The sequence below is a fragment of the Talpa occidentalis genome, unplaced genomic scaffold (assembly GCF_014898055.3).
Source record: "Talpa occidentalis isolate TD23 unplaced genomic scaffold, MPIMG_talOcc4v2.1 talOcc4.8, whole genome shotgun sequence".
Taxonomy (NCBI): Eukaryota; Metazoa; Chordata; class Mammalia; order Eulipotyphla; family Talpidae; genus Talpa; species Talpa occidentalis.
This window is the reverse complement of record NW_023605194.1, coordinates 22833054-23099527: the sequence shown is the minus strand read 5'-3', so window position 1 is coordinate 23099527 and position 266474 is coordinate 22833054. Positions and strand designations below refer to the sequence as shown.

At 48.0% G+C, this 266474-nt stretch overlaps 12 protein-coding genes across 21 annotated transcripts; 7 read left to right on the top strand and 5 right to left on the bottom strand.

Moving 5' to 3' along the window:
• Positions 1-23048: 23048 nt before the first annotated feature.
• RRP12 (ribosomal RNA processing 12 homolog) lies at positions 23049-50789 on the bottom strand. The gene is made up of 34 exons (XM_037495896.2): positions 50560-50789; positions 49547-49776; positions 47767-47850; positions 45837-45913; positions 45294-45399; positions 44911-45027; positions 43789-43927; positions 43556-43683; positions 42681-42779; positions 41920-42011; positions 41523-41634; positions 41200-41297; positions 39867-39981; positions 38810-38952; positions 38473-38594; positions 37627-37691; positions 37378-37540; positions 36805-36959; positions 36499-36566; positions 35625-35718; positions 34480-34638; positions 34269-34349; positions 33966-34071; positions 33373-33480; positions 32725-32882; positions 31312-31403; positions 30951-31118; positions 30671-30843; positions 30394-30528; positions 28354-28403; positions 27272-27344; positions 25932-25999; positions 25553-25635; positions 23049-25201 (listed from the first exon to the last, which is right to left on the bottom strand). The coding sequence occupies exons 1-34, from the start codon at positions 50696-50698 to the stop codon at positions 25099-25101; spliced, it is 3903 nt and encodes a 1300-aa protein (XP_037351793.1). The 5' UTR covers positions 50699-50789; the 3' UTR covers positions 23049-25098.
• Positions 50790-65399: 14610 nt separating this feature from the next.
• Positions 65400-71929, top strand: PGAM1 (phosphoglycerate mutase 1). The gene is made up of 4 exons (XM_037496549.2): positions 65400-65619; positions 69094-69368; positions 69917-70097; positions 70853-71929. Exons 1-4 carry the CDS (start codon positions 65481-65483, stop codon positions 71020-71022), a joined length of 765 nt encoding a protein of 254 aa, XP_037352446.1. The 5' UTR covers positions 65400-65480; the 3' UTR covers positions 71023-71929.
• Positions 71930-72905: 976 nt separating this feature from the next.
• On the bottom strand, positions 72906-82124 carry EXOSC1 (exosome component 1). Of its 2 annotated transcripts, XM_037496745.2 has the most exons (9): positions 82056-82124; positions 81835-81950; positions 80515-80589; positions 79572-79660; positions 78160-78193; positions 77352-77402; positions 77142-77226; positions 76690-76824; positions 72906-75064 (listed from the first exon to the last, which is right to left on the bottom strand). In XM_037496745.2, exons 1-8 carry the CDS (start codon positions 82084-82086, stop codon positions 76718-76720), a joined length of 588 nt encoding a protein of 195 aa, XP_037352642.1. In that variant the 5' UTR covers positions 82087-82124; the 3' UTR covers positions 72906-75064; positions 76690-76717. The 2 variants fall into 2 exon arrangements, with proteins under 2 accessions (XP_037352642.1, XP_037352641.1); XM_037496744.2 differs by lacking the exon at positions 72906-75064 and having other exon boundaries at positions 75071-76824; positions 82056-82123.
• Positions 82125-82296: 172 nt separating this feature from the next.
• ZDHHC16 (zinc finger DHHC-type palmitoyltransferase 16) lies at positions 82297-91701 on the top strand. 5 transcript variants are annotated; one of them, XM_037497637.2, is made up of 12 exons: positions 82297-82469; positions 85894-85936; positions 86171-86418; positions 86590-86784; positions 86931-87019; positions 87413-87441; positions 88059-88192; positions 88317-88364; positions 89172-89257; positions 90012-90135; positions 90319-90389; positions 91121-91701. In XM_037497637.2, the coding sequence occupies exons 3-12, from the start codon at positions 86176-86178 to the stop codon at positions 91233-91235; spliced, it is 1134 nt and encodes a 377-aa protein (XP_037353534.1). In that variant the 5' UTR covers positions 82297-82469; positions 85894-85936; positions 86171-86175; the 3' UTR covers positions 91236-91701. The 5 variants fall into 5 exon arrangements, with proteins under 5 accessions (XP_037353534.1, XP_037353535.1, XP_054546749.1 ...); XM_037497638.2 differs by lacking the exon at positions 82297-82469 and adding an exon at positions 82488-82740; XM_054690774.1 differs by lacking the exon at positions 82297-82469 and adding an exon at positions 82488-84872.
• A 242-nt stretch (positions 91702-91943) lies between these two features.
• Positions 91944-124963, bottom strand: MMS19 (MMS19 homolog, cytosolic iron-sulfur assembly component). 2 transcript variants are annotated; one of them, XM_037497633.2, is made up of 31 exons: positions 124798-124963; positions 113994-114042; positions 111938-112038; positions 111147-111232; positions 110686-110760; positions 110219-110288; positions 109763-109891; positions 109608-109669; positions 102665-102751; positions 102173-102247; positions 101719-101796; positions 101031-101169; positions 100641-100795; positions 100330-100408; positions 99952-100077; positions 99709-99790; positions 98935-99035; positions 98686-98835; positions 97685-97840; positions 96172-96271; positions 95607-95709; positions 95394-95462; positions 95066-95192; positions 94485-94585; positions 94278-94334; positions 93943-94129; positions 93220-93302; positions 92935-93099; positions 92798-92857; positions 92414-92514; positions 91944-92334 (listed from the first exon to the last, which is right to left on the bottom strand). In XM_037497633.2, exons 1-31 carry the CDS (start codon positions 124907-124909, stop codon positions 92307-92309), a joined length of 3093 nt encoding a protein of 1030 aa, XP_037353530.1. In that variant the 5' UTR covers positions 124910-124963; the 3' UTR covers positions 91944-92306. The 2 variants fall into 2 exon arrangements, with proteins under 2 accessions (XP_037353530.1, XP_037353532.1); XM_037497635.2 differs by having other exon boundaries at positions 98935-99032; positions 124798-124915.
• A 730-nt stretch (positions 124964-125693) lies between these two features.
• UBTD1 (ubiquitin domain containing 1) lies at positions 125694-174760 on the top strand. The gene is made up of 3 exons (XM_037495613.2): positions 125694-125822; positions 172192-172419; positions 173660-174760. Exons 1-3 carry the CDS (start codon positions 125753-125755, stop codon positions 174043-174045), a joined length of 684 nt encoding a protein of 227 aa, XP_037351510.1. The 5' UTR covers positions 125694-125752; the 3' UTR covers positions 174046-174760.
• A 913-nt stretch (positions 174761-175673) lies between these two features.
• ANKRD2 (ankyrin repeat domain 2) lies at positions 175674-183351 on the top strand. The gene is given in 11 exon segments (XM_037495979.2): positions 175674-175685; positions 176181-176318; positions 176320-176409; positions 178734-178835; positions 179589-179747; positions 179833-179940; positions 180942-181040; positions 181488-181586; positions 182230-182328; positions 182453-182551; positions 183087-183351. Coding segments are annotated over 11 exon segments (1155 nt in total). The 3' UTR covers positions 183237-183351.
• Positions 183352-183793: 442 nt separating this feature from the next.
• HOGA1 (4-hydroxy-2-oxoglutarate aldolase 1) lies at positions 183794-203300 on the top strand. 2 transcript variants are annotated; one of them, XM_037496429.2, is made up of 7 exons: positions 183794-184349; positions 196169-196297; positions 196503-196630; positions 197111-197245; positions 197490-197586; positions 199207-199340; positions 203080-203300. In XM_037496429.2, the coding sequence occupies exons 1-7, from the start codon at positions 184139-184141 to the stop codon at positions 203227-203229; spliced, it is 984 nt and encodes a 327-aa protein (XP_037352326.1). In that variant the 5' UTR covers positions 183794-184138; the 3' UTR covers positions 203230-203300. The 2 variants fall into 2 exon arrangements, with proteins under 2 accessions (XP_037352326.1, XP_054546066.1); XM_054690091.1 differs by having other exon boundaries at positions 197490-197582; positions 203080-203118.
• CUNH10orf62 (chromosome unknown C10orf62 homolog) lies at positions 188104-189396 on the top strand. The gene has a single exon (XM_037496430.2). The coding sequence runs from the start codon at positions 188324-188326 to the stop codon at positions 189035-189037; it is 714 nt and encodes a 237-aa protein (XP_037352327.1). The 5' UTR covers positions 188104-188323; the 3' UTR covers positions 189038-189396.
• Positions 203301-204486: 1186 nt separating the features above from the next.
• Positions 204487-218580, bottom strand: MORN4 (MORN repeat containing 4). Its single transcript, XM_037496852.2, has 5 exons — positions 218445-218580; positions 209803-209900; positions 208182-208296; positions 207111-207220; positions 204487-206899 (listed from the first exon to the last, which is right to left on the bottom strand). Exons 2-5 carry the CDS (start codon positions 209867-209869, stop codon positions 206751-206753), a joined length of 441 nt encoding a protein of 146 aa, XP_037352749.1. The 5' UTR covers positions 209870-209900; positions 218445-218580; the 3' UTR covers positions 204487-206750.
• A 1959-nt stretch (positions 218581-220539) lies between these two features.
• PI4K2A (phosphatidylinositol 4-kinase type 2 alpha) lies at positions 220540-245861 on the top strand. The gene is made up of 9 exons (XM_037495621.2): positions 220540-221046; positions 228759-228959; positions 233494-233625; positions 234018-234171; positions 237676-237737; positions 239496-239595; positions 240299-240432; positions 241245-241304; positions 245349-245861. Exons 1-9 carry the CDS (start codon positions 220612-220614, stop codon positions 245508-245510), a joined length of 1440 nt encoding a protein of 479 aa, XP_037351518.1. The 5' UTR covers positions 220540-220611; the 3' UTR covers positions 245511-245861.
• An 840-nt stretch (positions 245862-246701) lies between these two features.
• On the bottom strand, positions 246702-255966 carry AVPI1 (arginine vasopressin induced 1). Of its 3 annotated transcripts, XM_054689981.1 has the most exons (4): positions 255811-255966; positions 250266-250561; positions 249129-249293; positions 246702-247128 (listed from the first exon to the last, which is right to left on the bottom strand). In XM_054689981.1, exons 2-3 carry the CDS (start codon positions 250550-250552, stop codon positions 249134-249136), a joined length of 447 nt encoding a protein of 148 aa, XP_054545956.1. In that variant the 5' UTR covers positions 250553-250561; positions 255811-255966; the 3' UTR covers positions 246702-247128; positions 249129-249133. The 3 variants fall into 3 exon arrangements, with proteins under 3 accessions (XP_054545956.1, XP_037351519.1, XP_037351520.1); XM_037495622.2 differs by lacking the exon at positions 246702-247128 and having other exon boundaries at positions 248691-249293; positions 255811-255962; XM_037495623.2 differs by lacking the exons at positions 246702-247128; positions 255811-255966 and adding an exon at positions 255448-255614 and having other exon boundaries at positions 248691-249293.
• Positions 255967-266474: the final 10508 nt, after the last annotated feature.

Sequence of the window (266474 nt, the reverse complement as noted above, 5' to 3'; positions counted from 1 at the left end):
TTGACTTTGTTCCTTTATTTATTATCTCTTTTTTTTTTTAATTGAGGTAAGGTTGGTTTATAACATTGTATGATTTAGGGGTGCGGGTTCAAGCCTCTTTACATCTATGTTACACCACCACCACACCGAAGCACCAGTAACCCTCCACTGTAGTACTTTGTTCATTTAAAAATAAAAGATTCGAATAGAAACAGAGCTGTGGCAAAGATCGTTCATATAAATGGTCTCAACCAACCCAAGAGTAATAAATTTTTCTGCTTGTTTCAAGTTTCAAAGTAAAAAAAAAAAAAAAATCGTTCATATAATGCTCAGTACCTGGTTCACGTTTAAAACATTTTTCCTTTCCAGACTTCTAGTATGTCATACGAACAACCACACTTACAAGGAGACAGTCGTGCTGCGTGCACTTGGGAAACTTGTAATGATTACGTAAGTTTCCATCAAGTGAGTGTGGCATAAATTATTAAACAATTCTTTTGAGATTTGCTGTTTACCTCATTTTGCCTGTGTAAATGAGTGTATAAACTTACTCCATAGTGATGATTCTTTCCTAAGAACTAGTCCCACGAGTGGCTATTTTAAGCTTTCTGATAAATGTACCACCTTACTTTCTAAGAGTTGGGTAAATTTATTTTCTCATCATTAATGTGCAAACATACATTATTCATTACACCTTCACTAGTATCCCAGCAGCACAATTAAGATTTTTTCTTCCAGGTTTCATAGGTGAAATTGGCATCTCTGTTCAGTTTTCATCTCTGATTTGAATTAGGGCAATTTTCTAAATGTTTGTTAACCACTGTACTTCCTTTTCTGTGAATTGTCTGTTTCCTAATATGTTTTCCCTTGTGAGTGTTTTCTTATGTATTTGCATGATTCTCTACATACCAGAAGTTAACCCTTTTCTTTCATATTGTGCAAATATTTCTTCAGGTTTTTCATTGGACGAGAACAGTCTTTTTTCTCTTTCACTAAAACGTAACAAATTTTAATCTTCCTTTGAGACTTCTAACACAATGCTAAATTTAATCTTCTTACCTCCAGAAAGTTATTAAATAATCAATTTTATTTTTCTTAGATTTTTCTAGCGTCTTGATTTTTTTCACCTCCATCTGGGATTAATTTTGGTCTTTGGTGCAGAGAGCCTATAAGGGATAATTTTTTTTTTCCCTCCAGAGATCAGCTTGCAGGCCAGAACTGTATTGCTTTATTAGGACAGAGGTGTGTGGGCAGTGTAAACATAACTCTGTCCCGGTGAATTCAGGTTGCTGGTTAAACTGATGGTTGTAAGATCTGGGTGGGGCTGGGAATCTTTTGATCATCTTGTTGTGTAGAGTAAAAGAACCCTGAACAGGTTGTACAAAGACCAAGCCAGCTTCCTGCCATCCTGGGTGTATGGCTCCTGGCAAATCAGTTTACAAGTGTTTTCACTTGTAAAATGGAAAAAATAATCCCTGCTTCTGCCTCCCTCTGAGGATTGTTTTGGGGATCAAATGAGATAATGGGAACAGGCTTTGTCAGGCATTACACAAATGTAATGTGGGATTAGGTCCAATGGTTTACTAGCAGAGGCCTGGCTCCATGCCAGCGATTCCCCCAGGGTAACAGCTAATATATTAAAGATAAAGTTTCCCCCTTGTAGTCCCTTCACTAAAACGTACCCTGAAGGCATTACTTCCTTGAACTTGTCTGGTCCCTAGACTTCTGTCGGCTGTCTACCCTGACCTGGGATTGTTTAAGGCCTTGCTGAAGTCAGCCAGAGGCCTGAGCCCCATGGTGTGTCAACACAACCAGTTCTGCTGGTTTTGGTGACTGGTCCTTTCCATAGCAGCCTTCCTTCTCCATCTCCGTGGAGGGCTCTTCACACACTTTACTGATGAGATTGGAAGCCATTCCCTCCAGAGAGAGCGATTCTCATTTTCATTCTGATGATGCTTACTGGAGAATTTCAAGGGGAATGAAAATTAGGGGAGGGCTTATGGATTTCTGTAGAGTTAAATGGTAATTGCCACCCCCCACCCCAAGATGCTGCCTGCCTGTTAGTAGAGAAAAGCAGTTTTATGCTCCATTGACTTTAAACATTGATGGGGCTGGTGTAGCTATTGTCTCTAACCCAGCATCCTTGGAAGTCTTTTTTTTTTTTTTTTTGTCTTCTTGTCAGGGTAATTCCCATAGTATTCCTAGTACTACAGGAAATAGAGCTTTGAGGTTGGTACTCTTGAAAAAAAAAAAAATCACTCCTTTGTAATGTTGCTTTTGTATGGAGATTGCTATGTAAATATGCCGGGACTCAGATATTACACTGTTCATTATAGAAATGAATTCATTATAGGAGACCAACTCCATTTTCTGGGGGCACTTCTCTGGAGAGCTCTGAGAGAAGGAAGTGCTGTGCTGGACCAGTGGGAGGCAGATAAATGTCCTGGATTAGGAATCAAAATACAAGATGCTAGAGAGACTCAGATGCAATTAAAAGTAATGAGAGGGTATCAAAAAGGGAAGCAATGAGAGCTGTGTGCCTGGCAAGCTGGCCGCCTGCCTGGAAAGAGACACTCTCAGGGGGTACTCACATCACTTGTGGAAGGAAACAGAATTCAAGGTTTACTGCATTCCCTTAGATTGCTTTGAAATGCTCTCCAAGGAGTTTGCTTTTGTGTGGGGGGGGGCACTTCCTTTTCAGTTACATACACCCAGAGACTTCAGCTGGGGTAAAGTGGGATGGAAAGCCAATTTGGAAAGCCAATTTGGAATCGCGCTTGGATCTGGTCACTTCATCCTTCTGTGCCTCGGATTCCAAATATGTAAAATGGAGCTAAATCTCTTTTTTACAAAATTGTTATATTTTTGAGCACATGTATGGGGAGGTCTATCACACCACTGGGGGTGATATTGGAATTAAACCCCGGGGACTAGAAATCGTAATGTTCAAGCTCAAAAAAAGGGCAAATTCTATGCTGTGATCAGTCAACGGGTGAATGTATAAACAAATTGTGGTGTACACATACAATGGAATATTACTCAGCCATAAACAGGAATTATATGCTGATCTATGCTACAATGTTATATTCAAAAACATTATGTTAAGTGAAAGAAGCCAGACAAGAAAGACCAAGTATGCTTCTATGTACATGAAATGTCCAGAAGTGGTAAATCCATAGAGACAGAGAGCAGATTGGTGGTTGCTTAGCCTGGGGACAAGGATGGGGCTTGGGGATAACTTAATAGGTACTAGGTTTTCTTTGGGGTATTGAAATGTCTTGGAACTTGATAGAGGTGGTGGTTGCATACCATTGTGGGTGTACTAAGCGTCGCTGATTAGTACACTTTAAAATGGTTAATTGCATGTTATGTGAATTTCATCTCAAGAAAATTCTACTGTGTCTGGTATTTGATCTAGTTCTTTCTTTGTAATTATAACTGCAATTAATTTGCTGATGTGAAGTGTTTATCAGATCTTCACCATACTTCCAATGCAGGTTGCTGATCTTTTTCAGCTTTGAGGTCATATTGAAAATGTCAGATCAGGGCCTCCCCGGTGGCGCAGTGGTTGAGCGCTGGGTTGCGAAGCTGCCCGCAGCCTCTGCGGCCGGCGCCGGTTCGATCCCCGGCTGCTCCCCGGCCACCAGAGGAGGGTCCCACATGGCGCGCAGACCTCTCCTGCTGCCAGCTGCTCCCCTCAGCAGTGTACTTCGGTCCTTCTGCCTGCTCTGCTCCCCGCTCTGGCTCTGGTGAATTTTCTCACCCTCCTGCGCTTCTGGCTGTACCCAGTGCTTGTATAAATAAATAAATAAATAAACAAACAAATAAATAAATCTATCTTTAAAAAAAAAAGTAAAAAAAAGAATTTAAAAAAAAAAAAAGAAAAGAAAATGTCAGATCAGGGGCCTCCCTAGTGGCACAGAGGTTAAAGTGAGCAGTATCAGGCTATCAGCAGCCACTGCAGTATGAGTTCAATCCCTGCCCAAGGAGCTGACCCACATGGTGCAGCAGTCCTCTCCTGTCTCTTGCCCGCTGCTCTTCTCACCAGTGCACTTCAGTATATCTGCCTGTTTTGCTCACCACTCTGTCTCATCCGGGGATGAGTGGATCCACCAGATCCCACCAGATCCCCAGATGCTGCAGAGGCTGTGGATTGCTTCACAGTGCAGTGCTTAACCCCTTGCGCCGCCAGGGAGGCCCCTGATGAAGATCTTTAGTAATCCTTCCCACCCCAAAGTTTTTCTCTGGCCACCTGCCTGTCTCCTGTGTGCTAAGTATATGGGTTGGGGAAGTGGACTTCAATGCATAAAGAAGTAATAAAATTACTCTCTAGGCAATCATGATTAAAATTTGCCTTGGACAAAACTATAGGTTCAGATAACAGACCAGTGATGGCCGATAGTTAATGGTTGGGGGGGGAACTGTGACTACAAAGGGGAAGTTCAAGGGGCCTCATCTGGTGGCGCAGTGGTTGAGCGCTGGGCTGCGAAGCTGCCCACCTCTGCAGTGCCAGTTCGATCCCCGGCTGCCGGAGAGGGTCCCACATGGCCCGCAGACCTCTCCTGTCTCGCCCACCGCTCTCCTCAGCAGTGCTTTTCGTCAGTCTGCCTGTTCTGTTCCCCACTCTGTCTCTGGTGAATTCTCTCACCCTCCCACACTTCTGACTGTACCCAGTGCTTGTATAAATAAATAAATAAATAAATCTTAAAAAAAAAAAAAGCAAAAAAATCAAAGGGGAGTTCAAGGGAATTTGCATGGAGTGGGGGATGATGGACTATTCAATAACCTGATCGTGGATATGGTTACACACACCCATACAGAATTTAACACATAACTATACTAAAATAGCAACACAAACTACAAAACACACTCAATATTCCTTGTGGTGGTGGTTGCATGGTTGCATACATTTGTCAAAAGTGAGTGACTATTTAAAAGCGGGTGAATTGGTTATATGTAAATTACATCTCAACAAAAGTTTATTTTAAAAAATTTGCCTTGGAACATGGAGGACAGATACCTTGCAAATTCTCCATAAGTCACATCATATGGGAAATAGGAGAGATGACAAATGGACCGCTGGATGCTTGCCAGGCCAGGCCTCCTGGGGAGAGGGAAGTCTTGGCAGGGTCATCACATCCTGGGGCTTAGCTTGGGAGGCTGTAACCTCACGTATTTTATTACCCAACACCCAGAAGAGACTGTGCCCGCCTGTAAGGTCACAACAACAAACGGCTGAGGCGGGCGGCACAAAGCCCACAATGGTGATGGGCAAAACAATGGCAGAAATCTCTGGTCTGCTCCCCAGAGCCTGTGAATATGTTCCCTTAGATGGCTAAAAGGGCTTCGCAGATGGGCTTAAGTGGAAGATCTTGAGATGGGAACTTTGTCTTGCATTATCCAGAAAGGCCCGGTGTCCTCACAGGGGTTGTTGTAAGAGGGGTGCAGGCGGCATAGAGAAGGGAATAAGATGGTGGAAAGAGAGGTTGATGATGTGATTGCTGGCTTGGAAGATGAAGGGACTAGGAGCCAAGAAATAAGGCTGCCTCTAGAAGCAGGAAAAGGCAAGGAAACACTTTCTCCTCAAGCCTCCAGAAAGGAATCAGGCTCTTCTGATACTTGATGTCAGCCGGTGAGACCACACTTCAAGCTTCCCAACTCCAGACTGTCAGATAATAAAATTGTGTTGTTTTAAGCCACTAAGTTTGCGGCAATTTGTTGAAGCAGCAGTAGGAGACGAATCATTGGCTAGCACAGAATGAACAATTATTGTACCCACCTGTAAACATGGTCATGAAGGAAAACGGGCTACCAAGTGTGCTTCATCCAGGAAGGGGCAACTCAACCCAGTCATACTAAGTTAGGAAATAGGTTCTGTAAAGTGGCCCATGTCCTCCAGGATGGTTTGACCGAGTGTTCACAAAAGTCTATGCCCTTTACACTAGCAACAGAATGAGTTTCTCAGACTCCCTTGCTGTTTAACAATTCCAAGTAACTGAGTTGTCGTCAAGGAAATGTAAGCAGAAATGAGCATACTTGACCCTAGAAATATCTCATAATCATAATCACCCAGGGCTTTTTCTACTGTGCCTGGAGGCGGGGGGGAGGGAGTTGGGGGCCATGTCTAGGGAAATCTTGGAAACCATGTTTGCAAGATGCCAACCTCCACTGCCATCTAGAACACGAAACATCTAGAAACACCAGTATAAATGGCTATGAGAATTCGAAAACAATTTATTGTGTTAAGAGCTGAAAATCTGTGATGACAGCAGCTATGCATGACGCTAACCGTGCAGATGAGGGAAGGTGGCAGGGAAAAGTGGGGAGAACCGTTTATGAGAGAACTTGAAAAAATTGGATATGGCTGGAATAGAGGGTCTGGGGTATAAGAACAAGGGTATAAGAACACTTGACCAATCCTCCCCATTTGCCTGGATTTTTGGGGTGCTGAGAAACTCCCCAAACCCAGATAAGATAAATCAGGACAACTGGTAACCCTAACTCGGTGGTTCTCACTGGGGAGCACTATTGCTCCTCAGGAGACATTCTGCAACGATACTATTTGCATTACTGTAACCACTACACAGTGTTTTTAACCTCTACACACCCCCTCCTTACCAGCACAGTGTCCCTAAGTATTATTAGCTCTGCCAAATCATTTCCCATGCTCTCAGGAGGAAGTCAGTTGATTTGGGAGCACCCAGGGTGAAGGGCACCTGTTTTTACTATTTTTTTTTTTAAGATTTATTTATTTATTTATTTATACAAGCACTGGGTACAGTCAGAAGCACGGGAGGGTGAGAGAATTCACCAGAGCCAGAGCGGGGAGCAGAGCAGGCAGAAGGACCGAAGTACACTGCTGAGGGGAGCAGCGGGCGGCGTGAGAGGTCTGCGCGCCATGTGGGACCCTCCTGCGGTGGCCGGGGAGCAGCCGGGGATCGAACCGGCGCTGCAGAGGCTGCAGGCAGCTTCACAACCCAGCGCTCAACCGCCGCGCCCCCGGGGAGGCCCTGTTTTTACTATTTTTAACTTTTAACCAGAACCCACTTTTCTGGCCAGTGCTTGAATGAGAGCCCCCAGCTCCATTGCAGCCGTAAGCCAGAAAGAAGGCAGAGAGCAAAAACGGGAATCTATCGAGTAACTCCCTGAGTTGAGTTGCTATGGCAGAGGGTGTGACCCTTTCCTCTAAATCTTTCTCTTTCTCTTTTCTGGCCTGAAGGGGCTGGGGGGAACACAATAGACTCTGGGGGAGGACTGTGGGCGCTCTGGTGGTGGGAGTGCTACAGTGACTATACCTGAGCGGGGAAATCCTGTATTGTCAAAACACTACCAAGGATATAAAACAATGGTGCTTCAATAATAAATATATCTGTACTCTTATTTTTAAGTCCTCTTTTCTGAGCAATGAAAGTACGTTGCAAATAAAACTACAAGCATGATAAGTAGTGGTTTCCACACAAAGAGAAAATTCTCTAAGAGGTAAACAGCCCAACACAAATGTGTTTTGTTAGCAACACCACTGTGATAGAGAAACTGGAGTCAAGGAGCAGGCTGTAGGATCCTTGCCTTTTTATTACCAGAGAAGCCTGGATTTTAGGCTCTAGGGAGGGTGAGTATACACCTGACTCCCACCCATGGCTCCAGTCTTATTAACAAGGTGTTCCACTGATCAGTCCTTGGGGTGCAAAGCACATCAGTATTGCCCCAGGGCCATCAGTGTCCTGCTGTTGTCTAACTTGAAAGGAGCCTTGTATGCTACACCCACACAAATGGTCTTAGGACCAAGTGTTCTTATGTGGTGGCCTCTGCCCTGTAGAAGTGAATCCACGCCTCCAACATGTTATTTGTCAAATGATCCTCTATTGAGACATTTTCCTTTGTAGCTCTGAGCGAGTTGGGCATTCACCCACGCTACTGTTGATGTGATCTGGGAAGACACAAGGGTGGCAGCCGTCAGCACGGCAGCCCACAGACGGTGCAGTGCCCAGATCCCTTCAATGGTTCCAGAGAGTTCTCTAGCTGCATGAAGATGAGTGCCACATCTATTAGGCAATGCTGACAATCTCATCAAAAGTGGTATTTACACTGTACTCAGTGTTCTTCTGCTTCTTTTTGTTTCTTATAGGCCTCAAAAAATTAAACAGAACTGTCATATAATCCCTTGCAGTTCCAGTTCTCCAATTGAAAAAAAAACTGAAAGCAGAACCCTGAATAGATATTTGCACACGCTTGTTTATAGCAGCGTTATTCTCAATTGCCAAAAGGTGGAAGCAGCCCAAACATCTACCAACAGGTGAATAGTAAATAACTGTGGTATATACGTATAGTGGAATATTGCTCAGCTTTTTAAAAGAAAGAAATTCTGGGCCTCCTCTGGTGGTGCAGCGGTTGAGTGCTGGGCTGCAGAGGCTCTGCAGCCCCGGTTCATTCCCTGGCCACCGGCGAGGGTCCCACAAAAAAAAAAAAAAAAAAAATAATAAAAGAAAAAATAAAAATAAATAAAAGAAAGAAATTCTGATGAATAAACCTTGGGGGCATGACGGCTATGGTCACAAACGGGTAAATATTGCACGAAGCCATGTATAGGACACTCAGAGTAGGCACATTCATAGATACCGAGGTGGAAGGATGGTTGCCAGGGATTGGAGGGCTGGGGTGGGCCTGGAATTTCATTTTGGGAAGATGGGAAAGTTCTGAAGATGGAGGGTGCTGGTGGCTGCACAACAGTGTGAAAGTGCTTGGTGCTGCGACTGCACATGTAAAGCGGTTAAAATGAGAACTTTATGTTATGTGTATTTTACCACAATAAAAGAGAAAAGGAGGGCCTCCCCGGTGGCGCAGCGGTTGAGCGCTGGGTTGCAAAGCTGCCCGCAGCCTCTGCAGCGCCGGTTCGATCCCCGGCTGCTCCCCGGCCACCAGAGGAGGGTCCCACATGGCGCGCAGACCTCTCCTGCCGCCCGCTGCTCCCCTCAGCAGTGTACTTCGGTCCCTCTGCCTGCTCTGCTCCCCGCTCTGGCTCTGGTGAATTCTCTCACCCTCCCGCACTTCTGACTATACCCAGTGCTTGTATAAATAAATAAATAAATCTAAAAAAAAATTACATAAAATATAAAAGAGAAAAGGAGTGCCAATTGCTGGGAAAAAGAGAAAAAAACTGACAATAGCAAGTGTTGGCAAGAATATAGAGAAACTGGAGCTCTCATACATTGCTGGTGGGAATGTGAAACAGCACAGCTGTTTTGGGAACCAGAAAGTTAAAAAAAAAAGTAAGTTAGACCATGACCCAGAAACTCCTTTCCTGGGTATGTGTCCAAGGAGACTGAAAACACACATCCACACAAAAGCCCATGCAGAAATGTTCAAAGCAGCATGTTTATAATTGTCATATAGTTCTGTAGTTTTTATTGAATTTATAGATTGTGCAAATGTAATCCATTCCTACTTTTTTTTAAAGATTTATTTATTTATTCATAGAAGAACTGGGGTACAAGCTAGGGGTGTGGGGTTGAGAGGATTCACCAGAGACACAGTGGGGAGCAGAACAGGCAGACTGAGTGAAATACATTGTTGAGGGGAGCAGTGGGCAAGCCAGGAGAGGTCTGCTGCACCATGTGGGTTACTCCCTGGCCGGGGATCGAACACATGCTGCAGTGGCTGCGGATAGCTTCATAGGTTGTGTCTTAACCCTTTGCGCCACCAGGAAGGCCCCATTCCTACTTTTATCACATTTCCATCACCCCAAAAAGTTCCCACATGTCCCTTTGGTGTTCTTCTATGTTCTCATCTACATTCCCTGGTAATCACTGCTCTCCCTGTCTGTGAATTGTGTCTTTGGGATGTTTCATACAAGTGGAATCATATAGTCTTTTGCATCTGACTTACTTCACATTGCATGCTTTGTTTTTTTTTTTAAGATTTTTATTTATTTCATTTATTTTGTGTAGAAGAGCTGGGGGGTAGGCCAGAGGTGAGAGGATTCACCAGAGACAGAGTGAGGAGCAGAACAGGCAGATCTACTGAAATACCCTGCCAAGGGGAGCATCAGGCAAAACAGGAGAGGTCTGCTGTGCCATGTGGATTAGCTTCCTGGCCAAAGATCAAACTCAGGCCATTGTGATGGGCCATCATTATGATAGCGCTGAGATTTACCTCTAGGCCACCAGGGAGGCCCTGTGGTTTTTTTTTAAGGTTTGTTTTATTTATGCATGTAAGAGTTGGGGTGTAGGCCAGAGGTGTGTGTGTGGAGGATGAGAGGATTCACTAGAGACAGAGTGGGGAGCAGGGAGCAGATAAGGCAGATCCACTGAAATACACTGCTCAGGGGAGCAGTGGTCAAGGCAGGAGAGGTCTGCTGCACCTTGTGATCAGCTCCCTGGCCAGGGATTGAACTTGTTCTGCAGTGGCTGCCGATAGCTTCATAGTGCTGAGACCTAACCCCTTGTGCCACCAGGGAGGCCTACCTGTTTTTAAAATTTATCCATGATGTGGCATATATCAGTAGTTCATTTCTTTTGATTCCTGAATGAACAGTTCAATGTAGATATTGAATGTAGAATAAACATTTTGTTTATTCATTTGTCAGTTGATAAACATTTGGATTGCTTCCAATTTTGGGTTATGACTGATGATGCTATGAACATTCATATTCAAGTCTGTGTGGACATTCCTCTTCTCTCGAGTAGTATTAAGAGTGTAACTCTTAGGTCATATGCTAAGTTAATGTTTAGCCTTTTAAAAACTGCCAAACTTTCCCAGAGTAGCTAACTATTTTACATTTCTACCAGCAATGTGTGAGAGTTCCTATTTCTACACATCCTTGCCAACAGTTAGTATTGTCTGTCTTTTCTAACAACCTTCTAGTCTGTGTATATTGGAATTTCATTATGATTTTAAGTGGCATTTCCTTTATGACTAATAATATTAAGCATCTTTATGTGAACTTATTAGCCATTTATGTATATTCTTTTGTGAAATGTCTACTCAAATCTTTAGCCCAATTTTTAATTAATTAGTTAATTTTATGGTACTTTATCTTCTCTTTGATAACTTTTTTTTTTAAGATTTATTTATTAATTTATACAAGCACTGGGTACAGTCAGAAGTGCGGGAGGGTGAGAGAATTCACCAGAGCCAGAGCGGGGAGCAGAGCAGGCAGAGGGACCGAAGCACACTGCTGAGGGGAGCAGCGGGCGGCAGGAGAGGTCTGCGCGCCATGCGGGACCCTCCTCTGGTGGCCGGGGAGCAGCCGGGGATCGAACTGGCGCAGCAGAGGCTGCGGGCAGCTTCGCAACCCAGCGCTCAACCGCTGCGCCACCGGGGAGGCCCTCTTTGATAACTTTTTAAAAATAGTTTTATTTATTTTTTATTGATAAAATGTTTTTATTTTCTGACATTGTTGTTCATTTTTGTACAATATTTTATTTCTCTCTTCAAGTGTGGTCCCCCTTTTTGTCCTACCTCTGTGAACTGCCCCTTGTGTTCTTCCCTGCCTTGTTTTGCCCCCCTTCCCTGCTTTAAAAACAGGTTTATTGGGATGTAATTCACATACGATAAAGCTCACCCTTTCAAAGCACACAATTCAGTGTTTTTGGTCTATTCACAGCCTTGTACAACCATCACCACCACCTAATTCCAGAACACTTCCATCACCCCGAAAAGAAAACCCATACTCATTAAGCATTAAGTCCATACTCATTAAGTCCTTTCTTCCCTATGCCCTGCTCCCTATCACCCTGGTTTTCTGGCAACCTACTTTCTGTCTCTATGGATTTGCCTATTCTGGATGTCTCACATAATTGGAATCACGTGGTGTATGACCTTGTGTGACTGACTTCTTTTACTTAGCATAATATTTTCAAGTTTCATTCAAGTTGTACCATGTATCAACACCTCATTCCTTTTTATTACCAAATAACTGTCCATGTATGAATATGCCACATTTTTAAAAGATTTATTTATTATGCAGAAAAGAGTTGGGGTGTAGGCCAGAGGTGCAGGGGATGAGAGGATTCACCAGAGACAGAGTGGAGAGCAGAGTTGAGAACAGGCGGATCTACTGAAATGCACTGCTAAGGAGAGCAGCAGGTAAGACAGGAAAGGTCTGCTGTGCCCTGTGGGTATGTGGCTGGGGATCGAACTCATGCTGCAGTGGCTGCAGATAGCTTCATAGTGCTGAGGCTTAACCCCTTGCACCACCAGGGAGGCCTGAATATATCACATTTTGTTTATATATTCATTAGTTGATGGACATTTGGGTTTTCCCAAATGGGAAATTCTCAATGGGTAAATTTTACATATATAAATTGTATATCAATAAAACTGTGCAGATTGTTTTAAGGGAAGTTATTGGCTTAATAAAGGAAAACTTTACTACTATGTTGTCAATTTTTGTTGGTTCTTGGCCACATGGGCTATTCAGGCTTGAAAAGTATGAAGCCTGAATCCAGATAGGCTGTTAAGTATAAACACGCACTGGATTTCATAGACTTAGGATGAATAACAGAATATAAAACTTTTTATTAATAATATTTTACAAAATTATATGTTGAGATACTGTTTTGAATATATTAACTTAACTAAAATATTGTTCATTTCACTTTGTTTCTTGCTTTTTAATGTGGTGACTAGAAAGTTTAAATTTGCACAGATGGGCCTCCCCGGTGGCTCAGCGGTTGAGTACTGGGTTGCGAAGCTGCCCGCGGCCTCTGTGGCACCAGTTCGATCCCTGGCTGCTCCCCGGCCACCGGAGGAGGGTCCCACATGGCGCGCAGACCTCTCCTGCCGCCCGCTGCTCCCCTCAGCAGTGTACTTCGGTCCTTCTGCCTGTTCTGCTCCCTGCTCTGGCTCTGGTGAATTCTCTCACCCTCCTGCACTTCTGACTGTACCCAGTGCTTGTATAAATAAATAAATAAATAAATAAATAAATAAATAAATAAATAAATAAATAAAAAAAAATAAATTTTCACAGATGACTTGCGTTCTAGTTCTATTAAACAGCTTGGCTTTGCATGAAGCTTGATCTTGTTACTTACTACTGTCACCAAAGACTTGGTTTTATTCCATTTCTCCATTTGGTCTTCCCATGGTGTTGGTTTCAACCTGTAGCAGAGGGACATGCTTCCTTACCCAAGAGCAGAGAGTCCGCATATTGACAGCTTTTTCAAAAGGGCTGAGATGCCCATGTTGGGCTGGCTTAGTTCACAGGCTCATTGTTGAGCCAATCCTGCAGCCCAGAAGTTCACCTCCACTGGCAGCTCAGTGTCCTATTCATGAGCTGGTGCTAGGGCAGCCTTTCTAGTACCTTATTACCAGAACTGAAATCAAGAGTGTTAAGAAGAGGGCCTCCCTGGTGGCGCAAGAGGTTAAGCACCCACTATGAAGCAATCCGCAACCTCTGCAGCAAGAGGTCTATCCCCGGCCGGCCAGGGAGCAACTCACATGGCAAAGCAGACCTCTCCTGTCTCTCCCGCTGCTCCCCTCAGCAGTGTACTTCGGTCAGTCTGCCTGTTCTGTTCCCCAGTCTGTCTCTGCTGGATCCTCTCACCCCCCACATCTCTGGCCTGTACCCCAGCTCTTGTATGCATAAATAAATAAATCTTAAAAAAAAAAAGAATGTTGGGAAGGAAAAAGAAGGAAATGAATGCTGGGGAAGTAACTAAGGAGTGTTCCGTTGAGAAAGAGACATAGCACAGCGAGATGAGTGAAGTCAGGTATGAACAGATTGTGGAATGTTCATGTTGTTCATGGCTTCGGCTCTTTCTTATTTCCTATTTGTAAACTAAAAAGAATATTTCCCAGGGTAGAGCGAGGATGCAGTCCTGCAAACTGTAAACTGTGTGGCGTAGAGTACTAGAAAACAAAAACATGGATACTAGCCCTCAACACCTTGTGTCTCTAGTTTGGACACGCTTCGTGTAAGTGGAGTCGGCCACCACTGCAGGTGTTGGCAGCACCTGGGCAAATAGCCTGAGGCGCTAACCAACCAATGTGCTAACCAACCAATGTGCCAGCAGGTTAGCTGCAGAAGCACCGGGAGGATAAATTGGAAAGGATGGGCAGGAGTAGAAAGGGCACAGGAGGCAGGAAATAATGTAATACTAAGCTTGAACCAGCACAAAGGGAACCAAGAGCCATTTCTAACAGGGTAAGATAGTGTCCTGTTCTTTCCTTCTGTTCCCCCACCACACACATCCACACCCACACACCCACACACCCACGCCCTTCACAAGCAGCAGGAGGGATGGAGCATTAAGGCACAAGGAGCAAAATCTTTCTCCTGCTTTACTGTCTCCTGGTATACATGGTGATCTTTGATTGAATACTGGATATTGTGTTTGAAAATTATTTGTAGAAATAATTGGGGGACCTAGGATAATGTTGTCATCCTCCATAGAGGATTTTTGTTTGTTTTTGTCCAATTCCCGGGGACACTAGGGGTCCAGAAGCACTCTCACCCACATTGAAGCTTTGAGAGTCCCTGGGTCACCCAAAGGACTTGACCTTAACTTGCGAGTATATAAATGCACGTTAGACTTATTCTTGCTCCTAAATTATTATTTTTTAAATATTTATTTATATATGCATACATGAACTGGGGTGTAGGCCAGAGGTGTAGGGGGGTGAGAGGATTCACCAGAGACAGAGTGGGGAGCAGAACAGGCAGACTGAAATACACTGCTGAGGGGAGCAGTGGGGGAGACAGGAGAGGTCTGCTGTGCCATGTGGGTAGCTCCCTGGCTAGTCAGGAATTGAATTTGTGCTGCAGAGGCTGGGGATAGAGTCACAGTGCTGTGCTTAACTCCTTACACCACCAGGGAGGCCCTTACTTCAAATTAGAGTCCATGAAGGCCCCAGCCTAAGGTGCACACGTGTGATTTATTCAATCCTTCACTCCTGGTGACTCCTAAACTCCAGCTTTTGTTCCCACTTCCCATGAAGCCGCCAAAAGTGCATTTCAGCCTCCCAATGGATTCTTCCTAATTTGCACCACCACCACCCAAGCAATAGTTCCCTTTTTGCTGGGCTCTACTCTCATTCCTATTTAGTCCTGAGGTTTATTCAGGTAATTCCCCACTATCCTGCTCCTTCTTTGTGGCTTTTAAGACTTTTTTTAAAATAAGTATTTCAGGGCCTCCCTGGTGGCGCAAGGGTTTAAGCACCGCGCTATGAAGCAATCCACAGTCTCTGTAGCACGAGTTTGATTCCTGGCCAGCCAGGGAGAAACCCACATGGCGCGGCAGACCTCTCCTGTCTCTTCCACTGCTCCTTTCAGTCAGTCTGCCTGTTCTGTTCCCCACTCTGTCTCTTGTGGATACTCTCATCCCCCGCATCTCTGGCCTGTACCCCAGCTCTTGTATGCATAAATAAATAAATCTTTAAAAAAATAATAAAACAAATATTTCAACTGACTTTTAAAATTTGAATTTCAGAGAGGAGTATGGGTTGAATAGACTATTTCTCAGACCTCCTCACCAGTGACCTCCATGTTACAACAATCCTATTTATTTGACCTCTCAACAGATTTGACACAGTCAATAACCTTTTTTTTTTTTTTATAGAGGCATGTTTTTATTTTTATTTATTTGTTTGTTTGTTTTGTTTATACATGCACTGGGTACAGTCAGAAGCGCGGGAGGGTGAGAGAATTCACCAGAGCCAGAGCAGGGAGCAGAGCAGGCAGAGGGACCGAAGTACACTGCTGAGGGGAGCAGCGGGCGGCAGGAGAGGTCTGGATGCCATGTGGGACCCTCCTCCGGTGGCCGGGGAGCAGCCGGGGATTGAACTGGCACCGCAGAGGCCGCGGGCAGCTTCGCAACCCAGCGCTCAACTGCTGCGCCACCGGGGAGGCCCAGTCAATAACCTTTTCCTTAAAATGTTATCTTAGCTTAGCTTATGGGATGCCGTGTACTGTTTATGTGTTGCTATGTTTTCTCTAGCTCACTGGCTGTTCCTCATCTGTTCTGAATGTTGGAGTGTCCCAAGCTTAGCGAGTTCTCTTCTTTATTTACACTTGTTGATATAAATCTGTTTGCTTGAAATGCACACACACACACACACACACACGCCTCTCTACACCCAGCCCAGAGATCCCCCGAATTCCAGATTCATATATCTAGCTGCTGAAGCTGTTCCAGCGTCATCTGGATGTCTAATATCCACCTCAAACTCAGTATATCAAAAACAGACTTACCTGTTCCCAAAGGCTCCATACGCAGTCTTCCCCATCTCAGTCAGTCTATGGCTACTCGAGACCCTATGACCTCTGTGTTCACAACTTTCCAATGACTCCACTGGGAGGAAAAGTCAAAGTCTTTGCCTATAACACCCTATGCCATCTGACACCTGTTCACATCTGATCTCATCTCCCTCTCTCTCCACTCCAGCTGTTTATCGTCAAATACCGCAAGCACATGCCTCCTCCGGGCCTTTACACTTGCCGCTTCTCCCATCTGGAGGAGTTAGCTGAAGACTCAATTCCTCAAGCCTTTAGCCACCTTCTCTGCTGCCCAGCTTTAAAGTTGAAACCACCCTGCCCTCTCCATCCTCTTTTCTGCTGTATATTTCTCTGTAACACTTATCATTATCTAACCATCTGAAATTTATGTTTATTTTTGTTTGATCCTCCATGAAGACTGAGAGTTCTGTTTGTTTTGTTCTCTGAAGTAGCCCCTGTACCTAGGACAGTGCCTAATTATAGGGGGAGCAACAAAAAAGGGTTGAATGATTAAGTGAATGAACTTTGTCCAGCCTTTGTGGTCCAATAAGCAAGGGACTGGTTTTCTTTCAGTGGAAGCTCAAGATGTCACCTATTCGTCAGGTTATAGTTTTTATATTATTATAGCCACTTGCCATCTCTACCACTGGCACAACCCACTCCCCCCACCCCAACCTGATGCACCCCTCCCCCCACTTTTGTTTGGATTGTAAGTACAGCTTCCTAGCAGGTCTCATTTCCTCTCACTCTTCTCCAATTTTTGAGCCACACAACAGCAGTTATCTTTTTTCTTTTAAAAAAGCAAGTCAGGGGGCCTCCCCGGTGGCTCAGCGGTTGAGCGCTGTGTTGTGAAGCTGCCCGCGGCCTCTACGGTGCCGGTTCGATCCCCGGCTGCTCCCCGGCCATCCGAGGAGTGTCCCACATGGCGCGCAGACCTCTCCTGCCGCCCGCTGCTCCCCTCAGCAGTGTACTTCGGTCCTTCTGCCTGCTCTGCTCCCCGCTCTGGCTCTGCTGCTCCCCACTCTGGCTCTGGTGAATTCTCTCACCCTCCCGCGCTTCTGACTGTACTCAGTGCATGTATAAACAAACAAACAAACAAATAAATAAATAAATAAAAACATGCCTCCATAAAAAAAATTTTTAAAAAAGAGTGATAATTATAAATAAATAAATAAATAAATAAATAAATAATGAAAAAGCAAGTCAGGGCCTCCCCAGTGGCGCAGTGGTTGAGCGCTGGGTTGCGAAGCTGCCCGCAGCCTCTGTGGTGCCGGTTCGATCCCCGGCTGCTCCCCAGCCACTGGAGGAGGGTCCCACATGGTGCGCAGACCTCTCCTGCCGCCCGCTGCTCCCCTCAGCAGTGTACTTGGGTCCTTCTGCCTGCTCTGCTCCCCGCTCTGGCTCTGGTGAATTCTCTCACCCTCCCGCGCTTCTGACTGTACCCAGTGCTTGTATAAATAAATAAATATATAAATCTTTTTAAAAATAATAATAAAATAAAAAAGCAAGTCAGGGGCGCCCCCAGTGAGGCAGTGGGTTGAGAGCAGCGCTGTGTAGCTGTCCGCAGTCTCTGCAACATGGTTTGATTCCCAGCCAGCCAGGGAGATACCCAGATGGTGCAGTAGACCTCTCCTGTCTCGCCCGCTGCTCCCCTCAGCAGTGTTTTCGGTCCTTCTGCCTGTTCTGCTCCCTGCTCTGTCTCTGGTGAATTTTCTCACCCTCCCACGCCTCTGGCCTGTACCCCAGTTCTTATATAAATAAATAAATCTTTAAAAAATAAATAAATAAATAAGCAAGTCAGGGCCTCCCTGGTGGCACAGGGGTTAAAGTCTCAGCACTATGAAGCTATTGTCAGCCACTGTGGCATGAGTTCCTCCTGACCATGGAGCTACCCACATGGCACAGCAGACCACTCCTGTCTTGCCTGCTGCTCCCCTCAGCAGTGTATTTCAGTCTGTCAGCCTGTTCTGTTCCCCACGCTGTCTCTGGTGAATCCTCTCACCCCCTCCCCCCGCACCTCTGGCCTACACCCCAGTTCTTGTATGCATAAATAAAGTCAGATGAGGTCAGTCCTCTGTGTCCCATCTCTACCCCCACCCCTGAGACCCCAGTAGAGGCTAATTCAAGGTCCTGTAAAACCATTACCAGCAGCAGCCTCTCCAGCCTTTGGTTACCCCACTGTCCTCGTTCCCTAGGCCAGCAACTCTGGCCAAATTCTTTCAACTCTGGGACCTCCGCATTTGCTATTGCTCAGTCTGGAGCATGGCCCAAAAGTGGATTAGAGGAGCTTGAAAAGTACCACCCCCATCTTCAACCACACAGACATACATAAACATGCAATCTCAGTGAGAACAGTGAGCCTGCTATGCAACAGACCTTCAACACAGGTCCAGCCTGAACCCACCTTCCAGCCAGACCATTGCCCTAAGGCCTGAGGATCTGGAAATTTTGGAGCGTTGGTTGTTTAGACAAACCACTAAACCTAAAGCCTGCTCACCTTCAGGTCTTAGACAAACATCATTCACTCCAAGAAGCCCTGCCTTCTATGCCCCCTCGTTCAAATCAGGTCCCTTCATAGTATCCCTGCTTAGAACTACAGAGTATTATTTCAATCCATCATGTGTTTTATTTTTATTTTTTTTAAAGGTTTATTTATTTTTATACAAGAACCGGGGTACAGGCCAGATGCGTGGGAGAGTGAGGATTCACAGGAGACAGAGTGGGGAACAGAACAGGCAGTATGACGAAATACACTGCAGAGGGGAGCAGCGGGCGGCAGGAGAGGTCTGCGCGCCATGTGGGACCCTCGCCAGCCAGCCGGGGTCGAACCCGCACTGCAGAGGCTGCGGACAGCTTTACAGTGCAGCGCTCAACTGCCTGTACCACCAGAGAGGCCATGTGTTTTATTTTTTAATTCATTTTTCATTTACTGTTCCTTTCCATAAACTTCCTGAAGGCAAGGATTCTGTCTGTTTTTCTCCCGGTGTACCTCTCATGCTTCACGAAAAAATTTCTTTGAAGGTCTTGACTCACAATAAATACACAATGAAAGTGGGGCCGCTGGTAGATGAGTGGCAGGACAGGGAGAGGAGTGGAGGGGAGGGTAAAGAGAATAAGGGCCTCCCTAGTGGCCTAGGGGTTCAGTCTCAGTGCTATCACCTCTATGGTGGTACAGTAGAGGTGATAGAGGTAGAGGGATCTATGGGTGAGTTTGATCCCCGGCCTGGGAACTAACCCACATGGCACAGCAGACGCCTCCTGTCTTGCCCGCTGCTCCCCTCAGCAGTGTATTTCAGTATATCCACCTGTTCTGCTTCCCGCTCTGTCTCTGGTGAATCCTCTCACCCCCCATACCTGTGGCCTACACCCCAGTTGCTCTACACAATAAATAAATCTTTTAAAAAGTTTTGAGAAAAGAATAAGGAATGTGGGAGAAGAAAATGATGGAAAGGTAGGAAAGACTTGATTGCTAACTCCATGCTCCCATCCCCCTCCTTGAAAGGGGAAAAGGAAGAAAGAAGGAATATCCAGTAAGCAGCCCTGCCCTGCCCTGCCCTGCCCTGCCCTGGCCCTCAGTCATCAAGAAAGTCAGTCCTGGTGTAACTCCACCCTCCTCGCACCAAGTACAAAGAAACCTGTTCTGTAATTGATTTTAGTCCCAGAATCTCAGCTTTGGGAGCAAAGCGCCTGCCCAATGACAAATGGCAAGAACAGAGTCTGGTGTCCCAACATCCTGCAGTATTTAGACATCCACAATTAAGCCTCTTGCAACACCGTTTTCTCCCCTGGGTTAAGTCCCATAGGCTGCTTTTGAATTTGAGGCCTGGATGTTACCTTATGCCACCTGTTTAACTTTACATTTGGGTTCGCTGTAAATTGAGAATCAACGATAACTATGATCATAATATACCCAGGCCACTGTGGGGCTCAAAAGAGGTGTGTGCGAATGTGTTTGGTAACATGCAGGGCTCTGCAATTCGAGTGGGAACTGCCTCTGCACCTGCACAAGAGATTCACATCTGACGTGTGTGGCTGATCAGGTGTGACTGTTTGGTTATGTGAAGTCCCGAGGGAGGGACCCACGTGCCCAGGGTGATAGTCCTCCTGTGGGTTAGATGTCAACTCTGCTAGTACATTAGTCTGAGTATTTGTTTTGGAGGTGTACCCCACCTACTAGCAGGGAGTTGAATTGGCTGTTGGAATGACTGAGGAGGGTATTTTCAGATAAGCATTATCACACAGCGCTCCAATCAATATACCCGCTGTGTAAAATCTGATTGGCTAATTCTATGCCGCGTCATTTTTATGAGTGTATTTACAACTGGGGGATTGGTCCCAGGTTATCAGCTGTGTATGTTGTTCAGGCTCAGTGGCCTCAAGTCCAAGATCTACTGTGTAGCAACCGTTCTGTATCAAAGTGAGACTTTTCAAGAGCTGGCAAAACTGACAGAGGAGACATTAGGCTTGTGCAGGAGCCATCTGCCTGTCACTGGTGCCTCAGATCCTTCTTGAAAGTGTGGCCTAGGGCCTCCCAGGTGGTGCAACAGGTTGAGTGCAGTGCTATGAAGCTGTCCGCAGTCTCTGCAGCATGGGCTCAATTCCCGGCTGGCCAGGGAGATACCCACATTGCGCGGCAGACCTCTCCTGTCTTGCCTGCTGCTCCCCTCAGCAGTGTTTTCAGTCCATCTGCCTGTTCTGCTCCCCACTCTGTCTCTGGTGAATCCTTTCACCCTTCCACGCCTCTGACCTGTACCCCAGCTCTTGTATAAATAAATAAATCTTTTTTTTTTTTAAAGATTTATTTATTTATTTTTACAAGCACTGGGTACAGTCAGAAGCGCGGGAGGGTGAGAGAATTCACCAGAGCCAGAGCGGGGAGCAGAGCAGGCAGAAGGACCCAAGTACACTGCTGAGGGGAGCAGCGGGCGGCAGGAGAGGTCTGCGCGCCATGTGGGACCCTCCTCCGGTGACCGGGGAGCAGCCGGGGATCGAACCGGCACTGCAGAGGCTGCGGGCAGCTTCGCAACCCAGCGCTCAACCGCTGCGCCACGGGGAGGCCCCTAAATAAATAAATCTTTTTTTTTTTTTAAATAGAGGCATGCTTTTATTTATTTGTTTGTTTGTTTGTTTTGTTTATACAAGCACTGGGTACAGTCAGAAGCGCGGGAGGGTGAGAGAATCCACCAGAGCCAGAGCGGGGAGCAGAGCAGGCAGAAGGACCGAAGTACACTGCTGAGGGGAGCAGCGGGCGGCAGGAGAGGTCTGCGCGCCATGTGGGATCCTCCTCCGGTGGCCGGGGAGCAGCCGGGGATCGAACAGGCGCCGCAGAGGCCGTGGGCAGCTTCGCAACCCAGCGCTCAACCGCTGCGCCACCGGGGAGGCCCTAAATAAATAAATCTTAAAAAAAAAAAAGTGTAGCCTAAAATCCTCTCAGTTCTGTAGCTGGTGTCATGGGTATAAGGGTGACATCCCTGGAAACTGGAAGTCACGCTGCCCTCTGGAAGTTAAACCCTTCAAGTCCACACAAGATGGACAGCACTAGTTATCTGCACAAGGGCCCAGAGGAGACAGGATGTGTCCCTTGTAAAAGCCGGAAGACCTAGGCTTAGGAATTCAATCCAGGCGTGACTGCAAGTGAAGGAAGCAGCAAGGGAATTAATTTCAGAAAAGCTTCAGAACAGCAGGTAAGTGGCTCCAGGGCCTGGAAGACAGAGGGAAGACCTGGCCAGCTCTGCAGCCCTAACCAGTGGAGAGCGGAATCCAAGGACAGGTCAACCCACGTGCTACCACCGCACCTTGCTCATTTTCACACGATTCCTTGGCCCGTTTCATGCTCACCAGCCTCCTGTTTGACTTCCCACTTGGGCTGAGCGGTCAGCATGACGCCTACTGTCCGGCCTCTTGTGGGTATCATTTCCATTACAAATTGATAAATTATAATTCTGACTAGACCTCTTGTGAGGGAGTCTGTTTTTTTCCTCTCTGAACCTGATCAGCTCTGACTTTAGACTTGCAAAGCCGATATTCAGACCTGGACCTGGGAATGAGAATGTGACCGCTACGCCTCCACCCACATTCTTAATATTTACTATTGACCACAGCCTCAGAATCCCGTTCTAGGCACACCCATGACCACGCCATGGGGCTTGGGCTGGCAGAAAACTTTCTGCCACCGCAGCCCTAGCCCTGGATGACTCGGCCAGCCTAACAGCTTGCTCAGTTTTCCTAGTGGCAGGACGTACTTGACGCATGATTTCAGGAAATAGTGAGCCAGCTCACACTGCTCCAGATCAGGTTGATTTTCTGGAGCACAGTCATCTACCTCTTCATAATAATGTGCATCAAAAATAGAAGAGCCGTGGCCATGTCATTTTCTAATTATTGCTTTGTCCATGATCCAGCATCTAGTGATGGCCTTCAACTCCTATGGACCAGGAGCAGCAGACTTGAGAAGGGGGAAAAGACCCCTTGTACATAAACTGAGCTGTGTCCGCTGGGCTGATGTTTAAGCCTGGCCATGGAAAACAGTATTTATGAAGAGTTTATGTCCACCAGGTAAAAATTTTGATTGTTTAGTGCAAATTTAAAACATAAATTTGTATTTTAAAACTATATATATTTTTTCCTTGGTATAAAAAGAGCCTCGTTTAAAGGAAAACAGAGATGAAGATATACAGGGGTTAACTGAGAATCGGGACAGCGTTAACTCCTGCTTTTACTTTTCTGCTTGCTCTAAATGTTCTGTGAAGGTCTATTACTTTTAGAATGAAATGCAGTACACATTCTACTTTTCTAAGTTACCCTTTGAAGAAACACAAGCAATCAAGAACAAAAACAGAGACAAGTTGATGTCATAAGTAATTTTCTCATGTGTTGCAAACAATACCGAGAAAACATGAGTGAGCATGTGCAACTGAGGCAGGCTTGCAAATAAGACAGTCACTGCCTGGAATGACCTGTGAGGCCAGTCACCACCAGGCCTGCTGCCAAAATCATGAGAAGCTACATTTCCTGAGAAGGCACAGGGTTGGTTTAACCCAAATGTCACAATGGAGGATCAGAGCTGACGGCTTGTGTAAACCCCCGACGTGCCCATGTCCCTGGCCAACACAATGGTGTTAGTTCTGGTGCAGTCAGGAGGGTACATTGTCTTCTGTTCCTGTGAATGAGTAGAGAATGGACTGCAGGAAAAAAAAAAAAAAAAAAAAAAGCCCAAAGACTCAGGTTCTGACATTGCCAAAAGCAACATGAAGTTAAAGGAGTGAACCTGGACCTTAGTGGCGATCCTCAACCTTGCTAGTTGCTCTGAAATGGAATGAGCCTTGAAATAAAACAGTGCTGACTTTCAGAACATGTTTCAAGCACCTGAAGTTTCTAGGGCAGATTAATTCTTGCCTCTGCATCAGATCATGTACATTTTACGTCTATTTCCAAAAGAATATGGAGTTCAGCAGCTCACCAACATCCACTTTTCAAGATAACCTGCCAACTCCCACCTTTGAAAAGAAATGAAGCTCCGTAGAAAACACTGTAATAAACAAGTTGGCTTCAAACTTTTCAAAAAGACATCAATACTGGGCAATTGGCTCATACCTGTAGCTACTTTACATGAGGCTTCCTTCATGTAATGTAATGGGGTTACATTTCAGAGGATGGATTTAGGATTAAGCTGATCCACCTTGTGTCCATCAACGTACTGACAGGGGTCACAGACCACCTTTGCAAATCTCTAATAGCTGCCTCTTCTGCAAACATGACAAGTAAACAGCGCCACCTCTGGGTGAAGTGTGTGCTTCTCAGGGTCCTAGAGCAACAACATAGGGAGGAAATGTCCTAATTTGGGGGGGCAATGGATCAAATCAAAGGATGAGTGGGAAGATTCACAGGCCTCCTGAGAGCATTATCAGAGCCAAGAGCACTAAAATAAAATGGAACGATGAAGGCATGCATGCGCACGTGTTTTTATCTCAGATGGGGATAACCCTACCGTTCTCTGCTTCTGGACCCTTCGGGGAAAGCACACCCAAGGGGTATCCTAAGCCAATGGGACAAGTGGCCTTAGAAGGAACGGGAGGTCCATAGGCACCACTCCCTTCTCTGCTCCAGACCTACAAAGCTGGACAGCGGGCAGTTCTTTGCACCACAAATTGATTGGGAAAAGGAGAATAGGAAGCAGGAAGGGAGTAACCAGGGTGATACTTGAATGAATGCACAAAGCTTCAGGGGAGGATGTTGTGTTGAGGGGCAGCCCAGGCTGCAGCTCTCAGCATCTCTTCTTTCTACTCAGTTCCTGAGGCTCTCTGCCCCACTTCACCTCCCAAACACCATCCTTTGACTGGGACTGTAAAATGAAGCTGGGGATCCCTCCTGGCAGAGGTGGGTTCTGTAGGCAAGTTCCAAGGCCTGCCTTAGGGCTACCATGCTAGGTTCCAGACTGGGTGCAAGGACTGGACAGGAAGGGGTCAATGGTGTCAATGACCGGACACTATTCTCGTCCCTGGAGGGGGTGGGTGATAAAACAGTGTTTCTTGGGCCACTGTATGCTAGCGCATGTTTATTCTAGTCTGCTCACGGCAAATCTCACACACCCAGGTCACAGGCAGGCTGAGTGCCATGGGGCCCCAGCAGCTGGAGGCCATGGAAGACTGTCCACCCTGGAGCCAGAAGACCACTGCGCACAGTCCCCCGGGTGGAGCGCACAGCCGCCTTGCTGGCCTTCCCAGAGACGCAGAGGCTGCATTCACATTCCCAGGACCTGAAGATGTCTCTAAAGGGCAGTTCCCATTTGAAGCTTCTGGAATCCTGGGAGCCAAGCCCTGGTACCAACAAGTCATTCCAAGTTCAGGTTCTGATGGAGCCTTGAGTATCAAACTGGTGTCAAGGCAGCTGGGAGCTGAAAAGGGGCCTCAGGGCCGACGATCCTTTCTGCGGAGTTTGTGTCCCACCTGGGAACCCCGCTGGGCGGCTTTCACCAGGCCTTTGAACTGTCCCTGCATCTTGACCTTCTTCCTGCAGGGAAAAGGAACAGAAGGATCACATCTTTTGGAAACAGGCAGCCTACCCTTCTCATAATATCAAAAGAGAGCTCTTCCAACACCAGCTGGCAGTGGAGGAAGGGACCTGCCAGGCGGTGGGCAGCAGGTCAACTGGGCGGACCGAGCACCAGCATGCTTAAAAAGGTGGCTCAAGTTAACATTGTAGGTAGCAACTATGTGCAGGCGTGCATTAAGAAGCGAAACTAAAAACCTGAAAAAGACTTCAGCGACCAAGTTGAGCATTTACTAAGAACAAGTCCCCTCCGTTTAGGGCAGAGCACCCACCCCACACCCGCCCTCACCCCTGACCCAAACAACATCACACCTGCGGTTCAGCTTGGTCCTATTGAGCGGGATGTAGGCGTAGGGGTCAAGCCGACCTTTCTTCTTCATGTCCCCTCTTGCTTTCTATTCATCAAGAGAAAAACGGTCGGTTAGGTTTGTGGGGTTCCCTTCCATCCCGACAGCTGACTTGACAGACCCCACATTCTCTCCCCTCATTCTCCACCTCAGGTGACACCAAAGAGCTCTTGCAGTCCTGAAAGGCCACCCAACAAAGGCCCTGACTTTGGATGTTAGCAAGGCCTCGGCCTCCTTCCTGGCCTCAGTCTGGCTCTACAAAGGTGCTTCTCCAGCACGATGAAGGGCACAGCTGCCTTCCTGCCAGCTCTGCCAGGAGACCCCTGTTCCACCCCAGCTCTTACCTTGGCCTTGTATTCAGCTCCAGGAGTAACCTTCTTGGCCACAGGGCGGTGGATGCCAGAGCCTCCAGCTAAGGGAACACAGAGGCCATGGGTCAGCAATGCCAGGGCAGCCTCCTCTAAGGAGGCCATTGGCACCTTTTCTTTGGAGAACTGCCAGCGAACAGATGAGTCAAATCCAGGAACATCGCTCTGTCCCTTATAGCCAAGAACAAAGACCTTCCTAGAGAGGGCTTGTCTAGTGACTTGCGAGACCACTGGGCCCCTCAGACCGACCTGATTCCAGAGATCTACCAGTGATCTCCAGGAACTAATGCAAAACACTCCTTACTTTCCAGAGCCAAATTTGCTCCCTTTATTCTAGAAGAAAACATGGGATTCAACTTTGATGGATTCAACTTTCAGTTCTGCCGCTACCTGTAAATTTTAGCTCTAATCTCTGGAGCCTCCTAACCTTCTTGGTGCCATGAACACTTTAGGCTTTTTCTCCTTTGGGCCTCATACCAACACAGGGAAACAGCAAGGCAGCTCTTATTCCACGTAACAGACGTGAAAGCCTGCAGCTCAGATCGGATACCTCTGCGGCTGGAATCCTATAATGCTGACTCAGATGAACGCCTGCCTTTACAGACGAGAAACCAAAAACTCAGAGGACGCATGCCTGGGCCAAGGTCACATAGCTAAGAGCAGCTCAGCAAGCAGTGCTGACCCAGGCCTCCTGCCACACTGTCTGGAATCACTGCTTCTGCACCAGCCACCTCAGAGTGAGGGGGTAAGCCAAGCTCTGGTCTGTGGAGGAGGCCGCATGAGAGGGGGCCAGGGACTTCCCACAGGGGCCCCTGGAAGCCTGAAGCAGAGCAAGGACTCTGCTGGAGGGCCTGAGGGCAGGAGCTGCCTTGGGGGAAGGAGACAGAGGTGAGGTCACAAGCTCCCCTTATGTTGGGCAGCTATCTTGGTACTCCAGCATCTGCACTGGGGGACAGGAGCAGCCTGGGGCTCACGGACCAATGTGCAGAACCTTCTGGGCAGGACCAACATTAAGCCTCCCGATCGCCACCCAGGGCAGGCCAAGGTGGCTTCCTCAAACTCAGTCTGATAAGAGACAGACAACTCTTGGAAGGGGTCACTGCCAACCTCACAGCTGGCCCAGGTGGCTGGAGTAGAGATGAGGCACAGGTCTCCTAACCCGCCCCTCACCCCCAGATCATCAACCCAACCCTGTCCTAGGTGACTCATCAGTCAGTCTTTGTTATGTGTATATATGAGTGTATGCGACCTTGTGGTTCTGCCTGCTGCAAGCGACAGGGAAGAGTGTGTCCCAAGAAAGGAGAGAGAAGCCTCACCTTGGTACTGGGGGGGCATCTCCAGTTCTTCATCGTCGGCTACTTTGTGATGCTTAAGTTTCTGGTGCTTTTTCTACGAGAAGGTAAGCAGAGGTGTGAAAAGGGACATGGCGCTCCTCACCGATGGTAATAGGGAAAGCAATGGGAACTTGCATGAGCACAAAGAGCATCAACATTGATATCCCACTTATGGGTGAGAACACTGAGGCTCAGAGAGAACAAGTAACGTCCGAGATCACACAGCCTGGCAGCGCAGAAGCGGGTTCCAGCCCAGGTCCAGGCTTGAGCTGTCTTGGCAGCTGCATCGCTCTGCCTCTCCACTCTGAACCCCCACCCCAGGGCTACTCTGCCGCTGAGCACATCTTTCTAATAGGGAAATGAGGCCCCCCCTATTCCTTTGGAGAGAAGAGCTCTACCAATTCTTCACCTCGCACAAACTCCACTCTCCCTTCCCCATCAAAGATCATGGATTCCTACTAAGCACCAGGCCTGGGACAGGACCTACTTCCTGTGCTCCAGGGGCTTTCAGGCAGGTGGGGGAGATCCCTGCTCTCGCAACAATGCTACTAACCCAGGATTTGTGAGCATGGGGCATGGGGACGGGCCAACAAGCCCAATTACATTCAGCAGTGAAGAGCACCTACTACACGCCACAAACAGCATCAGGTGCTCCAAGGAGAGGGGGTCCTGACAGCAGCCCTGTCTGCCAGGAGGCTTTGATCTAGAAACTACTACTACCCGCAGGGAGACAGCAGCTCACAGTGCAAGCTGCTATGCCAGGGACAGTACCCAGGATGCCTCTTCAAACTACTGATTCCTGGGCCCAAGTAACCCAGGAGATCCTGAGGCAGGACTCTGGAGTTCATGGCTTAGAGGTCAGGCTGAGGGGAAGGTGTGCCAGGTAAGGGAACAAGCTGAAACACACACAGGGGTGTGTGTGGGAACTGCCGGCTGCAGAGTCCTCCACGATACTGAACATTCAGGAAGCAGGGCAGCTGAGCGTGGAGGGGTGAGGGGGTGAGAATTTGTCAGCCCACAGCTCAATCTGAAGATGCCGGCCCTCCATCAGCAGAACTACTCACACTCTTGACGCCCATGTCTTCCATCAGCTCAGCCATCTCGTCATCCTCCCCTAGAGCCAAAAAGAAGAGAGGCTGATGAGCACTGAGGGGGCCCCATTTTCCTAAAGCCTGTACAGATGTCACCATGCCTCCTCCTGGCTCATTAGGCTGAGGGAGGTGCCAACTCCAGCTCCAGAAAACTGCCTTCACCAGAACCCACATCTTTTTGCAGAAGATAAGACCATGAACGATGTCCCTTTCTCCCACTAATTCTAGACTCCAGAAAGACCAGCCCCTCAAGGAAGTGGTGATTTCTCTTCTAAGATAAATGCAGCTTTTTTTTGAGACTCCAGGAGAGCTCCAGGTTTCCAGGAGGTCAGGCACCCCCCCGCCAGACACGCACTGTTTTGTCAGGACTGCTTCACTCTCCTAATTGCAAACCCCCTCCCTCCTACCCCACCCCCCATGTCCTGGGCCCTGTGTGGGGATATAGACGTATGAGCTACCAAAAAGCATAGGCAACCAGAGTGCAGACAGAGAAATTTGACCACATCAAAATTAACAGATTTCTGTGCATCAAAGGACACATTCACAGGTTGATGTCACAAGACAGAACGTGACCAACGGCAGGAGCCTGGAAAGACCGTGGGCCTGTGGGGGTACCTGAGGATCAAGGCCTGAAGGCTGAGGGGCTATGGAAAGGCCAGAAAGGGGCCTCCCTGGTGGCGCAGCGGTTGAGCGCTGGGTTGCGAAGCTGCCCGCGGCTGCAGCGCCGGTTCGATCCCCGGCTGCTCCCCGGCCACCAGAGGAGGGTCCCGCATGGTGCACAGACCTCTCCTGCCGCCCGCTGCTCCCCTCAGCAGTGTACTTCGGTCCTTCTGCCTGCTCTGCTCCCCGCTCTGGCTCTGGTGAATTCTCTCACCCTCCTGTGCTTCTGACTGTACCCAGTGCTTGTATAAATAAATAAATAAATCTTTAAAAAAAAAAAAAAAGAAAGGCCAGAAAGGACTTGAACTGCATCTTAAAGAGCGGGGAGGGGGCACCTTTAGCATCAGGAATATGTGGGCAGAAAGGGGTGAGCAGTGATGAGCCCAGCTCAGGACTGACACCAAGCACTGTGGGTGGTTCTGGCTACCAGCAACCCCCTGAAGGTATAGGTATCATTCCTATTTTGGAGTGAGGGGACTGGGGCAGAGAGGGGTTAAATAACTGTCTGCAGTCACACAGCTGGTCATGGACGTGCAGGGGGAGTAGGGAGCCCCGGTTAGGAGGCTGCGGTGAGTCAAGGGCCCAGGGTTGCAGCAGTGGGGACAAAAAAATTGTACATAGGACCTGGGCTTTTGTGAGGCAACGAATGATACATGCAGAGGGCACAGGGAGGATGAACGGGACTCAGAGAAGGTTGGCCCCTGGACAACAGGAGACAATAGAATCAATCGGGAGGATCTGCGTCTGGCTCTTCCTCCTCTAAATGAGCTACCAGCCTCAGCCCAGTTTATAAAGAGCAAGAGAAGACACAGAATCGAGTGGAGATCACCAAAGTGCATCTCACTCCAGAGAGAAGTAGTGGGGTCCCGAAGTTCTGCTTGAATTGTATACACATTGACAACGGCCGGGTTGCACCACAACATTTCCTAATGTGGTCCAGTAAGTTTGAGAAACTAGAAAAGTTTGAGAGAGTTGGCTTAGACACCATGCTTCCCCAGTAAATGGTCACTTTAAGAACGAGCGAATTAAGGGCCTCCCTGGTGGCGCAGGGGTTAAAGATAGCGCTGGGGGGCTCTCACCAGCCACTGCAGCTTGAGGTCGATCCCCGCCCGCCAGGGAGCTACCCACATGGCACAGCAAACCTCTCCTGTCTCCCGCTGCCCCCTCAGCAGTGTTCCAGTGGCTCGGCCTGTTCTGCTCCCTGCTCTGACTCTGGCAACTCCTCTCACTCCCCACACCTCTGCACCCCAGTTCTTGTATGCATAAATAAATAAATCTTAAAAGACAAAAAAGAAGGAGCAAATGAACAAACGGGCTCCGCCCAGGCCAGCAGCCGCCCGAGAAGGCACCCACCTTTACTGCCGTCGTCGTCCTCCATCCCGGCGGCCTCGTCCTGGTCTTCCTCCTCCCGGATAATCAGCCGGCCGTCAGTGCTCACCTTGAAGCCGTGGTCCCTCTTTTTGCCGCGGCCCGGCCCCGGCTGTGTGGCTGGCGTGCAGTCGGCAGTGAGGGGTAGGGGGTCAGTCCCAACCCGCTCACACCCTCGTCATAAACCACAAAAGGCGTTCGCACCAACCCCCAACCCAAGAAGCCTATTTTACACCCTCAGGGCCGGTCACTCCCTGCTCACCCAGGACTCGCTGGGCCACCTTGGGGTCCAGGAAGTTGAGCGGCTCGTCCCCACCGCCCTCCTTCAGCCACGCCCGGCTCCTCTGCCGGTCCAGCTTCCGCTGCTCCCGGCCCCGGCTCCTTTCCGACTCCTCCTCGTCCTCGTCTTCAGAGTCGGCCAGAATCTCCTCGATGCTGAGGACGGAGAAGCCGCAGGTCAGGAGGCTCCCAGGAGAGGCAGGGACAGCTGGACACTGCTGGGCAGGCTCCAGCGTGGGGGAGGCCAGGTCCCCAGGGGTCACCTGTCGCCTCTGCCCCCCTGGGCGGGCTCCTCCTCTTCCTCTTCGTCCTCCTCCTCCATGGCAGCCTGGTTCAGGGCGCGGTGCCGCTTGGCCCGGGCCTCGGCCTTCCGGATGTTCACCAGCACCTTGTGGTACTCCTCGGGCAGCAGCCCCTTCACCAGCTCGAACCTGAGGGGTGGAGGGCTGGTGAGGCACCCTGGCCAGGGTGCTGCTCAGAGGGCGGAGGTGTTCAGTGGGGGCCCTTCCAGGCCGCAGGGTGGCTTGGTCCCCAGGTCAGGCCCCTTCTCTGCAGGGTCCTTGGTGGGACTGAATGTCCCTCAGTTCCGTCCCCGCACCCTCCCAACCCCTTTCGTGTACTGACCCAAACTTGCGGATGAACTTGGTGAACAGGTTCCGGAGCTTCATGCGGAAGTGCCGACGCATGTCGTCAGAAAGCTTCCCAATGGCCTCCATCTGCCCGCAGGGGACCAGGCTTCAGGGGGCCTGCCTCTACCCAGCCTCCCCTTCACCGCTGTCTCGACCAGGGCCACAGGACTACCAGGCCCAGCTAGGTAAGGGCCAGAGTGGCCCTGTTCCTGGCCTGCCTCTGGTGGTCTGAGCAGCCCCCACATATTTCCCCTAGTCCCTCCCTCGTGACCCAATCCCTGACCACCCTAGCCACCCTCCCAAGATGACAGCTTTACAGAACTTTGGCACTTTACTTGCATTATCTCATTGATCCCTTAGAACAACCCAGGGAGGCAGACACCATCCCCAACATACAGACAAGGAAACTGAGGCACAGAGTTAAATGGCTGCTAAGAGGCCGCAAGGGCAAGAGTTTACCCAGGTTTATTTCATGTGCTACACTTTGTCCCCCAAATGACCAGGTCTCTCTTAGTTCTGTGTCTCTTTTGATGGCCTGCATTGATCTCTGGCTGGGGTGCTCTCTGGGGTGCTCTCTGGGGTGCCTTCATCTGGCCCAGCTGGGGCAGTGTGGGGTGAGCTCATTATCTGCAGTGTCTCTCAGAGGGGTGGGGAGAGAGGGGCCCATGGATCCTCTGATGGGCTTTTACAAACCTTAGGACCCCTATAGTGAATCACTGCTTTAATCCTCCTCCGCATCTTTGGGCCCCACTTAAGCTGGCAGGATTTTGATTTCTTTTCTTCGTAGATACTGTGTTATTTTCCTACCTTTCTGCATGCCATACTTTCTAAAAACAGGAATTTTGAAAGTCTTAGTGTGGCAACTAAGTAAATCAGATTCTCTCCTCATGCCAGGGATTGCTGCTGCTACTTATTGCTGATGCTTCTTTAATGATATTTCTGAGTTGATTCTGGAAAGTCTTTATTCTCTGTGTACTGGGGTATGCCTTCAATACTCAGCCTAAAAATTTACAATTCTGCTTTACTATTGATGTACAGGACAGCAGATGGACCGCACGGGCAGGCTACCTTGACCTAACTGTGCCCAGAGCTGCTGCTCACTAGCACCGTGACCTTGGGACATCTCTAGCCTCATTTCCCCAACTGTAAAACAAGCGGTCACCCTGCCACCTGGCCTTAGCCACGCAGGGCCTTGTCATGGGGATCAGGAGGGCTGAGAAGAGGCAGCCAAGGCACCATGCTCCTTCCTCGCCACATGGGGCTGGCATTCCCTTTTTGGTCCTTCCAGGCACCTACATGACCCCCTGACGCACAAGATAGTTGGTGGTTCAAGAAATGTTTAAAACTTTATGCTCGAGGCTCACCGGCTCCATGCTGCCATGCCAAGGGGATGGCAGGGGACACTCACCACCAGTTGCACGTGCTTGGCCAGGTGTGTCACATCCATGATGACCACCGCCACCTTGATGAAGCCCAGAGCTGATTTGACCACGTCACGGGTGCGGGAGGCCAGGAGCAGGCACACGTTCTGCAGCAGCTGCTCCACTGTGCTGGTGCCCATCAGACCTGTTGGGGCCACGGGCCACTGTCAGACACCCAGGATCCCACCCCGAGGTGCGGCCCCACCAGGCCACCAGAGTGTTATCATTTAGGAGATATCCGTGTTCCCAGCTCAGTCCCAGTCACTTTCCATGGAGCGTCTCCTCTAGTCCTTTAGGTACACCAGGAGGCGGCGCCGCCTTTCTGCCCCATTTTAGAGGAGAGTGAGGCCCTTGAGGTTAATAACTTGCTCAGTGCTCTCATGTTACTGGAAAGAGGCAGACCCAGGAATACAATCTGGGCACGGGACCAGCTTATTCACACTGACAGTGGGATGTGGGGCAGCTGTGTTGAGGGAGGGTGGCCGAGGAAATGAGGCGGCGGCTGGTTTGGTCTGCATATTCTTCCTCCCTCCCTCCCTCCGGGGACCTTTCCCCTTCCAGTGACCATCTTGGCCTGACTTTCTGGGTAATATCCTCCCGAGAGCTTCCCCGGTCTATGAGAAAGTAGCATTTACCTTTAAACTCGAAAAGGAGGTGGGTCAGAGCCAGGATGCTACAGCTGACCATGGTCACAGCACCCACAAGGCCAGGGTAGATCAGGACGAGGTAGCGCTCCAGAGCCTCTGGGAGGGTGAACACTGACGTCACAGCAAGGCAGAACCCACCCACATGTTGCACCTCAGATCCACCAGGGAGAGGGACTCTAGGCCACAGAGGAGCAGCCTGCCTCGGTTCAGAGCTGCTCTCCCCATCTTTTCTCTTTGGTCAGGGGTTTGGGGGCATGGAAGGCCTCCCTGGGGGCACAGGGGTTAAAGTCTCAGCACTATGAGGCTGTCGCCAGCCACTGTGGTGCGAATTCGATCCCCAGCCAGGCAGCTGACCCACACAGTGCAGCAGACCTCTCCTGTCTCACTCGCTGCTCCCCTCAGCAGTGTGTTTCAGTAGCTCCGCCTGTTCTGCTCCCCACTGTCTCTGGTGAATCCTTGACCTCCCCCCCTTTTTGCCTACACCCCAGTTCTTGTATGCATAAATAAAAATAAATCTTAAAAAAAAAAAAAAAGCCCATGAGTGGAGAATCTATCCCAGCCCTGAGTCACCTCAGCCTTACCTTCCTGGTTCGGACCAAACCGAAGGAAAGCATGGCCCATCTCCACGAGGAGGCTGAAGGCATTCTTCCGCGCACCCACTGATACCTCCTTGGTGCACAGGATCACCTGCCCAAACACACCTGTGAGCACATGCTCCCTGGGTTGGCAGCTTGAGGCAGAAGGGGGCAGGTAAGGACACCCACGCTCCCAGGTAGGGAAACAAGCCCAACCCACACCAAACACTGCCCTCCCTGGCCCCTGCAGGCCCTCGGGAGCCACGCTCCAACAGACTCCCCGAACCCCTCACTTCCCACATGCCTCACCTCTGGGACAAGGGCTGCGATGAAGTCCTCGTGCTCAGCTGAGAGCTTCTTCACAATATGTACGAGGCACTTCAAACGGGGCTGCATGGGGGTGGGGAAGCAATGGTCAGGATCCCCCAAATGCCACCCTGGCCCTTGAAGCCCCCTAAGGGTCTCCACAGTGGTTCCCTTCTTTCCCTCGGGCAGAACAAGCTGTTCACGGAGGCCTCACCCTCTTGGCAGGCGAGGAAGTGCTCCGTAGCGAGTCCAGCAGGGTCTTCTTCAAGTCATCCAGGTTGTTCTGTACGAAGCGGGCCCCAGGGCCCTGAGGGCTGGCACACACCTCCTCAAGCACACGGTAGGCCTTCTTTTGTACCCCATGAGCCTTGCTCTGGGAGGGTACATGGTAGACAAGGATAGATAAGGAATTGGGGCTGGGGGTCCATCACCTGTCCATCCATCCACCCCCATCTGTTAACATTCACAGAGCAGCCTCCAGTGTGGCCGGCGCCCAAGAGGATACAGAGAAGCTAGCTCCCATGGGAACTCATGAGGTGCGGTGAGAGGGCAGGCAGGGTATAGACAGCAAGCGGCTAACAATATGCCAGGCAGGGGATGCTGAGGAGAGTGAAGCTAACCCATCCCCCCATCAGTCCAGCCACCCGCCCTGAAGCAGTGCCTACTGAGCTGTGTGAACTTGCAGTATCTGGAATGCGCCAGGGCCCATGTACCTGCCTGTCTTTCTGACTGGAGCACTCGTCTCTCTCCTGTGCCTGACTAACTCCTTGCTGTTCCACAAGAGCTCTCTGTGGCACTGACCCCAACCTGGACACCTTTCCTTCTGGGTCCCAGAGCACCTTAGACACTACTAAGTAAGTGCTCGCTCAACTGTGGCAGCAGTAACAGCTTTCAGTCACTGCTGTCACTGCCTGGTGGCTAGCCATAGCAGGAGGACGATAAGCATGGCAAGCAGAGGACCTAGTACGGGCAGTGGTACGGAGGAGCTCTTATAGTCTCAGGGACTCTTAGACGTCATCAGTGAGGCTGGAGTGTTGGCGGGAGGGTGAGGGAAAAGGTGGACTGGTGGGGATGAAGATCAGGCTGGGTGGGAGTGAGCAGCAAGTGAGCAGGAGGTGTATGGGGTTCAGTTCTGCAAGTGGGTCTTAGCAGGTGAGGCCTGAGCACAGCTGTGCAATTGCAGTCACTCTGGCACCTACAGGGCAGATGGGCGAGGCAGGGCATGGCAGGCAGCCACGCCATGAGAAAGCAGATGACGACCTGGTCTTGGGAGCAACAGGGATGACACCTGTTCCCACAGGGATGATCCCGTCTTCCCCCAAGTGTGGTGGTGTGGGGGTCCCGGCCTCCGTGGCTCACCTCTAGGTAAGGGCGGATGGTGGAGTACAGCTTGCTGATGGCGGCCTCGTCAGCATGAGGAGCCAAAGCCACAACCAGGTCCAGGACAGACAGTCTGCTCAGGGGAGGAGACCAAGGAGAGATTTGTGGGAGACACTGATTATCAGTGTTCTTATGTCTACTGGGTGTAGGGAAGGTGGGAGCAGTCAGGGTGAGTAGGACAAGGGCCTCAAAGGAGTCTGAAGAACAGCTATTGCCAGCTCCGGGCTGGGCACTACACTCCAGGCCCTGTCTGAGGGGCTTTCCATGTGTTGGCCCTTCAGTCTTCACAGCAACCTGCTGCAGGGAGTGCTATCATGCCTACTTTACAGGACAAAGAGGTACAGCGTGGGTATGTCACTTGTCCAGGACCACACTGCTGTAAGTGGTAGAGCTAGGATTTGAACCTAGGCAGTGTCTTCAGGATCCCCACTCTTATTTTTCTTTTAAGATGTATTTATTTATGCATACAAGAACTGGGGTGTAGGCCAGAGGTGCAGGGGGTGAGAGGATTCACCAGAGAGAGTGGGGAGCAGTAGGTGAGACAGGAGAGGTCTGCTGCACTAATTGGGTAGCTCCCTGACTGGGGATCAAACTCACGCCACAGTGGCTGGTGATAACTTGATAGTGCTGAGACTTTAATCCCTGAGCCACCAGGGAGGCCCTCCAGAATCCCCATTCTTTCCTAGCAGGCTAGAGTGCCTCTTCGGGAAGGAGGCAGTCAGGACGCCCAAGAGAGAGGGGACATTCAGTGTCTTAAGCCTTTCCTGAATAATTCCAGAGAGAACCCATAAGCCTTCTGCTAAACACACCCTCTCGCTCCCTGGGCTTCCCAGCTCAGGATGGGACATTTTACCTGGTGGAGTCTGAGCCAGTCGGGTCCAGCACCTTCTCACTGGCCTTCTCCAGGAAACCATTCACCAGCTGGAGCCCAGGAAGATGAGGAGAAGGGAATTGTTGAAGAGAGAAACACAGAGCACCGTCTTCTCTGCAACCTTTCTTCCCCCATTTAGAAACCTCGGGTCCAGTCTAGCCACCACGACTACTCTCTGGTCCCCTGATCTCTGGGTGGCAGAGGCCCAGTGAACTGCAGTGGGGAGGATCTCAGCCTTTCCAATAAATACCCCCAAGAGGGTTCCTGTCCCTTTTCCCGCCTGATTACCTGGGTGTCAGTAATGGTGAGGTAAGTTTTGATGGTCTCCAGCACGGCCCGGCAAGGGGCTGGGGTGTCCCCGGCTGCCACAGGCTGCCCATACAGGTTGAAGAGGATGGGCAGAAAGTTCTTGGCAAAGCGGCTCACTTCAGCACGGTCAGCCTCTGACAGCAGAATCAAAGTTTGCATAAAAAGGACAAGAAGTGAACCCACCTCAAAGACCGCTAGGGCTGCAGCCTAGAGATATCCTTTCTGGAGGCTGTGACAAGATCTGGAACCATGGGTTTGGGGTTTCTCTGGGACAGGAGAGGCTGAGGTCAGAGCACAGAAAATGAGGTGCCACCAGCTCCTGTCCCGGGGCCAGTCAAGTGCCAGCCACTTGGACCTTCCACACTGAAGGAACAATTGCCAGCAGCTGTCAGCATCCCACTAACTCCCCAGGTACCCTGCAGAAACCTGAAGTCCTCGCAAGGAGGAGTTACGGCTCCAGCAGAGTCCTGGCAGTCCAGGAGATGGGAGCCAGGGGACCCAGCCCCTCAGAGCCATCATCCCACCCACCGGAAGCCAAGAGCACACACATACCTGCCTCACAGCCCTTGACGATGAGAGTGCGCAGGGCCTGGCACACAGTGACCCTCAGGTCTGGGCGCTCGCTGATGGCTGTGCCCAGTGTTCGAGCCAGCCCTTTGAAGGAGGCGGCCACATCCGTGGGCCTCGTGCAGAACCCAGGCAGGAGGGTCCAGATCTGGGGAGGAAGGGGGTGGTGGAGGAAGGTGACACCTAGTAACCTGTGCCTAGCTAGTCCCACCCACAGCCCCCATGACCCCTTACCTGCCACTGGAGCGTGTCGTAGATCTTGGACTCTACCGTGCTGCCCGCCTGGGCCAGGCTCATTGCTGGAGTATGACACATGGACACAGAGTGACCCTTGGCACCCTCCCAGTCCACAGATCTCATTTTCACCAAAACCAAAAGCCCAGCGATGAGGACAGCTATATGGGTGACCCCACTCCCCACACACTGAAACAGCACTGCTCATTCTGAGAAATTAAAAAGGCCTATGAAAAACAGGAAGTGAGTGGCCCCCATCATTACTCCACTGTCTTTTCTCTTACAATTCTTTGGTCACATGCACACTTTAGAAGACATAAGACTGGACTCTTCCTCCCCTGCCCCCAACACACTGTTCTGGAGCTTTGTTTTACTTGATAATAAAGTGGGCAACTTATATGGAGCAATTTCCACACGGCAGGCATGTAATGGGCACTTTCATGATGATTTCACTTGATGTTGCAACTCTGTCCCCAGTTACAGATAAGCAGCAGACCCAGGCGGAGCTGAGTTCTGCAGCGCATTTGTTCAACTCCCGTGTGCACTCCCAGCCACGGTCTCTCTCTTCATATGAACCCACTGGGGGGCTTTACCATGTCGAGTGGAACCCCACGAAGGGACATGTAGGGTGTGCCAGATTTTTTGCTATGACCATCATTATAGGTGTAAATTGGTGTGTACTAGTCTGTTGATTTCTGTGTTGGGAGAGGAGGAAGCGGTCTTCCTCCCCTGGGGCAGATGCCTGACCACACACCTCCGAGCAGAGGGCAGGGCAGGCACTGGCTGGTCACTTGCTTGGCAGAGGAAGGCCACCGAATGGCCTTAGACTGGGGGTGCGCCCTGTACCTTTGTTCTTCAGGGTGGTAGCCAGGGGTAAGAAGTAGGTGGTGAAGAAACCAAGTCGAGTTTCCTGGACGTGGTCCCGGATGACGGGCAACAGCCAGCTCCGTGGGAAATCCAGGGTCTCTCTGTGGGGAGGCAGGCCAGTGAGGAAGCGGTGACAGCACAGCGGGCAGGACCTCCCGCCCCGCACCAAGCAGCAGCACCAGCTATGTCAGCCTCTCCTGCTAGCCCTGCACAGCTTAGAGGCTCCATCCGCTGAGCGGACACCTTGAGGGGAGGCAGGGAACAGGCCTCCTACTCTCTTGGGGCCTGTACAGAAGTCAACAAGAGTCCCACTTACTCAGAGCCATCGATCTCCAAAGGCACAGCCTGTAAAACCACCTCAGGTCCCATGCTAGCCACAGCAGCCCCCACCGCCTGGTCCAGAGCTGCTGTGTGGGGGAAGTGGGGGGAGAGGCGCAGGTCACAGAGGGACTGGAGACACTAGAACAAAGAAATGACAGATCAGACACTAAGTTGTGCTCACGGAGCAGCAACTCATGGCTGGTCCAGGCCAGTCTCTTAAGAGACGAGGTCAGGAGTGCGAGCCCAGGTTAAGCCTTGGGTCAGAGGTCATAAACCAATAATCAAATTTAACCCCCTGATGTGTTGTACCCCTCCCCAGAGCCCCAGGGTTTAAAAACAAAGTCTGTATTTGTTAGTAACAAGTAGAATTCAGGTTTTACAGACAAATATAGATTTCTAGTCCACCTTGAAAAATGGGAATGCCTGGCAAAGGCAGACCCACATGTAAGAGTGAGCTAGGTGTCAGGTACTGAGGAGCCCCGAGAGGGCTCCTGGAGACACTCTTCATGGCCTGTCTGGCTTCCTGTAGGAAGCATGTTTGCCAACCTAATCTATTCGGGTTCACACCTAATCTATTAGGGTTCAGGTCTCCTGGGGAAGCCTGTCCTTCTAGGGAGGCACTTTTCTTCCAACCTAGAAGGGAGAGTGATGTTCCACCTGCTGCTGATGGGCTGGGGCCTGAGAACAGGAGCTGGGGCAGGTCCCTGGCTAAGCCCTGATCTGTAAATGGTTTACTCCGGGCTGTAGTAATTAAGGCTTAAAACACTACACTCCCCCATCATAGAAGTTTTAGAAAACTAGAAGATAACAGGTAGAATGAGGGAGAATCACACTGGTTCCCTAGGAACTTCAAAACCAAGCTCTAGCCAAGACTAGTGAGCAGGTGAGTGGGACCGGGGCTCCTAGGCCTCTTCGCACTCCTTCCACCTGGCCCAGTCACCTTCCAAGGGACACAGAACAGGACACCTGCTACGGGCACTGAAGGAGGGGACCGAGGACAGATATCACAGGGTTCCCTCCAGGAGATCACAGTCCAGCAGACCCCACCTTACCTTTTTCATCACAGGATGAGCCTGCCTCCCACACGCCTCGAAGAAGACATATAGCAGCTGTAGCACGGAGCTCCACGCTGCATGGAATTTGTAGGTCAGGCCCTCCTCCACGGCCCTGCCAAGGAAGGGGCAGTAAGGGTCAAGGTTAGGCCCCAGGGCCCCAACCAAGAAATCAATGGCTGGCACTAGGAGTTATAGACCACCAACTAGCTGGCCAATAAGGGTGGGGCCTCAGCACAGGCCTAGAGAGAGAACTAACAAGCATCCACACCACTCCCTGTGCTAGGACTTAATTCAGGTAATTCTAGTGCTTAAGGGAAAACTTACAGAGGGGGAAACTGACACTCAGCAAATAACCTGGCCGTGGCCACTTTGCTCGTAATCAGACAAAGCCATGCTTTGTCTCTGTCTCCTGCTCTCCCAGTCCAACCCAAGGCAGGGTGGATGGGGTAGGGACAGTGGTCAGCGCAGAGAGGAAAGCTACAGCAGCAGGGCAGAGTGAGGGAGAGCCGGCTCAGCCTAGCCCCTTCCAGCCTGTGCACACCTTGGTCAGCTCCATCTCCCAGAGTTAGCCCCCTGAGATTTTAGGCAAGAATGGCCAATAGGTTTCAGTGTGAGAACAGGAGCTGAGAACAGGAGCTGGTCCCCTCCTTCAGGGGAAAAGTATGAATTAGGGAGGCAGGCAGCTGTTTCTCAGTTTTCCTGAAACTTCATCCCAGTTGTATAAACAGGAACAGGCCCATGTCCCATAAGGGACAGTATCTACAACATCACACCTTTGAGCTGAACATAGACACACAGAGGTGACACCAAGAATCCCAGCCCCTTCCTGAGACCATCCCGTGTGCTTGGTGCTGAGGCTCCTCACTGCCTGCTGGGGACAAGGGTGGTCAGGGTGCAGTCTGGGAATGGCCCCCGTGTAGGAGTGGAGGGCAGCCCAGCACATGAAAAAGCGTGGACTCTGCGGTCATGCCGCTACTTACTAGGTAGGTGAGTTTTCCCATCTGTCAAATGAGGGTCAGTCCTTATCTTCTAGAACCGTAAGGACTATTGAGACCTTAACTACACACCAGCTACTATTCTGCAAACTTTACAGCTACTACTTCATCTAACCTCGGAGTGACGAGGACTGTGAGGGTACAGGAGCCTGCACTGGCCCCAGGGTCCACACACACGAGCCTCACATCACGGCACCAGGAATATGGTTGGCGCACAAATGACAGCAGCCACTGTGGCCCGTACAGCCCTCAGTGACAGGTGGAGCACTGTCACTATGAAGAACTTTCTACGAGGTACACCTTACTTCCTCTTAATACGGATGCTATGCTCTCACCTGAACATCTTGGCGACATACTGGGCAGGGCCTGAGGTTGAGGAGGTCACAGAGCCGATGTCGGTCATGTGGGGAGCCACACTTTCTTTCAGAATCTCCTGCAAAGAGAGGCTGCAGGCTGTCGGGGCCCCCCAGTGCCACTCAACCCTCCTAGGTGACTGCTTCCTGAAGCTTCTTGGAAGCCTATCCCCGTCCGTAGACCCTCCTCCCAAGGATGCTGCTGGAGGCCGGGGTGAGCTCTGGGAGAGACGGCAGCAGGCAGAATAGAGCACCCTCTCTGCTTTCCCACTAAAGCAGGCTCTGGGGGACAGGGGGAACAGTACCTGGAGGCTTTGGGTGGCAGCTGTAACCACCTGCGAATGGGGGGAGAGTAGGCAGGTTGTCGCAGTTCCAAAAAAGCGTGGGAGGTGACCCAGTCCCAGGTCCCGCTGCAGCCTGTCAAGACAAAAGGCTTCCTTGGTGTCCTGGTACTGGACCTGAGGGCACAGAATGGCCCAGGGCCAATGACAGTCGCTTATCTGCAGGGCTCTGTGGCCCTGGCTGACAGGCTGGGCTAACCTTCCCCGAGCCTCATCACCACAGAAGCCTGTGGGCAGCACGTCTGACATGGAAACACTGCTGTCCCCAGGAACATGAGCCCTCTCCAGCTTCCACACATGTCCCTCCCGCTGGTACTGCAGAGCAAGGAGCCCCTGGGATGTCCCTTTACCACGTCCCTACCTGACCAGGTTGATGTGGGCTTTCTCCATGACTTTAAGCCAGGCCAGCAGGGGTTGTAAGTCATTCTCGCTGGGCACGTAGTCATACAAGGCCTAGAGGTGGGGCAGGGAACAAGTAGGGACTGAGCAAGTGTGTTCAGCAGCAGCACAGGACAGTGGCCCCAAGCGTCACAGGCGGCAGCATGACCCAGTGCTGGGCCTATGGGAATGACCCTGGAACTCGCAGCCTCCGTGGCCTCCCCAGCTTCTGCCTCTCCCTTCTCTATGAATCCCTTCTGGTACTGATTCCATGGGAGAAGGGTCTAGGAGGGGTAAAGTATAACCTGACTCACAAAGCCCTTTGTGAATCTAACAAAAGCCAGAGCCCTTCTGTGGAAATCACACATTTGCAAATAATTTTGGGGAGATTGATGTGCCTCTCCCCAAATCCATCCACAGATTCCTAAGGCTGAGCACCCCTACTCAAAGTATCTGTTAGCAGCATGAGACCATGCTGAAGTAGTTTATTAACTACCACTTGGGCAAGAAAGAAGAAGCTCTTGTGTACACTGACACTGGCTTGGTGCCGGGCTCCTGCCAGCTGTCCGTGTCCTGGGGACCTGAACTGGTGCAGCCCAGCCCACTCAACCTCTCTGCAGACAAGTAAGGACTGACCCCCTAATACACACACACACACACACACACACACACACACACACACACACATGCTGCCTCTAAAGGGGCCCAGCCCAGTAATGCCCCTCCCTCACCATTGGGCCTCACCGTGATGATCTGGGCATTGAGCTCTGCTGACAGGGTGTCCTGGCCAGGCTTGGCATGGAAGAGGCTGTGAAAGGCCTGCATGGCACAGGCGGTCACCAGCTAGAGAAGACATTTAGGCTTAGTGGGGAATCACACAACTCATGGCTGCCCTGAACCCTCTGAACCTCAAACATTTCCTCCCACACCTGGACTGTCATTAGTCATTCCTGGAAGAAAACTTTTAAGTGATCTGAACAAAGGCAATGGCAAAACATGAACAGAATGTTCTTAACACAATGGGCTAAGAAAAACAGCTCCTCATGGCTTGCAGACTGTGGCTACAGCTGCATCACCACATTTGTATGTGTGTTTGTTGACCCAAAGAGAAAATACCTGGAAGGACACACAATCAGTTGTTTGCAATGTTTATCTTGGGAAATAAGATTTGGAGGGGGAAAGGTATCTTTAGCTTTTATTTTATATACTTCTGAGTATTTTTTCTTTTTAAACAATGACCATGTTATTTACATAGTAAATACTTAAGAATACTTGAAAAAAATATTGAGAAGTGTGGCAGGAAGGCAGGGGATCGTTTTTAATATATCTTTATGGTTTACATATCTTTAAAGTTTCTGTACAAAAAAAGAGCTGCCTGCCACCGGTCCATTCCCACTCTGACGTGGTGTCTGAGGCCAGTTCCCAACCAGGCCAGCACCCAAAGATGGCCTGTTCCCTCTGGCCCCAGGGATGAGATTGTGTCCCCAGGAGTAGTGTTGGGTAGGGAGACCCCAGGACTGCTCTGGGCCTGACCAGAGAGTTCTCTAAGTGACAGTACCATGGGCAGGGGGTCCAGAGCCTGGCACAGCCCTACCCATAGCTCTGGAGCCTGAGCATACCACATGGCTCAAGGTCATGACCCTGAGCAGGGTCTCACTGCAGCTCTTCACCAGGCCTTCGGGGAAGCAGGGCAGCAGGTCCTTCAGCAGAGTCAGCATGTGCAGCATGGTTGTGGCCTCCTTGGAGCCTGGCAGACAAAGGGGAGCTGAGGCTCCTGCCTCTCTCTGCAGTAGGCCCTAATCTTCCCTGCTGGCCTGGCCCCACCCACCCTGCCCCAAAGCTGGCTTCCCACCTCCAGACTTCTCCATCTCCTGGATGCAGAACTTAGCAGTGGAAACAGCCGCAGGATGGTGGGCAGGGGCCTTTTCACTGAACATGAACTCACTGCCCTTCAGAACCGAGCACACGCCATGCTGGGCAGCCTTCCGGACCTGAGGGGCAAAGAAAGGGGGGACAGGGCTGGATCAGCTGGGTGGAGGTCACAAGCACTGATCGCAGGCCTCCAATGTGGTGATGGTCCCCCTAGGGCTTCGCACTTAGACTTCTCAGAAGTGGAGTAAGATAAGTCTCAGTTCCAACCCCACTCTCCTACATTCTCGAGTGAGCCAAATTTCCCAGTCTCTGAGCCTGTGTCCTCATCTTTACAACTAGGATTTCATTCATCCATCCAATCATCCAGCCAGCAATTTGGCAGTGAACAGAGTAAACAACTCACGTTCTCTTTGGGAGGAAGAAAATGAGCAAATAGACACCAGAAGGTAAAAAGTACTTTTCAGACAATAAAGCAGGGCTGTTACTTTTTACACAGTGGTAAGGAGAGTGTCACTCCAAGGAAGCAACACTTTAGCACAGAGCCAGAGAAGGGAGGGAGGGAGCACACAGAGCTACAGGGCGAGGCCATCAGCCCACCTGGAATGAGGGCCCAGCGAGTGAGACTATTACTACTGTCCCATGGCCTTGCCCTAAATTTCAGGAGGAAACAGTGGCCAACCACCATTTGCTGAGCTGTACCAGCCTGTGGGGAAGACAGGAGTCTCCCCACAATTCTGCATCACAGTTGCTATTATTACCCCTATTTCATAGGTAAGAAATCGAGACTTAGGAAGATAAAGTGACATATCCAAGGTCACAGCACTAGCAGTGACCCCAGTATACAATTCAGGTTATTGACACCAAAGCCCCTACCCCCCGTAAATAACACATTACTGACCAATGAAGCAGTGGAGACTCAGAGGGCCCAATGCTGAACATTCCTGCTGCACGACTGTTGCTCGCCCCAGCGCTGGGCAGACAGGGCAGTGGGGCAGGACGCAGACTCAGGGCACCTTCTCTGATTCCACTCAGACAGGCCGGCTCCAGGCTTCCACTTTAGTGGCTGGCCCTCTCCCATATTCTGGGGGTGCAGCACTCTTACCTTAGGCTTGGCATGCACCGTGAAGCTCAGTAGCCCATGATACACCTGTAGGGTCACAGGGTAGCTCCAGGCCTCTAGGTCCTGCTTCCTCAGAAGGGTGGCCAAGCAGGAGAGGACCTAAAAAGGGAGAGTCAGTCTTTCAGCTTCACCCGCCTCAGCCAGGTGGAAAAGAAGCACGGGTTCCCACTGAATCCAGAAAACCTCAAACAGATCCATCTGAGGGTCCACAGAGGGTCTACACACCTGCCCACTCCATCCCAGCCCCCAGGAAGCATCCAAGTTCTAGTCACTTTAGACTAGCTCTAGAAGAAGCAGGAGGGGGCATGCCTGGTGGGCTAGGAGAAGGCACTGGAAGAGAGCAGAAGGAAAACCCAGAGACTAACCCATCGGACAGCAGAGGTGGAGCCGCTGCTGGCCTGGGCTAACAGGATATCCATGAAGGTTTTGGAAGTATCAGAGAACTTCTTAATGAGGACGGGGCTGGGCACGCTGCAAGTAAAGAACAAAGAAGGTCAGAGCCCCAAAGCAGTCTCCAACAGTTGCAGTACCGCCCTAGCCCCCTCATTCGGCCAATGAGCAACAACCAAGTTCGGCACCTTCTACCACGGCACCTGAGCTCTCTGCCTCTCTCATCTTCCCCACTACCCATTCTCTGCATGTCCACATGTCAGGCCCCTATAATCTTCTCCCTAGTGACCCCTGGTATCCCAACGCCAACATCCCCCACCCCACCCTCACCTAATGCCCCCTTCCAAGGCCCACACTCACTCTGAGCTATAACATCCCAGGCCACGGGCAGCCTGAGGCTGCAGAATGCCACTTGCGGCAGGTACATTTTTGTTCTTTGTAGCAATGCCAGCCCGATTCCTCCCACCCGCACTCCCTCTACAAAGAGACGGGGGATTCCGACAGGAGCCAGGACTCACCGCTTCAGGACAAGGTTGAGCAGGTAAGCGACAGCAGCAAGGGACTCTGGGGACTCCACGGCTTCCATTGTTGTCATCTGAGGACCAGATCACAGATGTGAAAGGGAAATGTGTCAGGCTGGGCAAATGGGGGTATATTTGTCCACTAGAATGGTTATGACCAAGAGCCCTGATATCAGAGGTTCATATCTCAGCTGGCATTGGGTAACAGAGTAACTTATTAACCTCTCTGTGACTCAGTTTATTCACGTGTAAAAATGAGTTAAGTTGGGCCTCCCCGGTGGCGCAGTGGTTGAGCGCTGGGTTGCGAAGCTGCCCGCGGCCTCTGCGGCGCTGGTTCGAGCCCTGGCTGCTCCCCGGCCACCGGAGGAGGGTCCCACATGGCGCGCAGACCTCTCCTGCCGCCCGCTGCTCCCCTCAGCAGTGTACTTGGGTCCTTCTGCCTGCTCTGCTCCCCGCTCTGGCTCTGGTGAATTCTCTCACCCTCCCGCGCTTCTGACTGTACCCAGTGCTTGTATAAACAAAACAAACAAACAAACAAACAAAAAAAAACTTTAAAAAATGAGTTAAGTTTTTGTGAGGTTTAATTAATATATATGAAAAACCTAGAATACTGCCTGCACATGGGCCTCCCTGTTGATGCAGGGGTTAAAGACAGCACTATGACGCTATTGGCAGCCACTGCAACTTGAGTTCGATCCCCGGCCAGGGAGCTACCCATATGGCACAGCAGACCTCTCCTGTCTCATCTGCTGCTCAGCAGTGTATTTCAGCAGATCTGCCTGTACTGCTCCCCACTCTGTCTCTTGTGAATGGTCTTACCTCTTGCACCTCTGGCCTACACCCCAGTTCTTGTATGCATAAATAAAAATAAATCTTAAAAAAAAATACTGCCTGCACATGATAGAAACCATATATTGCTGTTTATTTCATTATTTAAGAGTATAACAAACAATTTTTGACTCGAAAGGGTCAGATAATAAATATCTTAGGCTTCACAGCCACATAGGGTCTCCCCCCCCTTTTTTTTTTTAAAGATTTATTTATTTATTTATAGAAGCACTGGGTACAGTCAGAAGCGTGGGAGGGTGAGAGAATTCACCAGAGCCAAAGCGAGGAGCAGAACAGGAAGAAGGACAGAAGTATACTGCTGAGGGGAGCAGCGGGCGGCAGGAGAGGTCTGCACGCTATGTGGGACCCTCACCAGGGGCCGGGGATCAAACTGGCGCTGCAGAGACTGCGGGCAGCTTTGCAGCCCAGCGCTCAACTGCTGTGCCACCAGGGAGGCCCCTAGGGTCTCCTTTAAAAGAGTTTAAAGCCACTTTTAGTTCTCAGCATGTTCCAAAAATAGGCCAGGGGTCATATTTGGTGGATGGGCCATAGTTTGCCAACTTTTGTTCTAGAGCAGTGGTTCTGAAATTTTGCACCCTTAAAAACTAGTGAAGATTCCCTAGAGGTTTTGTGTATATGTATCTATTGATGTTGACAATAGTAAAATTTAAAACATAAGAATATGCAAACACAATCCCATCAGCTACGCAAATAATGTCCTTAAACATCATGTAACAAACCCTATGGTAAGGTCACAAGAGTGAGAGTAAAAAAGGTCAATGACGTTCTATTATTATGACAGAAATAATTTTGACCTCAAAAGATCTTAGGGACCCCAAACCACACTTTGAAAACCATTTTTCTAGAGGATCCCTGGAGCCTAAACCAGCTTCATTGATCAAGGGAAAAAAACTAACAAGATAATGGCTTTTTGTTTACAAGAGTGCAGCAAATAGCAGCAGCCTTGCCAAGCACCTGAGAGCAACCGGAGCACTGTCCCGTTCAAGGCTGCCCTTCTCTGGCCCACACATCAGGGACACCCGGCTTCTCTCTGCAGCCCAACTGTCCTTCTGCTCTGAACAGCCCCAAACCCACTCACCAGGGCAGCGAAATACTCAGTCTCTGTCTCCTTCCCGCCCTGGGAACGAATCACCTCAGTGACGGCAGCCAGAACAGCACAGATCTGCACAGGAGGGAGAGGAACCCATGACATCTGTTTTAGATCGAACCCCACCTCGGGGTAGCTTCTTTGCCTTGCGCCTTCAGAAAATCCAGAGATAGATAAGCTGAGCAGCACCCAGAGCCAGGGGTGTACAGCTTAGGCCCAGCAAAGAGGAAGAGTCAATGCTTGCCAAACACGTTTCCCACCATGAGGACTCTCTCTTACAGAAATACCTGCATAAACATGCAAACATTTATGTACCAGTGTGCTCACTGAAGCAATAAACTGAACAACTAAGTATCTGTTAATAGGGATTAACAATTCACTATTACTGTATAATAAGCAATGATTGACTCAAATGCTATACAACTATTGAAAAGAATGAGGAACAATCATATATGGTAACTAAGAAATTCTGTTCAGTGGGGAAAATTGTGTTTAAGTGTGTTTAAGTTCATCTAAACAAAATGTGGCTTAAAAAATAAACAAAAAGTCTAGAACAGTAATGTTGACAAGAGGCCACTGAGCACCTGAAATGTAGCTAGTGTGACTGAGGGACTGACATTTCGAATTTTAAAATTGTATTAATTGAACTGAAAATAAATACTTGCTTCTGTTACCAGAAAGCAGAGATTTAGAACTTGAGTATATGAAGTTCTTTGCAAATATAAGTTTTGTGAACTCTACATATGAATCAAGTGCATCCAAATGGAGATATAAGGATAAAATACACACTACATTTTAAAAACAATATAATAAAAACCACACAAAACATCTCATTTTAATACTGATTATATTATATGGAAATGACAATATTTCAAACACAGTACATTAGATAAAATGTAGTATTAAGATTAATTTCACCATCTATTTACTTTTCTATCTTGTGACTAGTAGGTAACTGAAAATCACTTATGCAGCTTGTGAGTTACCTCTGTTGGACAGCATGGGCTAGGAAAATAAACAATGAACCATTAATATGGGAACCAGGAGGGAGCTAAGTTAGGAGGACAACTTTCACATTTTATTCTACTCATGTCGCTTTGGTACCATTTTGACATTTTTCATTTAAAGAATGAAAAATATGTACATGTAAGCATTTTATGATATGGACTCAAAAAATGGAAATAACATTTCTGTTAGATATTTTCCAACCAACATTATTTAGCATTAATTTAATCAACAATTTCTTTTTAACATTTTAAAAGGACAGGTTTATTAGGAAAAAGAAAGGAGAAGACATTTGAACAGAAAGAGGGCCACTGCTGCTTTGCAAAGGGAAAAGGTATGTCAAAAGAAGCCGCTGCATAGTCACAAGTGGCAGGAGAGCTGCCAACAAATGTTTCTTCAAAGTATGCTATGTGAAAAGTCGGGTATAAAGCATAGCTAAAAAGATAAATATTTGGAAAACATTTCTATCCTAAAGACATTACACTTTTCATTAGAAAAAACAAAAAGTGGAACCTGCCCCAGGAGGGGTAAGAAACAGGGGGTGGGAAGGGTAGCAGAGATGACACATCACCCAAAAATACCAGCTGCTGTCACTGGCAGGAGTCAGCCAGTGGAAGAAAAGAAAAAACTGCAAAAAGAAAGAAAAGATGCAAATGGGTAGCAAATAATTAAAGTTCGAGAGAAAATAAATAGATCAATAAAACAGAAACAACTGTCAAAGAAAAGGCACGAGCCTGGCCCTCCCCTCCCAGGTCTCCGGCCCTACCTCCTTATGGGCAGCAGAGTTGGACTCCCAGAAGCGCTGCACTTTGCTGAAAGTGACGTTTGTGCAGTCGGAGAGGCCGCTCAGGAAGGTGCCCGAGGACTGCTCGGTGAGCGCCGGTGCCACCTCTTCATCCATGGCCATCTCAGGCCCCTCGCTTTTGCCCAGTCGCAAGGACCCTGATTGCAGCTCATTATGCAACTTCACAGCATCGACGGTCAGGTCGCTCTTTCCTGAGAACCCGAGACACAAAGTAAGGCCCCTACTTCTACCCGTACAAGAACAAGAAGCACCCCTAAGAAACAAACCAGCAGAGGACAGAGTGCCAACCAGAGAGGCTGAATCCTGAACGTGCGGCCAGGATCACCCGCCCGCCGCCCGCCCAGAAAGTAAAGTCAGAGGGGCCTCCCTGGTGGCGCAAGGGGTTAAGCACAGCACTATGAAGCAATCCACAGCAAGAGTTCGATCCCCGGCAGGCCAGGGAGCAACCCACATGGTGCAGCAGACCTCTCCTGTCTCTCCCGCTGCTCCCCTCAGCAGTGTATTTCAGTAGATCTGTCTGTTCTGTTCCCCGCTCTGTCTCTGGTGAGTCCTCTCACCTCCCGCATCTCTGGCCTGTACCCCAGTTCTTGTATGTATAAATAAATAAATAAATCTTAAAAAAGAAATGTAAAGTCAGAAAGGGGATCCTCCAGGTAAGTTTCCTGTCCCATGCCTTAAGCACCGCGGGATCGGCGTGGGAGCTGCACTCTGGGGGCTTGGGGAATAAATGAAGGTGCAAGCGCTTTGGGAAGAGCCACCCAAGGTTTACTGCAACAGGAGTTCTAACTCCGATACCGGTGTTACTCTAGATCAGCCATCCCCACCCGACTGTTTGCGCGTCTGCTAAGTGGGGAGGGTGAGTCTTGGCAGCAGGCTCCAGGCCAAAGGCCCCCATGCCCGGGCCTCGGGGCCTGCAGAGAGGCCCAGACCCGTCAGAACCAGCCACGGCCCGCCCCGGACCTCGCGTCCACTACCTGCGGGCCGGCTGAAGAAGCGGCTGCGGGCGGCCTGGCGGTGGCGGCAGGTGGCGGGGTTGCTGTCGCTGCTGTGTCCTTTCTTCCAGCGTTTCAGCTTGGCCGAGGCACCGGAGGGCAACTTGCCGGAGCGACCCATGCCGCCAAGCCCTCGGCCGGGAGTGAGATTCCAGGGCCGGCTTCCAGGCCCGGAGACGCTCCGCAGAACACACGTGGGTTCCCAGCTCGCCTCACTTCCTTTTCCCTCGCGTAACTTCCGGATTCGCGTCGGTAACCATGGCGACACAGGCAACATCCGGTTGGTACCCTGCAGCCTCAGAATCTCGAGCGGTTGCGAGGAGATCGTTGCTGGGGAGGAAGTTCTGTTACTAGGGAGTCCCTGGGGCTCCTGTTCCAGGTTTTTGGGTCAACGATGTGAGCTTTATAAAACTGGCCTTCTTTGGGCCTCCCGGTGGCGCAGCGGTTGAGCGCTGGGTTGCGAAGCTGCCCGCGGCCTCTGCAGCGCCGGTTCGATCCCCGGCTGCTCCCCGGCCACCGGAGGAGGGTCCCGCATGGCGCGCAGACCTCTCCTGCCGCCCGCTGCTCCCCTCAGCAGTGTACTTCGGTCCTTCTGCCTGCTCTGCTCCCCGCTCTGGCTCTGGTGAATTCTCTCACCCTCCCGCGCTGCTGACTGTACCCAGTGCTTGTATAAATAAATAAAAATAAATCTTAAAAAAAAAAAAAGACTTGACTCTAAAAAAAAAAAAAAAAAGCCTGTCTTTAAAAAAAAAAAAAACTGGCCTTCTTTTCCCTTTAGAAGTAGACAGACGTATATTTATTAATTTTGGAAATCTAATTTCAAAAGTTAAGCGTAGAAACAAATTTATATTCAAGAGTAATAGCTGGCCACATCTGAAAGAGTGAAAACCTGTTTGGACTGGAAAGAGAAAAAAGCAGCGAATGATGCGCTAAATTCTCGAGGCTATTTTCATTTATTGTTGGAGACACCTAACTGTTATGCCCCTCTTGCCTCACGGCAGCACTTGATCGCTCTAATTAATCTCTTCTAATTCCACTTCAGAACCAGCAACCGATTTAGAATTGATTGCCACTGCCCTGCTACCCTCCCCGAAATCCTTCAGTTAGAACACACACCTTACAAAGGCAGCGGAGTTTGGAAACCATTGCAAACAAGTGAGGTCGCTCCGCCAGAGGTGCAGGTGTGGGAATTTTTGGACTGACTTTACTGTGTGACACTGAGCCAGGATTTAATCTCTCCAAGTATCTGTTTCATGTTCTGAAAAATGGTGATAGTGATACTGAAGCCACTGTACTGCTCTGAGGATTCAATATGAAAGTGCCGGTGTATGTCAAATTATGTACGATTCCGGTCTCCCTGGTGGCGCAAGGGGTTAAGCACCGCACTATGAAGCAATCCGCAGCCTCTGCAGCACGAGTTCGATCCCCGCCGGCCAGGGGGAAACCACATGGCGCAGCAGACCTCTCCTGTCTCGCCCGCTGCTCCCCTCAGCAGTGAATTTCAGTCAGTCTGCCTGTTCTGTTCCCCATTCTGTCTCTGGTGAATCCTCTCACCCCCATCTCTGGCCTGTACCCCAGCTCTTGTATGCATAAAAAAATCTTTTAAAAAAAAAGTAAAATAAAGTAATAACAAAAAAAAATTATGTACGATTCCAAATATGTTGTTTGAAATGTGCAATGGTGCACCTATGCCACCAGAGGGGGCTCTGTAAACAAGCTCTGTTAAGGCTGAAACCCTACAGAGAGATTGCAATACCAGTTGAGCAAGTTGGAGTTTCACAAATCAGGTGGGGAGATGAAGAGGCCCAAAGAAGTGGCAGCCTTCCCTAGGCAGCAGGCACCTGCTGGTCTCCAAACTGAGTCTGCTCGGTAACTGGATATAGCCCCTGGATGAAGCAGCAGTCTAGGTGGCCCTTGGAAGGAACAGAGACCACCAGCTGGCCCTCCATCTGTAGACATCTGTTGAGAGCCTCCTCCAGGAGGATGTGGTGCCAGGAAAGGAGACAAGAATCATCCAGCTGGCATGAGCACGCTCTTTAACCTTTACCCCAGGATTCATCTTTTTGGTGAAGGACCAACTTCTCTACTCCTGAACCCCAGCATCACATTCCACCCAGAGATATCTCCATAATTGATCACAGTACATATGGTTAATAAGCACCCTTCACATTTGAAAGATGGGTCCTATAGTTAGAACATGCTCTGAGAGGATCTAATTCTTAGCCCAGGACTCCCCTCTGTAGCCACTGCTGTTAATATCTGTGAGGCTCATGAGGCGGGACTAGGGCCCTTGCAAAACACTGAGCCCAAGGGAAGCAGGAAGCCTATTTTTAGGTCAGCAGGGTTGTAAAATGTTATGACATTGGGCAGAAGAAGGAAAGGGAAATTGAGGCCTCACCTCTTGCCTCTAACAAGACAGAAGTGAATGGTCTGGGTGTTTAACTTAGGGCTCAAGCTCTACAGGAGGGAGTGGCCTTTATTGCTCTGGGCAGCCCATCTTGAGGAAGGTGGTGGGGTTGCAGCTGCTCCAGAGGCTTTTCCTAAGTGCTGGAGCGGAGGTTAAGCTACACTTTGGACTTAGGCAATTCTGCATTTGGTGCCACATCCTAGTTGTGTGATCTGGGGTCTGCAACGGAGCTTGCTTTTCTCATCTGAAACTGGGATTGCTATTCTGAGGCTAAAATGAAATAATGCATGCAGAATGCTTAGCACTGTGCCTGGCATGTCACTGTTGCAGAAGGCCGGGCGTCCCTTGGCTTGTGGGGCATTAGCATTCTATATGGCCAAAGAAGGGTTTTGAGAAGGACTTACTTCACAAAACAGGTATGGGGAGACAAGTAGATGGACTGGTATGCTAAAGAAGTGTGCTTGCCTCCCAGCGCAGTGGCAGCCAGAGCCTGGGCAGATGCTCCTGTTCAATGGAGGGGGGCACTGCCCCCAGGATGGAGTCCACCCTTTTCCTCTGCCTGACAGCACGTGTCTGTGACCATGATGGGAGGAAGGGAGTCTGGGTGAGGAGAGAGAGTGTGACCATGACTATAAACTGGCATTCTGATCCCCCAAATTTGTTCTTACTCCAAAATTCAACCTTTTCCACTTACCACTTCAAACTTCCCATCTGCATCAGTAAGGACTGTGTTCAGCTGCCCTAACACAACCTTCACCACAGTGACTCAGACATGCAGGGCTAATTCTTTCACAGTGAAGACATCAGGAGGCAGGTCTAGGCTGGCATAGTGGTTCCACTGAAGGGTCCTAGGCCCCCTTCTTTTTCTGTTCCACCCTCCAAGGTGTGTGACATCCATCCTTGGTGTCCCCTCATCCTGTTAAGATGGGCTGCAGGCGCTCCAGCCTTCGCATCGGGCATGCAGGCTGAGGCTTAGACTAAGTAAAACAGGAGGGAAGAAGAGCCCAATTTACACCTCCCGGCCAAGTCTGCTCCTTTTCAACTAATTCCACTCACATCTAATCAGACATCAATCTGGCCAAACTATGTTGCAGAAGGAGTAGAAATGTAGTCTTTTAGTCTATAGCATTGTGGCCTCACCCCTTCCCCCAAATAGGAGTTCTGCTAAGGTAGAAGAGCAGAATAGATATGTCGTAGGCAGTGAGCAGTCTCTGGATCCCAGATAGGTGCTAAGGCTGGTTTTGATCAATTAAATAGATTATATACTCAAAGGTTGTTTCTTGAGCACCTAGTATGTGCAAGGCACATAGAATGGATTACAGTAGGCTCAAGTGCTAAGTAAGCATATGAAGGAACACAAAGAGGTTTAAAGTCTCTTGCTCTGTTCTTAAACACCCTGCACGTTAATGATGCAAGACAAACACAAAGCCCTCAATCTTCTCCTTTGTGAATTGCAGATGTTGTAATCAAAGCTCTGTAAGGTCTTTGCTAAAGTTAATGTTCACTGAAGCTCAATTCATAGAATTGCAATTTGGCTTCTCTGCCCCTTCCAACTTCGTCTGAACACCAGATGAAGGAATCTGAGTTTTAGTAGGGAGTTTTGCAGATTGAAATCTGGGTAAAGAACTTAGTGGGTTTGTACTTTAGAAGAAGTGTTTCTTATTCAGCTGACATATATCGCTGCTCAGTAGATCAGGCAGATGGCAGAGGAGGCGAGGAAAAGCACATTTACTGAATGTCTGCTATGTGTCGGGGATGCTCCATTGTAATAATAACCACCACATATTGGCCCTTACAGAGCCAGGCACTTATTTTTCCTCCCAAGTCCTGCTCTTCAGGATCACCTGGTTACAAAGAGATGCAAGTAGGGCCTCCCTGGTGGTGCAATGGGTTAACATCTCACTATGAAGCAATCTGAAGCCTCTGCAACACGAGTTCGATCCCCGGCCGGCCAGGGAGCAATCCACATGGAGCAACAGACCTCTCCTGACTCAGCTGCTGCTCCCCTCAGCAGTGTACTTCAGTATATCTGCCTGTTCTGTTCCCTATTCTGTCTCTGGTGAATCCTCTCACTGCCGCCCCCACCCCCCATCTCTGGCCTGTACCCAGCTCTTGTATGCATAAATAAATCTTAAAAAAAAAAAAAACACAACAGAGAGATGCAAGTAGCCCAGTTCTCATGTCCAGTGTTCACAGGCTGACCCAGGGGCAATAACAAAGCTCTGGGGGGGTGACGATTGTGCAATCATCCAGGTATGCCCAGGATCTGGGGGAGCCCCAGCCTGGTGGGGTGCTGTCAGGCCTGGGGTAGAGTCAGGAACAACTTCCGGTTAGGTCTGGCACCTAATAGCACCACAGACTTGGTGCTATTCAGATGATTTTTCTTTCTCACAGTTCTAAAGGCTGGGTGCAATCTTTTTGAGGGGAGCAGGAGCTGATGTAGAAGCTGGTGGGAGGTGTGACGTGCCGTGATGGGCACACTCAGAGAAGGGAGAGTTCAGGGACTGGTTGGTGAACCAGCGTTGGGGGTTTGCGAGCTGCTGGCTTTCAGCACGGCCACTGAGACAAACTGTCACTGTGCAGTTAAAGGGAAATGAGTTGTCATTGATTAAATGCCTTAAAACTAGTGTGGTGCTTACTTGTTGTCATAGCAACAGGACGTCTCTCACTGGGGTTGAGAACTTTTTTTTAATTTAATGAGCTATCGTTGTTTTAAATCCTTGTTAAAATTTTGACAGTATAGGATTTCCTCAGGCTGAGAACTGTTTTGTTTTGAGTGACTGCTAGCTTGAGACAAACCACTCACCCACCCAGGGGTGTTTCACTTTAACAGGGACCATGTTTTTTTTTTTTTAAAGAGGCATGTATTATTTATTTATTTGTTTGTTTGTTTGTTTGTTTGTTTATACAAGCACTGGGTACAGTCAGAAGGGCGGGAGGGTGAGAGAATTCACCAGAGCCAGAGCGGGGAGCAGAGCAGGCAGAAGGACCGAAGTACACTGCTGAGGGGAGCAGCGGGCGGCAGGAGAGGTCTGCGCGCCATGTGGGACCCTCCTCCGGTGGCCGGGGAGCAGCCGGGGATCGAACCGGTGCCGCAGAGGCCACGGGGAGCTTCGCAACCCAGCGTAGACGCTGCGCCACCGGGGAGGCCCAACAGGGGCCATGTTTGCTTAAGGGACTCAACTTCTGAGGGAGCTTGGGGCTGCTTGGGATGAGGAACCTGAGAGTCCAGGCTGTGGCAAGAAGGTTCTGTTTCTGTCATCTGCCAAGATCTTGGGGACAGACTATTTCCCACAGAGGGGCCAGGGAAAGTAGTTGTGGGGCCACATGGCAAATCAGAAATATGACCTAGAAGACCAAACTCCCAACCACTTGTCTGAGAAGAAGATGTGAGACAGAGATTGGGGCCCATGGTGAACCTCACCATGTCCCTGCCTCCATTGGGGAGTCCTTGTCCTTCCTTCATGTCTCTCTGTAGGCTCAGCCAGAACCACGTGTACTTGCGCAGCCATCTGAGACTCATCCCTGGAGCTGCCTCAGGAGATTCAGCGCCTCCTCAAGGAGAAGGCGGCTATTTTTCTGCAGCAGCACAACAGCCATTTTAGATTCTCCACAGCTCCACTTACTTCCCTGCCATTGAGCATTGGCTCTTGGTGACGAGGCTCAGGTAGGTTTTATTTTAATAACTTAAAAAAAAACTTTAAAAAAGTTTTATTAAGATATAATTCACACACCATATACTTCACCCATTTAAAGTGTACAATTTCGGGCCTCCCCGGTGGCGCAGGGGTTGAGCGCTCGGTTGCGAAGCTCCCCGCGGCCTCTGGGGCACCGGTTCGATCCCCGGCTGCTCCCCGGCCACCGGAGGAGGGACCCGCATGGGGCACAGACATCTCCTGCCGCCCGCCGCTCCCCTCAGCAGTGTACTTCGGTCCTTCTGCCTGCTCTGCGCCCCTCTCTGGCTCTGGTGAATTCTCTCACCCTCCCACGCTTCTGACTGTACCCAGTGCTTGTATGAATAAATAAATAAATCTTTAAAAAAAAATCAAGTGTACAATTTCATGTTTCTAGTACATTCACAGGTATGTGTGTAAACTGAAATAATCACCATTGTGAAGTAAATTTAAAGTTTAGTAAAAGAGAAATTTATTAAAAAAAAAAAACAAATGGCCTCACGGCCTCCCTGGTGGTGCAGGGGTTAAGATGCAACCTATGAAGCTGTCCACAGCCTCTGTGGCACAAGTTTGATCCCCCTGGCCGACCAGGGAGATACCCACATGGTGCAGCAGACCTCTCCTGACTTGCCTGCTGCTCCTCTCAGCAGTGTACTTCAGTCAGTCTGCCTGTTCTGTTCCCCACTCTGTCTCTGGTGAGTCCTCTCACCCCCCGACACCTCTGGCCTGTACCCCAGCTCTTGTATGCATAAATAAATAAATAAATAAATAGGGCCGCAGCCTCTGCGGTGCGGTGCGGTTCAATCCCCGGCTGCTCCCCGGCCACCAGAGGAGGGTCCCACATGGCGCGCAGACCTCTCCTGCCGCCCGCTGCTCCCCTCAGCAGTGTACTTCGGTCCTTCTGCCTGCTCTGCTCCCCGCTCTGGCTCTGGTGAATTCTCTCACCCTCCCGCGTTTCTGACTGTACCCAGTGCTTGTATAAATAAAAAATATAAATAAATAAATAAATCTTTAAAATAAATAAATAAATAAACATAAAAATAAAAAAAAGTCCTCAGCCCAACTGAGGACTCAGATCCAAACAACTGTCAACAGATTTCTCTGAGTGACTCCCGGGCCTTCAGAGATTTAGTCTCAATTTATATAGGTAAGTTACATGCACAGAAAGTATACACAATTACTCTTCAGAAAAGAAGACTCTAATTAACTTTTAACAATTTTAATTTAACTAATGGAGGTTGGTTTCTAACAAATTAAGTTGATTGGCAAAAGAGAAGCACTCTTCATAACTTTAATCACTTGATCTTACAAGATCTTACAAGATCTACAAGATGTAAGACCAAAGGTTATTTGACTTTCTTGGGTAACAGTTACCCCCCAGAGATGTGAGGACACAATCAGGCCATTATGTCACACTCCTTTCTGCCACTTGCAAATATGGTGGGAGCTCCATCTGTGGAGATTTTGCATGTTCCCTTTGTTTCTCATCACAGGGCTCCTCACATAAATGAGTCATTTTTCTGCTGACTACAGCCTCTGAGCAAGCCCTGACAGGGTGGAGGTAGACATTTTCCAGCAGAGCTGGTGTCCAATTTTCTTTGAGCCACATGTGCAACATCACCACAGTCAATTTATATCACTCCAACCCGTAGCACTAGGCAACTACTAATCTACCTCAGCCTCTTAAGATTTACTTGTTTTGGTTATTTCATATAAATGGAATCATATAGTGTGTTACCATTTGTGCCTGACTTCTTTTCACTTAGCATGAAGTATCCAAGATTCATCCATGAGCAGATATAGTAATTGGTTCCTCTTGTAACATTCCATTGTGTGTTTTACTACAATTTGTTTATCCTTTCATTAGTTGATGGACAATTGGGTTGTTTCCACCTTTGGCTATTGTGAATAGTGCAGCTATAAACATTTGAATACTAGTTTCTGTGTGCTTTCATTTCTCTTGAGTATACACGTAGGGGTGGGGTTGCTGAGTCACATGGTAACTCTGTGTTTAGCTGTTTGAGGAATTCATGTGAGTTCTTTCTTGCCCACATTTCTTAGGCTGGACAAACCTGAGTCGGCTTCTGTAGAGACAGACCATTTTCCTCTCCTGCAGTCAGAAATAGAGCAGCCATCAGCTCCCCTGCTCTACCCCCAAACTATCTTTAACAGGTAATTGGAAACCTGGTCACTTTGCTGTTGGGTGACAGGTGACTTTAATAGCTTTAACCAGTCAGCCAGTGGGTATGCACTAAGTGCTGACTCAGAACATTTCCACTAAATTTATAGAATGTATTAGTTGGGGTCGTCAGAATCCATCCCTCAAATCTCATACAGCTGATTGACTGGCAGCCTTGACCGCATTACTCTGAGACCCCTCGTGGCTTCATACAGAGGCCATGATGCCCACAGGCTACATATCCATGCCATAGTATCCCTGGGACACGCCTAAGAGGCAGGCCTGGCTGTGGGACACTGTGGACTCCTCTGAGGGGTGATTCTGTCTGGAGGATTCTTTGCTAGCCTTCTTGAATTTCCTTCAGAAATGCAGAGTCTGAGACATTTCCACCCACCCAACCTCCCATCCCTCTTCCTTCACTAAGTCACACCTCCCCCAGCCTTTCTCATCCCCTCCCCATTTCCTGCCTCAGACCTTCCTTTGCTACATTTCCTGCAAATCCTGTCTTGGCAACTGCTTCTTAGAGATCCCAAAAGAACACATGACTAATCTCCCAGTCATTCCCTAAACTTACCATGAATTAATCCCAAATAACAATGTGCCTTTTCCATATTTAGAACTTAACCTGAAGAAACTGGGGACTAGGAAAACAGTTCTATGTGACAGAAAGTAGAGAGGGCAAAAAGGTTTGTTTATTGCCTGCTTGGAACATTTTTATCATCAGCATGATCTCAGGCAGGGTCTGGGGGGCGAGAGCCTGGCACACCTGATGGCTTCTTCTCAGAATCAGGAAGAGTTCCCTAAACCCAGAGAACTCACCGGCCAGGCACTTGAGCCTGAAGCTGGGTTTCTAGGTCAGAGAGGGAGGCGTGAGCCAGGGCCAAACCTGTAGCTCTGGTCTCCTCTTCCTCTCCTGACACCAGGTCCAGTCTCAGTTACTGGCAGGTAGAGACCGAGAGGGCTAGGAGATGAGTTGTCTCCCTTCTTGAAGTACCACTTCCTGTCGCAGAAGCCCAGAGCCATGAAGCATTAGCCTTGAACATTGACCATCTGGCTCACTCCCTCTCTGAGGCAGAAATACTCTCTCCTCAGACACCAGCTGAGCTGGGGAGATTTGCACGTCAGGCGATGAGTCAGCAGGATGGTTCAACAAGTGAAGACGTGGTGTCCTGACACAGAGTCCCTGGCCTGAAGGGGCCACCGCCCTCCTTTCACCTGTGGATAACTGGGTTTGCCTCACCACAATTTCCATTCAGGGTCCTGCATTGAATGTCCCGTACTTGATAAGGGAGTTAATCTCCTGTGGAAAAAATGAATGGGAAGGGGGCCTCCCCGGTGGCGCAGCGGTTGTAGCGCTGGGTTGAGAAGCTGCCCGCGGCCTCTGAGGTGCCGGTTCGATCCCCGGCTGCTCCCCGGCCACCAGAGGAGGGTCCCACATGGCGTGCAGACCCCTCCTGCCGCCCGCTGCTCCCCTCAGCAGTGTGCTTCGGTCCTTCTGCCTGCTCTGCTCCCCGCTCTGGCTCTGGTGAATTCTCTCACCCTCCCACGCTTCTGACTGTACCCAGTGCATGTATAAACAAACAAACAAACAAACAAATAAAACATGCCTCTATAAAAAAAAAAAATTAAAAAAAATGAATGGGAAGGAAAGGCTGAGAGAGGCTTTCATTGTCCTACAGGACAAGGGAGGATAACAGCGACCACTGATTATCCTTATCGGATAATTGTTTAATTATCCTTATTGTTGTGACAGCTTAACCACCAAGCTGGCTGTTTGAAAGGTGCTGCAGTCCTGGGAATTTCCTTGAGGCCTGAGGTTAAAGTGCAACACTAGGAAAGGCTATGCACCCAGAGTTCAGGAGTTGGAGCTGCTGGAGGCTTGGGTGAGAGGAAGGCCCGGGCACAGGAGACGACAGCTAAGAAGGCTCTGGGGGTGCAGCTCCCCATCCCACACTCCTGGCATGAGGAGGGACTTCCCTGGCCACAACTGCTTCCTGCCTAGCAGAGAGGGAGGGTGAGCTGCTCAGGAGCAGCGGAGGGTCCTTCTGGCTGCTTGATCTGAGCCCCTGCCCCCGCCCCCTCTTCTCAGGGGGAATAAATGCTTGGCTGCATCTGCCCAATTTTTTTCAGAAGTGCCCAGGAATCAGCCCTGACAAATGTCTCTGTATCTTGTGCTCAACAGAGATAACAATTGAGATTTAATATTAATAAAAAAAATAGTAGAGGGCCTCCCTGATGGAGCAGGCGGGTTGAGCACTGCACTGTGAAGCTGTCTGCAGCCTCTGCAACGCAGGTTCCATCCCGGCGGCCAGCCGGGGAGAAACCCACATGGCATGCAGACCTCTCCTGTCTTGCCCGCTGCTCCCCTCAGCAGTGTGTTTCGTCAGTCTGCCTGTTCTGTTCCCTGCTCTGTCTCTGGTGAATCTTCTCACCCTCCCAAGCATCTGGCTTGTGCCCCAGCACTTGTATAAATAAAAAATAAATCTTTAAAAAAAAAATTTGAGAATGTCCAACCAGAATGCCCTTGGTGTCATAGGCTCTAGTTTCTTCCCAGATTTGTGACTTTGTGACAGATGCTGAATCGATCCTTCTCTCTGCCCAGGAATTCTAGCTTCCAGCTACAAAGATTTTAAGGTGATCCCTTCTCCACCCCGCTCTCCAAATCTCTCCAGGCCCCCTGCCTCTTTCTTCCTGACACGGCAAGCCCCTTCCCCATGGATCCTTCTTGACTTCTGATGAACCTGATCCTCTGCTCATTTCCTGCTCTTTGTAATGGTTTACATCATTTTCTTCATGAGCATGGGGGATGCCAGAAGGTGGGACTTGCAGTGGAGAATTTTCAAAGTCTCTCCCAGCTTTTAGCTGGCAACCATGGGCAAAAGGCATCAAGGGGTGTGTGGTGTGTGGGGTGTGTGTGTGTGTGTGTGTGTGTGTGTATGTGTGTATAAAAGAGTTAAAATGTGGTTCCCATCCTCAAACAGTTCCTAGTTGAGTAGATCTGAGGCATACATCAGCTCAGATGATCAGAGGTGGGTATCCTGTAAGGGAGGTATATCAAGTTTTGAGAGTTTCAGAATTCCAAGGAGATGAGGGATTCCTTCTGGAGGCAGAGGGGGTTGGTGAAGAGAATAAAGTAGTGTTCCCAAGCTCCTTCTCAAGGCTGGTCGCCCGGTGCCCTTGGCCTCCTACACAAAGTATCCTACTTATCTGCTCAATTCCACACCCAGTGGCAAGCTATTCCCTGCCAGGCATCTCAGGAGAGGGAAGTCTGTCCATGTACCCCCCCCTCCGACTCACATGCTCTCGATGGTTGTCCCTCATTAAATCTTATTTGCTGGCACAGAGCTTAAGTCTCAGCGCTATCATCATAACTGGGACCCACAACGGCCTGAGTTCTATCCCAGGCAGGGAGCAGCCCACATGGCACAGCAGACCTCTCCTGTCTCACCCGTTGCTCCCTTCAGCAGTGTATTTCAGTCAATCTGCCTACTCTGCTCCCTACTCTCTCTCTCTCTGAGGAATCCTCTCATCACCCGCACCTCTGCCTACACCCTAGTTCTACAAAAAATAAACAAAATCTTAAAACAAATCTTATTTGCTGTCTTAGTCATATTGCGAGTAGTATTTATTGTTAGTATGTGATGTGGTGGCAGGGGTCTAGGTTCACTCAGTGCAGGTTATGGAAGAATCCACAGAGCCTGAAAAGTTAGAAGTAAAGCAAAGTTTATCGAAAGCACTTCCCAAGGGAGGAGAGGGCAGAAGCCAGGCAGACTGCATAAGTCACTGGTTATCTGTAACAGCCAGCACTTGGACTCCAGCTTTATACGTGAGTTTCCTTTGTGTGTGTTTCTCTTTGCTCACTTAGCAAGTGCTGGGGTAGCAAGTGCTGGGTACATCCTGTTTTCTGCAGGTGTATAGGGTATTGATGGTGCTGTTGGGGGCAGCTGCAGCACGGGAAATATTGCCAGTAGTTGGGGCGTCCCAGGACCCAGTTTAATTTATTTCATTTAACCTCATCATTATATTAGTAACAGGTTTATTATCATTATTTATGACTATTTGCTAGGCACAGTTATAAGTGCATGCCTCATCTCATTTATTACTCCCAACTATGCTTTAGATGGTATGATTGATTATTGCTCCAGCAAACAGATGAGGAAACAGGATAAGTTGAGTGACCTCTTTGGTTCGCAGGTAACCAGAAACAGAAACATACTTGTACTGGGGTCCTTCCTAATCACATTTCCTAATTACTGGAGACATGTGAACCTTGACTGGACAAGAGCACAGAAATCTGGGACACATGCAGAAGCCTGGGGGAGGAAAAAGAGAGATAGGAATTTGACTGGCAGCATGGATTAGGACCAAGGCAGGAGGACAAAAAGTGCATCCTGAAAGGTGAAGGTTAAGGCTGGAAAAGCTCTCCCTGGAAGGGCCTGGACATTAGGAATGAATGACAAACAGTAGGAATGACCAGCAGGAGAGCTTCCTCAAAGGGAGTCTTTCGAGGACACCCAGGTAGGCCAACCCCAAACACTTGAACAAGAAGGCCTCTGAGGCAGTGCTCATGTTGCAGCCCCAGAATCCTGAATTCCAGGTGCAATTTTTAGTGCTGGACCTCATTCTAGTCACCTCTCTGGCTGCAGAGCATGGAGGCAGAGCAGCATTGTGGTTAGAGCTCACTGTAGGTCAGTGGACTGTCTGGGATTCAGTTCTGATTTCTCCTGCACCTTGTAATTGTGACCTTGGCCCTTGGTTTCCTCATCTGGAATGGAGCTACAAAAGTACGAGGGTTATATGAATTGCTTGAGATAATGCATTAAAATACTCCACACACTATAAATTCTCACTAAACGCTGCTATTTGTAAATAGTGATTTATCTACAAATCAGTCTTAGGTGTTTTGGTTCATACTGTGTCCAAAGCGCCTTTTCTCTACCTCTCAAATCCTTCCTACTCTTCGAAGTCAACAATTGCCTAACATGCACCAAAATGTGGAGGACACGGAGAATAGCAGGGAAGAACATGGACTCTTGGGAGCCATCTGGCTTGGGCTTGAATTCTAATTCCTGTAACCTTGAGTAAACTACCTCATTCCTCAGTTTCCTCACCAGTAAATGGAGAGATGATCTACCTACCTCATAGGATTATTACAAAGATATGAGAATTAAATGAGTTAATGATTGTAAAAGATTTAGTACACTGCCTGGTACATAGCAATTGTTTTGAGTGTATGTTAAAAACTTTTCTAGAATCTCAAAATACAGCACACAGCACAACTTCATTGTTAACTGTTTACATGTGGCCCTTATTCAAACTCCACCTGCTGTGAAAGGCAGCAAACACATTTAGCCTCTTTCACCCTAGCCCAGGGGCCTCGCTTAAGTTTGGAGCTCGATGAAATGGCTGGCTTGAAATATACTGGGAGAGCAGCAAGGGTAGCAGAGAGCTGTCTGGATAAGGACACACTTGAACTGCTGATTGGCTGTAGGGGTGCAGGGGCAGGATGGCCACAGAGCTGGTTCTTTATGATTCCAGCATTCAAGCAGACAGAAGTAAAGGAGTCCTGCAGCCCTCTGTGGCTTTCTCAGGCTTTTATTGAGCTTTTACATATAGTGCAGCAACCAGGTACACGGCAGGTGGAGGTGGAGGTGGGGTGGGGTGGGGGCCAGGAGGGGGGCAGGGCCCCAAGCCTCCACTCTGGGCTTCTCTGGCCTTCTTTCTTCCCTTCTGTCTCTCTCCTGCCTCTGCTTCTCTTGGTGACTATCTCAATACCGAGCCATGGCCCACGGAAGTAAGCAACACAGCTTACACCAACGCAGCAACTGCAGGTGCCCCATCAGGCAGGGCACCCTAATGGTGGGAGGGCAGAAAAGCCTGACAACCACACACCCTGCAAGGGGGCACAGAGGCGGTGGCCGCCCCTCTTTCTGCACTGTTAGAAGGGGCCCCGCGTCTGCTTCCCTGCTGGTGGGAGGCCCGGGAGGGCCTGACCGAGGGTGTGTGGACAGGGATGGGCAGCCCTGCCTCAGATGACGGGCGGCCAGCCAGTCCGGCGTCCACAGGAACGAGAGAGCGACAGTAACACGTCTTCACCCAACACCTGCCAGGCAGACACGCACCAACTCAGGGCTCAGGTCCGCTCAGAGGCTGCCGGGCGAGGTGACGCGGCCTGAGCGAAAGCTACAACGCAGCCGCGGGCTCAAACTCGGGGCGCTGGGAAAGTGACCCGCGGGCCTCGGCGCGGCTCACGCGGACGGGCCGTTTCATCGCGACGAGCGGCTCGCGGCGGCCGGCGCTCCACGCGGCAGGGCGGCCCCGCGGCCGGGGCAGGCGCGCCGCCCCCGCGCGCCCGGCCGGCTCCCCCGCCCTCGGCGAGTACGTGCGCTCCGTGACCAGCGCGGCGGACGCGCGGCCCCCGGCCCAGGCCGCATGCGCCCTGCCACCCCCGGCGCGCAGGGCCGGCCGCGGCGCACGCGCACAGCGGCCGGGCGGAGGGCGGCCCCCGCGAGTGCAAAGATTTGGGCCAGAAAGTGCGCGCGAGCCGGGCGGAGTGGCGCGAGTGCGCAGGCGCGATCGGGGGCCGGGCCGTGACTCCGGAATCTCGGCGAGCCCCAGTGCGCCCGTCTTCCCAGCCATCGCCATGGCCGCCTACAAGTTGGTGCTGATCCGGCACGGCGAGAGTGCGTGGAACCTGGAGAACCGCTTCAGCGGCTGGTACGACGCGGACCTGAGCCCGGCCGGGCACGAGGAGGCGAAGCGCGGCGGGCAGGCGTTGCGAGGTGCGCAGCGGGCTGGGGCGGCTCGGGTGGGGGCTGCGAGGGCCGGGCCTGCGCCCCTCCAGCAGGGCTGCCCGGCTCTCAGCCGTGCCCTCCGGAGAAGGCCGGGACCATGGGTGTCGTCTCCCCGGCAGTTTATTTTGCGGTCGAGAAACTGGGCCCAGGGCGGGAGGGGGGGACGGGGAGGGATGGGGTCGACTTGCTCAAGGTCACCCAGTGCAGTGCGAGGACCCGGGTCGGTTGTCCGCTGCTCGCTGTGCTCGCCACGCTGTGCTCTCCACGATCCGGCCGTGCAAAATCCCCTTTCTGGTGTGAACATTTAGTTACTCGGGGACGGGTTATTAAATTAGATGCCTGGTGTGTTCCAGCAACTGTAACCAAGCCTTCTCAGGCGGCTGCGGATCCTGGTGAAGCATGGGGCACAATCTTTCCCTGGCACCCTGACGCGCGCGGGGGTCCGGGGGTGGACTCGAGGGCTTCAAGACTCCAAGAAATTCGCGTGCATGTGTAGACCTTTTACACAGCAGCATTCCGCAAATCCTGTGTCCAGAATGCATCCACAAAAGTATTGAATGAATGAATGATTTGAATTGATTCTCTCCACAACCCTACAAAGTAATTTGAGGACTGCAAAGATGATTTGTCCAAGGTCATATCTTATTCCTAGTCCAGCCCCTATTCTGGGATTGAGTAACAGGTAGGTCGAGGAAATGGTAGGCTGTTGGCCAAGGACACTGGGCAAAGGTGGCAGGGAGATAACACTTGCATACTCAGGCTTCCCCACTACTGCACACAGCTCTCCAATGCTAATGAGGAAGCAGTCCCTGCTGTCAGCAATTCATAGACTCTCTGGACTGAGGAGGTACTGGCACTGATGATTCGGGCAAACACCTTCTAACCTCTGGACAGAAAAGCAGCCATGTAAAAGGGTCACTGAAGCCTAATGTGGACAGATATTTGGCCCCAGGTTGCTCTGTTAAGCTTCGGGTGTTTGCTGTAGATTTTTGAAATGGAACAAACGTTTAGAAAGTCTGGGAAGTATAACCTTGTTGGCGTCCTGTGTGAACACTTTGGGATGGCCTGGTGTGACATCATAGAGTTTAGGAGAAACTGGGAAAGGGAAAGTGCTGGGAAAGGAGGCCATTTTCTCTCCTGCTGCCTGGAGGAGGAACTGTATGGGCTTTGTTTACTTGCTGAGGACTACTTCAGGATAAAGCAAATTGCATATGTCCTCTAAGACTGATAAAATGACTTCTAATCTTTAAAAAATAAAAGTTTATTCCAGTTTTGTAGCATATGTTGGTAGTATTAGTTAAAAGAAAAATGCAATTTAAAATCTGAACTTCTATTATAGGCACCACAGGTGATTATTTTAAAAGTGAAAGGCTTAAACACCTGAATATTGAAGACCAATATTGAATAATCTAATTAATTTTAAAGTCCTGACGTAAATATATTAATTTACTAAGGCTTTAAATGATAATTGGGTTTATAAATCTTGACTCTGAATTCAGGAGAAAACTGGTTTTCCAGAGTTTTCCATACAGTTTTACTTCTGGGAGAAGATGGAGCCCATGTCACACTGTATACCCCATTCCTGGGAGTATCTAAGGGTATGCTTTTTGGTTAATGGACAGGTTAAAGGAAGAGACTTTGGACTTCTGTTAAAAGGAGCCCTAAAGTGAACACCTTTTCTCCTTGGGGACTGATTTGTGTATCCAGTATGAGGCACTACTGCAAGTGAAAATAATTGCAGTTAAACAGCCAGTAGCTTTTCGGCATGGGAGCTGAGGTTTGCACTGGGAATAATTGCTTCCCAGTGACTCAGCCTTTTATTGGGGAGCAGATTCTCCCCTTATGGTTAGATTAGGGAGATGGTAACCAAGACTACTAGGACTTACCCTGAAGCCCACAAATGAGATCTGTCTTTTCCCGTGGGTTGACAGTGGATTTCCCAGTAATTAATCCGCCCTTCTACCATCAGTGTAGTTCTTATTGGTCTTTCTCAATGGAATGAATAGCAGGGAAATATACTTCATATTTCATTCATTACTGTTGGCAACCTCAATATCAGACAGTACCCAGGAAAGTGTTGGAGTTTGAATAGGGAGTATTCTACCCTACCACATCGGGGAAGAGGCATTTCTCATTAAGTGGGAAGGAGGATAATATTTCATGAAACATGAGATAAAGATTGATTTAATCATTGTAACCTGTTGGTTGGACCAACTCTTAATTACCGCCCCTCAATAATTACTGTGTATGGAGGACAGATTTGTTTATAAATAAATCATAATAAATATAAATCATAAATATAAATAAATCAGTGCACAGCATTTGATTTTTTCCCCCCAATGAGTTGCTCTTCTTAAACTTGATTTAACAGTTGACCTAAGTAAGTATATCCCTTTGAGGGTACTCAGGAATAGGCTGGCACTGTGACAATAGCAGAAAGTAACTGTGGATTAAGAGACTGTGGTGTGATTTGCAGTGTATAGTGAAAAGACAATTTGATGTAACCAACTCAGTTTATGAGCATCCCATTAGAGCACTAGCTGTGGCCTGATTGTTGAGAGTTAAAAATGTCATTTTTCCTAGTAGTTATCTTTTAGAAATGACAATTCTAATTGAAATATCAATATCAGAATTCTCAGGAGTCAGGAAAATGTGAGTTGGATTTTGGAGTCACACGGCCTGCATTTTAACTTTATGTAATAGTTTTGATTTTGATTTTTTTTTAAAGATTTATTTATTTATGCATACAAGACGTGTGGGGGGTGAGAGGATTCACCAGAGACAGAATGGGGAACAGAACAGTCAGACTGACTGAAATACACTGCTGAGGGGAGCAGCAGGCAAGTCAGAGGAGGTCTGCTGCGTCATGTGGGTTGCTCCCTGGCCGGCCGGGGGATGGAACTTGTGCTGCAGTGGCTGTGGACAGCTTCATAGGTTGCATCTTACCCCCTTGCGCCACCAGGGAGGCCCAATAGTTGTGATTTTGAATAATTTGCTTAACTTTTTTCTCACCTGGTAAGATGGTTAATAAGGACTATAATCTCATAGGGTTATTATGAAGACTCAATAAAACATGAAGTACTCTGTCAGTACTAGTTATTAGTTAAGAGATTACAAGCTTTAAGGATCCTTTCTTTGAAAGAATTGAAGCAGAAATACACCCTTAAAATGTGCTGAAGCACAGCATTGTGAGGATTAGGATAAACAGTACAGACTGTTGGTTAGCACCAACAGTATATTTAGATCCTGGATTGGATGAATTATTGGGGAACCACAGGGAGATATGTTATCAACTGTAGCCTGAGTCAACAAATTTTTTCTTCCCTTAAGGCAAAATATTGTTTTTCCTTCAAACATTTGCCAAATAATTTTCATTTGGACTGCCTGTATAGATTAGTGTAAGGAAATTCTGGCTATAGAGTGGACCTGATTAACTTATCACCCTGATCTTCTTATTTCCAGATGCTGGCTATGAGTTTGATATCTGCTTCACCTCAGTGCAGAAGAGAGCAATTCGGACTCTCTGGACGGTGTTGGAGGCCATTGACCAAATGTGGCTGCCCGTAGTGAGGACTTGGCGCCTCAATGAGCGGCACTATGGGGGTCTGACTGGCCTCAATAAAGCAGAAACTGCTGCCAAGCATGGCGAGGCCCAGGTAAAGATCTGGAGGCGCTCCTTTGATGTCCCACCACCTCCAATGGAGCCTGACCATCCCTTCTACAGCAACATCAGCAAGGTATGAACACAACATGCAGCTTACTCCACACATGACCAGGGCATTAGAATCTGGGCCTCATAACTTTCTAGCTTTATTAGTGTCTGCCTAGTCCCATTGAGTATATAATTTTTGAATATAAAATGATTGTAATTTTTCTTTTCCACTGAATGATCTTAACTTGTCAAAGTACTTAATTGAGAGTTTATTTTGAAAAAGCTTATATATCTCCCCTGCCATTATTTTATAAACCTCACCCATAGCCTTAATACCTTCCTAAACCAGTTGTAAGATGAAATGAATTGGGAAGTCTTGTAGTCTACCTTTTCTAAGTTATATCTCTTCTGGACTGTTGTTCTTTTCAGTAGTATGTAAAGGGGCAGGACAATTACCCCTCTCCCAAGTTATAGTCAGAAGCGCGGGAGGGTGAGAGAATTTTTTTGGCCTCTGGTGAAGACCATCACCCATTACTTTGACTTCATAGGGGATGAGTGGCAGAATTGATAAATTGTGACGAAATTAACAGGTCAAACTGCAAATAATTGATGGGTGTTTTTTTTCTTGTTTAGGACCGCAGGTATGCTGACCTCACTGAAGATCAGCTACCCTCCTGTGAGAGTCTGAAGGATACTATTGCCAGAGCTCTGCCCTTTTGGAATGAAGAGATAGTTCCTCAGATCAAGGAAGGGAAACGGGTACTCATTGCCGCCCATGGCAACAGCCTGAGGGGCATTGTCAAGCATCTGGAGGGTATGTCCATTTTTTAGATGGGCCCCCAGGAGGGGTACAGCAGAACAGCCACTAGTCGGGAGTAATCACTCAGTACAGATGAGACCTTTGGGAAAGGGCCAGGCAGGCTGATAGTCTAGAGGCAGGCTAGATTTGATTCCTAGTGGGAACACCCTCTCTTCTACTCTAGACTTTGAAAACCTCTGCAGAAGACCCCTGCATGCTTGGTATGCATGCAGAACTTCAGGTCCCACCCCATCACGTAGGTGGTTCAAGATTCACATTAAAATTTGAGATGCCTACCTCTGAACGAGGATTACTAGTTTAAACTGCTGATAAAATTGACCTTAATCAATTTTATCAATTGATTGTTCTCAATCAGTGTACAACTTCACACATGAATCTCCATTTGCATCTTTAATTGCTTTACCCCGGGGCTTAGAGACCCAGATGCGATCTTTGGCAGGCTGGATAGACTGCAGAGATGTGTGGTATATGTAGTCCTGCTTCACTGGGGGCTTCCAGATTCCACTTTGGGAGGGATATTTGGTACACACCTTTCATACTTTTTTCTTGCCTGAGCAAAAAGCATTTGGGGGCATTCCTTGGGTTATAACACAGGTCAATACTATTACAAAAATCAGAAAGGATGTCTTATTTTAATTCCTACCAAGTCCTTTGCCAGGATACTATTTATCCCAAAGGATCGATAGTAAACCTGGCAGGGTGGTGAGGATTCACATCTTATTTGGCTGATCATGGTGGGTATTTTTCAGGTCTCTCTGAAGAGGCTATCATGGAGCTGAACCTGCCAACTGGTATTCCCATTGTCTACGAATTGGACAAGAACTTGAAGCCCATCAAGCCCATGCAGTTTCTGGGGGATGAAGAGACCGTGCGTAAAGCCATGGAAGCTGTGGCTGCCCAGGGCAAGGCCAAGAAGTGAGGGAGAGCAGACAGACTACACTCCCCAAGACATCCTGCCTGCCCACCCCTTTCCTCTGTACCTCTCCCCTGTACATGCCACACTGACCATCTGTAGGTATCTTAAGTTTTAGCTGCAGATGGAAACTGGTGGTTCCCAATTTCATTTTTAGCATCTTGTCTCTTGCACCCACTCCCTTCATACAGTGTAGTCAGAATGGCCCCTCTGGGGCATGGGTTCTCAAGCCAAGCTCTTAGCCAAGAGTTGAGAGGTAGTAGCTAGGGTTTTTGCTAGTTTTTTGTTTACCATGGGCCGGCTTAGGTAGGGGACAGGGAGGAACCATGCTAAGGTATGATCAGTGAGAAGCCAGAGGGTCTATCTGTGCTCCCAGGAGCCAGTCCTGTGCCATTCTGAGGCCAGGTGACTGTGGGGGTCTAGGCATTGCCAGTGGAAGATGAATGTAACCTGCATGGTGATTAAAATAAACATTTCCTCCCTGAGGAGCTGGCACCAGATGAGGAAAAAGCCCGAATGTTGTGTGCATTTACTTTTACAAAAAAAAAAAAAAAAATTAACTATATATATTACAAAAATACAAAACAAAACTCTCCTGGGGTGTTCTAGTGGTGGGTGAAATATTCCCATGTGTGGTCATTAGAAAATAAGCCATTCCTTATACTAACATGGGATAAGCTCCTTGACCTGCAAGGAGTTCATCCTGCTGTGTGTTTTAGAATCCCCTTACTGTCTGTGGCAGTGAAATGCCTTTTGATCATGTCCAAGTGTGTCGTTGTATCTCATTTCTGAATCATGTTCCAGTTGCTTGGTCCTCATTTTGAGCATAACTGTACTAAATTTTTTTTTCCAGACCAGTATAATAAAGGAGTGATGTGCAATATTTTTTCTGTGACATGCAATCTCTGTCTGAGGAAATCAGCTTGAGTTTTCAACTTGATATGTCTCATTACTCAAGTCCTGTGACAGATTAAGAGCTGCAGGACAGTCAATCACAATCTCACACACCTAGTTTACAACTGTCATCTTGGTTTCCTACCTCGGGCTGGGAGCTAGGAGAGTGGCAGGTCTTCCCAGATGAGCTCCACTCGTTACCCTCTCTGTAGTTCTTGCTCAGCGGTGCTGTTTACCTAATAGCCCCTCGACTGGAAATGCAGATTCTAAAACTCCAACATGTGCTCCAGAGAGTAAGATTTGTTTACCAGATTCTTTAAAACACTAATCCTTTTCTATTAACTTGTAAGCTTGAGTCTTTATGACCCCCTTAAAGTTTTCAGCCTGTCAGTCAACTAATTTAACATCCTCAAAAATTATAACCTCAGGGCCTCCCTGGTGGCGCAAGGGGTTAAGTACCTACTATGAAGCAATCTGCAGCCTCTGCAGCACAAGTTCGATCTCCGGCCAGCCAGAGAGCATCCCACATGGCAAGGCAGAGCTTTCCTGTCTTGCCTGCTGCTCCCCTCAGCAATGTATTTTGGTCCACTGCATGTTCTGTTCCCCGCTCTGCCTCTGGTGAATCCTCTCACACACCCGCCCCGCCCAATCTCTGGCCTTTACCCCAGCTCCTGTATGCATAAATAAATAAATCTTTAAAAAAAATTATAATCTCGGGCCTCCCCAGTAGCGCAGTGGTTGAGCGCTGGGTTGCGAAGCTGCCCGCGGCCTCTGCGGCGCCGGTTCGATCCCCGGCTGCTCCCCGGCCACCGGAGGAGGGTCCCACATGGCGCGCAGACCTCTCCTGCCGCCCGCTGCTCCCCTCAGCAGTGTACTTCAGTCCTTCTGCCTGCTCTGCTCCCTGCTCTGGCTCTGGTGAATTCTCTCACCCTCCCGTGCTTCTTACTGTACCCAGTGCATGTATAAACAAAAACCAAACAAACGAACAATAAATAAATAAATAAAACATGCCTCTAAAAAAAAAAATTATAATCTCATAAAATGATGATGTAGGAGAATAGCAGTTGGGAAGGGGCACTGCTCATTTTTTTCATCTCTCTAAGGCCTTTGAAAGCCCACCAGGTAAGAGAATGCCCGTCATGCCTCTCACCTTGCAGGAGCAAGTAACACCATCTAGGAAGTTCTTAGGAGGCTCTGCAGCAGTTAAGGAACACTGCATACATAATCTCCAGTCCTGACAACTTGTGAAAGGGATGGTGCCCCAGTTTACAGAGGAGGAAACTGGCCCAAAGAGATGTGGACACTGGGCAAAGGCTGATGACGACTCAGTACTGGAGCACAGGTGAAGGGTGTTAGTTCAGTTTTATCAAGGTCCTTACTCTAAAACTGAAAGACATTTAAGAAACTTAAAAAGGTTGTTTTTCAAGTTAGTTTTTTGATTTGATCTACATAGTAACCCTAGGGAGACCTCTACTGATTGAAGTCTCCAATAGCCTGGTGGGACATAAGTTTACTTAGCCTACACCAAATCTTAGACCCAAAGTTGGTAATTTTGTTTGATCAAGAGCTCTTTACCCAAGTCAGACTCGTTCAGCTTGTGTTTGATGGTGCTCTGCCCTGACCTAGCTTGGGCTTATGGCAGTCTTCATTCCTTGCAACGTTAAGAGTCCTGACTGGAATGTGTTGTGTTGCCTTTGGCCCGGAAAGCCAGCATCATTTGCCATTACCAGTAGGAGGCCAACAACTGCTATTTCTCTCTTCTAAGACTTAGCCAAGATGGCACATCAGAATCACTCATCCATGACACTGAAATAAACATCTGTTTTGGGTTCATCCCATAAGATTCTAGCAGCTCTGCTTTTTTCTCTTTTAGGTTCTATAGGCAATTTGAGGTCCACCTACGTGGCTGAGAACCATTATTCCAGGGCACAGAAAGAATAGCCTCCTTCCTTAATCTCGCAAACGGATTTCAGATTAGCAAATACCACCTTCACTTAGTATCACCGGGCATAGCTGTTCAGTTGGCTATGAGTACATGCAACAAAATTTTTACTGAGCATTTTCTTTTCATTGCCACAAAACCATGTACTGGAAATTCAAATATAGAAAAGACAGTCTCCTGCCACCAAAGCTCAGGCTGGTAGGGAAGATATAACTAGCTTGTACTATAATGCAGAAGGGTTAAGGGTGAGAAAAATCAGGCCTGGCCTGCAGCTGAGCAGGGAAGGCTATCACTCAGTTTTTTTGAATGCTTTTTATGATGATTTTAAAAATTACTGCCTTAAATTATAATATTTCTTTGTATGGTACTTAGTATCTGTCTCTCCTGCGGGGATGTCAGATCCCTAAGGGCTCTATCACCTTCACTGCTTTACCTCCCTGATCCTGAACAGTGGTGCACTGAGTATGTGCTCATTTTATATTTACTGAGTGAATGGTGTCCAATGAACACTTGTGATTAGCAGACATTGTCTGTCTGGAAAGCCTCCAATTGCATGCAAGGCTCTGTTGGATACTCAGGAAAAAGAGCCCCAGGATACAGTAGAAGAGCCTGAGCTTTACATGAAGACTGGGTTTGAATCCTGCTCTGCCACTTGACGTCTGTGTGACCAAGAGCAAGTTCATTTTTGTAAGCCTTAGTTTACTTCTCTAAGCATGTAGAAATGATTGCTACTTTCCAGGGTCACTGAAGTTTAGGGATAACATAAATAAACTGGCTAATGTTGTTGCTGAGACAATCAATTGGTAGCCTCTTTCTGCCAAGGCAGTAGGGAGAACTGAAAACAAATTTAAAATGTACATAGTCTTTTATACAGCATTCCACTTCTCGGAAACTATTTTGCAAGCTAATCATAGACACGCATAAAGATATATGGCATAAGGGTTTTCTTTGTAGGATTGTTTAAAAAAAAATTAGCTTTAAAGTAGTAATAAAATAATAGTGGTTAATAGTTGTAAGGTTTTAAAATACTCATCCTAGAGGGAGATTGATTAAACAAACTACAGTGTCTCATATAAACCCTGACATTTAATAGACACTTGATACAAGGCAATCAGATATGCAAGTTTAATAAGAGGAGCAGGCACTGAGCGCTTTCATGCATTTCTTCCTCACAAGAATCCTGAGGTTACACTGTTCAGATGAGCAAACAGACTTAAAGAAAAAGAAAGAAATTGCTCAAGATCAAAGTTGACACCCTGATTCTTAAAGCATATGATAATTTGCAAAATGTCACCATTGAGGGCCTCCCCAGTGGCACAGCAGGTTAAGCACAGCGCTGTGAAGCTGTCTGCAGCCTCTGCAGCGTAGGTTTGATTCCCGGCTGGCCAGGGAGATTCCCACATGGTGCGGCAGACCTCGCCTGTTGCGCCCGCTGCTCTCCTCAGCAGTGCTTTCGGTCCGTCTGCCTGTTCTGCTCCCCGCTCTGTCTCTGGTGAATCCTCTCATCCTCCCATGCCTCTAGCCTGTACCCCAGCTATTGTATAAATAAAAAAATAACTATTAAAAAAAAATTTTCACCATTGAGAGAAACTGGGCAGAGTGTACAAGGGACTTCTTTGCTTAGTTTCTTACAACTGCAAGTGGACCTACAATTACCACAATTGCTGGTCTGCTGGTGCTTCCAAAAGAGAAACTTACCACTCCCGAAAATGAAACCCACTGAAAGGTTTGCCAAGAAAAATGTTCCACCTACAGAGCTGTTTCTGGCAGATTTTTCTGGAGAAGTTGCTGTTGCTGGCTGACACCAGGTGTCTTGTTTTCAATAAAACAAAAATAGACTGGACCTGCTCTAGAGGACATACACCCAGCAGAGTTGACTCCAAAGCTCACCCTCTGCCACTGTCAATATGGGCTCCTTGAATGACATCTCAAGTGACATATCATGATTCATCTTTCCTTCCATTCCTTCTGGGACCTTTCCAGGCTTAACCATCACCCCTTCCTCATCCTCAAACTTATGTGTTCATTCCTGTGTTGGTATATTGCTTGGGCTTCTCTGTTTTGAACATATTCACTTATTAAGTGCTTTAAAATTCCTTTTATCTCCTGTCACAAATCCTTTCCTGGCCACCTCCCATGTCAGTGTTTTGTGCCTCTTTCCAATTCAGATTTAACAAATATTTCTTGGCGTACCCACTCTCTCAGTATGCTACATTTACCGAATCACTTTGAGAACTCCGAATGCTACCACAATCACATGTCCTACAGTTCGCACCAAACCATAATCTCCCTAAATGACAGAAAGTAAATAAAGTGTTGACCCAATATCTGGCACATAGTTAGCACTAAGTGAATAGAGGTAATTAGAAAATAAAAAAACACAAAAAGAAGACTGGAGATTAGGCTTTGTCCAGCAAACAAGCATGTGACATATGTCAGTTAATGGGTGACACCAGGCAAGTCCCTGCCTTAAATGTTATGGCACCATTTAGATTTGTTTCCCTACTCAAGACAACAGAAACCAGAAAATTAGTAAATGTTTTCTTTGTCACAGCAAAAAAAAAAAACCCAAAATATACAAAAAACAACATATCTTTAAGACTGTCAGAAGGAATAGGCTCTTGCCAACATTTAAGAGTTTGTTTGCTGGTGCTTCCATAAGAGAAATTTATCATGAAAATGAAACCTACTAAAAGGTTCACAAGAAAAATGTCCCAGATAAAGAGCACGTTTCTGGCAGATTTTTCTAGAGGTGGTTGTAGGCCGACCCCAGGTGTCTGAATAAAGACAGTGCATCTTGATGTTATGTTCATACATGTACTCTGGAAACAGCTTACCCTCTTCCATGGGGTATAACGTGGCTTCTTAGGTCTGCAAGAACTCAGGTTGAACCCGGGCCACTTTCCTGAATTCCTTAGTGTGGGTCCTAGGGCACTGCATCTCACACCAGCTGATGGGAACCATTTGGACCCCTGGAAGGGAAAAGGTGGTGTTAGAACTGAGACCCCAAATATTTGCCTGAGATCCTTCTCTTTTTTGCTGGCTAAGAATGAAGTGTCACTAAGGTTCCTAGTGAACCACACCTTGTCAGGAAAAAATCTTGTTCATTCACTGTGTTATACAGTGAGCCCTCCTGCCCCTACCCCAGATTTACATAAGAAGAACTGTTCTAATCTCCGTATTAAGAATCTATACTCTACTGCTTTCTAGATTACTAGAAAACGATGGAGTAGTCCCAAACCATAGCTCCCAGGGAAAGGTGAGCATGTGGAGGGGTGGCTCCACTTACCTGACTCACTGTGGGCCACCACCACCCCCAGCTCATTTTCGGCAGTGGTCAGAAGATAGTTGGACTGTGCGTCACCGAGGGAGATCTAATGACAGATACTGGTGAAGGAAAATGATGGTTTATGAGTCTTCCCTCCCATAGCCACTTATTTCTTTACTTTCACTTCTTCTTTTGACAAAGGACCACAAGTCTGCCTGGAATAAAGGATACCACTTTGGCCAAGACAATATCACCTGGGTGGAAACTCTTATAAATTTCAACCTGTAAAGAAAAAACAGGGGTATCAGGGGAAAACTCTACATCAGGTCAGGACTACATGAAACCATGAATCCTCTGGTAGAGACAGTCCACTTTCTGATCCCAGAGGATAGAAGTCATCAACTTTTTTTTTTTTTTTTTTTATAGAGGCATGCTTTATTTATTGTTTCTGCTCTTGTTTTGTTTAACATGCACTGGGTACAGTCGAGAGAATTCACCAGAGCCAGAGCGGGAGCAGAGCAGGCAGAAGGACCGAAGTACACTCAGGAGAGGTCTCATGTGGGACCCTCCTCCGTCCGGGAGCAGCCGGGGATCGAACGCAGAGCAGCTTCGCACCCAGCGCTCAATCACCGGGGAGGCCCAGAAGTCATCAACTTTTATTGCTTCAAATGAAAGATTTTGAATTCAGTAATCTTATCAAGACTCGGACTTGGACAAAGGTGGTTCTGAGAAGGTACGGAATAAGTCTGAGGGAACAGCAATGAATAAATATCTGGCTTCAAAGGCAAAGAGAAAACCAGCCTCCCCCTGCTCACCAGAATGAACAAAATTCACATGGAGAGCAAAGGGAGAGTGAGGTGAGTTCCGCACTCTCCAGCAGGAAACACCTTAAATGTCCTTGGATTCTACCTTCACAAAGATTTATGAAATTCACTGGAATAATTTACAAGGATTGGGAGCTCCTTTTAAAGCCACTGAAAACCACAAAAGGGGGGCGTAGTGAGGGGTGAGGGGGAGAGGGAAGGAGTCAATCAACTACCTTGTCTTTTTCAGTAGCTCGAACATCTTCCTTGCTGTAAAAAAGAACAGAAATATTAATTCTCCATGAAAAAGAATTATCCTGCAGACGCTTAGCGGACCAAGAGCTACCAGAGCAGAGAGAACTAGCAGCAGTTGGGGCCCAGCTGCCGCCCTAGGGAGCAGGAGCAGCACCCCCTAGGAGAAAGCTACTTTCCCCATTTCCCATTTGTAGATGACACATGCAGCGTGACAGCACATATGAGAGAGACGAGCAGATCAGATTTGGCAGGAAAGGATGAGAAACTCTGCCGTCTTAGGCGTGCTTTGACACGTGCTCTGGAACCACATAGAATCTGAGGAGGGGAAAGGACTTCAGAAATGAAATAGCTCTCCTTGCAAAAACTATCCCTCTTCAAATAACTTAAAGCCAAAAAAAAAAAAAAAATCTATCTATCTATCTAGTATTTTATTCACTATCTTTTTAAGACTTTCAATCCCTGGGTTTAATGTACATAAGATTCAAGAAAGAAAGGAGGGCCTCCAGTTGCGCAGGTTGAGCGCTGGGTTCGAGCTGCCCGAGCCTCTGCAGTGCTGGTTCGATCCCCGGCTGCTCCCCGCACCAGAGGATCCACATGGCGCGCAGACTCTCCTGCAAGCCCGCTGCTCCCCAGCAGTGTACTTCGGTCCTTCTCTGCTCTGCTCCCGCTCTGGCTCTGGTGATTCTCTCATCCCGCGCTTGACTGTACCAGTGCTTGAATAAATAAATAATTAAAAAAAATAAATCTTAAAAAAAATAAAAAAAAAAAAAAGAAAGAAAGGAATTTCCTGAAATACACTAATTTATTTGATATGATCATCCTGCATCACTAACCTCCACCCAAGCTCAATTCTTTCTGCTTTATTTTATTTTATTTTTCTTAAGATTTATTTATTTATACATACAAGAACTGGGGTACAGGCCAGAGTTGGGGGGGGGTGAGAGGATTCACCAGAGACAGAGTGGGGAACAGAACAGGCAGATTTACTGAAATACACTGCTGAGGAGAGCAGCGGGAGAGACAGGAGAGGTCTGCTGTGCCATGTGGGTAGCTCCCTGGCTGGGGATCGAACTCGTGCTGCAGTGGCTGCAGACAGCTTCATAGGTTGCGTTTAACCCCTTGCACCACCAGGGAGGCCCTCTGCTTTATTTATTTATTTATTTATTTATTTATTTCCTCTGCTTTATTTTTAAGTCCTATATCTCAATAATGTTCTCCTTTTGCCCTAACTCATATCACATTTTCTTTGGACACTACCTGGTGAGAATCAAAGCACAAAATAGAGACAAGCAGATAGGGGTAGGATCTGTAATTGTCCCAAAAATTCCAGTCTCCAGTGCTATCCTAGTTTCATTCCCCACACTGAGGCAAATTTGAAGACAAGAATATTTACCGGATAGTTCCTCGGAAAGAGTTCTTAAGTGGTGTAGATCCCACATATAGAATGTGTACTTTGGCAAAGCGTGAATTGATGCTAGAGACCTGGGGAGTGGAGTAATGAGCAGTATTAGAGAATTAGCAGTCGTCAACAGAAATGGGCAACATTAACCAGAAATTACTAGGATTTTAGTCCAAGCAAATCTACTAAGAACTTAAGTTAACTCCTATGTATCCCTGCATATATGATATACGTAAAGTGGAATAAGGGCTATCCAAGAGTTATTGTGGGAATCAAATGAAATCATATGCTATAGGCTTTGTTTTGAAAAATACAGAAGTCTAACATAAATAGGCAAGCATTATAGCAAATGTAGACCTTTAACAGATCTTACTAAAAGGCTTGTGTAAGTAGCAGAATTTAAGGCCACATTTTAGCTACTGCATAATATTTGGATCACTGCCTTTCAAGTTATTTTCAGAATTACACATAGATTTTCTGATGGAACAATTAATAAAGAGAGAAACTAAGAGTTGCAAGCTAATTTAACCTGGTGGGGGGATGGGCAGGGAGCACAGTTACTGACTAGTATAGCTTTAATTTGTACTTCCCTCAAGTCTTTGAAGTCTGTTACAAGACTTTGTATTTAAAATGAATGCTAGAATATGCAAGTTTTTGCTTTTCTGCAGAAGATTACAGTTTCCCAGATACCAGTAAAACTACATACTCAGGGAACCAGCTAGTGAAAAAACTGTCTGTCTTGACTAACAGGGCAGTTACTAACTCTAGGTGCTTACTGAACACTTGAAATATGGCTAGTGGGACTGAGGACTGTAAATTTTAAACTTTAATCTATCTAAATGGTCTCATGTGGCTAGTAGCTACTACTGGACAGTGCAGTTCTACCGTAGTCATGATTTTTAGTACTGGATGGGTATCCCAAGTAGGACCAACTTACCTTACAGGTAACAATAGCTCCCACATCTGGCAGTAACTGGGACTCTGTTTCTCTCATCACAGACACCACAGGAAGCTGCAAAGAGAATAGTAAAATATGGGTAATCTGGCAAAACTTTGGGTAATGGTACTTGCAGCTTGAGAGTAAAACAGAAATCACTGAATCTACAGCTGAGGTCACAAGGGCAGGTAGAATAAATGCATTTGCAGCTCAGAGCAGAAAGCCTTAGGATATTTTAGAAATAAGGAGAGCCAAGGGGTCACAGGAAGAATGCCACTAGCAGACATAATCTAACCATTTCTAATTAGTTCTATGCTTTTTTGGTGTACAACCACATTGCTTATAATTATGGATAATACGACTCCTCCAAAGTTTTACTACTTTCTGTTACTCATTTTATTGAATAGGTTAGAATTTCCAAATAAAAGTAAATAGCGGCCATGGCTGTTTACTTCTATTTAAAGGGAATACTTGTAGGATTTTCTCCTTGGTGTGGTTGATGAATGTTGATATTTTCGAGTCTTGTCTTCTATTTATCTCTTCCTTGCTTTTTTTGAGCAAGCGATAGATACTACAGAGGCTATCTGAAGGACAGGTAGGAATGAAAATAGGCTAAGGAGGAGAGGATCATGTTCCAGACAGACGGCGTATGTATAAAAGCTCTGTGTGTGTGGCAGGAAAGAACTTAGCGCGTTAGTGACAGTGAAAGAAGCCAGTATGATTAGACTGCGAGTGAGGTGGATGAAAGGTTCGGTGCAGTAAAGAGGAGCCAGGTTAAGTTTAATTCAAGCTCCCGGGCGAGATTCACGGACCCAAGGGGGTGGGGGTTGGGGGTTGGTGAAGTAGCGCCCATTGTCAGGGGGAGGCAGGTTTTTATAGGCTGGGGAGAGGGAGACCGGGCTTGCAGGTGGGGGAACTGGTTTGACGAGGAACAGAGTTGTTTTCTGATGGTACCAGCAGGCCCTCATTCTCACCCTCACGTGGGCTTCCTCATTCTCGCCCCCTGCATCTGCCTCGGGTCTCCTGCATCGACCTTTCAGTGGATAAGTGGACCAAGATGAGGCCACAGAGGTGGCAGACTTAACACAGGATTCAGTTCCCTCTGCTCTTCCCAACTTCCTTCCCCGAGTGTCAGCAACAGAGCAGAACAACTGGTCTATGTTGCTGAGTGCGGGGACCACAGCTGGCAGAAACAGAGATCAGCTTGTTCTACTGGTGAGGCACCAAAGACGCGTCCTCGGTGTCCCTGCCTAAGAACCGCCAAATCAAAGCCAGTTTAAGAGAAAGGAGGGGCAAAGGAGAGGGAGAGCCGCCCAGTACCGCGCCGTTCTCGCTGCTCTTCATTAGGCAGCCAGCAAGCGACGAAAAGATGTAGCCGTGCCTGGTGTAGGTGCCGCTGCCGGGGCTGCCTTCCTCCAAGTTGCACAGACGTTCGCCTGCAGAAAAAAGGCAGGATCAGCTACGGATCCCCAGAAGCTGTGGCCATCCCGTCTTCCTGCCTCTGTCCCTACCCAGGATTTGCTGTGGGCACGCTCACTTACCCGGGATACAATACCTCACGGGCGGCGCCATGACGGCCACAGTCCCGAGCCCCGCGGAAAACGAAGTCGACTTCTCATTGGCTAAAATCCAGCAGTCGTGCCGTAGTAAGAAGCACGTCAATTGGTGCGCTTTATCATGTGACCGCCCCGCCTCGTCCAGGGATAAACTCCAACTCCCAGAATGCCCCGGGACGAGCCGGGGCGGAGCTCCGGGATGCCTGCGCTTGCGCTCGCGCCGTGGTCGAGGATGGGCTGGCGCCGGGTCCGGGTCCTTAGCCTGCCACTCTGGGCAGCGGGCCATGGTAGGTCGCGTTGAGCCCGGCTGGGCCGGGGCTCCAGGCTGGACAGGGTGACAGTGAACGACGGCGAAGGCAGCAGGGCACGATTTATGTGTGGAGAGTCGGCAGGTGGCAGGTAAGGCGAAGCCGCGGCCTTTGCTCCCCAGCCCTGCACCTTTTTCTGGGGTCGGGCCCTGTTCCGGTGTCTTGCGAGAGCCCATGTTGCTGCTGTTTTGCCCCGCCCTGCACGGCCCTGCCCTCCTCCAGCCGGGAGCGCACCCTCTGGACGGTCGTGTAGAGAGAAGCTGGGAGGAGGTCAGCCAACCCAACTCGCCCATTTCACAGATTTGGAAACTCAGATCCAGGAATACCGCTTGCTTTGCTCAGCATCTCGAATGTAGTTCAAGGTAGAACCCAAACTGGCACCCACGTTTCTTGATTTCCTGTCCATCGCGCTTTGACCACGCCACCCACACTGAAGAATACAACCTTTTCCTGTTTTGTTTTTTTTTTTTAGCTGTAGCTTTGATCCTGCAGTCGGATCCTCTCAAGCGGGAGCTCTAGTCCTGTGGGCTCAACCTTTAGCTTTTCTCTTCCCAGTCTGCCAGTCTATTCGTCCAGAAGGACAGTGCGCACATGAATAAAATGCTTCTCTTATATGTGCTGCCTGGGATTGGTAACATCCAGAGAGCAGCGTCTTTGCCCAAATGAGATTTGCCATCTCATCTCATCTCAGCTTCCTCTGCCTTCTCATGGCTTTGGAATCCCTCCTTGTGTATGTCCTTCCTGCCCTACTCTCCTTTGAGAAACAGATGGTGGCTTAGAGCTTTGGGAAGAGGGTAGTACTGTGGCCTGCAGTCCCCTCTAATCTCATGCCACATGTCACTGTGGCTGTGGCTACTACTGAGGGATCAGTGCCCAGGGCTTGTGTTTGGGGTGCTCTTGAAACTGTTGTGATGTTTTCTCCCCTCTTCACTCTGAGAGCATCACTTCCCCCACCCCTGCCTGCCTTAATTTGTTGAGTTCTGCTTTCCCTCAAAATCCTGAGATGAAATGTCTTTTTAGTTGTGGCCCAAGGACTCATTTCCTCCCTGGCATCCCTGTAGCCCCCACACCCGACTAGCTAAGATGAGGGGGCTTGGCATCAGACTCTGTTCACTTAAATCTAATATGTAGTCCTGCATCTAAAAGCTTTCTGTTTACATGTTTGGGCTGATTACTTTTTTTCTGAAATGCCTTCGAGCTGTTAACTGCTATTATTCAAACAATGGCTGTTATTTTTATGATCGTGAAGAATGATAGCAGCAGTTATTTAGTGTTACTACATTGACAAGAGTACTCTTGCTGTTAGACATCTGACCAGCTTTTCCACTTCAGCTTCCCTCTAGATCATTTATTCAACAAATATATATTGAGTATTTCCATGAAGCAGGTACTGTGCTAAGCTCTTTACAAACATTTCATTTATTGTCAGAATAGTCATGACACATTTTTGCTTGAAAAACAGAGAAAAAATATGTCATATATAGAATCATTACACACACACACACACACACATAATCATAAAGGGTAGAGCTGGAAGGGACCTTAGCATTTAATCCTACCTCCTTATTGAGAGAGTTGAGGCCCAGTAGTTCAGTGATTTGCCCAAGGTCACAGAACTAAGTAGTGAAGTTATGGAGCAGAATGGAGCTGGTAAGTCTAGTTTTTGAGACAGGCATCCTCTGTAGAGCTCAGGAGTTCCAACTTTTTTTTTTTTTAAAGATTTATTTATTATTTATGCATACAAGAACTGGGGTATAGGCCAGAGATGTGGGGAGTGAGAGGATTCACCAGAGACATAGTGGGGAACAGAACAGGCAGGTTGACTGAAACACACTGCTGAGGGGAGCAGCGGGCGAGTCAGGAGAGGTCTGCTGCTCCATGTGTGTTGCTCCCTGGCGGGGGATCAAACTCATGCTGAAGTGGCTGCAGATAGGCTTCATAGTTTGCATCTTAACCCCTTGCCCCACCACAGAGGCCCCAGAAGTTCCAACTTTTGAGAGTAATCTGAAAAGTTGAGAATCTGAGAAGGAAGTTTTTGTGTGTGTAGACCAGGAGAAATGGCATGTAACTTGTGTTTGCTACAAGTCAGGAATCCATCTTATTTGCAAGCTATTGCTATAAGAAGTATTTTAGCAAGTAGGAAACTCTCCATTAGCCCTAGTAAGGGAATGAACAGTGATATGGACAATCTAAGTCACCTAGCTTTGTTGTGGAATAATCTGTTTTGTCCTTGTCTTACATTTCATTGTGACTATGTGCCATTCTGAAAGCTCATGCTTCAAGCCAAATCATGGTTCCAAGTAAAAGGAGGCAGGAAGTTTGAGTTTTTCCTTTTGTCCTTTTCTACACTGCCCCTTAATATTTTTCCTCCTCGGTGGCTTTATCCTGGTGTGGAGAGTGAGTACCTGTTGAAATGCCTTTCTTCTCTTTCTCTGTAGGCCTTGTCCTTTGGATTTCCTTTAGCCTTAGATCACTGGAGGGCTTGTGGAAGGAGGTAATTGTTTTCTTTGAAAGACCTCATGTGGGAATGAGCCAGGGTGCAAGGAGAGCACCTTGCTCCAGTTACTGAATTGAAACTATCCCTACAGTGAAAGAGCCTCCTCCAGTTTCTTCTGGGTTTTGAGCTGCCTGTTAAATAAGTCAGTGGAGTTGCTACGGACCAAGTAGCTGTAGGGGAAAATGAGATAATTTCTGGTAAGGAAAAGAACTGAGACTTTTGAAAGATTCTGTCTTTTCTTCTGGGCATTGCATGAGCAGCTGACCTCCATGACTTTTGGGTGATGTAGAACACTAATCACTTTTCCTGATGTGGAGGAGGTGAAAATACTTGGGGAAATGTAGAAGGGGCTAAAAAGCTGGGAAGCTTGGCTGGGAAGCTTGGAATCAAGGACAGCAACCACTAAAGAAACTCTTGAGTGTTCAACTAGAACAGGGTAGGGGGGACTTAGCACTAACAGGCAGGCTCTGTGGTCTTCATGGGCCATCAGCATGGAGGCCCCCCTCTCACTGCCAGACTCTCCCACCTGTGATATTACTCTGCTCTGAATACCTGACGTCTTGGCTTCAGTTTGGGCTGGGGTTGGGACTGAAATTGGAGACAAAGCACCTTCTATCATGTGGGGGTAGTTGAGCTGTCCTGACAGGATGTGGGGACTCTCATGCTACCAGGTTGGGTCTGCTGGGTTGTACCAGCACCCCAGAGGGGTAGGAAGGAGGAATATCTTTTGCCAAGACTTAGATGGCGGGATCCACATGCTGTACACTCACTCCCCCACTGGCTGTAACTTGGTGAAGAAAATTGTTAGAGGAGGTAGGTCTGTCAACCAGGGCAGGCAAGAGACCCCAGGAAGCCTCTGCTACAGTGGCCAGACCCACAGAGACGGGTGGGGGCAGCTCTGTGCACATTGGCTGTGCGCCACCCAAGGGTTTGTCTACATAGACAACTCCAAAGACCCTGCTTTGGCTCAGAGCTGCCTCCCTCTCCTTCACCCCTTTTCTGTGGTCCTTTACTCTAGGTTTGCATCATCTTGGATTTGCTGCGCAACCACGTAGTGTGATGTAAGTAGGATTTCTGCAGACTCTGAACCTTCATGCCTCCTACCCGCCATATTCTGGTTGGGATCCTGGCACTGCACACTCCATGGAGAAGTGAAGTCGCCTTCCTGCTTTCCACAGCTAGTGACTGAGCCTGTTTTAGGTCTTTGTCTTTAATCTGGTGCTCCAGGCTTCCCCACTGATGGGATAGGGAGGGACGGCCTCAGGCTGGCCCCTCACAATGGTGTGCTCTCCCAGGAGCCATGCGGAGCCAGCGGAGCCTGCTGCTGGGCCCTGCCCGCCTCTGTCTGCGCCTGCTTCTGCTCCTGGGCTACAGGCGCCGCTGCCCACCTCTGTTCCGGGGCCTGGTACAGCGATGGCGCTATGGCAAGGTCTGCCTGCGCTCCCTGCTCTACAACTCCTTTGGGGGCAGTGACACCGCCGTCGATGCTGCCTTTGAGCCTGTCTACTGGCTGGTGGACAACGTGATCCGCTGGTGTGGGGTGGTGAGTGACGCCCAGGGAGCAGGAAGGTGTTTGGGGGTGGCAGAGGGACATGTGTTGATGGAGTCATAACAAGCTTGGGAGTCCAGCCCCCGATCCCAGGGAACTTCCTGAGTCTGCTCAGGGTGCTGGTGAGCTCCCGTTGTGCCTTCCTGACCTCACTGGTGTTGGCAGGTGTTCGTGGTGCTGGTGATCGTGCTGACCAGCTCCATCGTGGCCATTGCCTACCTGTGCGTCCTGCCCCTCATACTCCAAACCTACTCAGTGCCACGACTCTGCTGGCATTTCTTCTATAGTCACTGGAACCTGACCCTCATCGTCTTCCATTACTACCAGGCCATCACCACTCCACCTGGATACCCACCCCAGGTATGTTCCATGGGGGCAGGAGGGCGGGGAAGCCATAGGCTGTGAGAACCATCCCAAGAGTGGGGAGGGAGAGTGCCTTTGGTATCTTTTGGGGCACAAAACTAGTGCTGCCACAGTTGTCGTGATTCTTTTCTCCCTTTACACAGGGCAGGAACGATATTGCAACAGTCTCCATCTGTAAGAAGTGCATTTACCCCAAACCAGCCCGGACACACCACTGCAGCATCTGCAACAGGTGGGTTTGGCTTTGCTCTCTGTGAACCCCAGCTATGGCCCTTTCACTCTAGCTCTAGGGCAAAGTCTAGACGTAGAGTTTGATCAGACATTTATGAAGTGCCCTTCTTGAACCAGGCCAGGCGAGGTACCCTCTGTATTGTGACTCTTGGTCCTCAGGATGGTCCTATGAGTGAGACACTATCACCACTTGTGGAAACCTAGGTTCTGAGAGATGAGTTACCTTGTCCACTGTCACATAGCCGGTAGAGCAGGGTTTGCAGCAAGGCCTGGCTGTCTTCAAAGTCTGTGCCCTTTCCACCTCAGCAGGATGCTGGTCCTTGTAGGAAAGGATTGGCACTGACATCTCAAGAACCTTGGCCACCGTAACAGAGCCTGTGTCCCTCCCTCACAGGTGTGTGCTGAAGATGGATCATCACTGCCGTATCCTTTTGTTATCTCTCCTGCCTGAGGCTCCTTCTTTAGCTCCAGAGCACTGCACAGGGTTGGTTGAGAGCCATACACCCAAGGCTTCTAGCATCCCCCTGCAGAGAACAGGGGCTCGCCAGATGTTAGGAGGAGTTGTGCGGACCATCTCCTGGGGGAAGCAGGAGGCTTGCTTGTTCTCTGGGATGGGTCTTCTTGGAGCCAGGCACCTGTTCTATTAGCTCTTGCTTTGGTAGACTGTCCTGCTGATGTCTATTGGATGGAAGGAGATGTTTGGGCTTCAGTGGTTATTTACTGGGTACAGCAGATGGAACCACTGGTCCCCTTCTGCTGTCCCACACAGATGTCTGGCTAACCCAGCTAGGTTGAAATAGTGGCAGATTAATTTTCCTGAAGGAGTTCAGAATTTTCATGATTTCCTGGCGGGACTTCTAAGGACTCTGAGAAACGTATAACGCTTTCATCTCAACCTCTGGGAACAGTCTCATATTTTCTTGCTTTTAGAAAATAGTTCTTGGTGACTGGCAGCCCTGGCCTTGGATGATACCATCATAACCGAGGGTCAGACCTTCTGAAGTTGTGTTGGATCTTGTCCTTAATCCTTCCTCTGCCAGCCTGGCTAAACAACTGTGTGGGCCACTATAACCATCGGTACTTCTTCTCTTTCTGCTTTTTCATGACCCTGGGCTGTGTATACTGCAGCTACGGCAGTTGGGACCTTTTCCGGGAGGCTTATGCTGCCATCGAGGTGAGCCCATGGCCAGGAGCAGGGCAACTCAGAGAGAAGTGTGGATGTGGAATCTGTCTCTAAGGAGTTGCCCCCTATCCTAGAGGCCGGAGAGTATAACCAGCACTGTTTTCCCTCCCCTTAGAAAATGAAACAACTCGACAAGAACAAACTACAGGCGGTTGCCAATCAGGTGGGCCGTCCGCACCCCACTGCCTCCTGCTGCTCAGGCCAGGGGTGTAGTTGCTGAGGCAACTGGGGCTGACCTGCTGGTTGAGTTGCAGACCAGATCAGGAGCGTTCTGGGAGGCTGTCTGCCTTTGGTACACAAGTGACCTGGGGACAAGCTGAAATTCCTTGCTGTTTTCAGCTCTATCCCATGATCACCTCCTTTGGGCTGAGCAAGGACTCTGCCTAGGTGATGGCCTGAGCAGCAAGGAGTCTATGTTAGTCTGTGTAATGGGGTTCCAGGGGACAGAGATCAGGCTGGGCCAGTCTGATCATCCTTCGCTCTGGGTCTGTATCAGGATCGTTCCTTCTCCCTGGGGCTCTCAGGACTCTATTCTGAGCAGATCTTGGGTTCACGATTGTACGTCTGCTGGCCTTTGGGTCTTTAGTGGAGCTCAGAGTTCTACCCCCCCTTACTCCATTTGGGGTGCGTATCTGCTCTCCTCAGTGTTGGCAGCCACACAGTGAACGAGTTCTCGCTGGGGAGTGGAGTAGCTTCCCCTGGAGCCCCATTTGTGTTGTCAAACCTCAAGGCCCAGGGTCGGTTCCTTTTGTGCTTTGCCATCCTGTCCAGACCTGCTCTGCCCAGTGTTTGTCCACATGATGCCGCCGCTGGGCTTGGTCCACCCATCTGGCTGCTGCCCTGACTCCTCTGTGGCTTTACACCCTATTCTCTTGTCCTGGGCTTGGGTCACTTCCCTGCCTGAAGGTGCTGGGGACTCAGGTAGAGACCAGCAGAGCAAATGAACCAGACATGCTGTTTTCTTTTCTAGACTTATCACCAGACCCCACCGCCCACCTTCTCCTTCCGAGAAAGGGTGACTCACAAGAGCCTTGTCTACCTCTGGTTCCTGTGCAGGTATCTTGCTCTTACTTACTTTTTTTGTGGGACCCTCACCGGTGGCCGGGGAACAAACCGGCGCTGCAGTGCCTGCCAGCTGCCTCGCAGCCCAGCGCTCAACCACTGCGCCACCAGGGGAGGCCCCTTACTCTCAAGTTGAGGGGCAACTTCAGAAAAACCATTTTAGTGCCCACCTGCAGGTAGGAACCCATCCTCATGTGAACTGCTGTTGTTCTTAGTCTCATTTAGGTTGGCAAAGGGTCAGGGCTTAATTTTCTTCTGCATTTTGGGTCAAGGAAAACTAAGGATATTAGCATTGAATGTTTATGTACCAGAGTATGTTAACTCTTTGCTAAAGGGTAGGTGGCTGTATTTTATGGATGAGGAAAGCTGGGAATTAGAAGAGTGAAGTGATTTGTTCCAGGATACACAGCTGGGAAGGGTAGGGCTGGAATCTGAATTTTGTGCCATCCCCTTCTAGTCCCTAGTGCCTTCTACCTTTTAAACATGGGTGTTTTAGGAAATTCAGAATGTTTTTATTAGTAATTCAGACTTACTTCCTCACTCTCTTTGTCACATGATTTATTCTTAGTCCATGGTGATGCTTTTTCTGTGGTGCTTTTTATAGATGGGGTGAAGTACAAGTTCATCTAGGATGTAGACTGGGAAATGAGACCTAGTCAGTCATTACTACTCAACTCAATGTCAGACCTGCTGGTAGCCTCCAAATCCGTCTTAAGCTGCCCACCAACCTTTGCCCCTCTTTCCTTAGTTCCGTAGCACTTGCCCTGGGGGCCCTGACTATATGGCATGCTGTTCTCATCAGTCGAGGTGAGACTAGTATTGAAAGGCACATCAACAGGAAGGAGAGACGACGTCTGCAGGCCAAGGGCAGAGTGAGTAGGGCTGAGGGCTTGGGGGGGGGGGGGTGGGAACGGAATCTGCCAGCTCTAAACAGGGGCCTTGGTCAGGGCCATTATAAAAGGCCTAGACTTTCCAAGCTGTTACCAGTTCAAACTTGAAAATGAAAAGGGGATTAAGTAAAAGGGCTTTATAGAACATGTTTTTTTTGGCTTTAGGTTTTCAAGAATCATTACAACTATGGCTGCTTGGATAACTGGAAGGTATTCCTGGGCGTGGACACAGGAAGGTAAAGTAAAACATCTAGACTAGGGTCTGTGGGAAAAATGTCCTCTGCCTATGCTAAGACATTAGCCACATGTGGCTCCTGCACACTTGGGATGTGGCTAAAGCACCCATGAATTGAATTTTTAATTTTAGTTTCACTAACTTAAATAGGCTGGTGGCTAGTGGCCATTATATTGGACAGTGCAGTTCTAGACTCTAGGAATACAAATCATTGCTCATTTGAACAAAGGGGTTTAGGCCAAAACCGTGTGGATTAATACCAGATGAGGTTTATAGACAACTTCACGAGAATCTTGAGAACGTCCTCTAGGAAGGGTATGGGAGCCGGCTGTCACCTTCCATTTGTATAGCAGTGTGTGGAGTTCCAGCCAGTCCCATGTGGAACTGAAGTAATCTGTGACAGAGGCCCTAAGATAATAAATGAAGCTAGCCCGGGAGACCCAGTGTAAATAATTCTTCAGATTGTAAGAGGGCAGCAACATGCGGACCAAAAGTACTGCCCTCTTCCTTCCTTTCCTGTTCTTGGTACACTTAGCTCAAAACCTGTAAGATTTTCAAGGCACTAGCAGGCACATTTGTTGGACAAAGTTAGAAATTTTTTTTTTATTACCTTTGTGATTAATGCCAAGGTAACTTCAGCTACCTTGATGTGTCCTTGCTAAGGAATGAGGATCAGGAAGGACCAAGAACTAACTCTTGGAACTCAAGAGACATTTCTGTCTTCTCTTGTAGGCACTGGCTCACTCGGGTGCTTTTACCTTCCAGTCACTTGCCCCATGGGAATGGAATGAGCTGGGACCCTCCCCCCTGGGTGACTGCTCACTCAGCCTCTGTGATGGCAGTGTGAACTGGAGTGTCAACCACAACTTGAACATCACTCTGCTTCCTGCTTTGTCTCAAGGACCTCCAAGGGTAGCTTCTTGGAATCTTTGAGCAAGAAGAGCCAGTGGACCTTGCCTTTGGGTAATGTGCAGGGAAACTCAAGGACCAATTTCCCGGCCACTGCAGAAGCAAGGCATGATGTGGAATCACTCTAGGACTGATGTCCCTTTACTCAGGCAAACAGAAGTTCCAGCCCCAGACTGGAGATTAGGCAGCTAGCAACCTTGCCCGGTGCTGACCCCACCTCCTCCAGGTTACAGCACTGGGGTTGGCTACCACCTCTTTCACTTGCTGTCTGAGAAAACACCTGAATGACTGAGCTGAGATCCTGGCTTCTCAACAGGGCAAAGACACCGGGCCTACTGCTGAGGTCACTGCCACTTCTCATGTGCTGCTGAAGGGAGCAAAAATAAAGGTATTTGGTTTTTAAAGATACATAGCTGATCATCCTTTGCCTTCACCCTAGGGTGGGGAACGGGAAGTCTGGGTCAGTGCCTGGTGAACAGGCATTCTGGTGATGCTACCCCATGCCCAACTTGGAGGCCCCGAAGAATTCTTTGCTAAGCCCTGCATCACTGTTCTTCTAGCTTAGTTGCTTTAGTAGTGACACTCCTGATTATGAGCTACTGAGACCTAAGTGCAAAGGCAGAGATATTTGACAGTCCCATTACCAAAAAAAAATCTTTATTCTCTAGCAGGTACACAAACACTCGCCATCTCTGGTCCTCAGGGCCACACTCATCTGCATTCATCCTCAGCAGCACACCTCCCTTTCCTGACATGAAGTGGAAGAGCCCATGACCAAGATCTTTCTTCAGACACAGTAGTCTCACACTTAGTAACTGCACAGATCCATTAGAAATCAGGACTCCTGTGTTTCTTGCACAGCCATGCATCAGGGGCCCAGCACTTGTGCAGTGTCTGTGGGAAAGGCAACCAGAGGTCAGTGTTCTCCCTGCCTTGGACAAGGGGGCTCGTTCATTAGTAATTCCGGATCAGATTGTCTGTCAGGGCAGTCTCAGCCAGGACCAACAGCTCAGCTGCCAGGGCTCCCTAGCAGAAACCTGCAGCAAAAAGAATGTTGGCAGCATTAGTGTTGAAGGTCTTTTCAATCCCATTTCTCCCCATGACCTAGAAACTCACCATTCGCCCCTGGCGGACACTGCTTCCTTGCGTACTAGCCTCTTCTTGTCATCCAGGGGTTTGGCTAAGGCCCGGATCACCTGTGGTTTGTACGGCAGCAGCTGCGGAGTTAGAGGAACTGATCTTAGCCTTGCTCAACCACGGCAACCAGAAGAGCCACTACTCCGGCTCTACAACTAAACTTCGCCCTCTTCCTTAGTGATTCTAGTGACAATGCCAGGATGGCTACATTGGTAGTCAGGCAAATCCTGCCTACTGGTACCCTGCAGGTCAGACCTCAGCCACATAGCTGGGTGGTCAGTCCCACTTGACTAAGGAAAAACAGGTAACCCTTTGGCTTTTTTGAGAAGTTTCAGGCCAGAGACAGGCAACCGAGATACTCACCACGGGGGTGGGCAGACGCGTGAGAGCGTGCATGCACTGCAGCGCCGCGATTCGGACAGCCTAAAACACAGCAAGGAGGTGAGGGGAGTTCTGCGAAGGAGACCCGCAGGTACCCAAGTTGCTAGGGCTCAACGCACCATGGAGGGGCTAGAGCTGAGGTTCAGAAACCTGGTGACAAGGGTATCAACATGAAGACTCATGACTTGGGGCGCTTCCAGTAGAAGAGGCTGAAGGCAGCTGAGGGTGGAGAGCTGTACCACACTGTCAGGACAGGACAGGGCCTCCAGCAGCAAGGAAAGCAGCTGAGGGGTCACAAAAGGTGGGGATGATGAGATAGGCATTCTTCTCCCCTTTGTAGCCCTTATCCCAGCTGGGGGACAGCGGCTTGGTTCCTGCTTAGAGGCTCTAACTGCAAGGCTTACCGTGGGCAGCTCTGGCAAGAGCACAGGCTTAGGTAGTCTGTTAAGTACATGAGAGAGACCCTTCAGGTAATTGGGCTTTACATCTGTAAAAAATGGAAAAGCTTAGGGGAAAAAAAGCTCAGATACACAGTGTGAGAATTCAACTCCAATTTCTGATAAAGCTGGGATATCAGCCTACAAAGGGGTTAAAAAGAAATGTTCCTGAAGCCCAGAATAAGTGAGATATATGTCCACTGAGGGAAAAGAGTAGGTCAACAATCTGGAAGTTCAGCCCTTCAGGTGCTTACCACAGTATAGTTTTTTTGTTTTTTTTTTTTTTAAGATTATTTATGCATACAAGAGCTGGGGTACAGGCCAGAGATGCGGGGGGTGAGAGGACTCACCAGAGACAGAGTGGGGAACAGAACAGTCAGATTGAAAAATAAATAAATAAAAAAGAACAGTCAGATTGACCAAAGTACACTGCTGAGGGGAGCAGTGGGTGAGTCAGGAGAGTCTGCTGCGCCATGTGGGTTGCTCCCTGGCCAGCTGGGGATTGAACTCGTGCTGCAGAGGCTGCAGATTGCTTCATAGTGTGGTGCTTAACCCCTTGCGCCACCAGAGAGGCCCCACAGTATAGTTTTAAAGAAACATTCGGGTCCTTCCTTAACTTCTTTTAGGCAGAGTGGCCCGAGCAAAGGAGAGGTCTGTTTATCTGGGGCCTTACTTTTAGACTCCCCTCACCTTGGGGAGCAGCATGGAAGCCTTGAACCAAAGCAGGCACGTTGTCCGTGAAGAAACGCTGGCGGAACATGATCCGCACTTCAGCATGGCCAGCACGAGTCAACACATCAGTGCAGTCAGACATGAGCAGAGAGAAGCCATCTGCTGCTACTGGGCCTAGTTCTGGATCTTTCAGGAGACCCATGAGCTGGAGAAAAGAGAGTCTTTAAAGTACATCAGGGAGAAAAACCTTAAATACCCAAAAGAGGAGGATGGCTGTTGTTTGTGGGAGAAATAGAATTCAACAGGGAAGTTCTGATAGGTCTTGGGTTCTCCTGTCTCCAGAAAGGACCTACCTGGTTTGTAAGGCAGGAGCTGAGAGGATGGTATCTGAGTACTAGGGCCTTTGTTACCTGTAATTGGAGAGAATGAGAACAGTCAGGGCATGCCGGTCCAGCCCCAGAACCCGAGACGCATGCTTGTGATCCCAGGTCAATTGGACAAATTTTATTTTAACCAGACATTAACTGTCTGTCTAACCAGAATCCATTCTTGCTCCTTACCCAGAGCAGCAATATAAAGGCCTGGTGACGACAGGATCCAGAGCTCAGACCTGCCTCCACTTTGTCCACAGCCAGCTGTAGGAATTCATCCAGCTGTTGCCCTAAAAAGGAGAGGGGAAATGCTGATACAAAGGTGCCCTATTTCTCTTTTAACAACAAAGGTGTAAATCACTGAAATGCAGAGGTCCCTGGGCAGCTGTTAGAAAAGAACAGTGTCGTTTTGGCTGTGGACTTTGCTCACTCAGCTCTACCACACCAGTCTGTGAGCATGGTTTTCTCATAACACAGGAGTGCTGGCATTCAAAAAGAAAAAGTTGTCTACTTCTAATAAAGATTTATTCATAATCGCTCCTTTAGGGAGTAGGATAACAAAACTAGACAACACTGCTTGTACCCCCTTATCTTCACGGGTCCTGTAAAGCTTCACCCAATTCAGGTCTTGACTCTTGTCCCAAGTGCTGTCCCCTGAGAACTCTATCCTATTATTAGCAAGCTCCTTTTTGGAAGAGAATGAGAGTGCATTCAGGAGTTACTGGTAGCTGGTTCAGGGAAGCTCCCGACCCACAGCCTCACCCCAGTACCTGCAGGGTGCTTGTTGAGGAGTCCTGCAAAGCACTTGGCAGCGGCAGTGGAGGAGAAGGGGCAGCTGGGGCAGCAGCTCAGCTCTAAAAGCTCCCGCATGAGTTGGTTCAGCTGAGGGATTTCCACCTACAGAAGACCTGGCTATGTAATGGACCCAGAGAACACTTGAACGCCAACAGATACCCAGAAGTGGCAGCAGGGGCCAGGCTGAATGAAAACTTCTCCAGTGGGGAAAACAGATGATGAGCTCAGCCTGGAACAAATTCCAGCCCAGAAGTCACCAGGGAACCAGTTAAATAGGGTACTCCCCCAAATGTGCTCACTCACATTTCGAGGCAGGGAGCAGACAAAGGCCATAAGCAGTGCAACCAGCCGTCTCTGCCCTGAGGAGCCATCCTAGAAATGAAAAAGAGCCCTATCAAGCCTGTCCTGCCAGCTACAGCCTGGTCAGCCCCAATCCCCATCCTAGAGTAACCTAAAAAGTAATTTTGAATGACTGAAGTCCCAAGAATCTCCCCATTTGATCCATCAGACCCTTACCTGGAATGGCTGGAATCTGCAGGGGAAACTGTTTTCAGGCAGAAAGGAGATGTCGCCATCCAAGAAGAGGGGCACAATGTGAGTGACGCTCTGGGCAGCTAAGCTGAGGGTAGAGCATTAGGTATCACCAAGGAGCCAGGGTTCTAAAGCAGCCTTGGGATTCATGTTACAGTCATGGAATCAATGAGCCAGGGCATAAACATTCACACATCCAACAAATCTTAATTCAGAACAGATTACAGGAACCATCCTGTCAGCCCTAGTGTAAATACATCAATGAACAGACACATCAAATTCCTATTCTTCTGGAGCTTACTAGTGAGAGAACCCAGCGTGGATTTGAAAAATGCTTCATAGGTGATTCTCAATACGTCTGCAGCCCATAGTCCCATAGTCCCTGGTGCTAAAAAAAAACACCTTATTTTGCCAGCTAAACTTATAAAAGAAATAGTTGCCTCCACATTTAAATCTGGGTAGAAGGACAGCTCAGAGGCAGCTGTCTGCTGCTTTTACCAACTATGCGACCCTTCCCCTGGGACCAAGCCACATCCGTGGGTATACTCACGCAGGGCTCAAGTGTGTGGTGGCAGTGCCAACGACAGACACCATGGCTGCCAAAACCTCATCCTCCAGCAGCACCTTTCCCAGAAGCGAGGGCTCCTTTTCTGTGGAATCCAACACACACACTCACAAACCATGACTATGGCTCAGACATCCAAACGATTAGGTCCTCTCACCGTCATGGCTCTGGGGCTGGACTCTCGGGACCACACAGCAGTTTTGTTTTTTTTCTTTAAAGATTTATTTATGCATACAAGAGCTGGGGTGTAGGCCAGAGGTGTGGGTGGTGGGTGAGAAGATCACCAGAGACAAAGTGAGCAGCAGAACAGGTGGACTGATTGAAATATACTGCTGAGACAGGAGACAGGAGAGATCTGCTTTGCCATGTGGGTTAGCTCCCTAGCTGGGGATCAAACTCGTGCTGCGGTAGCTGCGGATTGCTTCACAGTGCTGAGATTTAACCCCTTGCACCACGAGGGAGGCCACACACAACAGCTTTAACCTGTCCTCTCGTGGTGCTGCAGCCCATTAACCAGCAAGGCCTCAGGAGCAGGAGTAGTCCAGTGTAGGCCAAAGAGCTCTTGAAAACTCTGTGCAGTCCTCAGACTAGGCAAAACTGTAAACTAAGGCCAGCCAATATGAAGGTTTCAACATCAGAAGTCATTTAGTCTTTTAAAAATATAAAGAGAGAGGGCCTCCCCAGTGGTGCAGAGTTTAAGCGCTGGGTTGCAAAGCTGCCCGTAGCCTCTGCAGCGCAGGTTCGATCCCCGGCCACCGGGCGAGGGTCCCACATGGCGCGCAGACCTCTCCTGCTGCCTGCTGCGCCCCTCAGCAGTGTATCGTCAGTCTGACTGTTCTGTTTCCCGCTCTGGCTTTGGTGAATTCTCTCACCCTCCCGTGCTTCTGACTGTACCCAGTGTTTATATAAATAAATAAATCTTAAAAAATATATATATAAAGAGACAACATGGTTTTATCTTATGTTAGCAGCTACTATGCATAGGATACTTATCGCCAGGCACATTATTTTATTTAATCCTTACCAACTATTTTGTGATACTTTTTATCTCTTACATGTGAGGAAATAGAGGCTGAGAAAGGCTAATTATCTCTGCCTAAGTTAGCAGGTGCTGAAGCTGAAGATCAAACCCAACTTGGCCTACTTGATTTCATGACTTAATTCTAACTAAATTATTGGGTTGTCGGAAAAGTCTTGACACATTTTTTTCTGTTTTTCAAAGGGAAAAAAAGGACTTTTCTGACAACCCAATACATGGCAATGAAAAGGAAGGAAGAAAGATGTGAGTGCTTTTGAGCATTGCTAACCCTAGTAGATTTAGGTCAGGTTGGCACCTTTTGCTTGAAGTGAAATCTCATTCTGGGGGACAACAGATTTTCCATATAAGCCTCTGCAGGTACAAAATGCAACACCAGTGATACCCCAAGGGAGACAGTGCTGTTTAACTAATGGAAGCCAAAGTGCCAGAGGAGGACTAGGAGGTGAGATGGGGAGTCACCTGGCATGGAAGCCTGTACAGCCAAGGCCAGCAGGAAAGGTATAGCTGTCTGATGGAAGTACCAGCAGCTCTCAGGGTCCTGCTGGCATTTTTCTGCCACCTGCTGGAGGCTCTGACAGATGACAATAACTTCAGCTGGTCCTGCAACCATATTGCCTGTGTGGTGAGAAAGTGTTCTCTGTCAGGTTTTCTGAATAGCGCTTCCAGGCATTTTGGCTACAGCAGAGGCCAAGAACAAGCAAAGACGAGTGACTGAAGAGATCAAGAGTATCTTATTACAGAGTCAAGTCATTTCATTCTCTCGGTTGCTTTTTTCATCTATTCAAATTTTGAGCCAGGTTTTGCAACAAAAGCATCGCATGCATTTTCTCATTTTTCTTCTCAACCCTAGAAGCATCATTCCCATTTTATAAAGATGTGAAGACTCAATGAAACTAGCTTTCATTGTAGGGTTTTCCCAGGTTACTTCTACTATGTAACAACTTCTGAATTCACCACAAGGGCCCTACAGTGCAAAGCAGGGAGCTTAGATGTTAGGGCCCTTGGTGAACATGCAGAGATTTGCAGTAGCAACTGCTGCTGTCATGCAGGCCTTGGAACAGTGCTTCTCAAACTTGAGGGTGGGTATGAGTTACCTGAAATCCTATTAAAATACAGATTCTGTTCAGTGATGCCTGAAAGATTCTGCACTTTTAATCAGCTCCCAGGTAAGTCTGTGATGCTGACTGGGACTTGGGACTGTATTTTGAGTAGCACAGCATTAGAGTGGTGCTGTTTGATTCTGACTCCATGTTAAAACCACTCAGGCTCTGTAGCCCAAATCCACCCTGCCTCAGGATTGATACAGCTGCACTGAGTGAGGCCCAAGCATCAGTATTTTACAAGTTGCCATGGGACTCATATGTAGCCATTGTTGGAACCACTGCCTCAGAGGCAGCAACTCTGAAGCCAACTGTGGGATCCATTCAGCCCAGCTCTGTGATGGCTATGCTGGTAATTACCTTTGTTCATCTGGCAGAGATGCTGTAGCAGCAGAGGGAGCGTCTCTTTGACAATGCTGGGATGTGTTGATATAGCCGACAGGGCTTGCAGACAACACAGATGCCGGGAGCTTCTGGTGGGCCTATCCCCTCTAGCCAAATCCGACTCTTCTGAAAACAACCCAGGGGACAAAGTTTTACTGTGTGATGGTGAGCACGAGGCACAAGCCACTCTGCAAAGGGGTGGACCATAGACGCTGAGACACATACCTATGCGTAATTCCTCAGTAAGCTTGGGCACTAGGTGGCTGCTGAAGGCCACAGGGTAGAGAGTGGCCAGTGTTCCCGATGCTTCCAGTGCTGCCACCCTGCTGAGGACACAGGGCAGATGAGCATTAGCTGAGCCTACTATTCTCTTGCCTAGGCCTACCATTAAGCCTGGGATTAGACACAGGACAGTGGGCTTCTGAGGCTACTTTGTGAAGTGTGGGTTCAAGTTACCTATACCACTAAATTGGACAGGGCTCCTGAATGCCCAAGAAGAGAGAGAGAGCAGCCCCATACTCCAAACAGTTAGCAACCAGAGGCAAGCACAGTGCCCGCCTTCCCTAGGGAGAGCCAACAGTCAGAGCAGAGAGCCCTGATCCTTGCTGCTGCTGACAAAGAGGCAGGAATAGCTTGCTCTGTCTTGCTGCTGTAGATTCTCACCAATTTTGGTTTTTTTTTTTGACTTTTTTTTTTTAATAGAGGCATGTTTTACTTATTTATTTGTTTGTTTGTTTTTTCATGCACTGGGTACAGTCAGAAGCATGGGAGGGTGAGAGAATTCACCAGAGCCAGAGCGGGGAGCAGAGCAGGCAGAATGACCGAAGTACACTGCTGAGGGGAGCAGCGGGGGGCGGCAGGAGAGGTCTGTGCGCCATGTGGGACCCTCCTCTGGTGGCCGGGGAGCAGCTGGGAATCGAACCAGCACCGCAGAGGCCGCGGGCAGCTTCGCAACCCAGCGCTCAACCGCTGCGCCACCGGCGAGGCCCCGATTCTCACCAATTCTGGGAATCCTCCTCCAGGAAGCTGAGTCTGTATAGGTGACCCACTGCTGACTCCAGGTCCCCAGAAGACAGGAGGTCTGTGTTAGAGGGAACATGAGTCTCACCTTCTTTCCTTTCTGGCCACCACAGCCCTTCAATTCCAACCATCCAGTGTTGCAGTGAGAGCCAGGGCTGCTCTCCATGTAAGAGAGAAGATGACAAGACAGGGCCCAATCCCCCCTTTTCTTTTCTTGGGTACCTGGCTGGGCACCCAACACCATGAGTGTACGGATGCCAACAAGCTGAAGCTGTGTGCTGGGGTCTGTCAGTGCTGTGAAGACCAGTGAGCACAGCTGGTCCTTGAAGCCGCGCAGAGGCCTTTCATCTAGGGAGAGACAGAGCTCAGGTTAGAGGGAAATCCTGTCTTACACAGCTCTGACTCATCTGGATACGAAGACCACTTGGGCAGCACACAGGAGAAAAAGCATACGGGTCTTATCTGTTAAGAGTTCTCTGTGCTCCAACCTCAGAGCAGGGCCCTGCTCTAGACTTCTCCGTAGCCCTCGTTGCTTGTGCGCTTTACAGAGCTGTAGTGCTCAGCAGGCCCTAGGACACCACACCTGGACGGTGACCTTACCCTTGTCTTCAGAGCTCCATTTCTGCTGCAGCTTCAAGAAACCCAGGATCATTTCAAGGATTGTCCGCCGCTGGTTGCTCTGTAATGTTTTAAGGACCTCAGATTCAAGGAATATTTTAAAGGATTCCAATACTACTACTCTGGAGTGGGAGAATTATCCTTTTATGTGTCAGAAAAAAGAGTGAACAGGGGAACCAGCAGCAGCTCATGGAGCAAAGTCCAAGCTTTTATGTGGCCCAAGCACAATGCTTAGTCTGCCCTCTGTCAGCACACAGGCCCCACCACTGCCTCCAAAGGCTCCGCTCCCTTACCTGACTGTGCTTGTAGAACTGTTCCAGCAGCAAAGGCAGTACGTTGCTGGTGATTTGGTCACAGGCCCGGGCAGATGCACCTGCAGCTGCCTGCAACAGTTTGGCACTAGGCCACACCAATTTCATGTCCGGTTCACACAGATGGTGCCTGCAGTCTAGAGAGGCAGCACATCACAGACCTGGGAAGTAGGCCGAATGGGGCCTGATTCTTCCCCTGCAGTTCTTAGAAAGGGGACACTGACACCTGGGGCAGTTCACTAGCAGCTCCCATTCACCTGTTTTCAATTCAAAGCAGGGCTTCAGTCCCAAGTTTGTTCTAAAGCCACTGGCTCTTAAGGAATTTCTCCCTGTTGTGCTCACTCCCCTTTCTGGCTGTCACGACCCCATTACCCTGTTGAATGTTGCTGAGGAAGGAGTCAAGGAGGTCCTCAGCATCAGCCCTCAGCACAGAGCGAGACAAACACGCAGTCAGGGAGCGGAGGGCCGCCAGGCCCTCTGCCTCCACCCGCTCACTTGCCGTCTGGAACACCTGTCAGGGAGGGATCCCATGGCTACTGAGGTGAGCCTGCACCCGGTGAGACCCCACCCACTACTGCCTATTTCCTTGGGAGGGGCGTGTGTGTGTGTGAGAGAGAGAGAGCAGTGGAAATTGAGCCCTCAAGGGAATTTCTTCTCAACTAGCATATTCTCAGAAGTCCTTAGTTGCACTAGGATTAATACACATACATTTTGGGAAACAGAATGCCAACTTTGAACAGTGGCTATTAGGATCTCCTATCATGAGTCACTTCCTCTATCCCTCTACTCAGTCTGGTGCCACGGGCACCATGACCTAGGCTTCTTAGCAAGGAAGAACAGGAAGCAGACATATACAAAGGTGATCAAATGCCATCACCAAGCAGCTGAATCTTTCACAGGGACTACTTCCCTTGCCATTCAACTAGAAGGAATGGCAAGGAACCTCCCCTTGCTTGCTGAATAGCCAGGTACAGCAAAAACAGGAAAAGGAGAGTGTATTTTTTCCCCTCATGCCTGCTAACTGTGTTAACAGTAGTCAGTTTATCTAAGTGACACTCACCTCTCTGCGGATGGAAGTCCAAAGGCTGGGCAGGAAGTCCTTCAGTTCCTTCTGTCCATACACAGCACAGCAAGCGTTCTGCCAAGTAAGCACAAGTATCAGCTAGCTGCACTCCCCGGCTTCCTGGGATATGCAGGCAGCTCAGCACAGTGGCACCTGAAGGAGCCTGGCTTTCAGCAGAAAAACCAGAAGGACTTCCTAATAGTTCTACCTGGGCAAAGAAAATAGGAGCTCACCTGGACTGATGGAAAGTGAGCATGAGGGGAACCTGGTCAGTCTTTCCCCATTTTTCACAACATGCAGCTAGGGCTTTAGGTCAACACATAGGCCCAGATCCTGGTCATCACTCTTCTGAGGACTACTTAATTCTCTGGCTCTTCAAAAATCTGTAATTGCTTAGCATCCCTAAATTATCTACAGGCAGCTGGACCCTGGAAAGAGAAAAATCACTCACCAGAGTCTGCAGAGAATCCAACTTGGCACCAAGAATCTCAGAGTCCACTTTCTCAATCAGCAGGGGCAACAGGAACTGTGGGAGTGAAAAAGAACCGAAGTTTGAGATGGGAAGTGTGGCCACACAAGGCCAACCATGTCCTCAGGTAGGTGCTACATCAGGGAGCTATGCTTGAGTCAGGAGTTGAGGCTAAACCAACCTTCCTGCCAAACTGGGGCCAGACCTCCAGTTACCTGAAAAATGGGCTACTTGGCAGTTACAGGATTTCAAAAGATAGCACCAGATAGGGAGTGGATTACCGTTTTGAAAGGAGATGATAACATTTTCTACTTTGAAGATCTGAAGATACTTGGCACACAAGTCTGAAGACATCTGCAGAATGTCATCCCTAAAATATACACTGGAGCTTCCTATCCCCCCATGCTTTTACTGTTCTTTCTTCAGAGCCTTTTATGGGCCAAGGCTAGTTATCCTAACCTTGGCTAGACTCACCTCAGCAAATCGTGGTGTAGAAGCCAGCACAGCTCGAAGACTCAGGATGAGATCTTCTCTCTGGATACCGTGGGGATCATTAGGTGGCTGGAAAAAGGAGAAAGGTCATGGATTTGTACAAAATTTTGGACGACCACTGGACACAGGCTTGACCTGGTGACCCCCCAGGTCATAGTTACAAGCAATCTGGCAGAATAGTATGATGTAAGGTTCTGGCAGGAAGACATGCTTGCTCTTATGTGTTTCTTGGAAATATTTTGCTTTTTTTTGGGCATTCATTTTTTTATCTGATCTATCACCTCACCACTCAGAGGCAAACACCCTTAACTTTGGTGCATTACTTTCTCCTCCGTAAGTTATAACTATGAGTTAGCAGACACAGTCTCCCTTTAAAATACACATACTTTTAATAAATGTGACCCTTTTTGTACACATAGTTTGTAATTAATTTTTCGCTTAATACATTCAGAATTTTTAAAAAAAAGATTTATTTATTTATGCATATAAGAGCTAGGGTACACGCCAGAGAGGCGGGGTGGGGGTGTGTGTGTGAGAGAGGATCCACCAGCGACAGAGTGGGGAACAGAACAGGCAGATTGACTGAAATACACTGCTGAGGGGAGCAGCGGGCGAGACAGGAGAGATCTGTGTCTCCATGTGGGTTGCCAGGGATCAAACTCGAGACAGGAGAGATCTGTGTCTCCATGTGGCCGGCCAGGGATCAAACTCGTGCTGCAGAGGCTGAGATTGCTTCATAGTGTGGTGCTTAACCCCTTGTGCCACAAGGGAGGCCCATTCGGAAATTTTCTATGGTATTAAGTTATTCCTTCATAACAGTTTTAGTGGCTGATACTATTTCACTGTGTGGTTGAGTCACAATTTATTTAAATAAACCCCTTTTAATGGGCATTTCTATTTTTTCACACTCATAAAAAGCTGTAATTCTGGCAATATAAAAAGCATCAAGATGGCAGATTGAAAACATGCATAGATTTTCCTTGTCCTCTTTAGAAATCCCTCCAAAAATACAGTAAGGGGATTTTCTTTCTTTTCTTTTCCTTTTTTTTTTAAATAAAAAAAGCATAAAGTTAAAGGTTGAGGAGAACAAAATAAAATGTTAGCAACAAATTTTAGAAGCTGAAAAGCAGATGGATAAGAAGAAAATGACTTAGCAGAGCTAAGACAAGAGAGTCTTCAGAGGATTGGGGAAAGCTGACTAACTACCAATATACACTACAAAATCCTAAAAAAACCTTGCAACTGACAGTACCAGGTATATCAGGAACTGGGGTGAGAGAAGAGAACTGACCCCTGAGATTGCCTCCTTACTTCTTCTTAACTACAACAGCATCTGGAGATTTAATTTTCTGGAGAGGGTAAGACGAAATCTCTAGTCTTGGAGATGTACTGTGATTTAGCACCTGGTACTACACCAAAGAGTGTAAGTCATGTAATGGTGAGTGTTGAGATTTTTCCAGCCCCTACCATCTGAGAAAAGTCTATAACTGAAAACAGAGATCAAAATAAATTGAAAAAGATGGGAAAAAAAAGGGGGGCCTCCCTGGTGGCGCAAGGGGTTAAGCACCGCGCTATGAAGCAATCTGCAGCCTCTGCAGCACGAGTTCAATCCCCTGGCCAGCCAGGGAGCAACCCACATGGTGCAACAGACCTCTCCTGACTCGCCCGCTGCTCCCCTCAGTAGTGTATTTCAGTCAGTCTGCCTGTTCTGTTCCCCACTCCGTCTCTGGTGAATCCTCTTACCCCCTGCATCTCTGGCCTGTACCCCAGCTCTTGTATGCATAAATAAATAAATCTTTAAAATAAAAAAAGATGAAAACAAAACAAAACAAAGCTTGCAGGAAACAAGAATCTCATGTGGGGAAAAGAAATATTAAAAATTAGGGCCTCCCTTGGTGGCGCAGCGGTTGAGTGCTGGGCTAAGAAGCTGCCGGCAGCCTCTGCAGCGCCGGTTTGATCCCCGGCCGCCGGAGAGGGTCCCACATGGCGTGACAGACCTCTCCTGTTGCGGCTGCTCCTCTCAGCAGTGTATTTCGTCAGTCTGCCTGTTCTGTTCCCCGCTCTGGCTCTGGTGAATTCTCTCACCCTCCAGCACTTCTGCCTGTACCCAGTGCTTGTATAAATAAATAAATAAATCTTAAAAAAAAAAAAAAAGAAATATTAAAAATTAGTATCAATGTTTTCAAAAAGAGATTAAGGAAGTAATCCATCCATGAATTAAACAAGAATAGAATGCTATTTAAAAAAAGAAAAACATTCAGAGATCATCATCAATGACAACGAAAGGCCCCTGGAAATCCAAAGAATGAATGCAGAAATGAAAAAAAAAAAAAATCAATAGAAGGGGTTACTGGGAGAATGTGCTTATCCCAGTCATTTCTGCTCTCAGATCACTCATCATCACTGTGGAATATGTTTCCCCTGGTGCCCACAATGGCCTGGGTGCAGCTAACGGGAGGCACTTGTAGAACAATGCCAGGCAGAGGGAAGGGAAAAACTAGGGATTTCTCTCCAGCCTTCCAATTCAGCTGTACCAGCACAGCAGCCTGGCCTCCATGGTGCCAGTTCCCGATGACAGGGCCACTGTGGTCTTTGTCAAAAATTCTCAGCCCAGTACTGGGGTCTAGTAGCATCAACTCTTCCCTTTGTCCTTCCAGTCAAGGGTGGTGATGACTTCCTGGTTTAATCTCTGGGTTGCTTCACTATTCCCCATGTGACTTCTTAATTTTCCCATTACTAGTATTAATAATTAAATTATTATTATTATTTAAGATTTATTTATTTATTTATACAAGCACTGGGTATAGTCAGAAGTACAGGAGGGTGAGAGAATTCACCAGAGCCAGAGCGGGGAACAGAACAGGCAGACTGACGAAATACACTGCTGAGGGGAGCAGCAGGCACAGCAAGAGAGGTCTGTCGCGCCATGTGGGACCCTCGCTGGTGGCTGGGGATTGAACTGGCACTGCAGAGGCTGTGGGCAGCTTCGCAGCCTAGCAGTCAACCGCTGTGCCACTAGGGGAGGCCTTTTTTTTTTTTTTTGAAGATTTATTTATTTATACAAGAACTGGGGTACAGGCCAGAGGTGCGGGAGGGTGAGAGGATTCACCAGAGACAGAGCAGGGAGCAGAACAGGCAGACGGACCGAAAGCACTGCTGAGGGGGGCAGCGGGTGAGACAGGAGAGGTCTGCCACGCCCTGTGGGTATCACCCCGGCGGTTGGGATTGAATCTGTGCTGCAGAGGCTGTGGACAGATTCACAGTGATGCACTCAACCCACTGCACCACCGGGAAGGCCCCTAGATTATTTATTTTCATTACAATGTGATTTCTATTTTCGTGGCTGAACTTTGACTAACCGAAAAGATAAAGGAAGAAATAAATGAAAATATGAAAGAAAAGATTCAAAGATCCAACAAAATATTAATAGGAGTTCCAAAAACAAGGAACAAAGGAAAACAGAGGGGAAGAAATTAATCATCAATGAAAGAATGCAAGAAAATTTTCCAGGACTGAACAACACAAGTTTCCAGATAGATAGGTCCTACCAAATATCTAATGTGATGCATGAAACAAACCCTTACTAAGGCATATTATTGTGAAATTTCAATATATTGGTGGCAAAATCATACTTAAAAGCTTCCAGAAAGGAGGGAGAAAAGGTGAACACAAAAGTTTCAACTCAGAAGAAACTGAGACTTCTCTCTACAACTGAAAACTAGAGGTAAATATAGCAATGCCTTCAAAATCTTGGTGGAAAAGTATTTCTTCCATTCTGAATTTTATACCCATACTGTCAACAGTGGGAGGAAAGAATGAAGACATTTTAGATTTACAAAATCCTAAACTTTTTATTCTTTTATACACTCAGAGAGTTACTAAAGATGTGTAACACCAAAGCAAGGGAATAAATAACAAAATGAGAAATAACATGGGCACAGGGAATAAGAGATCTCATCCAAGGATAAAGGAACACCTAGGATGATGGTGAAGGAAGATTTAATATCTACTCTGCATTAGGAGAAGGAAACAACCAATTGAGTTTATGTGACTCACAAGCTAAGAATAGTGTATACATTTTAAACTAGTTGGAAAAAAGTCAAAAGAAGAAGAACATCCTATGACATGGGAAAATTACATGACATTTAAATTTCCATGTCCATAAATAAGGTTTTATTGCAAATAGTTGCAGTACTGTATTTCAGTGTCTATGGCCATTTTTGTGCTAGAATCATGGAGTTAAGGAGTCACAACAGAGACCATATGGCTGCAGAAACTGTAACAGTCACTTTCTGGCCCTTCACTGCAAGTCTGCTAATTAGCCCTTGCTCTAGAGCAAGCACACAGGCATGATGAGAGTCAAAGAAACTATCACTTATACTGATATGATTTACTACTGTGGGTAAAACTAATAAGATCATAAATAATAGTTCTAACAAATAGTTGGGGTTTATTTATTTATGATTTAAAAAAAAAAAGATTTATTTATGCATACAAGAACTGGGGTACAGGCCAGAGGTGTGTGTGTGTGGGGGTGGTGGTGAGAGAATTCACCAGAGACAGAGTGGGGCACAGAACAGGCAGACCGACGGAAGCACACTGTTGAGGGGAGCAGTGGGGTGAGTCAGGAGAGGTCTGCTGTGCCATGTGGGTTGCTCCCTGGCTGGCCAGGAATCTAACTCATGCTGCAGTAGCTGCAGATAGCTTCATAGGTTGCGTCTTAACCCTTGCCCCACCAAGGAGGCCCAGTTGTTTTGTTTTTAAAGATTTATTTTATTTATGCATCCAAGAACTGGGGTGGAGGCCAGAGGTAAGAGGGCTGGGGATGAGAGGATTTACCAAAGACAGCGTGGGGAGCAGAACAGGTGGATTGACTGAAAAACACTGCTGAGGGGAGCAGCGGGCAAGACAGGAGGGGTCTGCTGCACCATGTGGGTTAGCTCCCAGGCCGGGGATTGAACTCGTGCTGCAGTGGCTGCTGACAGCTTCAGAGTGATAAGACTTAACCCACTGCGCCACCAGGGAGGCCCCCTAACAAATAGCTAAAGACAAGTGTCGGTTTTAATTAGCACATTGACAAGAGCTTTTAGCTTCTTGTAGGCTGCAGCGTAGAACACTACAAAAAAGAACTGCTCAAAAAGAGAAGTTCTCCTGTCTTTATTTGTAAATTTGCTATGCCTAAAATTTGTCAGAGAAAACATAAGCAGCTGGGAACAGGGTTATCTCTAAGGGGAAAATGGGTGGTGACAGTTAAAGAGGCTTAATTCTCTACCTTTAAATGCTGAATTATGCTTATTGTATTACCTTTAAAAATAACTGGATGAGAGCCTCCCTGGTGGCACAAGGGGTTCAGACGCAACCTATGAAGCTGTCCGCAGCCACTGAAGCACAGGTTCGATCCCCGGCCAGGGAGCAACCCACATGGCTCAGCAGACCTCTCCTGGCTCGCCCGCTGCTCCCCTCGGCAGTGTACTTTGGTCAATCTGCCTGTTCTATTCCCTACTCTGTCTCTGGTGAATCCTCTCGCCCCCCACACCTCTGGCCTATACCCCAGCTTTTGTATGCATAAATAAATAAATCTTAAAAAAAAAAAAAAACATAAAAATAACTGGATGAAACACTCTTCCCCATCTCTAAATCATAAATGCATATGTTCCAGTAAATTCTACTTTTAGGAATTTATCCTACTGTTATACCTATAAGTATGTGAAATGATACATATATAGGGCATGTATATTGCAACATTGTTTATAACAGCATAAGATTAGCAACCTTTATCCCATAGTGAAATTAGGTATTCCCAAGTAAAGTAATATTACGCAGTCTTAAAGAATAAAGAACTCACTGTTAAGTGAAAAAGGCAAAGTACAGGAAAAGTATATATATAAGCTACATTTGGGTAGATGAAGTGGGCTAAGCACCTGCTTATATATGGATGAAAAAGCTTGGTCTGTGAAGATACAGATGTGAATGATAAAATATGTTAACTATGGAGAAGGAAATTTGATGGTAGGTAGGTTTTTCACTTTTTGCAGCTTTGGGATTTTGAATTGTGTTCTCTTCAAAACAAACACAAAATAAAACAAAACCATAACAGAGAAATCAAAGATGTAAGCTTGCTTGAGTTAGAAACAGTGATTACGAAAGAGAACATCAGGGTGAGAGAGAGGTGGTCTTAAGCAACATGATGTTAACTATAATAAAGTGGCAAGAAATTTCCAATTTGGGAATAGACAAATATGGCTTGTAACTTTAAAGGCAGAGTCAATCAATACTCAGTGTTGTCTGGTGTGTTGTGATAAATCACTTCTCCCAAACCATTAATTCCTGGAGTGCACATACCCATGCACACCCGTACAGTGATGAGAACCTGAATATTTGGATTGGAAGGGAAATCAAGATGCAGAGTGAAAGGAAGGTCTAAGGGGGCCAGAGCAAATACCTCTTATACATATTATGCTCAATTTGTGTGCCTTTGTTTTGTCAGTTTGCTTCTATGGCCTGAGATGCCCCCTGGCATTCCAGAATCATATTCTAGCATCCCTCAGAAACCAAATGAAATCCTATTTTATCTATAAAGTCAGTCACTATTGTAGCTGCCTATTGTAGCTTACACTAAACTCTTATCTTCTCTGAACAACTAGAATACCACTGTTCACTTTGGCCCATAATGTCATATTATTACTTAAATGCTTCAACCTTCAAGAGCAGTGACCATGTTTTATAATTCTATAAACCTCTCAGCATTAAGTACATTTTTAGGGAGTTTAAAGTACATCCTGAACGTCCCAATTTACTAAAATGTTAAGTTCACGAGGGCAGAGATTGTCTGTTTTGTTCTCTGCTAAAGCCTGAGTGCCTAGAACTCAGCCAGGCACATATAGGTACTCAATGAGTATCTGAATGAATGAATGGTACTACTTACAGGGGTAAAGTCAATAGGGAAGTAACAGGATGTCACTTCAAACAACTCCTCCACAAAGGGTCCTATGGCAACAGAGAAAGAATGAGGTTGACTCATAAGCTATTGATATATTACAACAAGCCCCAACCAATTAATTCGTGGCTACAAGGACGTACCCAGACTATAATCCCTGGAGATGAGGTCATGGACGATGCGGAAAGCCACCAAAAGGTTACGGGGATCCTTTTCCCCATCCATCACCTGGATGAAGCCAAAGGTAAAGTCAGCTCCTAGGCCCTTCAGCTCTGGGGAGAAGAAAACAAGGTCATTACTGTCTCCCAGACAGCAAGCTTTCCAAAGCTGACCCTTTTGTTTTCCTATTCTAAGTGCATACTGAATTGAGAAGAGATGTGCAACAATACATCACAGAGGTAAGAAATGAAAACATCGTTCACCTCCTCCGACCCCATGCACCCCTGCTTCCTTGCTTCTCTGGGGACTGAGTAGAAACCCATTTCCCTTCCTTATCCTCTGCCATGGAAATTGTTCTGCTATACAACCCCCAGGCTAAACTATGCCCTGGCAGCAGGAGTGAGGGAAGGATGAGCAATTTCCCAGCAAGCATCTCATACCTTCTTCCCGGGTTCGCATGAAATTGGTGATAGTACTATAGACAGTGTGCCGGTCTGCCTGGGACAGGGACTTGAGGTGGGAGACAGAAAATAAGTAAAGTAAGTGCTCAGCTGGCATAACTACTTCTTGCTTTACAACTCTCTAAGTAGACAGTGCTCTTTATAAGAGTATAAGATCAACCCAAGAATACAGAAAAAGGATATGGCTAGGAGCCCAGCAGTACGACAGTGGAAACAGTAACCAAAACCTGTCTGCTGTATGCTGACTATCCTTAGGTGTCAAAGGACATAGGTTAGAAACATGCCTCCTTCTCCTTAAACAGAAGGACTAGCAGGTAAACACGGCCAAAGACCTGAAAGAGTTCAGAAATTAAAAGGCAGTATTTTTTGTTGTTGTTACCTAATTCTAGCTATGTCTAGATAACTATGTAGGGAGATAGTGCACACCAAGGTAACTTATCACTCACCTGTACATGGACCTCCTGGAAGATGGCTTTAAGCACAGAGACAGCTAACCCTGGGGGCAAGGCCACACATAGGCTCTTGGGGAGAAAGAGAAGATAGGTGAGCACCAGGGGAATTCTAGCATAGCCTCTAAGACACAACTCTAAAACAGCCCTAATTAGCTATGGTAGGACCCACAATAGCCTGGTTCAGGAAGAAGTGCTAACAGTGAGAAATGTGGCCCCTGTTCTCAAGCTGATTAGTTCCCTGCAGCTCCTTCCATTTCGCTCTAATTCCAGTACCCCAAAAGATATTTTTACTCCCTAGAGTAAAAACAGAAGGGGAGCTGGCTGACACTAGCTGAGTCCCATACTCAGGTATCTGTTCCTCAGCACAAGCCTCACCCCCAACGGGCAAGGAAAGAATGAACTGCATAAGTGCTCCCATGAACACAGTGTATAATGAATAAAAGGGGAGAACTCACAAGTGCCCTCAAACCCTGCAGGGCAGGCGGGATCACAAGATGATGGTCCTTCAGCCGGTTCTCATAGAATAGGATCAGGTGTACCACTGCACAAACAGAAACTTAGCCATTAGTTATATACGCAGAGGGCCCACCAACATCTGTTCCGCTTGGGTGTCACTGCAAATTCTCTCCTTCACCCAGGGATATCAGGAAAATAGGTGCACATCTATTACCCATTTTCACATGGGTCCACAGTCAAATCCATTTTCATCCCCAGAACTGACCTTATACAGAAGAGGTGTTGGCAAACTTTTTCTTAAAGGGTAAGACAGGAAATATTTTGGGCTTGTAGGACATAAATCTCAGTCACAACTATTAAATATTGCTTAATTCTATCACTGTAACTCAAAAGTAGCATAAATAAAAGGGCATGGTTATATGCTAAGAAAGCTATTTATATAGGTGATAGTTCCCATAACCCTACTACGGAAAGAAAATAAGTTGGCTTTTCTCCTTAGGCTTTAAAAGTGCTGTGATATTTCATGACTTTTCTTCTCTATGAAACACTACTTTTTCCATTTCACAGAGCAGTGAAGATACATTGTGGGAAAAAAGGTCTAAGGCTGCATTTGAATCCATGTGTCTTTTGTCTCAATTCTTATCATTTCTGCCATATGCCAGTGAGGAACGAAGACTTGAATAAGTAGTTCACAGATACCTTATGCCCTCCCTATAACATTAGCTTGAATAGACAAGAAAGGCCTTGGTTCTGTAACTCAGGAAGACATTCCTACTAATGATGCCAGTACCTTCTTTCTCCAGGAGCAAGGAATGACATTGGAGTAGCACCTGTGACAAAAGCTGGATTCCCCGTGCCCGAGTTCGGGGTTCTGGATTCTCTAGAGAGGACCTGGAGAAAGCAGGATAGAGAGAGTGTGATATTATCCAGATCAAACTTTGGAAGGAATAAATATTTTGCAATTAGTCACATTCACCCCCTGGGCATGGAAGTCAAGCCCTGTTAAGGGTGTGATGCCAGGATGATATTCTGAAAGTACTTAGAATTACAGATATCAGCAAGGCCAGAGATCAAAGAGCTGATCGTCATATTGCTCTGGCATCCTTAGCTGGGGCACATGGGGCACTACAGCCAATAGAAGTGTCCGTTGCCAGGCACTCACAGGGCACTAGGTATCCTTTCCCCCCAGTGTGACTGTGACATTCCTCTGAAACAAAGCTTAGCAGCTGCTGTCCACAAGGCCCAAGATATGATTGGCAGTTGCAGCTTCTACCAAAATAGGAAAGTAAATATAAAGAAAAATGTTAAGAGCAATCACCAAGGTCTTAGGAAAAGAACAACTTTATAATTGGAAGTTTTTAAAGTAAGATGGCCAGAATAAAGGTTTTAACTAGGATTATTGATGTGGGAGGAGCTGGACTACAACGAGGAGGTGACTTATTTTTAAAATAGCTCCATAGAGATTAGATTTAAATATACTACAAGGAATCTAACAAAGTAAAAGTAGAAAGATTTCTGAAGGGGAACTAGCCAGGACATGTGAGTGAAACCTCAGAGAGAAGGGTATCCATAACCAAATATAAGATCAGTCTTGACAGGCTTCCTGGGATAGGCAAATGTAGAAAAATCTCTGTTCAGAAGTAGATAACTGCATTTAAAAATGGACCAAAGCATACAAATGCCTATAGCAGCATTTTTCAGAAAAGTCAAAGTGTGGAAACAACCAAGATGTCTATTAACTGATTATGAGGATCCACTGGCTGATGGTTAAACAAAATATGGTATATCCATTCAATGGAAATTATTCAACAAGAAATGAAGTGCTAAAACATGCTACACAAGGATGAACCTTGAAAATATCAAGTTAAGTGAAAGAAACCAATTATGCAGGTCATATGTTACATGAGTCCATTTACATGAAACGTCCAGAAAAGGCAAATTCATAGAGACAGAAAGCAGAAAGCAGAATTGGTTGCCATTCCCCATTAGGAGATAATGGGGAATGACTGCTAATGGGCATGGGGTTTCTCTTTGGGGTAATGGAAATATTCTAAAATTGATTGTGCTAAGGGTTGCACAAATCTGTGAATATACTAAAAGCCATGAAATTACACTTCAAAGGGGGACTTTTATATGCATTATATCTCAATAAAAATGACCAATGCTATAATGTGGTACAAAGGTCAAGTGTTCTCATATGTGGGAGAAACGTACAACAGTGACCTAGTCCCTCTCTCCCTCCAATTTTCTAGTTTTCTATTTTAGAAGATATGCTCGCTGTGACAGTTAACACCCTTTGCTAATAAGACATGTCAATCTAAACGGTCTATCAAGTGTGAGTACAAGGAAAGTGGGCATTCGATTATAAGCACATATTTCCTCTGATGTTGGAGTATCTGGTTATGACACTGGTTTTCCAGCTGTCTCTTCACTTTTCTATAGACAGGGTCTACCTAGTGCAAGGTCAGCCTCCCGGTAACTTCCCAGGCAGGGACCCAAGTCAGGTCTGGGTCAGATCCAAGTCAGGTCTGGGCTGGTAAAGATGAAGAAGCATAGGAGTCCTAGCTCTACATAAGAGTTGATGGCCTTCAATCACCTACCCCAAACCTGTGGGCTAATCCAGCAGCTGATGTGACCCACAGATTGTGTGCATATAAAACTTTCATAGGGAGCCTCAGTTAGGTGATATGAAACTTTTCAAAAGCATCAAAGGCTTAGCCTGAGGTACTGATATGGAAGTGAGTGGTGGAAGTTGGGCTTTGGTAGAAGAAATTTGGGGTTAATTAACTATGGGAAAGCAGCAGTGTACAAAATAGAGAAGGACATTCTATAATGGAGGCTCTTACCCAAGTGCTTCTACCACTTGTAACACTGTGTAGCTGCCAGATTTCACATCTAGAGGAAACAGAAGAAATATGAGAAAATAAAATCAAGATCCCATCCCAGGATTCAATGTTTCTAATTACCAAAGTTTCTTGCCTATGCTAGAGTTTGTACTTTGGGGTTTACTATGTTGGCCTCCTGCATGAGAGGCATTATTACAAATATGCAGCTTCATGTATAGAAACTGAAAGGGAAGCAAATGCATCACTTACAAATGGAAAATCCAAAAGAAATAGGTAAAAAATATATAATATATACAACTAAAAGAATTCATTAACATGGCTGGGTAGGAAATAAACATTATGAAGTTAAAACCGTCACATGTGTACACGCAAAAGTATGTAAAATGATTAAAGGGAAAAAAGATTCTATTAACACTGGCAGGGGGGCAGGGGAGAGGGGGAGAGAGAGAGAACCTAATGAAGATCGAACTTTTAAACACATGCTGTTTAGTGATGGTATGCGAAAACAGACACCCGTATATATTGTAGGCAGGAGTATAAATTGATTACCCTTTCTATGTAGGACAATTTGACACTATCTCTCTTTTTTTTTAAGATACTGTCATCTTTAAAATTACAAGTGCACATCTGCTATAACCCAGGGAATTTTCTTTCTTTCTTTCTTTTTTTTTTTTTGTTTTTTTTTAAATAGAGGCATGTTTTATTTATTTATTTATTTTTTGTTTGTTTGTTTTTGTTTATACATGCACTGGGTACAGTCAGAAGTGCGGGAGGTTGAGAGAATTCACCAGAGCCAGAGCCAGGAGCAGAGCAGGCAGAAGGACCGAAGTACACTGCTGAGGGGAGCAGCGGGCGGCAGGAGAGGTCTGCGCGCCATGTAGGACCCTCCTCCGGTGGCCGGGGAGCAGCCGGGGATCAAACCGGCGCCGCAGAGGCTGCAGGCAGCTTCGCAACCCAGTGCTCAACCGCTGCACCACCAGGGAGGCCCTCTTTCTTTCTTTTTAAAAAAGATTTATTTATTTATTTGTACAAGCACTGGGTACAGTCAGAAGCGCAGGAGGGTGAGAGAATTCACCAGAGCCAGAGCGGGTTGCAGAGCAGGCAGAAGGACCGAAGTACACTGCTGAGGGGAGCAGCGGGCGGCAGGAGAGGTCTGGTGCCTCACGCCATGTGGGACCGTTGTCCGGTGATCGAACTGGCGCTGCAGAGGCCACGGGCAGCTTTGCAACCCAGTGCTCAACCGCTGCGCCACCGGGGAGGCCCCAGGGGGAATCTTCTTTAAATTTACCAAATAGGACCTCCCCAGTGGCGCAAGGGGTTAATAAGCACTGCACTATGTAACTATCTGCAGCCACTACAAAAGGAGTTCCATTCTGGACCAGTGAGCTAACCCACATGGCGCAGCAGACCTCTCCTGTCTGGCCCTCTGCTTCCCTCAGCAGTGTATTTTAGTCAGTCCACCTGTTCGGATACCTGCTCTGTCTCTGGTGAATCCTCTCATAGCTCCTCCCTCCCACACCTTTGGTCTACACCCCAGTTCTTGTATGCATAGATAAATAAATCTTTAAAATAAATAAATTTACCATATATATTTGTAAAGTATAAAACAATGTATGTACAGGTTATTCATTACAGAATTGTTTGTTTTTTTAAAGATTTATTAAATTTGGGGGCCTCCCCTGGTGGTGCAGCGGTTGAGTGCTGGGCTGCAAGGCTGCCTGCAGCCTCTGCAGCGCCAGTTCCATCCCCGGCCGACAGCGAGGGTCCCACAAAAAAAAAAAAAAAGATTTATTAAATTTGGGGTATAGGCCAGAGGTGCAGAAAGTGAGAGGATTCACCAGAGACTGAATAAGGAGCAGAAAAGGCAAATCTACTGAAACACACTGCTGGGGGAAGCAGCGGGGCAAGGCAGGGCAGGTCTGCTGTGCCATGTGGGTTACCTCCCAGGCCCAGAATAAGGGATGGAACTCATGCTGCAGTGGCTGGTGATAGCTTGATAGCTGAGACTTGAACCCCTTCACCATCAGGGAGGTCCTGCATAATTATTTGTAACAGCAAATGACTACAAACAACAAATGATGTAAGAAACCAGTTAAGTAAATTATAGTACAACCACATAATGGAATTCTCTGAAGCTACTTAGAAAAAAAGGAAAATGAAAAAATAAAAACCAAAGAAGCTATGTATATACTGATAAAGGGGGCAGGATCTAAAAGCAGAACAGTCCATATAAATAGCATATAGTATGGACAGAGCTTTAATTTTCGTCTTTAAAATTTTTTTCTTTTCCTTTAAAAAAATTATGTTTATAGAGGAAATGTCAGTTTACAACACAGCATTTTGGAGGGGAGATAATAAAATGCAATAACGTTTTATTTTGAAATTATTTTAGATTTTTAAAAAGGTTATAAGATACTACAGAATTTCTGTACACTTTCACCCAGTTTTTCTAATGTTAACGTCTTACATGGCAATTTGTTAAAACTAAGAAATAAACACTGGCACATAACCATTAATTAAACTCTAGACTTTATTAGGATTTTACCAATTTTTCCAGTCATTTTCTTAGGGATGGAGGGCAACTGGTCATCCACAGATCCTTAGTCTCCTCTGGTCTGCAAAACTCTCTTAGTCTTCCCTGTTTTTCATGATCTTGATATTTTAAATAAATATTTTAAGAATGTCCCTTAATTAGGGTTTGTCTTTTTTTTTTTTTTTTTTAATGTTTTCCTCATGTTTAGACTTGAACTATGAGTTTTTGGAAAGAAAAACATGAAGGGGAAGTACCTTCTTATATCAGGGATGCAATTATCAATGTGACTCAACAATGGTGACTTTAAATTTGATCACTTAGTTACTAAGTTTTTCTGTTGTTTATGTTTTATGAAATATCAACCCCTTATCTGTCCTATCGCTTGCATATTATCTTCTCCCATTCTTTTGCTATGCAGCAGTGATTTTGGTTTGAGGTAGTGTAGTAAGAACTTTTTAGTTTGGCTCATGTCCTTTTGACATGGCCCATCTTTTCATTTTTTAAGTACTTTCTGACCTTCTACCACTACCAAGTAATTTCCCTGCCTCAAGCCTAGAATTCTCCAAGAAACCCTGGTTCTTTTTATTGGAGAGTCAAGATCTGGATGTGGATACACCTGTTGCTACAGGGGTGCTACTGCTTCTTGGCTGTTAGAAAAAACTGCGAATAACTCATGTGTATTGCACATATCTATCATTTCTGCATCTATTGATATGTATATTATTCAAACCATAAGAGCATATCATTTTTCCCAACCCTAACCCAGTACCTGAGTTCATTGTAGCCTTACTCCTTTCTTGTTTGTAATTTCTTTCTCTGAGCTGGTTCCTGTTATCCTGTTTACCCCACTACCTATTTACCTACCTACCTGTCTATCTATCTATCCATCCATTCATTCTTCCTTCCTGCCACACTTTATTAGAGAGAGAAAATAATCTATGTGCAGATGTCATGGGGTGGAGCTCACTGAGACATCCACAGGGAGACCCATGGCCAGAAGAGGCTCCTCTCCTCTGCTTGGTGCCTGCAGAAAGGCCTATTGGAGGGTAGGAAACAGCTGAGCAAGGTTTCCAGCCCACTATTCAGTTCCTTCTTGCTGTCACTTCACACCACTCTTCCAGCAGGGAGAGCTCACTGATAAGGTCTGTGATGGCCAGGGTGAAGGCCTCCTCGGGGCTGTAAACCTGGGTGGTCTGCAGGAGGACAATAATCTTATGTTCCAAAAGGGGGGCTTTGTATGCAGCAAATGGCACCTGTGGGTCCTTCAACAGCTGCGATTGAGTGATGTTTCTAGTGTGTGCTCTTCTTTGCTGATGGAACAAAGGTGCTGGGGTACTTCGGTGTCTTTGTTAATGGTAAACTTTCCCTAGTCCTTGAGGAGCAAACATGACTAAAAACAGGATGGGAGCTCATTCCTGTACCACAGCTGCTCCAAACTCTGCCACCAGATCCCTAATCCATTTATTATTTTTTCAACTCTTGGATAGTTATAAACTACTTTCAGAATGCTCAACTTTTGTGAGAAACAAATTTATAAGCAGAGTGTAGTGTTTATGGACAGTTCTGTCTTTAGCTTTAAAGTTCCTAGACAAAATTGTTTTCTAAAGTCACTTAGATCAACACTTTTTACCCTCCCTCCTTCCGTGAAGATATGTCATACACTAGCAATAGTTAAATTTGTGGCAGTCCGCATTTTATCTTGGGATGGACGAGACTTATCACTAGTATCCTTTTGCACCTTTGAATGTTGTATCTTTGTGAAAATATTATTTAAAAAATGCAATTTTAGGGCCTCCCCGGTGGCGCAGCGGTTGAGCGTTGGGTTGCGAAGCTGCCCGCGGCCCCTGCAGTGCTGGTTCGATCCCCGGCTGCTCCCCGGCCACCAGAGGAGGGTCCCACAGGGCGCGCAGACCTCTCCTGCCGCCCGCTGCTCCCCTCAGCAGTGTACTTCGGTCCTTCTGCCTGCTCTGCTCCTGGCTCTGGCGAATTCTCTCACCCTCCCGCGCTTCTGACTGTACCCAGTGCATGTATAAACAAAAAAAAAAAACAAACAAACAAATAAATAAAACAAAACATGCCTCTATCAAAAAAAAAAAAAATGCAATTTTAGCAGCACAATAACTCACAGCAACCTAACTAGCATCTTTGGATATATTTTCAAAGGAGAAACAGAGTTAAAGGTTAGCAATCTTCCTAAGGGTTTGATTATCACAGAGGTGCTAACTCCGCAAGGCATGGCGACTAGGGCATTGCTCTCAAGAGCCAGTTCAGGGTTCCTAGCCTACCTGCTTTTGAATGCAGGACCTCACTAGTTAGCTCTGACCAACGCTAACCTCTGACTAGAGTGAATAAGAGACTTGAGAAAACTTCCCAACCTCTACTTCTCCTTAAGCCTGTGGTCTCAAAGCAACAGCTGTGAGCTAAGCTGGGCAGAGGCTCACACTGGCACTAGAATAAGAAGTTCAGCCGACTGAGGAAAAGGAGCTCTCCAGTCAGGATTCATAGCTCGTGACTGGCACAAATTTAGACATGAGGCACTCTTAGCCCAACTGGTGCCAGGACGCGGAAGTCCCAGCTGCTGCCCCTACTCCTGAAAGAGCCAAGGGAAAGAAAAAAATGTGCTGACTCTAGGGTGGGGGAAGGGGCATCAGCCAGACTAACACCACAAACCCAGGAACTGATAATTGGGGGTCTACAACCAAGTAAATGAACAAAGATATCCATTTCTGGGTTACAATCCACAACTGTATTATACCATTTGAGAGGACAGAAAACGGTACTTTTTGGGAACCACCTGGCAAGAGCCCATCTCAAAACAAATTTCAGTAGCGGCCACAAAAAGCCTTAGCAATAACTATGCATAGGCCACTACAGGGCACTGACAATTGTTATTAGCAAAGATCATCAATGAACTGAATCCTTCCTCAGCAACACCATTCAAGTCCTCTGTCTATCTTTGGGAATACCTCAAGTACTGTAATACAAACACCTGTCTAATAGGCCCCCCTCAGTTGCCTCAAATTTTTTCATTAAAAACAAAACTGAGGCATACTTTACATACAGAGAAATGCAAAGGTATTAACTCTATTTTCATGACTTTTAACAAAAGTATACTCTGAGTAATCTATACCCCAATCAAGACAGCTTATTTCCGGGCCTCCCCAGTGGCGCAGTGGTTGAGCGCCAGGTTGCGAAGCTGCCCGCAGCCGCCGGTTCAAGCCCCGGCTGCTCCCGCTGCTCCCCGGCCACTGGAGGAGGGTCCCACAGGGCGCGCAGACCTCTCCTGCCGCCCGCCCGCTGCTCCCCTCAGCAGTGTACTTCGGTCCTTCTGCCTGCTCTGCTCCTCGCTCTGGCTCTGGTGAATTCTCTCACCCTCCCGCGCTTCTGACTGTACCCAGTGCTTGTATAAATAAATAAATATAAATAAATCTTAAAAAAAAAAAGGACAGCTTATTTCCATCACCAGAGGGTCCTTTGGGCCCCCTTAAAAATCAACTCCCACTCCTACACACTGCCTCAAGGTATATAAAAGAAAAATACTTCATTCAGTATACATCATTATGAAACTGACTGCTTTATAATTACAAAGTAACTTGCATTTGCAAGCGATTCCTTGAATCCCAGTATGTGGGTAAATTCTCCCTGCAGAGCCCTTTAGTCTTGATATTTTCACAAGGACCCCACTTTGAACTAATGCAGCACAAAGTAAAGTGAAGTACAAAATATGAAATTAGGAAAAAAGTAAGATAATAAAGCTATCTCACAATAGTAAATAAGAGTAAGGGAAATGGCAAATGAGGTTGCAAAATCCAGAATCACTATTTTGAATCACAAAGGAGACTAAATCTAATATCTTATTCTACTCTTGTTGAGTCTACTTTAGAAGTGCCTTTCAAATATAATTCTTCCTTATCCCTATAGCTAGACTATACAACAAGAGCCTCAAAATAACCCTCTATTTTTTATTGTGGTGAAAATGTTCTAGAATTTTAAGATAGTGGTGATGGTTGCTAAAATGCTGCGAAAATACTGTAAGTCGTCTAATGCTACTTCCTTAAAATGCACAATTTACACCTTGACTCACCAATCTCCATGTCACCTAAGACCTGACTCCCTGGCCCAAATCTCCTCTCGTCTCTGCTTTCATCGCAGCTCCTATCATCCAGTCACATGGAATCCCAACGGCCCAGCTTTTCCGTATCCTTAAGCCTGGAAACATACCCTTGGTTTGGGATGCTTTTTCCTGACCTTGCCAGTCTAAGGAACTGCCACTCTTCAAGATCAGATTCAAATGTCAACTCTTTGTGACACATTCCTTTTGTCCCCAAACATTATTACTGTATTCCCTCTTTTGTATTCTCTTCATCTTTTAAAAAATTGTCGTGTTTATTTCCACTTATCCATGCATCATGGACTGAGTATCTATTATAAACCAGGTACTATTTTATGGCTGATAGAGAAATACAGACGGAGCATTTGAAGAGCCTGTAGTCTGTTGGGGGAACAAAGACATTTATAAACAGAGACTGAGTGAACCTAAGAAAGGAGTAAAATACCTGGATTTTTTGAAAATCCATTAGCTACTTTATGTGCTAATTCTCTTAATACTGTAAGTTCTCCCAAATGAAAAATACACAAAATCCTGGAAGTACTGCTAATTATGCACTTGGGCTCCTGGGATGAAAGAAGCTAATAAAGAGCAAATTTTCTTACGAGTAGTCTCTCTGGTATTAAGGAAAAATAAGTGTAAGTTCCTTTCCCTTTATACGTTGTTCTAAGTTTTTCCAACATGTCCAAGATCTGCTGTCTAAAAATGGACCTACTAACATCTCCTAACTACCCACACTTTCTTCAGCAGGGTTCCAGTTCGTGTGGGTCACTGAGGAGTTGTCAAAGGAGTGTTTATACCAGCACTGACACAGAATGCACAATCAGACTTCTGTCTGATGGAGTTGCAGCCTCTTGAGAATCTGGAGTAGCAGCCAAGCAGGGAGGCAGGGAGGTTGTGAAGGAGCAAAAGAGAAAAATCCCAATCAGGAATCAGCTCTAATCAAGATCTCAGAAAATACTGCTAAGGGTGCCACGGATATTTCTCAGGATTATATTTTACTGTTTTTAGACCATTTTTAGTTTCAGGAATAGTGGTATCCTCAGGAAATGACAAATATGGGAAATACAATATAAAAAAGACTGAAATGATGGAAAAATTCAAATAGAGAATAAAATTCTACCTGTCACTTGCAAATTCAATGTGTCCAAAAAAAATCTTCAAAATCAGCTCCCTTCCTAATCTCCATTATTGACAAAATACTTGTCTTTTGCTTACCCGCAAGCTCAAAAGCCTAAGGGTCCTCCCTCTCATTTCATTCACTTAGGTAGTTTTTACTGCATACTTAATGCTAGTCTCCAGGAGACTTCGGTGGTAGGAATAGAAGGGTTAGGATGTGGAGATGTGAACATGTTTGCTAATAAGTAATAAGTATATAAGTAATAAGTATATAAGTATATAAGTGGTTGAGAGTACCACAAGGATTCTGAAGTGTGAGATGACGTCTGGTTGGAGTAATTAGGAAGTACATGGGGTGCAGGTAGTGAGCACTCAAGGTTGGCCTAGAACCCTAGGTCTACCTTTGATTAATGGAGCTAGAATTGGGAAGGAAAGCACTTAAGGAATATTTAATAAAGGTGGTTGCCTGAATCTAAAAGCCCAGGAGGGGAATGGTGAGAGAAAAGGCTAGGGACAGGCATTGGTTGGTTGGCTGAGAAGCTATAAGACTTTAACCTGTAGGCTGTGAGGTCATTTCTTCCGTCATATGCACCTTTACATCTGATACTTTCATCTGGCAAAACAAAGTTGGTGGTAGCTGCGTTTGTGATCTTAGGTGTTCTTCTGCATTTAAGAGTTTGTAGGAGGGGCTGCTGCTGTGAGTGGTTGAATAGAAAGTTGTCCTTTCAGCACTAACAAACTTGACTTAGGCTAGAGGATAAGAAAGCACATCTTATTCTAGGCATGCTTCAAAATGCCAGCCTTCAAAACCCTAACTAGGGCTATGATTGAGAATATCAATTTCTCAAATTGGCTTTATTATTTGACTCCCTTGCTCAAGCTTGGTTATACATAATGGTTATACATAATCTGCCATGATTATACATAATCCAATCCCACCAAAACTTTCAGCCTTACTGTTACTACCAACCTCCTTTTCCCTTCAGGACTAAATTACTATAGGGCTACTATTACAGTCTTGGCTAAGCTGAGTTAAACTTAAACTAGACAATAGTTTAGGCCATTTTACAGGCAAAAAAATATAAATTTTACAAAAATATTTATAAGAACTTGGCAGCGCTTAGTCACCCTGTCTTCTCAAGTATACTCTGATTTTGCAAAATCCAGAATTGTTTGTAATGAATAAATATGAAAGAATAGTTACAAATGACACGGTTTATAGAAATGTACTTTATCTTAGAAGAGGGTAGGTGTATGCATGTTTCAAAATCAGTAAATACACCAACTACACTTCATTGGACACAAATTTTAAACCAAAATAAACAAACAAACTCTAATTAATGATACGGATACCAAAGTATTTAGGGGGGAAGTGTACTGATACTTGCAATTTAAATGGATAGATAGATACGTGATAAAGCCAAGTTATATTAAAAAGTTAATGACAGTACCTAGGTGGTGAATCTATGTATTTCTTATGAAATTCTCTGGACAGCTGTATGCTTGAAATTTTTCATAATAAAGCACTGGGGGAAATGACATTGCTAGGACACTGTATTCAAAACATTATACTTGGGCCTCCCGGGTGGCACAGAGGGTTGAGCCTGGCACTATAAAGCTGTCCACAGTCTCCACAGCACAGGTGTGATTCTCGGCCTGGCCAGAGATACCCACATGGCATGGCAGACCTCTCCTGTCTCGCCAGATGCTCACCTTAGCAGTGCTTTCGGTCCGTCTGCCTGTCCTGCTCCCAGTTTTGTCTGGTGAATTCTCTCACCCTCCTGCGCCTCTGGCCTGTACCCCAGCTCTTGTATAACTAAATCAATCTTTAAACAGAAAGCCAAAACATTATACTTCACAAAACTAGAAGATGTTTAAGGGAATGGCAGCAGCAGCCATTTGCCCCTTGATGCTTCCATGCCACCTTGCACATACTTTACACAGTCCTTTTAATGGAGTGTGCTCACTGCAAGTTTCTGATGGGCACAAATCTATGCTAATTTATATTTCTGTTCCTATTGCTTTGCACTGTGTATGGAAAATGTGTTCGATAATGGTGGAATGAGTAAATCAAAGCGGAAAATTGCTAAGGAGCAAAGTATTACACTACTATCAGACTCACTTTATTTCTCACATCTTCTAAAAGCTAATATGTTCAGTGTTCGAAAGAAATGTGTCCCTTCTAAGTACGCAAATTTCCAAAACAAAGACAAAACTCATGAGTACTTACGAGATTATATTGTATTCTATTACTAAAACACGAGATTGGAAGGCCTCCTAACATTCAGTAACTTTAGTTTTTTCAACAACTTTAAAAGTTTTAGACAACTTTCTTTTTTCTAAAAGGGCGAAGACTCAGAATTCCAAGGAAATCTGGAATTTGTTTTATTCTCGTCTTAGAAAAGCTGTCAGAACTAAGCGATCCCTGAACGGGTGAAAAGAAGGAATCTGGAGCTCTGGGGAAAAGATAAAAACAAACACCACATAAAAAAAAAAAAGTCATAAAGCAACTTAATTAATAACTTTACCAAGAAACGGAGGGAAAGCCTCAAGGAGAACACGCAGAATATCCCCAACCCCCTAGACGGGCTGCCGCTCCTCTCTCCAGTGACCGCCTGTCCAAGGTCCGGCCGCGCGCGCCCGGGACACGCCACGCGAAGGCGCACAAGCCCCGGAAGATGCCTCCGGCCACGTTAACCCCCCAGAGGGTGGGAGTTCTGGGGTCCCAGCTCTAGCCCTCCACCTGCCTGACCTGCGAGCCCGCCCTCGCCGGGGTCACCAGCCTCACCGGGGAAATGGTAATGCTTCGCCCCACACCGGCCGCCCTTCAAAGCGGCCGCATGCAGAGGCGAGAGGCATGCGGGCGCCCTGAGGAAGATGCAAGGACCGTCCCCGCGGCCCGGCCCCGGGCACGCGGTGCTCGCAGGCTGCCCCGGCCGGTCCCCAGGCACGGCGGCCCCTCTCCCCCTTCCCGCCCCGCGCCGGCGCCGAGGCCGCTCCCCCGCGGGCCCCGAGCGGAAGCCGCGCGGCGCCGCGTGCCGTACCTGCAGCCACTTGGTCAGCGGGGCCCTCCTGCTGACCCATGACGAAGTCGTGCACGAGGCCCCACAGGGCGCCTGCAGGCGCCACCGCCTCCGGAGCGGCGGCGGCGGCCATGACGCGGACGCGGGCCCGGGGGAGGGAAGTGGGCGGGCGCGGGCCGGGCCTCTCGGCGCACGCGCCTCCTCGGCCAATCGCCGGGCCGGGCCGCGGGGCGGGGCGCGCGCTGGTCACGTGCCCGCCGGCTCCGGGCCCGGCGGCTCCAGGGAGGGATGGGACGGTCCCTCCCCGCAGGGCGGGGCCTGGGGCCGGGGCGGCGGCGCGGGAGGGCGGGCGGCTGCTGGGCACGCAGCCCGGGGCTATTGAGGGCGAATAATTCCCGGCCCGGCTCCCCCGAGACGGGCGGTGGGGCGGGCACCTGGCTGGGTGGGGCCGGGGGAGGCACGCACCTTGGGAGGAGCCAATGAGAAAACGAGGCCTGGCCCGAGGGGCGGAGCTGCCGGTCACATGCGCACCTGGGGCGGGCGGCGGCGGCGCGGGCACCGCGGGCGGCGCGGGGCGCGGGGCGGGGGCCGGGCGGGGGCGGGGCCAGGCAGGTGAGTGACAGGCGCCGGGGGCCGGCCCCAGCTGGGAGCCCCGAGCGAGCCCGAGTAGCTGCGGCGGTGCCCGCCCCCTCTCTCCGCCCCTCCAGCGGGGCTGGTCTCCGGCCGGGCACCGTCGCGGGCCCCCCTGCCCGGCCACCTGGGACTGCGCTGGGGCGCCGGCCGCCTCCCCCTGCCCCTCGCCCGCAAAGTTTGTGCTGAAGCCGGCGCCGGGGCAGAGCGCGCCCTCGGGGGGAGGTCGGAGCGCCGATGCCGGGCGGCGGGAGCCGCTGACCCGGGACGCCGCCGTCCGGGCAGGATCGCGAGCAGCAGACCCGCCCGCCGCCTCCGGTGCATGGGGCCCGGCTGAGCAGCCAGCATGGGCAACTGCGTGGGGAGACAGCGCCGGGAGAGGCCGGCCGCCCCGGGACACCCCCGCAAGCGCGCAGGTAACGACCGGAGGGAGCAGGGCCCCGCGCCCCGCCAGCTGTGCCCCCGCCCGCCCGAGCCCCGGGCTTCCCGGGCGCCCTCCCGCGGCCCCGAGCCCGGGTTCCCCTTGGGCTGCCCGCGAGCCGGACGGGCCACCCTGCCCCGCGCTGCCGGCGGCGGGCGGCGGGTCCGGCGCCCGCGAGCGCTGACCCGCCGCGAGACCAACTCGCTCCGACTGGGCGGCCGGGTGGGGGCGGGGGCGGCGCAGGAAGCGCGAGACCGCGGCGGGGCCGCAGGGCCGGAGGGCCGGGCCCGGGGCGCCGCCGACCTGGCGGCCGGGCCAGGGGCGGACGCCGGCCCGTCGGGGCTCGGCGCGGGCGGTCTGGCGCCCCCGAGCCCGGGGCGGGCGAGGCGGGAGCGGTCGCGCCTTCCAGGACTGTCTGTGTCATGATCGGGCTGCACGTCGTGGCCGCCGGAATCCGACTCGCGGCGGCGCGGGGCTCTGGGAAGGGAATCTCTCTTTCCCCCGCAAGGCTTTTTCGAGCTCCTCTCCGTATGGGGGTCTAGGAACGGTGGGGTGGGGTGTGGGACTCGCCCTCGGGTTTGGGGGGAACCTGCCCCGCCTGGGGAGTGGGAGCTGTCTGCTCGCTGGTGATCCGCGAGGGGCGGGCAGCGCCCCCTCACTGGGTGGGTGCACCCCTCCATCCCGGCGCTCCGCCCCGCGCGAGGTCTGGCCGTCGTGTCTCCGGGCCTTGTAGTCACTTTCTTCTCTGAGGTGGTCGCCAGGGCTTTCTGAGAATGATAAAATTGAAGACTTTCAAGCGTAAAGGGGCCTTCGAAACTGACCTGAAGTCCACGCAGACCCACCTCCTCCTGTCTGCGTGGAAAGCCCAGTCCAGAGAAGTTGAGCAGCTTGGCCAGAGCCACACAGCTAGTCAGCAGTGCAGCCGGGGACAGAACCGGCCGCTTCTTCCACCCAGTTGCCACACCTCCCTTTATGTAAGAGGAGCCACAGGTAGAGTTGAGAGTGAAGTAGAAACTCTAGTTGGAGTGAGTTAGTTTCCTGTCTCTTTTGACACCGACACGTTGTGTTTCTTGGGTTGCAGCAACTCTGGGAAGGGAGAATGAGGAAAGCAGGGGGAAAGCCTGTGGGACAGGATCACTTGTGGAAGAAGAAACTCCTCTTGATAGGGCGGGTGGACTAAAATTTAATTGAAACCATCTTGTCCGAAGGCAACCTTGGCCATTCTTACTGAGGAAAGTTGATTCTCAGACCCAGGACTTTCTTCCTTCCATTCATTCGTTAATTCAGCAAATATTTATTATTTATGTACTTAGCTCACATAATTGATTTTGTGGCACTTTTCACTGTCGACAACCCCCTCCTACTTGAAATTCTCCCGTCTTCCCTTCTTGGCATTCAGTTGTCTTTTTTTTTCCCTCCTCCACTCACTGCCCGCTGTCACCTCCTAGGAGTGGGCACAGTGTGGTTCGGTTTGACATTGCGTTTTCCTCTCGTTATGCTCCCTCCCCCTCATGTTTATTCAGTTCCACAACTCTGTTGAGAAGACCTTACTCTTTAAATGCCCACAGGAGACACTGCTGTAGATATCCTCAGAAGACCTAAATTTGCTAAATTAATCTGTTCCATACCCTCTATTTCAATGCCCAGAAACCTTCCTGCACCTCCCTACTTCTGTAGGAACTTGAGCTTTCAAGGCTGTTCAAGTTTGACCTAGTCCTTACCTTTAAAGTGTGATTTCTTTCTCGTCCCTGACATTAAAGCCACTAGTATTTGCTCATACCATTTCCCCCTTATCAAGAGTCTTTCTTCCCTTCAAGGTTCACCTCAAAATCCTATATCTTTCTAGAAGCACCTTTCCTGACAAATTCCCCCTCCCCCCAGACGTGATTGCGCCTTCTGAGAATTCCTGAAGACATAGTATGGTACTTAGTACTTACTTAACAATTATCTACTCCATGTCATTAGCCATTTCTTTGATGTTTATAGTCGTATATCAGCAACTACACTGCAAGCCCCGAAGACCTGGGTTCTGTCTTATCCTTATGTGTGTCTGTTTCTCTCTCACTCACTCATATAGCTAATCTCTGTCTCTCTCTGTTGGTGTCTGTCTCTCTCAGCACCTAACACAGTGACTTGTATAGAGGAAGCACTCAATATTTGTTGAAATTAGAAAGCTAACCCAATTTATCTTACTATCTGAATTTTTCATGTAAACATTTTACAATTTTTTTTTACCTGCTAGTGTATCATTACTTCAGTTTTGTGGGTCCCACTATAAATAGCTTTATTCATAAAGTTCAAAGCCAAGGAGAGTTCTGTAGGATGACAAGTTTAGTATAAGGGAAGGAATCCTACATAACTTCACAGCATGCACCTGGCATTCCTATAACATCTGCAGGATACCCTTTCACAAGGACATAGTTTTGTGTTGTGATACTAATGCCTGAAGCTCCCCTAGCTCCACTGTAACTCTTATGCTTTCCTTTGCCACTGCCGTCGAGGAGGAAACCCTCAACAGAGCGCTAGAACCTCAGTTCTAGTCCTGGGCCTGTAGCTGGGTGACCCTGGGCAAGTCATCAAACACTCGGGGTTACACTTTCAAGTGTCTCAGAAAGGTAAGGGATTTATACAGATCATTAGAGCTATTTTTATCATCTCCACAAAGGCAGCTGTTCAAAATTGGAAAGTTATTGAGTTGAAATCTTATGCCTTGTAATGTCACCCGTTGGCCTTAGTTCTGTCTTGACCGGTGAGGCAGAGGCATGATACCCACTGGTCAGGGAGTCTTGTACTAGCTTGAAGGATTAGGTGGTCCTTTCATTTCATCAAGTTTCGTGGTTATCATTCATTTTTTAAAAAATTGTTACTCTTAATACATCCCCGGTGGGTTTGTGTTCTCTCTCTGAGGTACTCCTGCCACCCAATATATACCCTGGGTAGATCAATATCTCTGCCATGAAGTGGGTGAGGCAGCCCCTCCCCCAGCCACCCCAGGAGAAATAGAGGTGGTAAAACAGGCAGGCCTCTTGCCCAGCCCCACCCTTTGAGAATGTAGCAGGGCTGAAACCCAAATATCAGATTCTGTGATGTGCCAGGCCTATCTGCTTACGTTCTGGAATCTCAAGCTTGGGGTAGGCAGACCCAGGGCCTTGTTTTGGGGTGGTTGGGCTTGGCACTATAGTTGCAAGAGCGTGTGCTGCTCTTTGTGTGGGCTGCAGTGGCTATTCTTGAGGGAGTAATTGGGCAACTTCTCCATTTGCTCAGTAAATATTTACTGAGTGTCAGGCACCATGCTGGCTGTGAACAGACATGGTTCTTGGCCACACGGAGCTTACAATTTAGAGTTGGGGGCAGACAGTAAATGTATAGTCTGTGTGGTTACACATGGAACTCCTGTATGATTATACGTACAATTATGTATTATATGTGCTCATGCCTCCCACATTTATAATTTCATCTCTCCATTTCCAGCCTTGTGTATTCTGTTGCCTACAAACACATCTAATAGGCCTCCCAGTTTAACACAGTCCAAGACAGAATTAACCTCCGCTCCTCCCAAAGTCTTTCCTATCTCAGTTAATGTGATTTTATCCTTTCACTTGTCCTGACTCATTTTCACATTTCATATCCACTTAATCAATAATTCCTGTTGACTTTACCTTAAATTTATTTTGAACTTGCCTTTCACCATCTCACCACTTTCACTCTGGTCTAAGCTACACCAACCTCTTAACTGACCTTCCTGCTTCCTCCCTTATTTTCCGACAGACTATTTTCATCACAGCAGCCAGAGTGATGCTGTAAACTGTAAGTCAGATTTTGTTACTCCTTTGCTCCCCCATCTCATTCAAAGTCCTTGTGTTGGTCCACGAGACACCGTATAGTTTTTACTGGCTTACCTTTCTTATGCCATCTCTTGCTCTTCATCCCCTTTTCATCTCATGATATTTGAATGGGTCCCTCTCTTTGCTCCATCATTTCTTCTCAGTCAAGCCCTTCCTGACCATCCTTGTAAAAATTGCTCCCCTTCCCTCCATGCTGCTACTCTCAGCACTATCTGACCATCCTTCCCCCCACCCTTTTTTTGCCATGGCACTTACCATCCTTGGATATTGGCTGTCATCCTTACTGTGTGCAGTCTGAGATTTTTTATTTATTTCCTCTCTGATTCCTGAAACAGTGCCTGCTTCATTAGTAACTGTTGGATGAAATCTTTGTGTCTAGCAGAATTCAGTGAGCTCTATACAAAGCGGGAATGAGCAGACCTGATTGTTCTTGTCTTAATGGCCTTAGGCAAGGGTCCTAATGAAGGGACTTAAGCTGCTACCTGAGAATGATGTTCTGTTCTTGGGTCTGGCTTCTCTCTAACTCCAGATCTGGATAAAATGTCCAGAGGTTTGGGAAACTCTTGCTAGGAAATATGGGGGAGCTCCCAGTAGAGTCCAGGCAGCAGCATTTTCCTCTCATTTATGTGTGTATGTATAGAGTGGACCCCTTTCCCAGGCACATACCGTATTTTTAGCCATTAACTCAGGGCACAGGGATAAAGTGGTCTGACAGAACTCTGAGGCAGCAAGGAGGGTGATAGATTCCAGGCCTCTACCCATCACCTTGCTGGGGAATTTTTAGAATCATAGAATTTTCAAGCTGAAAGGGAACTTAAAGATTTCTTTAACCTTTTTTTTTTTCTTTTCCAGCTGTTTAAAAGAGAATAAAGCCATATCTACTCCCTGCTGAGTTCACAGAACTAGGGTGCAACCTATATAGAAACTGCATGGACTCCTTTAAGTTTTCAGTGTGCTGAGATCAAGACATTGTAAGGAAGTATGGTCAAGGTCAAATGTATTCAAAAGGAAGGGGGTCTAGTCTGTATACCACTTTCTTAAGTGGTGCTCTTGGGCAAGTAAAAAATGTGCTCAGTTGATCCTCTCGAAAAGAAAAGAAAAGAAAAGATTTCCAGTTTTCTTCAGAAAGGTGTTACGGGGATAAAATAAATGTGCGCTGATTTTTTCAGAGTACTTTCATAGTTGCACAATCTGTTCAACTATGAGGTCCTGACCCAGAGTCTCATCTGGCATTGAGGGAGAACCAGGCACTGGTTCTCTGCTCCTGATGAGTTGTGTGTGTTGGAGACTTTGGATAAGTCTCTTGACATCTCTGAGTCTCAGTTTCCCTATTTGTAAAATGGGGTGACAGTTCCTGTGCCCACCTCCTACACAGGTAAGCAAAATCAGGTGAGATTCTGGCTGTAAAGAGACTTTGTAAACTTACAAAGTTTCTGTTAGTTAAAGCTATGGGATTTTTATATACAAAAACCATAGCCAGTTATTTCTTCCACCAGATCATTGGGGGATCATTTTTTAAAGAGCAAAAACTGGGCCTCCCTGGTGGTGCAGTGGTTAAAGTCTCAGCTCTATCAAGCTATCACCAGCCACTTTGGCATGAGCTCGATCCCTGGCCAGGGAGCTACCCCACATGGCGCAGCAGACCTCTCCAGTCTAGCAGGCTACTCCCCTCAGCAGTGTATTTTAGTCAGTCTGCCTGTTCTGCTCCCCGCTCTGTCTCTGGTGAATCCTCTTACCACCACCCCCCACACCTCTGACCTACACCCCAGTTTTATGTGCATAAATTAAAAAAAAAAGAGCAAAAACTGTAAAAGAAATGTTTAAAAATGATCCTTTGGATGGGAATCTTTCTGAAATGATTCCAAGCAAATTATATTGACTATGCATAACCTCCTCTTTGCAGAAGCACAAATAACCTCCTCTTTGTGTTGATTTTGTACCTGTATGTACAAAGCACCTGCTTGGTGGAGGTGGGGATCACAAAAGCTTCTTTCTTTCAGTAGCCTTTATCTCTGAAAGAAGGAGGGGGCTGGTGAACTGATGGCAGGCAGGAGGAAATTGCAGTGGGGGGACCCATTCTGAAGTGGTCTACCTCGAAGTTCCAAGCTGCGTCAGTGTGGGGGTTCTTTAATCCTGTTCTGGTCTCTGAATGAGAAGAGCAGGTCCTGCTCCTCTGTTGTGCTCTGACTGTGGGAAGCCTCGGCCTTCTGACACTGTAGGACTATGGGCCCCAAACTAATGGTTCCTGGCTGCTGTTCTTTTGGGGTTCATGTTTCCATCTATAATTGTTGCTTTGTCTTTTTCCTGGTAGTCAGTGTTCACTTCTTTCTTTTTCTCATTAAGAAAACTGTGGTTAAATATACATAACACAAAACGTAACCAACTTGACCACTTTGAAGTGTATAGCTCTGTAACCTTAAGCACATTTACATTGTTTCTCATCATGCCCATTGAACACCAACTCCCCTTCCCCTTAGCCCCCCACAACCACATTCTGTTTCTGTCTCTGAGTTTGACTACTGTAGGCTCTTCATATAAATGGAATCATGCATTATTTGTCCTTTTGTGTTAGGCTACTTACTACCACATCGCCAATGTTCAGTCTGTGTCAGAGTTTCCTTCCTCTTTTAAGGCTGATTGATATTCCATTGTATGCCTGTTCCACATTTCACTTGTCCATTCAGCCTTGGGTGGACGCTTGGGTTGCTTCCACCTTTTGGCTATTGTGAATAATTCTATGAATCTGGGTGTATCTCCTTGACTCTTTTCAGTTCTTTTGTGTATATACCCACAAGTGGGGTTGCTGAATGAGACAGTAACTCTGTGTTTAATTTGCTTTTTTTAAAAAAATTTATTTATTTATGCATACAAGAACTGGGGTACAGGCCAGAGGTGTGGGGGCTCAAATAGCAGCCCCTTTGATTTCTTTTTCTTTTTTTAAAAAAAGATTTATTTATGCACAGAAGAACTGGGGTACAGGCCAGAGGTGCAGGGGGTGAGAGAATTCACCAGAGAGAGTAGGGAACAGAACAGGCAGACTGACTGAAATACACTGCTGAGGGAAGCAGCAGGTGAGACAGGAGAGGTCTGCCGTGCCATGTGGGTAGCTCCCTGGTGGCCGGGGATCGAACTTGTGCTGCAGAGGCTGCAGATAGCTTCATAATGCTATGCTTAAGCCCTTGCGCCACCAGGGAGGCCACCTCTGATTTCTTGAGTTAGAATTATATCTTGAGAAAGAGTAAGCTTGGTTTGAAATGAAGCCTGAAATGCTCTCCAGAGAGGGGAGTACAGGAACTTGTGGTTCTGTGACATTTCTGCTCAGTCAGAATTCGACTTGCTCCTGGGTTTCTAACTATGTGCTCAGGGGCTGAGGTGGATGGGCTGGTTGGAGGGATGGATGAATGGTGGCTTCCAATCAAGCAAAGAAAGCACTTCTGCTTTCTTATAATTCGTCTTTATTCCCAAAAACTCTTGTTAATGCTCTTACTCAGTCTGCACGCCACACTTTTAGCTTTCTTTTGCTTATGAGGGGTGTGGGGTTGTGGTTCAGATGGGTGAGGGTAGGGATGGGTGAAAGGTAGAGATTATCACAGTGACATGGTAACACGGTGAGCTTGTTTGCTGCTTGAGGCCAGATGCTTCCCTGAGCTATTGGGGACAAGGTCTCTTCCTGTTTTATGAGCCTACAAGGAAGAGGGACTGAGTTCAATGCACCCATGCATCTCCGGCCCCTGTCCATTATTGCCCTTGGAAAGGGGGACCTATCAGTAAAAGGGCTAGAGCACCTTCTCCAGGGTATAGATGTGTACCTGTTTACTCTGGGAGACTGGCATCGGAGCCCTGGCCTAGGCCACCAGCCCATCACTGGCATCAGAGCACCTGGACTTGGGAATTTTGTAGATATAATTAGCAAGAGCTCACTTTTGCTGGGTGTTTACCATGTGCCAGGAGCATTTCTTGGTTAATCCTCACAGCTACCCTATGGGTGGATACTGTTATTACCTTTTCACGATGAAGTTGAGCCTTAGAAAGGTAGTTTCTTCTGCCCAAGGCCACACGGTTTCTAACAGCAGAGCCAGGACTAGAGCCCAAGTCATCTGACCTCAGAACAAGAGCTTTTGGCTTCTGTCCAGTTTGTTTTCACTGGAATGGGAGGTGGAAACTGCATCTTGCAGTTTTCAAAGTGCTTTCTCAAGTGTTATATATCACTTGATCCCCACAACCATTTTTTTTTTTTTTTTTTGCTTTTTTATTATTGACAATCTTCAGGCACCATTCAGATATTCCTCTCACTTGATTTTTCCCATTTTGCCCAAGGAAACATTTCTGTCCTTGTTACATGTGGGAAAGCTGGTAATCAAGAAAATAAATTGATTGCTGATGGTCATGCTGCAAAGAGGCAGAGCTGGAACTCAGCTTTAAGTACTTTGACTCAAATTCCAGAGCTCAGGGCTCATTCCAATGTACTCTGAGCTGCCTCCCCCAACCCCATGAGAAGAATCTAGGAGGATGGCTGTGAAGTCTGCAAAGCTGTAGCCACTTTGCTCCCTGCCCACTGCTGCCCCCCCCTTTCATTTTCTGCTCTCAGACCACAACCTCTATCTCTAGTTGCCACACAACACATAGTAGGCTGTCAATAAATATGCATTGAGTATCGTTTGAGGACTGAGTGTGCTGGAAGTAACAATCCCAGCCAAGATTGTGTTCCTAAAGAGAAACACAAATAGAATGCAAACATCTTTGTTTCTTCCTTTATCTCCCAAGTGAACCTTCACTTTCCAAATCCCAGATGCCAGGGACTTGAAGAAAAAAGTACCATGGCACTGCAGATTTTTGAATTATTCTCAAATTCCGAAGGGAAGAGAGGCAACAGAGAGTCACATTAGCAAAATGCTTGCAGGATCAGGTGTCACTTTTGTAATTAATAAGACTAATGATCCCTTGCTTTCCTCAGCATTTTATAGTTTTCAAAGTGCTTTCTCAAATACTACATGTCTTTTGATCCCCACAACCATCCTGTTAGGTAGCCAGGGCAGGAATCATTTTCCCTGTTTTGCAGTTGAGGATACTGAGACTTAGGATGGTAAGCTGCCTAAGGCTATTGATAAAAGAAGTGACAGGGAGGAAAAGACTCCACTGTATTCCCACTGTGCTCAGAAAGCCTCAGTTTTTAGGGCCTCTCTGGTGGTGCAGGGGTTAAAGTCTCAGCTGTCAAGCTACTCCAGCAACTGCAGCATGAAGTTCGATCCCCAGCCCAGGTTGCTGACCCCCATGGCGCAGCAGACCTCTCCTGTCTCTCCCGCTGCTCCCCTCAGCAGTGTATTTCAGTAGATTCTCCTGTTCTGTTCCCCATTCACTCCGTTTCTGGTGAATCCTCTCACCCCACCCTACCCCCTGCCCCTCTGGCCTACACCCCAGTTCTTGTATGCATAAGTAAATAAAATAAATATTTTAAAAAGCCTCAGTTTCCACATCTGTAAAATGAGGGCAAGACTACAACCACTTAAAATAGTCAAAAATTAAATGTGATGATTCGACAAAGTGAGGCGTGTAAGCCACCCCCCTCCATGCTTAGCTGAAACGATGTGATGGGATCCTCTGTGGTGGGTTGTTAATTACAATAACTGAGGCCAAGTTCAGTGTTCCTTTGAGAACTTATGTTCTTTTGACTCTTGTTTTTAGCCCAGAGTATTGGGAGGAGCAGAAATGTAGCCTTCCTCAGCCCCAACTGGGAAATCTGATCTTGGCTCCACTCTGGCCCTTCCCCTGGAGTCAGTGTATAACTGCCCCAGCTTCTCCAGTTCTGCGCTCTGTGACCTTGGCCAAGTTGTTTTGGATTTTTGGGACTCAGTTTCCTCATCTGTAAAATGGAGATAACTACCGACTTCATAGTGTTGTCACAAGGATTAAATGAGTTTATGCACATGAAGTCTTTATTAAGGGACATATTAAAATCATTAATAAATGGTAGCTATTACTTTTTTTACTTGTCACTTTAAGCCAGCTGACTCCAACCTTCCACTTGTTAAATGAGGAAGGTAAATTGGAAACAAATTACCCAAGAGTGGTATTATTATTGAGATAGCCTTGAATTCAGCTAATTTGAAAAATGGGAATCATTCATAAAAATGGGAGAACTTCTGCTCTTTGAATCTTTTGCAACATACCCTGCACTCTTGCTGATACCAGCAACAACGCCAGTGGCTACTTTTCTCTGAAGGACTGCCTCTGAACAGAAGCAAACATTTCTTACAAGACAGATCAAGGCTTTGCCCTCAGTGTACCCTGCCCTTCTTCAGCATGGCAGAACATCTTTGGGTCTGCCGGGATTCCCTTCCTGGAGCCTGGCACATTTATTCGATACACTATGTGAAGTGTAAACACGTCCTCCATGAACTTCCAAGAAACTGGTGACAAACATTCATAGCAGAGCTACTTTTCCACTCTTGATTCGCAGCCCCCTGCAACTGGATTCAAAACTACTGGTTTTATTTAATTAAATAATTCATTTTACATTTTAAAAGGACAGGTTTATTAGGGAAAGGAGAGAGAAAAGGAGAGGCACCTGCATAGTCACAGGTGGGCAGGAGAGCTGCCAAAAATATTTGTTTTATAGATATTATATCCTGCCATTTATTGAGCACTGACTGTGTGGCAGGCCCTGCAGTAGTAGGAGCTGTATCTCATCTACTGCTCCTGATCATTCACTGACGGCGAGATTATCCGCATTTTAGGGGAGAGGCTTGGTGAGACGAACTGTTAATTGTGTGTAGGTCACAAAGTGAGAAATGAAAGATTTTTGGATTCCAGACCACTATATTTTGAGTCTCAGCCCTGAATTCCTTCCATGCAATACTGCCTCACTGTCAATTTTAACTAAGGACTCTGGGCCCTGAACAGGTATTGCTGGTTTACCACTGTCATTGCCACCCATGGCTAGCAAATAGTCCACTTCTGCCAGTTCTCCAACTACACGTCCTGCGTGTGCCAGAAAGTGCACTCTGTGGCAACCTCCATGGGTTTGTCCCTGCTTCCACTTCTCTGCCCTGCGCCCCCACCCTCATGCTGTGCTTGAAACATCCCTTGCTGTCTTCTGTAATATGGGATATCATTGCACATGGCATTGATTTTTCTTCTTTTTACTTAGCAAATGTGCTCTATTCCCCCAAAATAGACTGTCACATGGCATGAGCGTTTCATTTCTGGAGCCCTCACAGCCGCTCCAGGAATCATCATCGCTGAATCTGGTACCACTTACTGATGTCATGTGTGTCAGGCAGGCTGAGGTGTTTGGCATCACTCTCTTCAACATTTATATCACCCCTCTGAGGTCCATCCCACAGATGAGGAAACTGAGGCTCAAGGAGCTTAAAACACTTCCTCATGAAAGTGAGGAACTGCTGTTTAACCCCTGGTAGTTGTATTCCAGGGTCCTATACCCTAACCACTCTGGGCACCTAAATCTGAACAGTCACTGCCCAGAGCATGGCAGGTGGTATTAGTTTATTTTCCTCCAGGAGCTCACAGGGTGAGGGGCTGAATAATACTGGGGTTCCAGTAACTTGTTTCTAGTTTTTCCAAACCCATTTTGACCTGAGCACACCCCTGTAGGTAGATGATGATGCCAAGGGCTCAGTGTGGGCCTGGGAAGTGCACAGTGTTTATGCTGCAGGCTGATATCTGTTTGCTCTTTGACCTTCTTCCCTCTGTGCTTGCACACCAGGTTCACAGAACCCAAGACTCACCTGGGGCTGGCTCTGAGTTATTCCTGCTTGTGGCCCAGTCCAGGCTTGGCTGCTGAGAAGGGAAGTGCTTATTTGGCCTGGAACTTACTGCTGCTGTGGCTTTCTTTAAGGCCCCAAGTGAGTTTTTTAAGATATGTGCGTGCTATGTGCCCCTGTTCCCTGGGAACAGGATGGACTTGTCTTTGGAGTCAGAAGGTAGAAGGAAAGCTACATTGGATCCTTTATCTGCACTGACCTTTCCTATTGGAAGCTGAGGCCTAGCTCTGCCTGCTGTGACACTTTCCATGAAGACCCAGGGTCTGGACGCCTGGTCTTTTGTTGCCCTGAGCAGAAATGCTCAGCCTGCTGCTTTTGACAGCACTGCTCCTTGAGCATTTGTCTATGCCAGGTACCTGGATCCAGCGGATGTGTCCAAGGGAAGACTGCAGCCTACAGTTCCTGTCCTTCATGTGTCCAGCCTACCATGCCATGTTTGTTTGGGTATAAATGGGTGGGGACTCCTTTTATAGGCTGGGTCTGGGGTTTCAGTTTTAAAGGTGGAATGATGGATCCCTTTTTTGAAAGCTGCAAGATTGGCAGGCTTGCTCAGAACCCACCCTTACCTTTCCAGGGGAGGGAACAGGCATCCATAAGGGGTTGGGCTAGGGGAACTGGTTCGCAGATGTCAAGCGAACCACTGACCTGTGGTCCGACCCGCACAGAGGTGGAGCTGGTATCTGACTCAGGAATCTCACTTCACTTCCTGTGCCCTTTCGACTACATCCCGCCTCATTCCTGCAGACATGTGGTCGCATATTACACATGCATGTCTTGTCATCCATGACAGTTAATGGGCCATCTGGGGGAGGAAGCAAAGACAAAGGTGTGGTACCATTTCATCAAGACATTATGTAAACAAGTGCAGAATCAGGGCAGTGGAGATGAGTAGAGACGAAGGTGTTGTGTAGATGCTTTAGGAAGAGTCGAAGTGGGCGTGGTCCCTGTGGGCTCCAGTTGTTCAGGCAGGGCTCCTGAAGGGGTGGGACTCAAGTTCCTCTTGGGGGTGGGGTAGCACCTGGGTAGGGCAGGTATTAAGGCCAAGGGAGGAGAGTTGGAGGTAGAGTTAGTGATTTGAGTTCAGGGTGAGGGTTGGACAGAAGCAAGTGGTATGATTTTCTTTGTTGTAAAAGTGGTGTGTGTTGTATAAAAATGTGGGCGGTACTAGAGTACCCAAAGAGGACAATCTCCATGTAACCACTACCTTCATCCAGCAGCCAGAGTCCCCCCACCCCCAATTGGTGATTATTCTCCCAATCTCCCCCCCCTTTGGTCAATTGAATCAAATAAGTTGTGTACCCCGAGATTAAGGAAGGGCTCATGTAGTAAATGGAGGCATTTAGTTAAAAGGAGCTCCTGCTGGTTCTCGTAACATGAGGTAGATGTGACTGAAGATGAGTGAAGTGGTTTGGGCAGCAGCCCCAGCATCTGTGAGCTGGAAGCACTGGAGCCTGTGAGGAAGCAGGGGCTCCAGCACCCAGACTGGATTCGGGTTTCGTGACCCACTGCACAAGTGTCAGGTTTACTCCTCTCTGCTACTGCCCAGGGGGTCAAGGGAATACATTTCTCCTGAGTTGTCTCCGAATCTTGCTTCCCCACCACTGCCCACCCTGCAGACCACTCTCTCCCATCGGCCGCCCAGTGTCTTTGTAGCGGAGCTCTCCTGTCCTGGAGTTTGGGACACATAGCCAGTCTTGCCACACCACAAAGCTTTGCTGCTGCGGGAGGTCATTTCAGGGGAGAAATTATATATAGCGGAGCCCTAGCATCAAGGCAGCTCCATATTGTTCGGGCTGTTCAGCATTGCCCTTGCGTGAATGTTGCTGGGTCACTGGGATTCAGCCTGTTGGCGGGCTCTGTCTTGTGTCTCCAGTGCTTTCTTTGTGTTCCCTGGTCAGTGCTCACCCATCCAGACCCACGCGCCTGTTTCAAGGAACAGCCTCATGAAAGAAGCAGTGGGGAGTCGGGAGACTGGAGCTCTCTTCCAGCTGGGCCGCTTGGCACCTGTGTGGCCTTATGCCTGTGCATCTCTGGCTCTTCATCTGAATGATGAAGGAGTTGGTCTGGAGAACCCTCTTAAGCCTCTGGAACCCTTTCACATGCAAACTGATGATGTGTAAACCAAATGGGCACACTACTGGTTCAAGCCCAGGAGATGAGGGACCCAAGAAATTCCCCTGAGGTCTTGGATCCTGCAGAGCACACAGTTAGGAAAGCATTAAGCAGATTGCCCTCTGAAGTTTCTTCAGACCTCAGGCTTCAGAGGTCTGGCCTTGCCATGGCCTCTAACGTACGGGACCCACTAGTAGGGTTGCAAGCTTTGTCATCTCCTGGAGACTTCTTAGGCCATCTTGAGTGGGCTCAGGGTGAGGCCTAGGGGCAGAAAGCGCAGGGCAGGGTTTTCTGTCATGGAGGCAGTTGGGGGAGGGGTAGCACAGAGTTTTCAGATCCACTTTGACTTTTAGGCTTGTGCTGCCATGGGCTGTTTTTTCTGGCCTGCTCCCACCTGCCTTTCCTTTTAGTGCTGGTTTGTCCCAAAGAAAAGTTGAAAATGAGGATATAATACATTTCAGGCAAGGAAAAGCACATTTAATTTTGGTTGCCTGGGGCTGAGTTACAAATTTTATATGTAGAGAATTTGTAGAGCTTAGTGGTGCCTTGGGCAGACGTCGGAAAGCTGGAATCTGGGGGCCAGTTTCCCTGTATTCAGCAAGCATGCTCATAGAGCACCCTCTCTGTATTCCTGCAGAAGCTTAGCTGTTAGGACCCTTGGATTGCAAGTAACAGAATCCAGTGAATCTCAGTTAAGCAAAAGTGAGCAAAAAGACAGTTTATCAAGGGCTTCAGGGGGTACTTAGGACCCCACAGGCAGGATTGCTGGCTGACCTTACACAGGGATGGGAAGGTATACAGGATGCGAGGCTGCCTCTTTCAGGGCTTCATGCAGGCAGGTATTAAGAAACAGTTTCCTCATACCGCCTGTCCAGGCTTGGCTGTCCTCTGCAGTGTGGGGGTATTTGTGACCTTAGGACAACGGAGCCAGGAGAGGCAATAGAGGAACTGACTCAGGAAAGGGGATCAGCCTGAACTAAAGTAAGGGGGCAAGGAGGAGCCAGGGAGCACGTGTGCTTTGGGCAGGGGGGCAGTAAGAGGGGAGGCCTGAAAGGCACCTTGAGTACTGAGCTGGGAGCAGGGGTGTGGAGGTGATGGGGAGCCACTGGAAACATGTGACCCTGGGGATGCTGGGGACTTGCGAGGGTACTTCTGGACTCAAGGATGAACAGGATGGTTAAGGATGGGGCAGGATGGCAACTGGCAGGGCTCAGGAAGGAGGGGAAGGAGCTGCGTTGATGTGTCTGGAGCGCAGAGCAAGGGGTATAGAAGTCCCTTTGCAGAAAGAGACCATAGGATTGGGTGACAGGTTGGATGAAGCAGAGGGAGGGCCAGTGATGTTGCAGGGAGGAGACAGGAGCACTGGGGAGGGTCTGGCAAGGCTGGGTACTCTTCAAAGGAGAGCAATTATTAGCTTTTCAGAGCAGCAGTAGGGCTGCTGAGTGCTTGCCTGTTGAGTTTGGGAGAACTGAGTGTGCTTACAATGGAAAGGGAAGTCCAGGGTAAAGGAGAAGCCTGCTGGGGAATGGGTTCTGGGCCCACCAACCCTGCTTCTTAGGAACTTTGACCCTGCCCGAGTCGCCTCAGCTTCCTCATCTTCCAAATGGGGGTGTGTCTGCCCAGTTCCTCTTGTAGAGATGTGGGCAAGCTTAACAGTTATTTACTTGACCGCTTTGTGCCCAGGAAAGGCCCATGTAGACACGGGCAACCCTGTTACTGTTGCTGTTGGTGTGGACCCTGCGTGGTGACCCCTCTGCTAGTCCAGGGGGCCTTCCTTCCTGGCTCTCTCCTCAGCCATACCAGACTCCCAGGCGGATGCCGTTGCTGCTGACTGGGGTAATGTTGAGAAGAGCGCCTGGATTGACTCTGGGGGTGCCTGAATGAGTGATTAGGTCTAGAATTTATTCTCTCCCCACCCCTGACTGCCAACATTCCCTTGATGGGTGCTGTATGCAGAGCCCAGTGGGCCGAGCTCTCCCTCTAAGAAAAAGAGAAGAGGCAGTTGGGCAAGGGGGCGAGATGGGCAGGCTCACCCATGTACATTTCAGGGCGGAGCTGGAAGGTAGGTCATTCCTTCCCCTTAGCCCTCTCATCTAGTCCTCCGTGACCGTGGTCCCCAAAGAAAAATTATGGAGCACTTATAGTCCAAGTTCCCAGGAAAGGGGGAAGTGATGAAATCTGCTTCCTGTTTTGCTACCAACCCAGGGAAGAGGACCCAGATGGGGACAGTAGATGGTGGCAGTAACCGGAATCCTGGCAAATTCCTGGGGCCTGTCGAGGAGGGGACTCAAGGTCAACCAGGGGGAGAACCCATGGCTCCTTCCTGTTCTTTTCAGACCTTTCTCATCCAGCAGCATGCAGTAGCCTGCTTCCTTCTCCCCAGCTGCCCCTCCCTCAGGATGTGACCTTGCTCTCCCTGCTGCCCACAGCCTCTTCCTGACCTCCCTCTGGCGCACCTGCAACTCCCTCTGTCCTGGAAACTGATTCCTGTGTATGGGCGCCTTTGGTTTGGGTCTTTCCCGTGCTGCTTATCCCTCCCCTCCAGCCCCTTTGGCTATTTCCTTCCAATTTCCTCCTGTAGAGCTTCTTACCCCTGCAGTCCCCACCACCACCACCACCCCCTGTCCCATGCCATCCCCAAGCTGAATTTTTTATTCTCCTTCCAGCTCCTTTCCAAACTTGGGGCCCCTTGGAGTATTACTTTTCCCAAAATATAGCAGCTGTGCATTTTGCTGGCCTGCCCAGCTGTTCTTGTCCTCAACTACAGAGGTCATGTCATTTGTGACAATAAATAGGAAATGAAAGAGGGGCTTGCCAGGTGTCTCTGAGCTGACCTTCCAGCTGCCTGCATTCCTTTTGGGAAACAATAATCATAATAAAAAGAATAAAGCTAGTGCTTATAAATGCCTTCTATCTTCACTTATTTTCCAGACTGCTAAAATTTTGCATCTATTTTCTGATGTAATCCTTGTAATAACCCAGTGAGGCAAGTTGTGTTGGCATCCTCTCATAGTAGAAGGAAACTGAGGCTCACTTACCTGACATCACCAGTGGAGTTGGTGGCAGAGCGAGACTTGAACTTGTGTCTGTCTGACCGCTACACACATCTCACTGTGATTGTGTATCTGCCTCCTACTGGAAAGAGAGTTGCCAGGGGGCCCAGCAGCCTCTCAGCCTGCTTAGACTTCAAGTTCTTTCTCTGAATTGGCCTCTCTCATCACTACCAACTAGCCCAGACAAGGAAATTTCGCCTTTCCCACAGCTTCTCAGAGCTGCTCTTTATTACTCTTGTCTCCATGTCCCGAACGATGAAGAGTCCTCTGCGTGGTAGCAGTCCTCTTTGCCATGGACTCTCCCATGCCAGTGACCCATCTCACAGCTGGGAAAGTGCTCTCCTAGTCTGAAGAACTTAATTGGACATTATCCTGACAAAAGAGTTTCAGAACTAGAAATAATAGCCTAATCTCTTGACTTTCCATCTGAGGCTCTGCCCACTTAGATCATGTTGCCATTCTATTCTGAGAGTGCTAGAAATACGCCCAATACTGCCTCTCGCACGCCTGCTGTATTGACTGAGAATGTTTCTACTCTTTGCGGTAGGCCTTTTGTGCTCTATTCTTGTCTGTGAGTGGCATTTGGGGGTGGGGGGTGGGGATGGCGGAAGGCAACCAGAATCACTGGGGATGGGGGCATATATGAAGTTTGAGACAGTATCATCACATTTTAGGATTGGAAAATATATTCTTTTTAGATGTAAACTGTTGGAAGTGAGGTCTTTACAAAGTTCTTCTCAAGGGGGGCATGCGCAGTCTTGGGAATGCATATGTGAATGTCTGTATTTATCAGAAGGGGTGTGTGTGCTGAAAAAGACTGAGCAACACAGTCTTCTGGCTGGAGGCTGTGTCTTGTGTCCTGCAGCTGTTTACTGGAGGCCTCTGAGTCTGGTGCAGGTTACACGGGGGCGTCCCGCCTGCTGTAGCAGTTGGGTCAAGCCTTCTCGGGGCTCTGCGTAGCCTTTGTGATGGGTTTGCCCCTCACTTCTTGCTCTGTTTCAGATGAAGGCATTAACTAGCAGAGTCTCGGTCCTGGAGAGTTCCAGCTAATCTGTAACACAGACCTCCATGAAGCTCACATGCGGGTTTCTTCATGCCCGGTCACATGCTTGGTCCTGAACATGGAGCCCTCATGGTAACCATGGAGTTGTGGGGAAAGAGAGTATATTCAAACAATCAAAACAGTAGCAGATGCTAAAGGAGAGAAAAGGGTGTTGGGAGAAAATAAAGGGGTAGGGAGGAAGAATTATTTTGGGGTGGCAGATCAAGACTTCCCTGAAAAAGTTTCCTAAGCTGATACCTGAAGGCCGAGACTGCAGTAGCTGTTTGTCTCCTGTGACCCCATCCCTGGCCAGGGCTACATGCTGACCTGTGTGACACATTTAGGTGAACTAGAAAAAGATGGCTGCTCTGGGCAGAGGCAGCCCTACCGGGTGGCTGGTGAGTAAACATAAGCTAGGTTTTAATCTTGGCTGGCCCCTGTTCCTGGCACTCTTGTGCTAGGCATAACCCAAGGAGGTCACTCACCCAGGGAGGTCACTCACCCAAGTGGTGGAAAGAACTGCACGAGTGAAGGTCCTTGGGCAGCAAACAGCTTGCTGCCTTCCAAGAAGAGAAGGAAAAGAAGGCATTGGAAAAATCGAGTGGCCATATCAGTTCCCCTCACCCTGGGAGGTACTTTCCCTTTCAGAGAGAAAGGAGAGGGAGGCAGAACCAGAGCATTACCCAAAGCTAGGGGCTGGCCAGCAAGCTCCCGGAGTCTGGCCTCCATGGGGCTGTAGTTGGTGACCGTCTGCTGGGAACTTCCATAGGAGGTGTCCCTCCCACAGTGTCATTGAAGAGAGAAGGATCATAGGAGTGAGTTCTGCTGAGGAAGCTAGGCCAGAGACCAGGCCTGGGGCCTGAGACTTCCATCAGCCTCCCCAGGACAAGTGCCTACAAGTCTTGCTAATCTTGTTTTAATCTGGGATATCATGGACCTTTCTACCTTTTCCTTGTCTTCTTGCCTGGGACACACAACCTTTCATTACAGAGGTGGTGGTAGTAGACATATGCAAATGATGGCAAAGCCTGGGTGGAGAGCCCTGCGGCCTGGGGAAGGGAGCAGGGTGTGCCTAGGAAGTGCTGCTCTCCGGGTGTGATTGGCCCTTTCAGGGAAAACAAAAAGAAGTGTGATAGGTGACCTGGACCCCCATTTTTTGGCAAGTAGATAGTGATGCTGGTTACACAGCCTGCTGAATACTATTAATGCCACTGAGTTATACACCTGAAATGGTTAAAATGGTACATTTTGAGTTTATTTCAGGTCATATAGTGACCATTAATCTGTGGAGTAGACTAAGCTCTAACCCCTCAGAGGAAGGGATCATAACCTGTTCACTGGTGAGTCTGCAGGGCTCAGCGTGGTGCCTGGCTCCTTGTAGGTGCACAGTACAATGTGAGATTGAACAGTCCCCTCCAGCATCTCTCTAGGAAGACTGAATTCTAATCCAGGTTCTGTCCCCTTGCCAGGGTCTCCCATTGTGCCATAGCTTAGGGGCTTTGGAAAACTTGAAATCATGCCATAGGAAATGGGACTGGCTAGTAAGAAAATGCACAGGCACGGGCCATCAGGAAGGCAGTCTTTAAGTCCTCAGGGAACTATCTGTCAATTTATTACCATTTATTGAGCCCCTTCCGATGGGCCAAGTACTGGGCTAGGGATTTCACGGGAACCACATCTCATTTAAACCTCACAGTAATCCAAAGAGGGGAGGATGTTATCATCTCTATTTATTAAGGGAGGAAACAGGCTCAGATTAAGTGATCCACCCGAGATCTTCTACCTGAGATTGGAATGGGTCTTTCTGACTTTCAAGCTCATAATTTATGATTTACCCCCACACAGTGCTGCCTGGAGATTTTGTCACGTGATTTCAGAAGACAGAGCTGGTATTTCTAGGTGGAAGCTACAGGAAGTCAGTTTTAAGAATCATTTCTCATCCTAAAGGAGAAATAAGGTTGGGCTGCCTCCTGGGTCCCACCCATGTCGCATGACCTTTCTGGCTCTGATGGGATCTGGTTCTGCCAAAGCTGAGGTTCTCTGGCCAAAGCTTAGTAGGGCCTTTTTCTAAATCAAACGATGAGGACCACTCTCAGCTAAGCACAAGCGGAGATATCCAGGCTTCCTGGGTCCGCCCCGCCATGTCCTGGTCTGTTCTCCGAAACGCCAGCCACAAGGCTGGGTACAGGTTTCCCAACAGGAATTGGGCAGCTGTGTGTGTCTGACCCTCTGGAATGTGCCAGGTCTCTGGACTTCGGCATTACTGGCATTCGAATGGGCTTCGGGGGTGGGCACACTGAGGTGGGTGCTCTTCCTTTGGGTCACGGTAGCTAGCCAGCCAGCAGCAGGCCCTTGGGGCCACTGACGTGTGCACGGCTGCATTGAATGTCCTTAGACTTTGGTTTGTCTCACTGACTTCCTGTGGCCATGTGGCTGGGTGTAGCATGCAGCGAGGCGTGATGTGGTTCTAGAGCCCCTGCCACAACATCAAGTGAATTGATGTAGGCAGGAACCTTTTTGTAAACCACAGAGGGCTGCAGGAGCAGGTCTGACAACCGATGGGAATTGAGCCCTGTGAGACATACATGAGATCACCTCTTCTGCTCCAGACCACAGGGCTGGATGGTAGAGTTGGAAAAGCTCTTGTGGAAGTGATGTCCAGCTGCCACACAGCGTGGACTTGCTCAGTTTAGCACCTTGCCAGGCGGTCAGCCAGGCTTCCCTGGGGGGAGGCTAGCTTTTGATGACTCGAAAGAAGAGAAGGTCGTTCCTTGAGAGGGCCTGGCCCTCCTCACTCTGTCTTCCTGTGTGCTGCCTGCTGGCCCTCTCGAGACGGGGTCTGTGCTCAGTGGACCTGGGTGAGCCTGTGGGCCTCCTTTTGTGTCTCCTGCTCTGGTTCTGCATGACCAGCTCTGCTTTTCTTTGGTGAAGTTTTCCTGTTACTGCTCCTGGGACTCGAGTCAGGGGTGAGCATTGGTGAACTGTCTTACAGCATAGTAAGGGTCAAAGAGAAGGCATGGCCTTGCCCACGTCATCCCAAATGTATGGCCAGACAAGAAACACAATCCCAAGAGATGCTCAATCTTGTCTTTTGCTGCTCTGGCACATTCTGCCTCCTTCCTGACCTCTGGCATATTGTATGGGCAAGATTCTGAAAGCCCTTTCCAAACAGCAAGATCAAAGTTTTTGGCTGCCTTCCTCTTTAGAATATACCTGGCTGCTGGGGTGAGGGTGGGCATGGACATGTAAGCACTGTGGGGTGCCAGGAACGGGACGGAACAGCTTGGAGGAGGGGTTTGGAAGATGCCAGAGTGTGATGGTCAGGCGCCCTGGGAAAGGGCCACCGCTGCAGAGTGCTGGGCCCACCCTGGGACCCTCCCCACCACCACTTTTTCCCTGCCTCTACCTTTTTTTGCTTTTCTTCTTTTTTTCTTCTCGTGCGGCAGCCCTTAGCTGTTCTGCCTTCCAGTTCTGCCTACCTGGAGATTCCCAGATCTTAAGATCTAGCATCCTTGACACATTGTATTTCTTTATAAAGTCTTCTCCTTTAGGGCTCTGTAGCCATACCTGTCACTTCAGAGCCACTCCTGTCTGCACCTGGGGTCTTCAGCATCAGAGCCTCAACCAGACACCCTGGACGTCTGTCTTCTCGCCTGCGCTAGAACACTTGCGTGTCTCCTGCAGAAGGTGACGTCTTACTCCTCAGGGACGTTTCACAATAGTGCCCTAATCCTGAAGGGCAGGAGCAGTGGTAGGAATGTCAGGTATTGTGGCAGTCTAGCCAGGAGCCTGTTGGAAACAGCAGAAGGAAACCAGCGATGGTGGAGCACCCTCCACGTGTCACGAACTCGCCGCCTCCTGAGCAGGGGCCCTGGGAGTAGCACCATTTTGTCTGCTTCACCGATTTAAGAACTCAAGCTTGCTTGGGGCCACGAGGTCAGTTAATGCATGGGTTCAGAATGTGAATCCTCTTTCTGCTTGACTCCAGAACCCGAGCACCTTCCCTCAGACTGTGCTGCCTCTCTGCGGGGCCTCTGTCTTCTCCGTTTCCACACGGGTGCTACCCCAGCACCTGGCTTGACCCTGGGGCAGGAGTGTTATGGAAGATGGACTAGAGCTGCCAGGCAGAGGCCTGATGAGCTGGGTAGAGCAGGGATGGCTGGGCAGATGACTCAAGCACCTGGGGACCTGGGGTAAGACACGGCTGCTCTCTGTTCTGTACCTTCTGGCTACATGTGACTCGGTAGCACTGAAGCTTGGAGTTGAGAAAGTAGAATGAAGGAGAGTTGGTGCTGGGCATGGCAGACCCAGAATTGTGGTAGGACTATCGACTCTGTGGGCTCCCTAGGCTGACTTAGACCACGTAGACGACGCTTCCCCACTTTCCCAGTTCTTCCATGGGATGTGGTGACAGTGAAATTATGCCCCCCGTCCATTTCTCATGCTCTCCCCTTTCACCCTCTAAGCCAGCAGAGTATGTGGGAGAATAAATGACTTGTGTATTTGGTCTTACATCCTTTTTTTTTTTTTTTTAAGATTTATTTATGCATACAAGAGCTGGGGTACAGGCCAGAGCAGAGGTGTGAGGGGTGAGAGGATTCACCAGAGACAAGAGTGGGGCACAGAGCAGGCAGATTGACCTAAGTACACTGCTGAGGGGAGCAGCGGGTAGGCAGGAGAGGTCTGCTGTGCCATGTGGGTAGCTCCCTGGCCGGGGGGATTGAACTCGTGCTGCAGAGGCTGTGGACAGTTTCATAGGTTGCATCTTAACCCCTTCCGCTACCAGGGAGGCCCCGGTCTTGCATTCTTAACCCTTTCTTACAGCAAGAGCCAGGCTTTTAAACCTTTGGGGATAAGATGAGTCTTTCTGGTCCCTTCCATTGGCTCTGATGCTGCCTTTCCCGCACATCACGGCTCTCTTCCTCCCTGCTCATGCTTCCTTATGAGTTCCTCAGGGAACGTTTGCCTGACTTGTATGCCCCTTCATCTAGCTTTTCCTGCTGACACCCCCAGACCTCAGTGGGTTGGTAGGGCGTCAGGACCCACCATTCTGATAGGCACTAAGAAGGGCATGCAGATGACGAAGACTTACTGGTGCTCAGCACACCCCGTGAAGGCACATGCACTCATTCATGTAGAACTGTCCTGCTTATGGAAGGGGCCTAATAACACAGTAGCTTAAAGAACAAGTTTATTTTTTTGTCTCACATAATGGCCTTGCCACCCTGGCCATGAGCACACCAGGTGAGAGGGCAGCACTGCTGCCTGTGGGCTTTCCGAGATCCCGTTCCTCTGGAGCCACTGCTCCATCCCAGGACGTGGTTGTCCGCATAGTTGAAGCTGGGCTGACTCTGTGCTTGGGTTCCGACCAGTGAGGGGGGAAAGTGAGGTGGAAGAGACATGCCTACTGTCCTCAGACCCAACTCCTGTATGACTCACGTTCCTACAGCTCACATCTGTTGGCAGTAATGGTCACATGACCACCCTGACAGCAAGGCAGGCTGGGAAAATTAGTCTGACAGGACAGCTCGTGTCCCAAGAAGGAGGGAAGAACGGATAGACAAGGGTGGGCAGTAGACAGAAGGGGTAGACAGCAAACAATCTCTTCACAGAGATGGAGGGTATTTTTCATTTGCCTGTGCAGAGAAAAGAAGAATGTTTCACTGCCAGTATGTGTCTGTTCCCTTTGACAACTTGCACACAGGCCTCCCTCCTTGGCAGACATCTGTGCACCAGACCTGATGCTACACAAACTGGGTGAACCAGAAGTTGAGTAAGGCAATTCTTGCCTTTCAGCAACTCAGTGTAGCCTGGAGAAGGCGGATGTGGAGGCCAGATAGTCCAGTGCCAGCACAGAGGTTGTGGCATTTGTTGTGTTGGGGAAACCCCCACACACACCCCCTGCCCATCCATGCCTTGATATGTTCAGCCATGTACTAAGAGAAGGGAAAAAGTGCAGTGTTGGGAGCAGGTCTGTTTTGGGGAATTAGGAGGTCTTCACAGAAGAGGTGACATTCAAGCCAGGCACAGAAGGGTTCAGTTTCAACTGGTGAAACTGGTGAAAGTGGGTGATTGTTAGGAGAGGGAGGGAGCAGCAACAGAGGCAGGGAGCAAGTCCCTGGAGGCTTCGTGGCTCAGGTGTGATCTGAGCATGGTGAGAGGGAGTGAAAGAGGAATATGTCTTGGTAGTTCACATCTCAGTCCATTCTGGCCTCTACACCTGTCTCCTTGTGAGAGGCCTTCCCTGGACACCCTCATTATTTTATTTATAGCACAACATATACAAACACCCGGCGCAGCTATATTGACTTACGCGTCCTCCGTCTCTCCCACGAGGGTACCAGCGCCACGGGAGCAAGGACTTTGCATAGCACCTGGCAAAGAGCAGGGATATTTATTGAATGAATAAATGAATGAGTAGAAATGTGTGCTGAAGATCATAGTTTTGGAAGACCTTGTTTTGCATGGCAAGGAGTCTGGGCCATATTTTATAGGCAGTGGGGAGCCAGGGAAATATTTTGAGCAGGGGAGTGACACGATCACTGTTGAGAAGGTTCCTGGCACCAGTAGATAGGATAAAGCAGGGAGGGTGCCCCTTCCCTGGCCCTAGCCCAGCTTCTCAGCAACATACTCTTCATTTTGTTTGGGCATGAGCAGAGGATTCAGTCCCTAACAAGTCTTAGCAATGACGTGAATATGGGCTGACTTCTGCCCTTCTTTTAGGGGTTGGGGGACAAAGAGGGTCTGTAAGTAGCACTATTGGGTGTTGCTGGTGAAAGTGAAGATGTATACAGTCTTTCTGGAAAGCATTGGCACCTAGATCCCTAAAGATATCCCTACCTTTGACCTAGAAATGCCAAATGAGGGCTTTATTGTAAGGAAATAGGCTTCAGTGTGTGCAAAACTTTGTTTAGGTACAAAAGACTTCCACCCTCATGTGAAAAGTTAGAAACAATATAAATGAGTGACTCAAGTACCTCTCAAATCTACCCTTCATCTCCTTCCCCACTAAGGTTCTGCCTACCACCTAATAGATGCTCAATAAGCCTGAGCCTGACCCCTTGTGTCCTCTCCAGCGCTAAAGCAGCTTCCTAAATGGTTTTCCTGCCTCCAGCCTTGGCCCCTTAAATCCACTCTCTTCATGGATTCCAGAGTGAGTTATAAAAAGTGCACGTCTTCTTCCTGCTTCACCCCGTCAGGGGTTCTCCTATCTCTTAGGGGGTAATGTCTACACCTTTTCACTGGCCTGACAGCTCTTTATGACCTGTTCCTATCTACTTTGCTTCATTTCTGGCTGCATGATCCACTTCTACAGCACTGCTTTAGATTTGGCTCCCCAAATCCTTGCTCACCGCTGAGCCCTCGCTCATCTTGTTTCCTCCCCCAGCTAACTCCTGCTTGTCCCTCAGGACCCAGTGCAGACTTTAGGACCATCTGTGGGCTGGGTGAGGCCCCATATCCCGTGCCCTATGTATATGGCACTCCTTGCATTAGTAATGGATTTCTGTTACTTCCTTCCATGTCTGTCACCCTTGCCAGTTCTGACCTTGAGAGCCTGTTTACTTACTTTGTGTCCTTGTTCCCCAACATGGGACCTGGCACATTGGAGAAGCTCAATACATGTTTCTTGAATAAATGAATGAATGAATGCAGAATGTACAAACTTTTTGTAATGAAGAAATGTACCCTGGTCAGTGCCAAGAACATAAATTTCTTATTTATTCGGGATTTCCTTTATTTCCTGAGTTGACTTTTAGGGGTAGAATCTGGATACCTGCATTTTTATGGAGCTTCTACAGGTGAATCTGATGAATAGCAAGGGTTTGAATCACTGGCCTAGCAGCTGGCATCAGATTAAAATAAAAACAGTATCGAGGACATACGGATGGTGGCAGTTTCAATTGTACACACCATGTGATCCCAGTGATATGTATGTGCGTTGAGAAGAACAGAAAGAAAATCCCTCAATGTGTTATTACTAGTTATTTTTGGGTGATAGGATTTGGGTGCCTTAAATCTTCTTTTTATCTTTCTATTATATAAGTTTTCTCCATTTAGTAAGTGTCACCTTTTTGAACATCATAAAATGGGAAGAAGGGTAGTTGGACAAGGGAGCCCTGACTGTCCGACATTGTTGGGTCCTAGACTCATTCTCCAGCCGGCTCCCGGGACGGCTGCCAGCATCAGGTCTAGAACTGGACCCTCTGGCTCACTCTGAGTTCTGGCATCCAGAAATGATCCGGTGGCCCTGGGGCCTTGGAAACTGCCAGACAATTCCAGAGCCCTGGGCAGGCTGCTTTGTGCTTTTGTGGGCCCCAGGTGAAGAATGGCATGGGGTTTTGGTAAGAAGTGGACACCGCAAGATAGTTTCCAAATGGGTCTGAAACAGAAAAACTTGGTTGGGATGGGATGAGAGGCAGGGCCACAGAGCTGGGGGCCAAGGCCAGTGGGGGCATCATGATACTGGGTGTTCAGTATCAGCTGACTGGCAGGTGTGAGGTGGGGAGGGGCAGCCAAGTGGGATGCAGGGGTGAGAAACATAGGATAATTGGGGTCAGGGCAAGTAGCCAGCTGGAGGGAGCCCCTTGTTCCAAGGTGCTCTGGGTTTGTGAGCGAGCTCTTGGCTCTGGAGTGAACCAAGCAGTTGGAGTTGTCCACGCCCACAGGGGGATATGTGTTTGCTTGCTTCTTGTTTAATGCCACTTTCCTCCTGAAAGCCTTTATGAGTCTTTCCCCCTTTATGCTCCCTTGTCAAGGCAAGCTCTTTCTCTCCTTTCAAACCCTGTCTGTCTGTTCGTTGCCTCTTAAACCTGCATCGCTTTCAGATTTTGTGTTCTTGTTTCCTGGCATGTCTTGGCCCTCCCGAGGGCAGGACAGAGTCTCGTGCATGTGTTCCACACAGACTGTGGTCAGGGTGCAGGGATGGCAGCTGAGTGGTTGGTGCATCTGCTTTCCCAACTGGAAAGGTCAAGGCCAGTGTTATATCAGGGAGGGCTCTGCACCTGGCCTTGTGGCTGGCTCCTGCCTGGTGCTTCTCTGGGTCACCAGGGTGACAAGATGCTCACTAGCCAGCAAATAGCAGCCCCCACACATGACTGCCAGTTGCAGCAGTTCTTGAGCTCCAGCTGAGTTGAAACTGAGAGGATGCCTTTTCCAGCAGCCTGGAGCCAGACCCACAGAGCTCCCACCCTGCCCCTTGGGATGGCTGTGCTGAAAGCAGGTACCTGCTGCTCCTCCTGCTGCCACTCCTTTCCACCCTGCTGCCAGAGCCTTTCTTCAGGGATCCATACTGGGAGGAAGTTTGGGACAAAACAGGTGGCCTAGGGACCTCCCCTGGTGGCGCAGTGGTTGAGCGCTGGGCTGTGAGGCTGCCCGCATCCTCTGCAGCGCCGGTTCGATCCCCGACCGGCCAGTGAGGGTCCCACATGGCGCAGCAGACCTCTCCTGTATCGCCCACTGCTCCCTTCAGCAGTATTTTTTTGGTCTGCCTGTTCTGTTCCCTGCTCTGGCTCTGGTGAATTCTCTCACCCTGCCGCGCTTCTGAGTGTACCCAGTGCTTGTATAAATAAATAAATAAATCTTAAAAAAAAACATGTGGCCTCCTAGTACACAGCTACCAGCGCATCGTTCTGCAGGGGAACCTTCCTAGGCCTTGCTTACTCCTGGTGTTAGTGCCTTGAGAGCCTGCTTTCCTCCTGTGCCCTGGGGTGGAGGGGAGGGGAGGAGCTGGAGGTGGCTGCTCCTGCCTGGCCTCAGGCTGAGAGAACTAGGTCTGACCTGTCAGTCCTGCCCCCTCTGAGCCCTCTCCCCCCAGTCTGACTCAGCTCTTGCTTGACACAGATCTCAGCCCTCCTGTCAGACTGGTCTCAGGGAGGGCAGGTATTGTGAGCCAGTGCCCAGCTGCCCCAGCCCTGCAGGCAGGACCAGCTCTGGCCCTGGCCACCCAGTGCCTGCCCTCACCTGACACAAAGGCGTCAGGATGGCTCTGCCAGGAGGTCAGCTATTTTCTGCTTTTTAGTAGGTCCCCTTCATTGTCTCCTTTCCTGCTACCCTCACCTTCCTCCCAGGAGACCTGAGCTCCACTTCCCGCTTCCTTCTTTCAGCCTTGGCTGAGCGCATCCATGTGCCAGGTGTTGACCTGAGTTCCAGGCTCCTGATGGGAAAGCCCAGCCCTGCCCTCCCAGCTTGTCTGTGGTACAACACCTACAAAGGGGCTTAAGTGGGAGTTTTATTGGATCCAGGACACCTAGAAAGAGTCTGTCTTAGAGGCAGCTTGTGGGTAGAAGACACCCCAAATCCCAACTGAGCTGTTTCAGCCTTGTCATGGCAAGACTCCTTTAATGCCTTTCCCCTTAAGGTTCAAAGTTTTCTGTAAAACACACTTGAAAGCTTAAGGAGAACACACAGAGTCTTTTTTTTTTTTTAAAGACGATACACACACAGGTATATGTTCTGGAAAGTAAGTGGCCTATCACCGTCCCCTCCAACGGAAAACTAGTGTGTGTTTCCCCCCATTTTTTTCCTTGCAGATGCTACATTGTCTTATAAACTTGGATTCATTTGAAATTGCCTGGTTTTTTGGGAAGCACAGCCTCTGAGGGCTGCCACCTGACCCTAGGGGTTATTCCAGCCTGCACCTCCTCCCAGGACAGAAAGGGTGTTGGACTTTCAGTCCTCCTTGCTCCCCCCACTCCCCAGTTTGCGTCAAGTCAGCATCTGAAGCCTATGTTGCAAGCCTTGACTGGCCAGGACTGCGGCTGCATGTCCGCCCCCAGCCCCCAGGTCCATGCTCCATTTCCCCTGAATAGGAGGACTGTGTGGGCTGCGGGAAATGGCCCCAGGACCTGGAGACTGGGGAGCGTGGGGCTTTTCCGCCTATTCTTCCTCCATTTGACCACGTCTCTCACCAGCTTGGTTCCTGTCCCAACTCCTGGCCTCTAGAAGCTGAGTCACAGAGACACCATACGCTTCCAGGCTGACCCAAACGTCTTTCCTGGTCTGGCAGTGTGTCAGCTCATTGTCAGCCACTAGTTCCATATGCTGACCGGAAGTGTAACTGACAGATGTCTTAGCATTTCCATATGAAAAATTATAATCTAAATGCATTTGGAGAGAAACTCTTGAGACCTGGGTGGGTGGGATAATAAAAGGTCTTTGTCAAGACAAGGTGAGTTGCCCTTTTAGCCCTCCCTCCCCCCATGGTGGCACACCTATTCCCCCATCAGGGAAGACCATCTGGCAGTCCTGTATGCGCCATAGCTAGAGCGGATTTAGAAATGACCCCTGCTCGCCACACTGTGGACTTGTGTTCAGTGGTTTATATCATCCTGATTTTGTCATGCAGAGGGAAGACCAGAGTTTAATAGGCCTGTGGACTCGAAGAGGATACCCATCAGGGCCTAGGCAGATTCACAGGCCTTAGGGTGCGTGCAACATCCCAGCCTGGCTCCAGGCCTTCGCCCCTCTGGACCTGCCATCTGGAATGTCTCCCTCACCCTCATTTCCTTCAAGGCCCAACTAACTTGCTCTTTCTCTGCGTAAGGTGCCTACTCTGTGTAAGGTGCCGTGTGCCGTGGTGAAGGAGCGATCAGGGCCTTACCTTTGACCAACTGAGATTCTAATGGGAGAGACAGATACAAAAGTGAATAAACAAGCCATGGGATAGGTACTACTTAGAAGAAAAGGGGCTGGAATGGGAAATATGGGCGCCTACTTTAGTTAGGTTGACAAGAAAGACATCTCAGAGGAGGTGCTCCTTAAACCTTGAGACACTGAAGGTAATTAAAATGTCATCCTCATTTTCTCAGGCCCCTAGAGTGCCTGACAGGATTGTGAACATGGTGGGTGCTCAAGAATTGCGTTGAAATGGATCTGGGCCTTGACCCTTTTGTTTGTGCCTCAGCACCCCAGCAGCCAGTAATCATTGTCCTCTCCAGCCTCAGGGCTCCCTGGCCCCACCTCCAGCTGTCATTAGACAGACTGAGAAGAATTGGGTTACATTGGGGGTTGGGTGGCATGGTCCTGAACTTGGCTGTGGGCCTGCAGGCTGCTGCCTGGCCTAGCCCATCAGCATCTGGGGCAGGATAGAGAGAGCTGGGGCCCAGGATCTCCCAACAGCCAAGAGGCTCTACGTGTGACTGATCTTGCTCCATCAGGGTTACTTTGCCTCTCCTGTCACCATTATCCCAGAGGGAAACTGAGGCCTCTTACTCTTGCACCAGTAAAGGCCCAAGTGGGGCAGGTCACTGTATGTGGGGTGGAAGACTGACGTGCCCCTCCCTGCCTTTCAGCCGGCTGGAGCCTGCTTCTTCCCAGTGCTCATCACACAGGGTCAGAGATGACCCAGCCCGGCTCCCACCCACCCCTTTGGCAGATGCATAAAAGAGTCCTGGTCCCTCAGGATGTGGGCTCCAAAATATTTTCCACATACCTCTACTCTTGCATGGGACAGTTTGATGCATGGGACAGCTTGACGGCTTATGATTTCTCTTTGAACAAGATTGCATCTATTATTTACTTACTATGCATTTCTTTGTTTTGTTTTATTTTATTTCATATATTTTTTACATCATTTTTCATTTTTGCACAATGTATGCATTTTCATCTTGGCTATAGTCCCCATACAACATATTACAAGGGCTTCCCAAATTATATATTCAAGTATTTTCAAAATAGCGAGCGTAAACATAATGTACCACAAAACCAAAAAGGCTCTCCATGCATCATTTGTGTGATTCAGCTCTGGCCCAGACAAGACATGAGTGCGTCTGGTCAGGGACCTTTCACGCTGGTCTGGGTATCCACCATGCCCTGCATTAGCAGAGGACTGTATGAGTGACCTGATCACTTGCCACTTTAATAGAGTCTCTCTTCTCTGGGTCTCACAGCATTTTCTTTGCACAGACTCTCATAGCTCTTTTCTGTGTGTGTGCAAGTGTGCATGTGTGCTTTGCCTTGTGGCTTTGTGCAGGAGCTGTGAGTTTTTGGAGGGTGAGGATCTTGCCTTAACTGTCTTTGTGTCCCCATGAGCCCCACGCAGGTCTTCCCACGGTGTGACTTTGAGGTGAATCGTAGGACTAGAAGAGATCCTGCTATCCCCTAGCACAGTCGCCCCATTTTACAGGTGGGGACCCAGATGAGGCTCCACAGGAAGATGACCTGCCCCAGGTCACAGGGGCTTCCTGCAGTGTCCCACTTTCATCCCTGGGCTGAGAGCTGCCCTGATGTCTGTCCTTGATGGCCCGGGTAGGCAGCAGTAGGCACTGAAACTTACTTGTGCCTGAGGAACCTGGAGTTTGGAGTTTCACAGAAACCCCAGGGATGTGTGGGGAGGGGTAAGCACATGGGTGTGCCCCCCCTCAAAAAAAATAAAACCAGTAAAACAGATCCACTTACCTGCCTCACATAGTAAATGGGCTTTCTGGGTAGGCCTTACACTGTTTTCTTTGAAACTGGGATTCTGTTGCTTAGAAGAGAGCTCCCCAGAGCTGCAGGAGGAAACCCTCTCCTTGTTTAGTTTGGGGGTCTGCCCTTGTGGCCTGGCTGGAGGGTGTGGATGTGTGCCATGTGGGAGGACTAGGGGGCCCTTCCTCTCCCTGCTGCTCTATCCAGATACCAGGGCCAACTTCTAGAGGCTGCTCAGCCACCATGAGGACCCTGCCCTCTGGATCCAGCTCCACCTCTGGCTTTGCCAAAATAAATAGCTTGGGATGAAGTGCCTGGGAGGCCCTGAGGCCCTTCTGTACACCCACTCCAGAGGGCTATGGCACAGCCAGCACCTTTGCCATTTTTACCCCCCTCTCCTCCTGTGGGACTGGTGCCTCCCTTCTGGAATTTTCTCTGAGGAAGGGGGAGGAGTGTGGAACTTCCAGGGTAGGGATCACTGCCTCTTGATCCAACAATCTGGATCCTGTTACCCTTCTGTAGAGGCGTGAGGAAGCCTTGCTTTTTTGTTTTGCATTTGTCTTTCTTTGTTTATTTTATATTTCACAGAAACTTCCAATAACTCAGTGAGGCCATGCACAGGTTGGGACTTAGTAATAAACACTTGTGGATGAAAATGAAATTATATGGAAAGAGGTTCCTGTTTTGATTTGTCTAAAAAATGCTCCCTCTGCATCCCCTAGACTAGCTCCCTGGGCCAGAACCCTTGAGTCTCAGCAGAGGCACTGCCCTGTGGGGGTCTTAGAGCCAGCCTGCCATCTAGCACATGACCTTTGGATTAGGTGATTCCATACACATACTGCGCTCAAAGCAGTGTCTGGCACATGATAAGAGCTTAATAAATGCTGTTCATGATTGTTAACATTGTGTTATTGGCATAGTTCTCATCATAAATCCATAAGGTAGGGACTTTTATTACCCCCATTTTCCAGATGAGGAAACTGAGGTTCTCAGAGGGTAAAATATGCCCAACTCCTCAAGTGAGTGGCAGAGCCAGGATCCATCACAGGTCTGAACTTGGGGACTTCCGGCAGCCCGATGGTATTGCTTGTCCGGCTGTGGGCAAGGAGTGGGCCGATCAGACACTGCCTGGAGGAGTACATGGCCTGGCCTGGAGGCTGGCACTCAGGGGTCTCAGCGAGCAGGCTTCCTCAGGCAGCATGTGGTGAGAGCCAGGCTGGGTGGAAGAGCAGAGGTGGCAGTGAGGCCACACTGGACACAGAGTGGTCAGTGGTGTCACCAGCAGTGCCCCCTGGGCTGAAGGTGGGACTGGTTCTCTGCCTTTGAGCTGTGTGTGGGGAAGGGGTTGCCTCCTCACTTGGACTACACTAGCTTCAGCCAGGGGCTTTGCCTCACTGCCCTGGAGAGGTGGCAGGTAGGACAGAGTCTGGACAGACACCGAGCTGGAAGTGAGGGAATCTGGAAACACTGGCTAGATTTCCTCCATGGCCCCAGGGTCTGTGATCCTTAATGTCCCATCTGTAAAATGGGAGTGAAAATACTTGTTGTAAAGATTAAGTGAAATATATAAAATGATATTAAAAAAACCTTTATAATCCTAAATCTAGTATGTATACAACTGGTAGTAATCACTGCCGTTTTAAGCTCTTCGTGCCTCACACAGCACTAGGCGATCACATACAGCATCTTGTTTAAAGCTCACAACAGCCCTTCAAGATGGGTGTTATTGCACCAATTTTATGGATGTGGGAAGAAATTCAGAGGCTCAGCTGCCTGGGGCCACACCTATGAGGGGTGGGTTGCAATTTAGACCCAGGTCCTGCTCTCTGATTCCAGAGCCACCTCTCTCTGTTCCCGACCTGCTGAGCTCTCCCCCGTCCCCGTCGTGACCTTCACTAGTAAGTTACTGAACCAGCCACGGAAGCGGCCACGGGAGCGTGTGGCAGTCAGGCACCAAGCTGAGCTACTCGGGCCTGGCAGCTGGGGTGAGCAGGGATCGAGAGATGGGCTTTACCTGCCTCTGGCCCCTGATGGTGGTGGGGAGCAGCAGGCTCCCCTCCCTGCTAGTCTGGCAAGTAAGTTTTGTCAGCCTATGAGTCACACAGCCCTGATGAGTCAGGTTTTTCCCTTATTCTTGCCCAGAGCAGCTGGGGAGGGGGTGGGGGGCTTTCTTAGGAAGTAAGACCTCCCTCCCTTTGCTCTCCCTCTGTTCCTCTTGCTCGGAGCTGCACAGTTTCTATCTGGAGGTCTGTAGCTCTGTCCTGGAGGAAGACTTCCTGTGTCCCTACTCAGAGGGTATCTGGGTATTTCAGCTCTCCGGCTGAGAGAACCCTCCTTGTTAGGTATCCAGAACTGTCTTGACTCTAAACTCCTGTTCTTGGCCTCTTAGCTTGGCTTACCCTCTTCTTTCTGCAAAGAGGGGCTTAACCCTGAATCTTCTGGACCTAATCTTCTGGGTTTCCCTGAGCACAGGTCCCCTGAGCTATATCTGTTTCTTGCCTCCTGCCCGGTCTGGCTGCAAGTCTTACAAGGACAGTCCAGATGGTCAGCCTCATGCAGGCATGGGGCGCTCCCTGAGCACCCCCTGCCAGGTCCTCTCAGAGGCTAATTAAACACAGTGGAAGCAGCCATCCAGGCTGGACCGCCTCACTCCAGATCAGTGCTTCTCAACCCTGGCCACATATTAGAATCACCCGGAGAGCCCTTTGGTGCGCAGGTCCTATCCCAGAGCAGCTCAGTCAGAATCCCCAGGGATGGGTCCCAGGCAACCAGGTTTTGGCTACACCACACTGTTGCCTCAGAAGGCTCTGCCCTCCTGGAGCTGACAGTCAAGACGCAGGGACAGCACAGCGTGCAGATCGGACTCTGCCGTGTGGGATGGCCTGCTGGGAAGGGGGCTTCAGTCCTGCGTCCTGGCGGAGGGAGGTCAAAACCAGGCGATGCTGAGGCAGGAAGGCGGGGAGGACCCTGGTCTGACAGGGTTGGTGATTCACGGGCTACAGAGGAGGAAAGAATGAGTCAGGCACAGCTGCCTGTGAGGCCCAAGCCTGACTTTGGAGGAGAATGAACGTGCTCAAATGTTCAACAGAGAGTGGAGTTCTCCACAGACTGAGTGTTGTGGGTCCGGAGCTGCATGAAGAAGAGGGTGGGGCTTCAAATGATGAGGGTACAGATCTGGGTGATGTCGGGCATCTGCACATACTGCTCATTTGACCAGGACGCTTTTCCCAGAAACTCCCTGGAGCATCTCAGGGTCTCTGTAAGGCATGAGGAAGAAGCGAAGCTTTAAAGAGGTCATCCCCTGGGTCCCCTCAGCTTGGGTCACGGTGAAATGGATCCTGGTTTTCTGACTCAAATCACCCCACTGAAGACACAAACCCAAAGACAGTAACTTAGGTCCAGTTGCTGGGGTGTGGACTGTAAGAGCCCCAGAGGCTCGAGGCATATAGAGCCACCAGCAGAGAAGGGTTATGGGACTTTTCTAGCTCCAGCTGCAACAGTCCTGGGGGGCTTGCTGTTGTGTTTGCTGTGGGTCCGTGCTGAGGTGAAGAAAGCAAGAGCCCTTGGGGGAGAGTATTGGGCAGGCCTCTCCTGGGGTGTTAGGTTAGTTGAGTTATTCTACATAATTTTCTTGATACTGTTAGTTAATGTAATAAATATCTTTATACCTTCAGTTTTCCTAGCCCTCCCTAAGAAATAGACTGCTGCTGTCTACTTTCCAGAAAAGGAGCATTCATGTATTCATTCAAAGTCATGTAACTAGTTTATAATGGAGCTGATGTTCAACCCTGAGCTTCCCCGCCCCAGAATCTGGACCACCAACCTTTGTATTTCTGTTTCTGCTGCCACTCTATGAAGCATGAACTTTCTAACCATTTGGCCCATCCAGCAATGGACCAGGCTTCCTTGAGGGCATCACGCAGGCCTCACCTCCAGAAGTACATGGTGTCTGACTTGCTCCTGCTAGGAGCATCATTTGGAGTGGAAGGTTGACTTCTAATGTAGAGCCCGAATCAGCCATGCAGAATTAGAGTCTCGGATTGGTTTCTGTTGAACCCTCAGGAGATTGGGGCATACAGTCAGGCCAGGTGTCCTGGGAGGGGCTGGCTCTTAGATTCCATTCTGCCCTTGAGGAGGCTGAAAGGCAGGCTGACTCCTTCACGCTTGCTCCTGATACTCCTGATACTCCGTCTGCTTGCTGCTATGCCCCCTGGCTATTTGTCTCCTCTCTCTCAAACTCCTGACATGTTGGTATTCTAGTTGTAATTCAACTTTCACTGGCCAGTAGAGTGGTTTGATGGAATTTATCTCCCACTTCATCTCTCTCTCTCTCTCTCTCTCTCTCTCTCTCTCTCTCTCACACACACACACACACACACACACACACACACACACACACACACGGAAAAGCTGTGGGGTGTGGAATCAGTCCTGTCACCTCTCAAGGCCTCAGATTTCTGTAGAAGGAAAATGACTTTGAGATCACTCTCACTTCAGGGTTCTGCCCTGTTCTGGGAGACCCGTCCTGTGGAGTGGTGTGTCTGAGTGAAGCACTTGTGGCAGTTGATACCCAGTGGGACAGAGCTGAACATCAGGCCATGCCAATCAGCCTCCAGACACCTGGCTACTGAGGCCTGACTCCTCCCAGTGGGGACCCTCCTTGGCAACAGGACGCCAGAAAACACAGCAGCACAGGTGACCCGTGTCTTCTTCTTGGAGCCTTGGTGTAGCAAGGGGAGCCAGCCAGATACCGGAGACGTTTCTAGCAACCTCTGGGGAGTTCCTGTTTTATTTATTAGTCACTGTCCTCCCTCTTCTGCCCCAGGAAAATGCTGACCCTACCTATGCTGCCTGCACAGGGAAGCAGACATCCATCAAACCCGCTCTTTGTCCCTGTCAAACTTAACCTGATTTAGCCCCTGCATCCTCCCTTACTCTGAGGTAGAGACCAAGGTTCATTGCAGCAGGAGTTTTCAAAATTGCAGAGACTTTAAGAGAGGAAAAAATGGTAGCCTTTAAGATTTCTGATTACATAATGGTCTTAAGCATTATTGGCTGGGCTTGATTACTGACCATAATAACTGCTGTCTTCTAAGCACTGGGCAGAGCCATCTCTGTAGTCCATACAGCAGTGCTTGCAGAGTTTTCCAGGCTGGAGCACTGAGGTGTAGGACACTGAGGTCATCTGCCCCCTCTGCCCACGCTCACACAGGTGGTCAGTAGCCAAGGCAGCCCCCCGCTGGCCATCTCTGAAGCCCCTGCTTAAGTGTAACCCTGGAACTGTTCATGTTCAGGCCAGGACTTTGGTTGCCCCTGAGGATAAACACATTAATTCATCATGATGAAAATATACAAGAAAGGAATGGGCTGTAATTCATTTTTTTAAGATTTCATATAACTTGAAACCAGAAGTGCAGTCATTTCCCAAGCACCTGACCTCTGCACTCTACTTGTGAAGTGCAGTTTTCTCTCCCAGCCCGCCTCAGGAAAGGAGAGTTGGTTAGATCCTAGAACAGGTTAGATCCTAGAGCAGAACCTGAGGATTTGGGGGTTCCCTTTGTAGTTGAAATCAGATGGACTGATTTTCCATGAGGAAATGGGATGGGGCACAGTTGGGGGAAGTCAGCTTGGGTGAGGGGAGCCGTGGGTCAGTGCCCAGCCCTTTCACCCCGTGTGGCTGGGGGCCCTGGGCTGGAGGCACAGAGCGTGAAGACCCTGCCCTCTGAACACATCCCAGTAAATGTGTCCGTTGTGTGCAAGCACAGTGCAAGCGCACCGTGTGCCCTGTCCACACCCTCAGCTGCCCACGCGGGGGGCCTCTGGGGAGCTTTTCTTTTTCTTGGCTGCACTTTCATTTCTGGTCGCCACAGAGCTTCCAGCCTTCATGGGGCTGGGCTCCATCCAGCCTCTTATCCTCCAGCAAATTTCTTCTCTGAATACCTCAGGGACTGATTTTTTCCCTCCTGGGCCTCCAACCTCTGCTGCCCCCTTTCTTCCTCTTCCTGTTCCTCACCTGGATTTCTTCAGGCAGCTCTGATGCTCCCCACAGTCCTGACTCTGAACTTGCCTGTCTCCTCCAGCTCCTCACACTTTCCCTAAACTGCCTGCTTGCTTCATTCACTCACTCATTTGGCAAGCCATTCTTGAGACCTGCTGCCTGCCAGACCCTGGCCTGTCCCCAGGATCCCAAAGAACTGGAGGTGGTCCCAGCCTCAGGGGTTTAAACACGAACCCTGCAGTTGTCCCCAGGCTGTGCGCCATCACCAGCCCATTGTGGGGCCCCCAAAGAAACTTCGATTCCTTCAGCCCTGCCCTGGGCCACCCGGGACCCAAAGTACTCCAGGAGGGAGTGCCTGGCTTGTCACTTAGCAACTGGCTCCACCCCTTTCCCTTCCTGAGCCTCGGAGCTGGGGCCTGAGGGAATGAATGGGGAAGCAGGGCCCACAGGCCCATAAGGAGGCCACATGGGGAGGCCTCAGCTGAGCGGAGCTGGCCTAGCACTTTCTCTTCCAAGGTTACCCAGGCTCTGAGGGTCATCCTGGGCTAAGTCTAACTATAAATACCATACTTCCTGAAGGGATTACCTGGGCTCTGCTTCCCCTGACTGCGCCCTCCCTGTGGCCGATTCTTCTTCTGGAGCCTGCAGTTCTTTCCCACTCATCTCCTCCACCAGATGCCAGACTTCAGCCACATCTCTCCAGCCCCCTGCATTCCAGCTGTGACTTCCAGAGTGGGAGGGGATGGGAGGAGAGATTCCAGTCTGCTTCCTGGCCAACAGGCCCTTGCAACTCAGGCTTTTGGGAAGGGGAAGTCCCTGTCCCTGCCTCTTTTGCTTGGAACCTCATCTCCCACACCAGCCAGAGCAAGCCCAGACTTGTCACATAATCATTACTTCTGGGGAGGACACTCTAGGCCCCATCCCTGGAGCAGGGTTCTGGGGATAGAGCTTGGTAACTGAATGTGGAAACAGAGCCTGGGGATTGCCACACATATAAATAGGGCTGTCTCCTGGCTTGGGTGGACTGACTGTCCTGGGACTCTCTTGTTCCCTTGGCTGATCTCAGGCTTGGTGTCACATCCCAGGGGCTCAGCTGTGCCTGTCCCTGAAGACACAATAAGGATCTCTTAGGACCTGAGATCTGAAAGTGAAGGGACTGACTTCTCCCTCCTGCAGACCTTTCTCTAGTTTCCCTCTACTGCTGCTGCTGTTCTCAGCTGTGCTTCCTCAACCATGCCCCTCCACATTCAACTTTGTGTTTGCAAATGTTCCATCTTCAGCTCAGCAGACACTGATGGGAACCTGCACTGGGCCAGACATGCTGCGAGGCACTGAGATGTTCACATAGAAGCAGCCAGGGCCTGTTGGCCTTCCTTGCATTCTTGGGACTCCCCCCTTTAGTGTCCTTCTGAATTAGGTGGGGTGTCAGAGGCATGCTTCCTCTCTTGCACACAGGAAAGGCCCTCTCGTGTTCTCTCTCCCACTCTTATGTCTGTGCCCTCCCTGGGCGGGGGGAAGGGGGTATCACCAGATACCATTCATTATTGAGGCCTAGCCACAGCACCCATCATCATTATCCTCCCCCAACCCAGCCACGGGGCCTCCTGCTGTTTTCCCTTTTTGTTCTCTGCAGCAGTTTGGTTAAAGTACTGAGCTCTTTGGTTAAAGTACAGATGAACCTGCCATTTACACTTCTGTTTTGCTGTGTTTACAAGTGGGGTGCTTCATTCAGAATCAAGTACTCGCCCCTGCCCAGCCCTTAAGACTGTTCAGTGAGTCTGAGGTAGGCTCAGGGAACCTGCATTTTCTAATCTGGACCCCAGGAGATCCTAACACAGGTAGTATTTGTACAACCCTTCCAGACCCCCACTTTTGCCTCTGGACTCAAATACTCATTCTCTGCTCAATCACAAATAGCTCTGCTATTCCCCGCTCACCTTGATCACAGAAACCCACAATTTGCATGGGTACCTCTAGGACAGAATAAGCTTTTATTGTTTATTGGCCAACTTCACCAAAGATAAGGACCACTTCTGTTACTCTGTCTTATTTGGGACAGGTGGAGACTTAAGTAAAAGCCTCTAGTTTCTCCTGCTGCAGCAGTGCCTGCCCTGGCCCCACAGAGTCACCCAGAGCTGCCAGCCACTGAGATCCTAGACATGTGAGCTTGGGCTTGCCGGCTGCACCCTCACCCCCACCCTCAGACCCATCGCTCAGCCCCACAAACCCTACCTACTTTTCCAAGGCAGCTCCCTAAAATATTATGTACCTTTCCCCATTTTTATGCAGTTTTCACTGTATTATTCTTACTACTAATGCTCATTTTGGGAAACTTGGGAAAAAAATATAAGCAAAAAAAAAAATCCTTGGTGACTGCCAATCAGTTATAACCGTTGCTATTTTAGTGTAAATTTTTTCCAGTCTTTTTGATTTTATGTAGAGTATATACATAAGTATATATACATATGTGTGTATGTACATATGTATCACCTACTATTTTATTTTTTTATTTTTTTTTCAAATGATCAATGCAGATAGCCTGACATTTACACTTCTGTTTCGCTGTGAAATGTGGTATTGATAATTTTTTAAAGGTTTATTTATTTATGCATATAAGAACTGGGTGTGGGGCCTCCCCTGGTGGCGCCGCGGTTGAGCGCTGGGTTGCGAAGCTGCCAGCAGCCTCTGCAGCGCCGGTTCTATCCCCGGCTGCTCCCCGGCCACCAGAGGAGGGTCCCACATGGCACACAGACCTCTCCTGCCGCCCGCTGCTCCCCTCAGCAGTGTGCTTCGGTCCTTCTGCCTGCTCTGCTCCCCGCTCTGGCTCTGGTGAATTCTCTCACCCTCCCGCGCTTCTGACTGTACCCAGTGCTTGTATAAATAAATAAATATATCTTTAAAAAAAAAAAAAAAAAGAACTGGTTGTACGTACAGGCCAGAAGTGTAGGGGTTGAGAGGGTTCACCAGAGACAGAGTATCACCTCCTATTTTAGACACAAAATCTGGACTACAGAACACTTCTGTCCTGTTACGTTTTTTCAACGTATTGTGGATGTTTCCCTGTTCCCGCACCCTTCCGCCCCGTCGTGGAATGCAGGCCTCCCGTTGGGCTTGATTTAGGCTTCCTCGCGGTGGTGCGCATTTTGGTTGTCTCCAGTTTTCCTGTGCTGAGTGAAACAGCTTTGTCGACAAGCTTTTACCACTCACTTGTGATTATTTTCTTAGGATACCAGAAAACTAAGGCAGAGGGATGCGCACTTGTAAGTTTTTTGGTGCTGTCCCACATGCCTCCAGAAAGTTTCTTGCCATTTGTGTAGCATATGGGTGTTCACACTCTTTCCACTGCCCAATATTTTTTGACTTAACTAACTTTATTTTTTAATTTAAATTTTATTTTTATATTCCCCATACAATTACAACCCCCTTATTTTGGCCCCAATCCCTCCTTCCCCCCCCACCCCCCATAGAGTGTCTCTGGTTCATAGTTGTTTGTTGATTTTCATATTTTCTTTCTTATAGTTATTCTTTTTCCTGGTCCCTTAATTAGGTTTTCTAGATTCCTGCTATGAGTGAGACCATCCAGTATTTTTCTTTTTCTTTCTGGCTTATTTCGCTGAGCATGATCCCTTCCAGCGCCATCCATGTTGCTGCAAATTGCATGTGTTTATCTTTTTTGAATGCTGAGTAATATTCCATGGTATATATGTACCACATCTTCTTGATCCAGTCATCTATTTTTGGGCATTTGGGTTGTTTCCAAAGCTTAGCTATTGTAAACAGTGCTGCTATAAACATAGGGCTGCAGGTGCTCTTTGGAATTGATGTTTCTGTGTCCTTTGGGTAAATACCTAGGAGTGGAATGCTGGATCGTATGGAAGCTCTATGTTTAGTAGGTCATGACTTAACTAACTTTAAAGCATCAATTTTTTAAATAAGCAATTGAAAATATTCATTGTCAGTTTGGTTTTATGTTTGGATTAAAAGCTGCCTTTTCTGGCTTTGTTTGTCCCCATGCCTATGACTGTAAACACTGTATGTAAGGCTACATACCCTTTGGTGTAGGGTATGGAGAGTTTTGCTGGATATTTTTATGCTGTATTTAATTTGCCCCATGAATAGGGAGCCAGCACGGGCCCAGAGGTGCTGCAGCTGCCCCCTGCTGGCTCAGTGATGCAGTGACAGCTGAGAACAGTTGTCTGTTCCTTGCATCAACCTGCTCCCTTCCAGCCACCAACCCTTTCTAATGTTTTCAGCCTGAATCAGGGAGGATTTTTTTAAACCATTGTATCCTCACTGACTGCAGAGACTGTTACTACTTGGAGAGTCTCACTTGCATGGTGTCCACCTGTGGGGAGAAGTGTGTCTGACGAGGGTGCTGTATCTGTGTGGAGGGGTGGGGGCTCTGAAGGCAAGGTATGTGCACAAACCTGAGGTGATGAATTTGAAAGGTGACCCTGTGGGACTGTGTTTATTTTATTTTATTTTTTTAATGAATTATTTTATTTTATATAATTCTTACATCATTTTTCTTTTTTGCATAATGTATGCATTTTCATTTTGGTTATATTCCCCATACAATTCCCACCCCCTTTTTCTGACCCTAATCCCTCTTCTCCTCTCCCCACCCCCCACTATAGTGTGTCTCTGGTCTATAGTTGCTTGTTGATTTGTGTTTATTTTAAAGAGATGCAGGGCTTCAGGTTAAGACACAACCTGTGAAGCTATCCACAGCCACTGCAACACAAGTTCTATCCCCGGCCAGGGAGCTACACACGTGGCGCAGCAGACCTCTCCTGACTCACCCTCTGCTCCCCTCAGCAGTGTATTTCAGTCAGTCTGCCTGTTCTGTTCCCCACTCTGTCTCTGGTGAACCCTCTCACCCCCCCACCCCCGTCACACCTCTGGTATGTATCCCAGTGCTTGTATGCATAAATAAATAAATCTTTAAAAAAAAAAAAAAGAGTGAGATGTATGTGTGTGGTTGTTACACCTCAGGTGTCCTAGGATCACCAGTTCAGCAACCTCAGAACTGAAACCTGAACATTGAAAATAAAGGCGGGGTGGGGGGGCCTCCCCTGGTGGCGCAGCGGTTGAGCGCTGGGCTGCAAAGCTGCCCGCAGCCTCTGCAGCACCAGTTCGATCCCCGGCCTCTGGGTGAGGGTCCCACATGGCGCGCAGACCTCTCCTGCCACCCGCTGCTCCCCTCAGCAGTGTACTTCGGTCCTTCTGCCTGTTCTGCTCCCCGCTCTGGCTCTGGTGAATTCTCTCGCCCTTGCGTGCTTCTGACTGTACCCAGTGCATGTATAAATAAATAAATCTTTTTTAAAAAAAAGAAAAGAAAAGAAAGGGGCAAGCCTCCCTGGTGGCGCAAGAGGTCAAGCATCGCACTATGAAGCAATCCACAGCCTCTGCAGCACAAGCTCAATCCCCAGGTGGCCAGGGAGCAACCCACATGGTGCAGCAGACCTCTCCTGTCTCGCCCGCTGCTCCTCTCAGCAGTGTACTTTGGTCAGTCTGCCTGTTCTGCTCCCCACTGTCTCTGGTGAATCCTCTCACCCCCTCATCTCTGGCCTGTACCCCAGCTCTTGTATGCATAAATAAATCTTTGGGGAAAAAAAGAAAAGAAAGGGGACTCATGGGTGGCATCTGAAGGGAAAAACAGAGGCCCTGGACCCTGGTCTCTCTATGTTAAGAAGCCTCTTTCTTAGAACCAGACCTGTCAATTCTGACAAGCTTTCTCAACCCTCAGTAGATTTGGACTGCCTGTTAGCTGGACCTGGCCTATACCCACAGGAGCAGAGATAGATGGGGATGGTAAGAAGGTACATCTGGGCCTCCCCGGTGGCGCAGCGGTTGAGCGCTGGGTTGCGAAACTGCCCGCAGCTTCTACAGTGCCGGTTTGATCCCCGGCCACCGGGTGAGGGTCCCGTATGGCGCCCAGACCTCTCCTGCCACCTGCTGCTCCTCTCAGCAGTATACTTGGTCACTCTGCCTGTTCTGCTCTCCGCTCTGGCTCTGGTGAATTCTCTCACCCTCCGGCGCTTCTGACTGTACCCAGTGCTTGTATAGATAAATAAATAAATCTTTAAAAAAAAAAAAGAAGGTACATCTGGCAAGAAGGAAGGGGGCTGGGAAACTCCAGCAGTCAGCTCAAGAAATTGAAAAGCCAACATCAAGACCAGTGGGTGGAGGGGTGGAGGTTCCTGACAGCTGTTGGTTCTGATAGATCAAACCTCTTATTAGGGGGCCATTGATGTTAAAGGACCACAGAGAGAGGGTATCTGGTCATGGAGCAGAGCTATTCCTTGGACCAGGCAGAGACACAGCCAGGCTAAACTTCCTCAAAAAAACATGTGGACAAAACTGTGGCCTCCAGTGCCTCCTTTCTGACTTTCACACCTATGCCTTTGATTTTTTTGCTTGGAGTAAGGTAAGGATTCTGATTTACATTTTTCTGTGTGGGGAACCTGAGTGCCCACACCATTTATCATTAGTCCACTGCAAAGAAAATCTCCTGTGTTTCTCCTATACTGCTTACACAGAATACCTGATGCCATTTGTGTGGGTTTTTTCCTACACCAAGCAATTTTCCAATTCTCTTTGGACACCAACTGATGTCTTAAAATTCTATTAAATTCTTTTTTTTTTAAAGATTTATTTATTTATGCGTACAAGAGCTGGGGTGTAGGCCAGAGGTGCAGGGGCTGAGAGGATTCACCAGAGACAGAGTGGGGAACAGGGCAGGCAGATCGACTGAAATGCACTGTGGGCAAGTCAGGAGAGGTCTGCTACGCCATGTGGGTCACCTCCCTGGCCAGGGATCGAACTCATGCTGCAGTAGATGCGGATTGCTTCATAGTGCTGATGCTTAACACCTTGTGCCACCGGGGAGGCCCAAATTCGATAAAATTCTGACATACCCAGAGTTAGCACAGATCCCACAGATCAAGGACTCAATCCCACGAGACTGGTCCCCACTTCAGATGCAATCATAAGTCGTGCGTCCCCCTAGCTTACCCACAAGTTTTGTCCAAGTTGGCTACAAATTGGAGGTTTGTGCTAGGACCACGCTGACTACAGAATAATAAAGTTGGTGCAAGCCCTCCCAGCACACTCTTCTCTGGGGCTATATCTTTTCTCTGTAGACTTTAGAATCAACTTGCCAAAGTTCCTTGAAAAAATTCCCAGTTAGCAATAGTATTGGATTTAATTATACATTAAATTTATAGGTCAATTTAGAGGAAAATGGACATCTCCCTGAATATCGCTTCATCCCCTTTTGTGTTAATCTTTCTGGAAATCCTTAATTCACAAAGTTAGACCATCTGAAGTTCAACTTTTATATTTTTCATTTCTAGAAGTTCTGTATGATTCTTCACGTCTCTTATTCCCTGCTCATATTTTTAAGGCTCTCTTCTTTCTTAAACTTTACGTGTCATAGTCTGTGTTTGATAAATCCCTTTCTGAAGGCTTTGTGAGTCATATTCTGTCTGCTGTTTTTATTGGCTCAGTGTCTTAGTCCCTTGTTGTCTTTAAAAAAAAAAAAAACTATAACATTATTATTTATTTTCCTTGAAACTTTACCTTGGGAATTCTCAGAAGCCTGGTTTGAAGTTATTTCCCTACAAAGAGTATTTGCATTTGTATTTGCATATCCTTCTGCTGGCCCAGGAATACTTTAATTGTCTGGCTGGACACTTTCCAGCCTGTATAGTAGTGACAGACCCACAGGAGGTTGATGGCAGGTTCAGTCTGACCTGAAGTAGAACTCTCACTCTGTCATGTACTGTGTGATCTCGGTCAGACAAGTCACTTCACCTCTCTGTGCCTGTCCCAGCATCTGTGAGGCAGTGATAATAACACCTCCCTCCTCAGCCAATGGCGAAGATGAAATGGGATAATGGACATAAGTAAAACGCTCCCATGGATCTCCGTCACACAGTGGTAGGCAGCAAAGGTCATCTCTTCCCTTGAGGAGCCGCCCTCTTGCCCCAACCTGTGGGGTCAGCTTGGTGGCCCTCCCCAGCAGTAGTTCTGCCTAAGGATATGAGTGATAGTGGGAACATCAGGCTTGAGCCTGTGCGTGATTCTGCTTTCAGCTTTGGGATGAGCCTTTGAGAGACGCTTCTATCCCCTGTCTTGATCCTATCCTAGGGTTGTCCTGGAGGTGACTTGGGGTGGGGTAAGAACAAAAATGACTGTTAACAGAATTGTTTTCTTCTTCAGCTGCTGCAGGGATTTTTTTGTTGGCAGTGGTAGGTTATGGTTTTTTGTTTTTTGTTTTTAAATTCTTTGTAGCTATATGGTAGAACATTAGTAATAAGACATGACAGTTTATAATTTTTAGTGATGGGAATGTACAATAACAGTAATATAGGTGTGGAATAAACTGAAAGGTGTACATTGACATGAAAATATTTTAAGTCCTTTTTGAAAAACAAGGAATAGAAAGAAATTTAATAATATGAACTCAACTATATTAAGAAAAAAATGGGGAAAAGGAAGTTGGAAGGAAATGTGTCTACAAGTCTACTACAAAGTCTACTCCTGAGCGGTGGTGTGCTTAGTGCTTCCCCCAGTGACAGCAGCAGTCGGAGGGTGCAGACAGCAGTCGGAGGGTGGTCTTTGTACAGTCGCACATTAAATTGCTTCCTGTGTGGTTTTAGACATGTGATACACTCTCTGGGGTCTTAGTTTTCCTATTTGTTGTGTTGCTTTGAGGATCGAATAAACAATGGGGCTAATGCGCCTCGCCTGTAATCTGGCACAAGCTGGCTCTGTAAATGGTGATGGAAGTTATTGCACATCTGTGTTCTTTCTAGCTTTTTTAATACTGAACATGCACTACTTTCTAATAATAAAAAAAAAAAACTAAAGCATCAACAGTAATAACAGACAGTCTGTGCTTTGCTGACAAAAATATATTGCATCCCCAGGTTCGGTGTGTGCAGTTTCCAGGCTATTCCTTGACTTCAGGGAAGGTCCCAGAGACTTAAGTACTCAGGAGCCGCTACAGTGGGTGCCTGGCAGGCTAGGTCCTAGCCAGGGAGCAGAGGGCCTGGGCAAAGGGCAGACTGAAGCTGCTTGTGGTTTTGGAGGTGCTGAGACTCTCCCTTCTGTCCCGCCCAGGACGCAACGAGCCCTTGAAGAAGGAGCGGCTGAAGTGGAAGAGCGACTACCCCATGACTGATGGGCAGCTGCGGAGCAAACGGGATGAGTTCTGGGACACAGCACCTGCCTTTGAGGGCCGCAAGGAGATCTGGGATGCCCTCAAGGCCGCTGCGTATGCGGCCGAGGCTAATGACCATGAACTGGCTCAGGCCATCCTGGATGGAGCCAGCATCACCCTGCCTCATGGTGAGCAGACTGGGCTTTCTCCTGGAGCGCAGGTGTCAGCCAGGGACCTGACCCAAGTCTCTGTCCAAGCCAGTGGGTGGGGGTGTGGCTAGTCACTAGTTCATTCACGGAGACCTTAACGGCAGGGAGCAGGAGTGGGGACACAAAGAAAAATGAGACACGGTGCCAGCTTGCCTAATGAGGGGATGGAAGGACACCAACAAACCTCAAAGCAATGTGATGAGAGCAAGCTATGGATGCCTCAGGGAGCTTGGGACCCCAGGACTTCTATTGGCTGTCACTGTGTGCTCGACACTGAGCTAGAAGTTTGTAGCAGCCTGTGGGGCTATGTAAAGCCAAGGGTAACAGGAACTGTAGAGTCAGCGACTGGAGTTTAACAGGAACATCTGTTTCCTAGCTTTATGACCTTGAGCGTGGAACATCTCAGAGTTAAAACCTCGGGGTCTTACAGCTTTTGTAAAGTGGGGATACCTACCTATAGGATGGTTGTTAGGATTCAAGAAGACAGGCATAACATCATTTAGTTCAGTCCCAGCGCCTGGTAAACCTGTTTCCCCATGTGTTACATTGTACGAGTATGGGAATTGAGGCCCACTAGGGTATAAACCTCTAAGAACAGGGCCTGTTACTTCCTTCATCCTTGTAACTCCAGCACCCAGCATATATAGTGAATGAAGAAATGCAAAGGTAAATAATTTGCCAGGGTTGAATGGCCCGCACCTGGTGGAGCCAGAATGCTAACCCAGATCTTCTTGACTCTGACTTAAATTCCTCCCAGCTGGCCCAGCGACACCTGATGGTAGGAGGTAGGTAGGACTGTGGGGTCCTCACCACAGGCCTACTTGAGCTGCTGTCACAAAATACTGTAGCCCGGGTGACTTACTAATCAACAAAAATTTATTCTTCATAGTTCTGGAGGCTGGGAAGCCCGAGATCAAGGTGTCAGCTGATTGGGATTTTGGTGAGAGCCCTCCTTGGCTTGTAAATGGCTCCCTACCTGCTGTTATCACATGGTGGAAAGAAAAAGCTTTCTGGTATTTCTGCCTATAAGGACACTAATCCTGTTGCCTCAAGGCCCCACCCATATGACCTCATTTAGCCTGAATTATTCTCAGTAGGCCTCTATTTCCAAATACAGTGACGTTGGGGATTGGGGCTTCAACATACAAATTTGGGGGAGACAATCCAGGCCATAACAGTGTGTCCCAAGCTGACTCTGACCACCCTGCCTTTCCCGCAGGCACCCTCTGTGAATGCTATGATGAGCTGGGGAATCGCTACCAGCTGCCCATCTACTGCCTGTCGCCCCCTGTGAACCTGCTGCTGGAGCACACCGAGGAGGAGAGCCTGGAGCCCCCCGAGCCTACGCCCAGTGTGCGCCGCGAGTTCCCGCTGAAGGTGCGCCTCTCCACAGGCAAGGACGTGAGGCTCAGTGCCAGCCTGCCTGACACAGTGGGGCAGCTCAAGAGGCAGCTGCACACCCAGGAGGGCATCGAGCCATCCTGGCAGCGATGGTTCTTCTCTGGGAAGCTGCTCACAGACCGCACACGGCTCCAGGAAACGAAGATCCAGAAAGATTTTGTCATCCAGGTCATCATCAATCAGCCCCCGCCACCCCAGGACTGAAGAGCCCATGGACCCCTGGGAAGAGAGGCCAGGGAGGGGCTCTGCAGGGCTGAGAGACCTCCTGGCCAGAGCACTAACCCCCACCCTGCTGCTGCCTTCGAGTGCTGTTTTTTTCTTCAGGGGCACTTCCCTGCTATATGGCTGCTGGAGAGCCGTGAAGGGACCTGCCTCCCAGGGGCACCGTGGGCCAGTGGTGCCCAGCACCCAGGACGCAGTGCTGCCACACACAGGCCTTGCCAACCTTGTCAGAGAAAAGGCGAACTAGGGCCTTCCACCCTGCCTTGCCATGGCAGGTTCGAGCCATGAGGGCCAGCCCGGAGGCCCCTGGAGCCCAGATCTGTCATCTGGTGCTGCCAGCTGTGCTCACTCCGGTTTTCTGCTCAGGGTCTGAAGCAGCTGCTGTCTCCCTCTCCTCCCCCCAGCCCCTGACTCTGCCCTGGGCACCGTGCCAGTCCTCCAGTGGGGAGGGGACCGCTGGCTAACCCCGGGGCTAGGGAGCCCGAGGCCGGCCTCTGCCTCTCCCTGCCCCCAGCACAATTGGCAGAGATGAGGTGGGTGGCCAGATGGTGGGGCTGCTGTGGCAGGGATCTGCTCAGGGCCATCTCCTGGCTGTGACCCTGTTGGTGGAGGGTCTGCAGCCTGGTCATGGCCCCACAGCAGGTCCCTGTGTACAGACATATCTGCATATTTATCAATAAAGCCTTTTGCTCCTTCCTTGTCTCTTGCCTGCTTTGAATCTGAATTCTCCTGCAGCTCTGTGGTGTAGCGGCAGGAGGGGAGATGAGGCCCCTGGCTTCTCTGGGCAAAGCAGTGAAGCAAGCCTTGAACTGTTAGTCTTCCAGGCCCTATGTTCTCAGGAGTCCTCAGAAAAACCACTTAACCCCTGACCCCACTCTTCTTATCTTCTAAGTGGGGGTGATGCTACTGCCTTGTCACCTTCCTCAGTTGCTGAGATTAAATGGGGTAACTGATGTGAAAGTGCTGTGAAAGCAAAGGCAGCGTGTCGGGAAGCTCTTGGTAGTCACGTGCTTTTGTGCTCCTGCAGCAGGACGGTGCTGGCCTCTAGCTCCTGCCTGTGACCCAAGCCCTTGGGATTGAGGTATATACTGGAAATCCTAGAGACACTGCTCCTTTGTGAATTGAAAGCCAAACCTTTCACAAATTAGATTATGAGCCTGTGACAGCACAGGAACCAGAGAGAAGGAGCGGTTTCTGAACTGGCCAGTGCATATAAGCAGAGAGGGAAATTCTTAAAACTACTCTTGATCTTAGCCAAAGGCCGAGGGGAATCTTAGAGAAGATGGTTCAGCAAGGGCAGGCAGTATGAACATTAGAAAACTGTAGCGGTCTGGTGTCAGGTTAAATCTGGGTCGCGATGACCCAGGGTTGGCTCCCACACTTCTAGGTGGGAAGTACAGGCCTGCTTTTTCTCCAGTTGGGAGTTTTTCTTTCTCAGTGAGCAAGGCTGCACCAGCAGGGTGACCTGACAGGGAAACTGGGAAGGAAAGGATGATCTGGGTTTGGTACTGCACTCTGGCCCTTCCAGTGGCTTCCTGAGCTTCTTGAAGCAGGCTCTGAAATAGCAAGCAGAGGGACCCCCCACCCCCAATTACCCTGAGGCAGTGAAGATGCAGGCTTGGGTGAGCTTTGCCTGGAACTAGTGGCCAGGCAGCCAAATGCACTGATGTCCACTAGGGGCTGCTGTGGTACCTCAGAGAGGCAAGGGCCTATGTGTGCTGTGGGCAGAGGAGCAGCTGCCCTTTCTCCCACTCACTGCCCTGGCGCTCCAGCCTGGAGAGGCAGTCAACCCCTCCCCAAGCAGGCAGAGCATGTTCACAGGACAGCCTAGGGGGCTCAGGCCTATCTTGGTGTGTCCACATTTGACTGTCAAATCCTTTTGGGAACACAGGCTGGGCACTGTCTCCAATCGTCCAGCAGGTGGCACTGCATCATGGCTCGGGGTAACCAGTGGGTCCTTGGTGCCTCTGGGCTGATTGGGATAAGGTCCAGGTAGCCCCAAGTACTAAGAACTGAGGATCCTGCCTATAGCCTACTCTTGGGGCACTGTGCCGTCCAGTTCTAATGAGCCAGGAGTTGGGAGGGCAGCTCCTCCAATCCCCCCCACTTCTCCCAAGGCTGCTCAGGGTGAAGGTGATAGGTGGGGAAGGCAGGTGGAGAATTGGGCCCGTGACCTCATTGCAAAGGCGCCTGGGCGGGAGGGGGGGGGTACCCTGGCCTATAAAGCCCCCGAGGCTCTGTGGCTGGCAGAGGCTGATTACACACGGCACCATGGCAGCTTCAGAGGCTGTGCAGAGAGCCACGGAGCTTATTGAGCAGCGGCTGGCGCAGGAGGAGGAGAATGAGGTATGGGCAGGGGTGTGTTGGCCCAAGGGGGTTCTGAGGAGACCCAGTTCTGCTATCAAGGTGAGGCAGAACCTGGCTGCTGCACCTGTGGTGGTGAGGGGACAGGCGCTCCCAAGGGCCCAGCTGACTATTCCTGCCCCAGGGTGCTCCTGGTGGAGGAGCTGGCTGGCGGTGGGAGGTTGTACCTTCAGCCCCAAGAATTGAGAGACAGTGGGGTGAGCAAGTCAAGCTGGTCTCCCCGAGACCCTGCCCACCTACCTGACCTTCAAGGAGATGGGTGAGGCTTCACAGAGTGAGACAGCACTGCCTGGACATTCAGAGATGTGAGGCTCTGAGCTTCCCCAGCTTTGGTGAAAGTTATTCTGCAGGCAGTGGGGAGCCACTGAACATTTTTCCTGAGGGAGAGTGGGAAAACAGCTCTGACATCCCTGCTAAGGATTGGAGGGGGAAAGATGGGCCCTAACAGGCATGACAGAGAGTGACTTGTGCATGAGTTTATAGCTGACTCCAGAGGGACTGAAGGAGAATGAGGCAGAGGGAAGGAGCAGGATCCAGTGGAAGGAGCAATGAGGACTGGGGAAGGGAGGGCAGATTTGTCAGAATGTGAACTGAGTCTGCTGAGTCCTGACCAGGGTATCCCTGGATCTCCAGGAATGCTACTTCTCACTCCCCCAAGGGCTTGTGCATGCAGGCTGGCAGTGCCAGGCAGGTGAGTCATGCTGCTGTGCCATTCCTGGAGTGCTGCCACTGGACACAGGGACTTTCAGCAAGAGGACCCTGAAGGCCTCATCCATTCATTCATCCAGCAAATATAGCAGCAGGGTTGTCAGGAGAGCTGGTGCTCCCAGAGCCAGCCTGCCCACGGAGCATCTCCTTGGCGCCGGGCACTGTGCTAAGGGTCCTATGGGCATTCTCATCTAATCTGTACCACAATCTACAAAGCAACATGGGAGTTTTATTTTGTTGTGTTTCAGTCATAGCAGCCAATTCAATCAACATTTATTGAGCACCTAGTCTGCAACAACATATCTGTAGCAGGGGCTAGAGCATTTGGCTAAGATAATGACTAGATATTAGGGTTCCCATTGTTTTCAGCAGGATCCTCGGTGAAGAGCCTCTGGCCAGCCTGTTCTCCTTTTTTGGGGTGCAAAGGGAAGCCCCCAAGGCCATTCCAGGACTAGGACTCTGTTGTGAAGTGCTTACTGGGTCAGGTCATCACTGAGGACTGAGGAGTGGGCAGAGAAGCTGAGCCTGCCTGCCATTACTCATTCACTCATTCATTAATTCTACATTCTAAGAGCACCCAGTGCATACTAGGCCCTGTCATAGGGATAAGATGACAAGGCCCAAGCCACCCTCTGCATGCTCCTTGAGGAGCCTGGCCAGGGTGGCACACTTGGTAGTAGCCACAGCCCATGTCATCCCTTGTCCCCGGAAGAAGATAAAGCATATCAGGTAAGACCAGTGCAAGGGGACCTCAAACCATATAAACCTGAGCGGAGAAGGTGCCAGTGGGCCACACGACCTCCCATATGCAGACCTGGGAATCAATCCTCAAAGCTAGCTTTGAAGAGCATCACCATGGAACTCAATGAGAAATGCAAAAGGCAGCTGAGTGCTCCTTACTGGGTGTCACTCCTCCCTACCTGCCATCTTGACCTGGCAACCTCCAACCTGGGCGAATGTTCCTGACATGTGGGAACAAGAGAGTGGGTGCTAGTACTTCCCAGAGAGTCCTTTCCTTTAAAGTGAAGGGAGTCCAGGAAAATCAGAGCTAAAAATGGAGAGACTTGGAAGGAGTCCACCCACACTGTTGCAACGAGGATAAGGGCAGAGTCCACTTCCAGCTGCAAGCTGGGAGCCATGGCCCCCGTCCCTGAGAGTTCCTGAGAGCGATGGTTTCCATGCTCTAGGATTTCAGTGGAATCTAAGGGGGAAAATGTGCTGCTACTGACAGTCACCAAGTTTTTGTATTGCCAAGCGAGCCCATTTGAAAAGTAGCCATCATCTCTTAATCGCAATTACTTCATCAAAGTGATTTTTTCATGCCAGAAAGAAAAAAAAAAAAGTTGTGCTTGAGAAAGTGAGTATGATGAAAATTCACTCCGGTCCCCCTTTATCCTGGGAGGAGACTGGTGTTTGCTCCCGAGTCAGAGTTGAGCCTGAGGTGGGCCCTGTTCTGGGCCAGTCAGGAACAGGGCAGGAGGAAGGCCTGTGGTCACGCAGAAGGAGTCTTTGGGGGTGTCCTTGGAGAGATGAGAGGCTACCTGCCTCCCCCAGGCCTGTGGGCAGGCCCCCTCCAGCATGTCTTCTCCACTCACCAGAAGCTCCAAGGAGCTGCCTGCCAGAAGGTGGCCATGGACATGCTGGTGCTGGAGGATGAGAAGCAGCACGGGGCACAGAGTCTCGCCTTACACCAGGTTAAGGTAAGTTCCTGGAGACCCCATGTCTGTGCTCAGGAAGGAGCCAGGGGGTGATGGTCTCCCTCCTTCCAGTGTCTGTGAAATAAAGTGCCGCCACCCACACTGGACACATGCACACCAGCATTTTAGCAATACCAAATCTGGGCCCCACCTTGACCTGCTCAATCAGAATCTGCACATGCAGAAGACCTTATGGTTCTCCCTTGGGAAGCCAGATGATGGACAGCCATGCAGCAGAGCAGGTGCAGGTGTTACGGGCTGAGGGAGGCTGTGCCTGCTGACAGGAGAGAGCTCCAGGCAGGTAAGAGACCCCTGTGTGGAGGGTGATCTCACAGGACATGTGGCTGGAAGGGGACATGTGGAATCAGAGCAAGAGTTACCTCCTGGGGGGAAGGGCTTTCTCTTCAAAATGTCTATGCGTCTGTATTACTTAATAAATATTAATTGTATATAACTTTTAAGATCACACACAAAAATGGACAACTGAGGGTTCAGACCCTGTTCTTCAGGCTTGGGCTAAGAACTGCCTCTGAGATTCCCTCACCAACTCCCCACCCTGCCGGACGCCTCCATCGGCCTCTCCCTCCATCTGAGCTATCTGTGTCCCTCCTCACCAGCTTCTCCTAGACCCACGAGTGCTAGGTTCACACTCCCTTGAGAAGGTCTCCTTATCCTCCCCTTCCAGCTGACTCAGGGGACCCCCAGGCTCCCCAAACTCTGCGCCAGCACCGGGGGCTGATGCGTCCTCTCCACCAGGGCCAAGAGCGGGTGCGCAAGACGTCCCTGGACCTGCGGAGGGAGATCATCGACGTGGGTGGGATCCAAAACCTCATCGAGCTGCGGAAGAAGCGCAAGCAGAAGAAGCGGGAGGCCTTGGCTGCCGCCCAGGAGCCGCCCGCTGAGCCCGAGGAGATCGTAAGTGTCCTGGGGGAACACGTGCGTGGCCAAGGTGGTCTGGGTGCCTGCGGCACAGCCTCGCTCCTGCATGCTCGCCCTGCAGGCTGGCCCCGTGGACGAGGAGATGTTCCTGAAAGCGGCAGTGGAGGGGAAGCTGAAGGTCGTGGAGAAGTTCCTGGCCGATGGGGGTCCCGTGGACACCTGTGATCAGGTGACGTTCCCACCCCGCCTGCTTCTCCACCTGTCCACCTCTCACCCTCACGCACCCACCTGTGGGCCTGTGCAAGAAAAGGCATTGGTGTCCTACAGAAAAGGGGCCTTGGAAGATTTTGGGGTGCTCCCTGTCCCACATAGAAGTTTTGCTAAATCCTTTGACACTTTTCAACTTGAGCCACGCAGAGTAACAAATGTTACATGGTTTTCTCAAGGAAGAAAGAAGAGAGAACAAATCCACAAAGTCCAAAACCAAGAGTTTGGGGCTCCAACCTCATCTCTGTCACCTCTCAGCCATGTGACGATGACCAGGCCTGTCCCTATTCCTGACCTCAGTTTTCTCCTCTGTGAAAAGGCCTACTCCCCTCACTGCATGTTATGGGGGGCAAATGGAACATTAATGCCTTGACAGGTTTTACTGAATGAAAGAAAAATCCCTATAAAACACATATTATTAGGACGTTATATTTTTGTGCACAATGGTACATGTAATACTTTCTTTTAAAAGTTATTTTTATTTTATTGTGGTAAAATATAGGTAACACAAAATAAGGCATTTAAAATATTTTAGTGCAGATTCAGCAGCATTAATTATACTCGGAATGTTGTACAACAATCCCCATTATCTATTTTCAAAACAGTTTGGTCCCGTTATATTTCTTTTGATTTTCCTCCACCACACTTTCTAGAGCTCTTCTTGCATCCTGGGATTCAGCAAATCAAGGTCACCTCTTCAGAGTGTGCATTGTCGTAGGGTCAGACTGCATATCCTTTCCATTCTTAGACTCCAGGACCTACTCAAGCACCTCTTGCCCCCAAGCACTGTGCCCAGGGCACGAGAAGACTAAGGCAGGTCTCCCTAGAGCGAGAAGGAGCTGGCAGAACACAAACAATATGGGAACCCAGGGCAGGGGTCAGAATCCAGGCCTGGGTCTCAGCGTGGGTGGAAGATGAGCTTAAGCCTGGGACCAGAGGCCTTGACAGTCTCTCTGGGGGCAGTTCCGCAGGACAGCCCTGCACCGAGCTTCCCTGGAGGGCCACATGGAGATCCTGGAGAAGCTCCTGGAGAGTGGGGCCACTGTGGACTTCCAGGACAGGGTGAGCAAGGGGACAGGTATTGGGTGGGAGGCTGGAGGTGGGATCAAGACTCCCTCTCTGGGGGCCTCCCCTGGTGGCGCAGCGGTTCAGCGCTGGGCTGCAAGGCCGGTTAGTTCCGGCCGCCGAGGAGGGTCCCACAAAAAAAAAAAAAAAAAAAAAAAGACTCCCTCTCTGGGCCACAACCCTGGAACCTAACAAGTTGCCTCGGGAGCAGCCCCGCCTCTAGCGGGTTGTATGATCTTGGGCAGTCTCCCCGCTCCCCTTCTGTAAGCCTGGCTTGGACTGTACAAGCCACCAGGGTTCTGCTCCACTTGCTTCAATTCCCATACTCAGTAGAGCCCCTTCTCCTCCCCTGGATGTGTCCCTGCCCTTGTGACTGGAGTCCATCCCTCTGGGGCAGTTTTTTCCCCTGAAGCTGTACAGTAAGACCCCATCCTTCCCTTTTAGCTGGATTGCACAGCCATGCATTGGGCCTGCCGAGGGGGCCACTTAGAGGTGGTGAAACTCCTGCAAAGCCGAGGAGCAGACACCAACGTGAGGGATAAGGTCAGCAATAATGCTCCCAATATTGTGGTGGCTTTGGGGTTGAGGGGGGGTGGTGGGCAGAAAAACCCAGGAAGGCAGGAAGGTAGGGGGCTACTTTGGTTTCTGGAGTGGCTGCAGAGCTCAGGGACGGGTCTCTGGCATCAACTGCAGGCCCTGGGGTCACCATCTGGGATGGTTGCAGGAAGAGCAGAGGAGAGAAGAAATTCACTCTTTGGGGGCTTTGGGAGCACCCAAAAGATGCAGGATTTGTCCATCCAGGCATTCTTTCATCCTTCTGTCTATCTCTCTAGCCATCTGTCCAACCATTCATTTACTCATTCATTTATATATTCATCTATCATTTCTCTATCCATTCATTTCTTTGGTGTAACTTTGAACAAGTGACAGTCTTTGAGCCTCTGTTCAAGGAAGGGCAGAGGAAGCGAGCAGTTGCTTGCAGGTAGGGAAGAGAGGAATCAAAGAAGGCTTCTTAGAGGAGGTGTCTTATAATGCTTTAGAATTAGACCATTCAGTAGGGTAGTGGGAAATTGTAACATTTCCTGTCCCTCCAGGGCTCAGGCCTTGCCACTAGGACTGGGGGGGGGGGGATTAGGCTGGAGTCAGGACCATTTCCCTCCCTCAGTCCCTTTTCCTTCCCACCCAGCTGCTGAGCACTCCGCTGCATGTGGCGGTTCGGACGGGGCACGTGGAGGTTGTGGAGTACTTTCTATCGCTGGGCCTGGATATCAATGCCAAAGACAGAGTGAGTGTCCGCCCCCACTCCTGCCCAGCCCTACGTGGGGGGGTGGGGGCACAGGGAGGGGTGTGCAGCAGCCTGAGGGCTCCGCTGCCCACATGGGTTATGCTGACTGTCACACTGGCTCCAGGAAGGGGACAGCGCCCTGCATGATGCAGTGAGGCTCAACCGCTACAAAATCATCAAACTGCTGCTCCTGCATGGGGCTGACATGATGACCAAAAACCTGGTGAGCTGCTTTCCCCCCTGCATCAGTAACCGGTATGCATGGCTGCCTGGGCCTGGGCTGGGCTCTCAGGGGAAACACAGAAGAGAGCTGGACTCGCCTGCCCGTGGAGCTCTCTCACGGAGGAGAGTCTCTCTGGGTGCCTGGGGATTTGGGGTCTGCCACCATCCTAGGTCTCTCTATGCGGGTATATGTCAGGAGCACCAGTGCAAAGAAACAGCCAGGAGGGTCAGCAAGAGGGTCAGTAGTCAGGAAGATACAGGGAGGGTATAGAGAGGGCTTCTCAGTTCCATTATTATTGCCACTTGGGACTGGAGAATTCCTTGTGGGGGACTGGCCTGTACATTGTAGGGTGTTTAGCAGCACCTTTGGCCTCTACTCAAGATGTTGCCAGCACCCTCCCCTGAGTCGTGGCAACCACAAATACCTCCAGAAATTGTCATCTGCCCCTGCTTGGGAACCGCTGGTGTATACACATGAGGGCGTCTCCCGGTACAGACTTCTGAACAGTGACCAGATCTCCTCTTGGTTCCCCCAGGCAGGGAAGACCCCCACAGATCTGGTGCAGCTGTGGCAAGCTGACACCCGGCAAGCTCTGGAGCATCCTGAGCCAGAGGCAGAGCAGAATGGGCTGGTGGGGCCTGCTGAGAGTGGGCAGGAGACCCCCCAACCTGAGCCAGCCCAGTAAGGCCCACTCCAGGCCAGCCAGGCACCCTCCCCAGCCCCTGCATCAGCCAGAGAGACACAAGAAAGGGCCTGTGTGTGACCTGAGAGGCCCCTCCCTGCCCAGCTACTAAAATTAAAAAAAGAAGTCATTTTCAAAGAAGTCATTTTCACTATTTGTGTTTGTTTTCATTTGTGACTGAAATATTTAGGATTGAAGGGTGGGTGGACCAAGGGTGGGTGGACCAAGGGTGGGTGGGCCAAGGGTGGGTGGGCCCCAGCAGGAGGGAAACTTGGAGCCCTCTGGTTGCTTTACCCTTGCTTCTTCCCCACCGCCCCTCCTCCCCAACCCCCAGCGTGGATCAGCTTCTCCAAGCACTCCAGGGACTCATCCTGAGCCCGGCTCCCTCATGTGGCGGGCACAGGCCTGTCAAGTGACAGCCTTGGCAGGAGGAGTCTGGCAGGGGGCGAGGCAGCTGAGGGGAGGCCATCACAGGCCGAGGTGCAGCTCCTCCCACAGGGCAGAGCTGGCTCAGCCAATGGGCTCCACCAGTCGCACAAGCACAACAGCCATGCGGAAGCTGGTGGGCTCCTGGCTGGGAATCGCGGGAGGAAGGAGGAAGGCCCAGGTCCCACTGGAGATCCCTTTAGTGTTGGTATCCCAGGAGTCAGCTTTCCATCTGGTCAGAGGGACCCTGGGTTGCGGCACATATCCGGCTGCTTCCCAAGTGGAGGGAGGACGCCCTGGAGCCTATCAGTCTGGCCTCTGGCCCCAGGACACCTCTCCCGGGTCTGCCCCAGTGCCTAAAAGTCAGGGGGCAGCAAATTTTTAACTAGACACATTGATCATTAACAGGGGTAGGAAGGAGTCCAGACTCAGTCTCAGTTGGGGGCAGAGACCAGCTGGGCCTCAGGCCTCCTGCAGAGATGCTGGGTCCCCGAGTCTGGACATCTGTGAGGCCAGGGCTGAGTAGGGGCTTGTCCAAGAAAGTGGGGAGCCGGCCCTCAGGGGAGGGGAAGAAGGTAGACATCGCGGGCATCTACCCCCCTGTGACCACCCCCTTCACTGCCACCTCAGAGGTGGACTATGGGAAACTGGAGGAGAATCTGCACAAACTGGGCACCTTCCCTTTCCGAGGTAAGTGGGCCTGTCCATGTGAGAGTCGGGGGACAAGTGAATGACACATCTCCTCAGCCAGGGACAGAGGAGAGCACACAGGCTCTGTTGCGCTGCCCAGGGACAGCTGGACACTGGGGGGTCATTTTACTATGGGAGAGGAATAGGGGGCATTGGCTGGAGTAAGGAGACACAAAGGTAGCTCCCTGTGGCCTGTGACCTAGGACTGAATCTGCCTGCCTCAGTTTCCCCAGTTGTAAACTGTGAAAGTCCCTTAGCCCATGTCATTTTGGGCTCACAATAACAATGGGTATGAAAGTCCTTGTGGACTCTGTGCAGGTGGAAATGGCACCAGTACCCGGGTGTCCAGCCAGCTGGCTCATCTCCCTCAAAGCCTTGCTTGATTCCCTTCTGGGTGAAGAATTAATTCCTGTTCCGGATTCTCTGACTCATTTCCCCCTTTACACCTGGACCTCCCCTCTCTGAGGGCAAGGACCAGGTCATATTTGTGACACTCAACATACATACAGTCATTGGCACCATAAATGAAGGTATGCAAGTCCTTGCCTGCCTGTCCCCTCCATCAGCCAGGGCTGGGCCCAGAGGCGGGACTCACAATAGCCCCATTTCACAGATGGGAGCTGGTTCTCCAAGTGATAGTCACGGCATGAGGTCTTGCAGCTTGAATGTTGCTGAGCTACAGTTTGAACTCGGGTCTGACTGTTCCCATGCTGGGTTTCATCCCCCTGCTCCCGACTGCTGAGTCGCTGCACCAGCAAATAGTTGGGGATGGAATGGCTCCAACTGATGCCATGTGTAGGAGCAGTTAAGGGTCTAGGGCCTACCCTGCCAGCCACTGTGGCCTGAATTCGATCCCAGGCCAGGGAGCTGACCCACATGGCCTCTCCTGTCTCGCCCGCTGCTCCCCTCAGCAGTGTATCTCAGTCAATCCACCTGTTTTGCTCCCCACTCTGTCTCTGGTGAATCCTCTTATCCCCCCATACCTCTGGCCTGCACCCTAGTTCTTGTATGCATAAATGAATAAATCTCTTTTATTAAGGATTTATTTTTTATTTATACAATAGCTGGGGTACAGGCCAGAGATGTGGGAAGGTGAGAGGATTCACCAGAGACAGAGTGGGAAGCAGAACAGGCAGAAAGACTGAAAGCACTGCTGAGGGGAGCAGGGGGCGAGACAGGAGAGGTCTGCTGTGCCATGTGGGAATCTCCCTGGCTGGCCGGGACTCAAACCCACCCTACAGAGGCTGCAGACAGCTTCACAGCGCCGTGCCTAACCCGCTGCACCACCAGGGAGGCCCCAATGAATAAATCTTAAAAAAAAAAAAAAAATGGGGTCTGGATTCGTATCACACAGCTCTGCCACTGGCTTGGTGGAGAGACGATCTTGCCAAGCCTCAGTCTCCCCGTGGAGTAGTAATGCCTGGTCACAGGATGGTGGGGAGAAAAATCTGAGAGTGCAAATGAAAGCGTGCTGCAAATTCTAAAGTGTGAGATAGATCAGTGGGTATCGATCCAGTGATAACAATTATTATAAAGATAACAATTATTAGTAAGGTGACTGTGGCCACAGTTGCTTTGTGACAGTGACCACTGGCCTGACCAATGTCCTTCATGTCTCAGTGCTACAGGATGTGACCTTTCCCTGGGGACAGCGAATGTCCTGTTGGGCCCCACACTGAGCAATGAACAGACTAATTTCTGCTGGAACTCGGCTCATTGGGGACTGAAGGTTTGCGCCCAGGCCTAGATCTCTTGAGGCAAAGCAAGATGCTCCTTCTATCTGAGAGGGAAAAGTCTCTGCTTTGCCTTCTGAGTTCAAGGACAAGCCAGTGCAGGGGGCAGGGAGAGTGGACATGGTGCCTAGTGTCTGCCTGTCACTCAGGGAATCCACAGAGACCCCCAAGCCTCTGCTCTGCACCCTGCTCACCTGCCCGCCCGCCCATCCCTGCTAAGGGCATCAGGGTACCCAGAGCACAAGCAGCAGTGGACTTGGCAGCCGTGGGATGCTAGTTCATCTCCCATGCAACCTCCACCTCATCTCGCTCACATACAGGGGGTGGGTGGCATAGAAAAAGCCCAGCATCTAGAGTTAGAAAAGTAGGGTAAGAATCCTGGTTATGCCAGTTATGGGGACCTTAGGGAAATCACTATACCTCTTAAATCCTCTTAAAACATTCTACAATGAGCTCCCTCATTGCAGAATGGAAACTGAGCTACAGCGTTCTCCATCTTCCTGCTGAGGAGTCTAACAGGCCCTGACTTGGAGAATGTAAAGTCACAGGGTCCTGACACTGCTGCAGTACACAGGAGATGGCCTGGAAGGAGAGGTGAACAACGTTAGCTCTAAAATCTGTTTCACCTGCTCCGTTCTAGCCCCTGGGACAGGCATTGCAACCCAACACTCAGGGACAGAAAGGGGAACCACTACCTATCTCATTCCAGGGCCTCGGGGAGGAGGCAGGAACCTACTCTTGAATAGGGAAAGTTGGAGATTACTCTGGAAGGCTTGTCCAAAACATTCTCCCTCCTTTTTTTTTTTTCTTTAAAGCATTGTACTAATTATCTGAATCAAGTATTATTTTAAAATAACAATTCTAACTAGAGACTGGCTGGTGGGGTTGTTGCAGAAGGGCCACGTGGCCCTGAACTCACACCAACAAACAACCTCAAAGATGAACTTTGAATTGTTATTTCCAAACGAGGTTGGTGTATGACCACAGAGCTACTGCAGCGGGACTGGGGAAACGCTGTTCCCCACGAAGCTTTAAGCTTGTGTCTTATTCCTTTAGTGTGTAGAGTAGACCAAGGTTTCTTGTTGCGAGATACACCATCTTTGCTGTAAGATATAATATTTTTGTGTATTGTTCAAGAAAATATTTTGTGCAAAATATCACAATTTTTACAATTTTTCGTTGGCATTTCTTCGTTCAGAAAACCGTGTTAGATGGCTCAGGGACATGGCAGGAGTGAGGGAGGAAAACTAGAGTGACCCAGGCCTGTTTCTACTCTGAGAAGACTTGGGTCTAATTCAGGTCTAACTTGGTCGCCAACGGAGAGCCCGGTGGGTTGCCCTGCCTCTTCACAACCTGAACTGTGCCCATGAGGGGTGGGGGACCCACAATTTTAAGTTTGCAAGTTTTCCTCACTAAAGCAAGAGGTAGCAGCCCCCATCCTGGAGTGGCCCGGGGAACTGCCCCCCAGTGATATCTCCCGTCCTATGCCCTCTGCCTTCTCAGTTCATTGCTTGTTTGCCTACAATTGTGACCTCACGTTATTCCAGAATGAACTCCCTCCTGGGCCCCTTTCCTCTGAGCCTTGCTCTGTTATGAGATTGGGGCCGACAAGTGGAGATGGAAAACGCAAAACTGACCGAGGGAGACACAGGCCTCAGGTACTAGCTCAGCCAAGAGGGTCTGTCAGTGATGGTCAGCCTGATCTAGCAGCCTCTGCCCCGGCGGCCGCTAGACAGACTTTATGTTCTCCAAGTCAGGGCCTTCCACCAGACTGGCAGCTGAGAAGAATTGAGTGGCAGAATGGGTCATAAGCAGAAGGTAGAAGGGACTCACAATTAGGGTAGCTGCCCTTCCACTGGCCTTGGGGACAGGTGTCAGGGTGGGAGATAGGCCAGAGGCCTGAGGACAAGACTTGAGGGAGATGCCTGCCAGACTGGACTTGAGGGATGTTGTGGCCTTTCCCTACCCTGCCCCCCAACCGCCTTCCTCACAATGGGGTCCATTGCTGAGGAGGGAGGGGCAACCTAGGGAGGGGGAAACAGGGGACACCACCTGCCAGACACCCTCTGGGAGCCTGGCCCTCCCAAGCATGAACCATTTCACCTGGGCTCCCCCAATCCCAGTGTGCTCTTAGGTCTGCCTGTGTGGAGTGGGGTCCTGGAGACCTTCCTGGAGTTTATCCAGCAACCATCATGCAAGGTGGTGCTGGGGACCCTCCTACTCCTAGGAGGTGGAAGCTTCATGCTGTGGGCTCATAGGAAGAGGAGAAAGAAGACAGTCCCTGGGTCTGCACGGGAGGAGCAGGAGCTGCCAGAGTGCCACAGAACAAAGAATGAGAACTGGATCAAATCCCACTTCAGCCGCCTCTCGGAAGAGAAGCTGGCCACCTGCAGCAACATGGCCACAGCCCCCAGCAGCAGCAGCACTGGCCCCCAGCTGGAGGGTGGCAGTGGAGAGGCCAACACCACCATCCGCGTGGAGACCTTCACTTCCAAGCAAGGGAGCTCCACTCTTCACCGTGAGTCCTTCACCAGCAAGCAGAGGATGTCAGGGACCTCCATGATCAAAGAGACCCACAAGGAGACTGGAAAATCCTCCTCCACGGACGAAGCCACGTGGGCCGCCGTGTCCGCCTGCACCAAGGACATTGACACCTTGGGGCGGCAGCTGGCCAGCTCCATGCTGCAGCGCGCCTCCGCTTACCAGCACACAGGCCACCTGGAGACCAAGGACATCAACCAGGATGAGCTGAAGGCTCTTGAGGAGGTGGAGTTGAAGCTGAAAGGGAATTTCCTTACCCAGAGGGAAACGACCGTAGCGGGTATGAACCACTCCCACACCCTCCACGGCCACAGTCACCACAGCCACCAGAATCATCCAGGCCACCCCAGCCACCACAGCCACAGCCTGCCCAACCGCAGCCACCAGAACTATGGCCCCTTTGAGTCCACCTAGCCATCGACGGGACGCCCCTTCCCCCAGCAGGGCTGGCACACATATGCAGGCCTGTTTTCTCTCCTGTGGGGAAGCCCACATGGCCCAGAGTGAGGTGCCGTTCAAATCCCTTCTTACTCAGGCCCCCACAGGGGTCCTGGCACCTTTAACTCCATGAGAGGTGTCTGCCACCGAGGATGGTCCCTGCTGGAGGGAAAGCTGGGAGGAAGCCAAGCAGCTGAGGCAGACAGAGGCCCCTGGAGACCCACGGAGAGGACAGTTGAGGCAGATCCAGGACCAGCGGAGAGCCCCACACTGAAGCCTAGTGCCTGGAACTAAGCCAATAAAGCCTTGTACACCCTCCCTCTGTGTTGGAGTGGGGGAACTCTGGGACGGGTCTCACATCTGGGTGGGCGTGGGGAGAGAGGGGTCCTTCTCCCACAGTCCTCTTGGTGGGGAACTTGGCTTAAGGCCAATGGCTTTTTCGAGACTCCATCAAATAGCTTCCCCAAGTCCCAGGTTCTGGGGATGGGCTACTGAGGGAAGAGAGAAGCAGTCAGGTGTTGGGAGAGATGGAGAGAGAGGCTCTCAGAAGAGAGCAAGCGGGTGGGAGGTAGGCCCTGTCAGCCTGGTGCTGTCCCCACCTAGTCTGCTGTTTCTGAAGGCCTGTGGTATCCCACACCACAGCTCTCTCCTTGCCCAGCCTGCTTCCCGGGCCCAGTGGGATCTGTGTTAGCACATCTTCGCCAGCTATCTCCAGAACTGCTATGGTTGGGCCTAGAGCTACCAGCCTCACTGTTGTTAGCACTACTAACTAGTATTACTAGCACCATCAGAAGCTCCCTCTGTTTTTTTTTTTTTTTTTTTTAGTTTTTATTATATGCCATGCCCTGTGTTAATTGTGGCCTGAAGCTCAGAAATAGAATTCGCTGAGATAGAGAATAAGTGATGCTACTGTTGTTAGAAACCAGCTTTGCCTGACTCCAAAGCCTGTACCCCAGTTTCCTGCCCTGTGATGACCTCCGATCCAAAGCCCCTGTTCCCCATAGAGCTTCTCTCACATTTATCTGTCTTCTAGCCACATGTCCTGACACTTTCTGTGCCTTCCTGCAAACCTGGACTCTCCCTGCCTCCTTTCCCTGGGTCCTAAGAAACTGTTTTGGGGTTGGGGTGATCGCCAACCAGGCAGTGAAATGTGGCTGCCTGCTCCACTGAAACCCGAGCCAGGTCAGCTACACCACACTAATTCTAAGTGACTCCTTGATATAGAAATCTCTTACTTTTTGTATCTATTATTTATCATCAGTTCCCAACATGAGGAACTCAAACCCTAGGGAGAAGGTGCCCAGAATCACTGCAAAGGTTGGATAAATCTGTAAATTCCCTAAATGTGGTCAGTTGATTTTATGGCGCAGAGTTGAGAGTATTTGACTATTTCTGACATTGTTAAAAGTAACTATGTCAATGCTGCTATATTTGTATACTTAAAATTCTTTGTAGTCTTTTCTTTTTTTTTTTAAAGATTTATTTATTTATTTATTTTTATACAAGCACTGGGTACAGTCAGAAGTGCAGGAAGGTGAGAGAATTCACCAGAGCCAGAGCGGGGAGCAGAGCAGGCAGAAGGACCGAAGTACACTGCTGAGGGGAGCAGCGGGCGGCAGGAGAGGTCTGCGCGTCATGTGGGACCCTCCTCCGGTGGCCGGGGAGCGGCCAGGGAGCATCTGGGGAGCAGCAGGGGAGCAGCCGGGGATGGAACCAGGGCTGCAGAGGCTGTGGGCAGCTTCGCAACCCAGCGCTCAACCGCTGCGCCACCGGGGAGGCCCTCTTTGTAATCTTAACTAGAAAAAAGATCAATGACACTGGAAAATGTTGGTGATTTGTACATTTAACAAAAGGCAAGAGTGGGTAAGATTTGGTTTCTAAAAGTGATGGTTAAAATGCATAAAATACCTGCTCTATCTAGAAGGTAAATCCTTTCATCAAAGCTTGACATGAAATTTCAGTTTACCTAATTATGACTTTGGACTCTTTAAAATTTCAAACTGGCTAAATTTAGATAAAATAGTATTGTACCAATATGAATTCTCTGGTCCTGATAATTGTACTCTATAGGAATACTTATAGCTGTTGTCATTAGTGGGGGCTGGGTGAGGGCTGCTTGGAAGTCCCCTGTACTGTACTATAAGAGCATCTTTTTTAAAAATATATTTTACTTTATTTTTTATTTAAATTTTACTTTTATATTCCCCATACAATTACAACCCCCTTATTTTGACCCCAATCTCTCCTTTCCCTACCCTCCACCCCCCATAGAGTGTCTCTGGTTCATAGTTGTTTGTTGATGTTGATTTTCACTTTCTTATAGTTATTCTTTTTCCTGGTCCCTTATTTAAGTTTTCTAGATTCCTGCTATGAGTGAGACCATCCGGTATTTTTCTTTTTCTTTCTGGCTTATTTTGCTGAGCATGAGCCCTTCCAGCGCCATCCATGTTGCTGCAAATTGCATGTGTTTATCTTTTTTGAATGTATAAGAGCAACTTTTATATAAGTTTAAAAGTAGTTCAAAACTAGAAGTACAGAGAACAGTTTTCAGATAATTTAGTTATGAGTGCATGTCAAAGTTTCATTACAGTCACATTACAAGAAAACAGCTTTTAACTGTTAAGTTTGTTCTACTGGAGAGTTTCATAAGTGACCAGTGAAATCCTTGCTAAACTAAATACAAAGAAAAGTAGTTAACAGCCCTCGACCCTTGCCTGAGAGTCATCGGTGGCTGGCAGTGAGTGGGGTGAGGGGGGCTGGGGTGGGTGAAGGAAGGATTTGGGGTGGGAGTTGGGTAGAGAGGGTGGCTGTTTCCCAGAGCAAGGATTAATTCCCTTAAAGTTCATCAGGAAATTGCTGAAGTGTTTTATCAGGAATGTTCATTTCTTCCCAGTGGGAGGTTATGAGTTACATCATGAAAAGTTCTGACCCCCCATTATGTTTGGGACAATTTTTCTTTTTTACAAGTTGGCCAAATGTTCCTCAACAGGCAATGTGTGAGGTATCATGGAGACACATTACCTTATGTCCCCTCTGAGGATGTCTCCAAAAGGAGGGGACACAATCCCTGACCCTGGTGATTTTAGTGCTATGCAGGAACAAAATGTTTTGGAGTCGGGGGAAGTATCTGGGCAAGGCTGTGGCCCCGGGAGCTTTTTCGGAGCTGCTAGGGAGGTGTTCAGGCAGAAGGAACAGCATGAGCAAAGGTGCAGGGCAGGAAGCTGGCAGAATGTCTGGGGGTCTGGGCTGAAGGGGACACTTAAAACTAGGCAAAGGTAGGAAGAAAAGCCAGGAATGTGACTCCAAAGCTCAGAACCAGGTAGGACTCAGGAGAAATCCAATTTCCTGTTTTACAGGGGAGACAAGTTTGGGAAATTTTGTCTAATCCCACAGGCAGGGGTGGGGAAGATTGAAGGGTTCTGAAAATTTCTGTACTTTTTTTCTTAAAGATTTATTTATTTATGCATATAAGAGCTGGGACGTAGCCAGAGGTGGGGTGAGGGTGGGGGTTTAGAGGATTCACAAGAGACAGAGTGGGGAACAGAACAGGCAGACTGACTGAAATACACTGCTGAGGGGAGCAGTGGGTGAAACAGGAGAGGTCTTCTGTGCCATGTGGGTCAGCTCCTTGGCCAGGGATCAAACTCGTATGCAGTGGCTGCTGATAGCTTCATAGTGCTGAGACATAACACTTTGCGCCATCAGGGAGGCCCCTCTGTACATTTTTGAGTAGGCAACACAGAAGGGCAAAGGACAGGGTAAGGAAGTTCAAAAGATAGATGTCCAGTGCAGGGATCCCTGGAAGACTTCTCAGAGAAGGTGGCCATAGCGCTGAGCCAAGGTGCATGACAGTGATAGGGACTCTTTTTATGAAAGAGAGACTATTATTCCATTTGGCCATATTATATTGCTGGTGCCTCCCTTGTCCAAACACCCAGTCCCTTCCCAGGTCACTGTCTTCCCAGCCAGCCACGTAATGATGGGGCAAGGGAGGGGAGCTTTCCAAATGAGCTCTTCATCATAACACTGAAGGGGTCCTGAGAGGCCTTCCAGCGCAGACTCAGCTCCCTCCCAACTGCCCTCTCCCTCTCTCCTTCCTCCTCCACCTCGCATGTGAGGCTTGAGCCCTTTCTCCTGAGCCCCTGTCCGCAGCTATTACTGTGCCCAGCCAGGTTTGAGTCTAACCACTTTACCAATAGTTTCTTGTTTCGATCTCACAACAACTCTTTCAGGAGGACACTAATATACCCATTTTTCAGTTGAGGAAGCTGAAGTTGGAGGAAGTCTTGGTCTAAGAGCTCACCTGATGAGGGGCCGCCCTGCATTCAAGCCAGGCTCTGGGTTGAGGGCCCTGCTTCTCCACCTCTCACTTTCCTCACTCCCCAACTACAGACCTGGCCTTTCCCTCCCCTCTGGCCCTTCTCTACACATGGGCCTGAAACTGGACACCTAGGTGAGGAAAAGGAGTGTGTGTGTGTGTGGGGGGGCTTTGTGACCTTAGCTCACAGACCTCAAAGTGCTTTCTTGTTCATGTTCTTGTTTGAACCTTTGAAACAGCCCTATCAGGTAGGGCTGCCCTATCAGCAGCCAGAGGGGGACAGTGCTTCCCAGCCCGGCTTCTCTTCCTTCTTGGTAGGTGGGCCTGGGTCAGATGCCCCCTGTAAGAGACCGAGGGAGAGGGCTGTGCCAATAGAGTCTTGAGCACAACTTCACCACCCAGAATGCAAGACCCTGCTGTCCTGTTGTTTAGGCCAGGCCCACCCTTGGGTCCTGGGGTTTTTGGAACTGAGCACAGAACAAAGGGTGACTTGGGAGTGAGTGACTACAGCTAAAGAAATGGCTAGAGTGGACCTCCCTGGTGGTGCAGGGGTCGAAGTCTCGGTGCTATCAAGCTATCACCAGCTACTGCAGCACAAGTTCGATCCCTGGCCAGGGAGCTGACCCACATGGTGCAGCAGACTTCTCCTGTCTCGCCTACTGCTCCCCTCGGCAGTGTATTTCAGTAGCCTATTCTGCTCCCCACTCTGTCTCTGGTGAGTCAGCTCACCCCACACACCTCTGGCCTATACCCCAGCTCTTGTATGTATAAATAAATAAATCTTCAAAAAAAAAAAAGTCGCTATTGCAAGAACTGGTCCCAGAGCCCTCCCAGGATGGGGGCGGGGGTGGGGGGGTTGTGGAATGGGGAAAGATGCCTTTGATATTTGAGTTGAAGAAGTAGCAAAAGCTCGATCTTTGAATCCTTGATCTTTAAATCAGAGGGTGCTGATCTAATCGTGGTGACTGAAGCCCTCTCTGGGGCTGGCACCACTATGCCTGGGGATGACCCACTGGGAAAGCACTGGGACCTTCCATAGCAAGACAGAAGGAGGCTCCTGCTCAGCATCTAGCCTGACACAGAGGACTCAGTCCTGAGGAGGCATTCCTATAGAAGCCAAAAGCGATTTGCCTCAAGATGTTCCCTGCCAAGGTGAAAACAAACAAGAAAATAAAAAAAACTGGGGTGGAGGAAGGGAAGAGACTGCTAAGCATCTAGTGAGATTTTCTGGAATCCACTCAGTGGAATCTAATAATGTAGTGAACAGCATGAGAAAAGGTTTGTGATGTAAAGTTGACTCCACATTACACTATGTCCCCTTAAGCATGACTCACAGGAACAGTCTCCTTTGGTCCCTGTGCCAGGAAACTCTGTGTTTCTCCAGAACAGCTGCTTTGCTTTTATCTTGAGTTCTGCATAACTGTCAGTTGACCACATTTCCCTTTTAGCTTTGACTTTCAGGAAGCTCCAAATCAAATTTCTGGCCCATCACTCACAAGTGAATGGCAGGGATTTTGTATGCTAATATTGCCCCCTGCTTTATTTTCTTTCCTTTCTCCTAAAGATTTCTGTAAAATCTTATATTGCATGATGTATTTGTCAACTATTTAAGAAAAATATTTTTTGAGTGGAATGGGGTAGAGAAGAGAAAGAAAAGAAAATAGAATTTGCTCAGTAGTCAGAGGGGACTGGAGTCCAGTGCTTGTCTTCCTTCCTTCTTGGCAGAGGAAGCTGAGAGGAAAATAATTTTACTAACAATTCCTTCAGATTCAGCGGAGGAGGATCAGTTCTTCTGGTCCCTCGTGCATATTAAAGGGTTGACAGCTTTAACTGGTAATGACTCAAATGACTGGTCAAACTGGTAATGACTCAAATGACTGGTCAAACTGGTAATGACTCAAATGACTGGTCAAAATGGAAAATAAAATGAGATGTCATTTTTCACCCAGAAAACTGGCAAAAATTAGTTCTGACAATACCTAGTGTTGGCATGGATGGACCTAGTGTTGGCATGGATGGACATTAGCAGACTCTTCTTCTATGGGCTGCTGGGGTCTGACCTGGCTAATCTGACAGAAGTTAGCACACGAAGCGACATGCACATGTGACTTGGCAACTACTTACCTACCTGTCTAAACTGTAGAGAAATTCTTAGACATGTGTGTCTCACTATTGTTTGTAATAATAAAACTGTGGAACCATTTTAAATGTTCTCAAAGGGAGAATGAAAAATATATTGTGGTCTAACCTCACAACAGAATGTTATATAGCTGATAAGATGCCTGGATCAGAACTTTGTCTACTGCAATGGGCAAAGCTCAAAACATAATGTTCAGCAAAAATGGCAAATTGCAGAAGGCTATAAAGGTTTGATTCCATTTCTATAAAGTTTAAAGTGGCAAAAACCATATTATATTTTGTTTGGGGGTTCATAGGTATGTCAAATATATAAAGACAGGAAGGGGAACAATCAACTGCTGAGTCAGAACAGAAAGAGGAAGAGGGAGGTGGTCAGCAGGGGGGCACGGGCACTGGGCATGGATGTGGATTACATTCTCTCTTATTTTTGGTAGGACTAAAGCTTGTCATTACAACAAAAATCGTATGGAGGGTGTCGTTGCAATGGGATAAAAACATTCTCCCTGTAGCAGAACAAAGATGGGAAAGAAATGGATTAAAAAATTATGGTTTGGGGAGAGGTGGGGACCCCAGTGTATAAGCACCAATGTCTTGGTTGTCCACAGAGGATGGGAAGGTGTTGGCTGGTCGTGATGGAGCCTCTCTTGCAGGCTTCGTGGTCCAAGGCTCCAACGGGGAGTTCCCCTTCCTGACCAGCAGTGAGCGCCTGGAGGTGGTGAGCCGCGTGCGCCAGGCCATGCCCAAGGACAAGCTTCTGCTAGCTGGCTCTGGCTGCGAGTGTGAGGCCATAATGCCCTGGGCCCTGGGTAGCTGGAGGGGCAGGGGATGGCTCCTTGACCTTGGGGCTGGGTTCAGATACTTGTTTTGTCTCTTTTACACACCCTGATTGCTCCGGGGTTCTAGTCCAGCCCTTCTTCCTAGCCCTTTCTCCTCCTCCTCTCACCCTCCATGGCCCAGAGGGAAGACACACTCTTTCCCCTGCAGCTACTCAAGCCACGGTGGAGATGACCTTGAGCATGGCCCAGGTCGGGGCTGACGCTGCCATGGTGGTGACACCTTGCTACTATCGTGGCCGCATGACTAGTGCTGCCCTCATTCACCACTACACCAAGGTGGGTGTGAGGGGGACATGGCTTTGACACCTGGGGTTAAGAATAGGTCAGATGAGGTGGACACTCTGCCTGGGGAGAGATGAGAGCAGCTGGGAGCAGAGTGGTGGCCCCACCTCCCCTAGGGGCAGCTATGGGAAAGCCGGGGAGGCCACCAGGTGGCAGTTGTGTGATATTGGGTGACTCACTTAACCACTCTGTTCCAAAGTTCCCTGTCCTCCCATATGGGAGAAATAATGGTATCTTTCTCGTGGGGCTGTCATGAAGTTCGCAATGTAAAGGACTTAGAACTTGCCTGGTACTAGAAAGCGCTCGCTAAATATTTCCCATTACCACGGTCACAGTCTGAGTTCTGGGCACTGCGCCTCCCAGGGCAGGAGAGGGGCCTGTGCGGTGACCCTGACCTGGGCCTGTGATGGCGGGCAAGGAGCAGTGGGACTCTCAGGTCTGGCACAGCTGCCCTCTCCCCTCTGTGCCCCTCAGGTGGCTGACCTCTCTCCAATCCCCGTGGTGCTGTACAATGTCCCGGGCAACACAGGGCTGGACCTGCCTGTGGACGCGGTGGTCACGCTCTCCCAGCACCCGAACATCGTGGGCATCAAGGACAGTGGCGGTGATGTGAGTGGCAGCTGCTCTTAGCTGGGGCTCCCTCTTCCTCTTCTCTTTTGCCACCCATTTCGGGGCCAACCTGGAATCCGCATCAGCCCAGGGCTACTGTTTGGGTTCTGTCTTGCGGACTCTCAGGGTTTCCGGGCATCTCTCTGGGACCTGCACTCTGCTGCTCCGTGCTTGCCCAGCCCCCACCCAGGCTGGGGGAGGCTCGGGGCCCAGCTCTCACACCCAGTTTGCTGTGCTGTTGCAGGTGACCAGGATTGGGCTGATTGTTCACAAGACCAGGAGGCAGGATTTCCAGGTGTTGGCTGGATCGGCCGGCTTCCTGCTGGCCGGCTATGCTGTGGGTAGGCCCCCTGAGGCTGTCACACTGTGACGAGTGACCAGCAGCTGGGTCTGCTAGGAGAGACTGTGAGGACCAGGGCGGGGTCTGCAGCGGGTCGCCGCCAGTGTGAGAAGCAGGGCACACGGCTTGCTTGTCTGGAGCCCGAGGGGTTGTGAAAGACCTTGTTGGGTAGGAGAGGGTGGCTGTAGACAATCCTGGGCTCAACTAGGGGTGCCAACAATTTGCTCTAAATCCCCAGCTCCTTGCTTAGGTGACAAATTTAGCTCCTCTAATCTCATTTTGTAAATCATTCTCTGAGGGCCGAGGCCTGGGCGCCCCTCCCCTCAAGTCCCGGAGTCCATTTTCCTTTCTCCCTGGTCCCAGGGCGGAATAAGTGGTCAGATCTGTGGGTTGGGCCCAGGATCTTCAGCTGCCTGATCAAATTCTGTTCCAGTCCAGGATCCCAGGAATGTCACCCTTAGACCAACTGCTCTTGTCTGTTTGGGCTCAAGGTCCTTGGGTTCAAGTTGGATTTGACCCTTGCAGGGAGTGGAGGGATGGGAAGCGTCTGCTCCCTTCAGCGGAAGCCCAAGCCAGAGCAGATCTGAACTACTTCTCCAGAGCTGCGGGGTTCCTATCCTCTCTGGTCTCTGCAGACATTGCCTCACTGTCTAAGGCCTTTGCACAGCTCCTTTCTTCCATGTCACAGTCCTTAAAGTACAGGGGAAGAAGAGGGGCCCATTTGTCCTCACTACTGAGAGTGGGATAGATGCACAGAGCATAGATGCCGGAGGCAGGGGCACTGAGTGGGAATCAGCCCTTCCGTTCAGTCACTGAGTGCAGCATGACAAGGTATTTAGCTCTGTGGACCTGAGTTTCTACTCTGTCAAACCAGAGCCAGTGTGAGGATTAGTGTTGGCCTCGTGTCTGCAGGATGTCTGGCATGTAGTGGGTATCAGTAAAAGCAGCTATATTAGCTCATCCCAAATTGCCTGCTTTCTTTTCCCGCCTTGAGGCCACTGTGCTAAAGGTCATTTCCTAATTAGCCTGAGAATCACACTGACAGGCTGGCAGAAGTGGCAAGGACTTCTGGGATCACAGTCAGGCCACTTTCATTGCCCAAATGAGGACAAAGAGAACAGAGAAAGTCTAGGACTTGTGCAGCCAATGGGGGGGATTCCCAGTCTCCTGACTGTGTCCAGAGCTCTTTCTACTCCTCCCCACCCCCAACCCCTGCTGCTGTCCCAGGCCCAGTTCACTGAGATTAAGATTTGAGAAGAGCAAAGATTCCCCATCTACTCCACCCCCTTCCAGGACTGATGAGTCAGGGGGCTATTGGAGGAACTCTGGAGGTGGAACTGGCAGGTGGGACGTTCCTGGGGAGAGTGTGGGAGAGGGGAAAGAAGTGTCCTTGAGTTGCCTTTGGTTTGGCTTCCTGCCCCTCAGCCTGCAAGATTCTGCTTCAAATGTGTTGATGGCTTTTTGCTCTGGAACTGGTACTCTGTGGAATTCCAGAGCATGGCTTTGACACGGCCAACTGGTAGCACAGAAATCCACATCCCATCTCCTCAAAATAAAGGCACGCTGTAGGGCTCTGTGAGAAGAGGCTCTGGCTGATGTTCTGCATCTTGCTCTGGGGCAGGAGCTGTGGGGGGCGTGTGTGCCCTGGCCAATGTTCTGGGGGCTCAGGTGTGCCAGCTGGAGCGACTCTGCCTCACAGGGCAATGGGAAGATGCCCAGAAGCTGCAGCACCGCCTCATTGAGCCAAACACTGCGGTGAGCCCCCAACCAATGGCCTCAATGAGGGGTGGGGTGAGGGTGGGGGGTCCATGTCCTCATTGGAGCAGGAGGCAGGCTGGACTCAGGGTCTTTCCTTTCAGAAAGTCCTTTTGGAGAACATTCCAGTGTTGGCACTCTTTGTGCCTCCCCAGAAAATCTTGACTTCAGACAAAGCAGAGCCCCACTGGGTCTCACGCTTAAGTGCACCGGAATTCATTAGGGAGCTAGTTAAAATTCTAACCTTTTAGGTCCAAGAATAAGCCTCCTGGACGGTGGTGACACAAGTGATGCTGGACCTTACTTAGAGGCTTTTATATCAGCTTTACAAGTGAGAACAGACATTGTTCCTGATTTTAGGGAACGCATTTAGCCTTTTGCCATTAAGTATAATGTCAGCTGTAGGTTTTTGCAGATGTTCTTTATCATGTTAAGGAAGGTCCCCTCTGCTCTAGTTTTCACAATGTTTTTAAAATCACGAATGGGTGTTGCATTTTGTCAAATTCTTTCTCGGCATTGATATGACTATGTTATTTTCCCTGTTAATATGGTGGATTACATTGATTAATTTTGAATTTTTAAAGAATTTTTTAAAGATTTATTTATTTATGCATACAAGAACTGGGGTGCAGGCCAGAAGTTCGGGGGGTGAGAGGATTCACCAGAGGCAGAGTGGGAAACTGAACAGGCAGATCGATGGAAATACACTGCTGAGGGGAGCAGCGGGCGAGCCAGGAGAGGTCTGCTGCGCCATGTGGGCTGCTACCTGACCGGCTGGGGATAGAACTTGTGCTGCAGAGGCTGTGGACATCTTCACAGTGCTGTACTTAACCCCTTGCACCAGCAGGGAGGCCTGGTTAATTTTTTAAATGTTGAACCAGACCTATGTCCCTGGAATGAATTCCATGTAGTCATGATGTATGAATCTTTTTATATATTGCTGAGTTCCCTTTGCTAATACTCTGTTAAGGATTTCTGTCTAGATTCATGCTGGCTGTTGTATGCAGTTTTCTCCCTATCTTTCATTGCTTCCTTCCTGTCCCTCTCCTTCCTTTTCTCCTTTACTTTCTTTCTTCCTCCCATTTATTAACTTTTTCCCTGATTTTCATATCAGGATAAAAATAACTTCATAAATCCCTTGGACATCTTCCCTCCTCTTCTATTTTCTGGAAGAAATTTTCTCCACTGTGTAGAGTGGTGTTAAATCTTTAAATATTATTTAGAATTCTCCAGGGAAAACATCTAGGCCTGGAGATTTCTTGTGGGGAAGTGTTGGTAATTTAACTCTGCTCTCGGTTTTGCTCTCGGTGTCTGCTGATGCCTTCCTGGCTGGGAGAGTGCCACTTACCTGCCCCTGTGGCCTCCACTGCACCACTTCTGTAGAGTTGGGGGGACAGTGGAGAAAGTTCTCACTGTCCTCACGAGCGAGATCTCTTTCATGACCATCTTCATGGAGTGGGAGGGGCACTAAATACTACTTTTCTTGATGACTGACTTTCTTGGTGTCCCCTTAGGCTTCACATCCGAGGTGATGGCTCAGACAGAGCTAGACAGTGTTTGGTTTGGGTGAAGTGGTAGGTGGGCTCTAGGTCCTGCTCACAGCTTAAATTTTTACCTCAAATGGGCAGATTACCTGAGATTTAGTGAAAGGACAGTGAGGAGGCAAACGTGTGTCTCCCTAGAGGTGAAGGTTCAGGGTGGGGTAGGTGTTGCTGTCTCACTTTACAGGCGAGCAACGTCGGCTGCCCCTCGGGAAGAGAGGATGCTTGTGGCCAGTCTTGGCTCTCTGCAGGTCATCTTCCCCACTCTTCATTCTGTGCCCCCTCCTGCGCCAGCTCTGGGCATGCACTCAGGAATGCCTGGAACACCTTTCTCCTGCCGGGGCGCTAGGCTCAGCCACCCCAAGGGCCTCTTGATGTCACCCTATTGCCCTGTTCGAACACAGTGTGCTTCCTCTGCCTGCTCATCAGTTGGCCTGCTGCCCCAGCTATATTTAGGACTTTCCACTGTCTTTACCCCCAAAGCATTCAGCCCTTTCTCAGGGTCCAAAGAGCTGGTGGATCAGTGATCTTCAGACCCATATTGTGGGAGGACATTTTCCTCTAGGTACTTCTTGTTTCCATCCCCTCTCTCAGGGCTTTCTCTCTTCTAGTTTTGGGTGAAAAATCACCAGATTCTTAGAACATGTTGATTGGGACCAGGCTTGGGAGGAGGGTGGCTTATCACCCATTGTTAAGGAAAGAGTCCCTGCTTGCTGAAGCCTACTGCCTAGGGGTAAATAGTTATTAAGTATTCACCAGTTGTTCCCAAACTTTTGATCCCAAATTCTTATTTTTACCTTTTGTGAAGCTCATATAGCTAAATATTTAAACTTCCCTCCAAATAAAACTTATTATTAAGTAATGATTACTTTTTTAGTTTTTAAGTGGTCAAGGATTCATACAAACTTCCATGCAGTATGAAATAGCCAATTATATCGCAAAAGGAAAGAAACTTGCTGCTCTGTTTTCTGTAAAGCTCTGTGTTTAAAGGACAATAGCTTTAGGTCCCCTGTTACAATGAAAGACCTTTGAGACCATGCCGTCCACTCCCTCATTTTTTAGACAAGAGAATTTGCTCAGAGATGGTAAGTTAGTGATTCAAGGCCACCAAGGCAGTCAAACTTCCTTGGACAATGACGAATTATTTTTCCCATGAGGGCATTTAGAGTTGGGGTCAGGGGCGCAGTAGGTGAGGAGGGGATCCTACTTCAAGAGACTTTTGTAGACCCTTCTCCTCCTGACTTTCTGGACCGGGTGTGCCCTGGGTTAGCTTCCGGGGAACTGGGCTCAGACCAGTGTGCTAGCTCTCCAGAGCAGCCTGAGGGCAGAATGCCATTCTCTCTGAGGGAGTGGATTTTTGCCTAAAACTAAAAGAGGTGATTCCCTGTCTTCATCTGAGTTTTTGTTATAGGACAGGGAGAGGGGCATCCCAAACCCCGCAAACCTGCCTATTCTAAATGGGTTCTGCCATCCGCTGCATCAACACAAAACATATGACACTTTAATGGGAAGGAACTTTAATAAAAACTAGGAAACAATACAGGTAAGGCAAAGAGTCTAGTTTCTAAATGAAGCACCCAAAGTTACCCGTCCCCTCGTGGGTAAAACTCCATCCATATGGGATTGGACCAGAGCAAGGCCCCAAAGCCTGCCACAAGTCTAAAGCATCTTCCAGTGGGGACCCACAGAAAAGAGTCAGAAACAACCAAACAAGCCCAGAAGGAAAAGAGCAAAATCAACATCAAGATAAAAGCTGCCATTGTCACCTCCCCATGGGTCTCACCCACATCTGTGTCACCCAGTCCACGAACAAAAGACAAGCGCAGTTTCTTTACGTGTCTCTAGGCTCCATGTGCCTCCTCCAGGTCTCCTGGCTCCATCCTGCTTCCTTCCTTAGTCTCTTCTTCTGCTTCTCCTCTTCCTGCTCAGCTCCACCCTCCCTTGGGTGGGGCAGGGAACCTCCCCCTTTCCTGGGGACCACCCTGTTACATTTTCAGCATCTTGTTCTCTACTGCCAAGCCGCCTTCTGTGTCTTTCAATCTGGATTTGCAATCTACCTCAATGTCATAGATTTGGGAGAGATACTTTGCCAGGAAAGGCAGGTAGGAACCCTACCTTTCTGAAAGTGACACATGTATGGGTCCCAGATGTGTGTGTGTGGGACACCACGGTCACTTCTAACAGGTCCTACTTCTCAGGTGACCCGGCGCTTCGGGATCCCCGGGCTGAAGAAAGCCATGGACTGGCTTGGCTATTATGGAGGCCCCTGCCGGGCTCCCTTGCAGGAGCTGAGCCCCGCACAGGAGGAGGAGCTGCGCATGGATTTCACCAGCAACGGCTGGCTCTGAGGGCAAGGAGGGGACATGCCTGGCCCGAGCCCACCTCAGTCTGCTGCCTGGCACCTGCCGTCGGAAGAGGAACATGGGCCGGAGGGCTGGAGGCTCCTTTCCCTTGTTAGTCCTCCAGTGGCCTCTCACCAGGCACTGCCTTGCATGCTCACTTCCTATTCTCACAGCCCATGACTTTACGCATTTGTGTCCTATACGCTGGGTCTCTAGAGACCTTCAGTCTGGGAAGGAGTCATTTCTTACATGTCTCTCTGCTGTGCCAGAGGGGAGAAGGGCAGGGGGCAGTTGGGCAGTGTTTCACTCAAGGGAAGACAACTTAGACTTGGGAATACAAATCCGAGTCTAGCCTAATGCAGCTGGAGGTAGGGCTACTCCAGAAAACCAGAGTTCTGACTCCTGGCCAGGAAGTGGTGGGCTAGGAAACCCGATGAGAAAAGCATTGCTGGTCTTTGAAAGACTCCCAAGCTGCATTCTAGCCGTCGCACCCTGTCCTAAATCAATCTATTTTAATTCATCTCATGTTCTTGTCTCTACCCTTGATCTCAACCATCCAGTGCACAGACGCACCAGTGGCTTGCCAGAATTGGTAAATAATGACACCTGGTGGATAAAAGTTACATTCTGGGAGACTATTCTAGCTAACCCATGTCTGGAACATTAGGGAAGGACTTGGCCTGAGATAGGACCAACCTTTCCTCTCACCTATAGTTACTCTGCTTTTACTGTTAAAAATAATTACTTTGTTACTGCAATAAAGTTTAATAAGTTAAAGTAGTGTGACTATGTACAGATTGACACTCCACTGCTATACAGATCTTCCTGTCCTGATATCCAGAACCTTCCTAGAGGTAATTAAATTCTCAAGGTCGCTTTTGTCCAGCTCCGAGAGAGGCCTTCACAATACTGAGGAAACATAGGCGTTAGATTAATGGTGGTCTAGAGAAAGGCTTATTGAAGTCATAAATGAGAGAGATAAGAGGCAAAAAAAATTCAACTGAGCTATTTGGAAATACCTAGTACGTTAATCAAAAGGCTGCTTTTTTCAAAATGTTCACCTATGTTTGGTGATATCTGTCTAGAGGCGGAAAACCTGAGGTAATTTTTTTTTTAATTAGTGGCTAAAAAGAAAGAAGCAGATCTTTGTTTAGGGCAGATGCTAAGAGAATATAAAAGGGATCAGTATCCAGTGCAACTGGGCCTCTATCAGCATGGCACTGAATCTCAGAGTTCAGCACCTGCCTCTTCTCACAGGCCACTTCCAGAGGACCTGGGCTCAGAGGAGAATCAGATTTAGAGATGGGGGAGGGGAGGGATGGGGGAAGTTAATGATATCCTGGTGAGAAGCGCAGCCCCTGGGCTTAAATAGGCCTGGATTAAAATTCTGGGATCTGCCCCTTAGAGGTTACAAGACCTTGGAGAAACTGCTTTACTGCCCTGAGCTCATCTGTAATGCAAGTATAACTAGAACCTTCCTCTCAGGCCTGTGTAAGATCATGCATGTAAGGACAGAGTGGCAGGCAGATGTCACATGCTAGCTGAGCTGGAGGAGTGTTACTCTGTTTGCTGCAGAGAAGGGGAAACCCAGGCAGGAGGTGATGTGCCTAAGGGAAACCAGCTGGTGCCAATAACTGGTCCCAGGACAACAGTGGAAAGTGCTTTAGAATCAGAAAAATGGGGATTAAAAATCAGCTCTGCCACTTATTAGGTTGGGCTACCTGAGCATATCTGATTTAAAATAGCTCCTACACTTCAGAGGAGAATTAGTTATCATGCAAGTGAAGTGTGCAGTGTCAGACCTTAGCTCCAATCTGTGATTAACTTTTAGAAACAGCAAATGGGTTGGTGTGGGGTAAGTGAAAAAGCATCAGGCTTTTCTGCCCTCTCACCATTAGGATTGATGATGGATCCTTGTGGTCCTGAATTCATGCCTGATGGCGGGCACCTGGAATAGGTGTGAGCATATGCAGATGGGATTCACCTGGGCTAAGACTGTGCTTATGAGGGCAACATCATGGGGACGCCAGTAGAGCAGAGAGCAAACAGTAGAAGCAGAGCAGAGAAGCAGAGAGAAAGAGAGCAAAACAGAGAGCGAAAAAAAAGCAGAAAACGCCAGAGAGCCCAGAAAGAGTGAAGACTTGCTGGGGGTTGGGAGGCCTGCCAGCCTTCCGGCCCCCTGGCACCCTTTGCCAGTTGTGTACCTGGTAAATCCCAATAGAAGCCTGTAAAAGCCACCGAGGTTTCCAGGACTCTCCTTTTCCTGTCTGCTCGGATCATAGAAAACCTGCACTGTGCCCATTCCTGCCACCCACTACAGTTGGTAATTCCTAAGGATACAGAGCAAGAAAGCCACGGAAACTAAGTATAGGCAGTTCTGGTGTTTGTTTATTCCTCATCAACACTTGTTTCTACAGTACAATTCAGAGAATAAATAGAGGCACACGGCTAGAATTTCCACCACCATCTGCTATTGAGATATTCAGTGTGAGGGGAAGGGGCTGGGGGTGGGGTAGGGCAGGGAATAACTGGGTCACGGGTAACTGGAGGTCTGTGTGAAACTGTACAGGGATCCCAGCAGTCAAGATCTGATCCCAGGCCTCACAGCCAAGGTTCATTATAAAGAGTTACAGTGAACCAAATGGACAGCACTCTTTAAGTTCACCGCAGTCCTAGGAAGGGCCCCATTCTACCTAAACCCCAAGGGGTCAAGGTGGGGCTGGGCAACCAGTCCACTGGAAGGAACTGTGCCAGCTTGAGCCATCCCTAAGGATTCAATTCACTTTGTGATGGGGCCTGACGTGGCTCAGCTCTGTCTGCCCTTTGCCCTAGAGTAATGAATACAACTTACAAGGTGACTGTTCACATGAGTTTCTTTCTTGACTATTCCTTAAAGGGATCCTGTTCCACATCTAAGGAAGGAGAGAGGCACAAATGGGGGTTAGATGCTGTCGCTCAGGTAAGGAAGACAGCCTGCAAAGTGAAGAGAGGGAAACCGCACTCTTACTGAATCCTTCACAGGGGTGATAAGAAGAGACGAATACTGGTCTGGCAGACAAAGCAGAGGGCCTGGAATCCACCTTAGCAGAGGGCCCAAGGTGGAAAAAAGCTCTGGTGTTGATTTTCACAGGCGTACAGTGTTGTCTAAGCCACCCCATTCTTTCCCCTATTTCTCCAGGGTAGCACAAAGCACTGGCCCCCAATGGGGGCCCTAAGTTATCCCAAACGTAGCAGAAAGAAGAGATTCTGCATGGAAGCAGAAAATGAAGTAGAAGGCAACAGCAGGTCTGCACTAGGTAGCCCACCCGTTAGGAACAGCGAGTCTGACAAGCAACAAAAGGAAAAGACAGAACAGGCAATACTGCTGCAGGGCCTCAGGGCCAGAGTCCTCAGAACTTCTGTGACCAAATCCCTGACTGGCCGGTGACCGGCCCTTCGTAAGGCTTCTGCTCCGGGTCCTCCGCATTTCCTCCACAGCTGGTTCCTTTGCTCACCTCCAGTGAGCACCTCCGGTGAGGCGCGCAGTGTCAGGCTGCCAGGTTCCTGGCGGACTTGGAGGCGCTCTGGGCCCGCTGAACCACCGCGGAGCACTTCTCCCGCCGCAACAGCTTGTTGTTCTCAAATAGACCTTCGTTGCGGGGTATTCCATGCGAACCGTCAGGGAAAGTCAGCAGGCCTGTGGGGAGGATGAAGAGAACATGGGGACAACACCACACTGGGAACCCGGGCAGCTGGCTCTACAGAGGCCGAGAAGGCGTGGATGCCCAGCTCTACCCTAAGTCCAAGGCACAGACATCAGCGCACGCAGAAGGATGAACCCTAAAAAGGTGCGCTTCCACCCAGGTTATGCTCACCCCAGCGACCCATCCTGCTGGGCTGTGACTTACCAAAACCATCCACTCTGCCATTTTTAAATTCTCCCTCAAAGGTCATGTTGTCGTGGCGAACGAAGACTCCAACGCCATTAAACTTGCCCTGGGCAAATTCCCCCTCATACCTGCAGAAACACAAGATATTAGCCCGCAGGGGGTGGTAAGCTGTCCAGACTACTGTCCAGCTGTCCAAGCAACTACTGATGTGTGTTGTTACGGTCAGAGGGAAGCTGATTCCACTCCTTTCAGAGCTCCATGGTACCCACTCCCCCCAGGGGACCCTAATCTCAAGAAGGTGACATCTGACGAGAATGGCAGTGAGAGTCCTCCCTGGTAGCGTAGGGGTTAAGTCTTAGCAATAATCACGAGGGCCTGAGTTCCATCCCCAGCCAGGGAGCTGACCCACACATGGCGCAGCAGACCTCTGCTGTCTCACCTGCTGCTCCCCTCAGCAGTGTATTTCAGTGAATCCGCCTGTTCTGCTCCCCACTCTGTCTCTGGTTACCACCCCCTGGACCTCTGGCCTACACCCCAGTTCTTCTATGCAAAAAAAAAAAGTATTATTAAAAAAAGAGAATGGGCCTCCCCGGTGGCACAGCGGTTGAGCGCTGGGTTGCTAGGCTGCCCGTGGCCTCTGCAGCGCAGATTCGATCCCCGGCTGCATCCTGGGCACCGGAGGAGGGTCCCGCATGGCGCGCAGACCTCTCCTGCCGGCCGCTGCTCCCCTCAGCAGTGTTCTTCGGTCCTTCTGCCTGCTCTGCTCCCTGCTCTGGCTCTGGTGGATTCTCTCGCCCTCCCCTGGTTCTGACTATACCCAGTGCTTGTATGAATAAATAAATAAATCTTTTAAAAAAAAAAAAAAGAGAATGGCAGGGGGGTGGAAGATCATTTGCCTCCTTGTCATTTCAAATTTTGAATCTACCCACTAAAAAAAAATTGTAATAACCAATAAAAGAAATGCTTACTTTGTGCTGCTTTCAGAGGGCCTAGGACAAGCTCAGGTTTGACCAGATAAATGACATTACTGTTGTTTTTAGATCAGAACCTCCCTAGTCTAGGTTGAGAAACAAGTGATCTGATACCCACCTTGAGCCATCTGAGAAGGTCAGTACCCCAAAGCCATTAAACAGTCCATTCTCAAAATGACCCAGGTAAGTGCCACCATCTGCAAACATCAGTTGACCAAAACCATGTCTGCGACCTGAGCAAAGGGAAGGACAGGTGTCAAGTTGGAATAGGGCAGATATGGGGAGCCTCTCATTGTCTAACATCCCTTACCTTCCATCACCCCACCCTCAAAGGAAAGAAGAGAAAAATATGTTATCCAGAGTTAGGTACCAGGAAAACTTGGCTCCTAGACCTTTCCATCTTAAGGTCACAACCATCATATTTGGTCTAAGGTAAAAGGGCACTTAAAAATAGAACATATTTGGCCTAAGGTAAGAAGGCACTTAAGAAAATAATATTTACAGCACCTTTACTATGTGCCAGGCATCCTTCTAAGCCCTTTGTATTCATCACCTTATTTAATCTTCATGACAACCTTAGGAAGCAGACACAATAGCCCTATTATTCCCATTTAACAGATGTGGAAACAAGGCAAAAAGCAGCTAAATAATGTACTAATGATCACAGAACAATTAAGAGCTACAGCTAGAAGGCAAACTCAACAGGAAGCCTCATTCAAGAGCCCGCAAGACTTACCTGGTTGCCTGTTTGAGAAAATAGAGATATACCCTTTAGTTCAAGCTACTGAGCAAACCTAATAGCCTGACTGGCAACATTGGTTTGAGCTCTGTTGCATTGATAGGGCTGTGCTTACCCACTGAACTAACCAGGAAACAGAGCAAGATGCTGGGGGAGCAGTAAGATGCTGAGCAGCAAGATGCTGTCTGTATGTTCTTTAGTATGAGGGAGCCCGTCAGGAGAGAGTGACTGCCCAGCATAGCCTCAGGAAGTCTGTCCTCTACAAGGCCACATTAAAGGGGACAGCAGGTGTTTGGGAGGCAGGAGAAAAGACCTGGGATGGATGGAGGCAAGGATGTGTCCCATCAGCATAATTTCTCCTCTCAAGGCTCAACGATTCTAGAAATGGGATGAGCTGCATTTTGCTGGCACAAGTCCCTTTGGGGTAGTTCCTGGTTTGCTAGGTGACCAGACTGTGTTTCCAAACCGAACATCAATACACTGCTTCCTGCAGTCTCAGGATTGGAAGAATGTCACCATTCTTATGAACGGATACTTTCAAGTGTAATGATATATCACAGGAAATTCAAGGCCAGGAATGTCATTTGCTCTTGAGCATGTGTCTTAATTTCCAGATTTCCCTTAACTTCTAAAGATTCATTGGAATGAAGTCATTGCAATGAATTCTGTACTTTCTAATTTATGGGCACTTAAAACAACTCATTCCTCTAGGTATATTAACATTTATAAAAACAATTCCCAATAATACCACTAAAGGATAAAAAACTGTTAAAATACTTGAAATTTAGAAGTGGAAAGTTTAACTTATTTCTGGAGGTTAGATTAACAATAGCATTTCTAATTCCCTTATTTATAAATCTCAAACCAAATAAAGGAAGGGCATTATTCAGATTAAACACTGGAGTTAGAAATGAAGACTCATACAGTTGGTTTACATATCCTGATGTGTCCTTGGCCAAATGAAGTGTGGGTCACTGGACACCGTCAGGGGTACTCTTACCCTCCTTCCACTCGCCACGATATTCCTCTCCACTGGAGTAGGTGAAGGAACCTTTTGTCAGGGTCATGTTGACAGCTTACAGAAGAAACGGATGAAAACTGCAGAAATGAGCAGAGGAGAACAGGATGGCTAGAGGCAGTCTCTTAGATACATTCGCAGGCTTCCAGTCTGGCAGGCTTATGCTATTCTCAGTACACTTAATATAACTACACCCCCTTCACCAACCACCACCACCACTGCCATCTCTGTTCAGGAAGTCTTAGCTTCCTACTTCAGAGTTCTCAACCAGTTCTAATTTTCTATGGCCTTCAATGGAAATTAATCTACAAATATTTAGTCCATACCTCTTTGTGCTTAGCTGATGTAAAAAATTTAGTCTCTTCCTTCAGTGAGTTTATAGTCTAGTTATCAAGACTAACATTTGAAAGACTGAATTATACAAGAGGTAATATAATTAAGGGGCAGACTGAATGGCAGACATGAACAAAGACAAGGGATGGGCAGAATTTAAAACAAGCAGTGAAAAAAAGCCAAGAGCAATTCCAAATTGAGAAGAGCTGCAGGAAACAGAAGGAATGAAGGCCTGAAGAGCAACAGAACCATGGGATGTTCAGTGGGAGAAGCAGCAGCCAGGCCTTACCTTACTAAAGTGGAGTCACAGGAAATAAATTTGCCTGGGTACACTCAGCCTCAATCTTAAATCTGGAAAGAACCTCTTAGATTTAATCCATATGCCCACCTTTTATGTAGAAAGAAACAGAAGCTGGAGTTGGTTAAACGCTGCTCAGTGACAAAGTCCAAACTAATGCCCATACCACCCTTGAGGGCTGCTGGGCCTTTCCCTGGGACTATGTGTTTTTGCCTGAGGGGCAGACTAGCTTAAGGACACCTTTGAAAGCTAGGCAGATGAGCTTACGGCTGGTAAGGGAGAGAAGAGAGGCAGTCAGGGGCTTGGTGAACAGGGGTGTAATAGGAAAGCAGTGTTTAAAAGACATGAAATTGGTAGCGGGAAGCAGGATGGGTTGGAGCAGAGAAGCCTATGGTCAGAGTATCTCCCAAGGCAGGTGACATCATCATTTGGGAGACTGAAAATATGCAGAAGTATTCTCCATCCCTCATGCCCTTGCAATGTGACCTGTTTGAAGTAGTTTATTCCTCTACCCACTGGATCTGAGAGTTCTGTGACTTGCTTTGGCTAGTGGAACGTTAGCAAAGGTATACAAGTAACAGTTTGAAAAGCACTTGTACAGTAGGCTTGTCCTTTGTTGCACTTGGACCTGTTCTGCCCTGATGTGATGAGCCCAGGCTGGTCTGATTATTGCTGAGGAACCAGGCAGAGCAGCGGCCGGCTGAGCATGGATGCATGGGTGAGCTCAGGGGAGACCGGGAGAACTGCCCTTCTGAGCCCAAGACCAAAATCCGGACTCAGAAAATGATGGGACTAAAGAAACAGTGGTTGTATTAAGCCACTTCATTTTGAGACGTTGTGTAACTACCCAGCAAAAGCTAACTAGTACACTCTGGTGTGAGATCATAAGGCCTGAACCAGGGAGATAACCAATTTGTGGGAGCACAGGAAGGACTATGGCAGACATATCACAGGAAACAAGAAGAAGATATGGAGACTGGTGAGGCGTGGCGTCACATGAGTGATAAAAGAAGGTTTATATTTAAGAATAGTTGATAAGAAAGGAGTTCATCATTAGTGTTGGGTGCAAAAATGTTCTCCCAGTTGGTGGGGTTTCTCTTTGTTTTTGTTATTGTCTCTTTCGCTGTGCAGAAGCTCTTTAATTTGATGTAGTCCCAGCTGTTGATCTTTGCCTTCACAATCTGCAAAGAGCTGATGAGACTCAACAACAACAAAGAAAATAATCCAGTCAAAAAATGGGCAGAAGAGCTAAAAAGAAACTTCTCTGAAGAGGAAATGCAAATGGCCAACAGGCATATGAAAAAATGTTCAACATCACTTGTCATCAGGGAAATGCAAATCAAAACTACCATGAGATACCATCTTACACCAGTGAGAATGGCACATATTAAAAAAACTAGCAACAACAAATGTTGGCGAGGGTGTGGAGAAAAAGGAACTCTTCTGCACTGTTGGTGGGAGTGCAAACTGGTCCAACCACTGTGGAGAGCTGTGTGGAGATTTCTGGACCTACTAAACATAGAGCTTCCATATGATCCAGCAATTCCACTCCTAGGTATTTACCCAAAGGACACAGAAACATCAATTCCAAAGAACACCTGCACCCCTATGTTTATAGCAGCACTGTTTACAATAGCTAAGCTTTGGAAACAACCCAAATGCCCAAAAATAGATGACTGGATCAAGAAGATGTGGTACATATATACCATGGAATATTACTCAGCATTCAAAAAAGATAAACACATGCAATTTGCAGCAACATGGATGGCACTGGAAGGGATCATGCTCAGCGAAATAAGCCAAAAAGAAAAAGAAAAATACCGGATGGTCTCACTCATAGCAGGAATCTAGAAAACTTAAATAAGGGACCAGGAAAACGAATAACTATAAGAAAGTGAAAATCAAAATCAACAAAAAACTACGAACCAGAGACACTTTTAAGGGGGCGGGGGTGGGAGGGGAGAGATTGGGGTCAGAATGGGGGGGCTGCAATTGTATGGGGAATATAAAAATAAAATTTATTATTAAAAAAATAAATAAATAAATTTCATTGAAAATAATAAAAAAAAAAAGGAGTTCAGATACTTACAATATCATTAGCTATATACAGAGATAAATAGAATCATTTGACAAATTTAAAAAATACAATTTCTACCTCTTGCTTAGTTCCCTAGATCTAGTCACCTCTTCATCTTTTCCAGATCTAAGCAATACAGGGCCTTTTCATGTGATTGACAACAGACTCTTGTGCCCACACCCAGATCTACTGATACGGATTCTACACAGTCAGCCTGTACTTTTAGCCAGCACACATTAGTTTCTTACACACACTTGAAAGCTTGTGGGTTTTACTGCCCTCTGATCCATAAATCACCATTGAGAGGTGCTGTTATTAATAATTAACCTAGAATCTGACCCTGAGGTGCCTGAGTTCTAAGAGCACAAGTGTACCTTCTCTTCAGAGCATTAGGGCCAGACCTGGATTTTTAAGTCCAGGTGGGCCTGGGGCCAACAACTGGCTTTCTTTTCCTTTAAGCCTTGAAGGGGCTCAAATCATACCCATGTTAAGGGTTTTCTGGATGCCTTCATTGTGAAAAATCTATTTGGGAGTTACAAAGAGTACATTCCACAGTACTAGTGGGATGTGGAAGATTTTATACAAAAACGATGCTTTAAATGTCCACCTAAAACAAGATGTACATTAAATTTATTTTCTTCAAATACTGGTAGTGGACAGTGCTGGGTTATTTTTACTTCAGATGAGGCAAATATATAAAGTCCAACCCTCTTAATCCACAGTCACCCCAGAGAAATTATTTGAAAGAACTTTATCACAGCAACTAACATTTATTGCTCCCTTATATGTTTTTAAAATACGTTATCTAGGGCCATAGACCATGGAATATTACTCAGCATTCAAAAAAGATAAACATATGCAATTTGCAGCAACATGGATGGAGCTGGAAGGGATCATGCTCAGTGAAATAAGCCAGAAAGAAAAAGAAAAATACCGGATGGTCACTCATAGCAGGAATCTAGAAAACTTAAATAAGGGACCAGGAAAAAGAATAACTATAAGAAAGAAAATATCAAAATCAACAAACAACAATGAACCAGAGACACTCTATGGGGGGTGGGGGGCGGGAAAGGGGGGATTGGGGTCAAAATAAGGGGGTTGTAATTGTGTGGGGAATATAAAAATAAAATTTAAATTAAAAAAATAATGTCCAAACAACAAAAAAAATAAAATAATTATCTAATTCCATCTCACAATTTTATGGGGTGGGTATTATTTTACTTTATAGATGAGGAAACTGAGGTAGAGAGGGTAAGCTAACTAAGGTCACTCAGTTAACATGGGCAAGCTACAATGAGAGCCCTGAGGCAGCTGGCCCCTGGGACCCACACTCTTAAACACAACCATATCCTATCCTGTGTGCTTCCCAGTATAATAGAGCGGCTGTGCGGACTCTGGTAGCACAAAGCCTGGGTTCAGATCTTGCTTCACTGTGTAGCCTTGGGAAAGTTACTTCAGCATCTCTGAACCCTGGTTTTCTCATCTACAAAGTGGATCTAATACATACCTACTTCACAGAATTGGCATGTGGATCAAATTAAGTAATATACATGAATATACCTAGAACACTGCCTGGCCCTGTCCATTAAATGTAACTTTATTTTCCTCCTTCAAAAAGAGACGGTAAAACACACACATTTACTTACTCTAATGGAATTTCTCTAAAGTCTCACCACAAAAATGCTACCAACATAATTCAAACAAATTTTTGAAAAAAAAATCAGCAAAATTTCAACTAATGACAGAAGAACTGCAGTTGCCATTCCTCTGTACTTTATCAGAACCACTGGGCTAGCTGTCTTTTGGCTTATGTCATCATGATTGTGAATATAGATGCTGAAAGGCCAGAAATGGTCAGATGTGAAAACAGCTTGTCCTGAACAGAGAAGGCTCAGTCATATCTTTGAGGCCTTGGCCCTATTTCAAGCTCTAGTTTCTTCCTGGCTGAGGGCAAATGAGTCCTGAAGCTGTGAGGACAAAGGAGAGCTGAGAATCCCTGTGCTCGCAGCCACATTTAGAGCAATGTTCATTTCTATCCCCACAGCAAAGGCCAACTTTGTGGAAGCTCTTCAAGTGATGGAGTCTTGCCCACTGGTCTGCCCCGGGTTTTTTCACTTTTCCAGTTACTCAGGAACTCCATGTCCAGGGCCTTTCACAGAGTAGATGTCCCTCAGCATCTCTGGGGGCTCTTTTCTCAGAGAGGTGATGCTGGCACTGGTGTGCCATCCCTGGCCCATCAATCCTCCGCAAGGTCAGCATCCAATTTCAGGCTCTTATCGCCAGCCCATCATCAGTGTGTGCCTGGGGTGGAGGTCAGCAAGACTCCCTTGCAAATGCAACATTAATGAGAGGAAGAGTAGCAGTTTTCCATCAAAGCTGCAGAGGAAAACTCTTTCCAGTGCAGACAGGTGTTTTGATAAATAGACAGCCATGGTCTGTTCTTCCCAGAACTAATTAAGGCAGAGTACTAAAAGCTTATGCTATTTTATTCCTTCAAAACAAATCAATCTGAAAGGCTGTGTCTCCTAATAAATCTGATGACTAAACCACCATTCCAAAATATAAACACAAAATCATTATTGCTACAAGATAAGGGCATTTCCTTTCCATGTTTGGCAGTTGCTAACTAACTTTTTTTCACTCAAAACTTTGGAGTTATTGCGGTGTGACTTGAGTCAACCTGACAAAACAGGGTAAAAGAGGTGGCCTCTTATATTTATTTGCTTTTTCTCAAGGCTACGTGACATTTCCAAATACCTTCTCTCCAAATACCTTTCTTTCTTTTTTTTTTTAAGAATTATTTATTTTTTAAAGATTTATTTATTTATTCATACAAGCACTGGGTCCAGTCAGAAGCGCAGGAGGGTGAGAGAATTCACCAGAGCCAGAGCGGAGAGCAGAACAGGCAGAGTGACAAAGTACACTGCTGAGGGGAGCAGTGGGCAGCAGGAGAGGTCTGCACGCCATGTGCATGTGGGACCCTCGCCCGGGGGCCGGGGGTCGAACTGGTGCTGCTGAGGTTGCGCGCAGCTTCGCAGCCCAGCGCTCAACTGCTGAGCCACCAGGGGAGGACCTCTCCAAATACCTTTCTTTCAGAAGAAGTTCCCTACGAAAGAAAGGGACCAGTGTTTCTCCAAGTTTGAAGATCACCTATGATCAAAGCAACCCCTCAAACTGTAAAATTGATCACTCTTTTGGTATGTTGTTAGCTCTTGGGAAGCCTGTGAAACTTGAAAGATTATCTTCATATTGCCAAATGTGATGGATTCTATTTTCCAAAAATGTTTGCAATCGTATCTTCTTAGACATTCTTTCCGCAATTGACCTTGCCGTTGCTCCATCAAAAGGTGGAGCCTAACTCCTCTCCTTTGAAGCTGGGAAGACTTGTTATTGCCAATAGTATAGGATGGAGGCTGTGGTGTGTTCTGAGGTTAAATCATAAAACATGATGCAACTTCCAGCTGTTGGCACTCTTGCACTTGGAGACATGAGCCAGCAGATCAAATGAGAAGTCTGACTACCTTGAGGGTGCCATGCTGAGGATGCTGAGTCACACAGAGCTATGTGTGTTTGTGCTCCAGTTGGCAGTCTTCATCTTTGAATCATCCTAGCCCATGTATCAGGATTCAGTGAAGGAGACTTTGGATGATTCTAGCCCCCAGCCACTGAGCCTGCATCCCACCTGAGTTAACATGGAACAGAGAGATGGTGCCACGATGCCCTGTTCTAATTTCTGACAGAATCCATGAGCATCTATGGTTATTTTGTGCTGCTAAGTTTGGGGTAATTTGATGTAGAGCAATTGTAACTAGACTATCATATCTCAGCCTAACCTAGCCACCAGCCTTTCCCATTTTGTTTTCATGCTACACATTTCCATTTCTTTTGAATCTAGAGACATATAGTAAATTCCATTCATCCATTCCCAAGAACATAATCAGAAATGCTAATGAAAGGCAACACACAGGTCTCAGGTCGTGGTTGAACACATTTGAGTCAAAGCTTCTACATATGTCCAAATCATTGATATTCTCCCTTGTTGAGACAATGTCAGAATTTTCATTATTCATGACTTCTGTAATCAGCCATGTTAATAGTCAGCTGAATAGCCATTGAACAAAAAGGAATTTCATCAGTTACCATATCATTGAGACTAATTTAATAAAATATAGCCAGTGCTGGTGATATTTGAAAAACCCAATACATTAATAAGAAATACAAATCAATATTTGTATCAAGTATTTAAACATATTTTTTCAAATATAAGAACAAAATGGTGATACCAAAAGGGAAGAGAAACTGGGGGTTAAGTTGGATTAAATGGGTCAACTCTATGTTGAAGGGAGGAAACCAGACATGTGGTGAAGAACAAAATATAGTAGTTACAGATGCTGATTTATAATGCTGTATACCTAAAACCCAAGTAATGTTATAAACCACTTTAATTCAATTAAAAACATTAGAAAGAATCTTTTTAAAAGGAGATGGCCTAGGAATTTAGGCTTCAGATATGTATATGGAATCTACTGACAAAGCCAAGATGATTCATGCTTCTAAACAGATACCCACCCTTTCTGCTCTCTTGAAAGAAGGGCTGCAAAGAATCAACCCAAACACTTATCCAAGAAAATTACTATTTTGTCTCTGTAAACCAGTATACTATTAGTTTGCACAATAGACTATCTCCCCGCTATCTTTATTTTCTCCTACTCTAGACATTTGCAAGTAGGATTCACTGATAGGAATGGAAATTTTTGTTTCCATTTCATGTGCTTTTTCAAATTTTAGAAATCAAACTTATTTAAAAAATTATGCATTCATAGTAATCTGTGTCCAAATAAAGAGGTTTGGGGGAAAAAAACTAACATAAAGGGGGAAAGATGTTCAGTTTAAGGATATTATTTGGAGGTAGACACCTTAACTACCCAAATATACTTTTACATTGCACCCCCCCCCTTCTTCAGATTATGACAGTCTTATAAAGGGTTTTCTGTTATAAAGAAGGCACTTCTTTAGGCTTTCAGAATCTTAAAAATAAAAAAATAAAGGTTTTGATGAATGAAGATTAGGCTTGTAAGAAACCTAGAACAAATAATGAAATGTCCTTTTCAAAAGTGTTTTAAATGAGATTGAAATAACTTTTATTCCAAGTCTATGAGTCTTTTATTGTAAGTCTTTCTTTGATTTGAAAAGTAAACAAATGCAGCTACTAGATAAAGGTCTTATTTAGGGAGATTGTGGGCCAGTTAGATTGAAGAAAATCCTGACACTTGAAAAAAGGATTTTTTTAAAATAAAAAGATTGGGAGGTGATTGAACGGCCAGGATATTATTCTATTTCATGGGAAAGGAAAATGCCTGGGCTGGGTTCTAACATAGCCGAGTTACTCCTACTCCTAAGCAGTTTGTAGATGCTGGATTGTAGGGATGTCCTGTCAACTATCAACTAATCGAGGCATCCCATTCCCCAAACCTCGATGTGTGGGGCCTCTGTCCACTAGAGCGTGGCAGAGGCGGGGCCCAATGCAAACAAAGCCCCAGACCGTAGCAAAGCAACACTTCCTCGCCGATCTCCTCGTACCTTCTCCACCCCGATCTTGCCTTCCAGCACCGCTCCTGCCCTCCTCCCCCTGCCTGCTCTCCGCCCGGGCTTCTGCTCACACACGTCTGCCATTCCCTCCTGACGCAGCCTCCAACCCCACCGCTCGCTAACCCCGGTGCCGTGAGCTCGCTCAAGATTGGGTCCCTGCGATGGAGACCCGCTCGGGTTTGGGACCCCACAGGCAGCCGCCCTTCGGCCAGCGCGCCCAGGATGGAGTCACGCTCCCCAGCTCCTGTCATCTCGGTCTGGGCTGCTCAGTCCCTTCTTCACCAACCACACTTTTCCGGCCCCGTCCCACCCGCGCTGCCAGCCAACCTGGGCTCGGCCTTTTGGGATGACCGTCACGCCCCGACGCGGGGCTCCAGCGGCCGGACTTCAGCTCAGCCGGGCTCTCCCCTGCCACCTGTCTCTCCACCACCTCCACCAGCGACTGCCCTACTTGACGCCGCCATCCCGGGCAGCCACACTGGGCACAGTCCCCGCTGCCTATTGGCTGTTACCTAGGCAACTGGGAGCAACGCCATTCCCCATTGGCCCGGCCCGGGCGCTGCGCCATCTTTGTGCGGGGCGGTGTGTTCCGAGAGTCTGGGGCCAAATATCCGAAAAAGGGGTGGGGCTGAACCCCTCCTCTCACCTTGGCTACCCAGATACAGCTCCGGTCTGGCGGGTCCAGAGACCCGCCGGTGGAAAGGGCAATTCCGAGCAAAGCAACACCTGCGTCAGAAGCATCATCGATCCGATTCTGTTCCTTTCTCCCTAACTATAAATAGCTCCGAGTTTAAGGACAGAACCCAAGCCCGGCTTTTGAGGTGCAAATTGTAAATCTTACAAAGACTGGGCCACTGTAGCTAACGAGTGTCAACCTTGCACCTGCACTGTGTCTTTTGAATCCCCTTTGAATGCACTTTCGCATTCATCGCAGGGATTTGCGTTGTCGTCACAACTCAGATCTTTTGTGTTTAAAATATAGGGTTAAAATCAGGCACATCTTTTCAAATACCATGCATCAAGCAATTTATCTATATGTTTATTACTGACCATTATGAGTGCAAAGTGATGCTAGGTTCTGCAAGGGTAGAAAAAGACATGATCACGGTCCTCATGGACACTAACACCTAAATAAGACAAGGTTCAGGTACATGGAAAAATTCAAGACTATATTTAATACTTAAGAGAAAGCAAGCGCATGAAGAGAGTAAGCAAATTACTTCTCTGAATTGGAATTTCCTTATCTGTAGGATAGGAAACACTACTACGATTTACTACTAATGGCTTACCAGGTCATAGGGGAGGAGAGAGTTTAATGATGAAGGGGAACAAAATAAGATGCCCCCATATGTGCCACTTTGACATATGGATTATGTTGAGCTGAAGGCAATTCAAGACACAGCAGACTCTAGAAAAACTTTTACCTCTTCCTCAATGACTGTAAAGAATTTCAAAGGGGGCCTATGCCAGAAAAAGAGTGATTATCAAAGACAACTTTTTTTTTTTTTTGTCTAAAAGACCTGTCTGCATGGCAGGACAAACATCTAATAACCAAATATCTGCTTTTCTTACTGTCCTATGAACTATCTTCCTCCTCTTTGAAGCACCAGGCCCCTAGCCCCATTCCTTAGCTCTGGATGGCTAATAAACTTCAATTGTTCAACTTGCCCTTGAGTTTCATGTCTCTGAGCTCCCATATGTATATAATTACATTTGCTTTTTCCTGATAATGTGTCTCATATCAATTTAATTATTTAACCTAGTCCAAAAACTGAAAAAGGAGGAAGGGAATTTTTTCCCACCTCTGGGGCATGATTATTGCTATTTTATAGATGAGAAACTGAGGCTTATGGAGTAAAACAACTTGTTTAAAATAACCATTAAGTGTGGAGCCAGGGTTCAGACTTAAATGTCTCTGATTCCCAACTCCATGCTTCGCATCAGTACATCCCACATTATAGCAGGTAGTGTTACTGATAATATGCATTTTAACTGAAAGAGTATTTCACAGGTTCAAGTACGTAAGTACTCTGGCTAACTATATGTCCTCCTTTAGATGCCACCCCAGTCACCCCAGATTATTGCTTGGTGCCTGTGTCTGGAATTTGTTCCCCACGACCGACTGTTCAGGTAGGCTACTTTATGGAAGCACTCAACCCCCAGTCAGCAATTGGAAGCTAAGGGCGGGGCGGGGCTGGTCGGAGCGGAGGGCTGGTCGGCCCAGGTCTGGCTCCAGGAGCACGCGCAGTCTTCACAAACGGTGACGTAAGAAAAACGCGGCGGGGGCGACCGCGTAGGGGCCGGTTCTGATTGGCCACCGTTCGCGCGCGAGGGGTCGTGCCTACTCGTCGCCAAGTAAACAGGGAAGGTAGAGGCGGGTCAAAGAGGCCCCGCGACGTGATTGGCCAGGCGGGGTGGGGGCGTCGTGGATTGGTTCCGGCAGCAAGCTCAGCTGTGTGGAGCGCGCCGGGCCGCGGAGCCGGCGGCCTGAGGGATGGACGAGACGAGCCCACTAGTGTCCCCCGAGCGGGCCCAACCCCCGGAGTACACCTTCCCCTCCGGCTCGGGTGCTCACTTTCCGCAGGTGCCGGGGGGTGCGATCCGAGTGGCGTCGGCGGCCGGCCCGGTCCCTTCTCCGCCGGGCTCGCCAGGCCACGACCGGGAGCGGCAGCCGCTGCTGGACCGGGCCCGGGGTGCGGCGGCCCAGAGCCAGACCCAAACCGTGGCGGCGCAGGCCCAAGCCCTGGCCGCCCAGGCCGCGGCGGCGGCGCACGCCGCGCAGGCCCACTGCGAGCGAAACGATTTTCCCGAGGACCCTGAGTTCGAGGTGGTGGTGCGGCAGGCCGAGGTGGCCATCGAGCGCGGCATCTTCCCCGAGCGCATCTACCAGGGCTCCAGTGGAAGCTACTTCGTCAAGGACTTGCAGGGGGTGAGAGCGGGCTGTTGGCTTTGGGGACGGTGGGTCTGTCCGGGGGAGTTTAGGGCTTCGCACGTCCAGCGGGAGAAGGGGGGCTGTGAGACTGCAAAAGAGGGAAACTTCACCGTGCGGAGCCGCTTGGCAGGATTTCGGGATGTCACTAAGGACTGGTCTTGGGAAAGCTCTGCGGATGAAGAAATAAATCAGAACCTGCTTGGTGGGGGAGGAGTGAGCGGAAAATGAAAAGAGGAAATTGACCAGATACACGCAAGACACTTTGTAGTGTGATGGGGCAATCTCAGCCTATCAGAGGACAGAGAGGCTGGGGGATGCTGCTTTCTAGAGGTTCCTTTTTCTTCATTTCTGATTCCTCAGCTTTAGACTGTTGAAACTACTATTAGGTCATTGATCTACAGATTTGAGCTCGGGGCCTGTTCTCTCCTTTTGGACTGATCTGTTCGGTGTCTGTAGAGACGTTCTCCCTTCGACTGAACTCTTTTTGTCACTGTGCTTTGAGGAGGATGGGTGACCTGTCAGGGACTCTGACGGGTCAGTTCCAGCCTTCTGTATTGTGGGATGTGTCCTGCCACCGTCCCAGATCTCTTATTGGCAGACATTGGTGATATGAGTGGGTGGACTCACCAGTTTCATCTGTTTTGGTTATTGCTCACTCTGGGAAATTGTTCAAATCCTCTTTTATGGTTCCTGAGTTTGGAATGAAAAACACGGGGCTCTCAGCCACTTTTTACTTTCATTTCTCTCTCATGATTATTAATTTGCTTTCCAACTAAAGCATAGTGTTTGCTGACCTTTATTTCGTCCCCTGTGTGTGTGTACGGGAGGATGGGGTGGGATGGGAATGGGGCATGGAGTGACCTTTCTCCTGTTGAGAACTGCACAACAATCTAAGCATCTAGATCAAATCACAGGTATCATTGGAAGAGCAGTGGGTCAAAACATTTCTTCTTCCCTGTCAAAGTTCTCCGATTGTACCAGGATGGTTTATTAGGGAAAAGTATTATTATATTTATTAAACTGATGGGTGTTAAAGTTCTCTCAAAATTTCCCTGCGTCTCTCTTATGTGAACTTTTTAAACGGATGGTGTATTGTTTTGATAGGAATGCGAGTGATCAGGATGGGCTGTGACTCGTAGCTCTTCGTTAGATTCATTCTCCAGATGTCATCGCTGGATTATGAAGAATCAGAGAGTAATTCTATCATCAATTCAGTTAATATAAACTGAGTTGGGGAAAGCTTTGAGAATAATATATCTTCCTAAGTTCTTCAAATACAGAAGCAGTAAGTTAAACTGAAAGCTCAAAGGAGAACCATTCACTGTTAGAAGTAAAGAAGGGTAGGTATCCTGAGGTCTAGTTGTTAGCAACATGCTTTCATTTTTTTTTTTTTTTTGTAAGTGAACCAGAATGAGATCTGATGTATGAGGGTTTTTACTTTCATTGTTTGTGTGTGTGTGTGTGTGTGCGCGCGTGTGTTTTAGCTTGTTGGGTGATGGAAGAAGGGACAGAGATTGTCTTTGAGAGGTAGAGCAGTAGGAGGAAGGCTTTTGTTTTTCTTTCATGACACTGTTACAGCTCTGCCGGAAGTATGTCAGGTCAGCTGAGAAGTGATCTGGTACTCTGACAGGTGGGAGTAATAGGATCTCTCAGTTGTACCTGGCAGGTAAAGTGCTACCATCTCAGTGTATAAGACAGAGAATCATAGACTGTGGGTATATTTCTTGGTGATTTGCAGGATCCCAGTCTCTGAAATTTCCCGGCCACTGTCCTTTCTTAGAGGGGAAGTCAAAACACATGTGCTCTGTCAAAATTCATTAATGTAACCATCCTGCTTCCATTGAGGAAATGTAATTTAGAGTAGAAGACCACTTCCTAAATGCTGTCGTGGGCTATACTGGCCCACAGACTCCCTATAATTGGGCTTGTCATATTTGGCCTTGCTCCAAATGCATTTACCTTGTTTAACAATTGCTTAGATAGCACTTACTATATGCCAGCTACTATCTTAAGTGCTTTACAAATAATAACAACAACCTCAATAACATCCTTGAAGATAAGTAATATTATTATCCTTGCAGGTGATAACACTCAGGCACTCTCTCTAAAGAATTCGCGCAGCATCTAGAAGCTAGAGAGTGGGAGGCAAGATTCAGACCCAGATATACTAACTCCTGAGTTCATGCTCCTAACCAGTATGCTCTCCTCCCTCTGAGTTAGTCACTGAATTTCTGATTTCTCTTTTCAGCTAGAATATAGTCTTGGCTATGTATGGCAGAAAATTTAAAATTTTAAATAATAACTTGAATAAAAGTAATAAGAGTCCATAACTCTCATAAAAGAAGTCTACTGCTCAGGGCTGGTGTGGGATTTTGTTTTATCGGGGGTGCAGACTCCTTCCATCCAGCTGATCAGCTGTCCTTAGCATGTAGTTTCTACTTTGGGATCCTTTGTGATTACCCAAGACATCTTGTATACTCTTCAGTCAAGTTTTAGGAAGGAAAGGGGATATAAGCTCCCTCTCCCTTTAATACATTTCCAAAACGTTGTGCCAGATTCTTCTTCTTATATTTCGTTGTTTAGAAGTTAGCTGCAGTGGTGACTAGGAATTAGCCTATATCTTGCCCAGCTAAAACTCAGGGAGCTTGTGTCCAAAGAAAAGGGAACAATGATTGGGGGAACCAGTGGTTCTTATAACAGTTGCTTTTGCAGATAGAAAGTCCAAAAGGTTCTTGAAAATATTAGCCCTAATTCTACGTCCCGGTTAGGATGAGTTCTCCCTCAGGGCAAACAAATGGGTACCTGGAACAGCAAGATGGAAAATGCCAGATCAGAAATCTTGGTAGAGAATACTCATATTACCCTCTTCACTTACATCCTTGTCCTCAGGTCTCATGCCCAGTCACCTACAGAAGTGTTTTTTGAACATTTTCTCTTTTATGAGGCTAGCACTAATATTAGTTCATATTTACAAGAATCATAGAGAAGCATGTGATTCACTAGTATATTAAGAGGATTAAAATGAGATCTCACACATGAAAGCCCTGGCATAGTTCCTGGTGCTTAGCAGGAGATCAGCATGTTTTGTTTTGTTTTGAAGTTACATGCTTATTGACCTCAGGATTAGACTTTCTTGGTTACATGGCATTGAATAAAGTAAAAGTAGTATAATTTTGGGAAGATGCTTTCATGACCATTGAGGATAGTAATTCAATTACCAATAGTAATTGGTATTTCCTCCAAATTTTTACAGTCACACTCACATTTTCTAGGAAATTGGCCTTCATCAGTAATTACCAGGCATTTAAAAACCATGGGTTTTTTACAAATATAATATGGTATTTTTTCCCATTTTTCAAATGTAAAACTATAATACTGAATGTCCTTCTTCTAGCTATCTGTGCCCTCCAAGAAATTCTGATGTCCTTGTGCTTGGTTGAGAACCACACTCATAACTATCACCAAATAAAGACTCTCAAACAGAATAATTTTTTAAAACTAAAAGGTTAAGAGGCAGTCATGTTTGCATATCATCTATAATTGTAGTTCCTGAGATTTAAAGCATCATCTACTCTCTGTTATAGGGAGACAAGCAGGTCATAGTTTTAAGGCTGAGGCAGGCTGGGTCAGTGGCAGTGAATGGGAAAATAATGATAGGCTACATCTCTTTTATAACATTCAATTTGGATCTGTCTTCTTTCAGGGTCTTATATACTTGGAGCAGATCATCCCTGTCTTTTGTGAGGATAACATGTAAATAAGACTTTCTTCCAACCTCTGGAACAGAATACATCAGTTCTCAGAAATGATTCCGGGGCCTGAAGTAGTACCTTCTTGGAGTCCACAGATCAAAATTATTTCATATTAATTAATTTTTAAAAGATTTATTTATGCATACAAGAGCTGAGATACAGATCAAAGGTGTGGAGGGTGAGAGGATTTACCAGAGACAGAGTGGGGAACAGAACAGGCAGACTGACTGAAGTACACTGCTGAGGGGAGCAGCCGGCGAGACAAGAGAGGTCTGCTGCACCATATATGGGTTAGCTCCTTGGCTGGGGATCGAACTCGTGTTGCAGAGGCTGCGGACGGCTTCATAGGTAACGTCTTAACCCCTTGTGCCACCAGGGAGGCCCATTTCATATTAATTTAAAGACTTTGTTTTCCTTTTTCAATCTAATTTCTTTAAGCGTATAGAGGGGAGATTTCCAGAGGCTGCAGGATGTGTGATATCAAAACTGGTTGAATACTAAAGGAAGTTCTATTCTATTAACCCAAACGCTAGGGAGATTTGCAAAAATGTAAAACAATGCCATTCTTCTCACTGAAAATTGTTTTTAAAAAGTTGCTTTTCATGGGCCTTCCTGGTGGCGCATGGGGTTAAGCACAGCCCTATGAAGCAATCCGCAGCCTCTGCAGTAGGAGTTCGATCCCTGGAGGTCAGGGAGCAACCCATATGGCGCAGCAGACCTTTCCTGTCTTGCCAGCTGCTCCCCTCAGCAGTGTATTTCAATCCGTCTGCCTGTTATGTTCCCCACTCTGTCTCTGATGAATCCTCTTACCACCACCCCCACCTCTGGCCTGTACCCCAGTACTTGTATGCATAAATAAATAAATCTTTTTTAAAAAAGTTACTTTTCATAACAACGTATCCCTTAGGTTAACATGTAATGGATTTATTTTTATTATTAAGTGAATTAATGCTTTTAACATTTCATTTTTAATTTCTGCTATTAGAAAATACAGATTTTGCCCACAAAAACAAAGGTGTTTGGGCTCCTTAATAATTTTTAAAAGTTTGAAGGTATGTTGAGACCCAAAAGTTTGAGAGCTGTCTACTTCATTCTTACCAAACTTAAAAAAAGAACAAACTTGTTTTGTTAAGTTATTTCTGTATATATTTCACTGTGCAACATGTTATGTGCTTGACTGTCCTAGATTTTCACATGGCATAATACCTTCCTTAGGGCTACTGGAAAGATACCAGAAATCCTTTGTTTCCAGTTTCCAATGAATAACCTCTTGCTTCCTCATGCAATTCTGTTTTTATCTCCAACTTCTTGCTGCTGCTTAAGCTTCCTGTACCTTACCTTCTTCATTAAAAGAGAATTAGTAAGTGAATGTTAAGGAAAAGTGTTTTGAAAATATTGGCATTAAACTGAAGCTTTCTTCTAAATGCAATGAAGGAATTGAATGTACATTAAAGAAGAGAGAGAATGGTAAGAAAAAAATAAGCAGTAATTACTTTATTTCTCAACCAAAGTGGTCAGTGTCTTTCTAATTTGAATGGTTAAGTTGATTTCTCTGACTAAGGAGAGTGTTCTTCATTATTCAGTAACACAGTTGATTATGTAAGATGAACATTAGCTTTGGAAATTAGGCCAGTGATTTACTTATATATCTAATTAGCAACCCCTCAGAGCGTTCACACAAACTTGGTGCTGAGCAAGTGTTAATAGAACCAAATTGGTCTGAGGCCTACACTTAGTCCTGAAAAGCACTTGTCTCTCTTTCTGTCTGAATGTCCGCCTGTTCCTCCATCCTTCCCACTCTACCATTCCCCCATTTGTCCAGTCCAGGCACTATTATTTATGAAACCCTTGTAATACTAACATGCTTTTAGAGTTGGTGAAATGCTTTCTGCTTATCCGTATGGTGAGAAGAAATCGAAAGTTTGAGAATTCAGTCTGCAAATGATGATTGGCTGCTGTCTTAGCCTACAGTTTCCGGTTTCTTTAAGTGGAGTATTTAAATCTCAGTCCTGATGTTTTCCAGTCCCTGCTAGTATTAGGGATATCTTAGTTTTCCATTTGGGGACCGGCTTGTTGAACTCCATATTGTACCTTAGTTGAACTGTTGGGCTCTAGGATGTGTGTCAGGTTGTCTTGTGGTTTCACTGCCCAGGTTCCAGAGTTTACTGTGGTCTCCTCAGTGGTTCTCTGAGTGGCCAGCCCCTTACTGGTACTTCTGTGTGGTTCAGAGCTGACACAGAGAAGAAGCAGAGATAGAGAGGAAGATTGCTACTTAGGCCTCTTACTAGCCACTGTGGATAAAAAATATAATTCTGAAGACTTTTGACATGAATATATGCATTGAACTTTTTTGGGGGGTATGTTTGCTGTGTTTAAGAATATATTAATTCTTTTGGAGGGAGGAGGAACATTCTGTATTTCTCTTACCGTCTCAGATCCTTGCAAGGCTTCTTGAAGGAACTGACCCCAAATTGATTAGTAATTGTTGGAGACATGTACCTAGCCAGTTCTTCATATGAGTACTTAATGCAGGCAGATAGATGAGTGTTTTATGCTGTGACCTGCCATTCAGGAAGTGACACCCACGGGAAAATGTCTTATGATCTAGACTAGCTTAAGTTCGCTGTGGGGTAAAGGGAGAGGGAGAGTCATATGACATGAAGATGAATCACTGGAGTATATACTATACTTTCTTTGAAATTACCAGTTTGGGGACAGGAGGGAAGGAGGGCCTGCTGACCGGGGGCAGAGACCTTCAGGAGGGACGCCATAGTTCCTGAGCTGCAGCAGGACCCCATATTTCCAGGCACCTTTGAGGATTCAGTTACCATCCGCTAGGGAAGATGGATTTTAATCCTTGTGGCATTTCCTGTCTTGATTTGTTGCCCATCACATTTACTTAAAAGAACTCCATTCTAACCAGGTAGCAGATTCCTTTACCTGCTATGATTTTTCTCCTTTGTTGCTTTTTTATTTTGCCATACCTAACCTTTTATTTTAAGGTCTTATTAATACTCAGGAGGTGGGGTAGTAAAACTGATAGAGGAAATCAACCATTAATGAAGGAATTGTCTTACCCTCATTTCTTTTTTTTTTTTTTTTTAAAGATTTATTTACACAAGCACTGGATACAGTCAGAAGTGCGGGAGGGTGAGAGAATTCACCAGAGCCAGAGCGGGGAACAGAACAGGCAGACTGACGAAATACACTTCTGAGGGGAGCAGCGGGCGCGGCAGGAGAGGTCTGCGCCTTGTGGGACCCTTGCTGGTAGCCGGGGATCGAACCGGCGCTGCAGAGGCTGTAGGCAGCCTCACAGCCCAGCGCTCAACCACTGCGCCACCAGGGGAGGCCCTTGCCCTCCTTTCTTAATACTTGATTTGCCTCTGTTGATTATTTTTTGACTTTACACAATTGACACAGAGTAACAGTATGTTCGTATGTACCTTGGAAGTTGGGATTTGATGGTGTTCAATTTCTGTTGTACATAGCAAACTTGGAAACTTCTTTGGCTATAGCCTTTTCTAAATAGTGGGTTCGTTCCTTGCACACGTGAGTTGGTGTCTTCCCCTTAGAAGCTGGGGAGAGGGTTGTGTCTGACAGTAAGTTGGGGTTTTCTGTCTTTGCCCTCTCTCTTTTTGTACATCTGTCCTTTAAAATACCATTTTGTTTTGTTACTGCCTGTAGGAGTGGCCTGCGTGGGGTGGTGGGCATGCTGGGCTCAGCATGGGCCTGTGAAGAGAGGATGACAATTGGGAGGCTGGAAGGAAAGGGGTTGTGTCTGGAGGCCAGGCCTAAGGCCTGCTGAGATTTACTTCTGGTAGCAGGTAGACTTCATAAAGGAGTCATGGTGCCTTCACCCTCTCATTTCCTTCTAGAGTCCTGCTGTTTTGGTCTGTAAGCTAGTTTAATCAACTTGCCCTTAACGTCCTCTTTTTTTTATTTTATTTTATTTTGTAGAAGATTATTGCTGTCTTCAAACCTAAGAATGAAGAGCCTTATGGACAACTGAATCCTAAATGGACCAAGTGGCTGCAAAAACTATGCTGTCCCTGCTGTTTTGGCCGTGACTGCCTTGTTCTCAACCAGGGCTATCTTTCAGAGGCAGGGGCCAGCCTGGTCGATCAAAAACTGGAACTCAACATTGTACCTCGTACAAAGGTCAGTGACCTGTCTCCAGGGAACCTTACTGCCTGGCCAGACTTTTCCTGGAGTCAAAGCCAGGCTACATGTTAGTGGGACTGCTAGGTCCAGTGAGGGCTATTTATGCTCCTATTTATGCTCAGCCTTTTGGGACAGGGTGGTAGGTTTAAGCTCATGATTTGATGTGATGAAAGTGATCCTGAGAAGGAAACACATGAAATTTTTGCATATTTTTTGGAAGATCTCTGACCTTCTGTGCATATTTATGGGTTCCCTGTATATTTGTATCCCAGATAACCTCAAGCTGGTTAGGAACCTGTTGACTGTTGTGGATCACTCTCTGAGAGTTCTGTGCCATTTAGTTCCTTTCTAGAATGGGCTAGCTGATAATCATCTGAGTACTTATGCATGATCTGGCAAGGAGAACTGTAGATGGACTGGCAATTAGAACAAAGGTTTGACCTAAACCTCTATAGTGAACTGACATGAACTTCTCCTCAGCCATCCTTATGCTATGCATTCTGGTGCTTGTCTAACTGTCTGGGCCTTAGTCCTCTCTGAGAGTCTGATGAAAACTATAGATCTTGGGCCTTCCTGGTGGCACAGGGGTTAAAGTCTCAAGCTATTGCCAGCTACTGCGGCACCCACATGGGCAGATCTCTCCTGTCTCACCCGCTGCTCCCCTCAGCAGTGTATTTCAGTAGATTTGCCTGTTCTACTTCCCACTCTGTCTCTGGAGAATCCTCTCGACACCCCCCCCCCCACACACACACCTCTGGCCTCAACCCCAATTCTTGGATGCATAAATAAATCTTAAAAAAAACAACAACCTGGGCCTCCCTGATGGTACAAGGGGTTAAGATACAGACTATGAAGCTATCTGCAGCCACTGCAGCATGAGTTCGATCCCCAGCCAGGGAGCTACCCACATGGCACAGCAGACCTCTCCTGACTCGCCCATTGCTCTCCTCAGCAGTGTATTTCACTCAGTCTGTCTGTTCTGCTCCCCACTCTGTCTCTGGTGAATCCTCTCACTCCCACACCTCTGGCCTGTACCCCAGTTCTTGTGTGCATGAATAAATAAATCTTTTTTTTTTTTAAAAAAGCTATAGATCTTGTTCCCAGAAAAAACACATCTATTAGCAGTTATTATTTTATATATAATTATAAATATAATTTTCAGGGGGATGATTCATAGACAAGTTGAAGTCTATCCATTTACTCCCTAGGGACCATGCCTCTAGATTAAAAACCCCTGCTTGAGGTTTTCTTTGAAGGTTTAAGTAGCAGATTCTGTGGGCAAAGAGATTGATCAGCAGGTAGGAACTTCCCTTCAAACTTTTTTTTCCTTTTTCTGTTTTACCAGGATATATTAGGAGCAAATGTGGCTGTTGGGAATGTTTAACTGTGCCTGCTCCTTTGCCATCAAACTCCAAACAATAAGCCTGTTAGTTTTGTAAGTTTGTAGTAGTCTGGACTTCTTGAAATTTCTTGAAATTTCCTTCTCTCATCCTAGCAAAGCACTATACTTCCAGTAAGCACCAGCTGAGTCAGTAAATGACTATCAAACCACAGGAAACAATACCAGAGAGCCTAAACTTCAGGTCTGCGGAGAGAATATTTGATTGTAGTTTCAGGCTTGTAGCTCTTTTACTGCCTAATCTTGTGCAACTCATTCTTTCCTTTGTGCCTCAATTCTCTCTCTATGCATCTAGTCAAATAGCACACTTTGACCATCTTGTATGATAATTAATGCTCTTGAGATCTCCTGCCTAACCTGAAATCCTCCTACTAGGCCCCTCCTAGACTGTAGAAACTCTTTTAAGTACTCCTTGCTCATCAATGTAATTTCCTTTTTTTTTTTTAATCTTAAATTTTATTTTTATATTCCCCCATACAATTGCAAACGCCCCATTCTGACCCCAATCCTTCCCCTCCCGCCTCCCACCCCCCAAAAAGTGTCTCTGGTTCATAGTTTTTTGTTGATTTTGATTTTCACTTTCTTATATTCATTTTCCTGGTCCCTTATTTAAGTTTTCTAGATTCCTGCTATGAGTGAGACCATCCGGTATTTTTCTTTTTGGCTTATTTCGCTGAGCATGATCCCTTCCAGCGCCATCCATGTTGCTGCAAATTAATTTCCTTTCTTTACTAGGTAAATAGCTGGCTGCCCCGGGCCTGTGCCTGCCTGTTCTGCCTATGCTTCTGGAATGCAGTGGCCAAGAATTAGAGGGCTTGAGTCAATTTTAGCTCTGCAGCTTTTTAATGGGTCACCCTCGGGCAAGTCATTTAACACCCCCTCCTCTGTTCTGTTTTTTACCACTCATTTTGTACCCCTCAGTTTCCTCTCTATAAAAATAGGGATATAGATAGTTCCTACTTTTATAGGGTGGCTTTTAAGATTATGTAATATATTCCACATAAACAGTGCATGGCACAATATAAATACTCCATACCTATTAGCTTGGGGTATTTTTATGACTAATCTGTAATGTTACTTTCCTCCACCCCCCAATCCTTTTTTTCCCCCATCTCTGGTCTTCCTCTTCCCTATTAGAGAATCTTAATGAGGGCTGATGATCTTTTGCATCAAAGATTCAGCAGCAGCTAAAACACTAGCTACATGCGACTGAGACGTGAGAGAACTTTGCAAGCTTTACATACAGCTGCTAGAGAATAGTAGGAGGAAGTCTCTTCCCTCTTGGCCTCCCCACCCTTGTGACAGGATTCTATCCGGTCGATCAGAGGATCTGTCACTATGGAAACAGGGCTCATATTGTATGGGATTTCAAATAGTAGGGCTCTAATTCTCACTGCCTAGCTGTTTCTGCTCTGTGTTTTTGTGAGGTTTCAGATTTTGATAGCTTCATTAGTCATAGAAAAAGTGGTTTTAAAGCATGATCAAAAATAAATCTGATAGGGCGTGGGGAAAAAGGGTTATTTATGGCTTGAGATAACTGGGGTTTTTACCATGGAAACTGGCAAGGTGATCTTAGGAGAACCTTTTTTTCCACTTTCTTCTTGTGCCTGTGTTTCCTGATTTTTAAGGCAGGGAGTGCCAACCTGTAGCACCTTTCACATCCCCTTTAGGTACTCATACTGGATGGACCGATGGATGAATGAATAGATCAACAGGTGGGAGGGAGGGAATTATTTTGCTGCAATCTCTCTCTTTATGTTCTCTTAAGTATTTTGATATGTTATTTCACTTATATGTTTCATTGATATGTTATTTCATTAGTTATTTGCAATAAATTTTGCAAGGCTTAGAAAAAAATTTTCTTAAAATTTAAAATTTTAGGTATTTCTCTGCTAAAACCAACTTGTTGCTACCTATGAAAACTCTGAATGTAGGGCCTTCCCGGTGGCGCAGCGGTTGAGCGCTAGGTTGTGAAGCTGCCCACAGCCTCTGCAGCACTGGTTCGATCTCCGGTAGCTCCCTGGCCACCAGAGGAGGGTCCTACATGGTGCGCAGACCTCTCCTGCCACCCGCTGCTCCCCTCAGCAGTGTACTTCGGTTCTTCTGTCTGCTCTGCTCCCCGCTCTGGCTCTGGCGCGTTTTCTCACCCTCCCCCGCTTCTGACTGTACCCAGTGCTTGTATAAATAAATAAATAAATCTTTAAAAACAAAAAAAACTCTGAATGTAACTTATTCATTCATTCACTTAATATTTAGTGATCATGTGTCAGGCACTGTGTTAGGTGCTGAGGATTCTAATGTGAATAAGATGTTCTCTTATTCCCCAAATTTCATTAGTCTTAAGAGAGAAATTATATATATGAATGGATACTCACAAGACAGTGTGGTAGGTGTGATAATAAAACTACATATGGATTATGATTATAGTGATATCACAATTTTATAATCAAATGTAATACTAATGGCCCATTTTAAAAATGTTTTTTTTTAATAGGCCATGTGCATACATCTAATGCAAATATCAGAAGGCACCCTAAAATAAACAGGGAAGAGCAATTTAGCCCTTCTTTCACCTCTGTTTTTTACCACTCAGTTTTTTTTTCCCCTTTGAGGCAGCTGCTATTACTAGTTTCTTGTATAATATTACAGATACAGTCTGCATAACTAAGTGTATGTATAGCAATGTAGTACAAAATCCAAAAGAAGAGTATAGGGTATGTTGCAACTGTGGTTTAGTACAGTCGGAATTAATTTCTTGCTTACATCATAGATCCAGACCAGGTAGGCAGCTCTACTACAGTCCATGTCATGACAAGGGGTCTAGGATCCTTCCATGATGTGATTTTGCTATTTCAGAGCCCTTCATTTTCAGCTGCACAGATTGGGGAATATGAACTAAGAGTCATGGGAGATTTTAGGGATTAGGCCTGGAAGTGATGTACATGTATTACTTTGTCAAATTCCTCTTGTCCAAAGTAATATATACCCTATCTTAGCTTCTATCAAAGCTGAGAAATGTATTCTTTCCATGTGCCCTGAAAGAGGGACAGTATTGGTGAGCATCTGGCTATTCCCTGCCATAGTTCCATGAACTTGACACTAACCTAGGTATTGCTTCTCTTTCCACTGTAGGTAGTATACCTGGCCAGTGAGACCTTCAACTATAGTGCCATTGACCGAGTGAAATCCAGGGGCAAGCGGCTTGCATTAGAGAAAGTGCCAAAAGTTGGGCAGAGGTTTAACCGCATCGGGCTGCCACCAAAGGTATAGACTGCACTTATCTGGCTTATCAAAGGGGATTTGTAGTGGTATAACCATCTAAGTGGTGAAGCAGGGTGCCTGCAGACCTGCCTGGAAGCTCCCGTCCTCATTTCTGTCAGGGTTCTACCGTTCGGAGAATAATTCTCCCGAGAGTGGAGACCTTAACTTTATCACTTTATTCCTTTGGACTGTTTAAATGGGCCTCTTGGATTTTGTTGGGCTGTCATTGTCACACCCTTTTTCTCCTATACTTGCAAGGAAATGAAGAAGTAAAGGTCTTTACCACTTTCTCCTTTAATGATAAACTACAGTCCTTGTTGGATATCTGGCTTAATGCTGGGGTCTTTGGACTTAGGCGCTAGGGAAATACCTTTATTCCTCCTTCTTGGTTGCAGGTTGGTTCATTTCAGATCTTTGTTGAAGGCTACAAAGATGCAGACTACTGGCTACGGCGTTTTGAAGCAGAGCCTCTCCCTGAGAACACTAACCGGCAACTACTGCTGCAGTTTGAGCGCTTGGTGGTGTTGGATTACATCATCCGCAACACTGGTGAGTGTCTGTGTGGTTCTGTCCCTGTGCCAGACTGTGGTGAGGCACTTAACAGTGGAGACCTGATGGCTTGCAGACCTTGGTAGCAAAGTGCCTTGCCAGGATGAGTTGGTTTTTCCTAAGTCAGAAGTGTAGGCACATTCAGGGAGTCTCTGAATACTTTTTCAAGACAGGTTATATCCAGGCACATAACGTGCATTTATCAGTAGTGAGGCCTGGAGCCAGTATTTACATTTCAACCATAGCCTCTCCTGGTCTCTGGGAAAAGCCACTTGGCACTTCCAAAGCACCATAAAAAGTGCTCTAATCCTTGACCCCTAGTCATCGTTGCAGCAGCAAGACCTATCACAGAACAGTTTTGTCTTTTAAGTATCTTATATAAGCGGACTCATACAGTATTTGTCATTCTGTGACTCGTTTATTTCACTTAATGTACTCATTTGATTCATGTTGTAGCATATGTCAGAATACCTTTCCTTTTTAAAAAATAATATATGTTTGTGCTACATTTTGCTTATTCATTCTTCTTTCAATGGACATTTGAGTTGCTTTTACTTTTCAGTTATTAATAATGCTGCTATGAACATGGGTATACAGATATGTCTTTGAGATGCTACTTTCAGTTCTTTTGAGTATTTTGAGTATGCAGCTTTTCGAGTATTCAGAAGTAGAATTGCTGGACTGTATGATAATTCTATGTTTAATTTTTTGAGGAACCACTGTACTTTTCCCTCCCCACAAGGTTGCACTTTTATCCATTATTATCAGCAATGCACAGGAATTCCAATTTCTTTCCATCATTGCCACCATTTATTTTCTGGTTGTTTTTGACAGCTGATAGGTGTGAGGTGGCATCTCAAAGCTTTGGCTTGGATTTCTCTGTTGATTAGGGATTGGAGCATATTTTTGTGTGCTTTTAACCATATGTCTTCTTTGGACAAAGGTCCTTTGCCTATCTTCAAATCAGGTTATATGTTTTATTGTAGAAATTCTTTACATATTCTGGATACTAATCCATTATCAGATGGATAATGGATAATTATCCATTTGCAAATATTACCTCCCAATATGTGGTTTGCCGTTTTATTCTTTTGTTGCAGTTAATTTTTAAAATTTTCATGAAGTTCAATTCATGTGTTTTCTCTTGTCTGTGCCTTTAAGAGTCATATGTAAGAAATCATTGCCAAATCCAGTGTCACAAAGCTTTTTTTTTTCCTCAGTGTCACAAAGCTTTTGCCCTTTGTTTTCTTGTAAAATTTTCATAATTTTTGTTCTTAGATTTAGGTTAGGAGTCCATATGAATATCCATATGTGGATATTCAGTTTCCCAGCTCTCATTTGTTGAAAAGACTGACTTTTCCCATTGAATGGTCTTGCCACTCTTGACAGAATTCATTTGGCCCATATATGCAAAGGTTTATTTCAAGACTCTCTTTCCTATTCTGTGGGTCTGTAAATCTGTCTTTTTGCCAGGAATATGCTATTTTGATGACTTGACCTTCTTATAAGAATCATTTTGTAGTAAGTTTCAAAGTTTTGGAGGAAGTGTGAGTTTTCCAGGTTGGTTCTTTTTCTGGATTGTTCTACTGTTTGGAGTCCCTTGAGATTTTCTATGAATTTAGGATGAGTTTTTTTCTATTTTTGCAAAAAAAAAAAATCATTTGAGGGAGCCTCCCTGGTGGTACAGGGCTTAAAATCTCAGTGCTGGGGGCGGGGAGGGTGGGGAGAGGAAGGACTAGGGTCAAAATAAGAGGGGGTGCAATTGCATGGGGAATATAACCAAAATGAAAATGTATACATTGTGCAAAAATGAAAAATGATGTAAGAATTATATAAAATAAAATATTCACCCCCCCCCCAAAAAAAAATCTCAATGCTATCAAGCTATTGCCAGCCACTGTGGCATGAGTTTGATCCCTGGCCAGGGAGCTGAACCACATGGCACAGCAGACCTCTCTTTCTTGCCCGCTGCTCTCCTCAGCAGTGTATTTCAGTAGATCTGCCTGTTCTTCTTCCCACTCTGTCTCTGGTGAATCCTCTCACTCACCCCTCTAACCTCCTCACCTCTTGCCTACAGCTCAATTCTTGTGTGTGTAAGTAAATAAAATAAATCTTTAAAAAAAATTATTGGAATTTTGGTAGGAATTGCATTAAATCTGTAGATTGTGTTGAGTAGTATTGACATGTTAACAATATTAAGTCTTTCTATGAACATGTCTTTTCATTTATTATGTCTTCTTTAATTTTTTTTGGCAATGTCTTAGAGCTTTCGTTGCAAAATCTTTCACCTCCTTGGTTAAATTAATTCCTAAGTATTCTTTTTGATGCTACTGAAAATGGAATTGCTTTCTTAATTTCCTTTTGGGTTGTTCAGTGTTAGTGAATAAAAATGCAACTGACTTTTGTGTATTGACTTTTTATCCTTATACTTAGCTGTGACTCTGTTTTTTTTTCCTATTTTATTTTTAATTTTTAATTTTTTTAAACAATATTTTCTTCCTCCCACCCCCTCAGGTTGAGTTCCCTTAGAATTTCCTTCCCCAAGGCACCTGTACACCATCACTACAGTCTCCTGTTCTCTTCCCTTTCTCCCTGTGATTCCTCTCCCTCCTCCTCCCCTGCAGTATGTCTCTGATTTGTAATTATTTGCTTTTGCTTTGTTGTTTTTTGTACTGTTATTATTTTTTTTTACACTGATGTCTTATTTGATTCCCCTATATTCCTGTTGTAAGTGAAACCATTCGATATTTTTCTTTTTCCTTCTGGCTTATTTCACTGAGCATAATTCCTGCTAGCTTCATCCATGTTGCTGCGAATGGCATGAGTTTATCTTTTTGGATTGCTGAATAATATTCCATTGTGTATAAATACCACATCTTCTTGATCCAGTCATCTATTTTTGGGCATTTGGGTTGTTTCCAGTTTTTACCTATTGTAAATAGTGCTGCAGTAAACATAGAGGTACAGGTGTTCTTTTGAATCAGTGTTTTAGCTGTGACTCTATAGGGTTTTCTTTTTCTTTTTGGGAGGTGGGTGTCTATATTCTGCCCTTCTACATTTCTTTTGAGGGGGAAGGTATCTACATTTTGCAAACATATGAGTTTACCTCTTCCTTTCTGATTTAGCTCCCTTTTATTTATTTGTTTTTTCTGAATAGAAGTGGTGAAAGTAGGCTTCCAGGCCTAGATCTTAGAGGAAAAGTGTTTAGTCTTTCACCGTTGAATTTGTTTACTAGGGGTTTTCATTTTTATTATGGTGAGGTTGTTTCTTTCTACTCCTAGTTTATTTGGTGTTTTTATCAAAAAAGAATGTTGAATTTCATCAGATATTTTTTCTGCATCATGATGATGGTGTGTTTTTCCCTTCATTCTGTTATTGTGTTGGGTTACATTGATCAGATGGTACAAGTGTTACATTGCACAGATGGACTAAGTAAAATAGCTAGTCCACCATTACTGAAAGTGAAAGCCAGTTTTTCTACTAACTTTATATTTCTGTTGACAGATCGAGGCAACGACAACTGGCTGATTAAATACGACTGTCCCATGGATAGTTCTAGTTCTCGGGTAAGAGGTTGATCTGTATCTTGAAGAAGATGATGAGATAGAATATATGCATAATAAGGAAATACACATCATAGAGATTTAGGTCATATAAGTTCAGAAAAATCAGGATGGCACTTATGTTAAAAATGATAGATTAATAATTGGTATAGTTCTTCTTAATCTTTTTATTTAAGGAATATCCTACTAAAGGATTTTAGCAGGGATAAGTAGAAGAAAAGCTCAAATAAGTTTGGGACATATTACATACCTTGTGCCTTTCTTGGAGATTCACAGTACACAGCATGGTAAATACATGGAGAGTAGTGTATTAAATGAATCTATTGTGTTTGGCCAAGTGATTTCTAAACTTTACTGACCATGGAATACTTTTCTTATAGCAGATCACAATACTGTAGGACATAAGTTCCTGCAACTTTCTTTATTCACTCATTGCTTTCATATTCCACTCTTCTTTTTCCATGCTCAGGCTGAACATTTTTTAAAAATAGCAGGAAGTTCTCCCCCTCCCCCCTCCGCCATGGCACAGGGTTTAAGTCTCAGAAGCCACTGGTGCTTGAGTTTGATCCCCAGCCAGGGAGCTGACACACATGGCAACAGACCTCTCCTGTGTCACCCACTGCTCCCCTCAGCGGTGTATTTCAGTAGATCCGTCTGTTCTGCTCCCTGCTCTATCTCCGGTGAATCCTCTCACACACACCCCCCCCCCCACATACCTCTGGCCTATACTCCAGTTCTTGTATGCATAAATAAATAAAAATAAATCTTTTGAAAAATAGGAAGTCTACCTGGAGAAGAAAGAAGTTTGTTTTTATTCCTCATGGTGTTTTTTTTTTTTTTTCAGTTTTTTTGAGATATGATTGACATATAACATTGTGCAAACTTAAGATGTACAGTGTGATGATTTGATATACTGTTATAAAATGTTTAACCACATTAAGGTTAGTTAATACATTTTCATTGTGTTTTTAATTTTTAACTTCCTTCTCTAATAGTGATTCTCAAACTGCATACATCAGGATCACCTGAAGTGCTTATTTAAAAGTAGTACAGATTCTTCAAATCTTTCCCCCATTAAGTCAGGTAAAACTCAGGCATCCCAGGGGATTCTGGTGCAGGTGTCCTGGACCCACGCTACCTGTTCCTGCGATGGCACCAGTGAGCTAGAAGTGTAGAGCCAAGGACACAGTTGCGAGAATGTCTGATGTGGGCTCTCACAGGAAGCCTGCCCTACTCTGTTTATACTCACCTCTGCCCTTTCCTGTTTATGTATCACTCAAGCAGGGGAACAGGCTCCTGTATCCAAGAGCAGCCAACTGTTATCTCCCATGGTGCTCTTATCTTGCTGGAATATGTGGTCACTGTTAGTGAAGTGGCATCTGACTCAAGGGTCACACAAAAGAACCTTGACCAACTGATGATTTTCTTTTCTTTTCATATTCTGAGGATTCTCATTGCCTTTTCCTAGGAGGGATGACTTATAGTAATTTTTGTTATTGTCGTTTTTCTTAAGACTGTGGCAGCGCCTAGGGAAGCATACCTTTTCTATGATAGCTTCAGGAGACTCTGAGAACTCTGAACAGGCCAGGTTAAAGGTGCCATGAATATATAATATTCAGATTACAATATGGAAACTAGTTCAAAGAATGAATAGTTGAATAAGTATTAGTGCCTAAGAGGTTGAGATGGGATGTTTTGCGACTACTTTAAAGGGCCTGAGGCTGGTGGGACCCTAGTATTTAGTCTTTCCTTACTCTACAGGATGCAGACTGGGTGGTGGTGAAGGAGCCTGTCATCAAAGTTGCTGCCATAGACAATGGGCTGGCTTTCCCCCTGAAGCATCCTGACTCATGGCGGGCATGTAAGTCTCAAGACCACTGTGGTCTGTCTTTTTTGCTCAGTTTCAGTTTTCTCATCTGTGCGGTGGACATTATACCACCTCAATCTCAGTATTGTTCCAAGAATTAATGAAATAATGCAGTTCATGCACTTTAGCACAGTGGCTGGCCAGAGCAACTACTCCACAGTGTAGTATTTTTTTAGTTATTATCTTTTTATTCTCATTGGGAACATAGATTTGGGTTTTCTCATCTCCATATTACAGTTTTCTTATTCTTAATGAGGCCTGTCTTATAATTTATTCTGTTTGTGTCTCTAAACATAAGAACTGTCAGTGTCCTATTTTCCTCATTGCCATCTTGGAAGCCAGGCACTGCCCTGTTATACTGAGAGACTTTTGGAAATATGGAGAGATATAAGTACTAGCCTGTTTTATTTTTGAAGGAATATCTGACTGTCTCAGTGGCAAGCAATTACTTCTAGATAGGCTTATGTTTTGGAAGGCCACAGAAAGCTTAGGAAAGAGCACAGACTCTGGGATTAGCTAGATCTGAGTTTGCATCCTAATTCCTTCACTTACTATGTTAAATTGAGGGTTAACTGCTCTTGTAAGTTTTCTTCCCTGTTGTATATCAAGGAAGGAGGGATTCTGCCTTTCGCAGTGTTCTGATAGGTCAAGGGATATTTTCATCACCATATTTCCTTTTGGCCTTTCCTCTTTTCAGATCCTTTTTACTGGGCCTGGTTACCCCAGGCAAAAGTCCCATTCTCTCAGGAGATCAAAGATCTGATTCTTCCAAAGATATCGGACCCTAACTTCATCAAGGACTTGGAGGAGGACCTATACGAACTCTTCAAGGTTAGCTGGGGGAACTTCAACCTTATCTCCAAATAGAAGTAGGAATTCCTAATTTTTTTTTGTTTTTTTTTTCCAAAGATTTTATTTATTTATTTGTTTGTTTATTATTTATACAAGCACTGGGTATAGTCAGAAGCACGGGAGGGTGAGAGAATTCACCAGAGCCAGACCGGGGAGCAGAACAGGCAGAAGGACCGAAGTACACTGCTGAGGGGAGCAGCGGGCGGCAGGAGAGGTCTGCGTGCCATGTGGGACCCTCCTCCGGTGGCCGGGGAGCAGCCGGAGATCGAACCTGCGCTGCAGAGGCTGGGGGCAGCTTCGCAACCCAGCGCTTAACTGCTGCGCCACCGGGGAGGCCCCCTAATGTTTTTTTCTAATTGGCCTGATAAAAGCCAAGAGAGAATGGCTAACATTCTTCTGACTTGTGTCTGAATAGCAAGATTCCCACATGTAGACAGACAGCAAGACCTGGTTGGGATTGGTTTGAAAGACATTGGCAGCTGTGATGAATCACACTGGTGTACGTTCTGTGTGTGCACCATGTGACTGCAGTGAATCTTAAAAGCTCTCATTTTCAAATGGAGCATGGGACCTAGAGTTCTTTAGTGTTAATAACGAGACTCGGCACAAGATTATATACTAGTTCTCTATTTTCTGCATCTGTGAAACAAGAAGTTCTTGGAGTGGTAGTAAACTTCAAGTTTTATAAGCCTCTTTTAGGTTTTCTTTATTAAAAAGTTTCTAATCAGGATAGGAAAATGGGTTCCTCTTAGTGGTTCATGCAAGTTCCATCTCCTGTCTTTCTTTTGCAGAAAGATCCTGGTTTTGACAGGGGACAGTTCCACAAGCAGATTGCTGTCATGCGGGGACAGGTAAGCCTGGGACATGTGGTGTTATCCCTGGGATTTCCCTGGGAGGGGTATGTTCAGTAAATATGGTAAGACTTGCATTTTACACTCTATTTAGTTTATATACATATTTGTGACTCTGCTCTAACACATGAGGGAGGAAAGGTAGCCCTCCCCCATCTCCTACTCTTCCATGGTATCCTTGGTATAGCACTTACTGTGTGCTTAGTTCTATGCCAATTACTCGATAGCTCATTGGTAAATTAACCCCGTGGACCCTGTCATCAGGTTGCTCAGGGCAGGATGTACAGCTTGGAGGTTAAGAACTAGCCTCAGGAGTCAGACTGCTTCACTATGTACAAGCCTTTGGCCTTGGACAAGAGCCTTTAATTCCTTGCTTGTAAAATGGAACCATAATAATACATTGCAGAGTTGACTAGAGGATTAATCAGATAATACATGTCAAATATTTGGTGAAAAATGGCACATTGTAAGCACTTAGATATTGACTATGGTTATAATTTTTGCTTTTTTTTTTAAAAAGATTATGCATAGAAGAGCAGGGGTACAGGCCAGAGATGTGGGGTGGGGGGGGGTGTATGTGTGAGAGGACTCACCAGAGACAGAGTGGGGAATAGAATAGGCAGACTGACTGAAATACACTGCTGAGGGGAGCAGCGGGCGAGACAGGTTAGGTCTGCTTCGCCATGTGGGTTGCTCCCTGGCTGGCTGGGGATTGAACTCATGCTGTAGAGGCTACACATTACTTCACAGTGCAGTGCTTAACCCCTGTGCCACCAGGGAGGCCCCATAATTTTTGCTTTTAATAAGTCATATTTCTTTTCCCACTTTACCTTCAAAGAGAGCTAAAGAAACCCCCAGAGCATCATTGACCCTCCAAGGCATAGTAAAAATATGTTTGTAAAATTGTTTAAAAACTCTATAGGGCACTGACATTGTGCTTGGAATTTTGAGGTTTTCTTAATGAGAGCTGGGATGGCCTCTCAGTTAAGGGTATGGCTGTGGTCAGAGTGCCTGGGTTTGAATACTGGCTCTGCCATTTACTAGCTGTGTGGTCTTAGACAAATTACTTAATCTCCCCTTCCCTTAGCTTCTCCATTGCAATATGGTATTAATAACAGCACTTATATCAAGGTTTATCAGTTGGAGTAGTGCCTGGCATATTGAAGTACTCAGTATGTGTTAACTACTTTTGACTGTGATTTTTATGTACAGAAAAGTCAGCTTCTCACATCTTTAAAAAGACAAGGTCTTCCCCATCATAATTATACATTTACTTCTTCCTACCATTTAGCTAAAGACTTCTGGTGAGAGCAATTCTGGGCTTACTGAGCCCATTTTTCCCTGGAAATGGTATAGAGGTTTTAAGAGCTGCAGTTATTATAGCTTCCTGAATACCAGTTATGTGGTCTTCCAACATTTCCCAAGTAAGGTAAGGGCCCAGTTAGGCTGGTAGAATTTTTGGAAACCTTAAAAGCCTTATGATGCACTCTGCTATTATAGAATTCAGCATAAAGGAACAAACTTCTCAAGTTTATGTAGACTGTACCTCTGTCCCTACTATACTGTCTTCTCTAATGCCCTCCCAACTTGGCCCCTTGCTCACATCATAGCAACCCTCCTCCCATTATACCCAGCTAGGGCCATTATCTAGAGCGACAAGGTTGAAGGGGGGATTGGGAGAGTAATTTTATCTTTCTCTCCATTTTGTGCTCTTCATAGCCTTAGAGAGCCTTTGGCATCTTAAACCTAGAGTGCCTCCCACTAAGTACTGCAAGTTACCATGAGCACCCAGCATGTAGATGGCTATTGTATCAGTCATCTCCTTGTTTTACCACTCACACCAAAGCAATCTAAGTCTCTGCTATATAGAAATCCTAGATACTTCTGGGAAGGAAGTTACAGTCTTCTACTTCTGTGAGCCATAATTACAGAGTGAACTGTATGAGGACCCTGGGCATAAGGAGAAGAGGGAAGGGCCCCTCGAGAATTAGAGCTGGGTAATAGATGTAGATACTCACCATGAAGGCTTCTAACCAAGTTAGATAAAGAAAACAAGGTCTGAGGGAAAACTTCTTTATCATTTGTCTCTCTACCTAGATAGATATGTTTTTTTGCAAATTTTTTGAAAGTAAATTACAGATGATTTGACATTCTACCCCAGTTACTTCAGTGTGCATGAGAGGCAGCTTCTGAACCAAAGGAAACACAAGAAGCCCCAACCAGAGCAGGTTTAAGTTGGGCGGTCCGCACAATTTACTCCAGTTCCATTTGAATGGTCTTTTAGCCCTCTGCCCTGGTCTTGTACTCAAGGCTCAGTATAGGTTGCTGACAAGTACCAAAACAATTAGGTAGAGGAGGAACTAGTTTCTGGTAGGATCCAGTTCTGACTTCTGATCCCAGTTGCAGGTGGATCTCTGCCTCTTTATGGGAAGCACTTGTGGGCCAAGTGTATATGTGGTTTAAGGGCAGTATCTGTGACCTTACTGTGAAAATCTTCAACATCTAGTGGTTTAAAGAAGTCTGTCATAGGACAACCTCAGCTTCTATGTTGTCCGACCAGAGAAGATGAGTCGTGGCAATTCTAATTTTGACAAGAAGAGAAAGTGTGTCTCACGGACACCTCTGAAATATCTATATGTAGACAAAAACTGGTAAGGAGCAAATACATTGTGGTAACCTGGATGTAATCCTGGAACAGAAAAACAGTGCTGGAAAAGCTAATAAGCTCTGCATTAAGTCGGGAATTTGGCTAATAATAATGTTCCAATGTTAATTTGTTATTTTTGATAAGTTTAAATTACAAAAGTTATGAGGAGCTAGGTAAATACAGGAGCTCTCTTTACTATCTTTGTAACTTTTCTGTAAATTTAAAATTACTCCAAAGCGAAAGTTTTATTTAAAAAACAAACAACATGATTATGAAGAGACAGCATTTGAGGGAGAATCCAACTCAAATGTTTTGATTTTTTAACACATGGTCTTTGTAGGAAAGCCAGAAAGAAAGGATAAACAACAGTAAGCAAATAAAGATCACCTCTAATTCCTTGACCCAGAGATAATCACTGCTGACTTCCAGACTTTCTCTGGATAGGTAGATAGGAAGATAGGTAGATAGGAAGATAGAATTTTAGAAAATCTAGGTGGATCACATTATAATAATGGTTCCTTATCTTTTTTTTTTTTAAAGATAATTTATGCATACAAGAACTGGGGTGCAGGCCAGAGGTGCGGGGGTGAGAGGATTCACCAGAGACAGAGTGGGGAGTAGAACAGGCAGATCTACTGAAATACACTGCTAAGGGGAGCAGCGGGCGAGACAGGAGAGGTCTGCTGCGCCATGTGGGTCAGCTCCCTGGCCAGCTGGCCAGGGATCGAACTTCTGCTGCAGTACACGGTGATGATCGCTTGATGGCACTTTGTCTTTAATCCCTGCACCACCAGGGAGGCCCCCCCTTATCCCTTTTTCTAATGACACTATGGTCAGCTTTCCACATCAATAAACTATAATTTTTAATTGTTCATTTCTTATCCCTTAAATTATTAAATGAATCCATATTCTTGGACATTTATGTAACTTTCACTGTTATAAATAGTACTGACTCTACTAGTTGAAACTAAGTGTTTTGTGCATATTTGTGATTGTTTCCTTAGTCCTTAAACATGGAATTGCTGATTCAGAGGGCCTATTCATTTTTAAATCTTTTTTGTTCACTTGCCTTTCTGAGGGACTGTCCCCTGAGCCAGCCCCACAGCCATGTCTACACACTCTCTCCAACTCTGAGTCATCGTCATCATCTCTGTCTTTGCTAACTGGAAGGGCAAAAAGAATAGGAGGTTTTTGTTTTAATTTGTACTTTTAAAATAACTAGAGAGGTTTCCATTTTTTGCTTACTGCGCTTTTATATTCTTTAGCCAATTGTACAATTTTCTGTTGCTGTGTTGTTTTTTATTGATTTATAGGAGCATCTGTCTGCTGGTTTCCTTTCAGAGGCAGACCTAGATGCCTAGGCCTTACCCTCACTGATCTCATTTCTCCCACTGCAGATCCTAAACCTGTCCCAGGCCCTGAAAGACAACAAGAGTCCCCTGCACCTCGTCCAGATGCCACCCGTGATTGTTGAGACGGCCCGTTCCCACCAGCGGTCTGCTAGCGAGTCCTACACACAGAGCTTTCAGAGTCGGAAGCCCTTCTTTTCGTGGTGGTAGCCCGCGAGGCAGACAAAGGCATATTGTCTGAGACTTGGCCTGGGAGGAAGCCTGGGGAGTGGATTGCAGGAAAAGCCTAAGAAGCTGGTGGAGAGCAGTGCCCTTCAGAGCCCTCCCTCTCTGCTCGCACCCTCCCTCAGGGCTTTCCCAAGCACTGGGAGAAACACAATCAGAGGGACAGTGCGTGCTTAGGGCCCCTCTGAGTGTTGGGGAAGGCTGGAGCTCCAGGCCAGTAGTCCAGATGCCTGGGAGGAGTACCTCCCTTCTAGCATCTCCTGAGGGCAGGCTGGGAAATTCCCTTCCCTCCCTGACACCCTGCTCTGTTGCAATTCCTCATTATATTCTGCATCAGAAAAAAAAATAATAACAAAAAGAAATTTAAATACTAGTAGCAAAACCCAGGCAGAATCCCCTATCCTCTCTTGTCAGAAACCTCTAACCCAGACTTATATTCGCATGGACCCAGATATTCAGGTGCCTCGCTGTCCTTCACTCCCATGGACCAATGCAGCTGAGTGACTCAGAGGACAACTGGTGACATGAAGTCCTGGGACAGAAAAAGCCACACCTTTCCTTTGGGTTTTTACCAGGTCTCTTCCCCGTCTTCCATCAGTGCAATAGTGAAAGCCTCCAAACACAGTTCTCATGGTGGGGATACTCTAGACCTCCCGGCAGTTCTGCATGTAATTGGATTGGCTCTGCTCTCTGTCCTCTTAGGGAACCAGCCTCCCTAGTCCAGGGCTGTCGCTTGCCTGTCCACTCATGCAAAGGCAGGAGGGAGGAAATTGAGGCCCCAGCTTGCAAAAGTGATTCTGTGGCCTAAGTGTATGCTGGGAGTACAGTTGTTCCAAGGATCAGTGTATCCCAGCCTTGCTTCTGTGGTCCTAGACAAAAGTGATAAGCTCTCCCAGCCCTCTCATTTGTTCCTGTTGTTTTAGAGATCCTTTCCTCCACTCTTGACTTAGGGGATCAATTCTGGGTTCTAAAGTGGGTCTTACCAAGGGCTCTAGGGTGGACATTATCTTAGATCCTTGGACTTGTTTATATCCTACCACTGCAACTTGGTGGAAGTAACAGGACTTATATTCTGCTTCCTAACTGGCGGCTTCCTTTTGCTCCCTGACTTCTTGGTCCAGGCCACTTTTGCAAGGCTTGTTGAGAAAGGCAGGGCCCACAGGAGCGAGACCTTCAGACTGTCCCCCACTGCCTCCCCAGCTCAGTGTGCATCTTCCTGCTCCCCTGGCTCTCTTCCTTCAGCTGTCCCCCTTGCCAGGTGTCCGAGCCCCTGCTACACCAAAGCAAAATATGGCCTCAGGAGGGAGTAGAGAAGATGCTCTTTGAGGATGAGGAGCAGTTGGACACTTTGTTCTGGCACCCTGCGACTGGTCAATCAGTCTTGGAAAGAGACTATCTTGAAGGTTTGAGAAACAACCAAAGAAAGGGAGTGAGGACCATGGCTGTGTGCCCTCTGCTTGCCCAGCTCTTGCCATCCAAGAGTAGAGTAGAGATGCGCAGCCTTCTTGTCAGCTGCGCCAGGTTGGTCCCCTTCTCTTCCAGCCACTTTGTCCTGGGCTTCCACCTGCTGCCAGGAAGCCTCTGGGAGCTGGTTGCACATGCTCTGTGGACAAAGGCACAGCTCCTTATCTGCCCTGCCCTGACAATCCCATTCAGCCAGCTGGGACTCTGGCCTGGGGGACCGGGTTTGTGAGCCGGCCTAGCCCTAGACTGTAGGAGCAACAGGGCTCCCAGAGGCCAGAGGGCACCACGGGTATGTTTAGCTCTCCATAGACAGCTTTACACCAATGTGTTGATAAAGCTCCCCACCTGAGTGTCAGGGGGCCCTAAGGGACCTGGTGGCTTCCCTGAGCCAAGCTGATCTGCACATTGTCCTCATCCAGACCAGCTCTGTGATGGGGAGGAAATTGGATCCCATGTTAGAGGGACCTGGTCCCAGGCCTGGCAGGTGAAAGTGCGGGGCATCCTTCCCTGAACCTTCTCCATTCTCCTTGAAGCCTGTGCTCAGGTTGCCTTGAATGTGGAGAGAACCAGGGGTCCAGAGTCCCAGGGCAGGCTTCTGGGTGACACTTGGCCTGGCCTGGCCCTCTGCCAGCCATAGGCCCTGTCCCCTATGTCAGGGAGAAGAGGCGGGGCTCAGAAAGTGCTGCTGCCTTGGTATTGTTCTAATGCACTGTAGAAATTGTATTTTAATCAATGCAAATGTATGAATAACCAGTCCAGTTCTGACCTCTGTTGTCTAGTTTTCTTTGGTGGGAGGAACACAAGGTAGAATGCAATTTCAAGGACAGAGAACCTTGTGTTTCCATAGGGTTCCAGAGGCTATTTCCCTCTAGCAGAGGGAGATACAGGTTCTCATTTCCAAAGTGCCCAGGCTCTGAAAATCAAAAATATTTTCTAAAACCTGACCTGAACCTACACTGATATGAAACTGTTTGTAATCATCATGTATCCCAATTTGAATATTTGTTGCAGAAATACTCATCTGTTACGAAATATTCCCCTACTTAGGATTATATTGTATTTGTACTGACTACCTCCTCAAAGCCAAAATAATTCTGAGTTCCAAAATTTCTAGCTCCAAGGGTTTGGGATAAGAATGTGGACTGACTTACTTTCTTGGCCACGAGAGGGCAGCCCTGCTCTGTGTGCATCTCTGCCCCTTGGAGCATCGTGGACCACAACTCGATTTGAGCCATGTATAATGAGACCTAGGGTGGGGAGGGCAGCTGAATGTCAACGATCTTCAGGTTATCAGAAAGCTCAGATAACAGAGGAAAGCTCCAGGATGGTCACATGCTGACCACTTCAGTGTGGGTGGCCCAGAGGGATAAAGAAGCAGCTGAGGAGCTGGCAACCACTACTTTGCTGCAGATTCATCTAACCCAGGGACCCACTGCCCACTGTGCAGGTCTTCTCCCTTTAGAGGTGGCCAGGGGCCAAGAGCCCTCTCCTGGCATCAGGACTGCCTACAGGGAAGCTTCCATTTCATATCCCAATCTGATAGCTTTTTTGAAAAAGCCAATGCACAGGGCTCTAGAGGATGGGGCGCGAAAGCATGGAGGCCAGACTTATTTTTCCTCTCTGGGAACACCCTTCCTTGCAGTGAGCTACCCTATCACTCACCCCCCTCCCACACCCTCTTGGGTATCTATTTCAGGATCTGCCCTTTCTGTGACAGACACAGTTCTTGATGCAAATATTTTTATTTTGCCACTTAAACCATAGTTTCCTTGTGCCGGCCTGAGGGGAAGGGGTGGGGAACAGGCTGCTGGACCACTGGGTGACAGTAGTGGGAGGGCTCTATGAGGAGTGGTGCGTGCTCAGGCTGAGTGCTTGACACTTGACTCCAGGGGAATATCATGCAGCCCAGCTATAGTGTTAGATTGGGAAAGGCTGAGCAGGAACAGTGGCCGTTTCCTATTCTGGTGAGGAATGGGTTCCACATAATATGCTGCTCCGTGGAAGCCTCCAGTCCTGTTCATTGCAAGCCAGTAGCAGCGGTCATTGATTTATGCCTCCATCTCTTCTTTACCTCCCCAGGCCCTTTGGCAAAAATTCCTATAATTCCTGGGGAAGATACTGCCATTCTCAGCCACTTGCCTGAATCAGTGTCTGATCTGATGGAGGTAGCTTGTGGGGCCTGGCTTCCTCCAGTTCTGGCGGATCCTGGCACTTGCCCTTCTAGAGTTCAGATACTGGTCACTGGAAGCCATCTCCGTGGCACTGCCCTGTGGTTCAGCCAGTGGAGTACAGGGTTCTGGGGTTCTGCAGGGAACAAATGTGTGATAGGCCAACATCAGCAGGAAGGATGGGAACAGGAATAAAAAGACTTTGGTCATGGTGTGCTATTAAAACTGTTCAGGGCAAAGTGAGCCAGAGTTCTGGTCTTGTCTCTGCCTTCTGAGAGCGACATAACTGGGCAAAGCTTTCAGAGTTCTGTAAGAACTGGACTAGATCAGGGTGTGTAACACTCAACACTGCTCCAACTTCCTCTTCTTATACTCATGGCAAACATTATTAATCAGTCATGATACCAGACTGGAGGAACCAAGTATCTTTAGCAAGGTGTTCACATAGTGATCATTAATTGGAGTTAGCACAAGCCATAAAGCTGATTTGCTACCCCTGGGCCTGATGATCTCAGAAGGCCTATTCAGGTCTAATGATCAAACTGTAGGCCCAGAGAGGGCGGCTAGGGGAAGGCACCCACAGTGATGGTTTTGGCTGTGTGGTTCAGCTCCATCTCTTGGGGATGCTGTTCCAGAACTGACAGAGATCTAAGCAAAGTATGGATTACTAGGGTAAGTTTATAGTTTCTCAGCAATTTTTAGCCCTTGATGCCACTATAGGATTTTCCTGTCTTCTCTGTAATTTCTTAACTAGGAATTTAACTAGGCTTACCTTTGAGTGTCATCTGTTCTACAGCAGGTATATGCAATGTTTTTCTTTCAAACAATACTCACTCCCGCCTAGCTGAGAATCATTGAAAAACGAGGTACACTGATAGACCTGGGCACCCCTCCCCATGGGAGTTCCCAGGATCCCATGACTCCAGTAGTAACAGAAGTCTTAAGTGCCCCCCATGGTAGGCACTGTTTGGGCCACACCGCAGCCCCAATGGTAGGTGCTTTACAGTGAGGCTAGCCCAGTACCTCAGGCCACATAGCCAAGACTGGAGGACTGACTGGGCATTATTAGTGCTGTCTTTCCCTCAGCCCTCCAGATCCAGGAACCTACTTGAGTCGGCTGCAGTGGTGGACAGAGTGGCCCAGAGGCTTCTGTCTTGGGGGCCTTTTCCTGCGCAGCTTCCTCAAGGCCTCTGCTACCCGGTGGTCCCCGGCACACTCCCAGATGATCTGTGCACGTTCCTCAGCCAGCTGGTCTCCACTGCGCTGAAATAGGCCCTGGATCTGCAGCAGTTCAGCGTCCTGGAAGATGTTGGCTGAGGCCTTTTTGCGGCCCCGGGCCTCAGTTGGGGCCTGCCAAGGAGGTGGCTCACTCACTACAGAGGCTGGGGTGCCCATCTTGGTGCTCTGAGGAAGGAAAGCATGGGGAGACATCAGCAAGCTACAAGCCCTTCCCAAATTTGGGGGTTCTGGTGCTTCTATTCTCCAAGAGCCTAAAGGAGAGTAAAGTCTTGACTTAAAATCAATAATTTCCCTGGGCACCTTGAGGAAATAATAATATGAAGTGTTTAAGTGTTCAACACGTGTATTAAGAGCCTGTGAGGTAAGAAGGGTTTAGCCTCACTTTACAGATGAAGACATTCCACTCAAAGAGGTTAAATGACTTTCCCACTGTCACAAAGTCATGTGGGCATGCACAGCTGGCAGCAGGACCTGGGGCTGTTGTCTCTACAGTCCCTGCGCACCCAGGACACCCCAACCTAATGGCCTTATGTTAGGTTATGCATTTAACAAGTGTCAGGTGCCACTGTGAGAGTAACATGGGTGAAATGTGGCAACGTGAGGAAACCAGGCAACAATCCAGATGTCTCCATAGGTAAGGCCCAAGCTCTGTGTGCAGAAGTAAGAGAGGGGTTATATATGTGGGCTACCCAGGTTGGGATCCCAGCTGTGGCTGCCATCACCACTTACTGGCTGGGTGCCCCTCCATATTCCAGCTATTTCCTGTATAAACTTGTCATCTGGTACGAATACCTACTTCATAGGACTGCTCTGAGGACTGAGTGAAGACGCAGTATTGAGAACAGCGCTCTGTGTTCTGTTTTTCCATCTAAAATAGATGAGTCATCCCACCTATTTTCAAGGCTGGGATGAACCAAGTCCATATAATTTGCAAACACAGTATGAAATAGCACCAATCAGATCTAACCAGTCCAAAGCACCAGAGAGAAGTGAGGGAGGAAGGTGGAGAAGAAAAGGCTATGGGGTTAGAATAAACTGTCATGGGCAGAGGCTGAGATTTATAAGTGCAATAAAACTGTCAGTGCCCCCCATCATCTTCAGGAAATGAAAAATTTCTCCTTTGACTTCAGATAGTTCACTTTGAATAACATAGGCATGAGAGGCTTATTGCTTCCCTTACCCTAGTCTCCAGTACAGCCTGAAAAAGCTTTGGGAAAATAGACTTTGACATTATGCACAATTGGGTTTGAATCCCAGCTCTACCACCTTCCTAGCTGTGACACTGGGCAAGTTTCTCAATCTGAACATGCTTAAGTGTAAAATGGAGCAGGATTATATTAAGGATTAAATGTGGTACCAGGTACCAAATAAGAGCAAATGGCTACTTTTTGGCCTACTTGACTTTTGAATTTGGGCCAGGGATGTGAGATGGACCTGCCTTTTCCTCCAAGCATCCTGGTCTGATCAGCTGAGGCTCTGCTGGGTTCCCTCCGGCCCCACAGCCTCACAGCCCAGGGGGTGGCGGGAAAGGCTTGGTTGCTAACCCAGAACTCATGCCACAACTAGTTGCAGAGATAACCTGTCAACCAGCTAGTGGCTTTAAAAGGGGCAAAATAAAAGTTAAAATATATTTAAATTTAAAAAGTACATACTCTCTGTAAAACATGCAGTGTGGAATTTTATAAATAAAAATTTCCTATCCTAAAGCCACTAGCAGAAGTAACCCTTGCTTTAACCTGTTTTGTACTTTTGAGAATTTGAGTCATCTCTTCATCCCGGGCAGACTCTCCAAATACGATTATCCTTCCTTTGCCCCGGCCTGCCCTCCACATCCCCGTAGCCACTTCCCTTATTCCAATAATTTCCACGCACCCTGTCCCAGTTTCTAAACCTATCATGAAAACTCCATTTTAAAAAAAAAAACGATTTAATAACTAAAATCTGCAGAAGACTTTCAGATAAACCAACTTCATAAAAATAGTGCTTTTTATCTGGAAAATGGGAATGTTGTAATCTACCTGTCCTTAGGCACTCCTATGGCAATCCGGTCACTAATGTTTGGTACTTAAACCTCCAGAGCTGGATGATATAGACTGAGACCAGAAAACTGCTTAACACCTTCAGGCTGACACATAAATTAGAGCTACTATGGGGTGTTTATTCTGTATCAACATGATACTGCATAATCATCCAAACAATTCCAGGCAGAGGGGCAAAGGGAAGCAGAAACACAGGTAAGTGCCAGAGGCTCAGATAGGCTAGAACCTGGTCCAAGTGACCACATGCAGCCAGTGCTTTGAAACCACCCAGCTGCCTTTCTAAGCAGTTCAAAGCACATCTCTTCACACCTCTTCTGAGAGGTGTCCTTCACTACTGCTACCCAATTCACAAAAGGGGAAACCTGTCAAGAGAAAGGGAAGAACAATGAATTATCCCACATGTGAGGCAGGGGTGGAACTGTGGAATTTCTTTTAATATTTTTGCTAGCATAAGAGTTGTTTAATGGCTGACAGGCCGCCCTAGCCTTGAACATGCGGCATCCTGAAGAGGAAGATCCCCAGCTTCCACAAGGAAATGTAGACCTGCAGCCCAGCCCCGTACACAGAGTGCTGGCTTATGAGTCAGAGAACTGGGTTTAGCCAGTCTACTACTCACTGGCTGAGAGGCCTCAGGCACTTCACAGGCCTGTTTCCCTCTCACTTCAGTAAGAACAAATGGGTGCTCCCGGTCTCTGAGCGTGTGTGCCCATATTAAGCGTGGATGATTCCATAACAAGGCTAGGTCTGTATGGAAGCAGGGATGAATTTGCTTGTTTTCCAGGGCCTAGGAGCAACATGTGTGAACAGGTCTGGCCATGTCTCCCCAACCAGTGGCTCCCCTTTTCCTTTACTTCCCTGGAGGCCAGATACTTTTGCCAGTGTGGGCTATATGGTTCGGATCAGATAGAAGAGCTCACTGCTCTAAAGCACTCTAATGATTTAGGCTGGCTGTGGTCAAGCCGGGGCTGGCGGGAGAAGGGGTGCTATCTTTTTCAGACTCAGGCAACTTCACTCTCGGGAGAGAATAGCAGGATCTAGCAGCAGTAGCTGCCTCAGGGATGGAATGATTTTGATGGAGCCTGATGTCCCAGAAAGTGTCACCCACCTCTGCCAGAGCTGCAAAGCCCTGCTTCCAGCCACAAAGTCACAGTGAGTTAGAATGCACCAACAAGAGGTCAGCTAAAGCCGTCTGAGCCTTCAGTCTTATTCAAACCCTCCACGAACCTGAGAATATCTTGATACCTCTAGATTTTGAGGGCGCTCACTCCTGACACTCATTGGAGTAAAGCTAGGGAAAAAAATTCATGGATTTCACATAGGATTAGATAGAAAACAGGGAAAACACAATCAAAATGCTTTCATTATCAGAAGAAACTTTCCCTGTCTTATTCAATGTGTTCAACAGTTCAATAGCAACTTTCCCCTAATTTCCTGGACAAGATCTGAATCCAGGAAATCAGCATATACTTGAACAATGGTATTTTCTAAAACTAGAAAATGAACCTTAAGGCTATTAAAAGAATAAAAATGGATCTTTCATTTGAGAGATGGTATAAAAGAAGAAAAGCATGGGTCTATGAGCAAATAAAGGGTAATTGCAAAATACTTCAGTTTGATAACAAACTAGGTTAAAAATGAACCCCCAAAGTAAATACCAAATATTGAAAATGACAAAGTTCAACTTGCTTTAAGCAGACGATAAATGAACTGTAGAACTCTAATGAAGAAATATAGCTTAAAAGTGACTCTCCATGCACATGAATTTTGCAATGTTATAAAAACGGTGCACAACTGAGCATCCGAAGTCGATTCAGACAGCTATTCTCACTTGATCTCCAGGAGATGCAGGTAACCATGAGAGGCAGAACACACTTGTGTGAACTGGGCAGCAATGGTTTCCTCACTCAGTTCACCCTCCTGGGAAGACCCTGCTGATAGTAATAGTCTCTGTAACCAGAGGCTAAGGGCCCTTAGAATAAGATCTGGAGGCTTTGGCCCAAGGCCCAAATCAACACTTGTGGCCCTGGCCTGCTTCCTGGCACAGACATGCCATTGGACAGCAGCCAAAATCTATGGTTCTCCAAGTGGGAGGCCCAGTCCAAATGGCTACATAGGCCCTCCCATTCCACAGGGCCTAGCTTTGGCCAGGGTGCCTGAGAAAACATATGTAGGCCTCTAAACTTGTGCCCTGAGAGGTAGAGAAAGGAACTGGGTCCTTCACCCAAACCAATTCTGAGATATGACCTGAAATAAACTGCTACTAGATCTAGGAATAACTTCTCAAGAATTCAAGAACTCTGAATTCTGAATTCTGGCTGTGCCACTGATAAATTGAGTGACCTTGGCAATGCCATTTTTCCCCTGTCTCAGTTTGTATATCATTAAATGGTAAGAATGAGCCCTTAGGGGGAAACAGGAGATAAAGTGTGAAAGCATTCATCCTGGTACATGATGTCACATCATGAATGAATGAAGGGACTATAGAATCATTGTCATTTTCCTCACCACCACCATGAAATGCCCTCTAAGGGGGTCTTCACCCTTGGGAGAAGAGGGCAAAGGGAGATGGATTAATCTGTGAACTGTTAAATCCTAGCTGCCACTGAAGGAGCTTGAGGGTGTCAAGTGCAGACGGCACAGATGGATAATGTCTTCAAGCCTCACAATATCCCTGTGAGCTGGTAGTATTACACACCCACTTTACAGATGAGAAAGCTGAGCTCAGAAAGGTTAAGTAGTAACTTGCCCAAAGTTACTGGTAGGTATGAAGCTGGTATAGGAACCTGGGTGGTCTGATCCCAGCACCTATCCTCTCAACCATTGTTATTTTTGTTTCTGCCAGATGGCTGATGAGGTCTTCAGGGGATGGAAGGACCCAGAAGGCTTTGAAGCCTCTAGGAGCCTGCTATATGCTGCGGGTTTTGGAAGGCGCAGGGATTTAAAGTCAGGCCTCCCAAGCAAGCCTTGATTCCCTCGGCACGTCCACAGCTCCGCGGGGAGTTGATTACTCACCACGCTGAAGGACAGCACCGACAAGACCTCATCCAAATCCGGATGGGGCAGGCTCAGATGCGCCCACCCTAACCGCTTCCACGGCCTTTCAAATAGGCGGGCGCAGCTCTGGGCTTCCTGCCGCGAAGGTGCTCACCAGGACCGGGCATTGTTCACGGGCAGGACAGGAGCTCGGCAGGAGGGCATCCTAGCCGAGGTCACACGGCGACACCCCCAACCCGAGTCGGCCCCGGACCCCCGGGCTCAGACGCAGCAGCTTCGCAGAACGACGGGCCCTTGGCGGCTTGGGTCCCGGCAGCACCCCGGATCTGACAGCCCGCTCGTCCGACCCCACGCACGCGAGCCGGGCCACCGACTACGTACCTGGCTGCCCGAGGTGGGCCACCCCGGTCCCCGCCACGGCTCCCCGGAGAAAGCGCTCCCGGCCCGGAACAGCCAATCCTCGGCCAAGACGCGCAGAGCGCTCGGGTGCGAGCCTCCAAAATCGAACGCGGAGATTCCGTGGGCCAATCAGCGGCCGCAGAGGGGCGAGGGGCGTGTCCCGTCCCCGCCCCCTGGCCCCCGCCGGCCGCGAGACCCGAGAGCGAAGGTGCCCCGCGTCCAATCAGCGGCCGAGAAGCGGGGAGGGGCGTGTCCGCCCCGCTCTCTTCCTCCCGCCCCCCGCCGCCCTCGCGCGGCGCCCGGAGGCGCCCCCTTCTGTGACGTCAGTCCCCGGGGAGCGCGGTTTCGGCGGCGCTGGAGCCGGGCGGGGCCGCATTCCTGCCCAGGGGTGCGGCGGCGGGCTTCGCGGGGCGTACGTGACGCGTGCCCCCTCCCCGGCTCGGGCCCGCGAGCGCAGCGCCGGGCTCCCTGCGCGTGGGGCCTCCAGGGGAGCCCTGCAGCTGCCGACCGCTCCGCCCGACGCCGACCTCGTGGCTCCAGCTCGGAGGCCAGGAAGGAGCAGCGCGGTGGTCAGAGCAGACTAAGTGGGCGTGAGGCTTGGATCAGTTTTACCGTCCTGGACGAGATACCTAAGCGAGACAGTGTTTGCAAGGTTTTATTCATTCATTCTACAAAGACCCTTTCGGAGCACACCTTTGTCTGGTTCTTTGAAAAGTAATGAAGAGAAGAAATCTAAAAGCCCTTGTCTTGGTGAGCCAACAGCCTGATGTTAAAACACCTAGAACATTTCGTTGTCATTACAGTGTGGTAGTGCTGTAAGAGGTGAAATGGAAGAAACTAACCCCTTCTGGGAAGTCAGAAGTAACATTTAAAGTGAGTGGTGAAGGAGGCGTTGGGGTGGCTCCAGGAGGAGTGCATGTGCTAAGGACGGAGGGTACCTGGACTCAGGGGGACTGAAAGGAGGCCTGGAGCAAGGCTGGGAAGGGGGGGAGTGGTGGGGACATAGAAAGTAGAGATTTCTACTGTGGAGAAGTTTCCATTGGATCCTCTGACAAGGAGAGCATTGTATGTGTTTACCTAACAGACATTTTATACTTGCTATGTTTCAGTAATGCCAGTTAGCACTTTACAGACATCACCATGACAAACATCACATGACAAACATCACAAACCATGACAAATTTGTGTTCTAGAAGGTCACTGTGCAGCTTGGAAGCTGGATTGGAGGGAGCAGGATGGATGCAAAGTGTCTAATAGGTTAGACTTCCACGATGACCTTTGTAGGCATTTTGCTTTAATTCCTCTTCCATTAAAGTTCTGAGAGAAGGAGTTTTCATGAATTGCTTTTTGCAAGGTGGAGGGAATATTTGGGAGCTGTTCTTCCTTGTCTGATGGTCTCTAGTTCCTCTGTCCTGCACAAAAATTTCAGCAAGTTCTTTGCTATTAATTAAAAGGGCTTCACTAGCAATTTCCCTTTGCTTTTCCTGGAATTTTGGGGAATATTGAAAAGAACCAAAAACTCAACAGTGTTCATCTCCAGTAGAAAGTATTACTGCAAAGCCTTTCAGCCAGCTGCTTGGCTGAGGAGGGGACTGCGCAGGTTCCTAAACCAGCAGGCTGTCTTCTGAACCAGGGCCTCCCTAGTCCCATTCTAATCAATAAGAAGGCTAAAGGCTTAGCCTATCTTGGAGAGAAATGCTTGGAGTGCCTAGGGATTCTGACACCCTGAGCTCAGATGAGCATATACCAGGATAGGAATTGGGAACTTGTGACTTCTAGGTCAGATGTGACTAAGGCAGGGTGGAGAATATCTGGTGTCTCCAAATATTTTTGCAGGCATGTGACCATGTCGGCTTACCACACAGTGGAACTAGTTCTTTTTGTTACAGCTTTATGATTCAATGTTTCTGATGAGAAGATGGGAGCATATGGGATCCACAGAATGCATCTGGATTCGTCCCCAGTAGGGCCCTCAGAGAAGGACCACTCTGGAGATGGAGCCTTGGAATAATTCATGGAAGATTTGGTTTTATCAGGGTGAGGTGAATGAGGAACACTCCATAGGTGGAAAATTTAAGGGGACACCAAATTGCATCAAAATACTTATCTTGATTACTTGATTATTAGTACTCAAAATAAATGTTAATGTAATAGTTTAAAAAATCAAAATTAACTCATAAAATCCATGGTGAACAAAATATCAACATTTAAAATAAAGACAGGCTGTTTGTTTTATGACCCTGCCTCATTTTGTGACGGGAAGTCATTTCCAATCAGCTATTGGTTCTAGGCAGCCTCCATCGCATCCCCAGCAATTGGCTTTAATGAGGTTTGACGTGGTCATGGTGTGTGAACAGATTGGGCAACACAGGACTGTATTTATGGCCATAATTTATTTTAAATTGTAGAGCATTTATCCATTTTTCCATTTGCTTCAAGATACGGAAAGATAAATTTTTAAAAAGATTTATTTATTTATGCATACAAGAACTCGGGTACAGGCCAGAGGTGGGGGGGGGGTGAGAGGATTCACCAGAGACAAAGTGGGGAGCAGAACAGGCAGATATACTGAAATTCACTGCTGAGGGGAGCAGCGGGACAGACAGGAGAGGTCTGCTGCATCATGTGGGTGGCTTCCTGGCTGGGGATCGAACTCATGCTGCAGAGGCTGCAGATAGCTTCACAGTGCTGAGACTTAACCCCTTGAGCCACTGGGGAGGCCCTGGAAAGATATTTTGAGAAGTGCATATAGGGGTGTCCACTTTCTGAACTCTAATATGGCTCAGAAGGTGCTGGTTTTTAGGGGAACAGAGCCTAGAAAAGGGGTCCTAATTGTTCAAGCTAAGGCAAATGGCTAAACTTCTCTGCCTTTCTATTTTCTCATCTGTAAAATGGGAACAATCATGCCCACCTTTCAGCTTGGCTGTAAGTGTGAAGTGAGGGATGCAGGCAGAGCTTAATGCTCCTTGCAGAGCTTAATGCTCCTTGCTCTGTATGCCAAGCCAGCCTTTAACTCCTTCCCTCTCTACCCTGCAGGAGTTGTGTACACAGCTGGACAGTTACAAATGGCCCCCCATGGGGTTTGTTTCCATGGATTTGTTGCTGCCTGTCCTGTTCTGGGGACAGCAGAGAGAAGTTTTACACTCAGCCAACAACAGTGGGACTCTTAGTCAACTCTGTTTCTCTTTATTCATTTATTTATTTATACTTTATTCATTTATTTATTTATTTATTTTTATTTATACAAGCACTGGGTACAGTCAGAAGCGTGGGAGGGTGAGAGAATTCACCAGAGTCAGAGCGGAGAGCAGAGCAGGCAGACTGGACCTAATACACTGCTGAGGGGAGCAGCGGGCGGCAGGAGAGGTCTGCGCGCCATGTGGGACCCTCGCCGGAGGCCGGGGATCGAACCGGCGCTGCGGAGGCTGCGGGCAGCTTCGCAACCCAGCGCTCAACCGCTGCGCCATCGGGGAAGCCCCGTTCTCGACTTTAAAAAAAAAAAAAAAAAAAAAAAAAAAAAAAAAGCTCCCTTAGGATAGTACATAAGGTGATTTACTACTCTTTTCTGAACTTACAACCTGAACAGAGTGAAAATAGCAGTCCTATGGACAAATGGTACATTGGAGAGGAAAAAACCATATATATACACATATATATATATATAAACACTTACATGTGCACACACATACACATACAGTCATGTAGATTAGAATTAAAGGTCAGTGTTGTAATCTTCTTGAGATTCCATAACAAAAAGTCATAGACTGGGTGGTTTAGCAACAAAGTTTTTTCTCTAGTTATGGAGGCCCGATGAGTCCTGTAAAGATTTCTCCTTTTCTAGATGGGGCAATGCTCCGCTTTGTCAGCAGGGGGAGCTGGCGGGACACTGTAGGAGAACGTTCTCTCCCGGGTTCCGGTGTTCTGCTCTCACCTGGCTGGGCTCCGCGCTTGGGCGGCGTCAGTGCTCACTCCCACAGCACACGTAGCTTCTCCAGTGCCAGGCTCCTGCGGTGTGGGGGGCTGGGAGCCTGGGTCCAACTGCACGTGGCAGCCAGCAACTGCCCGGTGCAAGCAGCTCCCCCCAGGGTCCCCTTGGGTAGCTTTGTGAAAATTTCTCAGGTGCAGTAGCTCCCTGTACGTGATACTCCCCAGCATCCCTGCTGCAGATTTCTATCAGCTCGATCAATGCAGCACCTCGGGGACTTCTCTGGCGTCCAGTGAGTCACAACCATGTCCTCTCTAATCAGGTCTGAACCTCTGATCTGGTGGGAGGGCGGGGGAAGAGCACTTTTTAGGTGTCTGCTCCATGTATCTTCTCTCCCTTGTTCTTTAGGATGCTCGTTAACTTCTTGTCAACCAGTTTCTCAGCATTCCAAGCTCCTGTTATAGTAAATAATTCCTTATGTTGAAATTTCCCTGTTCAAATTACTGTGGTTTCTGCCCTGGATTGGCTGGTGCAGTGGAGGATGGCATGGAGGGTGAAGAAGGAAGAACCTCAAGTGAAAGCAGGTTTTTCTCTTATAACCCAGCGATACATTGAGAACCAGCGAGCCAGGTACCAAAGCTCTTTTGGAAAACAACATTGGCAATAAAGCTACTCCTTATGCAGGCCAAACATTTTATATGTCCTTTAGTTCTTACAGAAGCCCTCTGAGATGGGGCCATTGCTGTTAATCTCACTCTGCCCACCAAGAAACTGAGGTTAGGAGATTTGCCGAATATCACACACGTTCTGACTGCAACTGCTGCAGAACAAAGCACCCCTAATTTTAATGGCATAAAACACCTGTTTTATTATGTTCACAGGTTCTATGGGTCAGAATGTTTTAAAATATACCTAGGATTTTGGTTTTATTAGGAATGTACATATAGGGGTGTCCGTTTTTCTTTTGGCCCTGAACTCTAATATGGCTCAGAAGGTGCTGGTTTTTAGGGGAACAGAGCCTAGAAAAGGGGTCCTAGTTGTTCAAACTAAGTCAAATGACTTAACCTCTCTGCCTTTCTATTTTCTCATCTGTAAAGTGGAAACAATCAAGCCAACAGCCCAGGAGCTGACTACCACTGAACAATAATCTGTTACCCATAGTGCCCAAGGAGAAGGGGGGAAGCACAGGGTCACTCAGGAGGTGGACAGAGGAAGGGGAAGGTGTGCACATGAGCTTTTATTATAATTTTTGCAGGAAGAAATGGGTGAGGCAGAGTAGGCAGACTGGACAGGTTTAGGATTGACTGTTTGGATAATTGCAGCTGGCTGTGGGCATAGGGACTGTCTCTAGTTGTCTGGGACCTGGCCAGGGATCGTCAGGGCAGCTGAGTATTGCCTCCTGGAGTGGCAGGGTCAGCACAGAGCAGGTGGTTAGGAGGATGCGCTCAGAATTGGTGGGTTTGCATGTCAAATGTATTCTTTTTTAAAAAGATTTATTTATTTATGCATACAAGAGATGGGGTACAGGCCAGAGGTGCAGGGGAGTGAGAGGATTCTCCAGAAACAGAGTGGGGAGCAGAACAGGCAGACTGACTGAAATACACTGCTGAGGGGAAGCAGCGGGCAAGACAGGAGAGGTCTGCTGCGCCATGTGGGTCAGCTCCTTGACTGGGGATTGAACTCCTGCTGCAGTGACTGGCGATAGCTTGATATCACTGTGTATTTAACCCCTGTGCTACCAGGGAGGCCCCTGTTATAGTGCTATTGCAAGAACCAGAAATCTGTTTAATTTAGCTCAAGCAAAGAAGCGGGGAGAGGAGTTATCGTAAAGCAATAGTGAGTTTCCAGAAATGAGGTCCAGCTGAACAACCTAGAGTAGGTGGTAGGAGCTGTTATTGTCTCTCATCTTCCCTTATCTCAGCCTAAATGCCAGTGATAGTTACTTTTATGTGTCAACTTGACTGGGCCTTGGGAGCCAGGATATGTGATTCCACATTATTCTGGGTGTGTCTGTGAGGGTGTTTTGGGGTGAAATTACCTCTTAAAATGTAGACTGAGTAAAGCAGATTGTCTTTTCTAATATGGTGGGCCTCGTCCAGTCAGGAGCAGGCCTGCATAGAGCATAAAGGCTGACCCTCCATGGGTCTCTCTGACTGACTGAGCTGTGATATTGTTGTTGTTGTTTTTTTTTTTTCCTTCAGACTCACTAAAATATAGGCTTCCAGTTTGCTTGTTTGTTTTTAAAGATTTTATTTATGCATACATGAACTGGGGTACAGGCCAGAGTTGCAGGGGTGGGGTGAGAGGATTCACCAGAGACAGTGGGGAATAGAAAAGGCGGATCGACTGAAATACACTACTGAGGGGAGCAGCGGGCGAGTCAGGAGAGGTCTGCTGTGCCATGTGGGTAGTTCCCTGGCTGGGGGTTGAACTCATCTTCAGAGGCTGTGGACAGCTTCACAGGTTGCGTCTTAACCCCTTGCGCCACCAGGGAGGCCCTCCTTCTAGGTTTTGGGCCTGCCAACCTTCAATCTAGACTACTCTTTCAGCTCTCCTGGGTCTCCATCTGACTGCAATTTTTGGGACTTGACAGCCAATTTCGTGCAATAAGTCTGACTTTCTGTCCACCCCTCCATCCCTCCATCTGTCATCTGTCATCTATCTACTATCTCTGTCTTTTGATGACTTTTCATTAGATCAGCCTCCTTTCTCGCCCCTTTTCTCTTCCTATTTCCTCTTCCCTGCTCCTTCCTCTTCTCTGCAGACCAGCTTCCTCTGTCTACTCATCACAAATTTGCCTCATGCACTAACTTTGATTACCCAGCACTGACTCCAAACAGAGATGACCATTTAGCAAATTCTAGAAGGACTCCACTAGCCCCAGCTTGGATCAGAGTGGAGAAGGAGAGGTTAGGGTAGGATCTCATAATATAAACCTACCATTGCTCTCCAGAGCCACCACTCCAACAGAGGCTGTGGGTGGGGGTGGTGAGTAGCATGGAAGAGGCAGGTGGGCTCCCCAGGCGTTTCAGCACTGCAGAAGGGAAGCCCCTTATTGCTTCTCTTCATCCCCAAATGCCGTCATGGTGGCCATCTTGGCATCTTCCTGATGGGTCAGAGCAAGATCCCCTGGGGGGTCTCTAGTGGCTCCTGTGACTTTTGGTCTCTTTGGTTATGGCAGATGTGTCCTATTCTACCTGCTGAGTTAGGAGGGGGGATTTCTTGGCAGAAGAGGACCTGGGTGGGGAAAAATCTCCATGACTCATCACATCCTTAGGAAGCCCGAGTGACAATGGGAGGTTGGAGACCACATTTGCTTTTGCTATGTGGTTAGAGTGAGTAATGTCTGAATCCTGTGAGATGGACCTAAGGGGGGAGAGTTCACGATTAAAGGAGACTCAGGGAATCTAAGGCAGTGCATCTAGTAGTGCATCTAGTGGGCTGCAAATCTAAATTTAATTCCTAACTTAGCCCGCTGTCAGTGTTGATAATGAATTACTGTATCGCAATATTGTTGCAAGAATTAAGGTGACAGGGCCTCCCCAGTGGCGCAGCGGTTGAGCGCTGGGTTGCGAAGCTGCCCGCAGCCTCTGCAGCGCCGGTTCGATCCCTGGCTGCTCCCTGGCCACCGGAGGAGGGTCCCACATGGCGCGCAGACCTCTCCTGCTGCCCGCTGCTCCCCTCAGCAGTGTACTTCGGTCCTTCTGCCTGCTCTGCTCCCCGCTCTGGCTCTGGTGAATTCTCTCACCCTCCCGTGCTTCTGACTGTACCCAGTGCTTGTATAAATAAATAATAAATAAATTAAAAAAAAAAAAGAATTAAGGTGACAGAGGATATATACTCAGCAAGGAAGCAGCCAGGACCAGCCCCTGAGGTCCACTCCTGCTCCAGCCATGGTGGGACAGGACAGGGAGTTAGAACAAACATCCTTTCTGGGGCACTGTAGAGGCAGGAATGGACACTGAGCAGGTTTTCTAATCCAGCAGACTGGGTAAAGGAGGAGTCAGAGTCCTCAGTGGTTTTTGCAGGTCTTTTATTTAGATTTACCAGGCATATGGCAGGCAGGGGTGCTGGGGGGCTGGGAGGCTGGTCTTCACTCTATCTGGGCTCTCCGGCCTTCTCTTGGCTTCTCTGCTCTTCCGTTCGTTCTGCTGCTTCTCGGCTTCTGCTGGCATCCCCGTGACGCCGCCCTTAAAAGCCCAGTCTTAGCCCAGGTGAAGCCCATCTACCTGTGCCCACACCCTATCTCCAAGCCAGGACCAGCATCCCCTTCACCGGGCCAGAAAAGCTACATTTTCCTTACCCCAGGCACCCTTACCAGAAGCCAACAATTGGCCAGGCTTCCCATAGATCCCACTCCACAGCACCCCCCAGGCCAATATACACAGGCAGGCTCCCTGAGTGCAGATCTCAGAGGGCTATGGAAACCACTCCCCTTCTCTTGCCTGGCCCCCTGCCCACAGACCATTCACAAAACTGGGATAATTCCTTTGGCTGTCACTTAGGGGCAGTCCTCCAGGGTCTTGCCCTCTCCCAGGTCGAGACCAAAGTCCCAGCTATATGCCATGCTTAGAAAGCAAATATTTGAATTCTATTTTCCACTAGCTATGTGACATCGGGTAAGCCACTGTAGGGTAAAGAAAATATCAGGCTTTTCTGCCCTTCCGCCATCAGGATAGATGATGGATCCTTGTCCTGAATGCATGCCTGATGACGGGCACCTGGAATGGGGTGTGGGCATAGGTAGATGGGATTCAGCTGAGTTAAGACTGTGCTTTTAAGGGCGGCGTCACGGGGACGCCAGCAGCAGCAGCAGCAGCAGCAGCAGCAGCAGCAGCAGCAGCAGCAGCAGCAGAAGTAGAAGTCGAAAGCAACAGCAGTAGAAGCCGAAGCAGAAGCCGAGAAGCAGCAGAACGAACGCTAGAGAGCCCAGATAGAGTGAAGACTTGCTGGGGGGCCTCCCAGCGCCCCAGCCAGCACCCCTGCCTGCCATATGCCTGGTGAACCCCAATAAAAGACCTGCAAAATCTCACTGGGGACTCTGACTCCTCCTTTACCCGGTCTGCATGGGATCAGAGAACCTGCACTGTATCCAGTCCTGACCTTACAGCCACCTACCTTCCCTATGCCTTCATTTCCCCATTTTAAATTAGAGAAGGGAAAAAAAGAAACAAGAAACAAAGAAAAAAAAAGTCAGATGTTTCTCACAGGCCCCATTTCACAGGGCTATTGTGGCAGGTAAATGAGACAAGCACATAAAGCACCTGGCACAGTGCCTGGCACACATGGTAAGTGTTCTGTGATTGTTAGTTATTACTACTGAACCACTTCCACTTTTATCCAAGGTTGACTGGCAGAGTGGGGGTGATTAACTCAAACTATCCCGGCTCGGGGTACCCAATGTCATTGGTGAGGCTCCTCTGTTCCCCAAGTATATAGTCTGCTGGGGTCTGCACACCCCTCCCCCCACGCCCCCTCCCCCTCAGGTCCCAGCAGGTCACTCCCTGGGCAGCCACTTAATGGCGTAGTCTCAGGTGCATGTGGCCTACTGTAGGGTAAGGAAAAAGGTATCAGGCTTTTCTGCCCTCCCGCCATTAGGCTAGATGACGGAACCCTTTGGTCCCGAATGCATGCCTGATGTTGGGTACCTGGAGTAGGATGTGGGCATAGGTAGATGGGATTAGACTGGGCTTTTAAGGCGGCATCACGGGGACTCCAGCAGAAGCCAAAAAAGAAGCCGAGAAGCAGTGGAACGAACGGAAGAGCAGAGAAGCAGAGAGAACGCCAGAGAGCCTAGATAGAGTGAAGACTTGCTGGGGGCTGGTAGGCCTGCCAGCCTCCCGGGCCCCCCAGCACCCCTGCCTGCCGTGTACCTTGTAATCTAAATAAAAACCTGCAAAACCCACTGAGGGCTCCAGGACTCCTCCTTTACTTGGTCTGCTGGATCATAGAAAACCTGCCCTGTGGTCTTCCTGACCCTACACCTACCTTGGTCACCCTTGGGTACTTAACCTCGGGAGCCAGTCTTACCAGCCAATGTTCTGGGTGGCTGCATATAAAAATAAGCTTCAGGAGGTACCTGTGGCTCCTGGCCTTGTCATGACTCCCAGCTTCCCCTGGGGAGCCAGGGCTGAGCTTTGCCAGAGTCAAATGCCCACACCACTTGCCTAGGCGTGGCCTCTCACCTCTGCCTCTACCAACATGCCCAGAGTCCAGGCAGTCTCAAGGCTTTAGCAAAGGCCAGGAACCACATGGGGGCTGGATTAACAAGTTCAAGAGCCACCCACCACCCAAATAGCCCTGTTCCCACTGCCTGGTGGGATCTACCTGGAACAGACCTGGAGGTGTGATGAGAGCATGTCCTGCCTCCTCACAGAGCCTTGCATGCTGAAGCCTCAGGAGTTTCCTGAGTGTTGTGCCAATGGCGTCAGAGCAAACATCAGATTGTGAGTGAGGAGACTTAAGTTCTAACCTTACCACTCACATCAATGAGCTGTGTGACTTAAGGCAAGTCACTGACCCTCTCTGGGCCTCAATTACTCCCTCTATGAAATGAGAAGCCTGGAGCCAATGATCTTTAGGACCTCTCCGAGCAAAGGCCTGTAATTGTAGCAGAATGCCAGCCACTGAGTATTTGCCAGGAAATGTTTATGTAGTAATTTAACTATAAGATTCAAAACAAGATTCTGCAGGTCCCTGTAACCATCTATTTTTTCCCTCT

Bases quoted from the DNA above. Each gene is read 5' to 3' on its own strand.
- RRP12 (XM_037495896.2), bottom strand. From the start codon at position 50,698: ATGGGTCGCTCCGGCAAGTTGCCCTCCGGTGCCTCGGCCAAGCTGAAA. The intron at 42,780-43,555 runs GTATGCTCAGGC...TGTCTTCTCTAG, and splicing joins TCATGACCTTGAGCCATGTG to CTGGTGACCGCCTGTGCCAT. The intron at 39,982-41,199 runs GTGAGAGCATAG...CTTCCTTGGCAG, and splicing joins TATGTCGCCAAGATGTTCAG to GGCCGTGGAGGAGGGCCTGA.
- PGAM1 (XM_037496549.2), top strand. From the start codon at position 65,481: ATGGCCGCCTACAAGTTGGTGCTGATCCGGCACGGCGAGAGTGCGTGG. The intron at 65,620-69,093 runs GTGCGCAGCGGG...TCTTATTTCCAG, and splicing joins CGGCGGGCAGGCGTTGCGAG to ATGCTGGCTATGAGTTTGAT. The intron at 69,369-69,916 runs GTATGAACACAA...TTTCTTGTTTAG, and splicing joins TCTACAGCAACATCAGCAAG to GACCGCAGGTATGCTGACCT.
- EXOSC1 (XM_037496745.2), bottom strand. From the start codon at position 82,086: ATGGCGCCGCCCGTGAGGTATTGTATCCCGG. The intron at 81,951-82,055 runs GTAAGTGAGCGT...TTTTTTCTGCAG, and splicing joins CGTGAGGTATTGTATCCCGG to GCGAACGTCTGTGCAACTTG. The intron at 77,227-77,351 runs GTATCCTTTATT...ATCTGTCATTAG, and splicing joins ATATTGTCTTGGCCAAAGTG to ATCTCCCTCGGTGACGCACA.
- ZDHHC16 (XM_037497637.2), top strand. From the start codon at position 86,176: ATGCGGAGCCAGCGGAGCCTGCTGCTGGGCCCTGCCCGCCTCTGTCTG. The intron at 89,258-90,011 runs GTATCTTGCTCT...CTCTTTCCTTAG, and splicing joins TACCTCTGGTTCCTGTGCAG to TTCCGTAGCACTTGCCCTGG. The intron at 90,390-91,120 runs GTAAAGTAAAAC...CTTCTCTTGTAG, and splicing joins CTGGGCGTGGACACAGGAAG to GCACTGGCTCACTCGGGTGC.
- MMS19 (XM_037497633.2), bottom strand. From the start codon at position 124,909: ATGGCCGCCGCCGCCGCTCCGGAGGCGGTGGCGCCTGCAGGCGCCCTG. The intron at 99,791-99,951 runs GTACCCAAGAAA...CCTCTAACACAG, and splicing joins GGTGTTGGGTGCCCAGCCAG to ACCTCCTGTCTTCTGGGGAC. The intron at 92,335-92,413 runs GTGAGTTTCTAG...TTTTTGCTGCAG, and splicing joins GTGTCCGCCAGGGGCGAATG to GTTTCTGCTAGGGAGCCCTG.
- UBTD1 (XM_037495613.2), top strand. From the start codon at position 125,753: ATGGGCAACTGCGTGGGGAGACAGCGCCGGGAGAGGCCGGCCGCCCCG. The intron at 125,823-172,191 runs GTAACGACCGGA...TGTCCCGCCCAG, and splicing joins ACACCCCCGCAAGCGCGCAG to GACGCAACGAGCCCTTGAAG. The intron at 172,420-173,659 runs GTGAGCAGACTG...CCTTTCCCGCAG, and splicing joins CAGCATCACCCTGCCTCATG to GCACCCTCTGTGAATGCTAT.
- HOGA1 (XM_037496429.2), top strand. From the start codon at position 184,139: ATGCTGGGTCCCCGAGTCTGGACATCTGTGAGGCCAGGGCTGAGTAGG. The intron at 196,298-196,502 runs GTGAGGCCATAA...TTTCCCCTGCAG, and splicing joins AGCTGGCTCTGGCTGCGAGT to CTACTCAAGCCACGGTGGAG. The intron at 196,631-197,110 runs GTGGGTGTGAGG...TGTGCCCCTCAG, and splicing joins TCATTCACCACTACACCAAG to GTGGCTGACCTCTCTCCAAT.
- CUNH10orf62 (XM_037496430.2), top strand. From the start codon at position 188,324: ATGCTGTGGGCTCATAGGAAGAGGAGAAAGAAGACAGTCCCTGGGTCT.
- MORN4 (XM_037496852.2), bottom strand. From the start codon at position 209,869: ATGACCCTGACAAAAGGTTCCTTCACCTACTCCAGTGGAGAGGAATAT. The intron at 208,297-209,802 runs GTAAGAGTACCC...CCCTTTGCTCAG, and splicing joins TCGTGGCGAGTGGAAGGAGG to GTCGCAGACATGGTTTTGGT. The intron at 206,900-207,110 runs GTAAGTCACAGC...TCCTCCCCACAG, and splicing joins TGGCAGAGTGGATGGTTTTG to GCCTGCTGACTTTCCCTGAC.
- PI4K2A (XM_037495621.2), top strand. From the start codon at position 220,612: ATGGACGAGACGAGCCCACTAGTGTCCCCCGAGCGGGCCCAACCCCCG. The intron at 234,172-237,675 runs GTGAGTGTCTGT...TTCTGTTGACAG, and splicing joins TTACATCATCCGCAACACTG to ATCGAGGCAACGACAACTGG. The intron at 237,738-239,495 runs GTAAGAGGTTGA...CTTACTCTACAG, and splicing joins TGGATAGTTCTAGTTCTCGG to GATGCAGACTGGGTGGTGGT.
- AVPI1 (XM_054689981.1), bottom strand. From the start codon at position 250,552: ATGGGCACCCCAGCCTCTGTAGTGAGTGAGCCACCTCCTTGGCAGGCC. The intron at 249,294-250,265 runs GTAGGTTCCTGG...TGTTCCCTGCAG, and splicing joins CACCACTGCAGCCGACTCAA to AACCCCAGAACCCTGTACTC.